Here is a 288,358-nt window from a genome sequence, read left to right as displayed (position 1 = left end):
GCTTTCTTATTACTGCATATTGAACTAGCTCTGCAAATGGGAGCTCAGATCTACGTGTGTTCACTCAGTCCTTTATTTTCCAAGTTTGCATCTGAGAGTTTTACATATGAAACAACCCTGAATATCTTTCTTTCTTTCTACAGATGATATGGAAGCAATTCCCGTCAAGCAGTTTGTTAAACACATCAGTGAGCTGTATTCTAATAACCAGCATGGGTTCTCAGAAGACTTTGAGGTATGATTTAATGATCCACTAATAAAAGTGTTGTTTTCCTAAAGTTAATTGCGTATTAATAATAAGGGGCTGTGTGACATCTGTGTGATGTTGTCATGTCAGGTAAATGCAATACTTGAATGCATCAGAAGAGAGAGGGAAAGACCAATTTGCTACCAGGTATGAACAGTCTGGGACTGGATGTTTGCAGGTTTCTCCACACCACAGAGAGAAGGTCTGAGGCAGGCTTCTATTGCAATTAGTCCCTTTAAGGGGAACCATACTAGGTTTTTATTATATGCCTGCAACACGAAGATACAAGCAGTTGTTTTCAACTCCGTATTTCTCTTATAATCTGCAGCTTATTTTAGTCCTGTTGGCCCAGAGTTTGCTTTATCAAGTCACACTGAGTAGGTACTTAGCCTTGGCCCAAAAGGAGCAAAAACAGTAGACACTGTGAGAGAGAATAATAGTGTTTGGTCTTCAGTGAAAGCCCCGAACTATAGCTGTGCCTTCCATTTGCACTGTGTCATTTGCTGGAGTCCTTCTTCCTCCATTGATATGGGAGCAATTGGTTGTTTTGTTCCAGTAAAACTGAAGATAAAGATTTCAGGACTTGTTTGTGAGTGTTCACTTAAAGTAACTATTTTAAAACTTGCATCTTACCAGCTGTCTAGGACAGATTCTGACCTATAAATATGCTATAAATTGGAGGTAATTCCAAAGAAATGAAAGCCATTTGCATTGACTGGGTTACCAAACCCATACTGCCAAAATATAGTGAACATCACATAGTGTGAGGATGGACTGCGGTTGAGCACTAAGAAGTCAGTATTCTCTGCCTAGCTTTTAGGCATCTCTTGCATTCAGTCTAATCAAAATCACAGCTGAACTTTGAGAAGTGCAGGAAACAGGAGGAGCCCCAGGAAATTGCATTGGAGCTGTGGGTACTGGCTTCCCCATCAGCAAAAAGAGGTGTGTTTGTTTGATGCATGTGAATTACACGGGCAGCTCTGCTTACAAACAAGGCAATGAAACAAAATAGGTGGCCTAATATCTACAGCTTCTTTACTTACTGCAGTAAAGACAGGACTGTATGTGGGAATTGTTTTTAATGGGATCATTTAAAACATTTATCGTCGCTGTTTGTTTACTGTCTATAAAGAGTGGCTGTTTTGTATGGTGCCCAAAAACCATTGTGCAAGTTAGAAACATTTTGTATTCATGAGGAAAGCAAATGTGTAAGGTGTTAAAGTGATTTAGTTCAATTGACTGCTGGCTGGATGGCTGAGCAGGAATATTGAGGCATTTAACAATGTTGATGGTATTCAGGACAAACATTTATTCTCCAGAGAGTAGAATTTGATCAGGATGATCAAATGCAACTCACTCTTCTCAATTATTTATGAATTGTGACCCCAATGCTATTCATCACAGCTGGGTTTTACACCATTTAATTATTCAAAATAATCACCAACACATTTGTAAACTTGGTTTGGCTTTAAGCTGGCTTTGCTTCAGCTGTCACAAAATCACTGCTATTAACAAATGTTGGACACCTTCCGCCCATGTTTTAGGGAAAGAAAACACTGCTGTAATAGCCCTATTTGTCCCTTTCTCCTGGAGCCCCCTGCTGCGGGTGTAACACCAGAAATGCCAGTCAGGAGACATGGCTTGAGCCAATTAGTCCTGTTCCTGGGAGTGCAGAGTCCCCTCAGCAGGAACTTAAACTCTCCATCTGCACTGCACACACCAAATTCTGTTCTCCCCACTGGCTCAAAATTTAGATCATCTCCTTTGAAGTCAGCGTAGCTGCATCAGTTGTGTTTTCTCAGTCACTGTGGTCTCTGCCTCCTAAAGACTAAACAAAATCTACAGTGAAGAGAGGGAGCAGGAACAAGAAGGTGGCTGTTTGGGATCAACCTCTCAGCTCCCTTTCATTGCTTATCTTCTGCCCTGCAGACACCTCAGGGGCCTCATTTTCTGCCTTAGAATTCACAGATATGGGATGGAAGAGTGAAGCCAGACCCTGTGGGTGTAATGATGTCTGGTTTTTGGTGTGAATCTCTTTGTTTTTGGCAGCATGCTGTGTGTTGTGTGGAGTTCGTTTTCAAATGAAGAAGGTGCCTGTGAAAGTAAACGTTATGAATGCTACCTCCCTCCTCTTACAATGAGTGTAATTACAGCAAGATATTTCCTGAATGTGCTTAGGAAGCATTTCATGTGCAAGGGAAAAAAGGGCTGGGAACTGACAAATCTTGTGTTGGAAAGTACATCCAATCTGGCTCCTTATTCCCTGTGGGTAACTGCAGTGCAGGTAGCCAGCTTTCTTGTCGGGTGATAGCTGAGCTTTCCTCTATGCAAAGAACTGCTGAGATTTCCTTTGAGTCCCATGAATTTTCCGTCTTTGATATAAGCCAGAAACATATAGCCCAATTCAGTATTGAGCAACTTTAACTTTTGGACCTCAAGTCCAAACCCCTGCATTATCAGTGCTCATTTCTGATGTAACTCCTTGTATTTCAGCTTGGAATTCGTTTGACCTAAAGCTGAGAAAAGCTCAAGGAGTTTTTTTGGCTTGTTCCCAGGCAGCACCAGCCCCTTTTGCCATGGCAAATGGGGTGAGATGCCATGTTTTCACCAGGCAGCACTGGGACAGGGTTTGGTGCCTCTTTTCCCTGTGTGCACTGGGACAAGACTGAGCAGAGACCGAGAGGTGTGGCCAGGAATTTTCTTGGCATCGTGATGTTTAATAGACTTTTATAGACCTTCTTCACTCTGTACCTTTCTTCTTCCTTTACCTTTCAGAGGGGGGGAGACCAAAACTGTGCACAGTGTGTAATGAGTGGATTTGCTGCAGAGTTCTGCAGGAGCACAGTGATCTTTTCTCTTTGGTTTTCTATTACTTTCATCCTTCCTAACATACTATTTGTTTTTTAACAACTATTGAGCACTCAGCTGACACCTCTAGAAAACTATCAGCTGTGACCCCAAGGTCTCGTCACTGAATGGCAATAGCAAATTGAGAAGCTGTCAGTGTGTATATATAGTTAGGGTTGTTTTTCTCAAGTACATCACTTTGCATTTATCAACATTGAATTTCATTTGCCATTTTATCATTCAGCCACTCGGTACTGGGAGATCATTCTGCTTCCCTTGGAAAACAGCTTTTTTTGTTGTTTTTTTCTTTAAATTATCCTGAATAATTTTGTATTATGGACGCACTTTGTCTCCTTTGCCGTCCGTTTATGAATAGATTAGGTCCCCATAAGGTCCCACTGGAGAAATGTGAACGCTGCCGATTCCCAGGTGGTAACTACCTGCTCATATACAAGAGGAATTTTCCTTTTGCTCCACAACAGATCGGTTTTTTAAGTAATGTTTTCTGAGAGGCCTTTTCAAAACCATTTCAGAAATCCATATATGTGACTCTCTTCTAGACCATCCTTGCCTATGGGCTTCCTCAGGGACCCCTCCACAGTGTATTAGAGGCACTCACTAGCTCTGCTATTTATTATAGTGTCTGGCAGTTTTCCCCGTAGACCAGTCAGACTTAGTAGGCTGTGGTGCCTGAAATCCCTTCTGATTCTCTTTTGCAAAACTGGTGTCACATTCACCATCTTCTGTTCCCCTGATACTCAGTCTGATTACACAGGGCACGCGCCCTCCGAATTCTTGTATCAAAAAGAGTGCGAAGTGCCACCTCCCACAGTAAAGCTTTGCACTCCCTCCTCCTGGCCTGTTACTGGAAGAGCACAGTAATTTCTTTTCATAGTCATGTCCTTTCACTCTGAGAATGGAACGTTAAGCCAAGAAATCACCCTCCGTCCCCAAAGCGAACTGTGAATTCTTCTAATGTAATACCCTATTTGGATTTCTGAGGTCAGATGATTTTATTTACCTCCTCCCAAATTCTGAGTGAGTCGGTCAGCACTGCTGCAGGAGCCATTAGAGTGGGTGAGTGCTGTCTCTGCAGACCTCTCTCCTGCCTGTGGCTGTCCGAGTGCAATGAATCATTGCCAATTTGGAGTCTGAACAGGCTCAGTGAACTCGGAGGCAGGCTGTCTAGCTCCCTCATCACATAAAATGAAAATATCTTTATACTCCAGTGGCACCTTCTTCTCAATGTCCTAAGTGTAAGAAAATAACATAAATCCGTATCTTCAGTGATGGGGCAGGGATTTGCTGGTGTTGTTCTCATGGTTGCTGTGACTCAGGGCAGGGGTCGTTCGCTCTCTTTAACCAGTGACCTCGGAATGTTGTTCTCTTGTGAAGGGCTGCATTGAAGACTGAGATAATGCTGCGCTTTGCACATTTCTTGAGACACTAAAAACACTGTGTAGTTATACTGGCATCCTTTGCAGATTAGACACAGCATACATCAGTCTCGTACTTATTACTGTATCTACACCAAGGAATTTGGCAGTAGAAAGATGCCGTTTCAAAAGCGTGCTGCTAGCAAACATTGCTGCATTGGGAAATATTTTAGAAACCTGACCTAAAACTGCCATAATTAAAGGTATTCTCAGGCTGTGCATTACTGCAGTGAAAGCAAAGGGAAGCGCAGAGCTGTGCAGCTGGAGGATGAAGGACCCCTGCAGAGGACGGCCTTCCTGGAGTCTAGCTTATTGCCAGACCCAGACCAACAAGCCGGCATGAATTAAGAGATAAAGTTGAAGGGAAACAGCAAAAGAAGTTCAGATGTCATAGAATCATTTAGGTTGAAAAAGACCTTGAAGATCACAAAGTCCAACCGTCAACCTGACCATTCACATCTATAAACCAGGTCCCTTAGTGCCACATCCACACACTTCTTAAATACCTCCTGGCTGCCTGTCACTATTGACATTCCCAAAAGTCTGTACCTAGAAACCCCACTCAGAGGATCCATAGCTGCACATGGGGAGTACGAGATCTTGGTCATATTCCCACCTCCGTACATACAGAAGGGCAGGATGCAGTGAGCAGATGCTCCACCACCCTCTGCTCTCACATCTGCAGGCAACACCTGAACATACAGCCCAGCAGCACACACACCTCGGCAGTCCCAACTCACTCACGCTTGCACCAATTTTTAACTCTTTATTCATGATTCCTCTGCTGTTATTCCTGTGTTTGGGCCTTTTGGTTTATTTATTTCCCCTTCTGTCTTGGTTGTCCCCAGCTCACCTCTCTCTTGAGTGCCATCACAGAGTTTTTACTAGTGCTAAATTATTGCAAAAATCTACACTGTTCCTGTGGGAGATCTTCAGATGCGATTTGCTGTCTCTATTGGTGTGCCATCCTCATGTTTGCTGTGATAAAAGAAACAGCAAGAGCACTATCACAGAACTCTCTAATTTGGGATTAAAATAATAGATCAAAAATGATCTTAGGGGCGGACGAACGAACTGCTTTGGTACTGATAAATGCCAGAATTATATCAAAACTTAGCGATGGATCTTATCTAATTTAGCCCTTCAGATTAGGATCCTTCCTTTGTTCGTGACTCCTGCTCATTGCTATTCATAGGCTTTTACAGTTCAGCTCCTCCTAGGACGTCTCCTTAATGAACTAATGGGAAACAACAGCAGCACTGCATAAGGCCAAATCAAGAGACCGAGTTCCTGCTCACTCACTGTGGCAAAAATTCCTGCTCAGAGCCTTATATTGCCAGCAAGATGCTGGAGCGGTTTGATTTTACACTTAAATGGAAATTCTTTGAAGTTTAGGAGAAACTAATCTTTAACTTGTTTCAGAGAGGCAATGAAAATGGGTCGTTAAACCTGGGTGTATCAAATTCCAATTAGCATTAGCATGGACAATATAATTAAAAGGTAAATTAGCCATAATAGCATAGACTAGAACACTTTTTACAGTAACTAACAGTCAATTGAAACGATGTACTTTGGTTTCTTGGGTTGCCAATGATAAGTTGAAAGGACAGAACGAGATCCTTTATCCATTCATCTTTGGACAGTAATGTGTTCTGCAGAGTTAAACGTGAGGAGCAGCAGCACGCCTTTAGAATCACTACAAGAGACTAAGCAGGACTGAGGAAGATGAAGAAAAGAGCCCAGAGCTGAAAAATTCCTTTGATACGGGAGGGTGAATAATGCACTTAGTGATAGGGGCACTGTGCTGCTCCAAGGTGCTAAAAGCAGTTATGTGCTAATTGCAGAAGAGTTTGTCAAGGCTGCAGTGAACAGGCTGGGATCAGACCTGAGCTGGTGGTCTGCCTGCAGACTTAGGTTGTAGCAGTGGTATGACATGGGGATGCTTTACATGCAGGTGAATGACTTGCCAGCCAAGCAGTGGCCAGCAGGAAGCTGGAGGATTTCCACCAGCCCCTTCTGGTCGGCCAGTCCCAGCACCCCAGTGCCTTCTTTGTGCCGTGGACTGGAGCAGACAGGCTGAACGTGAAATCGCCTTTTATTTTTCTACTATTTTTGGCAAGGGGAGGCTTTTCTTGAGCGGTCCCCCTTTGCTGTTCTTCAGCAGGGTGTAGGATAGGAATCCAGCACTGTAGCAGTTTACCAGAGTATTAAAATTCATTTAAAACAGCCAGTGTTAAGAAAAGGCATTTTCAGAGGATCAGCTCTCACAGCATAAGACCTTCTTTTCCACTGCTGTGTTTTTCACCATCTTCACTTAATCTTCCTCTTCTATTAACTTTGTATTGGCCAGCTGGGAACACGTACAGCTGAGAAAACAGTCGGCATCAACATAAAAAGGTTAATTAAAGTGATTAACCTTACCAACAATTCCCTTATGGAAGAATCCTATAGAATTTAATAGAAAGGGATGCATTTACTATGTAGTATTTAAACTGTCAGAGAAAATTCCTTAGCAGGGATGTAATTCCCTATTAAATTCTCTAACTTTTTAGAGTATTCTCCACAGAACCTTACTGGATTCATCTGTGTTAAACTCCGCCGCAGTTGGCATAAATATTTCAATGCTAATAACGCCTAAAGAGAGTTCTGTAGCAGTATGGGGATGGAGGGTTTGACGTAAGGCTTTTCAGAAGTGGAGGAGCATTTTTGAGGAGTGACCTCGAGCGGCACAGCAAGGATTTTACACCATTTCACCATGTATAAATAAAAGGTAAAACAAAATGGCATTAAATGAAAGTAAGAGGGAAGTGATGCTGCTTTGCCATTTGTGACTGAGGCTGCACTGATCCTGCCTGGTGTATAATCAGAAGTCCCCTGTTTACTGGAGCTGACAAACAGCATTAGGGGAAGCGCACGCTGTAGTGTGGGTTTTCTTCTGTGATAGAAATGGAACTATGAAAATTCTATGAGGACCAGCTGAGGGTTTTGCCTGATTCTTCTTTGTCTTCGCTCAGCTCATCTCCTTGAATGTGAATGTAGTTATTGCTCCCTGTGGAGAAGGCGGAGAAAAAAGCAATTGTTATTTGGGAGTGTCGTGTGGATATAAAAGCTATAAAATGCTCCAGGTTTTAGTATACTTGGCACTTTTAAAATGTAAATGCTGAGGAAGGTATCAAAATTGCAGCACATCTCCTTTGTGTAGCTCCTGTGTAATGCTGAACTCTGATACATCTGCTGTTTGTATAGCATTTCTCTTGATAATTTTTCTCTGTCACTTAGCTTGTGATCTTTGCAGCAGCTGTGAGCTCCTAATGACTTTCTCTCTTAGGCAGGTTCTATACTGTTATTTTTAAAGCCTGTAGTACAAAGTAATTCGGCATTTCCCCATCTATCCTTGGGGAAATGGGTTCTATTTGGTGAGACTTCTGGGACTTGACAGTGATTTGAAATAACTAGTTTCTTCCAATATGTTGCTAATTCCAAACGTTAATATGTTCTTCAAAAATGTGCTTTAAAACTGCAAATATTGATGCTAATGATAAAACAGGGGTTAGCTTTGTCAAGAAGGTTGTAGAAGAAAAATATCTGACTCAGAAGTGGTATCATATGTGAGTTGGGGGATGGCAGTCATTTGGTTTGCAGGGCAGTCCTGATGGGTATAACTCCAGAGCAGCCTGGACAAGGGGAATAGCTGCTCTTCTCAAGGGGCAAAGAACAGTTGATTCACTACCCCATTTCAGTAGCTCTGCACTCTGCTCTTCAGCAGGGTAAGGAAGGATCAGGTTAAAGAGCTAAAAAGCCCAATTGGATTTAGGTATCTGACCTAATTAGATTGGAGTCTGCATTTCTGGCTTCAAGAACACTTTGCAAGCCCAAACTCATCTTGGTTTGTAAATGGCTGAGTAGATGTAGCTCCAAAGTATATCCGTGGATACAACCTTTTATCTTTTTCACTGTATCATTGGCTGTTAATCACTGTCCAGGCAGTGGTATTTAAAGCACTAGCTGTTACCTTCAGAGATCTATTTTATTTATACTTTATAAAAGGCATCTCTCTGCAGAGAACTAGCAAAAGGTCACTGCCAAACTGAAATGTCAGAAACCCTGTTTGGAGAGGTTATAAGCAAATAAGTTGTCCTGCAGTCAAAAGTCTTCTGTTGAAATGGTTTTGATGTTTAATTTCTTAGTCTACATTGTGGCCATTCCTGCCTTTGAAGAGACTCTGTCTTTTGAAGAGGGGAGGGTGTGGGGCATCAGGAGATACTGTCCCAAAGATGGATGGACTGACTGCTGGTCAGAGGGGCACAGTAGGCTCTTGCATTGCTCAGGCTGCATCTGTCACCAGGTCTGTGGACAGAAGGGCATCAGGGAGCAGCTAATGCCTTCTTAGTTTAAGCAGACCGTGTCCTACAGGACAATACTGAATGACTGTGTTTAATCCAGCGAGTAAGATATTGATACTTGAAACATGGTTTCTGTGAGCTGTTGCAAAAGGAGATAAAACTTAATTCTTCATGTTGACACATTTTCTGTTTGGATAATTTTATGCCTAGGAAGTGCAGCGCTGTACGGCCGACATGAACATCACAGCAGAGCACTCCAACCACCCCGACAACAAGCACAAGAACAGATACATCAACATCCTAGCATGTAAGTAAGCACAACTGCAAGCATGTTTAATCAGCGAGGAAAGGCGCTCACAGTATGTCTGTGTGGGTGGAGGAGGCAGCTGGTTTAAAGTTATATTGCTCCACAACAATTAATAAACACTGCAGGAGGACATTTTCCTTCTAAAGGCAGTGGACATTTTGGCTTCTCCGAGGCTACGATTTCACTCCAGCTTTTGTTTTAAAGTATTTTGCAGTTTGATGGTCCAAGTGTAGGTTTAGAAGTTACCAGTTTACTATGAAACTTTGTGTAGGAATAAGTGGGATAAATTGATGATCAGAGCTCTTCTGCTTGCAAACATCTGAAAACTAGCCTAAGGGAAGTGCATGGCGGAGCAACAAGTTTTACTCATGATCCCCGTGATTCCTTTCTACTCCCAAAGATACTAAATCTTACAGAGTACATCTGCTGTATTTCAACCTGCTTCAACCGTGTGTATGACTTGGACAAGCAATGGTCTTTGTAGCACAGTGCTGGCTTTGCCTGTTTTCCTCTGAGAACTGCAAATCTGGACACAACTGTATAGTGCAGATTTGTACAGGCCTGGAGTGTAAATGTAGTAACTTTTTCCATACTGTTCTCTGGTGTGGAACAAATGGCAGGTGTAGCAGTTATTGTGGTTCAGGAATAAAAATGGAGAGTTGTTGATATCAAGTTCATGTGTTTGTAAATGTTGCAATAAATCTTGGGTGTTTCTGATGGCATAGGAATGAAATGGGTGTATCTCATGCTTAGAATCTGTTGAGGTGCAGGCTAAGCAGTAGCATGCTCACTGCATGTCTGGTGCAAGGAGATCCTTTGCAGTTGTCCCAGCTGTGATTTTAGACATAGGTGTCTTGTCCCTCTCAGCACTGAGAAAAGCACCATTAGAGAACTGAAGCAGGAACTTCTGTACTGCAGATAACACAAGGAGGAACCTCTTTCTCCATTGGTATGTTGGAAGACAAATAAAGCCAGATGTTTCCTGCTTGAAGTTGGCCCATGTCTCATTTCTGCATGTGTTGGAAGCACCTCCCAGCCCCACACTGATGCTTAGAAGCAGAAGGGCTGCCATTTTTTTCTGATTTAAGCAAGAAGTCAGATATCTGAGTGCAAGAAGAGCAAGAGCTAAAGAGTGCAACAGCATGATCCAAACATTGTCTTCTTGGTGTCTTGAGGTCTTGGTGGTGAAGGAGTGGGGGGACATTCACTCTGCTCCCTGAGTCAACAGAGCTGAATGATTGCTGCCATGATCAGATGGCCAAGAACAGACAGTCACAGTTCACTTAAGTCCAAAGCCAGTTGCTTTCAGGTATTAATAAGGGCTACTCCAATACATGGGAATTAGGACATTTACTTGCAATTCTGCATCATGTTTCCTTAATGCTTCTGTGTTCTGTTTTTTGTCCTGCAGATGATCACAGTAGGGTGAAGCTGCGGCCTTTGCCAGGAAAAGATTCTAAGCACAGTGACTACATTAATGCTAATTATGTTGATGTAAGTTATTTGAATTATTTTTTCTTCTCTAACTCTAGATCCTTCCCCAAGGAGGAAGTATTGCTACTTGTGAAATGTTCATGTTTTCTAGCTTCACGTAATAGTTTTGCTAGAAATTCCTCGCTATTCTGAATGAGAAAGGCACCTTTCTTTGTTACCTTTAAATTATTAATTTCTCTGCCATGATACTGCTTTCATCTCACTTGGCATTATGGTTTTCTTTGAAGGGTTACAACAAAGCAAAAGCCTACATTGCTACCCAGGGACCTTTAAAATCTACCTTTGAAGATTTCTGGAGGATGATTTGGGAACAAAATACTGGAATCATTGTCATGATCACAAACCTTGTTGAAAAAGGAAGAGTAAGAGATTTTCTAGTTTGTTAGCAAATACTCCTTACCGTCTCTCCAATCACGTGGGCAGAATTTGTTTTAAATGGTCTGGGATGATACGTGTTGATGCCTAAAATGTACCTAAATAACAGAGGGTTACATAGCTAGCCATGATTTTACTTTTTTAAAAAGCTCTAACCACAAATACAAAGAAACAGCTCAAACCTTCAGCCAACCCATCCAACTATGTCTTTGTTCAGAGAAAATGCGATCAGTACTGGCCGTCAGAGAATAGCGAGGAGTATGGCAACATAATAGTCACGTTGAAGAGCACAAACATTCATGCCTGCTACACTGTGCGCCGCTTCACGGTCAGGAACACAAAGATGAAAAAGGTGGGTGAAGCCTTCACTGTTCTCATCCAGATGCCTTCTAGCTTGTGCAGGATGCAAGCCGCACAGGAGCAAAATTCAACCGTTGCGTAGGCAACATGAAGCAGCAGTTGGATGGGAAATCAGTAAGCAAAAGCAGGATTACAGGGAACCTGGTGATGGGTTTAACCTATATTTCTTTCTCTCAAGTTTGTTACCACTTTGGTATCAGAGCTGCTGCTGTCATTACCTATTCCTGTATGTCTTTTCCTTGCACTGTGTCTCCACCAAAAAAGAAGCAGAGCTGCAGAAGATTCCTTTTGTCATAGTCTGACACATTTTCATCTGAACAAGCTGATAGGACCGAATGGAGGAATTGAAGTAGAACTGAAGGATTCTTTCCTTCTCTTTCCTGATCTTTCTCTTCTCTCTGCTTACAATTTGCATGCAGGGTCAGAAAGGAAACCCAAAAGGGCGCCAGAACGAGAGAACGGTTATTCAGTATCACTACACTCAGTGGCCTGACATGGGTGTGCCAGAGTATGCCCTTCCTGTGCTGACATTTGTTAGGAGATCGTCTGCAGCCAGAACCGCGGACATGGGACCAGTGGTTGTGCACTGCAGGTATGAAGGATCACAGAATCATAGAATGGCTTGGGTTGGAAGGAGCCTCAGAGATTGCTGAGTTCCAACCCGATGCCATGGGCTGGTTGTCAGCCACCAGCTCAGGCTGTGCAGGGCCACATCCAGCTTGACCTCGAGCACCTCCAGGGATGGGTTACCCATAGCCCTTTGGGCAGCCTGTTCAAGCACCTCATCAACCTATCAGTGAAAAATTTCCCCCTGATATCTGATCTGACTGGATGTGATTAAATACTTGATGGTCAATATACCTATTTTGCAGTGTGTGCTCTTTTAAATGCCTGCGAAGGCAAACGCAGTACATTATGAAGGCGGCAGCGTGCCTGCCCTGTAGAGTGCAGAGAGATGTGAGTTGGCTTAGCTTACATTTTAAGCGTGCTCCAAGTCAAAAGCATCCTTGTTGCATTAGCAGCACGGTGCTAAGCTTTGAGCATTGCACTGACGTGGCTGTGCAGTTCCTGTTTCTGAAGCCTGGTTTCCTGCCTGTTCAGTGCATGGGTTCAGGGCAGGATCACCTCCACTGGCAAGCAGAAAGTTCTTGGAAAACTGAAGTATTTTGTTCAGCTGGAGGATAGCAGTGAATTGAAAGCCTAGGAATAGGTGCATTTGTTTAGTTCCGTTCTGCTGTTGTGTTTAGCGTGGTCTGGCTGTATTACATGGATTTCTCTTACATTTTTTGTAGTGCTGGTGTTGGCAGAACTGGTACCTACATTGTGATTGACAGTATGCTGCAACAGATAAAAGACAAAAGCACAGTTAATGTCCTGGGTTTCCTGAAACATATCAGGACACAGCGCAACTACCTCGTCCAGACAGAGGTAAAGACTGAAGTGGGGCTCAGTGTATGGCCATGTTCATTTTTATGTTACAATCAAAAAGCAAATAGATTTTTCAGTTACACCCCCATAAAAATATTGAATACATCACGAGACATTTATTGCACTGGAATGCCTCTCTTTTTCTAGACCAGAAACTTCAGATTTTGCTTATGACTTCTTCAGAGTTGTGTGTGTTAACACTTGTGAAAGGTTTCTTTTGTATTTGGCCATATTTGCATGGATGGTTTGTTTTGCATTCCATCCTTTAGTGCTCTACCCCTCAGTTAAAGCCAGCCATGTAGTTTATTCCAAGTGCTTACTTGACATGCTTTGTTTATCTAGGAGCAGTACATTTTTATTCATGATGCCTTGTTGGAAGCCATCCTTGGGAAGGAGACAGAAGTATCTGCAAACCAGCTGCATAGTTACGTTAACAGCATCCTCATACCTGGCATAGGAGGAAAGACACGATTAGAAAAACAGTTCAAGGTAAGGCTTATCACTCCCATCCAGAGGGACCTAATTTCTCCGCTTTGTGTTGCTTGGCGTGCCTTCCCTGTTGATTGTCAGAGATAATGAACCTAACCAGAACATGTGATTAGCACAGCACAGCATCAGGGCTCAACAAGTCAGCCATGCTGTTGGAAATCAGCACTGATGCTCTTGAAGTCAAAGGTGCAAAGTGGAACACGAGCAGCACTTTGAAGCGTGCTGCTGATAGTCTGCCCTTTTCAAAGGAGTTGGGCATTCCTGGGCCTGTGGGTAACTTGGCTGGAGGTCTTCCTCAAAACTGTGATTCTTATGCATATACATGGAGAAAGAAATGAGATGAGGTTCTTTGTGCAACTCGCTATTTCCATGTTGTAAGTAATTTAAAATGTTTCAATGCCAGGAAACACGGCGTGCCTTTCTCAATGCTAATAGCCGTGCTTGCTGCTTTTCCCTACTGTTTTATAGCTGCATTCATCATGGCCAAAGTAAAATTATTTGCTTTGATCTATACGAAACCTACAGTTTTCTGATTGCATTTTTTGAATGCATTTCTAACTTGTTTGTGGGACTGTGTTTCATACGATCATACACTATGTCTGTTTTCACACCTGAATTCAGTTTAATAACCACATAAGGAACTGAAACTGCTAAATTTTAACAGGTGCAAAGCTATTCAAAAAATGAACAAGGTAGTCTCAGAATTCACTTGTAGAAATGTCAGTACTCTCAATCAAGAAAGACATTCCAGGTGCTTAATTACGAAGTCAAAGAAACAAGCACAGGAGTGTGCACACACACACAGGAGAAAAAGGCATTTGACTAGGAAGGAAAGATCCCACGTCTATAAAAAATATCAAGCTATAAGGATGGAGAGGTTTTCTTACAACTTATGGCAAAATTTGCACATTTGAAGTGCCATTTTCCAAAATGACTTACTGCTAGAGCTGCACGAGTGTTTAGAAACTGAAACTTCCAGTGTAGCAATACCAGTACGTAGATGAGCTAAGTGCTGTTGTGATTAGAGTGGGTTTGAAACTGGGACTAAGAAAGCAGTGATTATTAAATCCCTGATTTCTGCTGCCACCTCAGAGCTGGCAGAAAATAACTCGTGTCGTGGTACAGATGTTCGCTTTCAACCAACTGAGAGTAAAATTACGCTGAGTAATGAGTCGCTGTTGCAGGAGATGGGAAAGCCACCTTCACCCTTCTTGCTCTGGGAGAGCTCCCCATATGCCGGGGGAATATTCAAAGACAAATCTGCCTCCCTGACTTTTCATTGTGCCCGGAATGAATTTAGCTGACCAGATAATACAAATTTCAGCCTCAAATCTCTGCTGCCAGTGTGTTGGGTTCCCAAAAGGCCTGGCAGAGGAAAATAGAAATAAAAAATAAAAAGTTATTCTACAGGAATTGCCTTGCTTTCAGTTTGAAAGAAAACATAAAAGTTTGGGGCTTGGTTTGTTTTTTTTTTTGTCATAGTTTTATTTTGCTAGCTTTTCTTCCCCCAGACCTGCTTCCAACTGAACGTATCTGCAAGTCTTTGAAATATATTCTCGAAGGTAACGGAACGTACTGCTCTGTGAAAATGCATTTGGATGGAACTTCATTTTCAGGATGCTTCAAAGCTGAGAGCTGTAGAGATCTTTTCAGCCATTAAACAAACTGTATGAAAAGGATGATTTCCATCAGCATCTGGAGTACTTTAAACAAGTTTAACAACGTGTTCTTCTACTAATGCTTCTTCCCAGGAGTTGGCAAAGAAACCACCTCTCTTCATTTAGAGGGCTGTGAGGACTGACTTACTACTTTATTCTCTTTCAGCTGGTTACACAGTGTAATGCAAAATATGTGGAATGCTTCAGTGCTCAGAAAGACTGCAACAAAGAGAAGAACAGGAACTCATCAGTCGTGCCATGTAAGATCGCATCTTCGGTTTGGTTACCGCATAGCATCACTTTTGGTAGTGAGCACTCTCTGTGTTATGCATGAAAAGGCATAGCCACAAGGAAGAAATGTGATCTATATAGGCCAAGCTGTCTTGTCTTGAGGAATTACTCCAATGAAACTGAACGAAAGAAAATAGTTATGGTGTCAGTTAGATATCCTGCCCAAGTGGAATGTTAATGTGAAGTGCTTAAGAATCTGAATAATTAGGTGGAGGATAAATCTATGGAATACTGTCATAGTTTGATGCAGCTCCCTGCTCAGGTGAGATCTCCCAGGGTGATTGGCACAGATATTTTTATGATTTACTTAGCTTTATAATACATTCAGTTTCTGTGTGCCTTCCTTGGGTTTGATGGTGTTTAGTGCCCAAGTTTCACGATCATTAATATGGAATCTGCGCACAGTTGCCAGTCAGTGTGAACTTGCTAAGACTAAGCATAGTCACGATGTCATTCCCATCACACTGCCCAGAGCACAGGGCATACAGGACAAGCAGTACTCAAAGTAGTGCAACACTGTGTGCACAGATTTAGTCCATTGTGAAGTTTGGTAACAAAAAGAAAATCATCAGGAAATGTGTTATAAATGAAGGTGAATTGACTGAAATAGCCTGTATGACTTAGCAGATTGTGTTACGGAGCTGCAGTGATTTCAGGCTGGCAGTAGGAGCCTGTTGGATGTCCAGTTGATGTCGTTGAACCCAATCCTCAAACACTAAGCAGTGCAGACCTGCTGAAGAACACTCACTCGCTTCTGGGTTGTTACCCCTGATGGAAGGGTTTTATCTGAGAAGGTTATCTCACCTTTCATATGGGAGGAATGAGCGGTGTTTGTGCTGTGTAGTGGTAGGGAAAGCAAAATCAGTCACCTGGGTTTTTGTGCTGCTAGAAACAAATGGAATACTACAGTCAAAAATTACCTGAAATCCCCTGTTATTGCTGCATATACTGTTATTCGGTAATTCAGCCTGCTGTGAAAATCTTTGCTATAGTAAAATTTGATTCCTAAAATTACTTTGTCCTTGTGGGAATACTGTGCAGCATTCTCTTTTATATTTTGGTTAGCAGGCAGCGCTTTAACACGGTTAAGTGCTGGCCTGCTCCTGCAGGAGATGGGAGCTGCAGGGTTTGGTTTGTTAACGTCTGAGAAATTCCTGCTTTCTGCAATGGGCCATGACCAGACTTTGATGTTCTTCTTTTTATCTTTGTCCTATAGCTGAGCGTGCGAGAGTGGGCTTGGCACCACTGCCTGGAATGAAGGGGACTGATTACATTAATGCCTCTTATATCATGGTGAGGAAGCCAACGTCTAATTACAAAGTAAAATCAATTCTGAGGTGCTAAATACCAGATGCCTATAATTGTCTTAATTCTGTATGTAATGGCTGCATATGAGCGGATGAGATTTTAACACCTTCCCCATAATGTAAAGCCATTAACTGTGTTTTATTAAAGATTGTTGCTTAAGAAAATTAAATACTAGATGCATTTAGACGGAATGCATATTTTCCTGAGATACAGTCAAGTAAATATTGCGATTTAGAGTAAGTGAAAACAACAGGGACTTTGCAGGCTGGAAATGGCATTACCAAACTACAGTCAGTGCAAAAATGTTGTGGAATAAAATGAAATAGGGTTGTCATGTGTCCCCAGAGATAAAATTAATGCTTCAGAAGTATTGAAGGCAATAAGTAACTGTGGTTTGTTTTGCTGGAAAAGGGCTACTACAGGAGTAACGAGTTCATCATAACCCAGCATCCGCTGCCACATACAACTAAAGATTTCTGGCGAATGATCTGGGATCACAACGCGCAGATCATCGTCATGCTGCCGGACAACCAGAGCCTGGTGAGTCAAACACCTCCTTCCCTGTGTCGTATAGCAGTGACTTAGCTCAGCAGGTCACTGTAGAATCACTGAATCATTAAGGTTTGAAATGACTACTAAGATCATCAAGTCCAACCATCAACCCATCACCACTGTGCCCACTAAACCACGTCACTAAGTGCAGCATCTACCATTTTCTTGAGCACTTCCAGGGATGGTGACTCCCCCAGCTCCCTGGGCAGCCTGTTCAGATACCTAACCACTCCTTATAAGAAGACATCTTTCTTAATATCCAGCCTGAACCTTCCCTCGGTCACTTCATTACATGCTATAGCTACTTTCTGTTGAAAGCAAAGCCAGTTTACAGGTCACCCTCTCAAACTTTGCCTTAAGCATGCTACAAAAGACTAGGGCAAGGACTTTGAAAGGAGCAAAAATGCAAAGCAAAGACATTAGAAAAGTTGCTTGTTTCCAGGAGTCTGAGGCCATGCAGGATTTAAGGCTATGAAAGATTACAGAAGTTATTTTAATGTAAGCAAAAAGTGAACATGTATGTTAATTTGTGAGACAAAGAGAGAGAAGCAGGTGACACAAGTGAAGTGCTAATCAGCACTTCCAGGTTTACTGACATATCTCGAGGACACTGCAAAACGATTAAGAATTACAAGGTGTTTTTCATACATGCATCACTAAGGTGCACAGGCAATTGCAGCTGAGAATGGTAGAGAAACCACCTCCATTACAGCTGAAAAATAGCAGTCATGAGAGGCAGCAGTATAAATATTATACTAAATATCATGTCATAAAACTAAGGAGGCAGCATTCTGTATGCTTCCCGTGTGCATTACAAATGCAGGTCAAATATCATTCGGTGAAATATGATTGAATCAGAAAGTACTAATGAAACAGAGAGTGTCAGGTAGAAATGAAGAGGTTGATCTTGTCTTCAGAAGTCTCTGGACTGGCTCTGCAGAACAGTAATGATTAAAGGGCAAAGGAGGGGCACTGGACTCAGCCATGTCACTCGCAAGGATGCTTGGTGCCAGCTTTCATCTTCAGTGAGCCCAGAATGGAGGCTGTCTAGCAGGGCAGTAATGTCTGTGCTCTGGTCATTTGTTTGGTTTGTCGTTGGCTACCATGGAGGGGTGGAAGGGGACTGAGGCAGCGTCTTTCCCCACCCTTAAAAATCCTACCCCTACACGTCCATCTTACACCTAGACCTGATCCAAAGACCTTCCACTGACAGCCTTGAGTTTTGGCTTAGACCACAATAGATACAAATTCAGAATAGTAAGCAATTAATTGTAAAGGTCAATGAGTTTTTTTCTAAACAAGTGTCTAACTTCTATGAAAAACTGTGTAGGCAGGAGGTAATATGACACAAAGGTTAAGTACAAGCGAGGTAAGAGAACCATTTCCCTGTGAAACCAATTAAAAAGCAAGTGTTACCTGTTTGGACTCACAAAAGAGGGGCTTGGCAAGCTTAATGACTTCTAGTAGGCTAATAGTAAGTTGGTTTTAGACAAAATATATCTTTTAAATGTCAGCTCCTGATCGTCTCTATGTATCAAACCAATTTTTTGATCCACTGGACTTTTCAGTCACCCACACGGTATCTGAAAGTCAGCAGTGCTGTGTTTTTCCTTTCCTCCAGGCAGAAGATGAGTTTGTGTACTGGCCAAGTCGTGAGGAATCCATGAACTGTGAGGCCTTTACTGTGACCCTTATCAGCAAAGACAGACTGTGCCTCTCTAACGAAGAGCAAATTATCATCCATGACTTTATCCTTGAAGCTACCCAGGTAAAATAAACCTCCAACTATGGGTCTTGGCTCCTCTCCAGAATGTTGTTCGTGTCATTTAAATGTGGCAGAAGAAAAGTTTCACTAACAGTATTGGAAACTACATACTGGTAAATGCGTGTGCATGCATGTTGCTCACAGGAGAAAGCTGTTCTCATTGACTCCTTCTCCCTCTCACATCTTCTACTTCCAGGTGGATTCCTTTCACTAGCAACGCTGTGTAGTATTGAGTGTTTGACATATTCAAAAGTGACAACAGGCTGATTTTTCATTTCAGGATGACTACGTTCTGGAAGTCCGCCACTTTCAGTGTCCTAAATGGCCAAACCCAGATGCTCCCATAAGCAGTACCTTTGAACTTATCAATGTAATTAAGGAAGAGGCCTTAACAAGGGATGGCCCCACCATAGTTCATGATGAGTATGTCATCTCTTTTCTCTCATTTATGTGAAGGATATACAAGGAGTTACTAAAGAGTACTTGTTAGGATTGATGCCTATTCCAGCATGGAATGCATGGGGTTTTGTGGTCTGAGGAGTAGGATCAGGGTATTTACAGGGTATTTACCTTTCCAGGAATGAGGTTTCAGTTGGCACTGAGGCTTACGGAAACCAGTTTCAAAGCAGACCTGGGTTCATGTCTGACAACTCGGGTTTAACATGCAGGTTAAGACACAGAACAGGCTCAGCTTGGCTATGTCTCGGGATGAGCAGCAGTTATCTCGTCACCAGGATTCCTAGGTTTTCTGAGAGCAGCTTTCTATCCCTTTCTTCTTCCCCAGAGCACCCTTAGGGGCCATATGGTGCCAAGTGGGAGGGAGGCTGTTAACACAGGGACAGCATGTCCCAACACTTGTCTCTTTTGTAGTGTAATAGTGAGCATTGTCTTGCCAGCTATGCTTGAATGCCCAGTTATAAAAGATGCTAAATACTGCATTGCATATTATTAATTTGCATTCATTATGGAGCTGCAAAATACTGTTACTGTGAAGCCAGAGCGTGAGTCTAACAGGGCTGCCTTTGGAAGAAGCTGTTTCATGGGGGCAAAGCACTTTCAGGAGTCACTCTGCCATTAAAATCCCAAGGCAGCCCAATTTCTGACACTGCTTGTGTTGTCCTTTGAGCAGAACCCAAGGCAGTGTAAATGACTGCTACCCCTCAAGCCCTGCACTGGGGTCTGTCAGCCCTTTGCCATTGCTACAAGACAGGTAGTGGGAGAAATCTTCCCCTTTCATGTAACAGTGTTACTGGCGTACTCAGCCATTCCAGTGGTTGGATAAGCTCGGTGTGATCGCATGCTGCTGCCTGCTGCTGCTGAAAGAGCTCTCACTTCAGATCCTAGTGTTGCTGCTGCAACAGGTTCTTCCCAAAAGGTTCCTGCAAATGGTGCCTTGGGCTGCAGGAAGTAGTTTTCCTCCCACAGTTTCCTGCCTTGCTGCCACACAGTGTGAGCTCTGTTGACTTTTGCCAGCACTTATTAATTCCAGGCTAGTTTTAATATTCATGCTTTGGGTAGTCTGAAGTGAGGTTTTGCTGCTCTTGCAGTACTTAAGATTATGTTTTGCAAAATTAGAACCATTATTGATTTGGTTATTCATATTAGACCGAAAGGAAAAAAAAAACAACCTCAGAATCTCATTTCTAACAGTGCTGAGTCATTCTTTCTGTAAATTGCTTTTTTGGTTTATTTGTCATATTCAATGATTTTATTTTTATGCCTGATGCATAATTTGGATTCTGCTTTTCACTGGAGCCAAAGCAAATGTAGCTGAAAATGAAAATTTCCCTTTACTACATGCAGCTCCTACATCACATAATCCACTAATAATTACAGCGGCGGATTAATTCCAAATATATGAATTTTCAGATACTAAATGCGTGTGGTATTTAGGAAGCACACGATGGGATGAGCTCCATAGCAACATTTCAGAGTAGTTCCCAAATTCCAACTGGAGACCACCGTCAAGAGCTTTAAATATAACTGCCCTTGTGCAAGCACCTACATGTAGATGCGCTGCATAACTTTCAGAGCGTCCAGCATTCAGCTCAGTAACCAACCTGAGTGGAAATGAGGCCATTAGGCCCCAGAGGCATTTTGTTGTGTCCCACCCATGGCAGGCACAAAGACCCCTGAGCCTCATACCCCTGCAGGTGATGAGGTGCAGCCATCTCCATAGCCCTGCAGGAGCCCTGCTTCTTCTATGGGTTTTTCATCAAATATAGCAGGTCTATTGTGATCTGATTTCTGCTTCCAATCCCTAGGCAAATTGAGTTTCCAAAAATCATATGAAATTAAGTCAGCATATGTCTCGATTTCCACAGGAGTGCTGTAAAAAATCCTGGTGGTAATCTTATTGTACCAGATGGCATTGCAGCACTCGCTGATTATTTCAGTTTTGATGTACAGATCTCCAAACAGCACCAATGTCCCCTTTTGCAGGTCAGGGCGTTTAGACACCAACTTCCTCAAAGTCACAAAACTGGGACAGAGTTGTGGTCTCCTGAGTTGTGAGAGAGCAGAGTTCAGCTGCAGCTCTTCAGAAGCAATTACAGGCTCCTGCTGCTTAGGATCCCTTGTCCCCTGCCCCACAGTGCTCGTATGACTCCAGCATACCCTCAGATTTAGCAGCAGTAAGATTTTGGTGTGGCCAGTCATGGTGAGGACACGCAGTCCTTCCCCTGACAAATAGGCATCGCTCAGGTTCTTCCTAAATGACAGCTCAGCTCAACTTACCAGGATGCGTAATGACTCCTGGGTGCCCAACTTGGGAGTGTTGCATTTGGCTTAGGAATCAGACCTAAGGAAGACTGAGTTGCTGTCCCACTTACTTGTGAGCACCTCATATCCATGTTAGTTGTATGTCATTGTCAGATGCAGAGGAACAGACAGGTCTCATTTCTTTTAATCATTTATGTTTTGCTTGAGCTCCCACTGATGAACTTAAAATACGCTCAGCTGCTGTGAGGATGCTTTCAGTACATGTGGCACACAAGAACTGATTTCACTGTTACACTCCACAAGCTGGGTATGCTTAAAAGACTCGCATCTTCATACTGAGTAGTGTGGATATCTTGAGATGAATGGGGTACCATCACATTTCTTTCTATTCTTGTTGTTAAAATGACTAAAAACAACCCAATATAAAGCAATTATATGTTAGATATAAGGTTGAACTATGGTAATCAAATAAAGTCCGTGTTGACGTTCATGGCTCAGCATCAGGGTGCCCAGGTATGTTTCTGAGTATCGTCTCCTGTTGCTGTGTTTTTTCAGGTATGGAGCTGTGTCAGCGGGGACGCTCTGTGCCCTTACCACTCTGTCCCAGCAGCTGGAGAATGAAAATGCTGTTGATGTTTTCCAGGTGGCAAAGATGATAAATCTTATGCGGCCCGGAGTATTTACAGACATTGTAAGTCTTTAAATGGGATATAAATGGAGAGTTCATGAGATTTTCATCTGAGACCACAAGCGTGAACTGAAACACACATTGTGTGCATTACCAAGCCCCGCTGCTTCTGCAGCCTTCTCTTGGAATTTAAGCCCACCGCAGATTTAACACAGTTATGTATTTGGAATACCTGAATGTGGAACAGTTGTCAATGAATTGATGCACTGAATTCATCATATGAAATCATATAATGTGCATCAGTTGTTATGTTACTGTTTAAGATCAACATGGTAATGGAATGAAGAGGAAAATAGAGCAGCTGGACAAACGTCCTTGCTGGAAAATCAGTAGTGATGCGGTAGTGGTTTTGCATTGTTCTGTTTCTCCTGCAGTTTCCTCATCATGTCAACAGGAAGACTTATTTTCTCTTCAGTGGGCAGCAGATCAGCAATAACACTAAATGCTCACAATGAGGATGTTGGGGTGATAATGTTAAGCTACAGTAGAAGTATTTTCTCAAAGTATTTTTCTGTGATATGTGTGTGCTTCTAGTAACAAATATCCACGACCTTCCTTAAAAACGCCACATGTAAGTGCCACTCAGCTGCATGCAACTGAATTAACCTGTCTTTCTTTTCCAGGAGCAGTACCAGTTTCTTTATAAGGCAATGCTGAGCTTGGTCAGCACTAAGGAGAACGGCAATGGTCCCATGACACTGGACAAAAACGGTGCTGTGATGGCCAGCGATGAATCGGATCCCGCAGAAAGCATGGAGTCTCTTGTCTAATTGGAAACCTGAAAAGGCACTTAATTTGTAGAACTTCTGAAGACTGAGTGAACTTTTTTGAGGCCTTTTTTGCCAGACTCTAGGTTATACAATAACCCAATTACTTTTTTACACTGATAAAAGTTTTGATATTTATTTTTTGCCATTTTATGTCTTAATGGTATCCTACTGAGCATTTGCACCTCTGTTTATTTCACACAGTGAAACGCAATTTTATCTAGTTTGCACTATATGATCAGTGTTACTGCCTATAATCTTCTAATACAAAACAAGCCCTGATGTGACATTCCATGACAACAAACATGCTTTTTCTGTTCTGTTTAAATGCAGTGAAGTTTTGCTAAACTACAGTGACCCTTGGATTTTAAATCTTGAATGCTAGGCCAGATGGATTCTGTCTATCCAGATACTGTACCCCTTCATTCCATATTTATTATTTTAATTATCATGTCACAGTTTTGGTAATGGTATTCTGCATTCCAGTGGAGTGGATGAGCAGCGTTCATCCTTCTTGACGAAACGTGGCAGGTGATTATTAGCTACAGTGGAGGTGTAATAGCCTTGTGGGGCAGAAACAGTTATTTCTGTATTGTTTCACGTGACTGTTTTGTACACTTACAGGCCTAAGTCTTGCTTCACACGGAATAGAAAATGACCTACGATACAGTTATAAATCAGATGCGATTCGTGCGTGGGACACAGTGATGGGTTTTGATTTTACGGTCTCAAAGTTTCTCCATTTATGCAGAAAAATGTCAGGTTTTGCTTTTAGCCCTGCGATGGGGAAGGATTTTGGTTGGATTTTCATCAGAGCTGATGCAGTAAGAAATCTCCTACAGCCCCAAATCAGACCTGTTTTCAGATATATTGAAGGTAGCAATATTTTACGTTACTAAGCTATTCGATATTTTAAACACATTAATTTCCTTACTATTTCTTGAATATGACCTCACACCTAATGGTATGTTACATGACGACAGGCGTTTCTTAATTTCATAACTGTTAGATGCCATTTTTACAGGTGTGTAATTTTCATACTTTAGTGCTAAAACATAAAGTACTGATCCATATTTACTGGTGAAGCAAACTAATAAAAAAAAAACTACCTATAAAGTTACATTCTCCCTCTTTTTTTTTTGCCAGACTAATTCTTTAGCACAACCTTAGCTTATTGTGTTTTCCCTCCCACACCAATGAAATGGTTTTTCCTCAGATTATACGAATCATTTGAATTATTGTTTGGAGCATCTAAGTATACATTCTCATTGGCTCCCTTTTTTTTTGCGTTTCATTGCGATCCAACAGCGTTCATCTTTACTTAACAAAAGAAGTAAGCACATACTTAATTAATTCTCCAGAGATAAAGCTGATCATTTCCTTCATAGCTCTGCCCAACAGGGAGGGGTTACGGAATCTGCCTTGAGAACGAAAGATGTTGTTTCAGCCATCCTGATGTTTGCTATGCAGTTACAGACATCGTCCTTTATGCGTGGCGTTGATTTCTTCTCAATTCCAACTGCACGAAGGACTTGTCAAAAAAATACTGCAGCGTATTTTTCATTTCAGCATAAAGCTTTCTGCCAGCTGGGACCTGCTAGAACAGACACATGGCAAGGCAAAAACCAAACCACGTCTTGTGTTGGAGGGGAGGGCAAAGAGGAAGGGAAAGGATCTGTGGATTTTTCCATGCAGAAGGAAGCTGAAAGTGACATTTCTATTGAGAGTAGGTGTGTTGGTTTGGAACCTCTTGAGGTACAGAGAGATGCAGCCCCGCCGAGAGCAGAGAGCTGTACAAACCGGTGTGTGATAACATCTGGCCTTTTGTTTTTAATAGGAGAAAGACTTCCTAGTATGGATAGACTTGATTAATTCCCACACCAAAATATTTAGGAGTTCACCAGCAGCCTTTTGTGTGGTTACCCTTTAATCACCAGTTTGTGGAATCCCTCAGTACTAGTGCTCCAAATAACCACTAATGCAGAACAGTGTGATATATCCATGGTTTCTTTGAGGAAATCCCATGTCCAGCACCAGCTAGTCCAAATAAAAACTGTGCAAGGCTTCTCAAAAGGATGCATTGTAGTTTGCTTTCCCTTTGCACTGGGATGTCCCGGCACCAGAGTGAGGCAGTGCTGCATAGTAGGAGCTCAGACTGGAGATGTGGCTGCTGAACCCCCAAAGCCCAGGAGTGATCCTGGCCCTGGGGATGGTTTCCATCAGTTCAGCCTCGAGTATTCAAGTTCATAGGGAGAAGTGTTGGGAGAAGGAAGGAATCCAAGGCCTGACAGAGCAGAATGATGCAGAGATTACTGTAGGCATCAGGAAAGTTGCATTTGTTCAGTACCCTTAGCTGAATACTTTTCATTTCTGTGGTGTGATGGAAGGTAACTGTGGTTCCTGACGCACTGCCTGAATATCCTTGATTTAATCTCCTCACACGGGTTTTAAAAGTCAGTGAAAGAAGGGTTGAACTTTGGTAGATGCTTTGGAAATTGATGTGTTTGCATTGGCATTTTCCCACACCTGCAGTACTTGCTTGGGGCTTAGTCCGTGGGGAAATAATTTACAGTGATGCTGTATGACTTCTCCATAGACTTTTTTCTTAAGGGGGATTAAGTTGCATGTTAAGAACTGTGTTAACAGTCGGATAGCCAGTAGAAGGTAGTGACGTGCTAGGCTTGAAGTCGAAGAAGGTTGGGATTAGGAGCACATAAGAACCAAACTCATTCTGCTGCAAGCAAATGCGGCTGTGCTCTCTTACATGGACATCCACCTCTTTCCCTGGGACTGGAGGAGGCTGGCAGAAGACCCAAGCAAGCATTCAGAGGCACAGAGCTCCACTGGGATGCTCTCATGTGCCTGTCTGGCCACTGCTTTACAATGCCAGCCCCCATGTTGTAACCCCTACTTGGCATTCAGTTGGGATGCTTTTCAAGCAGCAAAAGTTCCCAGTTGTGCATGCCTGCAAGTTAGGGGAGCCCCAGCTATGTCCCTTTGCTATTAGATGTGGTCCTCAGCAGCAGCAGTGTGTGTGTGCATGCATGCCTATGTCTGTAAAATGTCATTCCTCTGTGTCTTGCATGGGTATGCACCTGCAGACCATGTGAAAGACATAAACATCTGTGCGTTGAGCCCATCATTATAGCCAAGCTTTCCAAGAGGGAAAGTGTCATTGTAACATCTAAAATCAGTGGGTCTCCTTGGGGGTTATCCCGGCATTGGTAGGAAGGTGTGGGGGAGGCAGTCTGACTGCCCAGGTGTGCAGGCTGCAGTGCTGGATTTCTGCAAGACCAAGGTCGGAAGAGCTTCCACTTGTAATTAGTATTTCACAGCATCTTTTCCCAAACGTGAATTTAGGAACAGGATAAAAACACCCCAAACCTTTATCCTCCTTCCCGTGTGCAATCTTCTGTACCGTGGGTCTGTTGGAGGTTAGTGGAATCATTGACAGGATCTGCTTTGTTTCTGTTGTTTTTCCAATTTCTGACTGCTTGAATTGCTTGAACCCAGAGTGATGTCTTGGAACGGTAGGAGAAGACTCTATGAAACAGCACAACTGCCTTCTTAGTAACCTTTTCTTTAAGCAGATGTATTTTATTTAGAAACTATAAATATAGATGTTGATTCTACCAAAGATACACACCGCTAATTCTCAGCAAAACAAAACCGACGTAATTAAAAATGAATAATAAAACGTGGTTGTCTTAAGGATTTCAGTCTTTCTCAAATTCATGTCTTTGGGTATCAAATCCTGTCTTCTGACGTTTGTGTTCAAATGGTGCCAGTGAATTTTTATATGAAGGGAAAATGCCTATTTATTAATCCACTGCATTGCTGTGCTTTTCTCTCTTCTTTCTTTTTTTTACCTTTTCTGACAAACATCATTCAGCTTTTATTGTTACCCCGTTGCTTTTCTTCTCTTTGATGCCATTCTAACAATTTTAACGACATTGGCTTTGCTTATCAAAGGAGAAGGAATGCAAAAACAGAGAAAGAGGAGGAACTGTAATGAAGAGATTTGGCCTCTACTTTGTCGTAGCTGTTAAAACTGTTTTTAGTGTTTTTGTTAACTATTTGCAAAGGGAAGCATTTTCTACAGAGGATAATTAATTTCAAGAAAAAAAGTCTTGAGTTTTAAGAATAAACCTGTCTCCAAAAGAGGAGATACTCAATTTTATACAACGTCACAGCTCTCCAACATTTGGGGTAGTGACCTCTTCGTTGTGTTGAACATTTGAAATGAGCAAGCAGCCATTGTTTCTAAAGACCACAGCATTCACGCGTACTCAGATTTTCTTTTCCTTCATTTTTAAATAGCGAAACCATTAAAACTGTAAATATTTTGTTGCTTGGATAAGCATCTTCTGGGAACTTTGTATCTATGGTATATAATCATAGAATTTTATATTTTCATATAAAGCTAATTTTTTTCTAGTTTCACCTCCTTCCTAGTTCTGTGGTGACTATGTGAATCCATACCTTCTGTGTATCCAGGTAGTGAGACAGCATCATCACACTCCAAACTGATTTTCCACACCTGGTTTCTTTGGGGCAGTGATCGTGAAGGTTAGATTCTTCTTCTTTTGGTTTTTCCTCCATTGTCAGTGTGTGCAATAGGAATTAGACTTAGCCAGTCACTGGATACGTTTGTCTCATTGATCCATTCAGACAAAAATAAAGATGTGGTGTTTGGTTTTGGGACAGGGTGGGAGGGAGGATTTTGAGGGAGATTTTCGGTTTGGTTCGGTTTGTTTTTTTTCGTTTGGGGGTTTTTTTGTAACTTGAAGAATCTTCTTTTTGTTATGTTTAAAACTATATCAAATCATTCTATTATAGTGTTATTTAATATGTAAATTGTATTGCTATACATAAAATAAAGTATGGTTTTTGATGTATTTACAGACTTCTTTCTTATTTGCATCAAATACACATACAGAACAGATGCGCAAGTCAATATTTCATGGTCCCTGGCGTGCAGGAAGAATGATGAGATCCAAGGCCTGCTTTAATTAGGTCTCAAATTTCCAAGGAGTGCTCAGCCTGGAACTGTCTCTCAGTGACTTGACAGAGGAGGTTGCTTCTCCCCTCTTAATTGTCTCAGACGATCAGAGCGCTTTCTGCCTCTCAGCCTATCAGCGCTTCCCTTTCCTCTCCATGACTGTCCCCCCAAGATTTTGATGTTGTGACATCAAAATCCCTTTTGGAAAGGGGATTGTCTCCATTCTAAACTGGAGCTTTCTATCTGGGTGTGACGTTCCTCAGACCTGGTTCAAGCTATCAGATGTCTGCCTGCAGGAGCAGGGGCTTCCAGCCAGCTCACACGGGGCTGTGGAGGAGAAGGGAAAAGCATTCATCCCCATCTTGGGACGGTAGTGAGGGACAGATGTTCCAAATCCCAGGGACAGAGCAGCAGGCATTCCCCATGGCATGTATTAGAAGCCATACCTACTTGCTGCACCACAGCCAAGCTCTGTCATTGAAACAGCCATACTGTGCTGTCAATGCCCAGTTTTGCAAAAAAAAACAAAACACCCAAAAACATCAACAGCTCCACATACTGCCTGTGCTTTTGTGCTGATTGCATGTGTTACTTACATTGTTGTCCTTGTAAGAAAACCACTCAGTGTTGGGGTTAGTGTTCTGCAGCAGGTGATGGGCACGGCAGCTCCAGAGCAGCACAGGACTGAGCACAACCAGCTGGCAAGGCTTGCGAGCAAACCATTGCTGGGCAGTGGGAACACCGCCTAGGACAGTAGCACAACATAAAAGGGTCATCTGTGGTGTTTAAAGGAATCAGCCCCTACAGTACTGAGGTGCTTCACCAGCTCCTGAGCTGTCCTGGTGAGCGATGGGTAAGAGGGAAGGGCAAGAGGTAAGGCAAAGCCTTGGAAAAGTGCTCGGATCCTGTGCTGATGCTGGAGAAGACCCACATCCATTGGAAACACACAGTAAGTAGGTCATTAATGCTTGGGCAAAGAAAAAAAAATATGATTTACCAGCACTTTCCACTACTAACAATATGCCTGAATTAATTGGCGGTATCAGGAGATCCCAACTTCTTCTGTAATAAATAGCTAATGAGTTTAGCCTTTAAGGCTTCCAGAGGCTGCTAACAGTCATGCTAAGCAGGCGCAAATAATAGCAGCGTTTTATTAAATGGAATGAAATGCCAGAAGGTGTGTTTTCAAGACCTTTGCAATAATAAAAATCTTTCTGATCAATGGCTCAGTCCCAGTCCTGCTACGTGGCCACTTGGGGCTCTGCGCAGGGCCTCGTGCACTGGCATGTCAGCGCCCCAGCCAGCAGTTGCCTTATTGATCACTTGTGGTTTCTGTTTCCCCTTTGCTGCCAGTCAGTGGTTTTGATGTTCTGACTTTGTAATGCTTTAAGAAGCAACACTTCACAAAGCCGTCTTTCCTGACACTGTGTTCAATTAACGTGACAGTCACTGGGCTCGCTTTTCTTTTCTAAAGTTGTTCTCTTCCTTATGTCTTGAAATCCTTCTTTAGGAGCCGATGTCGGCTTCGCTGCTGGTTTATGCTTTAGAATTTTGAAGAGGTTCTGCATTTCAGTTCCATGTCTCTTCTGGGAGCGGTTTTCAGTCCTTCACATCTCACTGTCTCTGAGCTACGCATCCTGTATGGCTCATAATTTCTGTCACAACTGAATTCAGATCCTGTTGGTCTTATGTCACACACTGCAGGATATTCTTGTATGATATCTAATATCAGTACTTTGTTCCTATATCCAAGGAGCTGCCAAAAGAGAGGGATTCTGAGTCAACATCAGAAGAAAGCCAGAAGATATGTGTGTTTTGCCTTGGAAGAATAGCACTGCTGGCTAGAAGCCTGAGGCTTGATAGAAGGGAATGTGGCATGACCCTCCCCCAGCTCTTTTATACCGTTTTAATGATCTAGAAGGGTGCCCCAGCTGATAGATGAGAGCCAGCAGGCTCTGCCTGCACAGGCGCAGATGTTCTTCTGCACCATTTAGCCTCTATGGGTCCCAGTTTTATCTTGATCCATCTGGGGATGACACCAGCAGCCAGGAGAGAGCAGAATGCTAAAGCTTTTCCTACACAGAAATCCAGCCTAGGGTTTCAGACAGAAAATGGCTACTTCTAGTACAGCTTCTTTCATCATATGCATACAGAAAGCAATGTGCAATTGTGCCACGCTATCCCCTCTAAGCCAGATGTGTCATTTAGACAAAAAAAGGCAACATCCAAGTAAAATGCTGCTAGAAATCTAGTAGATTCTCTCAAAAAGCATTTTTGCATCCTAATAGAGAAGCCATGGCTTGTCAGCCATGTGTCACACAGACTCTCAGTCCCTCCCTACCCGTGTGCTGCCCATCATGCACTGGTACAACTGTCCTTGTGCCAGCAACTGCTGCACTGGAAAGAAGAACACTGAGCAGCCCATCGTCTATGGGCTTACACTCAGTTCTCAGAGGGTAATCAGTAAACTGTGGGACACAGACAAAGGCTTCATGGTTTGCTTCACTGAGAAATTAGCATGTCAGAGACACTTAGGGTTGGTGTGTTGTCATCCTTTGAGGTGCTGTGCTCAGATGGACTTCTTAGCAAGACAGGAAAACCTGGAAAAATGGCCATCACCATTGACTGTGTAAAATGAGAGTCGAGGGGGATTACTTCAAATAGTATCAACTTGGCAGGTGGCACAGCATGTTCTGTGGTTCAGCAATAGAGCTCTGAGCTGCCGTACACCCATTCTGCTAGAGGGGAAGGCTGCAATCCTCTTTATTTCCTTGCTGAGAAGGAAAAGTAAGGGGAGAGCCGACAAGCTTGATTGCAGGATAAAATGAGATCTTTAGCGCACTCTCAGCCAATGCATGGGAGTAAATCATCTCTTGAATAAAGCCTGTCTGTTTTCTCTCTGCAAAGCAGTTCCAACCCCATACACAAGAGGAATGGAATAGGGGTGTCCTGCATGTACTAGATAAATGAGCAATTTCTTGTAACAAGGTGCTTATCAGGTTTCATCAGCAGACAACCAAGAAGAACAGAAAACCATGGAAAAACAATAAATTGAGGCTTTCATTACATGCAGCCTGATGGGACCATCAGCACCACATGGCTTTGCCCTCCAGGAATTCTTCCTAATAGGCTCAAACCATTATCTTCCACAGTATTGGCTTAGCATCAGAAGCACTGGACAAACTCTGATTCCAATCTTCAGATCAACACTCTAAGCAGTAGCTTCCATTTAAAATATAATTTGACCTTATTTCAATTCAATATCGTTTCACTCGTGATGTTATCAAATGACATCTGCAGAGAACGTCAGGTTGCAGAACATCCCCTGTGTCAATGCCATGGGTGTGACTGTGACCAGAGCAGACCCTGGGTTATCTTAGCTGTAATACAGCAAGATGTATAAAAATAGGTGACAGAGTAAAATGGCTATTTAACATTTTACTTAGCTAAGTATAGGAACACATAGCAACTAGCCAAGAGTGTCCTTAGTGATGCTTAGTACTAGCATTTGAGCTGAAAAATACCATTTGTGTGGGAAAACAATCATAAAAGCTCTTAAAAGTTCAGTAGCTAAGGTTAGGAAAGACTCTGCCTTCTGAATTTTAGTGCCTTAAATAGGCTTCCTTATTACTTAAACCACTTACTTGGATCCTGTTAGACATATGTTGTGCCTTTGCCTGAAAGTCTCCTAGTGACCTGTGAATTGATTGCAGCCTCTGAAATTGGCTGTAAGTAAATCTTAGCTGACTTTTTTTCCCCTTTTCCTTTCTTTCTATTTTTATTTTTATTTTTTCCTGAAATGAGAAGGGTGCAGGTGGTCTGTCTGCTGTCAGGACGCACCTTCTGTGTGCAGTTCAGAAATGCAATTGATCTCCCATCAGTGCTGCGGTTCCTGAAACCTGTAGCGACTGGCTCGCCCATTATGAAGCCAGTTGTGGTCACTGTTAATGCCAGTATGTCAAACCTGAGCTCTCGTGATTTGTGCTGGTTTGTGTTGTCATTCTAAATACATTTGCAGTAGACAAGGTCCCAACCATCTGGCAGGCACCCAATAGGTCGACATATCTCCTAGTAGTCTATGGCATTAAGGAAAGAATGAGGAACACCAGTCACATGCCTGGTTGGTTTCATGTAGGACGTTGGTACAGTTTTACAGCATTTATTTATCTTACTACGTGTTCACAACTTAGATATGCATTAAAAAAAATCTACTATCTTTCTTGCATCACAATAGCAGTGTGCCATAGCCAGCTTGCACACCTCTATATCTTCATAACATTCATCCAATAAACCAGGTGAACATTTTATGGGTGTTTTAGCAAGAACTAACTCAGGCTTACATGGTCAGATGAACAGAGCACTGTCACAACGCAGTTTTCTCACTAAAATTCTCTTAATTTCCCAGCTTGAGGTACGAGTGCCTGATCAGCAAGAGCTCAGCACCTTGAGTCCCCAGCACAGATGAGGGACTGGGCTCTGATTCATCAGCTCCAACAGCGTCTGAAACACATTGCAATGCCGGTATCCACAGGAATCGGCAAGATTAAGTATGTAACTGCCAAAAAATGTATTGAGCAGGAATTTGTCACATAAAAGATACGACAGAAAGAAATAGAATAAGCTCCAAAGTGACGAATGAAAAGAACATGGTCATTTAAAATAAGTGGCATAAAGTCAGTCAAATTACACTGACGCTCACAAATAGGGGATAATAGCAGTCCTCCCCTGCCCTTGCTTTTCATTCTCTTCTTTCATGCGATCCCCTCCTGCTGCACGTAACTGGGACGAAGACCACGTTCTGCCAGATGATAAAGCTCATTTTGCAAATGATCACGAAGTCACAATAACATGGCACAAAGTGTTGACCTCGTCCGATGGCTCCCTGCTGGGTTTCAGATCGTTCAGGGCATTCTGTGGGAAAGCTGTATTCTCACAACTATATACCGGATTAGGAAAGTTTGTTCTCTCATAACCACCGTGGCAGGTGCTGTGACCAGGTATTTGTATTTAATGGGCAATTAACGATAGCCCTGTGCAGGGCTGACATCTTCCTGAGCACACAGCCACCCCTGCCCAAATTTCCAGCTTTATCTCCCGCTCTCTTTTCTTCCTTGCGCTGTAGAGCAAGCAGTTCCTTTCTGAAATAGCAAGCAAAGTCCTGCTCTGTTATTTCCATCTCAGTGACTCCGAAAGGCATGTTCCAAAAAGGAATATTAACTTCAGTGATGGGATTCCTTACCTCTGGAGCTGTTATTCCACAATTCTGCCTGCACTTACAGGGCTTCAATCTCTATTTATTTTCTATGCCAGCTCTCAGCATCCTTCCTAGGCAGCAAGATGCATTAACTTCCACATAATGAATATTTCACTTTGGTCCCATACTCTGAAATGCATCCCTGACTGAATGAGATTTCAGTACTCTGCGTTGTTGATTTCCAGTTGTGTGCCACAGTCCTTGTGTTTCATAGGTAGGCAATACCAAAAGGACCCTCCAGACCCAGAGATATTGCTTTTAACACAATCTCTGTTGTGCTGGAGGGGCAAAGGGAGGCACATCTTTACCTTTTTTAGACTAGTTCCAACAATAAAGTTATTAAAGTTATTTTCTACCTTGCAAGAAAGGTGCCTGATGATTATATTGCTCCTGCCTTTTAAACTAATTTTATTTCAATACGGTGCATTTGCAGTCATCACAATCCTATTGTTGCATGTTATTCCCAGAGTAATGAATGAGAAATACTAGTGCTTGTGGAAAGGGGTTGTGCTAGTTCTTTTGTTTTGTTTTTAAATTCTATCTACTGCTATACTATCAGAAGATAAGCCAACTCATACCCTAAAATCCCTCCTATCCACTTCTTGTTGAGTTTGGTTGCCATTAAATGATGCAAGTTATTTTGAAAGCAATATGAAAAAAGACCTAAGGTTATCCTCTGAAAGGCAGGCTGCATCCACACTGCTCAAATCTCTGTCCCAGCCTCAGAGAAGTGTAGGTACATCTTTGCAGTTCAGCTTCTCACAGGAGATGAGATTACACATACGGCTGTAAAGCTGTGCAGTCAGTTCCTGCACACTGGGTTTGGGAAGGATGACAATCAGTTTCACGCAGTGCCATTTAAACTGCTGTAGCTTACACTCTGCTTTCCCAAAAGCATTACTTTGAGCCCAAGACTTGAGGGAATTTAGGATACATTGAACTTCAGGAGAATGGTATTTTAGCCTTACTACCATTACAGTCGCCTTGTTAGGCACACAAAACCTGAAGTCTTGCCCTAGAACCAAGTGAACCAGAGACCAAAGGTAGGCGTGAAGCATTTGGTGGCTGGGCTGGCACAGGGGGCCACTGCCCTGCACGGATCCCAGCTCTCCAGCTGCAAGTGGGGACATGATTTTATTCCCATGGAATGGTTGTTGCTGTGGGGGAAATCCAGATAGAAACCTGCTAATTGCAAAGCTGTCCTATGAACAGCTGTAACAAAGCATTTTATCAAGAAGCCATTTTTGCCTCTGCCCAGCTCTAAAAGCAAGCTTCCTAACAATGCAACAATAGAAGGAAAACAAATTCCTCTCTCCTCCCACCTGAGTTCCAGCTGACACATTTCCTTTATACAGAAGGACCTTGCCAAGCATAAGCAAGCACTGACAGACAAAATAGCATTAAAAAGTGCTCTTATATTATATGCCTGTTACTGTCATATTAACTTTCCTTTTGTAATAGTTAATATGAATTAATAGATACTTTCACAAATAGGTTTCAATTGTTATGGGCAATTACAGAGTTCAGCAGGTTGATTATTACTGCAATATAGCATTATCTGCTGATGGGCTTGTAAACCTTGTTTTCCTTATCTGTTAGGAGCTTATATGATCTATTAATGATTTATAAACTAACCTCATTATAAGGTTGTACTACGGAGTGCGACAGATTACAACACAAACAGGCAATGCTCCAGCTCCAAGTTCCCCATGCAGTTAATCCCAGCTTCATTATGCAATCCTCGTTTAGATTTTATCATACACTGTTATATTCTGGAGGGCTCCACTTCTTTCTAGGATGTGATTAGCAATCATCCACATCCCGCATTTGCCCACACAGCATTTGATGCCTGCAGCAAAGCTGAGCTCCTGACATTGTGTTGGTACACACAGATTTGGGAATAAGGCTAGGAGTCTGCTGGCAGTTTTCAAAGCAAGCAGAGCTCTTCACAGGTCTGTGGGTCTCCCCATGGTGGAGAGGCCACAGAGAATGCCACCCCTGCCCTCATCCCTATCTCTGAGCTGGTGCCCTAATTCCCCCCTTCACAAAATCTGCTGTCAAAAGGCGCAGCTTCACCATGAAATCAGAGTTCCCCATCTCTGTCAGCCATGATCTTAACAGACTTGTTTCCCTGCAGTGGCCACAGTGTAAAGTATTAAATCAACAAGCAGCCACCCTCACTGTAAAATGGCCAAAGAAACTGCCAAAGAAGGAATAGGGACGGTCCTTTTCTCAATGGAAAACTTGGGGAAAAATATGCTTTATGCTCAGATCTTTTCCACAACAGTCCCCTCCCAGTGCTCTCCAAATAGCAAGCCAACAAAGTTTTACAAAATCCTTTGTACTTGAATGTTTTCTGCCAGTTCCCCCTCACAGGATGTGACACTGCGGGCACTCAGCTGCAGTATCTGACTCTGTAAAAAATAACAGCAAACTGGAAAGAGTAGAATGTTCTCAAAAGAGTGGCAGAGCCATTCGTGGCATACACAGGCTTGTTAAAATTCAGTTTTCTGAATTCATGACAATAGCTTTTCTTGGAGCCTCTTCAGGCAGGAGGGCCTCTCAGGACATCCAGGTAGAGCAGCTGGTCTGGGCAGGTTCTAAGGCAAAAATCTGGACTTTGCTGAAGCCACTGGCAAAGTTCATTCCAAGTTTAGTGGAGCCAAGATTTTACTGTCACCTTATCACTAAATCTCTTGGCTTTCAGCATTACTGCATTTATTTTTTCCTGAGCAATTTTAGGCATATCATTTCCAGTCTTCTGACAAAGATATTTATGATGAACAGTAATTATTCTGTTGTAGTTGGCATCCTGGGACCTTCGTCGTGGACCCATGTGCATCATTAGAAGCAGTGTGTGGATGCATAATGAAGAGACAGGCTTGCTGTTTATTTATGTGTGATGCTCTTTACCTTATCCTCAGACGTTTACACAAATGAGTTCGAGCTGAGGAATTAAACACAAAGATGTGGCCATAATGTCTGGTTCAGGATGTGCCTCATCTGCAGACTGTCAGAAATCAGTAAGAATTTATGTGTGCTGCTCTTTACCATGTCCCCTGGATACCCTCTATTGTCTGCTCCTCAGAAAAAAAAAAAGAATATATATATATATATGATGAATATTCTCATGCTGTTGATAATGTAGATCTGATCTGTTGTGTTATATTGGGAAGATCTGTCTGGAACTTCCAGTGGTGCCATGGCAAACAGGTCTGAATCCCATACCCTGATGGCAAATGGCTGCCTCTTTCTAAAACACTTCTATAACGTGTGTTTCTTCAGTGAGTACTGAGGGGCCTTTGCAGGGCATTTTGTCAGTTTGAAAAGAATGGAGTCATTTCTAACTGTAGTGCTTCCCATGAGGTTAATCCTTTTTTTGGGCATGTATTTGGGCCTAGGACATAGCTAGAAAACCAAATGCCTCTGTAGAAGATTCAGTCAAAAAGTTAACAAATGATTTTCTCAAGCCTCATGTATTGTCTATTAGTTTTGTGGCTGAAACCTTTTGTTGTCTCTGTCTCCCTTCACACCCATCTCATGCTGAGTTATTTTCTAAAATTAATCCAGTTACTTTTCTGAATGCAAATAAATGAAATCTAAACACAAACTACACCAGAAAGACGATGAGAAGGAAGGCGCGTTATCATATCCTCTCAGCCTTCCAAGAGTTGTATTTCTTCATGGTCTTGCAAGCAAAAAAAAACCAAAAACCTCTCAATAAACTACAGGGGAAAAGAAAACCTTTTTTTTCTCGCTGAACTTGTGTAGGTTTTGCAAACGCATGATTCGTTTGAAAGTAATTCCTTCTGGAGTGTTGTGTGTCAGGCTGAGGCAGGAGCACTACTGAGGCTTGGAGGTAAAAGCACCTCCACAAGGCAGGGGGGTCAAAACAAGGTAGAGAGCACATCATTAGCTGCATCTTTCTTTTCTGCCCTGTTGTGAACACTGGCAATTAATGTTTTCTTATCTAAAAGGAGCAAATTCTGTAGTAGTTGCTGGTTCCTGTGCATGGTGAGAGCTGCTCCTCCTCCTGCAGAGCACAAAACCAGATGGAGATTAAGGGCAATACATTGCTTTTATCACACACATGCAGACACCAGTGTGAGATGGTGTGGGATAAGGAAGTGGATCCACATTGCAGCTCCTGGTCAGCATGGGCAGGCCCTGGTGGGAGCATCCAGTGCAGTGTGCTTGTTCTTATCTGCTCCTACCACCCACCAGCTATGCCTGGAGGCACACGGAAAGGAGCAGTTTGCTGAAGAGCTATAAGCAATGGAGGAGTGCTGACATCCTTTAAAAGCTGCCTTTACCGATTCGCTTTGGTTCTCTCTCATAGTGCATCTTTAGAAAGACTCAGTGATGGAACAGCTCTTGACTTGTATGATTCCAAAGTTACCGTTCCAAACTAAATTAGCTGGTTCTTTCTTTATTAAAAATACTCACTTCTCTTACTGAACAAATTTCTATAGTTTCTTTCCTTCATTTGGTCCTTTATTTTAAATGAATTCTGCCCCTAATTCTGTGCTGTATCTTCCGCAGGAGATGTGACCCAGAAAGCCCAGGAGGGCTAGATACAAAATAATCGAGATACACTGAAAATGATCCTCTGCTGCCAGAATTACACTTCAAAATACATTTTTAACCAGATCACTTGACTAAAAAACTATGATTACATGAACTAGTAGATTACAATTGAGGGTACATTTTTGGGAGGGACCTTCAGCACTTACTGTGCCGGCTTTGGGTCAGATCCTAGCGTTGTTTCTGTGATGCTTTCTCCAAGAAACATGCACAGTCTCATGCACAGAGACTAAAAGCAGTTTTCTTGCTCCGACTGTGCTTCCCCTAGTGCAGAGACAGAGGTCGCTCCTAGAAATCTAGAACAGTCTAAGCCAAAGTATATAAAAGTTATGGACTGCATGTTTTAAGTGGAACTGGGGAAGCATAATTTTAATCAGCCCGATTTGACTATTCCAGTTGGCACAGTGTATTAAAAGGTATCACAAATTATTTTGAGAGATTAGCCAATTATGGAGAGCCATTCCCAGAGAAGAAACCGAGGGCATCTCACTAACTGCTAGATTTATATGACAGTCCATATTTTAGCACAAGTTTGCTTGATGGCCTATATAAACTTGTTTCATGTCAGTTGCTCTAAATACAATAAGATTTTAAGTAAACATGCAGCTCTATGAATAACAGAATCTGGTTTGCTGGGGTTTGTGTTGTTAGGAGCAATCCTACGTGGAGCATTTGACATCTGTTAAGTGACAAGCTCTCTTTATGGCCCTTCTTCCTTTCTGCATAGCCATCTATTTTCATGGAACTTTTTGAACTGTGATGTCTTTGAGGCGAGTAACCCTAGAGTCCAATTTCATAGTATCATAGTATCATAGTATCGTGCGAGTTGGAAGGGACCTTAGAGATCATCGAGTCCAACTCCTGGGTTTTGAGCCCCCTGTGTAGCAAAGCAGCACTTCTACCCCTGCGCCACAGGGGGGATTCGAACCCGGGCCCTCCAGTGCCGCAAGCAGCAGCTTATACCACTGCGCCATTGGGGCACACATTTGACTGCAGTTGATCGACTTCCAAAATTACTGAAGAAGGAGAAGCTGAAGAAAGATGTGCACACGTGCAAAGGTATACAAACATGCACAGAGTGGGACATTTACACGGGAAAACATTTTTTTGAAAAAAACTGGTTAAAAAATGGTTATTTTCAGTAACTGAAGATCTAGCCATTAGCTGATACCCTTCTGTGATATGATTTAATGAAGAAAATAAATGATATTCCCTAAGGAAAGTAATTTTCTCATTCCCTAGACTGCATTTCTTTTCTCATATTTCACATCGAGTTTACTGCTTCAGCTTTCCAAAGAAAATTTCCTATACTGCTTTAAGCCAAAGCACAAATGCCAGAAAACCAAACATTGACCCTTTCCATGTCAGTGGCAGCAATGACATTTTTATCCAGTTATTTTTAAGCTTGAACTCTACAGCTCTGTCCATAATTCTGATCACAAATAGAGCCCTGTTCAGCAAAGCCAAAGATACTCAGCTGGGTAAGAAAATCTGAGAACGTTGTTAGAACTTGCTGTTAATATTTTAAACTGAAAGGCATTTGAAAACCAACCTGAAAGCTCAGATTTAAATTCACCTGTCTTTCTGTGCCTTAGGCTATGAAATAGGTTCAGACAAACAGCCAACGTCATGTAGGACTTTGTAATGTAAAGCTCACATTGAGATCACAGCAAATAGAAGTTTACATTAGGAAGCCTATGCAGGAAGGAAGATCTTCACAGAGATTTAAAAAAATCATTAACCTTCCAACGTCTGAATGGCAAAGCAATACTTTACACACTTATATAGCTTGGGTGAGAACTGCAAGACGGCTGCCTTGGCAGGCAAATGAAGGCAGACTATAAGGTTCTGCACCATGTGGTTTCTTGCTGCTCTTCCCTCCACAATACTACTCATAGCTAGAGGCGTAGCAGCAGGTGACTTGGAATTTTAGCTTCCAGATTTTCTCTCAAAAACTGCTTTCAGGTTATCATGCTAATGACATTGGTGATGTCATTCTTGAAGGTTCACCAACACAACTCAGCATAACATTGCCATTGGAAAAGCTCTGCAGGTTGGACTTCTCTTCGTAGGCATAATTCTCACAGGAAGCCATGTCACAGTCTGCCAGTCACAGGTCAGCTGAGGTCCATGTTAAAATGAATCTGTTTTCTTGCACTGCATTGTTCCTCTGTAGTAGAAGGTAACTTGTCTGATGTTTAGGTACTTTCCTCAAACTTCTCTTTCAAGAGCGTGTTTACGAATTCCATTCATTTCTTCTCCTGCTAGCTCCTAAGAAAGCTTTTTTTTCTCTGATGTCCACTACTCATGTGTGAGCAGATACTCTTCCTGCTTTTGTATTGATAAATACGCCAAACTTGTTAAGCTGTTCTCACAAAGCAAACTTTCTCCGCTATCTTCATTACTGAGTTGAATTCATTTTTCTTGAACTCGGAAGACCAGAAACACAGCACAACAGTTACATCTGTTCAAACAAGTAGAATGAATCCTAACTGGCCTGCAAGGAGCTCAGCTAGGTGATTCTCTCCAAAGGAAAGACAAAAGAAGAAGTCCATCTTCTCCTTCATGTGCTGACAATGGGTATGAATGACAAGGGGGTTTGAATTGAAGGACAGAGTATATGTTGCAATTTGGGATTAGTACGGATTATTTGCATCCCTTGGAATTTTTCATTAATTCAACTTTAGTACTACTTAGATAACACTTATCTCTCTCTACTTCCTATTCACTCATACAAAGCAAATATGATGCATTCCTGTCCATTTGTTATACTGTGTTATAAAGCAAGGTTGATTCATTTTATGATACAGGGATTCAGATATTTACATTCATTCTGCTTTTATTAGATTTGCGCGATCATGCTGCTTGCATTTCTGCTTGCAGTGTGGTTATTAATATTCTGAAGGTTTTGTTATACTTTGTTTTCATTAATATAAACTTTAAAACATGCCCTGAAGAAAAATGTTTATCAAAATAGTACTTTATTTTCTAAAAAAAAACCAAACAAACATAACTTCTTCCCATCAACAAAAAAAAGGAATGGAAAGGGAAAGGGGAAGGGAGGGAAGGAAAGAGGAAAAAAAAGGAGACTATAGAAGCAAATTAGAAGAAAGAGATTAGTCAAACCAAGGATATTTGTCTCTTTAAAAAATCTGTTATAAAAGCTCCATTTGAGGATTTTCCATTCTGGTTACCTAACAAAATGCCTTTGGGCATGATTTTTTTAGCAGTGCTAAGGAGCACCACTCAAAATGATTTAAATTGCAGTTCTGAGCACTCAGCTGCTCTGAAAATCAGGCCCTATATGGGTCAAGTTGGTCATTTCCTCTAAATGAACACCTAAGGAAACTTTAAGTGAGATGGTTCCGACTCTGAATCCACAGTGGCAGAGATGGGAGCAGAACTTAGGCTTTCTGACTGACTGATCAAATGACTAGACTGTGCCATCACCAAAAAGGAGAGTTTAAAGAATGACTCTGAAAGGTTATTTTCCCTGAATTGCTGAGTACATAAAATGAGTTGAAAGAAAGGGTAAAACTTCTTGAAAGGGTTTAGAAATGGTTATATTTATAATCTGTTGTGGTAGGATTTAGGAGTCCAGTGTTCAGCGAAGCTAGACTGACAAATGTATTACAGTTATAAGGCTGGGAAACCTATTAGGAGAAACATAATAGAAAGCACATTTTTGTGAAGGTTTAATAGGAACTGAAACAATTCAACAAAAGACTAAATTTAGTAAAGGGGGGAAAGTCATTTAATACATCTTTCCAAAAAGATTGAGTGACCTTTCTTTAAAAAGAAGAATTTATTTCCTATGAAAAATGAAAAATTCAACTTCTGTAACAACAATCTCGTGAAAGGGTTTATTAGAAACCAGCTCTTTGTGCAAGTTCTGCTATTTTCATTGTCAATAACTGTTGGTGTTATGCAATAAGACAAGCATTGTTGCCTCTCTAATTTCTCTCAAGGGTTGAAGAAATTCACAATAAGAGCATTCAAAATCTAAACTGAAATTAAAAAACAGAACACCCTTATTCAGGTTTGCATGGCAAAAAAATGGGAACAACCACTAAATAGGCTAGTCAGCTGGAAGCAGTTGGACAAGTGTTTAAATAGCTGGTGCTTGCATGAGATTGCATTCACGTGGACATTAGCAAGCGCTGGCTTGCTCCATGGCAATCTTGTGATGGTCTTGTTGCTCACAGGAGGAGAACACTTTTAGTGCTAAGGGAAGGAAGATGTAGTTTATATGTGTAAGTGAAGTGCTGCTTGCAAGATCAAAGTGAGCAGAGCATCCCCATTCAAAGAGGAACGGAAAATTGTGGTTCTCCAAGTGTTTGTTTTCATTGGGCTTCCTGTGTTCAGCTTAGGAAAAACAGACAACAGGAGTTGTTTGAAATAAAGCTGTAATTTACGATCCCAACATGCTGAGAAGCAATTAAATTCAAGCTAATTACTGTAAATAGTTTTTATAATTACGTGTAAAACATTCTACTACCTGTACATCTGTTAAAAGTCAGTTGAGGCCCGTTGATTTCTCTTTTTCTACAGTGAAGGCTTAATGTTATTACTCAAGAACCAAACTATTTTCTTGGAATCTTTTAAAAAAAAAGGTAGCTATACCATAAAAACTAAAGATGAAAAGTACCTGTCAGGACATGTGTTGTATCTCCTTGAGAATTCTGAATGTGTACATCAGTAAACCGTCTCAGGTATTCTCTAAGCTATTTTCTATTTCATAGCTGTGTCAAGTGCTGCTGGAGATACAGTTCCAGAACCTAAAAGCACAAAATCTGTAAATAAAGAAATCAATCAATGAAATTTCAGCTGAGGGCTGATTATCTTCATCCTATATATCAGAAATCAACTGAGCTACCAAATAACAAAATGCACATTAGTTCCCCTAGCATTTACAACGTAGGAGTTTCATCTCAGCTCAAGTCTTGGTACTGCAGTGAAGACAACTAACCCTGAACAGAGAACGGTGTGGATGTACCAACAGTAAGGTTGAGGCCAACCCCTCGAATACTTGGACATGAGGAGAGAGGGGAATTACAAGGCAGTTTTACATTCGATGCATTATTAGCTTTCTCCCTGACTGGGAGGACATTTCCTTGAACATCTTTGCCTTTTTAGCTTGTTGTAACTTCAAGTAGCTTAGCAAAGGGGTTGTGCAATTGCTTGAAATGCTGCCAACTGTCTTCCACTTTGCAGGTGATAGGAAAAACTGCCAGAGCCCAAGGTGATGGCCACAAGCTACTCTGATGGGATTCCATGGCTCTTAGGTTGTTCTGTAGGCCTGGAATATCTTGGTATCACATAAGAAATGTTTCTGAACAGATATACTCGGGACCTTCAAGCAGCGGTTAAACTTTTACAGCAGTAGAGATGCAAGCAAAGAAAGAAGAGGAAAGCAAAGCAATCGTAAAAAAAAATTAAGCATATGCATTTTAAAACAAGTTATTGACGTGTCTTTTAAAATAAAAAAGCTCCTTTCTTCTGGTTTCCCTTTTGAAATGCTCCAGTTTTAAAATCCAAATACATAAAAACATTTGTTTTTGTTTTTTTAAACTGACATATGGCACAAATTGGAACCAGTAAATAAATGCACGCACATAAAGCTAAACTATGCCCTTCTAAATGCTAGCAAAAATGACAACATAAAATACTAGCCATAAAACTACGCACAGGTGTGTAACGAATCACAAGCAAAAAAAAACCCCACATCTTGCAATTATAAACAGTATTTATTTCACTTGTCTGTAATTACATTTCATACATGTTTGTTTAGTAATATCAATCCAAGACATCATTTTGAGGATATAATTAACTGCATGTTGTAACAGAATGTGTTTTGTCTGGTTTTGTGCGCTGCAAGATTTAAGAGCTTTTGTTAGCTGTGTTTAAGTGCCACCTAGCGTTGTAATTCACAACTTTCTCTCTGAAAACCCTTTTCCCTACATTTGCAGTCAATCCAAAGTGCGTGGGCTAAGAAAAAACACAGGGTCATCGTGCCTACACTTCAGTACTAACAGTATGTCCTCAATCCATATTTAGTCACCCACAGACTATATGGAGAAAAGCTCTCATGCATAACACTGCTGCAAAAGACTGCAGACAAGCAAGAACGAAACTGATATCAAACTACGCTCTGCCATCTGCACAGCTGGGCAGGGAAAAACAGATCTCAGGGCCTCAGCTACGGCTAACTGGTTCTTGCAACAGTAAATTCACACAAAGATGGATGTATTGAATGGAGAGGTGATTGTTTCTGGGGGAAAAGTACATTTTTAGTTATATATATATATATATATTCAGTAAGACAAGCTGTGTGACTGGAAACTGAGAGGGATGGAAGAGCACGTTTCAATTAGGTGCCAGCATAGTGAGGTCTGCAAGAGAATGTCTTCTGGCGTGAGTCTACCCCATCCATAAACCCCCATTTCTGCAATGGAAATGGCGTTCCATTAAGTCCAGTAAGACCAGAACTATTAACTGCTCACCCCATCAGAAGCGGGGTTCTATTTCCCTATCTCTGTTAGTGTTAAGTCTTGTCTTCCGATCACAACCATAAAAAGAGGTTTTAATGAAGGTTTTATGGCCTATTTATCCCGAGTGCCACAATAAGGAGGGGTGAGTTCACAAGCACCTCATATAGTTTCTACATAATTATCGTACAGTGAAGAACAAATGACTTGTATTGAACAACCGCATGGCATTTGATGTACCGTTTCCTGGCTCATGTTTTCTGCAAGGGCAAAACACAAAAAGCGGATTAATTGTGCCTCTTAAAGAAACGCGCTTTAATAGAAACCTGAAGAGAAGAAATCGGCCTCAGCAGCCCTTTGAACTTAGAGGCGTGGAGGGGCAACCCGCTCCCTGAGGCGACTCCACGCCCTCTGAGGGGTAACGGTCACTGCGAGAGACGCCCCTCTGCTCGTCCCCGGTTCTGATTGGCCCCTGCTTCCTCCCATCCCTCCAATCACGGCTGAGGGGGCGGGCCTGAACACGGAGGCGCGACGCGGCCTTAGCGAGTTGGCGGTTAGGCCCCGCCCTTCCGGCCGTCGCCATGGCAGCGAGCAGGGGGGAGGCTGCGGCGTCGCGGAGGCCGCGTTGAGAGGTGGCTTTGGTTTTGCAAGCCGCAAAGGCTGAAGGTAAACTAGGCTTTTTTTTTTTTAGGAAGAGAGCCATGGAGGGGATGGGGGAGCTCCCGAGGGGGAAAGGAAAGCGTTGGAAATAGAGCGGAAGGGTGGGGAATCCGCTGGGTGAGGTGAGAAGGCATCAGTTTCTGCCTAAGTCACGTGTATCCTGCTTCAAAGTTACGTGTGAATCCCGGACGGACTCTCATAGATGTTCCGATTTCATGACGTTTTATTTCTCCCGCCTTTCGTGTGATAGTTCCTGGTGTTGAGGCCAGTTTCTGGGACTGTAATGTGCTTCTGAGGTGAATGGACTGCAAAACGCCCCCCGTGCTTCTGAATTGTGCTGGGGGACCGTGATTTGGGCAGTGGGCACCTGATCTCACCACAGCTAAAAGAACCCCAAAGCCATTAAGGTGTAAATGTAACCCCCTGTTCGGTTATCTACTGAAGAGCTGAGCTTTCAAGTGCCTGAAATTGAAGCTGGTTCACTGACTTCAGTTGTTAAATCATGTCTATATTTACCCTTATATCTGCGGCCTAGTGTAGGGAACCTGCTTTAGCAGGCGGGTTGGAATCAATGGTTCTCTAAGGTCCCTTTTATTCAGTGATGTTTTATTCAGTGTATTCAGTCCCTTTTATTCAGTGTTGTCACTGTGGACAAGAGGCGCTATGAGATGTAGTATGAGCTCCAATTGCAAGTGTAACTTTGTGTTTGTAGTACCATGATGAAACCAGAAAGTCACTGCTGTGAATAGTGATACACGAACTATGTGAGCACATCATAGAATCTTAGAATCCTTGGAGTTGGAAGGGATGTCTGAGGGCCTTTGTGTGTGTGGCTGTAAGCAGGTGAAGCTTGAGAAAACTTTGTTAAATCTGAAGGCTGGAGGTCAAATTCTCATTTCCAAGTAGATTGTTAGAATTCAATATGTGGAATTCATTAAGGTTTTCCTCCATTGTGGGCACTTGTGGTGTGTGTGTGTGTATTCAAACCATAATGTAACAATATCTTATGGTATTAAAATTTATGAGCAGGTTTTATTTACACAGATGATAAATTATATAAATATAATGCATGCAAGTATTAACTTGGAATGTTTTGCTACTGAAAATTAAGCGTTTGTGTATGTCTTTGGAAGACTATAATTTCACTTGGTTTTGCTTTAATGCAGTGACGAAACCTGCACAAACAACAGAAGATGTCGTCCTATTTGGCTCAGGAAGTTCATCTGGCTAAGAGACACGAGGAGATGTAAGTAACTTCTTCAGCAGCAAGGCTTCCCCCACAGCAGTTTGTGCTGTGGTCCAGAGGGGTCTCGCCTATCCCTCATTTGAACAGTTAATCAGACCTTTAGAGAGCACAGTGGTATTTCATCGAGGGGCCAGTGATCCAGGAGGTGGCACTCTTCCTTCATGAACTGCTGAAATTAGTGTCATTGCTGGCGAGAGTATTTAGGCTGATGAGGTTTTTGACTTGTGATGACGGTATTGGTTTAAGATCTCCATTGTTAACCTCCTGTCACCACTGAACTCCTTGTTGGGAAAGGTGCTTCAGTTATTGAGCTGCATTATCGCCCCATAAACTCAGGTTGTGAAGCAAATACAGTAATATTCAGGAAACTCTGCTTTTATTATAACAGCTAGTTATAACAACTTGCCGGTGCGCAGGAGTAGTACTGATCAAGTCACCCCAGCCCACCCTGTCTTTCCTCTTCTGGGAGATTCAGTGCTTCTAAGCACCTTAGCATATGAGGACTGCTGGTTGCAATATTATAGCTTCGTTCAAGCACAGCAGGTGGTGTCTGCCTGTACCTTTTCCCTCCCCCAGCACACCCACCCTACAGCCGGCTTAATTAGCCCCATGGTTTTGAGAAAACTGGGTAAGGTAAAAAGGTTATTTTCTAGCTCCTGAGCAAAATGTTCTACCCACTTAGCAAAATGTTTTCCTTTGTAGACTGTCTCAGAGATCAGCGCTGCTACAGCAGATGGAGACTTATCTAGGAGACAAAAAGACTAAAAAGACATGGCAAACTCAAGCAGCTGATGCAGCTCGTAGAAGGAATACAGCACTTTTAAATGTAAGTTTCTGTAACTACCAGGAACTGAGTTGAAATGTCATGATTATGCAGCTAAGATAATTTTTTCTTTTTTAATGTTGCTATCATTAGAGTTCTCCTATATTCTCTTTTCTCTTCTGGAACTTGACCAAGAGTATCAAATGACAAGTCTTTATTATCAGATGGCACTACTACCTATTTTACGTTGCCCTTCTTATTTGAGCCTTGTGGTGGCAGCTGCTGTCTCTTTCTTTTTTTTTTTTTCCCCTTTTTTTTCCTGAAGTACTTGTAGAGATGCAACACGTGCTATTACACGTCTGCCTAAGACAGCCTCAGTCTAATGAGACTCCAAATACCTTCACACCTTGATTCAAGAGTTGGGTGTGTGTTTGGGAATAGGGGCTGCCCAGGTTATGATGCTTTTAGTCCAGGGTAAGAACTGTTGTCCAGATATGGTTGTATGAAGTTATGGAAGAAGTCCTCTGCTATTTTTCTTTAAGGAGAGGTAGAATAACTTCAAGAATATTACTTGCAAGTACTGTAAAAGCAGTGCTTGGTGTTTCTGGATCATCTCAGTGGAGGAAGTAACAGTACTGTTAATGTTAATGGCTGTTCTACGTATCTGTAGTCATGTTTAGGTACAGCTTATATAATTATTAAATTAAGATCTGAGTTTGATGTCAGGTACCAGAATGCTAGATCTCTTCTCCATCTTTAGCTTAGGCATCTGAAATTGAAGAGATGGCACTTGACCAGTGGTGTGAGCATGCATTTGAAAAATGGTCATCTGCCTCTCACAGGCATTTTCTTCAGCTCATAGTTATTAAGATCCCATATTGTGTGTATTGTATTTTTTGAAATTATATTTTTTTTCTCTAGAAAATCAAAAGTTTTATTTGCACCATCAAATATTTTTTGTTTCTTCATGCGGCACCTGATTGAGGTTTAAAAACATTCACATTTTAGATGGGTATGATTCTGAAGCAAGCTCTCTTCGAATTTAAATGGAAGCTCTATTTAGGGAGTGGCAGATATGACAGTTAATGTGTGATGCCTTCTTAATTATTGTGTGATGAAGGAGGACTTTAACTGAGACTCCGGTCAGCTACTGCATACTGGGCTGGGGCAATCAAATGCCTCTGCAGTGGGTATGGGCTGTGTAGGTGCTTCAGTGTGAGGTTGATAGAAAGGGATGAGTTGTTTGTTTCCTTGCGTCATAGTTCATGTATCACTGCTTTAGTATTTCAACTGTTATGACTTCCATTTTATAATTACCATAGATTTATATTTCATATCAATAGTTGTCTTTTATATATATACATATATGACACATATATGACCTTTATTTTACCAGTGCATTCTCAGCTAATGTACACAAGCAAGTATAAGAAATGCAAAATATATTTTCTGCATGTTGAAAACTTGCTGTATTGGAAATGTTAACAATAAGTTAAACACATACAGAGTGTAAATATTTTTGCAGCTACACAGATATTTGCTATCTTCTGTCACATCCTCAAAATTGTTCCTTTCAAGTGTCAAAAATGTTGGTGTTTGTACCAAAAAAAAAAAAGCAAAAACATATGTATCTAAACAAATTCTGTGGCACAATAAAGTAGCATAAATCAGTTTAAATCTATTTATTTTATACTGATTTTAACAGACGTGCAGTCCTGCAGATGCTTTCTGATAACAGAATAGAAAAGAACAAAAAAATCTCTGTAGAATAATATATGAGACGCTTGAAAACAAGACTGATTAATGTGCCAGCTTCAGAATATTGTTCCTGATACCAGGCACTGTACATTTCACAGTTACCATGTGGAGAGTTGTTGATTTGGCCTACTAAAAAATACATGGACATGATGAAGTGTTATTTTTTTATTTGCATTTCTGTTTTTCTGCATGTAAGCAAAATCAGTTGTTTTCAATGTGTTCATAGGGAGAGACATTTTTCTTTCTCAATGCTAGTTGATATTTATGCACAGGAAAGCATTTCAAGATTAATTTATTTTCTAATCAGCAGGAAGCAGGGAACTAAAAATGTTTTTAATTGAAATTTTAGCAGTATAAGCACTTGTTCAGCATTTTAACATAATTGTCAGAGTATTTTACTTAATGTCTTTAGAGGGATACTACAGATTAGAGAAATCTGTATCATCTGGTGCTTATATAATGTTTTCATAACAAAAGCAGAAATTAGACCGGTATTTACAATCTAATTTATGAGACTTGTTTGTCAGTAACATTTCTGGTTTATCAGTTCTGTTGTTATTTTGGTGCAACGTCTTATACCATGAAATAGAAAATAGGGAATATGCTCTTCAGTTTTTAGCACTGACTATGTAAGTAATTTAGACTGAATTTGCTTTCCTGTACAGGCATGTAATTGCAGAATTACTGGAGTGGGATTCTGCCAGACTCTTATCAATATAAGTGACAGTTGAATTTGGTCCCCTAAAAGCAATGTGTGTGTCATGCATTCCATTTTACCTCTGGGGAAGGGCCTTGAATTGTTTTTGTTCCAGTCCTTGTAGTTTCAGGGTAAAGTGCTGCAAGATGCTCTCTTTTTTTTTTTTCCTTTTTTTTTTTTTTTCCCTATACTGTGACATATTAATTTTTTGGATATATATATATTTTTATTTCCCAAAGAAGCTTACACCAATGTATTTATTTTCATATTGATGATGGAGATTTCCCTACAAAGCTTACCAGATGCATAGACACGAAAGAAATGCCATCTAATCTTAGTTATTTTTCTAAAGCATACTACACCTTCCAGCAAAAATTTTGTTCACTGTCTGTCATTAAATCAGTATTCTGACAATAGACTGCACAACACAAACTCGAGTGAGCAACAAAAAGACACATCCAATATCTAGGCTATGCCAAAGTGACCTTCTCCACTGAACATATATGCACAACTGCTCTCTCTTTTTTTTTGCCTGGAATACATAAATTTCCTATCACCATAAACATTCTGGTGCCCTTAACTGAATAGATAAAGAAATGATTTTTTGATGCTCTTCCTCCCTGTGAAAATTCCTATAGGAAGGGGAGAAATCCTGTAGGAGAATATGAAACAAACTTTAGTGATTGATACTTCTTCTCAATGTGGTGGTATCTTCTATGGACTTTGTCAGAGCTGTACTGAGATGAGCTTCATTCAGTGCGATTGATGATCTGTGGGTTCTAAGCGCATGCAACAGACAAATTGCATACTTAGTTTAGTGAATTTTTTTTTATGTCTTCTATTGTTTTTGACATTGTGACTTCAGGTGGCTTCTGATTTTGCTCACATTCCCCCTGCATGTTTATTCTCTTTACTCTTTTCTCGCCTGAGAAGAGGCAGCCACTTGCTGCTTCCCAGGATTTGGATAAATCCAGGACTTAAGTTTCTTCTTTCTTAGTTGTCCCTTAGCTTCTACGAGGATGTACACTCCCTTGTATTTAAGGGGAGTCTTACTTAGATTAGATTTCTAAGAATGTGCGAGAGAATATAGTCATGGTGTAAAAGGAATTAATGAAATAGAATAAGGTTAACACTGTAGAGTGAATGAACTGAGTGTGTTACTAAGTTGAACTCAAGCTAACAAGTGTCTGTTTTTATTAACCATACCAGCTGAATTTGAGCCATATTTCTCAAACTGAACTTAAGTTGAGCGCTGTTTATTGTTGATGTATTCAGATTGGCTATTATTCAACACGAGTAATCATGTTTGGTCTCTCTTGGGGATAGGCTTCTCCAGAATCTCACTCTTCTTTTCAGCAGCAGTGATGGTGAATATTTGGGAAGTCCCTTTGGGGAATTTCCTCTCTCATTTAGTTTTTCTGTTGTACTCTTCACACCCGCTCTCTGCTCCCAACTCTGCCATCTGCTATACTTTCTTTCCCCCTCCACTCTGTTCAGCTTTGGCTTCTTCACACCCCACTCCCACGTCCCTTTCTGTCTCTCTTCATCTGCCCACCACTCAATCTCTTCAATGTTTGGGTATGGAACTAAGCCCACAAGAATGGGTCAGAACTTTAAAGGGGGAGAGGGGCCAATTCGGGGTGATGGGTTTTATTTGCTTGTCACTTCTGTTTCTGTTTTTAAAATTTATTTAGGCCTTTGTGAATCCAGCACACATCCACTGGGCAAGCAGAAACCCAAATACTGTTTTTTGTAAGAAAGCTATGTGAGGTGCATTGTCATCCAAGTTTGTCTGGTGAACAGCTTGCTGCAGCTCTACATTTTTGTGCACATGTTATGCATGCATATTAGCAAGTCATCTTTGTCTTGAGAAGTAAAGATCTTGCACATAATTTGCCTAGTTACTTTACAGTTACAGTTACAGTAGCTAGAGTGCATACTTAGTTTTCATGCAGCACAGAACAAATCATTCTATTCTTCTATGCTGTAAATTATAGAGAATGGAATTTAATTGTAATTTACCTTAGTGTTCAAAGAGAACAGCGGTCTTTTACAGCAACAGACCTATGCAGTAATAACATTTATTCCTCTATCAGAAAGTTACAGTAAACTTTTAGGAACTGCAGGTTCCTAGTCTTACAAGTTAGATTTCAGAATGGCTACAGAGAAAGATTTGAACCTCCAGTGTTGTTATTTGAATACTGCTTAGGCTTAATGAGTGCATTTAATTAGCGTAAATGTCTTTATGTGAGTATATTTTCCTTTTAATATTCCCACTGTGTTTTTAAAATGTGCTTTGCCTGTGTTCTAGGACATAGAAGCAGCAGAAAAAAAGCTGCAAGAAAGAATGTATTTACTTCCACATCCCGATACTGTTAAGCTAGAAGTAAGTCCTAGAACTCTGTCTTTTTGTTTGCTGTTTACCAAATATTTTGCTCCCCATCCCCCCCCAAGCATGTTCTTAAAGTGAAAATAATTGATTTTAAAATCCAGTGACTGGTATAGCCAAAGGCCTGTGTGATGTGCAGCAAGCTGAACCTAACTTCTAGGGCAAGGTCCCTAGATTCTAGAGCATTCTGGTGGAAATGTTTTGCAGCTTTCAGATCTTTACAAACTTGTATTTAAAAATGGAAACGGATGATATTCACAATATTCAATTTTTATAATTACTACCGTGACTGTTATGTCAGAACTACTTTGTTTTACACGGTCATCCTGTTTTCAGTGTGCTGCAGATTGTCATCTATACGTTACAGAGTCAACGGTTTATCAACTTGAACAGAGAAGATTTCACTTCTCACAGTTATTTTATCAGGTTGTACAGGATCTCAGGAAAAGTAGTGCTAAACCTGGGATTTTTCTTCTCACTCACAGTCCCTGAAGCATTATTTAAAGATGGCAATTTTGAGGAAGTTGCTACTCTGAGAACTAAATATTGTTCTGATAAAACACACCAATTTCAGTTCCCTAATCTCAAGACCATTCTCTCAGTATTATGCTGTGATGAATGAATAAGGAGGACAGCAGCGTTCTTAGGAACAGAAATAGGGACACAGCTTATTCCTGATCCAAACTAAACATCTAACCACGCAGACACCAAATCATGTTCCCGCTTGTGTTTCTTGGACCAGTGATTTGTGGGTTCATTATTGTGCAGTGACTTATTTTCCACAGGCATAGCATGTCCCACACTATTCTGTGCGTTGTCAAAGGAGAGAAAAGGTATGAACTGTAGTGTTTTCATCTGATGGCGAGGTGTATTGTATGTTGATTTCACACCTGCTGGGCAAGTGTTGTAATGCTTAGGCTGCTTCTTAAATGAGAAGCATCATTTCTTGTTTTAGTTACTGTTCAAAGATTTTGTCTGTCTTTGTAGTTCATAAATGGCTGACTCCCATCACAGTTACAAGGTACATGCTCAGAATGCCCTTTTAGTGGTGTTTTAAGGGATTTTTAGGACAAATCAAACATTCTTCGTAGATACCTATATATCTTGAATGACACTGAGAAGGCTGCCAAGGTGTTTGTTTGAGCCCGTTCTGACAGTGCTCAGAAGTAAGAGTTTTAGACTCTTAGAAGACTTCAAGGCACCTCTAGTTTGTCCAAACTCTCTGTTTGGATCAGTTTTGGACTAGGAGTTTTGGCTTCTACTTTTGTCCTGAGGTGCTTAAGCTGCTTATGGGATGTAGACTGAAGTCCACGTGTACTGAAGAGTACGGAGCTGATAGCTGCAGAGATCTTTGTGCTCTTTAGCATAGTGGTATAGTGGTAGAATTTTTGAGAGAACGATGTTACTATTTGAAGCAGAAGATCCTATTTCAGCCTTTTTTATACTTCTAAAGAAGAGCACTATAAATAGTAGAAAAAGAAAACTTTTTCATGGTACAAAATTCTGGTGTGTGCTCTGCTCCAAAACACTTCTGAGCATATTTCACTCAGCCATATATGTGTCTGTATTAATATACTTTGAAAGTTATGGCTGTAATGGATCCCCAGCTTGCTAAGTCAGAGTAGTTTTGTGTGACAGCACATATGCTTGTCAAAAAAGATTCTTTGAGTAAATCTGTTGAAGAAAATATTTTTGTAAATCTGCAAGAGCTGTAGTTATATCTGAGTTACATGTAAGGATCAGGATGATTAGCCAGGAATCTAATACTCTGTAGAGAGCTGCAGAAGAGTACCACAAAGTGAACGTTATATATTTAAACAAGTGTGGGGGGGGGGGATGGGAAGTACATTTGGTACCATACATGTTTTCTGCTCCAAAATTACTTTTCACTGAATGAACATAGCTATCTAAAAATACCTCCACTTACCTTGGAGTATTAGCTGTGTGAGTTTCATCTGGCTCTTGATCACATTATCTTGTGGAGAAAAAAGGATGGGCATCACTAAGAATTTCTTCTAGAAGAAGCAAAGTTCTCCTGAGAGTGCTAGCACCAAAAATGATGAATAATATGTCTATTCTATGAGTAGTATGGAAGTCAAGTTTCTTACTGAGCACTAAGTAATGATCAGAGTTAGGTAATCCAGTGTTCTTTTCTGACTACGACATAACTAGATGGCCTTTTCCTTTCATGATGCAAATACTGAAGCCAATCACTGTGTCTTTGATTTACCACATCTGAAATGTTACTCAAGTATCTTGAACTGCATTGCTGCAAACTTTTCTAAGGAAAGCAATTTACGCTTTTTGTTTATAGCATTAAACAGATTATTTTTTTTTTTTATTTCAAATTTAAATGCTATTAATGCATGCATTTAAATACAATAGCTGCTTTCGAAGAAGCTTAGGATCACAGAAGATATTTTATTGAAGGGATGTTGAGGGTCTGAATTAATCTGTAGCTTACCACAAGAGGGCAGGTTCAGTCACTTCACATGCTACAAGATGCAGTCCTTCCAGCCTGCTGTTTTGTGTCGTATGAGAGATTGATAACTTTGTATGCAAGTACATTGTTCTTTTCTGAATTGCTTCCCTCGTAGGCTTTGAAAATTCATTGCATATCTGTATTGTTTGTAAACATGCTGATGCGGTTTTTGAAATAAAGATGATTATTATTATTTATTTATTTTTATGTCTTTCCCAGACTCTCTATTGGGCCTCAGTAAAAGAATCTCTTCCCAGTTGGGAAGAGTTTCTTTTAGGAAGAGCAGAATATCCCATTGGTTTTAAGAAACAGGAAACTACAAACAGAACATAAGCTACCCAGAAGAAGATTCACAAAAACAAATACTCTGATTTTTGTTTTGTAACTCTGGTTTGAGCAGAAAACATCATCCAGGTTATAGAATGTAATATTATGCCATTAAATGATAATGTAAATCGTTTGAAATGAAAATGAACTGTACTGGATAATTTGTTTCCATTGTCTCGGTGTGTAAAACTTCAGTTTGAATGGTGGCATCTGCTTTTGGAGAGCTTAGGCTACAGTTCCTCGCAATGAGAGAAGCAGTGCTGCTTAGAAGGAGGCTTTTTGGATCAAAAGTCACTCACCAAGGTGATTACTACTTTAGTATAACAGGAGTCTTAGGTTATTTGCAATCCTCTGCTTTCCTGTGCAAGTGTGATAACTAAAGACAGATTCATACATAATCTTTCTGCACTGTATTCATTTGTGTTGCACGCATCTCTGTGGATGAAGAAGGGAAGAATTTGCCATTAGTGGGAAAGGCAGGTTCTTTGCATCAGTCTTGGTTCAGCAGCATTACCTGTGTAAAAACCTTCGTGATAGCAGATGTAGGGAGAACACCTTGAATTTGCACAACTTGCTTTCCTTGATTTTTCTTTTTCTTTATTTGTTTTGCATTGCCACTTCTGTTGCTTCTGTACTTCTCTCCTTTAACTGCTGCTGCTTTTCCCAGCGTCATCCTATCTAACATGTGAGTAAAGACCAGAAAATACAAATAAATCCATAGGAACTTTCTGCTACTCCTAGGTTTAATGCTATCTTCTTTATGGTGGCATCCTATAAATGAGGTCTTTAACTTTATCGTGAGGAGTTTGATAAGAACAAGCAGAAAGGTCGCCTGCAGCAGCTGTCATACAACCAAGAACATAGAAGCTGCGGAGATAAATACATTTTGTCTCAGTCACTGAACTGTTCCTCACTTCTTCTTACAGAGTTCATTGGAAAAGCCTTCTGAATTTCTAACTTGGCCTGAAGAAATCTCTCCCTTCCTATGAGAAGGATGCTTTTAAAGAAAGGAAGGAAGAATCTGGGCTGGAGTCAATATATTGTCAAAATTTAATCTTATGTGCTACAACATTCTTCAGCCCCTGATCTGGAACAGGAATAAAAAGAGTTGATTTCTACCAGTGCCTGAGGGTTTGGAAAAATTGTAATTACTAATTTTTGCTGGTCTATTAATGAACTGATCTATGCATCTCCACATTACTTAGAGTTATGAATTATTTTCATGCCAGACGAGGGAAGTACTATTTATTGAAATTCAGATAGTCTCTAGCTACGTTATTGATAAATATCTGCATTGGCTCAGTCCTATAGACTGAAGAACACGTGTTCTTTTCATTAAACTTAGCTCAGATGTTCACAAGTTAATTAGCTGTTGGTGGGGAGTTCGTGGTTCAGTCTGAACAAGAGAATGGAATTCTAGCTGGGAACTGTAGCAAGCCTGGGTGAACTTGAAGGACCAACATCCATGAGCACTCCTTCCTGAAATTAGGCACCAGTTCTGTCTGGATTTAAATTAGCCAAAGTATCATTTGCAGCCAGGAAAAAATAAAATAAAAATTAAAACTTCACTTTTAAAAATGTATCTTTTCAATGGGAATGCTAGGAGTTCATTTCAAACTTTTTTTCTTTTAAAGTGTCCATTAAACTGATAAGTTTTTACAGAAACTGCCATCTTAGAAATATCCTGTTGAGTGGGTGTTGGTGTTTGTAACAATAACGTTGTTTTCATAATATGTGATGGCAGATTAGCACGCTTCTCCGCAGTGTTGTTAACAGTTGTAATTAAGGAATAAACAGTAAAGGGTGTCAGTCCGATGACAATTTCATCTATAGTGTCACAATACAAAATGTCACAAAATATTAGAACTGTTATATAACTACAAAAATATCAAATTAGGCTTTCATCTTACTAGCAGAGAGCTTAAAAAAACCTGGCAGAGAGACCATTGCAATTTTATACCTACTCAGTGTTCTGTCACAAAGACAACTTGGTAATATTTTCTTCTGTGGGATCGCAACGTGGTTCTCAGTCTGATTTAGTGGGGATGTGTACGGATCTTAGAATCATTGAGCTCCAATTTAAAGAAGCAAATAATTGGAATCAGTTGAACACACAAGAAGGGAAAAGCTATTACATGCAGTGCCCCTCTCCCAGAAAAAGGGGTGGGTGAGCTGTTGCTAACAAAGGCTAGGACTCATCCTGGTCTTTGCATCCAAAGGGAAATCACTTAAACTAAAATCTGGGCCCCTAAGTACTTTATATGTGTGAATAATCTGGGTCTTTATCTCTTTGGACTCCGCCTAAACACTGGGACACAATGCAGATGCTCACCATTTCCTTGCTGCTTTTGATTTCCCATGGAAGGAAGGCTGGGTGTACTGTGAGGGCAAAGCAGCTGGAGAGAAAAGGGTTCTGTGCTGCTGCTTAACTGCTGTAAAAATATAGACAAAACAATTCCCTTGGTAACAAATATAGTCTGAACTGTCAGGTACTATTAGATACTTCATTAGATACTTGGATGCTGTCTTTCTTATATCTTTTTTCCCCCCTTTTATGGGGCTAAGAGGTGAAGATTAAAATTTGTCTTCTTTTCAGAGAGGGAAATTACATTTGTTTCTGTGCTGTAGCTTCAGGAGCAACAGGACAGCTAGTGGATGGGATGTTATATAGGAACAGGTCCAGAAAATTGATTAAAATATAAACAGAGAGGAAACTTAAAGTAGGAATGTGTATAGGCATCTTCTGTGGCAGACGGGAGCCTTTTTGTTGGCCTATGGTCTGGAAGGCAAAAATGCAGTTGCATATGAGTGAAGCAGCAAAGCAGAAGGTGCAAGGAGGCACATAGCAGGGCTGCTAGGGTAGAAGCCAAGTGTGTCCTGATATGTCACAGTGCAAGCAAGCAGTGGCAGAGCACATGATTTTATGGTATCTCTTGTTATACCTGGCACCATTTCTATATGGCTGAGCTGGCTTGCCACCTGCCTTTGTGTAGATCCACATTTGAGAAAGCACCTCTGTAATTGCTTAAGTGTATTTAAATAAAACCCAAAGCAAACGATAAACTGATTTATACTGCCATGATTTAATACTAGCATTAAATGAGATCTTGAATGAGTATTCTTCTCTGTCTCAAGGCTGATGCTTCAGGAAGATTAATTCAATGTAGGCATCCCACTGTTTCGTCCCAGGTTTGTTACCTGTTCTAGGGTAAATGGCTTTTTTTACTCTGAAAATAACCTGTTTCTCTGCATTCTTGACTTGCTGCTTGCCCCTTTGTGCTAAAGCATACGTATGCATAAGCTGCATTGGTCCTGCTTCTTGCTTCTTCTGCTTTCCTGGTGGGAACAAGGGAGAGAAAAGCAGTAGAGAAAACAAATGGTTTTGCCTGTTTTTAAGTTGATGATCAAGAATCTTATAAGAAGAAATAATTAATCAGCCCTTTGGGATTTGTGCCTGGATGAGTAAGCGCAGGACTTCCCTAGGAACACAGCCTGCTCACCCATCTTGTCACCTCTACCCTCACATTCCCAAGGATTTTATTGTCTCAGCCCTTCCGGCAGTGGGGGCAGTAGCAGAAGGCATGTTAGTTTTCCTTGGGATAGGAAGTTTCTTACTCCAAAGAGTCCTTCTCAAGCTTATTGGTTTCATTTGAGAGTATATATGAGATAACAGAAGGGCTTGGAGACATGATACTTGACACTGTGCTGTCCTCAGTTACGTTTCTTTGGGGTCATGTTAGAAGGTGGGAGCTAGGCTCTAAGCAGAGCTTATAGTTCGTCCTCTCTATTTCATTCACATTGTGCAGTCAGGGTTATAGGTGCTCATTTTGAGCTTGCTGATAGTGAAAAATAAGGGGGAAAAAATGGAATGTAGTTTTAGAGGGTTACGTCTGAAAGAAAACATTACTTACTCCATAATGCTAAGTTTCATAATATTTTAATAGTTGTGTTCAGATACAACTTGACCTTAAATATCACCCCACATGCAAGCTGTTTTAACATATTTGTAATGCTCAGATCGTCATTACTGTAATATTCTGTTTGCTGGAGGATTGTAATCCATTGGTACAATATGATACAGTTTAAATAAAGCTTTTATCTTGTATTCACAGACTGGTGGACTTTGGTGTTGTATTGCATGGACAAACCGCGTCAGTCAGTGCCTGCTGTAGCCGATGTGTCTGCAGGTGATGGATGCTTTGCTTAGGTGTGCTGCTTATTTTCCTTAATAATCCTTTGAGGCCCATCAGAGATGTTTATCTGCTGAATGAAGATTGGAATCTCAGAAGTTTATTGATGAAAAATCAAAATGTAATAATCTCCAGGGTAGAATATTTCGGCTCTCCCTATTGTTTCATGGCAAGCGTGCACTTAATTACTTCAAATATGTGATTATTTGCAAGGTGTGGATAAGTGTTAAGCTCTTCCAAAGGAAATAGGTGGAAAAAGGAAGTTCTGTCGGTTTTCCTGCAGTAAATAGCATGATTTAATTTGGGAATTTGCTACTGCTTTTAAACATAGCTGAAATGGCTCTTCAAAATGCCTGAACTGTGTCCACTGTGCGTGTGTATGCATATATATATCCCTGCAATTGCATCTTTTTCATTTGAGTTACTTTGCATACGTTTGTCATTGCTGCATACAAATAGGAAGTATGATCGCTTCTTCCCATAAGTTTTATCACTAGTGATGATGCTCTTAAAAATAAATGTGTGGTGTTCTTTCTCCTCTCAGTCGTATCACCTACCAGCAAGCCCTAATAGGCTGCAGAATAGTGTGAGACGGTATTTACATCACACTTTTGAAACAGATTCAAGCAGAGCCAGCTGCCGTAAGATTATTTTACAAATATATTGCAAATTAATAAAAGGAAAAATTCGGTGTCCTTTAAGTAAATTACAGTCTCCTTGCCTAATGCCTAGCTTGAAGCGGCAGTAATTAGTACCTGCCTCACAGCGGGGCTGGAAACGTAATTTCAGTTTCCAGCCTTGAGTTTCTTTACCCGTTTAGTTTGTGTGCGTCCCCAGTAGCTTCATGGTTGGTGCTTTAACTTGCTTAACAGAAGCTCCGGAGGACGGTGCTGTGGAAGCCCTGCACCTGCAGCGTTGTCCCGGTGTGCGTTGGGTGCCCGCAGCGCTGGGCACGGAGCTGCTCGGGGTGTGGGAAGCCCAAGCTCAGACAAGGAAGAAAAGAGGGGAGACAAAGAGCTTTCCAGTTTGAAATGAGCGCGCAAAAAGCACGACCTGGAGCTCAGACGGGCGCGGTGCGTCGTACCGAGGCACTCGGGCTGCGCGCCGGCAGATCAGCGCGCTGCAAAGTGTGTCCGAAGCGCCGTCTGCGGCGCCGGCATCCCCGAGGCAGCTCGGGGCGGCTGCTGTGATCCCCCGGTAACACCCGTAGTGTGAGCCGTGACGGTGAGAGCCGTGTCCGCTCGTCTGCAGGGGGGAGCTTTGCGTGGGAACAGACGATCTCAACCCCCCGTCAGCCGTTTACAGTGTTTGGGGTGAGCTGAAACAACTTCAGCTGCTTTACCCCATTGCTCGGGCGTTTCTTTTTATTTAGTTTGTGGGCACAATTGGCTTTTCCCTTATAATCAGCTTTCTTTTGCTGGATTCATTCAGTTATGCGCTAATCCAATGTTGGTAACATCTCAATTCATTAACGTAATGAATCAGAAGGAAGAGGCTGGTTATAAATCAGAAAGCTTCTATTTATGTGAAAGAGCTTGGCAACTGGCAGCACTGAGGAAGACAGTAGAAGGAGTAACAGACAGATAACGGGACGTGGGGAACGCGGTTGCAGCAGAGCTCAGGTGCTCTGTGTGATCCAAAATGCTTGCTTTACACGACAAACGTACCCATTGCAGCGGGGCGGTGGCGCTGATTTGGGGGCACGTTCGGCTGCTACGGGCTCGGTCCCTCCGAGCGGCTGCGAGCGCTTCGCTCCGTGGGATTTAGGGGCCGGGCTCTGCCTCCCCTGTGGGTACCGGGGCTGCTCGGTGGGGACGGGGCCCGGCTGCTCCGGGGTGGGAAGGGGGCTACGGGGGCGGGGCTGCGGCGCTGCCCCACGGATGACCATGGGTACCCTCTGCGGGCCCAGCGAGGTGCTGAGTCCCTGCCTGCCGATCACTTGGAACGTTTCTCGTTGCCACAGTCCTGTGCGAGCACACAAGACTGCAAAATTGCCGAAGTTGTAAGAAAAGTTTTGCACTGTTTCGGATTTATAAGCTTGAGTCTGAACTTCAGGCCCGTTTTCCTGTGCTCCACATCTGACAGCATTTTTGTCCTCATCCCTACTGGGGACAGTGAGGCTTCCCCAGAACAAAACATGCTGTAATGCAGTTCAAAGCAGATCTTAAAGAGCGCTGGTGACTTTCAGTACCTGCACGTGTTTCCCCAGCCACAGGTGCAGAAGAGAGCAGAGGGAATCACAGCTGTTTGGGGTTTTTTTGTTGTTGTTTTGTTTTGTTTTTCCTACTTGAGGACACGTGTTGGGCTCCCCTTTCCCTGATTAAATCAGTTAAGCACGTGTGGGCGATAAGCACGGGAATGGGAGTAATACCCGGCAGGGTCGGTCACCTGGAGAGTTAGGGTGGATGGCAGCGGCAACTAAAGAAGTAAGTGAGGGGCTTTTTCCTTTCCTCTTTGTGAAATGAGTCTGTGGTGGTACTTTGCCTGTGGGATGGCTTCACCCCAAATAACCAGAGTGGGCAGGTGAATGACACGAGTTAAAACCAGCTGCAGTGTGAGATCTACAACGTAGGTCTGAGCCCTCGGGAGAGGGTGTGGGGTGAGCACGTCAACCCCAGCCTGTCCTCGCCGCCGTGGTACGCATGGCATCGTGCCTGCAGAATTCCAGGGTCTACCTGTCCCTCCCTTCGGAGGAAAGGGGGGAAGCTGAAGTCCTCGGGGTGCAAATCTGAAGAGAAAGAGATGTTAAGGAGCGGGTTCTGACCACGCTGTCGGGGAAAGCAGTGCCCTGGGAGGTGGTGGGGCTCTGCCGAGCCCCTGCCCGTGGGGACCCTCGTGGTTGACACGCGGGAGTCGCTCTTCTGATGCTCCGCCGTCTTGCTTAAGAATGGTAGTAATGCTGCTCCGGGGGACTTAAAGCAGGAGGGCAGAGCTCGGCGGGCACCTGGGTGCCCGCAGGGCTCGGCAAGCTGGGCAAGGCATGTGTCTATTCAGCGGTCGTGTTGACTTAAGCGAAAGTGCTAAGCCATTCCTAAACCTAAGTCAATACAGACTTAAGCCAAAATTGTTATTAACGAGCTCTAATCTGATTTAAGAGCCTCCGAACGAATTGTGTCTACACGGGAGGAAAGGAGGTGAGGGGCCCTCGGGTGCTTCGGAGGCACCGGCACCCTCGGAAAGGGCCGGGACAACATTCCGCACCATGCCCGGCCCTGCGGCCGCCGTCCTCGGGGCGTGCGGGAGGTGCCAGGCTGAGAGAACAGCACTTCGGCTGTGGCGTGTCCGCCCGGGCTGTGCCGAAGCCGGGCTGTGCTGAAGTCCGGCTGTGCCGAGCTCGGGCAGCCCCTCTCGCTGGGACGTGGACATGCCAGAGCATTTTTTTTTTTCCCGTCCCGATGGGGCAGTTGAGCCCTCCACTCCACCCCCCAGTGGGGGCCTTTCTTTTCTTCCCCACCAGCTTTGAGCAGCCCTGTTTCAGATTGGCCTTTTTATGTTTGATATAAAGAATAGTTGTTGGCCAATTCCATCTTTTCATCGCTGCTCTCCAGGCCCGGGTCCAAGCGGCTTGTCAGATGCTCATTAACTCCCCCTTTGGCTCTTTCCAGTGTGTCTCCTAAGCTCATTGTGCCAAGAACTAGCGCTTCTTTCTCTTTACACGGCTCCCTTTCTCTGCTCCATCAGGGAGACAAATTACTTTCCAAAAGGGATCGCCAGGGATGGTTTAATGAGAATTTCTCTAGGGCTGGCCGTGGAAATCAATGTAGTTAACATTCGGTGCACTTAATTGGACTTTTCTCTTCTGCCTCCTTCAAAAAAACTCTGAAGCTATCCTGTTAATCTCTCATTTGTAATCAATTGTGTTGACTAAACAAAAGTCTAGGTCGTCCTTTCTTCCTGTCCCAGACAATCCTTTGTTGCCTCTAAATGCCTCATTCTTGAGTGCTCCTGGTCTTGTAGATGGGTTCGATTGTTGACAGTTCATTATTGCGCTTTTGTCCATTTAATCTCCCTCGCTGTGTTTTGCATGTGCATGCCTTAATGAGCTCCGTTGGCAATTAACATGTTTCTAGCAGCAAACTGGTTGCTCAGACGTTTGGAGAGCGGAGTGCAGGGAAAAGGGCAACGCGGCTGCCTTTGGCTCGAGCGCTTCCCGGTGCCCGACGCGACGCACCCGGCCCGGGAGTCCGCTTTGGGCCGGGCCGGGCCGAGAGGGGGACCCGGCAGCTCCTCGTGCAGCTCCCCGCCCGGAGGCACTTGTAACCCTCCCCCCGAGGCACCGGCACCGCTCAATCTGTTGTGTGCGCGGCTGCGGCGTCGGGAGAAGGGGTTGTGTGCGGGTTTTGTGTTACCATTGAGGCTTGCTGGCAAGAGCGCTGAAGTGTGAGCAGTCGTGGACAGCAGAAACATCTTGTGAGGGAGAAGATAATTGGAGTCTCTGGCGTGTGTGCGTCTGACAGAGCCGCCCCTCCCCCGCCACCCGCCGCCTGTGTGTGCCGGGATGGGGGCGAGAGCCCGGCCGGGGGCGGGCAGCGCTCCCGGGGCTCCGCTCCTCGCCATCCGTTTCTCGGTGCGGCCGGAGCGAGGACGGTCTGGGAGCGCTGCCCGCCGCCCCCGGGAGGGACAACGTGACAAAACCCCCCCAAGGGACGACCGGCGCGGCTCTTTGAGGTGTCCCGAGGACGTTCCGAGCCGCGACGAGCCTGCCGCTCCGACATCTCTGCAGACAGCGCTGCGTGTTAGCAAAACGAGGCAAAGAGCGCTTCTGCAGCCCCTTCGCTGGGAGCGGCTCCTTGCCCTGCCCTCACCCACCAGGCTTCGGGAAGGGCGCGGGGTCGAGCCCAGTTCCGGCTGTCGACGCCCCCCGGCCCCGAGGTGCGCTTCCCCGGCACCGGCGGCAGGACCGGCTCGGGGCTGCGGGATGCCCGGCCTCATCCCGCCGCGGTTCCTCGTCCCGCCGCCCTTCCCGAGGCCCTCCTTGCCGCTCCCGTCCCGTCCCGTCTGGCTGCCGAGGCCGGGCGCGTTCTGCAGCCGCGATCCGCTTGCGAGGGGTTGAGCCTACAAGCCCCTTCGCCTGGGGATGGATTCCCTCTCTCCTAAGGTTTCAAACAGCCATGACTTATAGCGACGGGGATTCCAATTATTAGTAGTAATTTCTTTCTAACCCGAAACTCTCTCCAAAAAGTCTTTTAAAGCAAATTATCCCCCGATCTTTTCCCTGCTACCAGCATCAATGCTCATCGCTCTCCGCGCCTCACCCTCTCCAAACCATCAAAGCGATCGTTTTGGCATCGAAAAAAACCCCCCAAAATTCGAGTGAGGAGGAGATCAGTCCCGGGGGCTCGAAGCGCCGCTCCCGGCACCGCATCCCGCAAAGGCGCAGCACGGGGTCGCCTCCCGGCCCTGCTCTCGGCGCAGAGCTGTGCTCGCCTTCGCCTCCCTCCTTTTAATCGCTCCATTAAGCGGGGAAAGGTGAACTCCCCATCGCGGCGTCCCCAGGCATTCGGGTGTCGCGCTCGTTCCCCGCTTCATTGGCGAGCCCGGCCCGAGCAGCACGCAGAGATCAGCCTCGTTTCTCCGCTAGAATAATATTGTTCCTAACGACGTGGCCAGAATAGACACTCGCATATTAAAAGTAGGGAAAGGGGGGAGCTGAGAAGGGAATATTTAGTGTAATCCAAGTGCTTGATTATCCGTATTCTGATCAAAAAGAGTTTCTGAGGCCTGCTGGGAGTGATTAGATTAATGTAATGCGGTTTGAAGGGTCTGTGTTTTCTCTCTTAATTTGGGTCATTACTCGGAAAGCGAGCGTGAGATCACTTCATCTGCATGCGGGGAGCGGCACCGAGGAGCGGCCGAACAGCGCCGGAACGAGAGCGGCACCGGAAAGCTGCGGGCGCCCTCCGAGCTCCTCTCCTGGGGGCGGCCCTGCTCGGCCCCCTCCTGCCCTGCGGCCCGCACTCGGGCTCCTCCGGGCCCCGCACACCGCATCCCCATGGGGCCGGACAGTGCCGCTCTGCCCGGCTCAGGGCCGGAGTGGGAAATGAGACACCTACGAAGGGCCGGTTTATTGTCCCATGATAGATTATATATATATAATATATATATATATTCCTCACTTATTCGAGCGTACATTTAAAATGGAGATTTACAGACACGTATAAAGAACGCTGTCCTGGCTGGAGGGGGTGGGGGGTGGCAGAGAGGGGGGCAGCCGGCCCAGCCCCTCTTGGCCTGCAGCGCCGTTAAATAGGATTCCTCTTATATACAGCTGCAGCTCGGGGTCGCTTGCTACCGACGGCTGAGCTCGCTGGGGAAGAGACAGAGAAGCGAAGGCTGCAGTTGGGATGGGTAGCGGCGGTCCTGGAGCTGTGCCGGCCATTAGCTGTGCTGGCCCTTAGCTCTGCCCGCTGCGCGTTGGGTCCCGGGGCGGTGGCGGAGGAGCACTGGAGACGCTGTCATGCAACTTTCGGACGTGCTTCTTTAAATCAAAGTTTCTGCAAAATCCTTTGCCGCAAGTGACGCACGTGAAGGGCTTCTTGTCGTTGTGGGTGTGCATGTGGAAAGTCAAGTTATAGATCTGGTGGAAGGCTTTGTTGCAAATGGTGCACTTGTACTGCTTCTCTCCGCTGTGGGTCAGCTTGTGGTTCTTGTAGTTGCCTGCGAGGGAGGAGGAAGGTGGGAAGGGGGTTACCGAGGGTGCCAGGTGAGGGGGGCAGGAAGTGAACCCCTGAGCCCCGTCCTGCTGTCAGAGCTGCTCCGCGTCATCGCCGGGGCACAAATGAGGGCAGGGTCAGCCCGGTGACCCGCGACAAATGAAGAGCGCCCGGGATTAGGCCCGCGGCCCCGTACCTCTCATTTAAAAAGCATTTTGGGAGCCCCGGCAGCGGTCCCCGCGCTGCAGCCGGGCTTAGGAGAGTAATTGGGAGAGGCGGCGGTGGGTCGGCCCTGCACCCCCCGTTCCCGCAGCCGGGCAGGGTCCGCTAAATCCCCGCTAATGATGACGGAGCACCCCCAGACCCAGCCCGGCCCTGCTCACCTTTCTGGTGGAAGCCCTTGCCGCAGAACTCGCAGACGAAGGGTTTGTAGCCGGCGTGGATGCGGATGTGGGTGTTGAGCGTGGAGCTCCTGTTGAACGCCTTCCCACACTGGTTGCACTTGTGGGGCTTCTCCTGCGCGGGGAAGGGGGGGTGGGGGGGAAACGAGAGGCCCGTTAGGGGCTGCGGAAAGAAGCCGCCCCCTACCCCATTCCGCCCCTCACCTTCCCACCTACCTGCGTGTGAATGATTTTGTGCCGGCACAGGGTGCTGGCTTGGCGGAAGCCCTTCCCGCAGACCTTGCACACGAACGGCCGAGCCCCCGTGTGCACCGGCATGTGCCGGGTGAGGTTGTAGTGCGCGTTGAACACCTGCGAGGAAGCAGCGGTGAGGCGCGGCGGGGCCGCTCCCGCACACTCCGGCCCCTCCCGCAGCCCCGTTCCCCTTACCTTGCCGCACACCTCGCAGGTGAAGTTCTTGGGTTTGCCCTCCGCCGTTCCGCCGCTGCCCCCCCCCAGCTTTGCGTGGCCCTTGGGGGGGCCGCCGCGCTCCGCCGCCGCCGCCTCCTTCATCACCTGGTCCAGGTGGCCCGGTAGCCGCTCCTTGTGCGCGAAGGGCGGCGGCGGGGGCAGCTTCTCGGCCGCCAGCCCCGCCAGCTTGGCGTTCTCCAGCAGGAAAAGCTTCTGGTGAGCCGAGAGTCCCCCCGGCGGCGGGGGGCCCAGGAGGCCGGCGGGGAAGAGCTGTCCGTGCAGCAGGTCGGCCGGGTGGTAGGCGGCATCCAGGTAGTTGAAGTAATAGAGGGAGCGGGGGGCTGCCGGCACCGCTCCCGCCTGGTGGATGACCTGCGGCTTGATGAGCCGCCCGCTGGGCTGCCCCAGGGCGAGCTCTGCCTTGCAGCAGACGCCGCAGTTGGTTTTGCAGAGCCCCCCGGCGCCCCGCAGGCCGCTCTTCCACAGCTCCGAGTAGTTGAGGAGAGTCTTGGAGGGCACCTCGTAGCCCAGCGGAGGGATGGGGATCACGCAGGGCAGCGGCGAGCACAGGCTGAGCGGCTTCTTGCCTGCCTCCGGCTCCGGCCCCGGGCCGCTGTGCCTCTGCTCGAAGGCTGCTTTGGGCTCCGACGTCTTGGCCATGATGCGCTCGATGGAGAAGGCCAGGCTCTTGGACGGGTTAGCGGCGGCGGCCCGGCCGTCGTGCCGGGGGCAGGGGGAAGGCATGACCGTCTCCAGCGACCCCGAGCTCGCCATGGCTCTGCGCCGTGCGGGAACTTGGGCTGAGCGGCCGCTCGCTCCTGCGCTCGGCTCTGCATTCCAGAAAAGCCAGGAGACAAATCAATTTAATAAGCACCTTGTTCTCTTCCCCCCCCCCACTTACCCCCCCCTCCCCCCCCACCGGCACCCCCTCCCTATTTACATTCAAATGAACATATCCAAGAACAATGGCACGTAGGGTACCAGATTACTGCTCATTAAGCGGAACACGCTAAAGTAACATGCGAGCTAGACCTTGTTAGTATTTAAAAGGGGGGTGGGGGGGGGGAACAGAAGAAGCTCCCCCAGCCCCTGCCGCCCTGCCCAGCCACACCGACGGGGCGCGGAGCTGCCTCGGCACCCCTTACCTTAGCCCGGTTCCGACGAGAAGCATCCAAGCAGCGCGGTGCGGCCGCAGTCACATTTTGATAGCAAACATCTTCCCGAGCGTCAGCTCACCGCCTCGTACATTTAAAGCTGACATCACATGAAGTCACTTGGAGCAGGATGACATGGGGATGCCACCATGGATCTTCCCCGAGCCCAGGCGCCGGGCTGGAGCGCGGTGGGTTGGGGCAGGGAGAGGAAGAGAACCCCCCCCTCCTCCACGCACGATTTCCTTCCAGTTTAAGACGCTCAAATCGCTCGTGTGCGAGCTGGTTTTTTTTTTCTTCCCCTCTCTCTCTCTCTCCCTTCTTAAAAAGCAACTTGCAAAGCAGAGGAATCGTTTTGCATGTGGCAAATTAGAAGGCAAGTGCGATTCACAAGTTGGGTGGAAAAGAGTGCTCCAGTTCTCGCTGGGGTTATAGAGGAGCCGCTCGGAGTGAGCGTGAGGATTTTTTGCTTTTTCTTTTATTTATTTATATATATATTTTTTTTAAAGAAGGGGGAGAATGATTTTTTTTTCCCCTACAGCGACTACCACGCAACCGTGCTCGAGTTATTTTGGCAACCCATCTGCAATCAGCTCCGTTGCAACCGAGCTGGAAGATAATTAATAAATTGTCACTTATCTGCGAGCCTCCCCAGCATGTATAAATTAATAGCCAACCCATTAATTAGGACGGTGTATTAATGTTAATTAAACTAAGTTTAATTCCACTCCCCCCTCGCCCCCCCACCCCCCCCCCCTCCTCTCAGAGTGGCTGGTGATTAGCCTTAAATAAACGCGGAGGGGGTCGACTCTGGGGTTGGGTTTGTGCTGCTTTAAAAAAACAAAAAAAAGAGAAGAAAAAGGGAAAAGTAAAAAGGGGCAAAAAGAGAAAAGCGGCCGTGCGCTGCGAACGGGAGCTTTGCAAGCGCTCACTCCGAGAGACGCCCGCATCCCTGGGCGTGCAAGCGGGTGCATCTCCCTTTCCCTTTTAATCATTTTCTTGCTCCCCTCCCGCTCCCCCCTTTCCAAATGCACGACATTATTGCGGCCGGGTGCCGGGCTTCCTTCCTTCCCTTCTTCTCTAATTAGAAGGAGTTGGGGGCGGGAGGGGAGGGTTTGCAGAACGCCGCGGTGTGAGGAGCGGAGCTGGGGAGCCCACCTGGGGGAAGGGGCCCGGCCCTGCCGGACCCTCTCGGGGCCATTCAGCCCGAGCGATTCTCCCCCAGCGATTCACAGCGCTCCATTCTCTTTCACTGGGAGCCACTATAGCGCTGCGTGGAACCTGGTTTTGTGTGTTTCTAAAATAAAGGGGAGGATTAGCCGGGGGAAGGGATTGGGGAGGGATGGGGGGGGGGGATTGAGCGAGGGGTTTAGATTGAGCCTGGCTAGAGGTAAAGCAAGCAATGAAAAGACTTATATATATATACATATATATATGTAAACTTATATATATATAATTTTTTTCCTCCTCCCTCGCACTCCTAAGAAAGTTTGGAGGAATTCGGCGGTTTCGTGCGGTTCTGACAAAGCCGCGCCTCCTCTCCCCTCTGGGGCAGCTCGCTGGCGGCTGTTTGCAGACGGCTTTTTCACCTGCGAACCACAACACGCTGCAGAAACAAACTTTGAAAGCGGAGGCGGCCCGTAGGCTCCCGGCGGGCGGAGCGGAGCGCTGTGCCCCGGGCTGGGAGGGGGGGGGGGGGGGACCGCCGGCATCGAGGGGTCATCCCGCATCTGCAGCATCGGTTGTCGGCGTCCCCGGAGCCGACGTCCCTGCCCTAGCGGTTGTTGTAAGGGGTGGAGAGAACCATCCCGCTTCTTGGGACGATCCGCTCTCGATGTTTGGCTGCGGGCGAGCCCCGAGCCGGGCGGCGGGCAGGAGGCGGCGGGGCTCCGCTCGCTGCCGGGGCTCGTCGGCTTCAGCAAAGTATTTAATTAGCCTCCACAAACTTCTTTTCCTCGCCTGCAGATTATACTGAGTGGAGGGTTGGGAACTATTTTACACCTTGCCACTCACATGTTAATTAATCTCTATCTAACCCTAATTGCAGTTTATTCAAGCACCGCTCAACAGCTCACCCACACAATAAACACTGGGGCTGCTTTTATCCATATTACTCCCCGCTCACACGTTGAGTAATTAACTCCAGTACCAACTAATAGTGCAAACAAATATTTTCTGTAAACGAGATGATTTCGGGCAGAATAAAAGAGGGCTGCGGAGCCGGGGCCGGGAGCTCTCTGCCAGCTTCCCCACGCCTCCCTCGCCCTTCCCGGGCCGTCGTTCCCCGGTGCTCTCCGGCCCGGTCCCCCTCCCGGCTCTCCGCTACGCACCCCGCCCTACCCGCAGGCCTCGGGGCTCCCCGGGAGCGAGGAGCCGCGGCGGGGACCCCGAGCGACAGCCCCGGGGCCGCCTCCTTCCCACGGCCCCGGAGGAAGCCCTGGCGGAGCCCCCGCGGAGCCCGGGGCCGGCCCGGGCCGTACCTCTGCTCCCGGCCGCGACGTGCCCGGGTGCCGCATGCCTTGTGCGGCCGGGCTTTAGGATCGCGGTTAAGACCCAGGCATCGAAGCTCAGTATTTTAATTGAAATCGCGGGTTTAGGCACAGCTGGAGGCTGTCTCTATCGATTCGACTTCTGCTGTTCCGGCAAGCGTATTAAAAATGACTGACTTTGATACAGCTGCCCCAGTCACGGCGCCCTGCCCACCGCCGCGCCTTCGTCCTCTGCACGGCGAGCTCCGGCCGGTGTCAGCGGCTCTGGGGGGCCAGGGAGGGCCGCACGTCGGCTGGGATGCGGGGTTCAAGCCTCGTTCTGCCTCTCCGTGCGGGCTGCTCCACGTCGGAGGCTTCATCCCTCACCCCGACATTTGGAGGAGAGAAATGGTTGGAGGGGGTTTGTTTGCTTGCTTTTTTTTTTTTTCTTTTTCCTCTTCCCTCTAGGAAAAGCGCCCCGCAAAGCCGTTCACAACACACGTATTTATTTACAGTTATTATTTACGTTTGTTATTATTGTTATTATTATTGTTATTATTTCTATGTCTGCCTCTCGAGAAAAACGACTCCTGGTGCCCAGCCCGACAGAGCGGCCCGACTCCGTGCCCAAACCTCTAAGCCTTTCCTCCGCTTTTTAACCCAACACCAGTTTTCACGCTGGGAGCAGCCTCACCCCGCAGCCCCGGCCCCAAATGCTCCTCGGGCGCTGACATCGAAATCCACCAGCCGTGCCCCCGCCGCTTCTTGCAACCGAACGAAGGGACCGCGTCCCACTGCCCCTGATGGCCGCCCGGCATCCCGCGGTCCGACCCCTCCTGTATGGCCGTGTTCTGCTCCACTGGGAGATAACCTGGGATCCTCCTCGTTATTTAACGTGGCAGCTGCTTAAACTCCGCAGCAGAAGCTGCCCGAAGTTGTTAGTGTTACGCTTTGATGTCTTTCAGAAATGGTGGCTTTGATTCCTGCACTGCATTGCTTTAGGTGTGTATATACACGTAAGTGTATGTATGATTTCAATACTTTTTTCTTTTTTGACTTTTTTCTTTTTTTCTTTTTTTAATAGCGGAAGGTGAAAGGCACCCCAGTGAGCTGCCAGCAATTAGAACAGAACCATCGGATCCTAGATTACCCCGAGGTGCAAGGAGTACAGAGTCCAACTCCAGGCCCCACATGGGATTGCCCCATACGACGTGGCTGAGCGCCGTGCCCAACCTCCCTGAACTCCAGCAGGTTGGTGCTTTGCCCTCTGCTCTGGGAAGCCCCTTCCATACCCACTGCCCCCTGGTGAAGAACCTTTCCCCAACCCTCACCTCACCCTCCCCTGATGCAGCTCCATGCTGTTCCCTCTTGCCTTGTTGCCATCTCCAGAGAGCAGAGCCCAGCTCCAGCTCTCCCTGCAGCCATGAGGGGGCTGCAGGCTGCCACAAGGCCCCCCCTCAGCCCCTTCTTCTCTGGGCTGAGTGAACCAAAGGACCTCAGACACTCCTCATGCACTCTTACCTCCAGGCCCTTCTCCATCTCTGTAGCCCTTCACTGGGCTTTCTGTAATTGTTTGATGTTCTTATTTTGTGGTGCCCAAATGATGCACGGTGATCAAGGTGAGGCCACTCCATGCAAAGCAGTCTTTTAAAACCCACTCAGGGTCCAAATCTGCTCCTGGTGTCATCACCTTATTTTTGCTACCAGGTGAAGCAGGGTGAAGCCCATGTTGTGTACACAGGGCCACATTCCTACTCAAGAGTCACCTTGCCCATGTAGGTTAGATTTATAGCCACTTTGTTGTTGGTTTTTTTGACATACATTTGCCCATTAAATGTATTGATCCTTGATCTTTTCTTCCTCTTTATCCATCTGTAGAACCTTTGCTTTTCTGCATCATCATTTTGCAGTACAATGGCTAAAGATTACCATGTGGATCACTCCAAATTACTTTTGCTCATTTTCTTCATTCCAATCACGGTAGAAAATGTTCCTACTGTGGCATAGTTGTGCTCTGACAAAGTTGGTCAGTTTTCAGCTTTTCACAGATAAGTTTTGGGATTATTCCTGTACTCTCTCTGCAAAATGCAGTCTGTCAGGGAAGATCTTTGGAAAGGTAAATTTATCTGTAGTTTCAGATCTATGGCACATCTTTGCTGTCAGTGCAAGATGTGAAGCTCAAGGAAGAGCTGAGGAGTAGCTAGTAAAAGATCCTTGAATATGAGGATTTATGGAACATTAGTCCAAGCATTCGTTCTGTGAAACCATACGGCCAGCTCTTGGTTCTCAATTAGGATGGGGCTACCTTTGCCAGTCAAGGGGCAGCTTCTGAAGTGGCTCCATGGCTTTGTGGTTCCATGCCTCTATATCTTTGTGGCTTTGAGACTTTGTGGCATTGTGTCTTGGTGGCTTTGTGCCAGGCATAGCAGCGCAGGGCCAAGGGTGGTGCTGGGCTGCAGGGCAGCAGGGCTGTGGTGCTGCTCTCTGAGCAGTGCAGCAGCTGTAGCCTCCAGGCGCTGCCCAGGGATGGCACAAGGTGTTTATCTGGAGTTCCTTTTGCAGTGCTTGGAGACAGACTCTTTTAGGACAAATTAGTGAGACACCAATGGGGATATCCAGAGAACAAAGGCTGAGCTGGGTGAGGACGCACTTACCTGTTTGACTGCTTGCCCCTTTGCAACTCAGCATAGTGTAACTGGGTTTTGGAGCTCCAGTGGGTCCCAGAGCAAGCAGAATGGGATTTTGGGAGCACAGTGGCTGGTTGCCTTTGCCAGTGATGGCACAGAAGCACTGGTATTTTTAACCTGTATCTAATTGGAGGAGCTGGTACCTGACCCACTCCTCAAGCTGCGGCAGCCCCAGTGCAGAGCGACTGGTAAGACACCGTGGCACCAACTGCACATAGACTACCCTGATGGCAATCAGAGCGGCTTATGTAATTCTAAAAATGGCACCTCCCCACTTGCCACATCCCTTTCTGTGCTTGCTGAGAGTCCTGCAGAGCTGCCAAACAGAAGCAGTTGAATGAACTCCTTTCTCTGCTCATTCCTCCTTCCGTAGCTCAGGGAGTGTGAGCCAGAACCTATTCTAGTTTGCTGTCAACAGGAATGGTTACGAACGGCTCAATCCTGACCGGGCTCTGTGCCCCAAATGCTGCTGTGAGGATTGGTAGCACTGTGGGTGAAGGTCCCTCTGCTGGACTGCTGTGCTCCAGGAGTCAGTGGCATCTTCCCCATGCCGGGAGCTCACCTGGCCAACGAGGGAAGGAAGAAGATGCTGTAGGGTGGTGGCCACCCTTACTGCTCCAAAGAGTCATTCCCACATTTGCAGTAGTGGGTCAGTGCTCTGTTTCATCTCTGAAAACTGAAACACGTCCCTTCCCAGTGTTTTGAAATGTGGTACTTTTTCATTCTGTAAGAGTGGGAGCTTTAAATTTTTTTTTTTTTTCTTCTTCGTTTTTTCCCCTTATTTGCTATTTAGGATAAAAGGTGGGAGGAAGTAGAGAAGAAGAATATAATGGGGGGATGGCCTTGTTCTCACTTTCCTACTGAAAACATCTCAGGAAAAAGGAGCAAGAAGCAGTGAGAATGGGTAGAAGCCCACTCCTGTTTTGTGTTTCCATTCCTTCCCCTTTTCACTTGAAAGAAGGATGGCCAAAAAAAAAAAGAGATAAGTGGGACAACCCCCACGTGTTCTGAATGATTCCCTTCTTAATGAGGGAGAAAAACATTTTCAAATTTCCATGCTTTTCAAAGGCAAAAAAAAACCAAACCAAATGGAGGGAGAACCTTTCCAATGGCAATTACAACTGCCGTTCCTGCAGTCATTTTGCAGATCCCCACTTGGTGTTGTCCAACTGGCTGTACTGTGGGTTGTGTTGGTCAATATCTACATTTGCCTTTGCTTGGGCTGACGGTGGCTGGGAGGTGGAGCTGTTGCTTTGCAACCCTTTGCATCAAGGATCTTTTTGTGTCTGTGTGATTTCAGCCCCGCAGGATCTGAGCTGAAAGAACCACTGAAATGTTCCCCCAGCAGCTCAAACTGGAGGTCCAGACCTGCTTATTGCAGGAAAGAACTTCAGTGTGTGGCCCAAGTATTCCTGAAATGCTCAAGAACACCCAGAGATTCCATGAAAATGCCCAGTAGTTTATTTATTTGATTTAATTACGAGCTGAGGTTGTGATTATGGAGTTGGGGGCGGCAGTGGGGCTAGTGATGCTGAACAAAACAATGTAGAAGAACATGGGTGAGCCATCAGCTGTGTGGCACAGAGAGCTCCAGCTCTTAGCACAGCACAGAGCATCACAGTGCCCCAGGGGGATCTTGGACTTCTGGTGCCTATGTCCCACAGCCGGGATGGCTCATCCCTCCCTACTGGCTGGTTGCACTGAAGGCAGGTGTGTTGCAGTGAGCTTTAGCCACCCATCAGCGGTCCCTTCCCATTCCCTTTGGGTTGTGCGCTGGCTGACCCGTGTCCCTGCTGTGGGTGGCTGTGGCTCCTGTGCCTATGGGAGGCTCTGACAGCCTGGGCCGGACCCCTGGGATCAGCTGAACACAGTCCTAAGCAGGACAGCTTTTGTTCCCCCCCAGCTGTCACATCCTCCAGGATCTGCAACAAGTCCTCTCCGCTCAGACCCCTCTTGTCGGTCCCCAATCTGATCTGACCACCTGGTTTGTTTTTGAATCGAGCACTCGAGTCATAACATTTCTGTTTATTTCAACAACTGTATTCCTTGCATAGGAAATGAGCCAAGATGGTCTAAGGCGGGGAGAGCAAAGCATGTCGTGGTTGTAATTGCTTTTGCTCTCCCAATATCAAATTTTACAGTATAATCAAAATCTTTTTCTTTTTTTTTTACTGCTGGACTCTGTCATTGACTTAATCTTCTTAAGTGCTCCTATTATTCCAGTGATTTCATCGTTGCATGTTGATTTTAATCTTTTGATCTCCATATTAGCTACCGCCTGCAACTAATTTGTTGCTCAGTGTTTTTCTTTGTTTTGACCTGTGAGGCATTTTCCTCATGGCACACAACTCTGCTGGCAGATTGCATATAATCTCTGCACTTTTTTTCTCCCATATTTTGCATAGTTACAACAAATGCAGATTTACAACTTGCAATGGAATATGTATCTTGTGGAACAGCTGAAGCAAATAGCACTCTGCGTTCAGCTCAGGAACCTCCGTGCACTTGGATAAAGAGAACACCGCTGAATGCAGCTCAATGGAGAGAGGTGTCACACCGGCTTTATAGCCACACAAGTTCACAATTGTAATGGTAACTACTCTTGTAATTCAGTAATTGTAACTTACCTTATGCGGACTCAGGCATCAGGTAGGTCCTGAAGGCATTAAGAGGAAGGAGGCTGAGCTTTGTGGGTGGTGTGGGGGACTCAGCTTGACACAGAGGTGGCTACGTTGGATCGTGGCACCATGGAGAAGTTTTCTGAGCAAAAACTGGTGATGACAGACATAGTGTTGAACTTCACTAAGTGTGGAGGGTGGAATATAGCTGCGTAGCGTTCTACTTGGCCATTCCATCAGTGCTTTTTTCCTTTGTGGTTTAACCTGTGCTGATTTACTGAGGGCTTTGTTTGCTTTGGCATTTTTTTTTCCTTTCTTAAAGCTTAGAGGAGCAATTTTTGCCTTAGGTTTGCTGTGACTTTTTAAAAAAGAACCCAGACTGAACACTGACAAAATCATCCTTGCTTAGCTGCGTGCCTATTTCTGCTTCTGAAACCACATTGTCTTCTAATATTTTTGACGTTTTGGTCACTGGAGAGGCAGGAAAGCAATTTCTAAGATGCCTATGGGCCAAGAGACATGCTTTACAGCAGAGGGGAAAGAATCTGTTAGTTGCTGAAATATAAAACAAATTGGATGAACAGCTGCTGACACTTGTCAGTCAAATAGTTGATAGCATTTTCAGTCTCCATGCCACATGCTTTAAGTAAGTCTGTCAAAGGATATTTTCGCTGGACTTCTCTGTAAATATGAGAGAAGTTTTGGCCTGATCTATCATTTAAAATTTTGCTGGCAGAGGAATGAAGTTTTCCTCTTTCCCCAAAACTGATTGACATAACTGTACTGGCAGATTCTTCATCGAGGTGCAGTTGTACTGGCAGAAAGTCCTTTGACTGTTGGATCTTGTTCTGTCGCAGCGATGGGTTGAAGTGAAACAAGCAGCAGACCTTTGCATTTCCTAGCTGGGTTTGCCAGAGCGCTCCCATCCATCAGCAAAGCCTTATTAGGTGCTGCCCAAGCTGCAGCTTTGCCCTGCAGGAGCCAGAGACCAAACCAAAGCATAGCGCTGCCCATGGGGGGCTTTAAGCCCATGCTTACATTGTTCAGACGACACCAACCCAGTTTGGATGCCTCCATGTTGTAGCTCTGTGGTTAAGCCTACCATATTCTCAGGGTTATTGCAGAGTCTCTGAGCTGTTGTGCTGGGGTTTGAGGACATGTGAAAAACTGTCACAGGATCCTTTCTGATGACAGAAACCCAGAGACGTGTCCATCACCGCCGTCTCAGGGAAGCACCTATGTGGAGTGATGCACAGCAGGGAGCAGCTCCTGAAGGCTGCACCCACGCTCTTCATTCAAAAAACTGAGCAGGGCTCACTGTTTTTAAAGGTGGCAGGTGGAAGTGGGCTGTGTTTTCACCCAGTAAATATTTCGTGTATTAAAAAAATAGGGGTTTGGGGGCTGTTCCAGAGCAGAACCAAGCTGCTTCTCTCACTCTGCTCTGTGTGACTGGCTGCAAGTTTGGATCTTCCCTGGTGCTTTTTGCTACTGCTCTGTTGACCACCCCAAGTAAGGTCTTCCCATTGACTCCTCTTGGAGCTGAAGCCATTCCTACTAGTATCTGGGGCAGGAGAAGGAAAGAAAGAAGAAGACACGAGTGTGCATATGCAAAAGGAACTTGGCTTGAGGTGGGCTTCAGGGCGTGCTTCAAGGATCTGAGCATAGAGAGGTCAGGATAGAACCTTAGAATAATTAAGGTTGGAAAAGACCTGTAAGATCACATAGTCCAACCACCAACCTATTGCCACTGTGTCCATTAAATCATGTCCCTAATGATAGATAGATATGTCTATAAGGCTGTAGTCCCCAGAGGTACTTCTCCCCTCTGTCTGCACTGTGGGCAAAAATCATTAAGTGATCTGTTGGGTCACAGTAGGGGTTCATAGCTTCTCTACAGTAGTGCATCACATGGCTTATCACATGCAAGTGCTGCTAACTGTGCGTGGCCTCCATCCACTAGGAGCAGAGAGCCCACTGATGTCCCTGTCCCAAGGGCCTGTGGGCAGGTGGGTGTTGGATGTGTCAGGCATGGTGATCCAGGTGGGGCAGCAATAACCTCCAGAGCTTTGGGTAAACTCCACTATTGGAGAAAAAGGAGCTCAAACCCAGCACTGTAGGGCTCCACGGCCTCAATTGGGACCCAGCACCGTCCATCTCTTCCCATTGCCTGGGGTTTGTCTGTGACTCCTGGGCACTGGAAGATGCTTTGGTTTGATGCTTCCTTATGCCAGGCAGGATGCTCTCCAGCATATGCCCATTGTTTATTTGTGGGTGGTGAAGTCACGTCCTCATTCCCCAGGTTGTCACCTTTGGGGGTGAAGGACATCAGCTCTATTGCTTCTCTCTTGCCTGCTTTTCAGTTTCAGCTGGGAGTCTGCCTGTGTGTCCTGTGTTTGTAAACGCCCTGCAGGCTGCTGCCATTGGCTTCTTTAGGAGAAGATATAGACTGAAGCCTATTTGTGTGAGGTAAATGTCGAGCAAGGCTAATGACCGTGTAATTGTGGGGGCTGTACCACAGCAGACCATCAATTAGACATCCAAAGACAGGTGACAGCGTGCAGTGTGCAGATAATGGTGGAAACAACCGGGGTGGTGACAGCCAAAATGCCCGCGTACCTTGGGGATACACAGCGTGGTCCCACCCTGACCTGTAGGAATAAACTGGGAAACCATCTTCTAAATTAATAAACTGTAAGAACACCCATGAGAAAAGAAAACGCCTTTATTCCGAGAGGTGGGGGCTCTTACATCTCAGCTTAGGTTATTTCTTTTTTATTTCTTTTCTAAGGCAGACATAAAAAGACTCCATAATTTATTCTTAGGACATCTGAATAGTTATTTATTGAGAAGCCACAGTTCTCACACTTTTACAACTGTCGGCTTGTATAAGGCAAAAAAAGCAAGATGGATTATCACTATTTTACACAGAAAGAAAAGCTCTGGAAGGGGGGACTGATGGACATGCAGTTACTGCTCAAAATGCAATGTACATGACATATATAAAACCCATTGTTAAACAGAGGAGTTGTAAATTATGGTTACAACCTACTGAAATAAATATTCAATATATTGTTATAAACACATTTGTATAGTCTAAGGTTGTAATTAAAGTTGTCTTTGTACATAGACGGTTATTTGAGATTTAAACAAAAGTGTAACATTTAGAGGAGCAAATGTCAACATAAAGCAACTGCTTTGGACTTGTAATGTGGCATGATATATCCATAATGATAGGATTAATCTGGTGTGGCAATTAGAATGACTAATCCTTTGGGATGTAGCCTTCATGGAGTTAACTGCATATTGAAGGGAAGAGCCTGGGATATTAACAAGGATGCAGAATGATTCAAACGGCTGTCGGGGTTTGTTTGTTTTCTGGTTTTTAAATGAACAGAGAGAACAAAAAAAAAAACCATTCGTAATCGCCTCATTTTTCTTTTAAAAACAAAGCTGGTTTTTGAATTTATTTATTAATTTTAAGCAGTTGGCATCCACAGAAGAGAAACAAAGAAATGAAAGGACTCGATTCACTCATCTTCACAACAATTTACCATCAATGTATATACAGTACATTAATGAAGCATTGTTTAATTATAACAGGGACACACCTAGTATGTTTTCTATGTAGTTTTCCATTAACAGTATTAAACAATGGTGCTCCATATTGCTTATGAACATACAGATATGAAATCAGGAAACCAATGAATCGAAGAGAGGTGCTAACCTTATTACCACACAGCTAACATGGCATTTGTATTGGTAAACTTCTCATGGGCATTTAGAGCTGACAGAAGAATTCCTAATGTGGCTAACTGAGTTATGGACGAGGTACATGCACGGACGCCGGACCAGCTGCCCTAGTCGTCTTCTTCGTCCTCCTCATCGCTGTCCTTCATGGTGATCCCCTGCAGCCCTCCGCCCTCGCTGACCGACGCCGTGGCCTCCTCTACTGTCAGCCGGTTCCGAATGGTCTCGTAGGTTTTGCTGTTCAAGGTGGAGTCCAGCACGCCTTGCAATCGGAAATCCCGGTATGTTTTCTGAAGAGGAGAGAGGCATGAGGGGAGGAGGAGACAGCACAGAGCTCAGGCTGCCCTTGGCTCCCTGGCTTTGCCACAGAAGCGAGCCCATGTCCCTGTGTCCCCATGTCCCCATGTTTTGGGGCTCTGTTTAAGAGGCTGGGATGGAGGTTTCCATAAGGCACTTCTAAAAGCACGTGGAAGCAGTACAGTGCTACTCAAGAGCAACTGTCCTGGCTTCCCGATGCATTCAGCTGCCCATAATTATTATAAAGTTATTTTTCTTCATGCAGCACAACGCTTGCTACCCACAGCTGCAGATGTGATTACACGTTCCTGGATTGCTCTACATTAAATAATCTTGCCTACAATACTGAGTTTAAATAAGCTAAGTCCAGGATACCAGAGAAAGCTGTTTATGTACAAAGATAAGCACGTGGCACGCATTCCTCAAATCTCTCTTTCTTCCCCTTATCCCGAAGCTGGAGTTGCATTTCCACACTCAGCTGTACTTCCCTCATTACTGTGGTTAATTTCCTTGAATTTCTATTTATGTTTTAAAACTTCTTGACCCTGTGAGATAAAACTCTGGCCCCTGAGTGCCATTCATTATGCTCTGTGCTCTGCGTGGAAACTATTTACTTCTATACACTTTCAGAAAGTCCTTGGATGTGTTGTAGCTGCTTCTGAGAGTAATACTGGTATAAATAAAGCACAAGGAAGAAAGCCTTCCTCAGTTAGCTGACAAGGAGAAGTCATTTGCCTGTGCTGTTGTTTTCAGTTATGAAAAGCACACTAATACTGCTCAGTTTGAATTTATTCATGCCTTCAATGTGTTCACTGCGCACGAGACCATAAACATTATAAAATACTAGACAAAAAAAAGCATTAGACAGAACCTAAAATGATCAAAAATATATTTACCCCCTTCTGTGATCTTATTATTTCATGTAAACCACTGTGATTTCACACTGAAATAATTATCCTTAGCCCAAGACACACACGTACACACACACGTGCACTCCAAGAAAAAAAAAAACGCTACTTTCAGGGTATGTTATCTCACCTTTGGGATCTCTTAAGAGTTGATTATGTACACCCATTGTAAAAGAAACAGCTTCAATTAGCTATGAGAACAATCCTCATTTGCATTCTGGCGATAATCACAAGCCATAGGCGGGCTTGTGTGTTTCTAGGAAAACAGTGTTAAAAGAGGTTGGGTTGGGTTTAACCCATGAGAGCACCGGAGAGCAGCGGCGTCAGTGTGCTTTTTGTACAGGTAGGGCTGAACAGCACTGTTTTCCCTCTTCTCATGCAAGCGGTTACTTACTTCCACTCAAGTTTTGCATGCATGTGCATTTCAAGCTCCTGCTTATCCATCTGATAACATTTCTTCATTTTAAGCATCTTGAACGAAGGGCTGCATTTTCTACCTGCCATCGCTTCCTTGTCAGAACACACTGCACACACACGCGTCCCTTTCAGCAACAAGGCGCTCACGAAAGCACAGCAGGTGTTACCTTCACTATCCTAATGAGCGTTTTCAGCTGGTAGATGTGCAGCTGCAGGTCCATGCGGTCCGTCAGCCAGGTGCAGACAACGTTCATGGAGCTGGTGTACCATTGCTGCAAGAGAGACAGCACTTCTCCAGCACCCGCGCCCTGCAAGCGAGCACGCAGCGGGACCAACCTTCCCCACCGCCAGCCCGCTAATGGGATGTGACAGACTTCTGGGGGAGACAGGCACCCTCTTTTACACAGATTTTCCGTGCACGAGCTTTTAACTTGGAGTAACAACCACAGCAAATCTCACTTGCGGGGGCAGCGGCCACCAGCAACGCTGTGCGGTTTCTGTAATCCTATTTTGCCATTGACTTGACTTGGCAGCAGTGGTGGGAGTTTGGCCCGGTCCGGTTTTTAACCCGTTCCCTGCCCCAGTGAGCACAGCCCTGCCTTTAGGACCACACTCAGGTACTTACCGCTCGCACGTCGCCTTGAGCAGCCCTGGGGAGCTGCAGGGCAAGGGTATGATGGTGCAGGCATCTATGGGAGCAGCGAGGGAAATGCTTTGGTTCTGGCCCCACGGTTATGAAAGATGGCAAAGCAGCAAGCAAATGAGCTTGCTTCAAGCTGCTGAGCTTGCAGGGCCCCTCCAGGGGCTGAAATTTTGCCGCCTGCCTGTGAGAAAGGCTTGCAGCTGCGTGGCAGCAGCCTGCCAGCCCTGCAGTGCAGGATGCAGCTCAGTGCCCAACACAGCAGGGCTGGCACAGCCCTTGAGAGGCACAGAAGCAGGGCCAGGTGTGATGAGGACCACAGCACCTCTCCATGTGCTCATCACCACAGATGGTTCCCAAATGGGCTGCACTCAGGGACCATCACAGCTCCGTGTGCACAGCAGCAGTCCTCTTGTTTACTCTTAGACATGCATGGATCAAAACCCTGTACTGCAGCACTGTGGAAATTTATCGAGAACCAGCTAAAGAGGGAAAAAAAAGTGTAGATCAAATTATAAAAATCCCAGTCGAGCCCCATTCAAGTTAGTAGGCAGTGAAGCCTCTTCCTAACTAACCTGAAGCCTTGCATCAGTTTGACTCAGGCATTATTTCCTCCCATCACTGCACCTTTTCCTCACTGTCAGTGTCTGCATGCCACGTGCACGAGCTGACGCAAGGCTGAGCACAGCAAATAAAAGCTAGAAGAGCACAATGCAGCCAAAATGTGGGCTTGGGTTATCAAACCAGAAGACAGCACACCCAGTAGCTGCCATCCCCCACCAGGACCCGGCATGCTACATGGGGAAGAGATTTCCCTCTTTATGGTATTTCTTGAGTTGGACTCATTTATCCTTAATGGGTCCCTTCCAACTTGGGCTATTCTATGATTGATGGCATAGCACTTAGACTGTGCCTCATCAACCCAGAGTGTAGGAACTGGTGCCTTGTCTGTATGTGGAGCTGAATATATCATGATAGTGAAAAAAACCCTTCCTATTTGCAAAAACACTGTTCTAACAGTACTTCTATTTCTACAGCATCCCTTAATAAAATGGAGGAAATAAAGGGATGGAAGAGCCACCAAAGACATGCCAAGTGGTGATTTCCTGCTGGGCCAGCTTGGGGCTGAGACTTCTGTTGGCTCTTCATCTCCAGGATGGGGACCTGGCAAGCGCTGAGAGCACGAATGGAGCTAATTTGGAGAGGAAAGAAGGAGCTCTGTCGGCTGTGGCTGGCTGTCCCTAAGGCCCCGGTGCCAGATGGGGCCTCAGTTGTGACATGCAGCTCCGTGCAGCCCTGGGACGGGACAGAGGCAGGTCCTACCACATCTGTCCTGTGCCACACACACCTGCACAGATGGGGAACAGAACTGAATCCCACCCTGTGGGGACTCAGCCTCGCACACTGCTCAGCGGCATGAAAGGAGCTCTCCTCAGAGCTGAGTTACTCCAAAGATTTTCTGCCTTGCGAAAAAAAGACAAAGTGTAATTCATTGATCTTGATACACAAAACCGTCACGTCACTTCATAGAGCACGCACCAACTGCTGAATTTAAGCCCTGCATATTCATAAAAATAAGTTAGCCCATAAATTAAATGTTCCCTTTAGCCATCACTAGTGTTAATGCGCTACAAGACGCACAAGCCCTCTGATTCATGACTAACCCTCCAAAGAGGATAACATTTGCATATGATTATATTATTAGAAAAAACACAACAACAACAAAGCCAAATGCTCCAGAATGGGAACGAGATCATTTCAGACAAAAGAGTGCAACACTGGTGGGCTCTGATGTCCTCCTGGGACATGGGGCCCCTTGGGGCCTGTCCCTACGCATGAGGTGCAGAAGGCACAGCCCAAACGTGCCCTTCCCAGGAGGCTGCAATGCATTCTCAGGCACCAAATATAAACGTGTTTCTCAGAACTCATTGTGGCTCATAAAGAGTGATGCTCCCATGAGTCCACGGAGCCCAGCTTCAACCCACGGCTGCCCACCTTGTTACGGATGATATCTACCATCCCCATAGATAACCTGCACTCAGCCCAAGGGGCACAGGGTGAGGGATGACTCCTGGGTAACAGCAGAGGAAATGCAAACAAATGCCCTTAGGATGTCACCAGAGCCTGGTCACAGCAAGCAGATGTCCCGTTTGCACAGCCAGGAACGTAACCCTGCTTTGGGGTTGGCCCCTCCTGTTCACAGCAGCCCTTACAGCCAGGTGCATCGCGGCAGCTGGGACGCTCCAGGCCAACAGCAGAAGCAGTGCAGGGCTGTGAGCGCTGCCTGTGCATCCCAACCTGCCCCAGCCATCGGCTCGCTGGTTTTTTTTCTCCTTCTTTTTGGAATGCAAACGCATGATCAATAAGTTGCCGAAATAGCAAGCTTGTCTCTGAATATATAAATGGCAAAAATTGATATGAATAAATCTGCAAGTAGCACACTGAGTGTGGCACATTTCATCAAGGAAAAAAAAAAAACAAGAACCCCGTGCTGGGCTCCTGCTTTCCGGGAGGTGGTGTCATTACACATAGCCGGGAACATCTGCAAACCCCCGTTCTCTTTGGTGCGAGCTGAATGGAAGCATGACCTCCTGTTCCTTGCCATGAACCTTGAGTTCACACTCATATTTTACATGTTACAGGAAGCCGCAGCTCACCCCAGGGGTGCGGCAAACAGAATCTCGTAAGCCAGATGCAACACTGCTTCTTAAGGCACCTGAAGGAGCTGTATTCTTCATTCAAAAGCTTACATACTAGTAGCTTAAGGTCACTTCAGCTTTTGTAAAGAGCGGGACAAAACCAGGAATGCTTATAGGGCTGGGCTGTCAGCAGGGTAGCAGAGGGATTACAAGGAACCTGTGACTCTGCCTCTTTCTGCCTTTACTGGTAGTTTTTTTGTGTGTGAACAAGTGCCATACAACAGATTGAGGCTGGTATAAAGGCCTGGGACTGTGCAAGAGCACCCCGCTGAGCCTCAGCTGTGCTTGCAATTAGCAATAGGCATGAAATGATTATTGTTGTGGTGGCTGATGGCAATCTGAAGTGACAAGTTTTATGGGGGAAGTTGTAGTGGGGATGTTCAGCAAGTTTCTGCAAACCATTAATCGAAGACTGCGACACAGCGTAGTCAAAGCTATTTTATGTCATTGCAAAGGTCTCACAAGGATGCTGAAAGAATATTTTTCTGCTCCCAGTGCCTCGGAATGGAGTTTTTCTAGGTCAGGGATTCTTTACTGCCCTATTTAGTGTCAAAAATACCCATTTGCCTCAAATTAGCAGAAAGCTTGTAGTTAAGGGCTAGAGATTAGGCATACAAAATTACTCAGCAGGTGACTGCTGGGTGGATTTGGGGGTTGAGAAGTCTTTAAAACTGACTACGAGACATTATATACTTTCGACAAAAGAACATAGTAATCCTACCTGCTTGCTTTAACCACTGTTGTTTGTCTATTATTATGTGCTTTAATGCTCATAAGAGCAAAACTACTGGTGATACTACTCAATTACCATAGTAACTCTCCCCTATGACCTCTCATTTCAGTACTTGCTTTCCAACCAGAACCAATCCAAGCAGGGCAAATCTATTTAAAACTGTGACACACACGGCACAAGGAAACCCCGAACGCCGGCTGGCTCCTCTCTTTGTCTGAGACACCGGCTTGTTTTGCAATGCTGAAAGGCAGCTTTGAAATGAAGCCTTGAATTCAAGGTGTTCCAGGGGTACGGCAAGGGGAGGAGAGAGCAATGCTGGGTCTCATTTCCCCAAGGAAGATCAATTCTGCTCTCAAAGCAACTGGATCAGCCAGGAAAAAAAATATATATATAGATCAGAAATTCCCAACTCCTTCTCCTTGTGCCTTCTCCTTGTTTGCATCCATCCCATGGGCCAGCAGCTCGGCTGACTTACAGCTGACAGTCCCTGACAGCTGACCGACTGTGTGCACCCACAGCCCAGGCTGCTCAGTAGCAGCAGTGGAAGGACCACACATGTCCCTCTGGGCTTGTGTGACTACTGGGGCATTCCTCTCCATCCTTCTTCATTGGCTTTTTGGCTGTTGGTCCCACTCAGTCACTGCAATGCTAAAAACTTGGTGATGACAGCAAGCAAGAAGTGCAGAGACTCGCAGCCAACAGAGTTTCCTACTCTTTTCTTTATAAAAGGAAAGTTTCTGGGAAGCTGTAACACACACTGCAGCGAAGACAACCTGGGTTTGAGAACCTGTTCCAAAACCTGCTGTGATGCTGCCAGGATGGAGCGGTGGCTGGTCCAACACTCTGCCCTGTCCCAGCTCTGCACTAACAGGGTTGGAGAGCTGGTGCCACCAGCACGGCCCCACGCACATAGCCGTCATCCTCCCATATTGGCTTAAGGATGGCACAGATAGAACACAGACCTGCCCACACAGCAGTCTCCGATACGTTTGTTCATAAACTTCTCTGTCCCATCCCTGGAGGTGCCCAAGGCCATGGATGGGGCCTTGGGCAGCCTAAGCTGGTGAGGGACAGCCAGCCCATGGCACAGGGTTGGAGCTGGGTGGGCTTTAAGGTCCCTTCCAACCCAGGCCATTCCATGATTCTGTGATTCTCTTCCCTCTACTCAACAAAAATCATTCTCTGTGCATCGTTGCATGCTGTTGGCATGGGGACCCCTGAACCCACTCCTCCAGGTCAACATTTTGGCCACAGACCCTCCTCCAGGCACACAGAATCAAACCCACCCTGCCTCAGAGCATCCTGGCTTTGAGGCCACAGGCAGCACCGGGAACAAAGAGGTGGCAGTGCTGCCACGCAGTTCCACCATGTCATGCAAGACGAAGGCTTGGGGACCCTGCAGGATGCTGTGGGTGCACCCAGAACCCCGGAGCAGAGCTGTTGGCTTGGCACGGCCGTGGGGCCACAAGCACACAGCCAACAGAAACCACGCAATGAGTTAATATCGCAGGCATTGATCAGCTAGTCTTACAATTAATGCTTCCAATAAAAAAAAAAAAAAAAAGAAAGAAAGAAAAAAAAAAGCTCCCCCTTTTTTATTCAACAGAATAAGAAATTAAACACTTGTGGGCTCATTCTAAAGAATGAATGAAATTGAATAAGCTACCTAGCACTTGAGATTCCCAGCGAGTGCTTGAATAGAGCAAACCTCCTGAGTTGAATGGATTGCCTTTTGGGACCAATTTGTCTCTTTTCACTCTTTATTCCTCCTTTTTTGCTGACAGATGTACAAAGGCGGAACTGCGCTGTGCAGCTTAGCTACATGCACCCACAGCAGCTGTCACTTTTGTCGAGCAAGTTAATCAAGCAAATGCCACCATATCCCACTTTCTATAAGGAACAACATGTTATAGACAGTAGTCTTGGGAGACGGGGAGGGAGAGAGACTTTATTTTAACTTTGAGGAGCTGGGATTTTTTTTTCCCCCTCTGTGTTAAAAAAGGGAAGAAGGGGGGAAAAAAAAAAAGCAGCCAAAGCCGGCAGCACAAGCTGACACTTTTGTTTCCCTGCAGAACAAATATTTAATATGATTTTAGCTCTAATTTGTAGCGCAAGGAGGGCTGTCCGCTTTTAATTAAATTTAAGGGACCGATGGGACGCGGTTAGAAAAGGAATGGAAGCTTTTTGTTTGCGTTAGCGCTTGTTGATAATCATATATTGATTGTCAATCGTTAAGCCAAAAAGATTAGTGTAGTAAATACTATTATCTGAATGCCACAAGTGAAGTGCTCGCTTCCCTTCCCCGCTACTCCCTTTGTGAGGCAGTTTGAATCACTGGTTGTTATTTATACATTTTCTTTGATAAAACCAACTTGTGTGGCTGATTTTTTTAAGCCCTGCCTCATTAAGTGCATAATGGCATTTACGTGTGGGGCTCGCCGCTTTTTAGCCTTTCAGGCTTAAGCTGATATTCCTCTCTCACAACCGTGTTTCAAAACTTCTGATGTTCACCAACAATTGGATACGCACCAATATTGTATAGATCAGATGCTCTCTCGCTATTGCCAAAGACCATGAAACAACACAACGGGATCTGCAAAGAGGAACCCGAGAGCTCCCTTCCTGCTGCTCAACCAGGCAGATCCTTGGGTTGCTCTTCCATCACACGGGATTCCTTATGTGCACACACTATTTAGGTATGTGAAACCACATCGAAGGGTACATATTTCATATAGCTCTACAGAACACAAATGCAAAGCGCTGAGGGGGTCTCTGGGCAGCCCGCTTTTTGGCATCAGAAAGGTAAATTTCCCTCAAATTAATCTGCCTTTCAGGAGATAAATCTACATTTTGGTAACAGGCGGAGTTGTGCAAATTGAACTACTCTGCACAGGTGAGACTTTGGGATGTGAGAATCCCCTGGGCCCCATCCGCTGTTCTCACAGTGCTCAGTGGTATTGGGGCAGTCGGTACCATGGGAGCAGCGCACCTCCCGACGCTCAGCCAAAGCTCTATTAATCTCCATATTCAATCCACAGAGCTCAAGTAATAAAGTGCCAACCAGTTGATATAAATCCCCAGAAACCTCAAACCCCCTTTTTTTTTTTTTTTTTTTTTTTTTTTTTTTTTTTTTTTTTTTTTTTTTTTTTTTTTTTTCCCTTTTAAAAATAGCATTTCTTCTCTAAAAACCTCACACCTGTGCCTGGGGCCCTCTATCACAAACACACTAAATAAGCAGCCATACACCTCTTCCAACCCTACAGACCCCCCTCTGCCCCAACACCCCATCACTGCTGTGGGTGCACGGATGCAGTTCCCATTGCCTTTCCCTCTATGCCCTATCCTTTAACAGGGAGATTTCATTCACACTGACGACGCAGCTATACGAGAGAGTTATTATTTGATTAATTAGTATTATTTAATAATGTCACAGTCCCAGCGTTGCATAATAGGGTTAAGCTGCTAGCCAGAGCAACCCATCATCTGTCTAGGATGCAAATGGCATCACCGAATTTCATTATTATTATTTTTTTTCCTTTCTTCCCAAAAATAAACCACGCACACACACATACACAGAGAAAGAAACACACTTTGCATGGTGTAAGAGCTCTGCCTTCAAACAGGGAGACATTCAGAATGAAAGCAGAGCCGAGCGCCCTGACTGGCACTGCCCATGGGGTGACCATGGATGGGCTCTGGATCAGCCCCATGGTGGTTTCTGAAGATGGGGCAGCTTTAGGGTGGGTGCTCAACACACAGCTCCTAAATGAACGAGCTCCTGCACGGAAGCAGCTAAAGCAACACACAACCACTCCTGTACCGATCGCCTGTTCTCAAACACTTTTTTTTTTAACCTCTAAAATATTCCCCGCTTATTTCCATTTTTTTTTTTTCTTTTCCTTTTCAAAAAAGAAATGAAGTTGACATGCTAAAATCTGAGCTCCTATATAAGGAAGCTGGGTATAACGCCATATCCACACAGTGCACTGCTTTTTTCCTGTCCCGATCGCAGCGCCTCAATGATGCAATGTAATCCTGATGCAAGGCTGATCGATGAGGTGCAGCCCAGTAATGCATGCTAAGGAATGTTTTAATTACACTTGTTATTAGATTGAATTGGAAACCATCCCAAAATGGGATGTGGGTAAATGAAACTGAGTTCACCGCAGCCTACACACTCTCCCTGGCAGCTCTGGGCTCCTTGCCTTTTGTGCACCTCTTGCCCTATTCCTGTTAGTGCCACTCACTGCTATGGGGGAGCACACAACCCCACACCCCAAAACAAACTCTGCCCTCAAAGTGCCGCACGGATCAGGGCAGCACTGACCTTGGAGCAACAGAGCAATCAGGCTGCCTGCTTAGAATGATTAATGGAAAATCTCCTCTGGAAAAGAAATCAAATTAACTGTCTTCAACCAAATGTCTACTGGAACATGAAAAGCTGTTCTGATAAAGACATTTAGGAGGAAAAAAACCCTTATGAGCATGTAAAACCCAGTGACAGATCTAGGACTTATTTTATTAAGAGTCTCCCTAAAATAAATTAAACAGAGCCTACTTAAATGAACACTCCATGGGAGGACGAGGGCTGTCGGTGCAAGCAGATGCAAGGCCACTCTCTGCACGTGCCCATAGAGCTCAGGGGTGGGAATGGGATGGGACAGGAATCAGCTCCTCTCATCCAGGTGCATGGGATGGAAAGGGCTCCTGAAGGAAAGGGCCCATCCATTATCCATCCACATGGCTTTCTCTCCCAGTGGTGCAGGTATGGGTCCAAGGCAATGTCCCAGGCTCTGCAGATCCACAGGGGACAAAAAGCATGCCTGGGGGTAGAGCTGCCCGATCGCCTTCATGGTACAACTCATTCTTGGGGGAAAAAAAAGGCAAAAAGCAATGCAGAAGAAACGGCTCAGTGGAGGCCATATCAGGACAGGAGTGGGAGAGAGTCTGTGCCCTAATGAGCAGTCTTGCTGTGTGGGAGGGAGCGGGATGCTGTCTGTCCCGGGGAACACACTGCGTGCAGCTGCAGGCAGAGATGGGATGAGAGCTGAGCCCTGCATCCGTTCTTCCCTGATCCCACAACCCGAACTCCTATGAGTAATTTAATGCACCGCGAGTAGCGGCACTGACTCACGGCCTGACTGCTGGGTGAGAGATGGGGAGGGGAAGGGGGGTGAGGAGGGCTCTGTTCTGGCATTTGGTTGCACTGCGTAAGGCTGACTAGGAAGAAATGCCACGGTCCTGCAAGCGCTGCTCGAAGGAGCTGCCAGCATCCAAGAGGGAACTGCGCATCCGAGCAGGAACCGTGCTGAAGTCCAGAGCTCTGATTTTAGGAAGACTCGCACAGTTCCCTGCATCCTTCCTGTTCACCACCCCTGACACTCAGCAGCCAGCTCCCAGCAGACAGTCCTGAGTGGCAGCATCAGCCCGGTGCTAATACTGCTCTCTTGGCTGGGAAAGCAAGTGTTCTTCCCCAGGAGATGTGACACCAGGACAGCACTGCTGCCTGTGGAACAACAGAGCAGAGCAAAGCTCTGCTCCTGCCTAAGCCCTGGGGACGGACCCCGGCTTGAGCCTGAGGCTGCTCCCCTGCTGGCCCTGCCTGGTCCCTCCTTTGTTGCTGCAGAGGACTTTGGTGACTGTCCCTTCTACACTGTGCTGAGCAGAGGCCTGAGTGAGGCCCAGACCCTGCTGATGCAGGGGGAGGCTCACACTCATGTTTCATGGGAAATGCTCTGTCTGGTGCCACAGACCTTCCAGCAAGCAGAACATGGTGACAGTGAAGTGGTAGAAGTGCCTCTGCACAGGGCAGCGCTGCCGCCTCCTGCATAGTATCACTACGTGATTAAGTGCTTACCAGACTTTTTGGTAAAGGCAACCTTCCTGATCTGATAACTGCCAAGGACAAGCCAAATATGCGGGGTCAATCCATGCACACTTAATCCCCAGAAGGCAGATTAAGTGTATAATTGACCCATATAATCCACGTATCATCTCCAGTGAAATGTTTTCCATGTCCGGTTTAGGCAGACGTGGGACCCATAAGAAAGCTATCAGAGGCACAGAATTACCATGGCAGTGGATTTCATCAAAGTCAGAGATGGCTTTTTAATCACTGATCTCAGGGACTGCTAGATTTAAGCAGATGAAGCGGCGCTAAGCATATCTGCCTTAATCCTTATCTTCTACTCAGGCTGGTGTCTTCAAGAAGTACAAGGAGGGAAAAAAAAATAAATTAATTTTTTTTTTTAGGTCCTTGCAATCTTAGAGGAGCTTCTCTGGGTGTTTTGATCTCTCATATCAAAAGCATGTTTTTGTTGGTGGGGTTTGTTGTTTTTTTTTTTTTTTTCAGTAAGATATTGCATTAATCATCAGAGAGAAAAATGCCATCTGCGCTATTCAGAGACTGCGGCGGGATGCTGGAAGTGGAGGATGGCGGGCGGCTCGCCGGCGCTCGGAGCCTTTTGTCTATGTGATGCTCACCCGCGGCCGGGCAGGGAGTGCTCCTGCTCTGTGTCACAGCTGTGTGTACCAACTGATGAGGTTGGCACCCACACTGTCTACTTTTCAGCCATTCACCCTCTGCGTCACTTATGCTCTGGCGGGTTGAAATCTGTGTTGTGTTGCACCTAAGGGTGCACAGACATGCACGTGTATAAGCAACTTCCACTGCAACACAGCCCTTGCAAGCACAGCTCCTGCTGCCTTCAGAGAAAACCATGGGTGCATGAACTCCAATCCTCTGGAACATGAGTGCCCAGAGCCAAAGGGGAGCTGAATTCTGTGATTAGTCAAAGAATACAAGTCACCCTTAATGCCCCCATTCTGCAGCTCCATCCCCATCTCTCTGGGAAAAGGGATGCGGTTTTGGACTCTCCATCAGCACCAAACAGAGTTTGAGATCCCTCTGTGCTGCTACAAAGCATCACAGCAGCTCAGTCCCAAAGCACACAGAACCTCATGGAAGGGCTGCATGCCACAGTTCTATTCTTAAACTCCTCAGCTACCAGTGCTCTGTACCAACGGGGCCTTATTACTGTGTTTTAGCTTTAAATGTTATCAAATTAGTGAGCCAGGCCAAGTAAATAAGTCATGTTACTCTGCAGTAAACAGCACTGCCAAAAAGCTAGTTAGGTTTTGATTACCAGCAGAACTCCACAATCAATCTGTTCGTTCAATGATCCCAAGAATACAGATTTTTAAAATTAAGACGATGACTCTATTTTGGGGGAAAAAAAAAAACAACACACCACCCAACCCTGACTAATTTGCAGAACGAAGAGGATTAATGCACAGACCACACAGAAATATTGCAATAATCTCCCACAAACAGCAATATCCCCTGAACAGTACAGTCCCATACTGCAGTACAGAAGGAGTGGGGAAGGGAGAGCTGGCTTTGGAGCTAAGAAACAGTATAAAATGCCCAAAGCCATGAATGAACACAGCTTGTGGTGGGAGATGGCACTCTGCAGCCTCTGCTAAGGGGAGAAAACAAAGAGGGAAATGAATGGAAACGCTGGGCAGGGCTGCAAGGAGATGGGGCAATTGGGAACAACACAGGGCTGCAAACCCCACTGAGCGTGCAGGAGTCAACCTCACACCATGCAATGCTGCTCTTCCACTGCTCAAAATAAGTCTTTTTTTTTTAATGGCACAGAAAAGCAACCGAGCCCCATACTGCAGTCAGAGGGGTTTACCTGCCACTGGCACCTCACTGTTGCCTGGTGGCACTGGTTGGAGTGAGCACTGAGCTCACTGAGGAGACAGCCTCCGAAGTGCTAATAATCTCACTGCCCAGAGGAACCCCCACACCAAGCATTGCTCCACAGCTGCACCGGAGGGAGTGAGAACAAAACCAGGCCCAAGTCCAATTCAGCACCACAAAGACCATTCGTGGCTATCCCTCTATCTCAAGAAAAAAGACAGTTCACACCTACCACTGCTTTGAGAAACAGGACCAGCAGAGCCTGAGGACCCTTTGTTTCTACTGGGCTCCTCCATGCCAACCTCAGCCCCAAGCACATCGCGTGGGTGTCCCACCTTGAGGTTACCACCCTCCAAAGGGAGCAGGGAGACTCGTGGGAAGAAGAGGAGGAAGGAAAGATTCTGCATTTCTTGCTTTCCACCAAGGTAGCTGCTCTTTTTTGTTGTTGTCACTGTTAATTTGTTTAAAACACGGCTTGGTAAAACTAAGTACGAACGGATCAAACTGAAATCAATATTTGTGCTAATTACAGCTTTTGGAAAATTGGAAATAATGGCCCAAAGGGTATAAACACACCAACTGTGAATCATAGGGAAACGATGAGGGAAAAGGCAGTGTGGGCATTGAAAAGAACAGTCCAGATGAGCTCTGGAAATCTAACTGCTCGCGGAATGCATTTCCCCACAAGCAAGCAGTGCACTCGCAAGGCCTGCTGCAGATGGAAGCGACAGGCTTTTGTTTTTGTGACTTGTTTTTTATCCTCCCCGTGCCTGCTCGATGGGCTGTGCTCTGCGCGGGGCCGGCAGCAGCGGCGTGCTCCGTGCATGAATGAGGCGTTCTCAGTGGATATGGGTCATGCTAGTAGATGTACACAGTAAGATTATTTGACTCTAATTCATGCCACTTGATATAATGTGATAAAACATTTGACATGAGAGATAAGTTCCATTTTAATCCGGGAGGGCACAGGGGAAAGAAAGAGGGGGAATTAAGAAGGAGGAAGAGGTTTCCAAGGGAAAGAAAATGCGCAGAAAGAGAGAAATCGAGTAAAGGAGGAGGTTGGCTGGAAGGAAAGCAGCTTTCCCTACACACTGAGGAAGCAAACGAGCGAGTAGAGAAAGCAAGTCAGATTGTTACAGTGCCAGAGCTGGGAGCTGGAGATGGCACTGCTGAGAGAGGGGAGGGAGGAGAGGGGAACAGAAGCTGCTTCAAACAGAAATCGCTGTATGGACAAATACCCTAGAGGAGACTGAGACACTAATGCTACAGGCTGGCCATTAGCAGAAAACCTTTGCTATAGAACAGCTACGAGGACAGAAAGGCTGTAACACAACAGTAGCAGCAGAAACATACATTGGTTAACATGCATCCAAACCCAAAACAAATGGGCACCACAGGTCACTGTTCTCTCGCAGGCCAATGCATTTATCCAGTGCAATAAGAGAAAATCCCAAACATCTGGGTCAGCCTCCTGCTATGCTGCTGAGACCACAGAAACTATGTCTGAACCTGATCTCTGTGTCAGGCACCATATCATGGAGCTCCGCAATGTCCACTCCAAACCAGCAGTGTGCTGGTTACCCTTATAAATGAAAATCTGGTACACACGATTTGCTGCCAGTTTTGGAGAGCTCATCAGTGACAGACACCATGAGTTGTGCACAGGAGATATAGATGGTCCTCAGCAAACGAGCTCCAATTTTCACACTGAGAACAATGACCGAAATGTGCCATTACAGAGAGATTTTCCACAAGCTTAAATATAGTCAGGGCTCTCTTAGAAATGCTGTTCCCTTGATATCCAGGCACAGACAGACCAAGACACAGTACATTAGAGTAGAGATTTAAAGCAGGCAGAGAGCAGATACGAGCCTTAGTCAGAAAGAAAGGAAGGATTTATTTATTTTTTAAAGCTATAACCAATAAATTTTCTCAAAATGTGACTTATCCTCCTGTCTTATTTTGTCACATTTTGGGTCTCTCCTGCTTGGTGTCCAAGGAGGAGAAGGCATTTACTTACATCAAATAACCTTTCTATATACATCTCCTCATTGACCTTATCACGCAGGACATCCTGAGAGTGGCGGACAAATGTCACATAGGCATCAGCAACATCCATCCCCGGCTTCTGCATGGGGAGAGAAGAGAGAGAGAGAAAGCCATGAATACATCACAGGAGCAGCTCCTCCACATACCCTCAGCACTGCCTCTCTTCCTCTGTCTCTCTCCTGCCTTCCTCGTGCAATTCACCCCTTCCTTACCTGCTGTGATGGGGATGGGGACAGCGTGCCCATGCCAGCACAGAGCCATGCAATGACACCAGACAGGGATAAGAGCATTTCCCTAAGGAAAACGGGAACTGAGGCCAGTGGTGGGGAAAATCCTTTAAAAAACAGTAATCCTGAGTTCACATTGCTTGATAGATTGAAATCCAACTTACCTCAAAGGAAAGCCATTAAAATGCTGTAACACGACTCATTACAAGAGCTGCCACAAAATCTTAAATTTCCATGGCACACTGTAAGTTTGTTAATAAGTAGTGTCATTAGTTGCCATTACTGTGATTTACCTCAGATCACAGAGTATCATTTCTCTGCAAGATACGATTGTCAGCCGCTGCAAATTGAAGTTAGTTAACACATCTGTGTAATTTCCAGGGTGAAAATGAGGACAGTTTGGAAAGCAGTAGGAAGGGAGTTTTTCAATACAAAGCAAACAATTATCAAGCGAAGGGCCAGCGCTGGGCCCTTGGGAAGCTGGTAACATTTCTTAACACCTACTGAAACAATGACAAGGTATTAATTTGAAAAACAATGAGGACAAACAAATGTGGCAGTAGTCAAGTGTTACACTTTCAAGCAATTTCCAGCGGGCTGATCGTGCAAGGTGGCACTGAAGGCATTGCTTTGTGTCCGGCAATAGCAGCAGTGCCTGCCAAGCTAGATTTAACTGGCAGGTATCTGTTCAACCACGCCGTTTCCCCTCTTTCCCCTACAACGGGGACCTGAAGCAGCACGGCAGTGCTGGCTGGCGGTGGGGTGGGAGTTGTGTGGGGCTGGCTGCTGATTTTGTCAGAACCAGTGTAAACATTCGAGTGAGCAAGTGGGAGAGAACCGCCGTCCGTGTGGGAGAGACCACATGGATTTGACATCATCTCCTATGTTGGGTGCCCCAGGGGAACAGTTCTATGCTCAGACTCGTAGTGACTAATATTAAAATGTGCCTGAGTGACAAGGAGTGTCAAATAAAGAATCTCCACATTTGTTAGGACATGAACAATGTATTCCCCCCTCCCTCCAATGCTCTCAGTAACTTGTTTCTACTGCTCAAATAGAACAAGATGCAGATCTCTGCGCTGGGACATCTCTTGATGTCTCCAACAAGAGCTCTTCATGTTCCAGAGCTTGTCTTCATGCTGGACTAAAGGTGCAGTCCTTTCACTGGAAAAGTCTATCTATCGTGGGAGAGAGAGTGCAAAAGATGCAGCCCAAGATGCAAAATAGATGTCTCCTTGTCATATGAGAACATGCGGCCCAACTGCATCCACATGAGATGCCTGACCACTACACGTGCAGGTCACCAAACTCAACCCAATCACTCCTGACTTGTGCCGACCAGACGGACCGAAGCAGGATTTGTGCACTCTATTAAGGACTGATCTTCATTTGTAATCACCCCTCTGCCTATAGCATAACAGCAACCCCCTATTCCATCCAAGATTCACAAACATTACTTCAACTCCACTTCAGTGTTTGTTTCTGGCAAGTTAAGTGCTCCAAGAACACCAAGGTCTCTTTGCCCTATGAATCAAGGTCTAATCAGAGCTGATGATATAGAATATTTCTATACCAATTACAGAAAAAAAAGTAACAAACGATTTTCATTAACAATTTCCCAAACACATGTTGTTAGATCACCACCATTTCCCAAAATGAATAATAGAGTCATTTCCTTTTCTAATAGAGAGAAATAAACCAACCATTAGAAGAACACAAATAAAATAGATTAGCTAATGTGTTAGACATGTGTTGGCTCAGTTCTAACATGTCTGGACCTTTTTGTTTGGAAATTGTTCTGTATTTGCACAAGTCCAAATGAAGAATTAACAGAATGCACCGTTCCAGCTTTTATTTTCTATTTTCTTTTTTCTTTTTTTCTTTTTAAATTATTATTATGATTCAAGCCAATTGTATAATGGTGGCACCTTTTGAACACCACCTGCAAAGGAGTGCCTAAAGAGCCTCACAGGTCTCTGTAAGAGGGTAAGTGGAGACGTTCTTTCCAGTTCAAATGTTAGAAGTGTGAGGGCCAATGGTTCAACCTTGGCTGTTAATGTGCCATGTGGGTTGCTACACACGCCATAAAACAAAGCACAAAGCAAATTACTATACAAGTTGTTTAAATTGTGCTTACGGGTACGTCCACGTATTTGGAAGCAGCCTTCACCTGTAAAAGGAACAAAAACAGAGTCACTATGGGGACGCTTTCAGGCTTTTCCTTTGAACAGCTGCAATGTGATGCAGCGCTGAGTAGGGGGAAAAGGATGACAAAAAGTATGTTTCCTACCTAAAACAACAGGGAAGAGTGGTGTTTTTGTCATTGTTAGGGACATGCACATTCACTGCTCTACAGGCTCTAATAGCAACAGATGAGTGTGGGTGCTGTGCTTCTCCCTCCTCTCCTTAAGCAAGCAGCAGAAGACGGGGCTCACCAGGACACACTGTTATTGCCCTGGGGTGGCCTTGTTCCACACTCAGTGCCATGTATTGCTCTGAGCAGTGACTGCCCCCATGGGAGCTGTGCCTAAGGGTGCAGCGGTGGCCCCAGTGAGCACCACGTCTCTTTGCAGGATGGCACAGCCATGGGTTCCAACACAAGCACTGTGCCCTCATGCATCCCACCTTGCAACCGGGGTGCTTTGGCACCAGAACAGCACCCTAAAGCCTCTCAGCCTCCTGATCATTGTCAGCAGCATGAGGATACATGATGACCTTTTTTCTCCCCTTTTTAAAGATGCTATTTTCTGGAGGGTACCGCAGGGAGGACCCTGCACTCTGAGGTGTCCATGCGAGCCTTTCAGACCCCAAATGTGGTTGCCTGTTGCCTGGCACACGTGGCAGGGTGTCCCCAAAGGCTGGGTCCAACTTTTCCAACTGAGCAGCTCCCAGCTGGCCAGAGAGACCCTTTCACCACTGCAGCATAAGGCACCGTGTCTAGAAAGTGTCTAGCTGGGATTTTCCACAACACTTCTGCTTTTAATTAGGGTAAGCGTTGCCGGCCATCTTTGTTTGGGTGTAAAAGCTCACCTGCTTTTAAATATTTCTAAAGCTACCATTAAAACAGCCTAAATATAACACGCACACAGTTGCATCTTGGGATGAATAAATTATGTGTCCCGAATGAGAGAATGAATGTATGTGTGAGACAGAATGTGAGAGTGGGTGGAAGTACTCATATGGTGTGTGTGGGGGGTGCATAATTAAGCACAATGAGGCGATACAAAAGACCAGACTGGTGGTAATTACTGAGGTGAACGCTGCAAGCACTCGCAGTGCCTGGGCAGCAGGTGCAGGGAGGGCAGGAGGGGCTATGGGGCCATCCCCAGTGCTGGCTCCTGGGGGCAGAGAGGGCTGGAGTGGTACGGGGTAAGTCCCAGGCATGTGTTGCCAAGCAAGTGGCAAAACAGGGAGCTGGTGGTTTTCAAGTGGCACAAGGGATATGGTTTAGTGGACACGGTAGTGATGGGTTGATGGTTGAACTATCTGATCTTAGAGGTCTTTTCCAACCTTAATGATTCTGACTCTATACAACTTGTGCCAAGCGCTGGCTCCCTGAGAAGAGACGATGCTCATCTCACTCACAGGTATGCCTGCTCCCAGCTGCTGCCTGGACACCTCGCACCAGAGCTGCATTTATCCCCACTGCTCCTTCCTGGGGCAGCCAGGGGAAACCTGGATCGAAGCGCTGCTGAGCCCAGCCCAGTGCCACCGCCTCTCCTTCCCCCCAAGCCAAGAGGCAGCAAGAATAGCTCAGGCAGCTTCCTGCCATCCCCCCCCTCCACCCACAACAAAACTGAGCTTCTTCTCCTGCCCACTCCCCTTTAATCAGAATAATTACTTGTTTTTCTTTGAACTCAGATTTGGCTACATTCAGTGAGATTTCCAAACTGCCGGATGTTGTGTGATTTTTGCTAGGCTGCCGTTTTTCACAAATGATGTGACTTTGCCATGAAACGTCTCAGTTTACCATACAATTTTTGTGCAGAACAAAAATAAGATCTTTTACTTCTGTCTCCCTCGGGTAATATGCAGTCTTTAGTTTTAATTACCGTAGGTGTAATTCTCCGCCTACGGAGGCCATCCAGATTAAAGGGAGTTTTAGCAGCTGTCATTCCTGTGACTCAGTGGAGCTTCACATGCAGACACCCATCCAGGGCCTGGGCTGCTGCTGAGATGCACTTGAATGTAGCAACACACAGAAATAAAATTAAAAAGAAAAAAAGTCTGGCCAAATTTAGAAGGGTATTTTCCCCTCAAAGTGCTCCACGAGGGGAAGTGGCTACTGAGAATTTATTAGGACAACAGATGCATTAATTTTATCTCGAATTTCGAGGCAAGAATTGGAAATGAGGAGAGCCTACTAGGTGATAAAACTGTCTGTCACAAGACCCCTGGTTACATGCCACTTGCCGAGAGCCTGGAAAGCACGCGCTGAAAGAAGTCAGGAGAAGGGGGTGGGAGTCTAATGCTTCCTAGATCTCAGCGGCTTGGACCATAACACTTTGTTGTATTTGTTCAGACAGGGAAAACGTGGGAGGTGGTGCAATCATGCTGTAACAAGAGAGAATTTCTGTATTTAGCACTGCAAAAACTAAACACAGAGAGTTACAGGGAGTGGAGATGCTCGGCACAGGCTTCCCAAGCGCAGTACTGAAGAGGTCAAGGCTGTCCCCCAGCCTCTCCTTAACCACAACACCCAGCAAACAATGGGACCAAGTGAGAGCTGTTCCCTGCCCAGCAAGGAGCCCCCTGCCCCTCTGCAGTGTCTCTTAGTCCTTGCTGGGACCCAGGGGAGACATTATGGCTCTCTACAACTCCCTGAAAGGAAGCGAAAGAGAGGTAGGGGTCAGCCTCTTCTCTCAGGTAGCTACAGAATGTGAGGTGATGGCCTTCAGTTGTGCCAGGGGATGTTTCAGTTGGATATTAAGAAAAAATTAGTCTCATGAAGAGTGGTGAGACATTGGAACAGGCTGCCCAGGGAGGTAGTGAACTCACAATATAGACCTGGAGGTATATGAGAATTTCAATGCAACTTTCCAAGCAACCCCACACACTCTCCATTATGAGCCCAGGTGAGAGAAAACAAGTGCTCTTGTAAATTCTGTAGCCGTGTACTTTCAGAAGACCTTTGGAAATCAGCTACGATGTGTTTGCCTTAAAAAGCTGCCCAAAACCCTTTGTGGAATGCAGCTCAGATTGCTAAATACTTGAGAATACCAAGGCCAGTTTTGCCTGGATTCTTGTCCAGTACATTTCTGGTAAATACCCAATGTGATGAGCTGTGGATTGCTTCTGCAGTGCTGGGGTGAAACATGACATCAGAGGCTCCTTATCCATAACCTTATTGGTAGGGTATTTCCCCCTATCTCTTCTAGAAAGAAAAATGGCACTCCCTAGAATTCCTTTATTTAGTTTCTTAAAATGCTCACTGTTATGCCTAGAAGAATAAAAGCCACAAACCCATCCCATGAGGTGGCAATGAAGCAACTTCTTTAACTAGGGAACTTGGATTTACAGTGCAGCTTCATATGCTTCTTCAACAGAATGAACTCCACCGACCCAAATGATAACTGATCGTATCTTTACATGATGCTACAATATGATGACCTACGCTTTTCAGGCATCCAAGTACTGAGCACAAGGTTTGTCTGCTCACGTGGGAATTTCAAGAGTCCAAATATCACAGAATGGCACAATTATTATGTAGCTGACCTAGTCCTGGGAGAGCAGGAGATTATAACTAAGGAAAAAGCCTCCAAAACAACAGCAACAACAACAACAAAAAACCAACAAAGAAAGGAAGATACAGTCTGTACTTACAGTAAATGACAGGAAAGAAGAAAACAAAGTTCCTTCATCGTATCTAGACAGTTTGGCCAAGACTCCTTCCAAAATGGTGACAAACTACGAACATAAAAAACACAGTGACTATTTTCAATAATTGAACAAGGGTGTACAAATCAGGTTTGGCTTTAGAGAAGCCATTGGAGCTCTCAGCACTGCCAAAGGGATGGACAACGTGGCCTCGCACATGGGGCCATGGGACGTGGGGAAGGGATGTGGGCGCAGTGTGGCATGTGGCAACCAGCACAGCCTCTGCTAGGGAAGAAGTTGGTGGTCCTTGCTCCAGTACACAGTGTCAAGCATGCAGCTAGATGGCTGTTCTTATGGAAGAATCCAACTGGCATATGTTTAAAGGTCTCCACTGTATAATAGGGATGACTTGTTCTCAGAAAGTTTGAAACTACAGGAAAAAACACCCTGCCATCTTCCTCCCTACCTCCCAGCACCCCGTGTGTTAGCACGGCACACCAGACCTACACAACACTCATTGGGAAATGCTGGCAGCCAATCTAGAGGAGCCGAGCCTGATAAAAAACACAGTTTCCAAACAATGAAACCTGACATTTAGGAATGCATTTCCCACTACTGTTGCCTCTAAATGACTTTCTGAGGAAAGCATATGGTGATCTTGGGTCCCTATGGTGATCATAGGGGTGGTGACCAGCCTGAGTGACACCCAATGTCTACACAGCTGTGCCACCCAACTGCATGGGCTGATGCTGGTACCCCACAGATAGAAATTCCATTGTTTAAGACCACTTCTGGGCTAGTATGCCAATCCTGCTAACAGCGTAATGCAACTCATGCAGTTCCTAATCATCAAAGAGTCACTATGAAAGGCTGGGAAGATTTATGATCATTCCTGTGAAAAACAAGAAGCCAATTCAACATCTTAATGTGTCATATTTTAATGGAAACACATATTAAAAAGCATTGTTAGCAGTGAATCACTTCACCTGAAGCTGAAGGTTACCTTTGCCACTAGGAGTGTTATCATTTCTTTGACAGTTTCCTCAATTAGTTCATCTATTTTTGAATGGTACTGGTGCTAAAGAAAAATAAAAGAAAAGGTGGAGGAAAATATTAACATTGATCATAGGCAAGAGCTTTATGGTCACCAGTCTCTTCCTGAGGTAAACATTGCAGCAGTATTAGCCTGAAGAACTATGCAGCTGATTCTCTTGTGCTCTACTACAGTGGCCTGTGATTATTTACAATTAGGGACCTTGAATCCAGGCAGATCCTCCATCAGTTTGTGGAGGAAGGGCAACCCTTCCCTCCTCTGCATGCCTGCAGTTCCCAGAGTCACAGCCACACAAGGGAGGGGAGGCTTTACCATGACTGGGAGTTTTCAATGGGCTGAACCACCGAGGTGGTGCTCTGCAGTCTACTTCAGCACAGCACTCAAAGGTGTGCGATGTGTCAGGTTCAGCAGGTACAAAGTTAAAACAAAGCCCTTGTCCAAATGCTACGCTCAGTGACTCTAAAAACAGATTTTAAAGAAACCCATCAAATGGAGACCATTTTTTTTTTTCCTCATGCAAAAGATGGCACCAAGTGTAGAGCTTTGTGCATCAGCAGACCTGCAGCTCACCTCGGCACTGGTGACCACAGCCACTGCTTGCAGCAGCTCTGTGTCTGTCTGCAGCCCAAATTCTGCACATGCCAAACCTTCCTCAGCTCGGGAGCTCTGCTGCAATCAGCTGCAATATGGCTAGAATAGGTACTAAAATACAGTCTTCCACTAATTTAGAAAAGACCTGTTTCCAATACAAGATTTAATTAGTGAAAACATACAGTATATTCTTATTTTCAATGGACTGAGAAAATGCTGATTATGACTGCTTTCCAACACAAAACATTTGATTTTTCAGTCAAACATTTCAAGCATTGGTGCTAGTCACTATATTCATTACCACTTGGCATTAATATTGTTTTAAAATGTTAACATCAAATCACATTGAAAGAGACAAATCTGCTTTAAATACTAATCAGACTTTGGGAACGAAGACTGTGAGGGCTTTACAAATGCTAGATGCTGGTCTCAATGTCTGTCAGCAGTCTGAACTGCTCTACTGTTCCTGTTTTTTTCCTTTCTGTGACAACAACATATTAACATGGCAATTTAGAATGAAGAAAAGAAGTCGGACACACTTACCCACTCTTTAGCAAACTTTTCAGATGGTTGGGGACAGAAATAAAGAGAAAAGTGCAAAAAGACAGGAAAAAGAAAATATGGAGATAAATGATAAATAAAAATCAAATAGACAAAAAACAACAAAGGGCCTTTTAAATGTGGTTATGATAACAGCGTCATGCACAGCAACAGAAACAAGTAGCGGGGAAAACAAAATGTGAGCAAAACCTTCCACTGAAACGTCAGAGATTCCTGACAGTAGTATTTGCAGCAAGTACAACAGGACATGAACTATCTGCTGACAGTCCTCTATAGGCTGTCCAACAGCAGGGCAGGGGTCTGCGGTGCTGCCTACAAGCCCACTGGGGCAGGGCAGGCTGCACCCACCTAAACATAAACCAACAAGCAGTGTTTGCATTTGGAGATTCCATTTCAATGTCGAGACGTATAACGAGTCCCTTGTAGCAGTCACAGTTGCCTATGATTCATGTGTTTAATGCATTTAGGCCCTTGCAGATGGACCTGGCACAGCTGACACGGCTGGAGACCTGTCTGTAGCCTGAAAGGGACTGGTAAGAGCTGGATATGGGTGAGAGATGCTGACGTCCTCAGCACACAAAGTCAGGACTTGCTAAGGAAGATGCTAAAGGAGCTGAGTGCATATTGGGGTTATCTTCCTCACCATGTTTTCTTTCTGGACCTGTATTTTGTGTGTGTGTGTGGAAGACCTTTGGCTGACTTCTCAGGAAGGAGGTGGTCAGACTGGGAAGGTGAGCAGGAGAGAAAGTAAAGAATAAGAACAGCTGGAGGGCTGCCAGGGCTCTGGGGATGGATGAGAAATGAAAGAGGTGTGGGAGATGGCTGGTGGAAGAAGAGCTCAGCACCAAGGTGGTCAGATGAAATGTGATGGCACTGGCCTGCACCTCTCCATCCCCAGGAAAGGATGCTTAAAAAAGCAAGTAAGAGCACTGACAGAACAGAAATGCAGCTCTGAGAGCTGGAGAGGGCCCTACGCAAATCCAGAGGCAGTGTCCAAAGGGGTTGGACCACACCTTCCCATTAGGATGCAAAATCTGGGTCAGATTTTGCCCCTGTGCTGGCAACTGATAAGTGACACCCAGAGCAGCATTCAGAGTTGGCTGGCTCCTAAACCAGCCTTCCTAACAGCTCCCTCTGCATTACCTAGGAAAACACCTGAGGTTAAAGATCACCCAACTGGTTTGCTTTGCTCAGTGCAGCCACTGCTGCTGGCGGAGTTCACTGAGGCTTTCTATTAGCTCTATTATTACAATCCGTAATCAGTGCACTACAATGATTCAACTTGACTTTATGTGATGAGTATCTTGCCTTGTCATGTAACAGATTGTGTGTACGTTGTATTTCTCTAAGGACCATCTGACCTTAGATATTAAATAGAAACATACTAGACCAACTGAGAAACATTTAATACATACATTTATCCCCTTAGATGTATTAAAAATTCAGAGGAAAAATAAATATTTAAGATGGTAAAGTATGTTTACCAAATGTTTTAACAGCTGCCTTTAGAGACAAGGAAATGGAAATGAAATGATGGGTGTTTGTTTCACAGGGTAATGCTCTCAAAATGCATTCAAGTATCTGATAAAGTGAGCGGAATCGAAGGTGAGCTTCAGAGAAAGGCCACGGAGTGGGAGGAAGCCCCAGAACGAGGGCATAAAGTGCACTAAGTCTGCCTGCCCACATACAGCTCTGACAAGGAAAAACCAGAAGGCTGTTCCATGCTAAAATGTCATCCCCTTAAAAACCCCACAACATCTTTTCCATTGTTACCACTGGGACTGGGAGAGCAGTGGTGGCATTCTGCCCCTTTGCCCATAAGCAGAGTTCTGGTCCTTAACCATGACCAATGCCTTGTAGAAGCACCTCAACCTGCAGCTTCAGGAAGGGGAGGTAGCAATAGCCAAAATGAAAAGCAAACTGATGGGGTGTAGAAACACACATTAAAAGGAAGAAAATAAAAAGGGAGAGTGTAAACCATCCTGCAGCCCTACATGGCAACTTATGCACTGCTAATTTACATCTGCTTTGCAGGTCTCTTAATTCTGCTGTTAAAACCTCTTACCCCTGCAAGCGCTGCTTGCCACAGGCTCAGTGCTGCCATGCCCAACACCTCCTGCAGCAGCTCAGGCAGATCTGTGATCACTGAGCATCACATGTGAGCAGGGGAAGATACAGAGAAGTCCTGGTCATGCTATAAACAGAGGCAGTTGTGCCATGCAAACACTTCACCTAGAGATTTTATGAATGCAAGGAGCTTGCACTCAAGCTATTGGAATCAGTTTGATCTCCAAAACATCCCCATTAACAACTTGTCATGAAAAACCCAGAAATCCAGGATCTTGCTGGTTACAGCCTGTATTCAAGGAAATCACAACCAATGGAATTTCAGTCTACTTAAGTAAGTTCTTATTTCTTTTTCCATTCAAGAATCTTGGCAACGACTTGGCAGTGCTGTTTTCCATGTGTCTGTGACCAGAAAACAGCCATACACAGAAGTCTGTTGCTGATACCTGGCTCCAAAAGGGGGTTAATCATTTAATACATATGGTCGTCACACATTAAGCAAGCTTCAGAGGTACCTTATGCCCACCATAGTCCTTGCAAAAAAATCATTCCTAAGTGACTGGGATTCTGAATGTATAAAAGTATCAGATTTATCTGATAGCAATGCCCTGCATATTCATCTGCACTCTCTATGCGGAAGGCTAAATCCACAACTGATAACACATCTCTGAACCCAGCACAACAGGAGATAGGAAATTTCATTACGTTGCCTTTAAAAGCTGTGAAAAGAAGAACCTGCATTTTTACCTCCTGGCCCATTTCCATGCTGCAAAGCTTTGTTGACTGAGCTTTGGCATCTACCATGACATTAAACATGGTGCATATTGATTGAGGGACTCGGAAATCTGTTGATCGGCTGGTTTTCTGCAGTTTTACTTCAAATGCAATCCTGGTTCTGTTAAGGAAAGCAGAAAAAGATGCTTCAGTTTCTTTTTAAAATCCTGAAGCTGGTAACAATGTGAAACACAAGGCTTAGAAGAGTTCAACAAAACAGAAAGCTGAGTGCTACTGGGAGCGTTACAGTACAATCCTTACAAATGTGCTTTTACTAAAAGTGATTTTCCAGTTTAAAAAGAAACACACTCCCCAGAATATACACTATTTATAAAGTGTGCAACGGTTTCAGAGACACCATGACTTTCTCATGCTTGATAAACAGTGTGATGATGCTACAAGCAGCAGTGTCAGCGTACACCTATCATTTGGATGCATTAGCTGATTTACAACCACAAATAGCAAGCCTGCTGCATTAAAGGAAGCTACTATTGCTTGATGATATCTGCTACAAAAAAATGGTAACTTCTTCATTGCTTGACTGAAAGTACACTGTTGGATCATTACGGCTTTGGGTCTGCATGACTTTCTTTGCTTACCAAAACTTCCTAGGCAACTCAAAGGTCATAGAAGTGATCAACCGAGAACAGAATCATAGAATCACAGAATCATAGGATGGACTGGGTTGAAAAGAACCACAGTAATCATCCAGTTTCAATCCCCCTGCTATGAGCTGGGTCACCAACCACCAGCCCAGGCTGCCCAGAGCCACATCCAGCCTGGCCTTGAATGCCTCCAGGGATGGGGCATCCACAGCCTCCTTGGGCAACCTGTTCCAGTGTGTCACCATCCTCTGGGTGAAAAACTTCCTCCAAATATCTACCCTGAACCTCCCCTGTCTCAGTTAACAGGCACAGTTATGTATGGATGAACATACATGAGCCCACACAGATTTCTGGAAGTAAAGACTACAGAATTTGATCTGTTCTGTGTATGAAAATACCAAGTTGTTTTTGACCAGCATCAGGAAGCTCCACAGTACGGTGGGCATTGTCTCATCTTTCTCCTGAGCCCCTCAGCAGATTCCAGGGGTACTTCACTAATCTAACCTAGCACAGAACAATTATCACATCAGACAGAATCTGCCAACAAATTAACATAGGAACTTCTATTTAGAAATAACAAATAATATCAGCTGCAGCTCAGGAATAACTCCAATCTTGAAAGATCCCCCAAGGTTTATGCAAATGAAAACTAATTTACAAATGTGAAACTCCTGTTCTTGGGATCAGATCTGAACTGGTATGGAGGTCCTGCTGCCTGGATGCATTAGCAGAAGAGCCCTGCCTTGCAAGGGCTGCTTTCCTGACAGCCTCGAAATACAACCGAGCGTGGAAGGCGAGGTGGCTCTTCCATGGCATTCAACAGTTCAGAGACAGACGCGAAGAAAAATGTTGTGTCAAACTGAAATTGCTAAAGAAACCTTAGCCAGGCCCTGTTTGCAGGTGATATAAATAGGGAAAGCAGCATATTGGTTTACATCAGCAGTGGCATTTGAACTGATTTAATTACCAGTGCCAGATTTAGCCTGGACTCGGGGACTAGAATCTTGATAATTACTGAAAGGACCAAAAGTGACTGGGATTTTCCATCTCCTCTCAGAGATAAGCATGTTCCTACTTACTTATGCTTAGAACCATTATATATAGTCATACCATTACAAGCTGGGCCAGGTTTTCGCAGAGGGGCAGTATATTTGTAGAAGGGTTGGAGCAGTTGGGAAGAAAAAGCCAGCTCTCATCCTCAGATGTACCTGGAAACGTGCTTATTTTTCCCAGTTATCTCAGTCAACCTCACCTATCTTATTTCTGTAGATCATCACAGCTACAACTGCACTGCAGATGCAGCAAAGTTGCCCATCGAATCACAGAATCATAGAATGACTTGGGTTGGAAACAATCTAAAATATCATCTGGTTCCAACCCCGTGCCATGGGCAGGGCAGACAACCAGCTGAGTAGGCACCACAACAGGTTGACCAGGACCACATCCAACCTGGCCTTGAAGACTCCTGGGATGGGTCAAAGTCCAGTTTCAAAAGGAACAGAGTCCAGGAACTGCCTCATGCTGTCTCCAGCAGGGCATTTGCTGTTTACAGGAACAAACAGAACTGTATTCACTCTTAAATAACAATCTGACAACTGAAGATCAGCATCCATGCCAGCCAAAGGACCAAAACCAACTGCTGCAATGTAGGGTGACTTGCTCAAATCAAAAGACACCACAGCCACCTCATTGCTTTCAGAAGGGTGAGAGCAGGCCTTGAGCTGCCTGCTGCCAGCAGGCGAGCCTCCTGCCTCCATCTCGGGGACCAACCGTGCCTTTTCCTATGGTGACGTTGGATATCCAGACTGTGAGAACGTGTGAACAACAAACCCCATGCTCGCGCTTGCGGAGTGGCCAGGCAACTGTGGTATAGAACAGCCACATCACACATTGCATCTATTATTAGCAGTACCAGCTGTATTTGGAACTCGTTTTGCCTTTGGTCTGTCTCTTTGTCTATTAATTTTTGCGCGATGGAATGCAAAGTTCATTCCTTCCTCCTGCCTAATCAGCTCTGACACCAAATGAACATAAATTACTGTGGGAAGTTTGACAATTTATCGGTAACATTTTGTTTTCAGAATGACAGCTGCCTGTGTGTTTGAAAGTTTTTAAAGAAACCTCTCTCTTTTGGAAGACCTGCAGGTGAGCATCCTGCATCGTGCTGATGATGCACTGCCTTTATTCTTTCAACAGCAGATGTGAAGCCTGTGTGCCAAAATACACTATCTTTTTTTTTTTTTTTTTTAATTATTATTTTCTTTCTTTTTCTTTTTTTCCCCCCATGGATCTGTGTTTTCTAGCTGGGATCTTACTTGGGGCTATGCCTTCAGCATTCAGCCCTGCTGACAGCAAACTGCACTGATAAAGACTCAACCTCTCATGAGGTGCCAACAAGTTAACAGCCCATAAAGCTTGAAACTGTGGTTGGTTCATTGCCTTCCTGCCTTCTTGTGAATACAGAATCATAGAATAATTAAGGTTGAAAAAGACCACTAAGATCACCCAGTCCAATGATTGACCCATCACTGCCATATGAATGCACTCTACAGAGTCTCAACAACGTGCTTGCGGAGCCCACAGCTCACAGCGGTGGGTGCCTTTGTGCTCAGCTGGTGCTGGGCAGAGGTGAGCTGTGGCCATGAGTAAAGCACTGATAGTGAGACAAAACCAAGTGTTGCTCCCTGTGAGCTCCTGTCTAGCTCATGTGCACACGTACCTCTTCACACAGGACTCGATCATGTCACTCGCCATAAGCTTCAAGCGCTGCTCCAAGTGTTTCCCAAACTCCTCCTCAGGCCAGTGCAAATCCCGGATGAAAGTCTGCAGGGCATCCAGCTTCCAAAACAGATCTTCTGAGGTGCCTGATCCATTGCTGGCAGGGCAAAAGGAGAACAAAAGTCATAGGTGGCATCGGGCTCCCTGTAACCTGATGTGGAGACCATTCCTGCAACAAGTGTGGAGCAGACAGTAGTTTCATACACAGGACAACGCTGGCAATCTCCACCATCAGGATTTTGAGTTTTACCATACAGTTGCCTAATCTACCTTGCTGTCATAACCCACAAAACTCTCCAGACCAGATGAGTGAGACAACACCGAGTTACACATATTAACAGGAAGAATGTGCGTATGGTAAAAATCAGCCTTAGTTAATAACCACATTAACATATGCGATTATTAAGAATTAAGGCCAGAAACTGTGGTAGAAAAATCCTCGGTCAATAATAACTACCATACCGGAATGTATGCAGTTATTAAGATGTGGGGTCTCATGCAATCCTCCCCCCTCCAAACCATATCTTTAGGTGGCCTCGTCCCACCCGCTGAGGGCCCAGCTCTGGGGAAGGGGCAGTGCTAACAAGTGGTGCGCGAGGACACGCGTTAGCTCTTAACAGCTGGAGAAAAACAGGGGGTAAGTCCATTGAGCTGAGGGCACTGGGCACTCATAGCCAGGTCTTTTGGCTGGATTGACTGCTGCAGCTCTCCACAGATCCGCCTCTTGCAAAGGCATCTATAAGACAACAGATTTTCCTTTTTTTTCTTTTTTTTTTTTTTAAATTTCTTTTGCAACATCTTTGGCCTGTCACAAAACTTTACATTTCTCTCCATAGCTTGTATTCTCGAACCCACACCCTTGCCCAGATGGAAGTCTTTGGTCCTGCAGCTACACCGGCTCTTTTCACAGTATAATTATATCTCCCAAACCTCCACTGACAGAACAAAAATATAGAACTCGATGGTGCTCTGTTGGTGCAGAGGAATTTATGCATCCATAGCCCTTCTCCCTCCCTCTCTCCATCTCTCTCACTTTTTTCAGAGCAATTACCAAGGGAGCTTCAAGAGTTTCGACCCCCTCCTCGCATACCACTAATGCTAACACAGTAATTTATAAGATATTTAGCACACCATGCATCACCACTTGTGCCGACATCATCTATAGAAACAGATGAGGGAGGGTGTTTCTATTGTGACAGATGCCAGCTGCATTGAGTTAATGCCAGAGGAAATCGGAGCCAATGCATACATGGCTACCACCAGGTGAAAACTATGGTCCCAACATGCGGGGCCCTGTGGTCCCATTAGCACAGGGAGAACGATAAAGAGCATGGGTCATCTCCATGGCAAGAGAAACAGATCTGACACTAAGCAACAGGTAACACATCCTTGATGGAGGGGATGGGTGAGTAAAAGGAAACCAGGAAAGTGAAAAGATAAAGAATCAGGCATTTCCTTTAACCAGGGGACGAGTGTGCAGAAGGCTCCAGTGCTGATCTAGCCACCGATTTTTGGATTCTCCTGGTTCAAACCTCTGCCCGGGTGTAAGTAAGCTTTAAGAGTCTAAACCCAGTTTTGGAAATGCATGGATTTGGATTTGTGTCTGAAATAATTAAGTATGTGCAAAAGCAGTAATTGGTATTTACCACAGCAACATTATCACACCCATTTGGTCTCAAAATTTTAGAATTAGTATTTTTGGTCTTTTTCTCACTTTTGATTAGGACTACATGCGAGTTAACAATATATTAGGTTTACTTCCAAGTTGCACTGTTAGTATTTTGCTCGTGAGCACCGCAATTACTCCAGTCACACAGGCAGCTTGCAATATACCATTAATGTTCACATTTTCAGAGGGATTATCCAATTTTCTGTCATGACATGATTCTTATCTTTTCAAGGCAATACCACACAGCATGCACAGAGAAAAAGATTAAAACTTTCAAGTACTCTTTACAGGCAACTGCCTAATCTAGCCTTTAATACAGCTCTCTTAGCATGAATATGAGTTGTATCGCTTTGAAACAAAAAACTGAAAAATCTAATAAAAAAATTAAACACCAGTGTTTGCTTTACTTACGGTTCATTACCACTGCTCTGCAGCAAAGTCTGTGCATGGCAGAGGCATTTGGTGGACCCCAGGTGTAGATGTAACCTAGGGTGTTCCAGTGACAGTGATGGGGGAGAACCTGGGAAGCTTCTTTGGTTTTATTCTTTAAGAGAAAGGAGATGGCAGGGAAAAAGCAACTCATCTGTGTAGAGCTGGCTGAGACCATTTCATATTAGCATAACCATAGATAGCCCAGGAGAAATGGGGTGACCCAAGATCCTGTGTTAGGACATCTTGAGACACCTACTGCCTCCAACGCAGAGGTCTGGGCTTAGCCTGCTTGCACTTCTCTCTGCACTGGTTGGTGGCTGGGACCTTTAGGGGGAAAACTGGAGTAAGAGCAGAAGCTGCCTGATGTGTGCTCAGATGGGGATAAGCAGAGCTGCCCTCCTGAGCACCTTGAGCTCACACAAGGAGCCAGAGTAGAGCCTGAGGCTCCTAGGAAGCACCTGTATTAACACAGTGCCCATTTTCTCCATCCACAGACAAAGGTTCATTCTGAAAGTATCTCTCTTTAGTTGGCCAAAGGATTACTGTATTGGTTGTTAATATACAGATGGTAGCAAATGTACAGAAGGAATAAGCAAAGGAAAACTCACCAGTGGTGGTGCCTTGGCTGAAGAAGCTGGGGCGGTCCTCACTGGAGAGCAATCTCCAAGAGATGCTGCCTCAGTGGGAGTCAGCCCTTAAATGAGGTCTCAGAGGGGATGGAGTTGAGCTCCACCCCTTCCGGGAGCACAGCTACATCACTCTCACCTGTGCTCCCACAGCTGACCCCACACTTGCCTCAGCTGATTAATCAGAGGTTCAGGCTGTGATTACCAATCTCCCATACAGATTACCTAGGCTACAGTGATGGACATGGAATTTCAATTGCCCTCTGGGCCCTCTCACAACCTGAATAAGAGTTGTTCCTCTATGTTAAACTGTTTCATCAAAATCAAGACAGTAATTATCATCTGGGGAATGTGGAACTTGCATTAAATAAAATTCAGTGTTAGATCTACATCTGGTCCACAGAAATTGGTTGACTGGCATTGAAGTTGGCTCATCTTCTCTTTTGGACAAAACTCTTTTCTGAGACACATCATTTCCCATTATGCACTCCGTGTTTCATATGTTGGCCAGAACATGTCCCATTGGTGACAGCTGTTTTGTAAAGCAAGATACTCGCTCAAACTCTCAGTGGGAGTAAGAAAATTTTCAAGATTTATACAAAAAACCCTCAAAATACACATGCCAGAAATTCATCAGTGTCTCATTCAGAAAACGTCTAATTAACTGTATCACTCTTTAAAGTTTTATATAATGCACAGAAACAAACAATACATATCCATGCCAAGATGACTTTAAATTTAAATGAGATCTAATTTGAACTGAATACACACTCAGAATCATAAATAGCAGCCATCCATGACGGTGCAGAAAAGCTAGGCATTTGTGGGATGCCTAGCGGGATGTTAACTGGTAGATTTGGTACTTTAGGGAGATTCACATTTGGTAGATTCACATTGGGCAGATTACTTGTTAAACTCCTGTGGAAGAAACAGACAGAAAGAAAAAATACCATAACAGTGACAATGCAGATGTAGCAGAAGCACGTGACACTTATAAACAAATCTGCAGAATTCACAGCACGACGACAGTTAGGAAACTAAAGCAAAACATTTCAGAAAGAAGCATGGGTATGGAAGCTTAACTGTATTGGTTTTGCAGTCTGCAATCAAATGCAAGTTACTTAAAGAAAAAAAAAAAAAGAATGAAAGGAGAAGGGGAATCACAAAGTAGCAGATTAACGGAGTACTCAAACACCCACGCAAAATAACTTAACCTTCAATTCCTGATACCGTTTCAAAGTGCGGGGAGCTGCCTTTACTCGGAAAAACCTATCTCGTCAGGAAGTGAGTCTCGGTTCAAGATACTCAGGTTGGATGGATACATGAAATAGCTGAACGAAGCGAGCTCCCAGAAAAGTCAGGGTGCTTTTCTTGGCATCAGGACTCAAAATAATAAACACAGTTTGAAATTCTAACTCTGCTGAAGTTCTTCAGAGTTTTTCTTGCCACCAAATTCAACGAAGCCAGGATTCACTCCAAAAACACTTGTTTTTCTTGTACTCTAAAAATAACAAAGCTATGCTAAAATCTGGACTAATCACTTCCTAAAGGAAGACTTGTGCCCTAAATTCAACCTTGCATTTCTGTGTCTCACAAGTTGCCCAGGTCCACATATGTGCACTTTGAATGAATTGCATTTAATACATTTGGGGCTGGTGTACAAACATTCCTTGGCTGGAAATGGGCCAGGGAGTGATTAAGGCAATCAAAAGTTAATTTATGAACCAAGTGTACTTGAGCATCATGACTTCAGCAAGCATTTTCAGATATGCAACTGTTATGCAGAAAGAGATCTTTTAAAAATGGGCTAATGCATTAATTTAATCTGAAACATTGTTTTTCCTGAAACAATGTGTGGTATAGCAACACCACATGCCTGAAGTTTGCAAAACACCATCTTTTCTGGATCATTATTTGAGCTCGGTAAAAGTGGAATCAGGACTTCAGGCTTTCAGCTTCGTGTTGTACTGCTGAAGCTTCTCTGTTGATGTGCATGGACCCAACTTTGGTGTTCAGGCTTCTGTTGGTGGAAAAAACATAATCCAAAACCTTCTTCCAGTGGAAAAAGAATACGTCTGTTCTGGTTTTCTTATGTTTCTATGCTTCTTAGTAGATTGGATTTCACTTTATCTGCTTGCTCTCTTTGTTAGACAGTAAGCAGATAGGAGAATTCACTGATGTAACAAAGCCACCCATTGTTTCCATTCATCCTGTATCTGCCTATTAAGATGATATGATTACTGAATGAGACACAGACTTCACAGTGATTGAGAGCGTGTTAAATCTTCAGAAATGGCACTGCATGTGGTTAGATACTGCTGCGGAATAAAGAAATAGCAAGAGGTGGACAACATATAAATGTATAAGGAAAAGCAACTTAAATAACTTAGCCAGATGGTAAATACATAAATCAGAGGACCTTTGGTTTTAATATTAAAATTCAAGAAGTGACAGTGTTATATTAATAAAAACACTGTATTAATAAAATGTGACTTCTAGAGTAAACAGTATACTATATTCACACGGAAACATATTTCTTTTATACAACACATTATTTTGCTGATGCAAGGATATGTTGTGAGAATAAGTTAGTACTCCTAAAAGGAAACAGAACAGCAAAATAATGCAGTGTATTACGTTAACATACAGTAACTAATTTTAAAAATATTCTCCTGAATTGACATGCACAATTTTGCAGGTTCAACTCATCTAATTATCTGACTAACAGTTGCAGTGAGACCTGTAAAAAATGATTAATATTACCAACAAATGTTCCAGCCCGCAGTTGCTCAGACCATAAAAACCACAGGTCCAAGAAGAGAAACCGTATCTAAAAGCCAGCCATGCCTATTTAATATAGATGGCTAAATATAACCTCAGCCATCAGGCAGGGAATGTGGGCATTTGGATCAACAAGATGAGTTCTGTCTCATTTAAGAAGCTTTGGGACTGGATCCTGATACGTTTGAGAAGAGACGTGCACTCTGGAGCTGTACTGCTTGTTATCCTGGTTTCTTCTGCTTCACCCCATTTGCTGGCGATGGAAATGGCTTTCACCTGTGCTGCCAGTGAGGGAATTCTCAGTGCAGACAGACTGGCAGCACACCGTGCCAGCATCCCCACGCTCGCACCCGCACCGTGTGGAGATGCTGATGGCAGGAAACACGTTGCAATGCACAGGGGCCACTCCTGCAGGGCTGCCCCAGGACAGGAAGGAGGGCAGGAAATCACCGTGCTTTTACCGAGGGGTCTCCTGGTTTCAGAGCAGAACTAAATGAGAGCCCTGGCCCGGCAGCAATGCTGAGGTCCTACGTGATGGTTTATGGATTGAAGAGGCAGATGCCTGTCTCTTCCATCACCAGAAATGCTCACTACCTTCCTACCTTCCTGTCTAGGCTGAGCAAATGCTCCAGAGCAAATCTTTTCACAAAAGCCTTGATGTGAAGCAAAGAGCTTATAGTGAAGTAGGCAGTCAGATCTGTGCTCTTCCTCTCTCTGACTGACACCCAGAATAGTAACAGAAATACTCATTTTCACTACAGCAGTGCCTTCTCTGAAGGGGAAACATTTTTCACTAGCACTATAGCTTTACAGTACACCTTCTTCCAATGCTTAATATAATCACACGGTTCAATTTCTTACATTTTACATGAAAGACAAATTCATAAAGTTTGCAAAGGGTCAGGGAACAATCAGCGGATGTTAAAGGTAAGATGAGAGCGCAGCCAAGGACAGCCTCAGGTCAGTCAGTAACCTCCTCATCAAGCAGCTCAAACTGGCTATCCCCGCACCAGCTTTAGCATTTGCTCAGAAAGATCTTCCAACACAGACACACACACACTGAGACACACACACACACACATACGTGTCTGCTGGCTGCAGATCAATCAGCGTTCCCTGGGAAGCAAGCACGAAAAACCCATTGCACAACCCTACTTTTCCAAGACCTCTCAACTCACCAGAGAACAGACCTGCTCTGTATCCTCCGTATTTGGATGACTGTGCTAGGGACAAGTGTTCCACGCTTCTCTGCGTGGATTCATACAAGCACACCAGCTGCTCTAGCTATAGGGCAAGGACCCCCTGCAAATTCAGCAGCTCTGCAGAGGCAGCTTACAGAGCCCTCATGAGCACATTACATCGGTGCTTTTTCCCCCGTGTTTTCAGTACTTCACAGTATCTCCCTCACTGTTTGTGATTTCTGTACCTAACTCTTTGTAGCATAAGGTGCAGAGTATTCAGCAATGAAAATAGAAGAAATACATGCTTGCAAACTGCCATCTGGTCAGGTTATGGTGGGCTACATATTTCAGCCTTGACTGCAAGCATGAGTGTAGAGATACCCTTTCAAAAGCCTCTGTGCTGCGGAACAGTTTCCTGGCTCAGAGGAGATAATGATACTTCCTTCTTGCATTTCACTGCAGAGATCTGAAGTGGGACTGCAGGAGTCTCAGTGCAGAGGACATTTGTAACGACCTGCCTTTCCTGGCCAACCTGAAGGCCCTTCTTCAAAGCAGAGCAAAACCATGGAGCCATGTTCTGACAGCGGGCCCTGTTCCAGAAAGTTTCTGCTGGACAGTCTGCAGCAGAGGGCTGAGACTTGGATGGGAATTGGCTGGTCTGAAATACTGGAGCATCACTAGCCTGAAAACTCAACTGTGCTTCAGTGGACATGTAAGGTAAAAAGGAAGTAGATACAGGAAGGCAAATGAAACCAACTTTATCTCTGACCTCAGTTTTTCCTGCAAGTTCACTGTAGATCCGCCAAAGAAGAGCAGTTGGTCTGCCCAGGAGGCAAACGATGAAGATCCTCAACAATTAGTTCTGAACAGCGCCTCAAAGCTGTCATAAGGTCTTAGGAACAGCACCCCCCTTTCCCTTCACACAGCATGTGTCACCCTCTGTTGCTTGCTGGTTCCTCTCCTTGCTGGGTCTGATTGAACAAAGGCAGCATTTGCAACTCACACCTCTGTGTGCGAGACACAAGAACAAATAGCAACTAGTGAAAAAAAACCCAGAGTTCATCCTTTCACCAGAAGGACATGAGCTTCTTGTGAAAAGCACCCACTTTCCTGCTGGAACAAAGCATTTTAATACTCAAGGCTGCACGACATGTAGATAATCCATCCCGGGCTTCTGCTCAGAACTGTGATGCTCAAAGCATTCTGTAGTTGAAGCTCCCCAAAGGGCAAAGCCGCTACAAGATAGCGAAGAAAAGACCTTTGAAAAAGTGTCAAAGATAACTTGAAAATGATAGATATTGGCATACCCAGGGACAAAGCGTTTTGACAGGCAAGTACCACAGCCAAGTACTCATGTACATCCACAGTTATGCCACAAGTCAGAGAATGCCAAAATAATATCATCTTCTGAAAAAAAGAAAAAAAGCAGAATGGATTGCTTGCGACCACCCAAACGAGGTGGACAGTTACACTGAATTAACTGCCTCTGTTTCATAACAGACAGGAGATACAAACAGATTCATTGCTAAAGCAGAACTCTGAAATGAAAGTTAATGCTAACTTCGAAGTGCAATTCTGCTTGAAGGAGTGGCTGTAAAAATGGCATTCTCCTACTCGAAAGATCTATTTCTTCTATGTTTTCTGGGTCACATCTGCTTATTTGAAACAAGATTTTTTAGGATTTTTAATCTTGTTAGCCTGCAGACCAAAGACAGCAAATGGAAAGTGAGAGAGACTCCTGAACGCCAGCCACTTAACCCCACTCAAAACAGAGGAGATGATCAGGTGTCAAGAAAAGGCCTGTGATTTGGCAGGCAGAATCCGTATGGATGCTGAGGATGCTCACGAAAGAAAGGAAAAAACCTGGGTAATCAGATTCCAGGTTGCATATGGGAGGCTGGCTGCTGAACAAAATCTCTTTTCCTTGTAAACCGAACATATTTGGTGTGAAAAGCCCTGAAAGACCACACGTTCTTTTACACAGCAACCTCTGAGAGCACAGTGTGACTTAACTTTGCCTAGAGAATCACAAAGAAGCAGAGAAAATGTGTCTGCAGAAGTCAGCTGGTCTGAGTCCCCAGTCTGGGACACTGTCAGCTTCTTGGTACTTGCATAGGGTCAATCTTTCCCTTTTAAGTCTGTTAACAGAAGGAAAAGTCCATTCTTTTCCATCACAGGACCCGATATGAGTTTTTAGAGCAAGCACAGCAGGGTTCAGCAGTGCTTCAAAACCTGTGAAATAACAGCAGCAATCTCAAGCAAATGCCACGTTTTCATATTCACCAGCTCCTGAGTTCCATTCAGATTTCTCTCAGGCCATTCATTTTTTGCTTGCCAACCCCTACCCCTCCACATCCAATAACTGGTTCTGCTCAATGGCTCATCACATCACATCCCCTCTGGGCTGGTCCCTCCTGCATCCCTGCAGCTGCCTGGGGCTGGGACAAGCTGAGTTGATGGGGATGCTGCCCACAACCACTGACCATGGGGGTGATGTGCTTTCCCTCCATGGGGTGGGTGGAAAAAATGAGTATTGAGAAAAATCAGTACAGCAGTGATTCACTCAGGTTCTAGGGCTGTACTGAACACGTCAAAGCAAGGTTTTTTGTTCTGAAAAGGAGCTACCTGTGTTCAAAAGCAGCGCTGGGACAGGCCTCTTAGGATGGGATCCAAAAAGCCATGCCAGCTAAGAAAGTTTTCACATTTTCAAGCTTCCAGGTCCAAAAGTACATGGTTTGAACTGAGGCAGAAATGCATTTCAAACAGCAAATATAATTTCCTTCATTAACTTCAAAACCTTGAGGAGTTCAGGCCTTCTATTCTTACTTAGCATTCAATTAGAAAACATCAAGCACTTTCTGCACGTCCAAATCTAATGTTTCCTAATTCATCTCTGTATGAATTTCCATCCATTTGCACCCAAATTCCGATTGTATCAAAGGAGGTTTCCTTACTTTACTGGCTCCCATGACTCCCGCTCAAAGCCCCTGTGAATTGACTGTGCAATTGAGGACTCCATCAGATCGACATATCTAACAACAAGTGGAGCAAACAGGTCTTGGAGGTGTTTGTGGAACTTTCCATTGCACAAATTATCTAGAATAGATAAATAAAAGTATAGTAAGAAACTACTGTTACTAAAAGCTCTGTAACAAACCACAGCGTGGCACTTCATTACAACAACGAGTTTGTCAGCAAACAGATAGAAACTCTGAGAACAGAACAGGAGCTGGCATCGAGCACCAACGCTCACGACAAAGACAGCAGGAATGGCACCTTCATCAAAACAGACAGACAGACAACAAATCTTCTTTCCCGTTAATGTCAGACTCACAGGTTACAAATACATTGTTACCTCCTGGGAATAAAACGGGTGTAAGAAATACCGCATGGCAAACATTATGGCTTTTGCAGGTAGGAGGATTGTTTCTTATTCAGTTACTCACTACCATGGCACTCTCAGAGGATGAGTCCCCGCTTCGTGAGTGGTGGGGTTTGAAGGCATGGGCCTTCTCCATGCCTTGGAGAAGTGCCTTATTTCACAGAGCACCATGCTTCTGAATTCCTCTTACTCTCATTTAATTTAAATCTTTCCCTTCCTTCAGTGAAGTGTTTTAAAGTAGGGACTGGTTTGCTCCGAGCTAAAAAAATGCAGCACCCACATATAAAACAACACACACATTTAATGACGGTGTACATAATTCCCTGCTTGTCAGGCAGCCATTACAAAAGACTTGAGAAGATGAAACAAAATAGAAGTTCAACTTCTCACCTTCATCTGAGGCATTTGACTTAAGGGGTGTCTGTGTGTGCATCAGAGAATTGCTTTTTTCTAGTGGAAGTGGAACCAAACCAAGCCGATGCTAAGAGTCTGCACTGTGCCTCTCTACCCAGCTCAGCTCTCTGTGCAGCACAGAGAAGTATTAGCAGTAACCTGAGCCGCCCACTGAAAAGAAATGACCAAAATACAATACATACAGTCACTACGGAGGAAATCGTTTAGAAGCTGAAAGAGTGGAAAGCTGTCCCACGTGTCGGGGGGTTGCACCTCTAACGCAGCATCCATATCCACCGCAAACAGCGACAGGAAGGTCTCCGCGTGCTCAACCATTAAGTCTGACCACCAAGCAAAGGCCTTGGTAGAAAAAGATAACAGAGCAGTATGTTAGTTCCAATAAAGCACAGTCACAGATGCTAGGCCACAGATCTCCAAAAAAATGTGCACCCCGTGGAAACTACCTTTATTGTAAAGAGAACAGTGCTTTCCAGTGCTAGCCTGCACGTCCAGTGCTAATCACGGGAATTAGGCACTGCTGTTGTCATACAAAGGTTTCCTGCAGAAGATCTATTCAGGGCTCCACCATAAAGGCAGGCAGGTGTAACATGGCAGAGAAGGTTCTGTCTGTTCAATTTACAATAAATTACTTGATTCATCCTTAGTTATGCTAATGATCAGAAAACAACGAATTCTTCTTCCAAATGATAGAAATCGGGGAGTTTCTTCACTGTGGGTGGGTTTTATGCTGTTTTTCAGCAGTTTGGATTTTATTTGGCTTCCTTACTTCTATTTCCCTTTAAAAAACCACCTAAGACATTAAAATCTGCCCTAAGTCCCTCTCACTCTTATTTGGAAGTGATTCAAGCATCACCTGTAGAAGTTACGACAGCACTGTTCATTTTACATGGCCAGCTATACACATCATCTAAATACACTACCACCTTCATTAATGCTACTTATCAAGAAACAAAGCTCTATTATCAACATGCCAAGATTTTAAAAAATAATAAAAAAAAAAAAAGCTCTACAAGCCTGTATTTTCAGAGGCAGGAAAAAATATATATATATGCATATCTAATCTATCTTGAAAACCAAGAAAGATCAGTGAAATAACTCATTCTCATGCACATGGGTCCTTCAGACTGACTGGACGGGCCCTCTGATGTGACATTCACATCATACATGGCTCAGATGTGAATGTTCCAGACGCATGCATGCGTGTTTAGTAATCACTTCTGGCTGGGAACATGCAATGTGAGAAAGGCTGTCGTTAGGACCATGTGCTATAATTTGTAAGCGACAGAAAATTACTCAGTGACTTCAAGGATCTGAGAAATGGCTTTCCAGCACTTTGCAAGAGAAAGAAACCTCTAGCATAGGCAGAAGGCTAGAGATAGAAAAGACTGGGTGTAAGGCATTCAGTTCAGAGGAACTGCCATTCAGGGAGGGGTATTTTTTGCCTCCTAGAAGGAAGCTTTTGGCAGATGTGAATAAGCACGATAGACTTCAGCTTTCTCAAAATGCCTTTGGTTAATACTGTTCTAGAGAAACATAGAAAACAAGTCCAGCTGTGGGTTCTCTTGGCCACAGCGAGGGACTCATACCCCCAGACCAGGTCAGTGCCATGGACCCCTATAATAGTTCTATTTTGGACTGACTTTTCAGCAGGCAGCGATGCTGTCAGGAGGTTTTTGGGACTATTTCCATTCCTTTCCTCCCTCAAAATACAAAGCAGACTGATGTCATTCTGCTGTTATTCCATGAGTTGATATAAACTGGTGTTAAGACATGCATAGGTTGAATGTGACATGGGGCATTATGCACCCTGGGCACATTTCAGATGTAAAATAGCCAAAATAACCAAATAAACCCCAAGCTAATCTTAGTACTGGGCCAGCCCCATGGTGGGAATGGGAGAGATGAACTGTGCTATGAAGTAACTCCATCCCTGGGATATCTGGGCAGCCCAATGTCTGCTACAGTGGAGAATCCAAGCTGGCCCCAAAGACCATTGGCAACCAAGGTCCGGGGGGTGGAAGAGAGGGGAGACGAAATAGCATCTTCTGCAACAAGTCCAACATAATCGCTGCACAGTCCTGCAATATAACCTGCTTCCACAAAAGAAGAAAAAAAAAAAAATTGCTATTTTAAAAGAATGAGGAAGAAAAGCACATCATTTGTGGGGAAAAAAATAATGCCCAAACCAGTCACTGTTTCCCTTCTGCTGGAAAAGTCAACTGTTATCTCCATGTGTCTCTAACTTATGTCAGGTTCCTCAATCTCCTTCTCCCTACTCCCAGGCCCTCTCACAGTGGGAGCAAAACCACCACACTTTGAAGAGCTCCTTCAAGATGGTAACATTTTCTGTATTTACCATCCACTTACCTGCTTTACTTGAATGTAAAGGCGAAAAAAAAAAAAAGAAGAGTGTTCCTTCTAGCCAAACACACCTATTATTGTATGTTTTACACATGGATACACATGTATATATGTATGACCTCAAGGGCTTAAAATACATATATACATATACACATATGTATACATAGAGAGAGAACACGAGTTCAGAAATACGTGAAGACCACGGTCTCTGGCATGTGCCATCAGTCATCCAGGGAGACAAAAATGGAGCTGGAAGACATCTGGTGAGAGAGATGTTGCAATGGTAGAGACCTCCAGCTCTCACCTGGGACCAAGGCACCGCTGTTTCTTTTACATTTTTGTCTGTGCTTCTTTCTGATGGGTAGGCCTAACCCCATAGATAAGACGTGACACTTTTGGACTAATGGCTTTTGAACATATTCCATGCTCTGAGTTTTGCTTTCTGGGTTCTCACTAGCATGTCTGCCTGGATGTCCATGTTTGGGAAAAAAAAAAACAAAAAAGGGGTGTATTTTAATGGGAAAAAAAAAATCATGATTTTCAGAAAAGAAGGCATTCCTTCAGCAATGCCATTGATTCATGATGCCACTGAATTCTGCTGAACATCCAAAGCAGACCAAGAAATCTCACCTTGCAGGTTGAACCTTCTCACCTCCAGACAGAAGGACAAGATGGGGACAAAAAAAACCACAACCCTCTCATCTGGAATAATTTGAAAAAAACATGCAATACCTCAGCACTTCTCACTGCACAGGAACAGAATAATGGGGCTGTAATGCATAATAAAGATGGTGTGATAAATCAGCCAGCCTCTCGTCTCTCTGTTCCTTTGGGTGCAATTCCAAGTGTGCAGAGAGCTGGCCCACTGCCTGAACACCACTGAAATGCCACAGAAACCCTCGGGACAGGGATTCAATAACATACCGACAGAGTGTTGGGCTTCTGGACAGAGATAAATGTCAGTCTTTCAGGTCACCATTCAGAACAAGGGGCCAGGATGCCTCCTATCCGTGTTGGCGTTAACCTTCTGTCTCTAATCAAAGCCTTGTGACACAGAAGATGCTGAAGAACAGTTTTGAATCTTCCTCCATGTGAAGATCAGAGCAGCGCAGCTGGCTGAACACCACGGGCCCTCTTGTTGCCTGCTGCAAAAGTCCACTATTTTCCAAACAACTGGTGCTTTAAAATCAGCTCTTTCCAGGCTGGTTGCACACACAGCCTAAGCTGGTGATGAGTGGAATAAAGCACTCATCATCCTCAGGCAAGCTCCTGCAGCATGTGTGTAAGTGCAGAGCTCTCAGGCAACCCCCTGCTTTGCAAAAGTGAAGTTCATTTCACTCTTCACCATGTATATTCTCTCTCTACATATAAATACTGTATATCCAGTACAAGGCACATACAGACAAAACCAGAGGAAGAACACTACCATTCTAGTCACTTGTGTAGAACTCAGTCCACCTCCACCACAGTGTACTATAGATCAGGTGAATGCAAAACAACAGAGGTAACAACAGGCTGAGGAGAGATTCCAGGCGGGTAGGGTTGTGTTGGGATGTAACTGCAGCGCTCGTAAAATATACCCATTGCTACATGCATGGACTGGACTGCTACGCCACACTGACCCTCTGTGTAAGGCTACCAGCTCCACAAGCAGCCGACTGGGAGTTGCTGTTACATTCCTTGGTCAAAGTTACGGAAGCGAGGGCAAACCAGGTAAAATCCCAGTAGGAAACATGGCACTGAGAGGGCATGCACGAAATATGACAGGAGTGACTCGTGTCATTCGGTTTAGTCACATACCTCTTTCCCCTGCCAGGATCATCCAAGATTGAATGAACAGTAGAAAAACAGGGAGGAAATTTAAATATGCAAGCAGGCATTAGTTGAGTGTCGTGGATTGTTGTGTATTATCAATAAGTTAAGTTATATTGCAAATGTTAATATACCCCGGAATGATTTTTAGGTGATTGTGAAATTATTTACCAAATGCTCTTAACGCAAAATATAGTTAGTATATACAAAAAATGGGAAGGAAGAGAGAAAAAGAGTGAATGAGTGTTACAATACCTACAGTCATATACAACAACTGTTCGCTCTGATTTTCAGAATGATCAACTTTCCAACACTTAGCCAAGAGCCCCAGATTTACAGCCAACACGGGGCTCGATCCTGCAGATACTTACATGGGTGGGCAACGTTGCTGCCTGGGGCAGTCCCTGCCAGCTGGCACTGTCCTGGCAGCGCTGCTGGCTGCCTCGGGGCTCAGGGCTTCCAGGGTTGAGCCTCGGGATCCTCTAACATCTATTTGCCCCTGACATGGTTGCAGTGTTTTTAAAACATGAATCTTTCCATTAAAGCACTTTGAAGAGTTAAGAGGATGGGCTTGCTCTGGTATGGTGCTGGTGGTGGACATATGTGGCTCTTGCTGGTGCTGCGGACTGATGTACCGGACAGCAGGATTTAATCAATTCCCCTTTTGGCCCTCCCTGCCCTATGGAAAAGCAGTCTTCCCAACCTGTCCCATGTGCCTTCATCACACTTCATCCCCATTACTGCCTTCTAAAAAAGATAACCCGGCACCTGTTCAGGAGACATCCCATAAGCGCGCAAAGCCACCAGCAACCGACCGGACCCTGCTCAAGACCTGCAGGACACAGGGCACCGCTGCTCACCTCTGCGTGGTGCTCTTCGTTTTGTTGGAGGACTTCAATTACCAATTCTGCCAGACGTATTGTGTCTTCTAACTTTTTAGCTGGTGTGACTAACCGGCCTACATTTTCTGTAGTACAAGAAGTTGAGTTAAAAGGCAGGCAGAGTGAAAAGCTCAATGTAAAGCAAGTAATTTTAGAGGTTTAAAAAATCCCATAATATACTACAGCTTTAAAGATCTTTTCATGCATATGTTAAATGCTTGTATAATTAGTACTGTGCAAACCAGAAAGCCACATTCGTTATTCTACTATGAAAATACAGTGCTCCAGCTCCAAATTTCACAATATAGTCAGAGCTGTTTTGCTTTATGGTGAGGCAGTGGCACTTTATTAGCTCAAATAAGAACATTGCATTCCCTTAAAGACAGCATCTGGCCACTAATATATGAACAACATGTATCCTACAGAGTAGATGATGCACTGCAGATCGTGTCTGTACGATTTAACACACTTTTAAGATCAATTGAAACAAATCTCTCTGTACTTTTAACAAATCGTCAAACTCGAGCAATTTAAATGCCACCTGCTACTGAAAGCAAAAGCTGCAGGTCTGGCTTGCTCCAGGATTTAACTCCACAAAGGTCGAGGAGTTACGCATGCTGGAGGGAGTGGAAAGTGGTAACGCCCACCTGGCGCTCATACGTAAGATTTATATGGGAAAAGAGATGCAACTTTACAGCAAAAACCCTGCAAACAAACCAAGGAGTTTAAATCCTGGAGCCTGTTGCTTTAGCTCTATTGAGTTCTTTTGCAGTATTTTCTAAAAACATTTGTTAAAATAATCAAATCACATTCTCCCAGGTAACTGGTATTAACGCATTACAAATCTGAGGTGCTAACAGCCTGGAACGTTTAAGGTTTTCAACTTAGAGTATTTCAACAAGACCAACAGGAAAAATAAAACTGTGACCCGTTCATCAAACAACAGCTTCCACAGGACTGGTTGAATGCAACCAATGGGGCTTCTGTGATCTGACATGGTGGTTCACCAGCACTCCCAGCTCCAAGGAGAAGAGCAGGAGCATTGCTCCCTGCAGACATGCCTGTGCTGCCGTGGGTCCCTGCAGAGGTGTTCCTCCTGCTAATGACAGGCTGCAAACCCAGCTCTGCTGTACTAACTATGGCAAGGAGCAGGATGATGCTTCAGAAGCGACATCAGCCAGCCCATACTTATCCACCTATGTACATTTTGGTCTCTCCGTGAGCACAACAAAGCCAAATGCTAGAGGTGTGTGAATTACAGGCCCTCCACCAGCAAGGTATTCATCTTGGGATGTCCAACACTAAGGCAGCAGCTTGGGTTATGCCCAAGTGCAAGGCAGTTGAGCATTTTGCTCCAGATTCCTGCATGCATCAGCTGTTTGCATATACTGCTGCTTAGCTTTTCTTTACGGACAGAGCAGCAACTTGTACACACACAGGTGTCCCACTTTGCTCTGATGAGCCCCAGGGCACAAAACCCAGCCTGCTGAAGGCCTGGTGAGTTTTGAGGACACAAATCTCTACCTTAGCATCTCTCCTGCTCCTACTTTTCACTGGAATTATTCTTATGGGCAACAAATCTCCCATGAAAAGGAGAGGAATATTTCTCAGAAGGGGGCTGCAAGAGGGGCACATGGTACTGCTGTCAGAGGAGCTGAGCAACCAGGCCAGCTGAGATCTGGCATTGCAGGTGCTTGGTACAGCTGAGAGATCCATCAAGGCAAATTAATGCTACACTTTTGCTGATGGATACCAAGGATAGGGGCCTTGGGGTTTCCCTTTCATCTCTTTTATCTCTGGAAACACAACAAAAGAAACACTCCCAGACTGTCCTTAAAATACTCCAGTGGGCAAACACTGAAATTGGAGAACTAGTGGTTAACTCATTGTCCTTCTTCCTATGCAATCCAACACCTCACTAGTTGCAAGAAGAAAACTCTTTCTTTTAAGCAAAGAGAACCCAAAGAAATGTCCCTCTGGTTGCTTCTACACCTTTAAAACCAGGGGGAAGCTTTTCCATCGATCAGAGCAGCATCAGACCCATTCTCATTTGCAACACTGATCTGCTCTCAAATACAACTAAAAGACAAAAGTGTTAATAAGAACAACTGCTCAGAGATGCTGTCTTTAAAGAAAATATTGATGCTTATACAACTTTGGCAGCCAGCAGATGTCAATCTTAATTTTTTTTCCTCTTATTTTAAATATTTCCCTGGTTAAGTTACTATACATCAGAATATTCCGCTAAGATAGCTGGAGCACTGACAGTTACATGAAACATATACGATATACTTATCAAACATTTCATCCAACATCATGTAAAGCTCATACATATTTATAGTTTTCATGCAAAATGTTATGCAACAACAATGTTATTTTGTGCTGACGTTGATATTTGAAAATGTTGCATATGTCAGACATTGCTAGACAAAAAAATGTGGACATTTTGAAATAAATGCTACCTCTAAATCTCTACAAACCTACCACATCGCACTAGGTGGCTTATAAAGCTGCACATGACAACTAGCTTGCTAAGGCTAAACAAGCAACTGCCAGGCTAGAAAACCACTGAATAAATGGAAGGAAGACTATTACAGTACTTGGCGTCTGTTTGGCCATGCCTTTGAGCATATGATTAATCATGTTAGTCTGCGTTTGAGGAGATGCCGGTGGCCCAGCCGGTGGCTTAGGCTTGGATGGACGGGCTGCTGGTGCGTGACGGAGGGACGCCAAAAGTAAAGAGACAATGACATCATAACAGTGACAAAAGGATGGAAACTTCGAAAGGAACATAAGCAGAAATGATCAAATAGACATGGAAAAAGCTGCGGGGCTTTGCTTCTTGGTGCTTAAGGTATTAACACGGGAACGACACCGTCTGACAACAAGAATTCTAGGAGTCAGCAGATTCTAACATCCTACGGCACTGTGCAATCAGAAAGCCAAGCATCCAACACAAGTGTGGGACTGCACTTCATGTGGCCACGTGGGGAACCTCAATTTGGGAAACGGAGCTAAAACTCTGCGATTCATAGAAGGTGACCAAAAACGACCACTTTAAGGCAGTGCCCCCATACTTAGGTACATTTAGCAATAGAATAATGAGCCGCAGGAATTAATTGCTTTGTAAATATCAATTACACATTTTAGAATTAAACGTCACTGTTGGTTAAAGGGAGCTATAAAATATTCTTGTGCAATTTAAACATGTAAAAAAATCTGTCACTTAAAAATGTGTGGTTCCTGATCGTTTCCAGCTCATTTAATTATTTTCAACTTGGAATTCTAGTGGCTTTTATATTCTGGGTTGAATCATATATAAAAACTTGCCAGCTCTATCAAATATGTTACTTGCTATTCCAAATGTTAGAATACTGCAATCAGGACTTGACCCATCTGTCATATAGTTTACAATATCAGCATAGGAAAAATTCAAAGAAAATAGCCTTTCCTTTTACATGCACTCAGAGAGTAAATTATGTACCGTGAATATATTAACACAATAGTTTCTATTACATTTAATAACAGTTTTTAGCAGCACAGTGACTATTTTTAATAATTCCATTTGCAAAGGATCTGGCATATTTATCTGGACATTCTATTGCCAAAAGTCCTTGCCATTTTGATTGCATTTTCCAGCGGGAGAAAAAAAAAAAAGGGTTGGCTTGTGCAAAGTAGATTTCTGATTGCTTTGAAATCTCACAGAATTACAACACTTATAGGAGCATAATAAGGAATATTTGAGTCAACCATTACTTAAAGAGTACAAGTTAGGTTTGTTCCTTCTCTCCATACACAGAGGTACACACGTACATGAACACACATACAGTGCACACGTGCACACACACACGCTTTTAGTCTTTTTAGAGATGTAATTATTTAATTCAGACTCTTAGATTTGAGCTTCTGGTTTGGGGTTTTTGTTGTTATTGTTGTTTTATAGCAATAAAAGCAAATCTATTTTCTTATTGCTGGAGTCACCCTGGTCTATGCCCAGTGTTTACCCAGAGTGGCTTTGTCCCCAGAAATAATACCTCTCAGCCTCAAGTGACAAAAACAACTGTTCTTTGGGCACTGGCCTAATGACTTCCAGCCTAATTTAAAAGATAAGCAAGAAATCAATTTGATTACTCACTGATGGCTGCTGAGCAAACCACGTAATGCTCAGGAAGGAGATTTTACTGCTGGCCTCCAGGAACTCCACACCCCATTGCACCTCTGTGCACCACAACTTGAAATTGTCCCTAAACATGAGCCCACCTCTGTGCCACCAACCACCAAAACACACATGCTGAAAAAGAGAGGTGCTACCATGGGCCCCAATGGTGAACACATTTCAGCCCTCACTGACATCCAGCACCCGCAGTGTCAAATTGGCCTGACTTGTTCAAGTGTTTTCTGCAACAGGGAATAGTCAAGAGCAGAGAAGGATGAGGAGGAAGCAGCAAGAGCTGCTGGTGAGATCTGAATGCATCAGTCACTAAGATTAAAGGCAGGACAAGCTTATTCCTCCCAAACAGCCTGGCCAAGGGGTCCTCTAAAGCACTCTTCTGGATAAACTCATGCATGAGACTGCATTTTACACCTCTGTCTGATACTTGCAAATAAAAGACTTGCAGAAAACAGAATTACTTGGCAAGTAGGAGTTTTGGGGTTGTATGTTGTGCTTCAGATTGCAGTGAGAGTAACAGGTGTATTGTAAAATCAGTGCTACTTTGGGAAGGTGTGTTGCATAAAATTCACTGTATGCAGAGCAGAATATATTCCAACTACGTATTTCTCACTCAGTATCACAGTCTGTGTGAGATGGAAGGGCTAACACAACCACACCGCTGAGAATTAAACCTCAGTAAGCAAGGACCAGTGTTGACTTTCCGCATTTCTCACAAGCACAGCTACCAACTCTGTGATTTCCTTGTAATAATTAAAATCATGAGCCCTGCCAAAGGCTTTGGTGTGTAAGTATTGTGTGCATCCATTTGTGAGCCAATCATGGCAATGATAGAGTTGCTGTTCTCAAGATAACGATAAAGAATAATGGACACAGCCCAAGGAGAAGGCAAAACAGCCTTTGTTATCCTCATAAAACGACTTATGTGTGCCTGGAAAGGACTTCAATGATGATAACTTTTTCTCTCAAACCAAGATGCACAATTAAGAAAAACTCATCAAAAAGGTTTTTCAACTTAGAAGGAGACTCAGCTCTCAAAATTCAACATACTGAAATGAGAATCAACCCCCTAACTTTCTGGTGATTATTCAGCCTAGTGAGGAGTTCTTGCACATCTGAATTCTATCTCATGCCTCAGGCAGCAAGTTGCTCTGTGGTTGGTAAGAGCCTTGAAGAAAGAATGCTGCAGAGCAGATCACTGCGACCCCTGAAGCTCTAGTAACAACTCTGCTGCTGCTCCTAACAGTGTTTTATAAAGGGCAAGAGAAAAGCTAGCAATTTGCCTAACAGCTCCCTGCCAAACCCAGCTGAATGCCACTTCAACAAACCAAACAAAGCAGTAGTTCAGTAAGCAGACAAATACAGGTTGCAGTTATGTCTGGGCTACATGAATAGTAAAATGTATGATCTATCAACAACTTCAGTCTCCATTCCTGCCTCAAAGATCAACATCTTCCTACACTGTGCATCCATATTTATTTGGGGAACTTCGTTTGGTTTTCTTCTTGAGCTCTGTGCTTTATCACAGTTGCTGGGGTGACTGCTGAGTGGTGGATGGGCTGATAAATCCTATGGCACCTCCTCTTATCCCAGGTTACCTTAACAAACAGGCAGCTCAGCCCCTACAGCACCAGCACACTTGCTAAATATTGCGGGTATGTGCAGGGAGCTCCCCAGGCTGAGATCCAGAAATAGGAAACACGAGTGACGTGAAGAGAGCACAGGGGCTGTGACAAGGGCCAGTGAGAGTGTTGTGACAGATACCACTGCTTGGCAGCAACCTGCTGTGTTGTGAAGTCAAATACTGGCCCCTTCTGCATGCAGTTCCTCAGCCCAGGACCTTCCTGTGCCTGCTGGGCATGCATGACGCATGAGACACTGCAGTCGGTGCCAGTTGCTGCTGACACAGTTGGGGAAGTGCATCCTTGGACTGAGGATGTTGGGAGACAAGCAAAAAATTGCAATTTTGGCCCCCAGTTGATCCTAGAGAAGCTGACTTCCCCCGAGGACAAAGCAATGGATATCACAGGTCTATCCACTCCCAAGTCTCTTTCTCTGCCTGTAGAGCTGCCCAGATGGCAGTTCTGGCTCCATGCACAAAAGCAACAACCATCCTGGTCACACAACTCCTTTGTTTTTCATCCCCAAGGGTACAGAGGCCAAAACCAAACCGCTAAGAGAGAAGCAGTCAAAACCTAAAAACCCATGTCTTACACTAAATACAACAAATGGTCAAGCTGACAACTGCCACTGTGGCTGGCACCAGCTCTAAGGCTGCCTGCACCCAGCTCCAGCAGGGCAAAGTGGCATTCACAGAAACGGGATCCCTCACTGCCAATGAACTCCAGTGCAGTGCAGTGCATTCCTCAGTTCCTGTGCTTAAGGGATGGAGAAGTCATTTTTTTTCTAAAAGAAAAATGGATTCCCAACTGACATGAATATGCGGACCAAGCACTTATTACAAGGTTGTTAGTTTTGTCTGATTAGTAGTTAAATCAACCCATTAATCTTTAATTATTTCAGAATAATGTTCTGTCTAGTGCTCTATTTTAAATCTATACTTCTAGGTGAGGCAAGAAACTACATTTTATTTCAGGTGAAAAAAGAATGAAAGGTGATATTTGTGTGTTTGAGTTGTGTTCATTACCTTATATCTCATTCTTGCTTCTGGCAAAGCAAGTAAAAAATCAGACCAAAACCTACTCACTTTTGACTCCAGTTAATCTGAGGAACTGATTTCAAGTTGAATCCTGCTGACAATGCCCCAGAATTTTTCATTTAAGACACTGGGAGAGTTGTGGGTACAAAACAGGGCAGCCACAACCTTCTGTGTCCCTTCACTCACCCTGAGCTCCAGGAAGCAGCTGCATTTTAAACCAAACTGGGCCTAGACATGTCCTTCTCAATTCCTAAACCTGATGCACATGACAAGCCTTAGCCAGCAAGAGGGATGCCCAGTGCAAGAACTGTGCCTTACACACAACAGCCCACTGTGGCCATTGGAAATAGCTGTGCTTGCAATGGTTGTATTTGCAACTTGTGTACCTGTACCTCTCATAGTTGCAGAGAAGAATTAATCTTCATTTCCCAAATTGGTTCTATTGCCATGCTCTAGATCCAGAGTCAAATTTGAGCTGCAGGGGCCTGGGGAAGCTGGGGTAGAACAAACCCAGCCCCTTGTGCGGCCTTTTAAAAGCAATTTCCCTTTGATAACAGCTGAAGTCAAACCAATTCTTTTTTTCCTCCCCCCCCCCTTCCACATAACACAACAATCTACTCACAAAAAGGGATGAACAGTTCAGGTTTCAAGGACTTTCAAAGCAGGACTGTGGCGTACAACAGAAACAAGAACAGGGGGCTACAGACCTCCAAATCCCTTCTGAAGAGACAGGCACTTCAGGCACTTTGGTTTGTGCTGAACCTTTGCCTCACCACATGTCACCACAGGTTATAAACAAGAGACAAACATGACTTCTGTCTGACCGGATCATTTGTTACACATTAACAATAAAATTGAAACAAAACAAAACAAAACAAAACAAAACCAAAACCAAAAACCAAATCGATTCTCCCAATAGGGCATAAAACAGAAGTTATGAAAACCAAAAATGAACGTTAATTTCATCAGAAATGTGCCTGTTGGGTGTGTTAAGTTAATGGCCAGCTCACCAACATTTTTGCACCAAAAATGAGTTGCAGTTCTTTAGGAAAACAAGATACTTCCCTTTTACAGAGGCTAGGTTGTCCATTAAAACTGTCTCTTAAGAAGACACTCTATTGCTACAAGGTACTTCTAACCTACACTCTATTCTAAGGATGGAGACAAAAGAGGTTATGTAGACAGCACAAATTAACTCCTTAAGTATTAATGCATCTCCATTTTCAGCCTGAAGGAGTACATATCTTAAGGAGCTATGGAAAACAAAATAAATATAACTTAACAGTCCTAGCAATTTATAATGCATATACAATTGTTCACCTGCATCCTTTTGATTCTCTATATGAAAGAGAGAAAGCAACAAGGAGAGAAAAGAGAGAAACAAGAACAGATAGGCAGGATTAATGAGCAAGTGGATCGCACAGCCCCCCAGTAATGCGTGATATATGACATTTGAAAATAAGATAAGTCGCCCCGTCTCACCCCCCCTCCCAGCAGCATGGTGTTACCAAAAGAATCTCCTTTCACAGAGGTGAAAGATAAAGCTGTACCAATAGGAAATAGGAAAGCATGAACTCTGCGGATGTACAGGGGCTCTCTGAGCGGCACCCAGGCTCCTGTGTCCCCTCCAGAGCTCAGTGGAGAGGAGCAACCCAAAAATCCAGGAGGAGAGCAAGTACAGCGCTTCCGCTTGAGAGAACAGCCAGGAGACATGTAAGAGCTGATGCACGGAGGAAGGACAGCCTCACATGATCTTATACGCAGGCTTCATTACAGATCGTGTACGCGGGAGAAGGGACGGCTTTTCCCCACGTCCTTTACCTGACTGCTAGCTTGTTTCTCCCCGGTATAGCTGCTGCCCTTTGATTGTGTACCAGTGACAAGCACTTTACAAATTGGGGTTACATGGAAGCAAAGTAAAAATGCATTCAGGTCACGGACATAAAGAGTAACTGAAAAAACTTACAAACAGTCTGAGTTTATCACAAACAAATGGCTAAATTGTCTAACCTGTTTCAGGCTGATAAAAAGTGACTGGACTTCTCACACTGGGTTTCACAGACAGAAGCAACAGACAAGCCAATGCTAAAAGACTTGAAGCAAGGAGAGTGAGTTTGTTTGGATCTGGACTTTCTCGAGGTAATGAGAACAGAGAGAGTGAGGACAGCATGGAGAGGAGGGTGGTAGGTACTCACGAATGGTTAAATCCATCACTTGAGAGGCCAAGCAGAAGACAGGATGCTCATACATTTCTCTCTTTTTCCCTATAAAAGAGGATTTGGGCATGCAAGAGGCTTAGGTCAGAGGTAAAGAGGTTATAAGGTTATAGGTCAGAGGAAAACTTCATATCAGGTTAAAAGGAAAACAGCCGTAGAGTATTTTGGGATACATACAGGATAAAAGGGGGAAAAGGAAAAAAAAAAAAAAAAGGAAAATAAAAAAGGGTTAAAATTGGAGATCGACTGGATTAACCATTCAGCATGCCCATGAGTCACAAGAGAGGTTGTGACCATGACTCTAGAGGTTCGTTCAGAATCGTTTGCAAGAACATGATCAAAACGTCATGAATAGAGGGAAATAGATTTTCACTGGTTTAAGGCTCCGAGATACTAAGGATTTCAGCCTTCAGTATCTAAGGCTTTCACAGGTATTTCTTCATAAACATAGCCTCGAGCAAAGCTGCCACTGATTCTGTTTTGCATCTCTGACAAAACTCTTTCAACAGGTGGTTACTCAAACGTCAGCATTCAAAAGCAAGATTTCAAAACCACGCATGGCATGCAGAGATGCACCTCGCCGAGGCAAATTTGTTCTTTGCTCTTCTAAGCAACTATTGGAACACAAAGTGGACTATGCTCATGAGAGAAAACCTGACGCATGCAGCTGGCGGATGTTGGGTTGTTTGAACTAACAAGCCCAGCATGCTTTGAAATTGGTGTTACAACCACTTTTATAGAAACGGGATAAAAAAGTGGCTGTGGCCAATCACGGATAAAGGAGGAGAAAAGCAGAAGAGAGCAGGTAGTGTGGAATGAACTATTTCCCTGAAAAGGTTGCTGGAAAAAAAAAGCGTTGCTTCAAAGTATTCCCAGACCTAAAAGTCACAGTGCAAAAAAGAGGGCAGGTAATTAACACAACCAAGAAGAATTGAGGCACAAAAGGAAAAGTACACACTAACTGTTCTACTTTGGAAATGAATGCATTTTTACTTACAGATCATAAAGTTTGTTTTTGCATAGATTTATCTGAAAGAAGAGAGCAAATCTTACCAATGGGTTAGTGATATTTACACAGAGAACCTAAGGGAGCCAGCACTGGGTAGAAGCATCCATCAACAGAAAAGCTGTTTTTGATTCTCGGTCCTTCTCCAGCCTTGTCAAGCATATTTAAACATTGCATTTTACAGAATACACCAATTAAAATATCCTGTGAAGTTGAGTACTTTGATAAATTGCCTGATAATGCAGCGCTTATGGAACCTTCTTTCCTTCTCTATTTTAGTCACTCATTACCAAGTCAAGAGTTGATAAACATCCTTTTAGTGCCCAATTCTTAAGTGTTTCTCACTGGATGCATAACAATGAATTCATTACCACTGGTACACAATTTGCATCGTTAGACAGAAAAAAAAAAAATAAATGGAAAAAGAGAGGACATGTCATGTACAGAACCTGGACAATTTGTCATACAACAACCCAATTTTTCACGTAAACAAGAACGAAGAAAAGATCAGAGGGAGTCGTTTTTGTTTTTTCTCCTCTCAATATTGTCCTAGAGGCATACAGTGATAATCTCAGCTGTAGGAAAGCTTCACATCACACATGACAGAAACCCAAAGTCTAATGCAGAACATACCATTCATCTGGAACATACGGGTTTAAACAATCGCAAACTCGGATACAGTTGGGTAGGAGTTTCAAGTTGGGAACAGCAGCCCACAAAGGTAGCAACATAAACTGATCAACATGTAAAGAACTACTGGATCAGAGAGCTTCAGCTGACACGTATCCTCCAGCAAGCTTTAAAATGTCTTTTTGATGGCTACATGTGTCTCTGGTCACTGGTTATTATTCTCCCATAACTTAAAAGGTCAATAATATCAGCTATGCCGGATTTAGTGTGACAAGAAAGAAATCTGATGCAAGTACAGGACCAACTGATCAATGACTGCTATGCACAGTGCAAAGACAACAAAACACTCCCAGAAAAAGACATTTTAAATCGGCTACAAATGATTAAGCACAGATTAAACAGCTTTTCAGCTTCTTATTTTTCATTTGCTTCCTGAACTCCACTGTCACAAACAATTAGCTGCACTGTACCTTCAGCTGCAAAGATGACAACCCAAGTATTTCTCAATTTGTTCTTTAAAACCACGATGCGAGTCTGAATAGTAAACCACTGGCCAAATGCACTAATGATATTTAAAACAGAAGAAGAAGAAAAAAAAGCTACAGTTTCTTTTAACTGTTTCCCATCTTTTTTTTTTTCTTTTTTCCAGGAAAAAAAAATGTTTTACATAGCTTTCACTGCTTCAAAAGCAAACATCACAAAAATGATTCATAATCACATCAGTTTTATTGACAAGTGAATAAATAGCAAATGAGTTTCTTTCAAATAGCTCCCAGCCACAGTTGCCACCTAGAAATATAACAAAAATGTAATTTCACAAAGAAAGAGCCTTACCTTCAATTTTGGCATACTCTGATAGTCGAGTATAATTGACTAGAGCTGCTTGCTCCAAGCATTTACGGATGACTGTTTTTACCTCCTCTTGAGGGACTGGAGTAACTATGTCTTTCATCAGAACCTTGACACAAGAAAATCTGATTTGTTGTGGCATCAGGCACACAGAACTGTTTTTTTCTTCAAGCCCAACAAACACATCCGTTTCTGCCCCAGTGCTGCGCAGCTCTCGGGGTAAGCACACAACAGGAAGAACCCACGACAGGGTCACCTTGTCCAGACTGAGATGTGGGACCTACCCTTTCCCCAGTGTTCCCTGTCTCTATCCATATCCTATGGCATGCTCCAAAATCTGTGCTTCCCATTTCTTAGGGCAAGACATTACGATTTATCCCAGCTTCCCCAGGGCTGGACAAAGTTTGCCCTTCTGATGACTTGGGCTCATGTCTGGGCTCAGCTGCATGGGTTAACAACAAGACATTGCTTGTAAGGTTCTGCAGCATGGATGCTCATCACAGAGACAGCCAGTCCTTATGCTGGCACAGTTATCACCTGCACTGGTGGTAAGGGCAAAGCTGCGCCTGGCCTCCAAGCTGAAGCAGAAGAAACCAACAGCCCCACCTAGTATTTCAACATTAACTACCAGAATTGGACGCCCACTGCAAAACAACAGTTCCTTAAGCTCTCCTGGATGGAAAGATTTATGAATGCAGGTAATTTTAACTATTCTTTGTCATTTTTATCCTTACCCTTTCCAGCAGCGACAGAGTGGCTTTTAGTGCACCTTCTGGACGGCCAAATGGAAAGCAGTACCTAGAAAAATCACAGCATGTCAACATCAGACCAGGTGTGTTAATAAACATCTCCAGTGCTATGAATATGCTTCCCCACATATATCCAAATGATCATCTGGCCCCAGTCTTAGTGTTCTTACCACTGGGTAATTTTCAGAAAGGGCTCATGGTGCAGATAGAAGAAAGTAAGACGGAATCAGAGGCAATGGGGAAGGTCAGCTAGTTTTAGTTTATTAAATCTGGGTGTCACCTGGGGAGTTTTTAGGTGTCCTAATTGACCTAAAGAGTTAACTATCATCTCCTTGTAAAAATAAAACAAAGCTCCAGCCAGCTCCAGCTGGAGACCCAGGTTCAAGGGCTCTGGTACAGACCCTGTGTGCCAGTCCGTGCCACCCACCCACATGTGCAACAGAATGAAGCTGGTGTGCTACAGGGGTAGCTTATCCCTTTTAAGGGGGGTAGGCTCTGTCAGTTCTGTAATATCGAAATCCCCAAAGAAAGCCCTGCCCTTCTGTATGCTAGTAAATACAAATGGCTAATAACTGAGAACTGAAATAAGAGAACAGGGTATTTTGGGGGTTAAATTTTAGAAAAAAAAAAATCACAGCATTTCTCTGCCTACAGAAGCAAGATGGTCTGAAATATCCGTTTAAAGGTTATTTCTTTCAAGTCACTCTCCAGATACAAACATGCTACAGTGCAAGCGTCACTGCCCTGCTCAGGTCTGTGCCGCTTATGCAAGATTCCTGCGTGCATTCAAAACCTGCCTTTTGGCTTTGCTGATAAAAGGAGGGAGTTTGGAGGAAATCAGTCCTCTCTCATTCAGCCTGGAGTCTCTGTCTTTACCTAAAGTGTGTGATCTGATTCTCCAGAAGCACACGCAGCCGCTCCTTGATCTCTTCAAATCGCTCTTTCTCATCGACGGTTACTGTTCCTATCCCATCCGGCCTGAAGGAGAAATGCCATAAATGACTCAGACTCCACCTCACGACCCTGGGAAATCATCTGCGCAGCAAAGCACATGCTGCAGGTTGGGACACAGATGTCACCAGCCATTAGACCCAGGACAGAGCAAGCTGAGACGCAGCAGTCACAGCAGCACAACCGAGATATCAGAAAGCAAGAAAGCAAAAAATACCCCCTCTCAGAACGATAATCTGTAAATGGACACCCCTCTGCCCCCCCACCCTCACGTGTTTTTTTTTTTCTGTGACAGAAAAGCCTGAAAAACCAGAATCCCTTCTTACATATAGGTATACAACAAGGAGCGCAACGCCAGCTTTCACAGCGGGATTGGGCTCATTGCTGGCAAAACGTGGACTTAATTTCTGCAGAAAAATTCAGCTGTTAATTTAACATAATTCAAAGCATAAAGAATATCGACAACAAGCTTCAAAATGAACAGAATGTAAAATTCTGCGTGACTGAATCACCTTATTACAATAATTTCTTGAAGTCAACCATATATTCAATATATTCTGCCAAAATGTACCTAGAAAGCGATAAGTATTTTTTTTACCTGAATGATAACAACGAACACATTTTATCACAGAATTTCAGGGAGAATTTGCTACACCCTGGCATTTGCTGCGTGCACAGGACTGCATTGTAAGACCCCAGGCACTGGGTCTGCCTCGGGCGCTCCTCATCCATCCGTCACCGAGCACAGTGTGCAACGAGTGCTGCTACGGCTCTCCCAGGCTAGGATGGGTGTCCCCATGCTCCTGTCCTCCTGCCACAGACCCAGCTATAAGCAGCCATGCCCTCCTTTTCCCTGCACCCAGACAGCAAATCGTGCACTGGAACAGCATGGGCAGAGGAGACTAATCCATCACCAAAGGGCTCGGCGCGCCAGACAATCGGCAGCACCGCTTCCCAGCCCTGATGAGCAAAGTCTGCAGATTTGTGTACTCCTGGGCAACTCAGCTGGCACAGGCGCTCTTTAGGTAATGTAAGGCATCTTAAAATTGAACAAATGTTCTTACTTAAAGGCCTCCTCCAGTGTTCGGCTTAAGCTGCATAAATCCTCAGTACTAGACTGGTTCGGCTATACAAAAGACTTGGCAAGGGATTACAAAGCTTCTAATGAACCTCCTGTCAGGGGTTAATTGGTTGGCTTTATTTTCCTCTTAAAGAATCAAAGGCCCTAAACTTAAAATAAAAAAATACACAACACCAAAAAACAAAAAAACCAACAACAACAAAAAAAAACCAAACCCACAACAAAAAAGCTATAAAAATGAGAAGCAATAAAATCTGTACCATCTCTTCTCCTTGACCCCATATATGGAAAGTTCTCAATATCACAAGTACAAACTCTGATATTCCAGTACAAGTGAACACAATTAAAACATTTCAGGAGAGAAACCAGCGAGCTTTACGTGATGTCGACTGCACATTCTCAAAGCACTGCCTTAAATAAAACTTAAAACACGGAAAGAGAAAAAAACAACCAAACTTGAATATCAAGGGATGTACTTATATTTAAACAGCATTTCATCAGAAATTGTTATTTGACTGTTTGCCAAATTCGGTTGTGCATTAAGGAAAAAAAAAAATACAAGGGAAAAAGATTTAGGCTAAAACTTGGCTAAAATGTCTCATCTGGGGAACACATTTCATAAACATTTTTGGAAGTATGGATCTGGTCTCATTAGTACCTAATTAGGAACAGTTATTTTGAAGAAATGAGCAAGCCACAGGGGAAAAAAAAAAGTAAAAAATTAGACATAGAGCAAAAATTAATGTCTGAAGATGCTCAATACATTTTTCTTCCCAAATTCCATCAAGTTCTTAACACTCTGACAGAGATATCCCTGCCTTTTGTTGCGCTGTGCACCTCGCAGTGCCTGGTTTGCTGCCAGGCAAATGACTCGGGGCTTACGGTGATAAATGCTGTACACGAAGGGCAGGGTTGAATCTCCTGTTTGACTTTTGGCACTCCTGTACCCGTAACAACCGGCGGTGTCACTGGGTTAATTGTGTCAGCGCTGACAAACGAGGTAGTGAAAGCCGCCCACGCTGGCAGCGCTTTGCTGATGGACTGGAAATGGTCTGAAAGCTATGTTACCCTTTGCTGGGTCAACAGCCTCCAACAGGGAGACTTATCGCCAGGGCACCTGGGTGAGTCCAGGTGAGGTCTGCTCCCTCAGCAGACAGTGCTTACTGAAGGAAAGGCTGCTTTTAAAACTACCATTAGCTCTAAAAGACATATTGAAGGGATTTAACTGAAAGCAAAGCACAGTAGTATATGAGAACCACACCAGCGCCGCATGCAGAGATTGGACATCCCACTGCTGGCACTGGTCAAGGCAGGATCAGCACATGTCTGACAGCGCAGGCGGGCTGCAGCCCTCCCACACAAATTGTACCCTCTCTGCATGTGAAGGGCACATGTTTCATCAGAAACAAGCATGTAACGAGCGGTGCAAACATCTGATGTACCACCACCACCCGCGGCCTGCTTTCACAGCACCGGACCCACGCGAGGAGGCATGGTGGGCATTGGAGAATGAAGACCAGGCACAAACAGCCCTGCCTTCAACCACGGTGCCCCTCGGCCCCCACAGCCCATGGACAGCAGCCAGTGTGAGGCATGAGGGAGGAGAGTCCATTCCCAATGGGGTGCCCCACAGAGGACCCACACACGGCACAGGCAGCATGCTGCTCTCCTGGATTGTGCTCCAGCAAACTTGAGACAAGCTACAGGTCAGCCATAGCCATTTTTGGAGCAGCGTGGATGTCTGGAAGGGCCTGCCAAGAGAGAGCCATCACCACTGCAAGGACTCCCTTTCTCACCCAGCTGTGGACTATATTGCATCTGACATGATGAGCATCTCTCGAATCTACCTTTCAAATTTTCGGCAAACCATTTTCTCACTGTCCTTCACAAAGTTGACATTTTCGGCAGCATGATAGGAAAGATGTCATGTCGGCTGCTTTTCAAGTTGTTGTCACAGTGGTTAGCACCAGTTCTGTCATCTTTGCTTTCCTCACAATCCCCCATCTTGAGCCATGTCACAAATAATAATACTTCCCATGTTTTTGTCAAATTTCAAATACTATAACCCAGCTGCACATCTTCGGATTTACTAGTTATGTTAATCTTGTTGCTCATCTTCTCAGAAGCTGAAGCATTAGGAACTCATTAATTAGTGACAAATGCAGGATATACATAGAACTGGAAAAACACCACTGAAAGCCTTGCACTTAATTCATTAGCTGGATAATTTTAAAACCTAATTAAATATGCAAGTCAAATATACTTTGAAAATGCTATCTTTTTGAGAGAACATATTTATTTTCCCTTTGCAAGAACACAAAGGGTATGTAGCCTAGCATTTAAGATTCACTTCTGTGCTCTAAACAATTCCATTACGCGGCTGGTGGGGCTGAAAAAAATCCACAAGAGAAGTTCAGGTCTCACCAACTTGTTTCTGATGCTTACTGGTGATTTCATTTTTAACAGTGATCTCCAGCTCAACTTTTACATTTGATATTTTATCTGATGGGCAGAAGCGCCGACTCCTCCAGCAAGCAGCATTTCGGCAGCAAGGCAGGCTAAAACACAGCCAGAGGAAATGAATGTGCTCACACAATCTTAAACCTTGTAACACCGAGCTAAACAGGGATGGGCAATGAGAAAACAACAAGGTGGTGAAGAATAGTTCTGTACGTACATGATTTGTGCAGAGCCACAGATGACAAAATGGGTCTGAACCTATGGGGTCAGGTCTGCAAACAGAACAAACACCGCCATCTAAGTGGGGACACCAACTCATCTGATTCTCTATAGCTCACGGACACTCGAGGTGTGTGGCAGAAGTTGTGGGCAGAAAGGGAAGCAGAAGGGCAAAAAAGGCAAGAAAAATAAATAAGGAAATTTTTAATTATAAGTAAACAAGTTTTGAATCGCTCCTTCTGCTGCAGATGCACTGTCTTGGCTCAAAACTAGTCAATTCCCAACGTAAATATTTCACACGGAAAGTTTTAAATGCTGCTTTCCCTGTTCCCCATTGTTTTTAAGTTATAAACCACGAAAATAACAACATCAACAAAGCAGGTGGTGAAATTCAAAAAGGGGCTGCAATTTAAACAGCAAAAACGGTAGTTCTTGTTTAGCTTGGACGGTTTGTGCAAATTCCAGAGTTAATTATAAATTATAATTAGGACCTGTGATCCTAAGGCCACTGCTTTATTCTACTAGCCCCGCCTCCCCCCATGCCCTTTTCTAATTATACCCAGTGCCCCCAGGGCTAGTTATGCTGCTAAAACAAATATATCAAAATGATTTTTAACAAAGACTAATATATGAAGCAATAGCATGCATTTGTATGCAATTATAAATATACAGTATAGCTCCAGTGGGTTAATCTCTTTGACATAAGCCTGTACGAAATACCATGGCGGCTCACGAATGGAAAGACAGATCATCTTTTACACCTTTTATGTTTAACTTGTCTACACTTTTTCTACTGGGGAAAATATTGCTTACACGTAGCAAACAGATCTTTGCACGCACTGTGAGCCCTGGCATTCACAGCCAGCGAAAAAAAAACAATGTCAAAAACTGATGCAAATAATTTGATTTTTTAAGTAACAACTCAAATATAAAACACGTGCTGCCTTCAGCTCCCTTGCTGCTTGCCAGGTGCAGCACATATGAGCCATGCAGTAAACACGGATGATTAGCGCCTTGGACAGCGAGTGTCAGGATGGCTTTGGGAGGCTGCCTGGTGGGAGCTCACAGGGGGAACTGGTGCTGGGCCACGTCAGGATGCGGGACCACAGCTGGTGTCCCGATCTCCTACATCGCCCCTAGTAAAGCTGACCTGAAAGAGCCCACCTGGTTATGCCCCTTGAAAAAGCTTATTCAGCCAACACCAGTTTGGCCCAGTGTCCCTTTCTTCTGGGAATTCACACCAGCTAAAAGCCCTTTGTTTGGCTCATTCCGCCGCCCGCTCTCCTTCCTTCCACACCACCTCAGGTGCGAGCCTCTCCGTCCTCCCAGCCCGCCTTCCTCATGTTCCCGCTCCTCTCCATGCCAGCGCCAAGTCACGGCTCATCGCTTCCCATGTGCCATCCACACCCCCGACGCCGTGCGGCTGAACCGAATGGCTTCTGAGCACTGCCATCCCACACCTATTGCAACGCATCACGTCAGCCACAGCCGTGTGTCTGCCGGTCGCGGGCGATGCCGGATTGCATCCGACAGACGGCCGCCGCGCACGCTGTGTCATTGCAGGGCTGGCGCGACACGGAGCCGGCACCTAACGAGGGGTTACGGTGTTACGCCCTGCGAGGTCTGCAGGCAGGGCTGCTCATCTGAGCGTAGGGATGTGTTGATGTATTTAGCACTTCTCTTCCAGGACCAAAATGCCCTGTGTTGTTGGTTTGGATTTCTTTTTTTTCATTTAAAGTCATGGTATGGAAATCTTGCCTTTAAATGGAATAGCCAGATACACAATTAGAAAATAAAGGGAAAACATATGAAAGTGTTAACGGGGACTTTTCGAGCCTCCAAGCTCTGTAACAATAACATTATTTCTGGTTTTATGCTGTAAAACACAGCTCACAGAGGAAAGCATAGGTCAGTGATATACCAGCATACTTAGCAGAGAGACCTGGTGGTGTCGGGACTTCGGGTAAAAGCCACTGAACAGCTCGCCAAGAAGGATGCTATCAGACTGCGGGAGATTCAGGCCAGCATCCTGATTCAGATAAGCTCAACGTCTGCTAACACTTAGCACGCACGCTATCAATATTTTACCTTTATTTGTAAAAGATTCAGATTAGCATGGACAGAAAGAGTCCTTTTTGGTGCCGATCTGAAGAAAAGAAAGTTAGGCATGGAACTCTGCTTTCCTTAAACCACACCAGTCTATTGCCTATGGTACTTTTTGGAGGACTGCTGGTAAAGGAAAACGATGGCTTCGATGTGATACTCATCCCAGAAGCACACAGACATCAGTAACCACATGGACTGTCGGTGACCAAGTGATGCTATGTGTTCCTTGCATTTCATGCATGTACAGACATCAGAAATCATAAAACCTCACATAACAGCAGAATTTCACAAAGGCATCAGTGATACCTGGTGGGTAAAACCCTGCTATGAAATCGCTGGTGGACACAGCAGTGAAAAGCCTTCAGTTTGGGCGTGTAGCAAGTAAGGAGGGAGCAGAAAACGCTGAGTATTCAGCAGTGTGTGCTTGCCTGCCGCTGGCCCCTGCCCTTCCCACAGCCTGTGCACAGTACACGCAGATACCTGCAGGAGGGGAAACTCAGGACATGCAATTTACGTTTAACTGCGTTTCTTATTCCAAAAAGGAAGAAACTGACAGAAAAAGCAAAGGGACTGTCATGCAAATAGCAGTGATCTACAGCCTTCTTTTGGAGAGATTATGTCGGGCTTTCAGGGCTCTGAATAAGCTACAGGAGCCCAAAGGGAGGCAAAAAAAAAACACAAAAAACAACAAAAACCCTATCAAAAGCACCAGGGCTCCAAACCAGCCCCAAAATCGCATTGTGACCGCGTCACCTGCCGTGGCGGCGGGGTCAGCCCGGAGCTGGAGGTGCAATGCCACCCGCTCCGCCCGGGCACGGCGGTGCCGGACAGGCGAGGCAACGCGCCCGCACTGACGCCTGTCATCCTGTCAGCCCCGAGCTCCGGGCTGTCCCCGGCATCCGAGCGCCCCGCACCTCCCCGCTGACTGCGAGCGACTGTTGTCTCGCTGCCTGACCTTACACAAACGCGATGCAAACAGACAGCCCACCTCAGCTCCATCACTGTCTGCTGCTAATACAGGAGATTGATAGCCACATGAAATTATCTCCCCGCTCGACCTTCGGTGCTGGGTGGCATATTCTGACTGACAGCCAACCTCATTCTGGAGAAATCAAACTACCCAACTTCTCTCTCTCTCTCTCTCTTTTCTTTTTCTGTCTAAAAAGTGAAGTAACTTCTTTTTATAAAGAAAATCAAATCAACACTTTCTCAGTTTTGACAGAGGAAATAAGCCTTTCTTAAACTGAAAGATGCCTCCTAACTTGAATCCTCCCCCTGCACTGGAGCACACAGATAGCAGTGGTACCCGACGTACAAGATGCTCCATCAAAGTGCTGTGTGCTTCACAGTCCCAAGCATGGGCGTGCTCCCATCTCTATCAAACATACATGGGAAATTTTCCTCCATAGGCTTTCTGGGCAGTGCATGGCCCCTGGCTAACCCTAGGCAATGGATGGGTATGGTACATGGGAGGAAGGGATGCAGAAGAAAAGAGAACCCAGCCCTACGCACATCGCAATTGCCAGTAAGCACAGTGTGGGTTAATATCAGCTTCCCTGTGCGCTCTGCCAGCCAGCTCTCAAACGCACAGTGTAAGTGGCCTAAACAGCGCTCCTAAAAGAAATCACAGCTCTTCCACTCAGCCACTACGATTTCTATTAGTAGAAAGGAAAGAAAGGGGGTCATATTTTCTCCTGCGGACCCCCTGTGGTTCTCTGACTTCCTGACAGCAGACACCACACTACTCAGTTTCTGTACCGAACTCTTCACCACACCACGGTCCAAGCAAGAAGCATGATGCCCCAGCAGTCTCGAGACAAGAAGATGGGCACAACTGAAAGGGACCCCTCAGCCATTTGGTTTGGAGTCAGCCATCAGCCAGCCATAGCTAAGATGGAGAAAAGCACACAGTTCCCTTCTTGCAATATTTTAAACAAATCTACCAGGCCAACTTCACAGAGCTGCATGTTTGGAAGCACCCGACTGTGTCCCAGCAAAGCACCAGCAGCCATCCACATCTCTGGGAATCCACAGAGGCACGGCATTGGAGTCTGCACAATAGGGCTTAAGGCACCATGGCACCCTCAGATGCATCCTGCCACTGACACAAGAAGAGGATCCTGAGGCTCTGTTGTGCTGAACCCTGAGAAGAGCTACATTAAATAGCCATGACCAGTAGCCAACTTCCTTTTCATTACACAGCTCTGGAAAATAGGATCTGTTCCAGGTCCCATCTCCAAACCAAGGGTCCATGCTCAGTTCCTTGAACACACCTGAATCACACCCACCCCTAACTCCTGCATGCCACAGCCCTGCAGCCTGCCCAATGTGCTCGGTGACCGAGGAGCTTGCTGCCAGCTACAACACACTGCTGTGCACTGTGTGTTTCGCTTACCTTTTCGGCTCTGGATTCGGCTGGGATTTGGAATCTTTCCTTTTTTTGGACTCCTTTTTGGAATCCTTTTTTGTCTCCACTTCAGCAGCGGAGGGCTGAGACACTTTGCCCCCCTCGCCGTCTGCGCTTGGCTGTGACCCGCCAAGCAACTCTGCCATGTGGTGGCTTTGGGGAGTGATTGGGATGTGCGGGAGGGGAGACCAGCAGCACAAGTGGAAGAAACAGAAGAAAACATGAAATAAAAACCACAAAGCAAAAGAAAAGGAAACTAAACTGAAAGCAAATAAGTGAAATCAAAGAACAATTGGCAAAAGATGGAACAAACGAGTGAAAGAAACTCATAACTGAAAAAGAAACTAAGGAAGCAAAAACTTGGTTTCCATGACAAGATGTATGGAACTAACTGCAAAGCAAGCGGCAGACTTGCAATGTGAAACCTGGGCAATATGTGTCATAATTCAGGATGTTATTTACCAGAGCATTTATGAAAACATGTTATTATTTTATAACACTCCTTTCTTCAGCAGCATGTGCAGGAGAGATACCCATATCTCCAAGTATATAATGCAATTTAACGGGGGGGGGGGGGGGGGGGGGGAAAGCAGAAAAAGAAGCTGCGATATATTACAACAAAATAAATAGAAATGGAAAAAGCACAGCTCCACTCCCTGCCATCAAAGATTTTCCACATTTGAGAGAAAGGAAAGGGCTACTGCTGAACCTGAAATTCCTTTGCAATAGCAGCCAGATAAAATTCCCAATTATGCCTGAGCAATGCAAGGGCTGACGTCGTGCTGCCGATCAGACAGAGGTGCCCGAGGGCTTCGAGCACTTCTGAACACTGAAGTTTGATATTGCTGAAAATTTCATTGCTGTAACTTGTCAGATCCCCTTGTGCAGTAATTAAATCAGTGCAGGATATTACCTACACCCATTACATTATATTCGACCCACGACTGTCACGTGTACTTCAACTCTATCCTGTCCAGAACTGCATCTAGCAGGTGTCTGGGTAAGAAAGTTACCAACCTTTTCTCTGGATCCTCTATGTGCATTTTTATTGCTTACATTAAACAAGCAATGAAACAAACAAACAAACCGACTATGCCACTAGAAGCGCTGCTGCCAAACATCCAGCGTGAAAACATATCCAAGGAAACCTATATCTGACAAAGTCATCCCTTGCTGGCAGGGAGCTGCTAGCCAAGAATAATTCCTTACCTGTTGCCATGAACATGTGATGCACAAAAGGCAAAGCTGTAGTGAAGTAAGGTGGGGTCAATCATAGCTCCGTTTTCTGCGCGCTCTAGCAAATCTCTGAGGTAGCAGAGATGTCTGTGACAGCCTCTCACTCCATTACGTGCACAATACTCATCTAGCACAAAGACCTGGCCAGGACTAAACCAGCCCTGTTTAGAAATAAAGAGACTTGATTTTAAATATAAGTTATTAAATACAAATGCTATCAGATTTGGAAGTGTAGTGGTCAACTGTTCTAATAAAAGAAATACAAACCTAAGGCTACGTTAAGAAAAAAGGAGAGAGGTCATTCTTAAACAATACAGTTTGCATATCATCGCCTATCACAGCATATATTCAGTGCAACTGTTAACAAAAAGATATTACTCTACCATTAACAGGAAATGTCATTTAAAATGCTGAAAAAGTGAGGCCAGTTCATGTCAGTGCTTAGCTTAAAAACCAAAAAACAAGAGAAAAAAAAGAAAGAAAAGATTCACACCTTTAAAGAGATGACAAAGATTAGATTATTTAAGCAACATGAAACAGTAATCTCATTTTGGGGACGAGACTGCACATTTGGCCAGGAGTGAGAAGAGTGATCTTAGGGAGAACATGGAGGATTGCACTGAACGACTTCTCTTGCATTTGGCAAGTAGGAACGTCCTGAAGATGGAGGAAGGCAGATCCACAGCATCAGAAGGACATTTTGTGTCGTTCTCATTGCGTACCCTTGGAGACGCGCTCCGTTCGCCCACCACCTGGCAGGCCAGCGCTCCTCAGCATCGCAGCAAGTACAGCTCTTTCAGCTTTCTTTGAGCATCCACAAACCTCCAACAATTGTTGCCCACCAGTCCTAAGGGCTTGGTGACATAGGTCCATGCTCCCGAGGAGGACTCTCTGCCCCACGAGGGGTATGCACAGCACCCGGTGAATGTCCCGGGACAGCCAAAGTGTGCCTCTGCCTTCAGCGAAGGCGCTAGTGAGAACGAGAATATTCTTTAGATTGCTTTTCAAAACGCTGCAAAACCGTCAATATTTACATGGAAATTTGGGTGCTAAACAATTGCTAAGACGCAGCTCTGGAATGCATCAAGCTGCAAAATCTTTCATCGTTTAATTGAAAAGTTCCTGCAGCGGGCGGGAGAGTAGTTGAGGCAGAGCACTGCCCCTATAGGCAACTTCTTTGCCACCCCATCTGTTACCCCAAATGCTACATCTTAGAAACAACACTGCTGTGAAAGATTAAAATATATTTTCTACCACTCAGATGACACCAAATCTTTTCTAGATGCCAAAATAGCTGCTTTGAAAAGAGTTGAAGAAATATCAATTAAGAGCTCAAAGACATAGAGAAGGATTTGCTCATCCTTATTGGGCCAACTCCAAAACAGATTGAGAAAAGAATTAAAATAATGAGGGGAAAATGATAGATATAGGGAGTAGCTACAATTCTGGGATCACTGGAAGTGCACATTTCAAAATGAAGATACAGAACAATGCAGATGGGACAGCACTCTGGAAGGCTATTTTTTGGGAGGGGGTATATTTGCTTTCACTGCTTTTTACTGATATTTTTGCTTGCTTTTTGGTTACAGGCACTGTGCTTGATTCTGGATTTCTTTATGTTGCCTGTTTGTTACACCCTCGGACCATCTCCGCACCTTGCCTCTTTTCTCTTAAGCCGCTGGTAATTAGGTACAGGAAAAACATAGAAATACCGTAACTGCTCTGAAATAGATAAATGTGTGGATTTGGTTACCAGGGTAGAAATGCAGTTTAAATTGCTGCATTCACCTGATATATAGAAAGGACTCGATCCTTCCTAAAGGTGAAATCTTAGCAACACTGACATCTGTGGGAAAGATAGCACTAATTTCCCTGGAGTCAGCTATCAAGACCATGGTTTGGCATGAAGGAAGCAAGAGGCTGGATCTGGTGTGTTCCACACTGCTCCCCTGCACCAGAGCCTGAGAAGTGCTAGCACTTGATCAGACAGAAGAGACAGAGTAAACCCTTAACATTGCCCCCCTGGTGCAACACAGGGAAGTCTGAGTAGAAGCTCAGACGTTCAGTAATGAGCCTCATTCCTTGAACCTCATGAGAGCACATGCAAGGAAGCCATGGGAGGATCCAGACCAAGGAAGACCAGAAGGTTTCCCTTTGCATGGCAGAGATATGAAATAAAAAACTCAAACCTGGATGGAGATACAAAGGGGTAGCAAGTGTTGCTCCTCATGGCCTCAGAAAAAAAAAAATCTAAGGTCTGATGAAAGGCTGTATTCAGACAAATCCCCCACATCTTCAAGCAGATTCTGGCTCTTGATGAAGATTTGCCTGGCACAACCAACTGTCACCCTCCCAGTCTGGCAAACACAACTGGCAGTGACACACTGGATATTTCACCCAACGTGGCTAGGTGTAGCTCAGTTTGGTCTCTCAGATGGTCTTCAGTGGCACTGAGAAAGGCAAAGTGGACATTGGAAGAAGGCTGAAGAGCACAGTGAGCTCAACTGACTGCATCTGAGAAGTTGAATGGCACTGAGACCATGCCATGCATCCCTGGCACCAGCGGGGAGTGCAGCAGGAGCTTCTGAGCTAGGCCTGTCAGGTTTGGTGAAATGCTGGAAAATTTTCAAAATGGCAGCGTGCAGTTTCTGTGAAAATCAGGATTTTTGAGGGAAAATTTTCACTTGCCAACATTCACATTTTCTCATGTGGGGAAAAAAAGCCTGGGTAATTTCATTTTGGAGACTTGCTTTATGGGCCTTCTCATCCGACTCTTTCACACATTATCTCTGCTAGGCTGGGCATTCTGGAAGACCACATCTTGCTATAAGCTGGGTGTTCTGATGTGAACTCCATGAATCCTGACACAACTGCTGCAGCAGGAACCCAGCTGCATGAGCTGAATGCTGGTAGTAGGTTGGGAAGAGTAGAAAGGAAGGTTCAGAAATAGCGTGTCCATGAAGATAGGAATGAAGATCCATGAATGCGTCAGGTTGATATAAGGCTGGAAGAGTTACATACTCTTTTCCTATCAGAAAGTCCAGGAAGAGCTATGAAAGCAATTGTGCATTCAGCTTGTGGTCGATGGGCAAGAGCCTCAGTAAGCAATGCCGACAACGCTCTTCCCCTTTCCCAGCACAGTGCTCTCTGCCAGCAAACATCACTTCTGCCATAGCTGAGATTAGTCAGACAGCCTGTTTGTTTTCATAGGGACGCCTGGCTCAGCCAGCGAGTGGGCTCGCATTAACATTGTTTAACCTGGTTCCATGGAAGGGAGGCAAAGCTGAGCTATTCTCTGTGTCAGGGTAAGCCACTGTGTCTGGGTGAGTCTTCCATGGTACCTCCAAGTCAACGTTGGAAAATAAGATGTAGGACAAGGCAAAACACTTTGGGACCACATGTACATCCTGTAGGAAGAACGATTGCTCAGCAGCACACAGAGCAGACAGAGAAGGCTTACCACAGGCTCAGAGCTCCTATAGGCAAGCCAGCACGATGAGATCATCAGTTTCCCACAAACCCCTCAAGAGCAATGAGAGCTCCATGCGGTTGAACTGAAATTTTGAGGCCAGACTGATTTAACTTCACAATCAGGACAAAAATCATACTAAAAGAAAGAAGCATGTGAAATCCAAGCGTAGGTGAACACAGCCCATTATTCTCTTCTTCATAACACTCTGTAATGGGTGATTTGAAAGAAGATCGTTAATTGGTGATGCTCTGCTCCGAAGAGGCACAAGTCTTGGTGCTGAATGGGACGCCATCACTCCAGTAGCTTCTACCAAGAGACCTAAACATCTCAATAACAAGCAGATGTATGGCTGGTGGATGTCTTAAGAGAAACATTGTTAATTATTTTCAGCCATGGCCTTGTGACTATCCTTCAGCCATGAATTTAATTAAAAGGCCACAGCTTCATCACTGGGCCCGAGGCTGCACAGAGACAAACCAGCTGCAAGCCAACCTGTCAGACATGCATGGATGGGGATGGTCTTCCTAGAGCCAGCCATGCGTGGGGAGCAGAAGCTGCATGCCAAATCTACTGCCTGCTGTAGCAAAGTCCTTGATGGAGCTGGTTAGAAACCCGCTGCAGGTCAGACAGTTCTCCCACCAAGCCTACTCACACCACTTGGCTATCTGGAGCCTTCCCTTAACCCATCCTTACCTCAGGGGATGTCCACAACCATTCCTCCTAGCCCTGCCTATCATTAGGAAGGTGGTAACTCCCTACTGCTAATGGCATTTACTGGATCTCAGTCTTCTTGAGATCAATGAGTGTGTGTGGTGCTGGGAGCTGGGCAAATGAGAGGAGCACCACGGTGGAGGGGCACTTGGAGGACAGGATTTGATCAGGACAGGCCTGCTGGCAGCCACTCAGTTGTGTTCCCAGTTTGTTGCTTTTAAAAGAAAGTCACTCAACAGTGCCAGACCCACGGAATGCACAACTGGCTAAAGGTGGAGACTATCAGGGTGGTTCTTATGCGGGAGAAGCCAGCAATGAAACCCCAGTGTGGAGACTTGTGTGTGGCATGAGGAGGGCAGCAGGTCAGGGTCTGTCTCACAGCTTTCAGGACAGGTCCTGCATTTCAGACCTCATCCGAACCCTCTAGGGAGGCTTCATTCTGTTGTTTTCTCAAAAACTAAGAGCCTCTTCACTTCCACTCACCAAATCACTGGAAATTGATTGTTCATGTTGTATTGCTAAAAGTTATTTGTCATATAAACTCTCGCTAAGAGCCACCAAGCACTGCACCCAGCCAAAGATTACAAGCTGTCATGGAGCATCTCCGTGCCACTGCCATACAGACGATGTTATACAGCAATGGCCTGAGAGCTGCAATCTTTGCTAATGGAACAAACATAATGGGCATGCGACTACATGAGCAAGGGCTGATTGCAGGATCCCTGCAGCTCTCCATCTGGTCCCACCTGTTACCTGCTTGGGATCCCTGCTCATACCGAGACACAGGGATGGGCAACAGTTATTCCTGGTGTGACTCCATTGACATGGGAGGTGGTACCAGACCGTCATTCTTCCCCTGCTCTTTCATCCATAACACTCTGGAAGGCAGTGTGGGAGGCTGCAAAACACTGCTTCTGCTCTCTACTGCACATCCCCACACAGGAGTTTATCTTTGCAGGAAGAAACATTTTAAACATTGCAAACAGAAATTATAAAGGCAGTGCTACTGGAGAAGAACAGCAGTCAGTTCACTGAAGGTAGCCTCTCAAAAGAAAATACCTCTGGCCCAAATTCAAACCTGGTGCAAACAGAAGTGAATCCTCCAGCAATGGGGGATTAGCCCCCAGTCGTACTAGCTTTGATTTTGCTGCTTGGTGTTTATATCACTAGAGACCAAAGAATATACTTGCCAGACAAGAATAGGAATCATTAAGTCTGTGGTCCAAAGTGAGGCGCTGAACCATCTCAAAGAGTGAAGCGTGGTCAAAGTTACAGGGATTGGAAGAGATAAATTCATCCATGCCATGCTTTTGAGCTCTATCTGCATCTGTTCATTTATACATATAGAGAAAGACACCATTTAGAGAGATATAACATATTTTAGTTGACAAAAACAACAGAAAAATATACAGTATGAAGCATGAAAGCTAAATATCTCCTCTTCCCTACATTGCCATCAACTTTCCTCTTTGCAGGCTACACAGTACACTCTTCACCTCCCATTGTCAACTTGCATCATTTCTGGACAATCTTATTGCATTAGGCAAAAGATTTTAGAGTTAACATCCTGTCAATGGCTCATTACAGTGCATTTATTCTGTACTTAAAAACAGAACACAAACCCAATAACTTACTCTGTATCTTACAATAGGCTACGAATTAACAGAGTTTTGGCTCAGATAAGGAAATTAGCTCCTATTTAGTTAGCTGCGGTTAATTATAATAGATTCTGCCATTCTAATGAAGTTATAGCTGTAGCATTTTTCTCTATATTTACTAGGTTTTCTAGGTATCAAATAAGTTACGTTGCTCTTTATTCAAATGCCAATGTTTGTCTCCCCGTGGCAATTTTTTGCTAATGGCAACGTTAAATGCTACCTCAAAGAAATAAAAAGATGCTCTTTTAAACATCGCTAATAAGTTAAATTGATGTGTAGTTTGTTAGCACTGAGAAAGTAACCTGATAGTGTGCTGGAGCTGCCAGTCATCCTGACAGGGACAGAATTCCCTCTGCTCGGATCCGAGCTGCCATTTTTGGGTGAATTAACAGTCTCACCGTACTCACACTTCTCTGCTTTGGTGACGTTTATGGGCACTAACTCCTAGCAGCTAATTAATTAAACTCAACGTAGTTAACTAAAAGTACACCGGTTGAAATGAAGCCACTGATCCAGCCTGGGTGCGGCCAGCCGGGACCCCGCTGGGAGCAGCCTTTGTTCCACCAGTGACCGGGGAATTAAAAGACACCTTTCACTCGGTTTTGTCTGTGCTCAGCTTCCTACTATATGGGTTCTTGCCAAATCCTCGGCAAATAGAATGGGATTTAAATCCTTCCCCTGTTTATAGCCTCCTAAGGGAACTGGGTGGCCTTGAAACAATGTGGTTGAAAGGATACAAAAATGCAGTTTTCCGCAGTAGTACTATAAGGTAACTGTATTTGTTTCAAAACAAAATTGCTCTTTACCAGATGAAACAAAAATCCTTAATTAAAAAGAAAAAAAAAAAAAAATTAAAAGGAGCTTTAAATGATAATGAGATAGTATTCTTTTATGTATGTTTTATTTAACTATTTATATTAATCTGTGAAGGATGGCATGCATTCCTAACTGCCTCGCTCATGTCTGTGCTCTCAGATACTGCTGATCATTGGAAGCAATCTTTGCATTTTCTGTATAGTCTGTCGTTAGCTATATACAAACTATATAAATAACATCACCCACTGGAAGGAAATCAGACAAATTAAAACATGTAACATTTCAATTAGCTGCTAGCAATACTTAATTCAGCAGTAGCTGGCAATTTTCCTCACTAAAACCCTGCTGAATAAATGCTGATTTCAATTTCCTTCCCCCCCAGCCTACCCCGTCCCTCCCCTTTTTTTTTAACAGCCAATTCTATACATTTTGCTGGTCCATTCCTCTATTCCATCCCATGCACTGACTCCTGTTTGTCTCCCCCCCCCTCCCTGCTCCCAAGTCCCTCTCTCTGCCTCCCGGCAGCTTTGTGCATTCAGTGCAGAGGAAGCAGCACTGAGGTGGCAGCACCAGGGCTGGCTCTGAGGACAGGGACAACCTCCTCAGTCAGAGCATCACTGCCACGGCAAAGCCAGTCTCCAGCTTTCTGCCCCATCATCTGTCCCTTTGGGCCAAGATCCATCTGACAGAGCTCACTCCCAAAGAGTTCCCCCCGTGCTGGTTTTGACCTATTCCTAGCGCCCACAAAATGCTCTAGCAGATATTATCAAGCTATTTTTAATGGACTGTTGCTCTCCCGGGTTCCTCGGAGTTGACTGCAAGCTGACAAATTGGCTGGAGGCTTTAATTTGCCAGCTTCACTCAGAGATTTTATTACTTTTCAATTAGGAGCCCTGATACACTGTCAATCCTCTTGCTCTGCAAGCAAGGCTCTGAGATTTGAGTAAATCAGCTGGAAATGGGAAGAGTCCTCTAGCCCTTTAGCTGGTGAACTTTCCTGAGCAGATGTGCAAGAAAGCATGTTGGAAATGATTATTTTTACTCCGAACTAGTCAAATCCCTACTACTTTGTGTTCTCTGAGCAATTTCATGGCAATTGCTGAGAACTGGCACAGCACTTGAATGGCTCATGACCATCCATGCTCAGGGGAGATTATACTTGTGCTTATCAATCGCACACATTACTGCACTGGGCACCTACTGGACGGCCCATTCCCCCAAACCTCCCCAGCTCAGAACATCCACTGGAGAAGGAGGAACTGAGCATTGGCACTGCATGAGCTTGCATGACCAAGATGCACTTCAAGGAAGTATGAGCACGAGTTCTGCTTGGTCGGTGATTCAAAGCATGATTCTCTGACATGGAAAGGAAGATGAGCAGCTCTCCATGCACCATGCTGCAGGTCCCGCACCCCAAGTCCCCTGGTGCTGGGCCGTGTGTACACCCACTGCGGGGCTGCAGCAGGTGTGGTGGAACAGGAGATGTCTGGAGGATGGTCAGACACACACAGAGTTCATTAAAATGCCACATCTCTACTGCTCTAGAGGTTTAAAAGTCTTAAGAATATCCAGGAGCAGGTAGCAAAGGACAATCGTACTCTAAACAGCTTCCTTTAATTATCAGAAAATAAATGTGAAATCTGCAATTTGTTTTTCATTTCGATTTCTCCAGGGGACTCAATTTCAAATGGAATTTATGAATCGAACTTTACCAAAAGCATTAGATCCCTAGAAAACACAAAAATACAAGGAGGGATCTAAATATATTGTTCCTCCACTCCACAGAACTGAACAGTGGTTTAAAATTACGTTGACATCTGCCTATAAAGTTTTATAGATAGTTCACCCTTGTTCAAAATGCCTCGCACAGTTTAAATGAGATTTTTTAACCAAATGGGAATGGCTAATATTTGTACCCAAACTGTACAGCTAATTTGTAAGTACTTTAAATTAATTGTTTCACTCAAATACAGCTGCTTTTTTGACCCTACTCCAATCACAAAGAAAGGAGAAACCAAAGAAAGAAAGTTATACGATGCTCCAGTAACTTACAATCCCTTTCCAAGGTGCTGTGCCAAGCTAGCTGGTGCTCCTTTGTTCGGCTCCCAGACAAAATGCTGCTGCAGGCCCACAGAAGTTATCTTACATATTTAGACAAGCTGCACACAAGTGCAGCTGAAAGGTGCTCTTTGGTGGTCTCAGAAGGGAGGCTGCGAGGAGAGGTAAATTGGCAGCACAGCCTCCACAAACCTTTCTTCTCCCAAACTACAGACCCCGGCTTTTGTGTTACACTTGGGAGCTTACATTATTGTCTCCTCTTAACTACTGCCTTTTTCATTTTGCCCATCTTTATCCAGTTTGCATCTTACACCGAGTCCATTAACTAGCCCTCCGCCAAACACACACCCTGTGCAAGTGTTTGAAATCAGAGCCGCCGGGATTTGCCAGCACCGGGAACACAAAGATTTAAACAACGGCAATAATGAAAAACAAAGGACTGTCCCACCATCTTGCCCTGTTAGGGCTCTCTTCTAACTGTTGTTTAAAAAGAGACAAAATCATTAAATCTTTCAATCTTGTCTTTTTCTTTTTTTTTTTTTTCCTTTTTCTTTTTAATGTATTTCACCGCCCTCTGCATTTTTTTGACTGCAGTGATAATTTTGGCAGATTTTGCACTTAGAGCAGTGAAGTTAATAACGGGGGACAAGCTCCATAAAAGAATTCTTGTTATAAAAGGCTGCAGGTAGCCATTTTATTGTAAGAATTTTTTCACTCGGGATTTCTTTCTTTTCATTAATGAATGACTTTTAGTACCAAAGGCAACTGAAAAATCCAGTATTTAAAACACATTTGTTGGTTAAGAAAAAAAAAAGACAAAAAAAAACCCAAACCAAACAAAAAAAAAACAACAACCAAAGAACTGTAAATTAAAAGGTGACTTTGTATCTTACTCATCTGGAAAATGTGTGCTTGTCATATCTGCTTGACATTACAAGAATGAAGATGTGGTTTGGACAGTAACAAACAATGACACTAGTCAACCTCATCAGGAGACATGAAATAAAGGAATGACAATGATTGATGGCAGCTATTCATTTACAGATACGTCTGGAAAAGTCTTCACTAGCACAGTTGGGCAAGTGGGAGAAGTTCTCCGGGCTTGGGGGCTCAAGAGCAAAGATGTGCTCCTATGAGCTGCCATAGTGTGGGCTGCAACTTGGGATGGAAGCACCGATCAGAGCAAGGGAGTTCTTTAGCCAATATCGGTGTTCTGGGGGAAAATCCACATGCTGGGCTTAAAAATGCCCGGGTGCTGGTGAGGAGCCAGCTGCTGGCAGCCAGGCTGTGACTTACCCATCCCCTCTCGGCAGCACCACGGCACGGCTTCTCCCAGAGAGCCCCTGCATGCTGCGCTGCGTGCAGCTTCCCTGAGCTCGCCTCCTCCTCTCATTTTATCCCGTCTTAGAAGATAGCCTGGCGTTTAATCGGCTGTTTAGTCTTTTGTTTTATGGCATCTTGCTGCAAACAAATTCTCTCCTGCTCGAGTTGCGATTTTAAGAAATGATTAAGAATGCTCCTGTACATCACCAGACGCACTGTGCGCTGAATTGAAACCTACGTTACCTGCTGCTTGGTAGTTAAGTGAATGGGATTTTCTACCATGCACTGACATAACTCCTTGTGCACTAAGTTAAAGACATGTTTTTAGAAGAGCTATTTATAATACCAAACAATGCTTCACGGCGTTTTTATAACTAATTTAAAATATTTTGAATTGGATGACTGCAGAACCCCATGAATTTGTATTTTATCAGTTAGAGCCTCATGCTTCTTAAAGCACATAAAAGTGATTTACAGGCTATTTTTAAATTCATGCAAGTTACGTGAGAGCTGAATTAACATTTTAATTCTGCATTCCTTCAATGAAGCATCTGCAAGTTGACAATACAGAAGACACAGCAGCGTTCTCATGATATCTCTATCTATCTAACAAAAATAAAGCAATTAAAGCACAAAACTAATAAAATAATCTAATAGGATAGCAATGCATTGTAGTGCAAATACATGTAATGTTGCCAGACCCAAGTTCATTCATTCATTCACTCTTTCTTTCTTTCTTTCAAAGTGGCAAAAATCTGTATTTCCGTCAAATTGAACTTTTAGTGATAAAGTCTGGTAAGAATCCTGGTAAGAATCCTCTTTGGAAATCCAAACGTTTAGAAAAGAAAAAAGAAAGAAAAAAGAAAGTGTCTGCTGAGAAGGAATTCTGCCTGCTACCCAGGGGTATAGTTAACACACACGCACATACTCACACACAGAAAAGAAGAAGAAAAAGAAACAAAAGGAGAAAGGAGAAAAAAGGAGTCTTGCTGGATGGCCAGGAGGGATGACACCGCCTGTTCCTTCTCATAATTGCATTCAGATACTCCGGATACATATTTGCCAGCTCTCATGACCCACTGATGCTATTCCCTCCTAAGGAAAGCAGGCACTCACCAGGTATTAGAGAAGCAAGCTTTTGGCACCAGTGAAGGATTTGTACAGTGCATACTTAAGCCTGAACAAAGACTAAGGAGAAGCTCTTTTGCAGCACAACTTTGTGCTTTTATCTTTTTCAGAGCAGGTGTTTCAGTCGGAAAAGGTAACGACTGAGGATAAATTAACAATTCCCCTGGCTTATCCTTCAGCTCTGGCTGGTGGCTGAGACCCCACTAACATATCTGGTTATGATAATTTAGGGGAAGCAGCAGCCCCTCCATGTCTGACAGGTTTAAGTCAGAGGGGGCTGGGGTCCTCGCCAAAATAATCCTCTGCTGTGTTGGCATGGGAGGGAACTACTAAACCTGGAGGACTCGGGCTCGTGCGTGGAGGTGGAGGGGTAGTTTTTGGCTCCTTGAAGTCCTGCACCTTGCCTAGAGCTCGCCAGGCTCCTGCCCTACCTTTCTAGGCTCTGAGCAGTCCGTGGTTAGCCCCGCATGCTGGTGCGGTGCACCAAGCTCGGCATCGGAACGGAAAGAAAGGATATTGTCAGAGTGCAAAATTATCTGTTTTCAGGCAGTAAGCAGTCAACTAGATGTAAATTCCATGAAACAAAAAAGGTATTATTTACAGTTTTATTGTGATGTTAATTAATATTTACATCTTGGAATGAAAAATAGAGATGTTAATGATTGGCTTTACTAAGAGGATCACTTGATGCCAATGTGAAAGCCAGGGAGAGAAGGCAATTATGCAAACATCACATGCATCCTAATTTCAGTATGGAAACTTACATTTCAAACCTAAATTCAGGAAAATAACATGGAAAGTTTGTACTACAAAATCTAAACATGAGAAAGATTTAAGAGAAAAAAAAGCACATTGCATACGTCAGATAATCTAGTCTGATTATCTGAGCTGTGCTAGCTACAGGGAAGCACTTACCCTTGTGTCCAGCTAGAAGTTAGCAGGGTAAGAAGGAACAAACCAGAATAACATAAAGACTAGCAACAAGGCTCAGGAAAGCAGACAGGAGCCCTAACCTAGCAGCTAAATATTTGGGTTCAAGCAAAGGATGAAAAAGAAACTTAAAAGAAAACCAAACCAACCAAAAAAACACTTAGAGCTGAAAATTTCTTATGGAGCTCAACAAGCCTAGCTACGGATCATGGGGGAACAAATCATTACAAATTCTCAAAACAACCAACTCTTTGTATATGGCGTGATTAACAGTCATTAAATATCAACAGACATTAAAAATGAAATATAAGCACAAGTGATATGTAAGACAATTACTGACCAATCTTTCATGTGGAAAAGAAAAGGGGGCTGAAAAAAGTGAACGCTGAGCATGTTTGGGAATATTGTTCAATGCATCACTAACACAGAACGAACAAAGATTGGTGCTTTCAGACAAGTGACCACTTTTATGAAGCTTAAATATTACCAAAAGGTATAATATGTATTGGCAGCATTATTGACTATAATACTGTGCATGATTTCAACATTAAACAAGAACAGCTTTGTTTTCTTTCTTTTGTAATGCGACTACTGGAGAAAAGCACAGCTTTGCGGTAATGGATTTTTTCTTTTAAATTATAGCAAAATAAAAAAAAGCAAAACTTTTCACTCTAACGGGCATTGTTGGCCCACATAAAAGGGACTGTAGAGTCATACAAAAATTAATGAATAGCAGGATCTATTTTTTCAGTACTTAAAATGCAAATAAAATATATTCCACCCTTGTTTGGAGCTGTCTGTTTGCTTCCAAGTCAAGTGCCGCTACCGAATGGTGGATGAGAATTTAAGTAGTGCTCTAAGTTTGTATTTACTCACTTAAATGAGGCGGGAACCAAATGAATTCACTATTGCTCCCAAGTTTTCCCAACAGCAAAATGTGTTCCTCCCGAGTTTCTGTTTAACAGACAGCTCCGGCACAGGAGCGGAAGGCTGGATTTTCTCTGCATGTGCATGCATGTGCATGTGCCATTTTGGACTGCTACAACATGAACGCTACGACAACAGTTACTCATCAAACTGCTTAACATTTACTTCTTTGCAAATCCTTCATTTACCATAGCCTTAATAAGCATGAAAACATGATAGGTATAAAGATAAATGTACAAGAATAAAATGTCTCGCAAAAGTCCTTACCTTTCTGCAGGCCAAAAAAACACACCAAACAAACCAAAAACAAGTGATAACAAACCAAGACCCTTTTAAAAATGCAGTACTTGATACAATTGAATTTAAAGACTGAAGGAGCTGAGGTATGTATTTGTGTATTTAAGACTTGTGATAAGTCATCATGTATGGCATGCATGATTCACTTCTGCCTCTCATTAGTAAACTGCTGCACCCATTGACTATTCCAACAAGCGCTGCTGCATACAAACATTAAAAGATGAAAACTGAGCAGATCTTGCTCTTGAGATGAAGGACTTCTATCGTGCTTCCTTCCTCCTCCTGAAAATTGAAGAGCCTATGCACAAAAATGTTTGAAAGGGACCCACGTTCAAAGTGGGAGGAGGAAGGAATATTGAGGAGCAAAGGAACGATATGCCCAGACCAAAGGATGATGAAGAAGCAAGTTATCACTGCAGTGAGGAGTTGACTGGATTCTATGCCTTGGCACAACACAACATAACACAGCATGGAAGAGCCTGAATGATATGGGTTTGGAGCTGGTACAATTGAGGGAGGCTGAGGTTGGACTCTGCAGGTCCAGGGGTGAGATTTCCCAGGAACCCAAGCAGGGTTTTGGCTTTCCTCACATGGCTATGAATGGGGACAACGGATCCAAAGGCTCATGCTAATGAGCATCTCCCCTCCCCATCCCAAGAACTTGTAGACTAAACACTCAGGGTAGAGGTAAATGCAACTCACTTGTAGGAGGCCAACTCCCACCTCCCATCTCATCATTCTGAGATCCTTCTCAATCCCAACCCTTTAAACCTTTTGCCTCCGAAATCATTTACATGAATGGGCTGAACAGGATAAGGGGCACTGAGATGAAAATACTGCCTATGTTTACCAAGCTGCATCATGCTATGTCCTCATTCACAGCAGCAGCAATGCCAGACAGCAGGGAGTTCAAAATGTGCAGGCACATGGAAGGGACACATATAAGAAAAGGCAAGCAGCTGTTTTCTGCTGTAAAATGAATCACTGAAATGTATATTTTGCACTACTGCTTTCTATAAATACTGACACAAAGTTAAAATGATACAAAAGGTGCCCAAATTAGTAAGCAAGGGGTAGATTTTCTGAGTTGCTTATAATGACATATTCAAAATCTTAAAAGCCTTACAATTTTAACTGCTGAAATCTGGTGTAATTGGGTGAATTTGCTAATATTTACTACTTTTCCTTATTTTACTCGGTCTCAGTTTGATGAAATGAGCAAGAAGTGCTGCATGTTATACAACAAAGGGATTCGAGACACACTACTGAGGGACCCTCCAGAAAAATGAGCAAGGAGGGATTTGTCTGGTTTATAATCAAATGTCATTTGGAAGACAAAAGAAATTGCTCTAAATTTCAAATGAACTGAATTGGGTATAACGGCACAGGACGCACTGCGTAGCTACAACTTAAAAGATGATTGCTTTAAATTCACATCTAACTGGCCTGCAAAGCAACCTGTTAAAAATACCATATGTTTTCCTACAGTTGAATATTCAACAGGAGACCTCTTTTTGTGTGTGCATTTCATACTTGCAAGATTTGCACCTGTAGTTCTGAGCACGTGATACATTTGACAGACAGCTAATGGTACTAATGAATTGCTCTGATCTGGGTCTGCAGTTTATTGTGCAGGGGTAAAGATTGGTGTGTGCAGAAAGCAAGCTGGGTTGCAGGCTCTCAGATCCCAGTCTCTTCTCCATCAAGTACTGCACTTTCAAATACTCATTGACAATTTCCCCAAGGAATTTGGTTTCTTGGGCTTGGTTGTGTTAAACAGACAGGTTAAGTGGCTCTGGATCCACAGATGTAAAAAGCAGCTTAATGATAATGAAGAAGATTTGTTTTGGAGTCAGAAACATGTGTGTGAATATTGATTTACATCAGTGCAGAAAAATCTTTCCTTCAAAGACTTCTGCTGTCTAAGAGAACTGATTTACTTACAAAATTGAGAGATTGGGGCGTCTAGCTGGGGAACGTTTCCTCCTTTAGCATTTAGCTTTTGCACTTGGGTAGGCGGCACAGGTTTGTGAGACTGGCCGGTGGCTCGGTACATGGCTTGGACCCACAGGATGCGGTCCTGCTCATCGTCACTTGCAAAAATCACCGTGTCTCCTTCCTTCACAGCGTTGAAGAATGCTCTGCCACCTTCCAAACCTGGCAGGAGAGGAAGGCAGGCTTTGAAAATGGCAACAGACATCTTAAGACTTTGAGGCTGATGACAGGCTCCTTCTTGCCACCCCCAGCCCCGATGCACTGGGTTCCCCCAGCAAAGCCAGAACTCCCCATGAACAAGAATTGATTGGTTGGATGCTTGCTTCTATCCATGCCCTGATTCAGTGCCCACTGTCCCATCTCCCCACCAGTAAAATAAGCCTGGAAGCAAGGTCCTGACCACAAACATACTGCATCTTTTGTCATCTCCACTGAGGGACATTTATCCATGGCATGATGAGGGTAAGCATCTAATTCACTTAGGCTCCCTAGAAAAGATGAGTCTCGCTCTCCTCTTGTGCAACTCTGCTCAACTCCTTCCCATCTATTTATAGTAAAGTCATACATAGCTAATGATCAGCCTAAACACAAACATATTTACAATGATGCTGATCACAGTTCAGCTGCAAGCAGGGGGAGAGTTAGGGGGCTGTTAGGCATCAAAAGCACCCACAGCAGAGAGAGGCTAGTGCCGTACCTGGCTGCGGGTCGGTGTAGTCCACAGTGTATCCGTCGAGCTGCAGCAGCTCTTGAGGTTCGGCTTTTTTCTCCCGGTAGCTGCACATAGCAAAGGTATATTGACTAACCTGAAGAAAATCACAAAGTTAAGATGGCGTCAGGTGATGGTGACAAGGAATCCAAATTGTGCATTTATACGTTGAGAGGGATTGGGGTGTCACAGGATCACTGCTCACGAGGCTGAACTTTTATCACACATTTTCAAAGCACTCTCCTAACACATCCCTGTTCTCTATGCTGGTATACGCAGTGGTTTGATTTCCTCCCAGTGAGGAAGAACCATGCGTTAGGAAGCTCTATCACTCATCCCCAGACAAGTGCAAGAGTGACACCCTGTCACAAACAATGTGAGCTAAATTGCTAGGTGCCAGTCATATTAAAGCAATCTTAAGATCCCACTGATCTCGGCAGTTGTTGTCATCAGTGCTGTAAATGGCAGCTCTCACTCCTCTGAGGTACCATCTGCATGACACGATACATTCAATGTCAAGCTCTTGACGGAAGCCGACTCAGCTGCAGGGCTCGGCCGGGCTCTCCCATCGCCGCTGGGGGGCCATCAGCCTGCATCAAGGCCCTGCGTGTGCTCCCCGCATCACGATCTGGATGGGCAGCAAGGAGCCTGGCCGGAGAGGAGAGGATTCTCCGTGCTCCAGGCTAAGAACTCAAGGGGAAATTTACTGTCAAATGATTTCAAATGACTTTGGTAAGGTTGTGTCACATCTTGGACGCCTTACGTAATTTTATTAGTGTGGACGTCTTCTTGACCTCTGAAGGAAACTTTGACTTCTGAGGGATCTTTCAAACTCTGGTGGGCAGCTACAGATCACACTCGTCATTTCTGGGGAAGCTGGGAGAGATCCCGAAAGATGGGCTCCAAGTGAGTGGTTGCACTCTCTGCATCACCCAAGCAGCTGGTGTGGACTTTGCTTCTGAACTATTCTGTTACAAATCTACAAACAGCATATATTTCAGTGGCACCTTTCACTAATAAATGCCATTTATTTAAGTCATGGGACCTGGCTGAGCATCCCCAGCCGGTGCTCAGTGTCTTGCTGCCCTCTGCGGGCTCTGCTAGCTGCCAGCCTGCCTGCACCGCGCCTTCCTCCAGGAACAGCTCCAGCATCCACCTAAGAATAAACCCTATCATTAACACATTTGTGGGAGGAAGGCTGAAAGTGATGCTTTAAGCATCTTGCAACTTCCTTAAAGCTACCAGCACCGAGGAAAGATTGACAAGTAACAGACCAATAGCAGGAGCACACCAGTGCATATTATATGCTGTGAACTTTGAATGCGCACCGTCGTACCGGCAACCACGAAAATTAAAAAGATTAACACGAAGAAATCTAAAAATAACCCAGTGCCCCTCAGCACAACGTTCAGACGGCTCCTGCAGCGTTCATTCAGTTCGAACAGCAGGATATTGCTGCCATCTCCTGGACAAACTCCCTCATGTGCTTTATGCACACAGTACGATCCTGGGGACTTCATCCGAATGGCGAGGATTTGGTTTCTCTGCTGCAGACAGCCTGAACTTCAGCTCCTGAACTGGGACGAATTCAACTCCTGAAATGCATTGCTGCTAATCTACACTGATATGACAGAAAACACTGAAACAAGTCGTGCTTTCCTTTTATCCTGTAATGCTCTAAGCAACAGGTAAAACCCATTCAGTAGTTGGTGTTTCTTTCGTTCTGACCCTGAACTTGAGGTCTGAATGTCAAGCTCTTCCTCACATTCAATTAATCCACTTCAACTTTGGTTCCAGCAAATACTGTTAATCTCTATCAATAAAGCAACCACACCAACACAACCATAAAAAATGGAAACATATACAGGCACCTCAAAGCTTATATCTTCCACATTAAAAGTTAAAGAGAGATTATAGAACCACAGAACGGCTTAGGATGGGACCTTAAATATCATCTGGCTCCAAGCCGTGCTGTGGGCAAGTGTGGACAAAAGATTTGGTGAAGCCATTCTGCGAGGAGAGCAAGGCAAACTCTTGTTCGTATCCACACAGTTTCCTTAGAAGCTGCTCTACATCATTATTACAAGAGATCTCTTAGAGAAACCTACAGGTCACTCTACAACATGCAACCAGCCAGGACTGCTACTAATGTCCTCTGGAAAAGGAGCCAATGGTGCCATGCAGAGTGCCTGTACAAACACGACTCCAGCCAGCACCTTGTGTGCAAGATGTGGTATGCCAATTTACGGCTTGGGGTCAGAATCAAGCTGTGCCCTGGCTACCAGCAACATGTGGCTCCTTCCATTTATGAGTATTGATAAAGAAAAATCTTACAAAATGAGATTCTAGAAAGCTTGATATGACACTGTCATGTTTCACTGCTGAACAGCGCTGTAGGGTCAAGTGGAGATTGCAGTTAGCCTCTCATCAGCCCTCTAAAATACTGTGCAGAGTCCTCTAAAATACAGAGCCTGCCATCTGCAGAAGCTCCAAAGTGGCCAGACCAGAGAAACAGTTAATAGCAGAAATTAATCTTGCAGCCTGCTGAGTTCACACTGAACCATAGCTGAGTATGAGAGCGAGCGAGCAGATGGGGTGGGCGAAATGAATGGTTTGAGTAATTGAAAAAAGCATGGATAGAGAGGAAACTGAAGGAAGACTGAGGGGAAATCTCTGCCCAGTGAGGGACAAACTCTCAAAGCAACTGGGATTTGATCCAGGGACCAGATGAGGGCCAGGAAAGGAGCAGCTAAGGAAGCTGAATTGAGTGAAGCTCAATGAAGAGAAATAATCCAAGGCTGTTCTGGCTGGTTCCTTATGAAAAAAGGAAAATGGTTTAGAAAAATAATTTGAGACAGAAGAACAGAAGGAACACAATGGGGAAAAAAAAGAGAAAGGCAAAGAAATTGAGAGGAGAAGAAAGAGACAGCGGGAGACAAATGCCAAAGTTCACTATTCCCAGGCTGCTAAATTAGATCTGACTTTCTTGGCACTTGACCATATTCTGTCACCAGCTATATAATCCAAGTGATTAATAAATATAGTAGGTATGCATTAACCAGTACTGACTTCACCCTTGTTTTTCCACCAAATACTCCTGCTCTAGCCAGCAACGCTTGCCTGAGAATCCAGCTCAAACCTGTTAATTGCCGTCCCTTGCACTCTGAGCACAACACAGCTCAGTCATCCGCTTCCCTCTTTCCCAGTGTTGACATAACACTGCCCCACTTGGGTTAAATTCTTAAACGGACCTTTCCTGGATTAACAGCATGTATTTTGTCCCAAGGGAGAGAAACTGTGCTAAGATACTGCCAGTTGTAATACAGCTTTCTACTTTGATGGGAGACTCTTGTCCTCTGGTTGCAGCTGTATGTTGCCTCCCGAGCCCTTTACTGACACAAATGAGCAGAGGAAATGATCTAGCTTAAAGAAACAAATGTGAAAACAACAGTTTTCACATCTCAGCACATCCATTCATCCCTAAACAATTGCACATAGCAGTTGTCCTAGCTTCTTCCTCCAAACACGCGTGTTTTCTTCGGGTGGGTCTGCCTGATGGGAAGTCGTGCCCACGCCACCAGCTTGCCTGTGTACAGGCATCCAGGTGCAAGCAGACATGCAGCTGCTTAACCAGCAGCTTCCAAATGTCTTGTATCAATCACCAACACTCAAGGGTTTCTCAGCATTCACTGCCTATGCCCAGTTCCCAGTGAGGGTCTGACCGAAAACATGATTTAATATGGTTGCAGGGACCAGCTCTAGGTCATTCTCCTTGATTTGAGGACCACAGGCTAGGACTGCGGTGTGGTACACTGCAATGCTGTGGAATTATTTCCCAGTTCAGTTGGTTATGCAGAGTTACTGAACACTTACTTCATTTCATTTCATTTCATTCCGAGCTGAGTTTTGCTAAAAGCAGGAGCTGTCACCATTACTCTAAGTTATAACGAGTGCGGGGAGTCTGTCACTAGAACAATAGATCCAGGCGCAGACACTGCAACTGGTTTTAATCTGCAGAGAGTTGATCTGCATCCAACAACGTTCTGCAAACACCATGAGACACAATCAGACAAAAACTGCTTCCAGCTACTCAGCAGACATGTCATCCAGGTACCATGGAGTGTTACTTCCCATATGCTGCCAGCGCACAGAAATGGGGTTATGACAAGAGGAAAACAGATTCAGTCTGAAATCTCAATGTAATTAATTCACTTGCCCTTATGAATCATTAGAGGAAATTTCCCATTGCAGAACTGGCAAGCCCACCAGAACCAGCAGCAGCGTTATTGCCAATGGAGCACATTAGACCACGCGAAGAATTAATGCAAGCTCTGTCTGCTACCAAAAATCCCAGCTTTTGCGTGATCAAGGGTCCAATTGACAAACTGGCTGAAATTTGTATGCTGTGCTCAGTTAGCTGATATAGCAACTTATGAAACACAACATCTGTGCTGGATAGACATTTTCTCTCCCAACCAGTCACAGAGAATGTTGCCCTAAATCATCCCATTGCTTTCTCTTACCACTGCCATTGGCATGACTGCTGCCTTTACGAAGCATTTTCCACACTTGCAATGCTGCGGACCATTTCCATCCAAGCTCAGGGCCATATTCTGCCATCACTTTCACGCTGCATATCTCAGGATTTAAAATTAGGCAAGTAACGAGTCTCTGCCATGTAATTTACATCTAATCAGTATTCTGCTCTTCTGCTGCTCATCTCAAAGGGTGTCTACGAGAAGGGTGGGCAGTGTGCAGAGAGGGACTGCGATTCATTTGGAAAAGAAAACTCTCCCCTGTGTTATACAGGTGCCTGCAGTAATAATGCACCTGAGCTCCCCGGGCCACATCACAGTGCTCACCCTCACCAAGGGGAGAATGAGGACTGCCCAGCAATGCATGTGCTGAAGGAGTGAGGCCCAGCTACAGAAGCAGCACAAAGGAGCTGCTCTCACCCACTGCACCCAAACAAACCATCTCCTGTACAGCTTCCACAGACACAGAAGGTGCGAGGGATTATTCCGCCCAAATTACAAGAGAGTTATTGCTCCTTTCCCCTTCTTTGCAGGGCTTTCAGGATCCAAGTATCAGTGGGAACACTCCCTGTAGAGCTCCCTTATCTCCATACATGTGCAAATCCTCCGTTCATACTGGTGAGGCATTACTGACAGGAAAGAGCCAAACTGCCATCAACACCTTCCTCCACAGTGCTGCCTATGCAGCTTGGCACCTTTGTGCCTTGTTTAGATGGGGAAGAGGAGTCTGAGTATTTATTACCATGAATTTCTTAACCTCTGGTACCAGACACCACAGCAGAGCACTGAAGGAACTGGGGCTGGGCCAGCTGCCTCCATCTGAATCAGGTGCAGGAGAGGACATGGGACTGGGGGGAAGAGGTTACTCTGCAAGAGAGGGGAGAGGTGTGGCAGAAGATGTTACAGGTGAGGGACAGAGATGAGGGATGAGAAAGGAAATATTTATTCATCCAAACTTACAGCCCCGCTGACCACACTGCAATATCCCAAAGGGATTTTACGCCTTGGACTCTAGCTCTTGGCACTGGTGCCAACAGGAGCCTGGTGTGGCTGACTAAGCCCTTAAAACACAGCCTGATCCTTGTCCATTCTTCCTGCAGCCAGGCCAGCCCACCATCCTGCTGGGGCTACTCCCTGTCTGTGCTCAGCAGAGTTCAGAGCATTCTGGACATCAACACCTTTACTGCCAATCCCTGTTCGTATCAGCACCCATCCTTTGCATTGCATGAAAAGCAAATGACAAACATACGGACAGCAAAGTATTTTTATTCCATCTTTATTGCCTGCTGACATGTTCAATATGCTCAAACTACATCTGAGGGACTGCATAGAGAGTGTTTCTTGTTTATATTTGATGTACGGCAGAACACTTTACATTGCACCAAATGTTGAGCAAACGGTAACGTAACAGAGGAGCTGCAGCGGCAGCTGGAATTTCTGAGGTGGGCTACAGAGACTCTCTGGGGGCAAAAGTCTGCTCATCTTATTCAAATGAACTGCTTTTCTGGCCAAATTCTACTTGCATATGCCAACTGACGAATACAGACCTAGTAACAGAAGAAAACATGGAATAACTGAGCGCTTCAGTTCCACTGCAAGCTGAGAAATATATAGCAACTGAAGATGAGTGAAAGAACTGCAACCCCCCAGAAAGGCCAGATGAAGGCTCCTAAGAGAAACGTAGGGATTAGTGGCCACACCTGCAGAGCCTCACACACAGAAGTACTGATAAACTCTGGTATAGGAAAAGCAATTTTAGGAAAGAGGAATTGTCCTGTTATACACAGACACTCTCTGAAAAAGGATCCTGCCTTGGAGAACCCCCTGCTCACAATGAAAACGCTCCTGAGAATTCTGCAGAAATCAGCTGCCTCTCAAGGACAAGCTGCTTTACAGGTGATCACACATTGCCATGGCGCTTTTAACTTCAACACAGAACACCGACAAGAAAACACACAGAGAAAAACAGTCCCTGAACCCCTGCATAAAAACAGGCTCGTTGTGCAGCATCCCCCAAAGGTATTTCCTTAATCGTGGCCTCTTCTGTCACTTTTGGGACCCCCATTCAGTTGTGAGATCCCCTTCCACCTGGCTGGTCCCTGCATGGAGGGTGCATTTGTAAACGAGATGTTGCTGAGAATGGTCTACAAATGCCCTAAACCCATCATTTTTAACCTAAATCTAAATACGCTGCTTGGACAGATATAGGCAACTGTTTAATTTTTTATTTCTTATAGCTGTAGACAGCACAGCCTGGGGAAGTCGGTCAGGACAGAGGGAGAGATGGATCCCAGTGCACTCTGTGGCACTGTTGGTCAGGCTAGGGTGAAGATGCAGCCACCTAGACCAGGGCCCCATGCCTCTCTTGGTTTAGTGCTTTCAGCTGCCATCAGGAAGGAAAGGGAAGATCTAATATGTCAAGTACTGACCATATCCTCTTAGCTCGTGTGAGACACCTTCTGCCTGCTTACTTGAAATCATTAAACAACCACATACAGGTCTACTGAAACCAGGAAGGCAGAAAGTAGAAAAGAAAAAGAAAAAAGAATGAGAATGAGCGATGAATTTGAAGATTAGAGAAGCATCAGGACTGAAATACTGACTCTGATGCTGCCAAGGATGAAACTTCTGTAGATTTCAAGGGCCTTGAAGCTTTACCTGAAAACGGAGCATTTGCACTCAAGTGCCTCCAGCCAACACAGACTGAGCTTCCTTCCCATCTCACTCAATTCCTCCCTAAAACTATTTCTCCATTTCACCATGCATTCAGTTGCATTGCAGAACTCCCAGCTAATGATTTGCAGTGGGGTTGTGCCTGAGAAGATGTCCACAGTTGAAAAAAAAAGAAAAGACCCAGGGCTTAACAAAGAACCTACACAGAACCACAGCTCTGCAGTAGTTACACAGCACTGTAAAAGGTCAGAACAAATACTTCACGTTGTAATTGAAAGTCACTTCTAGGTAAATCTGTTACCTGCACCAGGACAAAGAATCGTTTCTTCCATCTCTTCCAAACGTTTTTGCCAATGGCCCATAAATATCTAGGAGAAAAGAATAAGTGAATTCAGTACACAAATGACAAGCTGTTGTTTACAGTATCTTTTCTTCACAGCTAGAAACCAAAGTTAATGCAGAAGAAGGAGTAATTACAAGACTCTCAAGTTTGGCAGCATTACTGAATGTGATTATTTCTAGCCTGAACGAATAACCTGCTAAGAAAGAGACACAAAAAGCTCCCAGAGTCTCGATGTTACACAGTATTATTCCTTTCTTCCTTTTTGTTTTTTACAGCTTGCTCAGAATCCTGAAGCCCTTTAATGCCAGTGAATAGCTGCTATGTGGTCAGATGGGTGAATACATTTGCAATGGCAGAATTAAGAGAAAGGAACCCTAAGTGTTGCTTTAAGCCTTCACAAAACCATTTGGCTGAGGGGAAGTGTCAATGAGAGGGCACCTTACTGCATCAAAGGCAGCGCCAGGGACCTCACCATACACCGGACTGACTAAACCAGGTCACTTTGTTGAACAGCTGAAGATGAATTCCTTGAAATCGCTTGGCTATGAGCAGACTGAATAATTTCTAAGAAGGAGTGAATTTACTGCATTCCACAAAGGAAGAATTAACTTTTAAAATTAATGTCAAAATTAGCATTTAATCTCTGTGATGAAGCAGCTGCTGTGACACTGCAATATAAACACTGGCAAAAATAGCAGCAGCACCAGACTAGGAGTAATTACAAAGACATTGTTCGGCACTAATATGTTTTACGTATCATTATAATTACTTTGGTTCTGGCTCTATAAATAGAAAACAATTCCTTTTTGGTTATGCTGGTGGCTTTTTATGCTAGAAGAGATTCAACTTATGTACATTGTGAGTGTTTAACAAAACTCCAAGTAATGTGCTAATGCGGGCTTTGAGCTCGAGAACAAGGAAATAATTGTCTTGTTTGCTGCTGCAACTAAAATGAGCAGAAAGAGAACCTTGGTTACGATAGCAAGCTAATATTACAAATCACATTGTTTCCAGCACCATCTTGTATATGAAATACTAGTTGTAAAGAGCATGAGAAAAGCCAGGACTGCTCAGCCCTGTTGCCATCAGACCTGATAACGGAAACAAGCATGACAGGAGAGCTGTTCTTTTTTTGCTTTTGGTGCCATGTTCACAGTGGAAAAATTAAACTTCACATCTGGCTATTGGCTCTGATCTCATTAACAGAAAAGACAGGAAGATGAGGAAAAGAAATTAAAAGAAAGATGCATGATTTAATCCATCTAATGGATCGAACCTAACGGAACATTAAGAAAACAAAAATGAGGCAATGTTACTTTTATAGCCCCAAAAAAAGATACTAGATAAAGAGTTAATCTAAGTAGTGATTTTCCAAAATAATTTCTACTTTTTATCACATCCTCAGCTCTGAAGAGCAAGGAGAGGAAAGCCTTGGCAATGACCTTAGCTAGATCTTCCCAAAGATTATCTAATTTTAATTGCATTACCAGTGAAAAAGCACGTATCAGTGTTTGCTTCTGGGCGCCAGGAAAAGATAAGAATGATTCCCTTTTGGCCAGCTCAGGTCAGGTTACAGTGCACAGGAATTAAATAATCTTGAACTAAAAAAAATTCCTTTCTGCCCTACAGCATCACAGCCTCTGTGTGGGACACGAGGAAGCCTGGCAAGGAAGATGGGGATCCCCTTGTCCTCTGATAATGATGCACAGAGGGGAGAGACTCCCCTTTTAACATCCCACTTTATCAGTCCTACTTAGACTCTCTCATTTCCCTCCAGGCACCTGCTGTTTAGTTGTACTGTGCATCTCTGTATAAATAATGAGGATCACATTGGAGTTCATTTCAAGCGGAAGGTGCACTGTTTTTTAGGTTGTGAGAAGTCAGCACAGGGAAATACAGAATAACTTAGGGAAATTATTACAACATACCAGTAAGAGTTAGGCAGTTCACTTCTTATTTTCTTACAGGAAGAAAACAATCCAGCAATTTCCCAGGGAATACCATTTAAAATTTAAATTGTTTAGTTGATATGTATTAAGAATGCGTGCCTATGCTAAGGATATGGAAAGCTCCTTATAAATGACCAAACTAATGTCATTTCTATATTTACATTTCTTTTGATCTGCGAACCTGAGAAAAAGATTAACGTTCAGAATCTCAAGAAAGAGAAATTTTCTAATGCTCATGCAAAACAAATGGAGTTCAGATAAGGACACTTACCCAGAGTGCTTCATGTTTTGGGGCTTATCCATTCGTACAGCAAGCTTGATCTTCAGGTCTTGATCTGGGCAGTTTTTGGAAACTGTCATTTTGTGCCACTCTGACTGCTTTGGGCTGTTGGGAGTGGGATGGAGGACAACCTGCAAGCATCAAAAGCAAGAACGTTAAACATTGTTCTCAACATGAGCTTTACAACAGCACAGCAGAAGAGCTCAGAAAGTCAGTGTGGAAATTCCCATCACTGAGACTTTCCATTGTTGTTTTAACAAGCAGCTTATTATTTTGAGGTTATTTTATATATTCTCTGAGTCCTCAATGTGCCATATTTTATAGGGTTGGGCAGAACAGAACTGCATTTATTGGTTCCCATCCTGCAGCTGTGTAAGGAAAGTGGACAGTAAGCAAGCCTGCAGCTACCCAGGCAAATCAGACTAGAAGTGATGATGGACTGATGTGATCAGCAAACCACCAATAACTTGTTGCTGAGGTTGCCTGTCCTCTACTTTCAGAGCCATACAACTTTGACAGCCTCTAAACTTCCTGATGTTTCCATGTGAGGTTCGCCACGGAGCATTATACCTAAAACGGCTTATCAATCACTACAATCAAACTGATGAAGTTGCTCTGATATTTTGCTTACTGGCAAGACTGTACACAGTAGACAACCTTGTAGATAGGTCAGTGTGTCTGACTGTGCTACAACAACAGATCAAACGTGCAGCACATATCATGACAGCAGTGGCTGCGGCACTTTCTGCTTTCATTTCATGCAGAGAGGAAATGATGGAGCAATCTCCAGCTGGGGTAAATCAGTGCAACACCAGGAATTTCAGTGGAGCTGTGCAGATGAATACCAGTGGCAGTGCTTGGCTAATCAAAGAAACTGGAAGGCTCCAAGTAATCCCTTCTGATCATAGCTGTGCTTTTCCACTCATTCATCATCCCATGAAGCACAGCAACTCACTCTGTCAGCAAGCCACAGAATATTCTTCAAGAACTACACAGCATTCACAGTTTTGTCCTCATGCTTCCACGTGTCCTCTAAAGTGGCTTAACCCTGTGACTGTAAAACGTCTATCTGCAAAGTGAATGGAAGCACAGCAAAGCTATAGCTGTCTTCACATCGGAATGATGTTCTCTCTGATGCTCTCTGCCTCCTATGCCCCTTTCTCTTCCAACATTTTCTCTCTCAGAGGTACCTGTGCTGGATGCAAATTCATTACAGTCCCCACCATTCTGCAGTGAGAATCTCCTCTAAATCCATTAATATTTATGCAAGCACACTCCTTTACAAATGGCAGCATTCACCCTTGTTATTTGCTGTGCTTCCATCACTCATTACTCACTCATGCTTTGTCCGGGTTCCTGCCCAAACTCCAGCCAAACTATACTCATATTCCAGAGACACTCACCTTTACTGCTGAGCCAACAAAGCAGGCTTTTTCCTCCCACTAAAATACACCTGATGCTATTAGCCTCTGATAATCGAGTTTAAAAATTATTAATTATGAGGTATAATAATTAATTATGAGGTTAACATCAGTAGATTTTGAAGTTCACCATCTTTCATAAACATTATTTCACACCTTCTTTACTGAATTAAATTTATGCTTCCTCTGGCAGGGATCCATTATTAGTCACCTAGATTAACTGAGCAACATCAGTTTCTGATTTACCTCTCTTGGAAAAATACCTGCATTTCAGCAAAACCTGAAGAAAAGCAGTGAGTCCTGCACATGGGTGTTGTCAGAAACACGGATGGGCCCAAGCTCTGAGCATCACCCAGTACCAAGGCCTTGCATTAAACTGCACCTCCCCACAAGGCAGGAGCCACTTGGGGTGTTTGGGATACGCTCTTGCTTCGATTTCTAACTCTTTTCCATCAGACGGCACACAAACTTTGTGCAGTGTTGTTGCAATTCATGGCTCTTCCCCTCCTTACGCTCAGTGGATGAAGCCTTGGCTGAGGTCTGCAGGCGCTTTGCAGCTGGCTTCAATAGGGCCAGGATGGATTCCCATGGCTTCAGCTACCCATCCAGCAGCTCAGGGCTTGGGAGCTCTTTCCAGCTCGCCCTCCAACACAAGCGGTGCAGTGAGGAGTGCCGGCTGGCTGCCAGCTCAATGCTTGCAATAGAAAGTGAGCATTGTGCCGGCCTGGCAGAGCACAAAGCCTCTTCTCAAAGGGCGGCTGAGCATGGGTGTTTTTGTGTATAAAACTGCTCCACGGAGACTTTGCTTCCCTTCTCTCTCCACAGACAGGTTCATGCCCATTCAAACAGCTAAATCAGGGGCTTAGTACGCTCCCGGTTTCATTATTTTGTTAAAAAGAAATCCTGACGCGGCCCGATCGGACACGCGTCATTTCGGCCGCTGCAGGCACCCGCGCGTCCCTTTGAAGTTCGGCCTGCTCAAAGCACCGGTGGCCGCCAGCCAGAGGAAATCGCCCCGTGCCCACTGCTGCTGGCCCACATTCTTGGGATTTCAGGAGCTCACCAGGGGCAATGGCTTCCCACCGGATCAGGATTCACGTGCATTGGCACGGCCAGTTCTTCCGTACCTCAGGGCAACAGGGCCGTGCTGGGACCTGACATCTTTCTCACAACAAGGCGCAGGGCTAATTGCTTCCCGAGAGCTGCAAAGTCAGCGCTGCTCATGGCTGCCAGTGGAAACAAGGTCTACAAAGCAAGCGGGTCCGCAGCAAGTGCAACCATTTGGGGGATAAAAAGCCCTCAGTGGCATTGCGGACAGCTGGGTGAAAAGCTCCACTCAGCAGGTCGCAGTGGACAAAGGGAGGTACCGGGCTGTTGGAACAATGTGGTTTAGAAAATAGTCCTGAAAATGTTATGATGCTGTGCCTCAAAGCAAGTGCGAGTCTTCAGCTGGAGTGCTGCAGCCTGCTGGGGTCACCCTTCTTTAAACAAACAAAATAAAAAGGAGCAGTGAGGAAGAAGGATTGAGTTGTGGATGAGGAAAGACTGGAGAGGCTGCGACCATCCTTGAAGAGAAAAATGAGATGAGGAAAGCAGGAATAACTCTGCTTCTTTCTCTCTCAAGTGCAAGAACAAAGGGTGTTATGAGAATGTGAAAAGACAAATGGTCAAAACGGACACAAGTCATACAAGACAAAATCATTTGTGGTGCTCTCCGCTGTAAAGATATGAATTAGAGCAACAACTTACTCAGACCTAAGAGAACTTTTGGCATTTGTATGAGCAGCATTAGTGAAAAGTCTTGTTAGTGTTTTGAAGACACAACGTGGCTGTGAAGCATCCTTGGTGATGCCAGCGCTCCAGGCTCAGTGAGGTTCCTACCATCTGTGACTTCAAGGTGGGATGACTCTGGATTGGGATTTTCTCTCTGGGTAGGATTAAAAGGCTGCACCCTGCATGTGTAGTACAGGCTCTTCATTGTTGCTTTTTTCCCCCCGACTTTGAGAACAGCTAAGGAGCAAGAGAGACTAGCCCATGTCACCAAGGAGGCCTCCCTTGCTGAGGGAGCTGAGGAAGGAGTTGGCAGAGTCCGCTTAGGCATGGGACTGTGACAAATGTAAATGCAAGATGAAAAAATCCATGGAGATGAACTGAACTGTCTGAAAACCCCATAGTACTGTCTGCAGATAGAATGCACTGTGGTGTTGGAGGGACATCAGTCCCAGGGTCTGGTGTAGGGACCACAGGTGAGGGGCAGGGATGGGGTGAGAATGGCGGCTTTGATATCCCATGGCTGGTGCCAGGGCAATGCAAGCTCTTTGCTATTAACACCACTGACAGGAGCAGTGGACCCTCACTTCCACTCCTTACCCAGCCCCACTGAAGCCAGCGGCTGAGCCACGGTCTCTGGGGAAGCCAGGATTTCAAGCCTTTTGCCATAAGTACTGCCAACAGTGCTTTCAGATGCTCAAGCTGTGCACTGGCTGTTCAGTAGATATGAGAGTAGCTTAACACACTCCTGCCAAACTTAAATCCTCTCTTTTTGCTACAGCATAATCCCTTTTTCTGCCTCAGGAATGTCCATTTCCGTAAGCAACTTCTAAAGCTTTCCGGACTGCCAATATCACACACAAGATCCTTCGCTTTTGCTCAGCGCAGGCACAGCCAGCTGAAATGCTGCCATTAAAAACTAACAACAAAGACAGCATGCGAGGTGCATTACTTTCCAGCAGTGGAGAGCTTGCTTTCTTTCCCTCCTGAAGCTTGGCAAAGAAGCAGAGCATGTTGTCCTCCAAAGATATTTCCGTACAGGAGAGATTTCTCTAGAAAAGCAGGGCCAGAAGGAAGAATTGTTAAACTCAAAATGTCCTTACCCTCCCAAGCTCTTTGTCCTCCAGCGCCAGCACACCCGTGCTCTCTGTGAACAGCTTCACCTTCACTGCAGGAAGTGCGTGGGTTGTCGTGAAGTCTCCTTGGGTGCCCCAGCTGCAAAAACAGAAACATGCTCAGCTCTAGTGACAGGTCAGTAGCACTGCTGCTTGGGTGGGCAATGGTTAACCACAAACATCGTGCCTGGCACCAGCTGAAGTGGTTGGGCTGACTGAGTGACAAGGGCATTAATTATCTTCTTAGGGAACTGGGGGACAGATGTTTGGAAAAACCATGATGGTTCTTTTGGGAGAAAAGATGGTATTTGGAAGCAGCATGAAACCAAAATTAAGAGAACGGATTTAGAAAGAGAGAACAATATGTCTCTGGCAGTGACAGCCTGTATAGTTAGAACAGAATCTGAGGATGGAGAACACCTGCACCTAGGACATCTGTAATCACTCATGCCTCTGCTCTTCTCTTGGCTAATTAACCTCATTTCCAGGTTCACAGTGAAGTTTTCTTTTTCTGAAGAAACGTCACATTTAACCTGGGTCCTCTTCTGAGGCTCAGCCCAGTCCTCTAACCCAGACTTAGGCTCAAATCATGATGCGCAGTGTAAGCCCAGTTAGGTGGGACTGCAGAGCAGGACATGAGATGTATGGGCAGGGGATGGCAAGGGAAAGGAAATGGCCACCTTTCAAGCACACAATGACCCCTAAGCACCATCTATTATTTGTACTCCAAGAGTTATCTTCTTGGCAGGCACTGAGGCTTAGAAAGCGGCGCTAGGGAAGCTGAATGAACCACAGGATAGTGCACAATAGTGCATCCTAAGACCTGCCTGGTTCAGTTAAGGCTTAAACTGCAGTATGGTAGAAAAATATGCGCAACTAGCAGTTCCTTGAGGAGTACAATACCATGAGCTCCAGGCACAGGGTTGGACCCACAGCCTGCTGACATGGATTGAAAAAGTTGCCATTTTGAGCCTTGCAATTGGAACTCTCCCTGCAGCTGACCTTCCTTACACTAGTCTATGGAGGCTTGCTAGGGATACAAGGGCTTGCAGCCCGGCAGGGGAAGGCTCAGTGACAGGCATGAGAATGTCTTCCAATCATTCACATAAGAGGTTTCCTCTGAACCAGGACATCAGAGAACACATGGAGATCAGATCACTGCATTCTGCAGCAGACACTTTCACCCCAGGCCCTATTCTTACCCCAGCTGAGACAGGACTGCACCGCCATTTGGGCCAGCACAGAGAAAGCTGACCCTGACTTGTCCTTGTCCTGCTGCAGAGATTTGGGAAAGCAGTGCGTCAAATCCCCAGTGAGCAGCTTGCAGCTGGAGCTGCTGCCTGGTGAGCCAGGAGGGCCCATCTGTACTCTGGTGGTGAGCATCCTCGTGGGATGCAGGAGGTGGCAGCAGCTGCACACTGGTACTTGTCAGAACCATGCACTCCCATGGGTACTGCTCTGTCTTCCCCGCTGCACTCAGCACCCTGTGCTCCTCGCTCACACCCCAGCATAGCCAGCACAAGGCAACACTTGTCTCAGGCCAAGCACCTGGACGAGAGGATGCTGCTGTGCTGGGCAATCAGAGCACAGGGCTCTCTGTGCTTGTAACCACAGTGTGTGGCAGGGAAAGGTCATCTCTTTCTGCCCTGCCCGGATTAGCAGCTTTCCTGCTATGTTTTCTAAATGGATCCCTCTAGTTCACTTACTTCCTTTCTTCAGCTAATGAGTGGTGACAACCAGCCAGTCTCTAGGGAGCATTGCCAATCCCTGGGACCCACTGCTAATCCTTGTTGCAACTTCTGGAGATCTCATGTGCCCAGCAGACCCCTCCAAACTTGCAGAACTCCGTGCAGGAACTTCAGTGGCCTCTTCTCAATAATCAACACATTAATTTCATCTTGGGTTGTTGCTTCTACTCATTACCACACCCAGCTGAGCTCTATTTCAGTTACAGGAAGACTACTCCTTCAAAGTTACCCAGAACTTACACAACAGTCAGCTTTGATTCAGAAAGATCATAGACAAAGGAGAACTGTGAAGTACCAAGTCAGCTCAACATCCCAAAGGCCGAAGCTTTTCAAACAGGCTCAGCAGTGATATCATTCACATCAACACCTCAAATCATTCACCTGCATAGGGTTCTTCAGATTCAGGAAACGCCTCCCTCTGGCAAACAAGAACAAACTGAACAGCATCTTGGAACAAAAATTAAGTGAAACTCGAACGAATGCCTATTTGGAAGCTTTAAACAAGTTCAAACGTAGGAGAGAAAGGAAAAAAAAATATGCCTTCTACACTAAGAGGCAAGAAACCATGGTGCTTTTGTGCTTCAAATTTGCAGACGCGTTTCAAGATTTCTGCATCTTAGAAAGTAGGAAGTAATTAGAATAAAGCAAGACACAAACTTCCAGACAGGGCTAAGCAAAGCACTCCTGACTCAAAGCATTCCTTGTTAGAAGAGCTCAGCTGAAGGCAAAAGGTATAGGGAGGGCTGGAGGATGGCTCTGCTGCAAAGAGGATGCTCAACACCTGACCATGCCGAAGCCCAGCAAGAAGCTAGCAGATAAGAACTGCTCTCTCTGGTCTTCTAATTCATCACGAGCCAGATTTCCACGTTGTTCCCAGAGACCTTGAATATTCACTGCACTTTGAAACTCATGCAGAGAGTACAAGCAAGCTTGAAGGCGAATCGCAGAGGTGTTTTCTTACAGACTAAAAGAAACAGACAATATGTCACGAGCAACAAACAGAGTGATGTGAAGGAGTACACGATGCAACCTAAAATAGTGCAAGTTAGATGAGAGCTACAGCCTCTCATGAATCACTCCCATTCATCCTCATCCTGTTAATGACTTCTGCATTTCCTCCTGTCCTCAAACTAGGTCCTCTGCTGAAGAAGGGCAGTTCCCTTGAAATGACAGGGAAAACGCTAGGATTACATGTTCTTCAGACAGAAAAACTGAACAGCAGCTTCTGTATTTGAGAAGTTATTGGGAAAAATAATTGTTTTCTTATGTGCAGAGGAGTATGGCTTAATGCTCTGCTCTCCAAGCCTATCTAGTCCAGCTGAGTGCAGCAGATGAGCTGATCAACAGACTTAGTTCCCTCATCAACTTTGCTCTGATGTTTTCTTTTCCAGCATCCTGTTCTATGTTTCATCTCATAGGAGGATGCACCAAAGTGCCAGGGAGCAGGGCTTTGGCAGAAATTACCTACAGCGCCGCAGTTCCAGTCAGATGCCAATATTACACCTCATTCATATGTGATGCATCAGCTTCCAAATGTACGTTTGAAACATGAGAACCAAGAAACAGTCTTATTTTCTAATTGGAGATGATGATTTCTCTCTTAAAAACAATCACACTGTCACTAGCAAGGAAAAATTGGGAGGATACTCTCAATTTGGATAAGAGGAGAAAGTAATAAAATATCCAACCTTACGCTGCGTATTTTGACAGCAGCTGCTTTATAGAACTCATAGCTCTGTTTACTATTAAAAAGCTCTTATTTGCTGAAGCACTCCCAGACCATATGCTATCAACAAATGTTACTAACCAAATACAAACAGTAATTTTCATTAGGTTTCCTTCATGAGAACAACAGTAACCACAAAGGGAATAAATCTTTCCAATGGCAGTTAATACACATAGCAACCCTTGACAACACTGTGGTGCTTACATATTTATACCCTCAATCACCGTGAAAAAACCCATGCCAGCAAACAGAGACCCTCAGAAGTTGGGTTTTGTGCAGGTTGAATCCTGCAGTGATGTCATTAGTTGCCATAGTGACGCTCAGCATAAGGCCATAATTCATTCCACCGAAATACAATTTGTATTCAATCTGAGTATGCAGTTTATCTGTGGCTGTGTATTAAGTTATTGTACACAAAATTAGTTCTTGACAATAGTTAGGTATTAGGATACTTTTGAGGGAATAACAATATAGCGCTTTCGTTTTCACATGTTATACTTAAGCAAGTTATTACTGCAGAAATTGATTTGTTAGGAAAATGCCTTTGGACCCACTCAGGGCAAATTCTATCTAGAAATAGCTACACCATCTTTTCCTTACGTCAGAATCCATGCTTACATTGGAAAGCAATAATACATAAGCAAAGCAAAAGGATACAAGCAGTACACAGAAAATACGCAAGCATCAAAATCCTGACAATGCCTTCTCAGGTAGGACCATATTAATTGCCTGAATTCCACCTGAAACCTCCAGCCCAGCATGTCTTCCTGCATAATGTATCCCAAGACCCGAAGTTAGCCAGGAATTAATGCCACGCATAAGGACTGTGCAAGAATTATAGCCCTATTTGTGCCACCTGCAGTGTTCCAGTGATATCATTTGGATCTACTTGGGTCTCCAGGGTCTCCAGCTGGGCATCAAACTTCATATGAGCAGCTAAACTCATCTGGCTGCAAAAGGCCAGGGGGTGAGATCTGCCCCAGGTGCTAACCTGACAACCTGTTTTACCTATTATGAGCTTAACTTGCTTTACTTTATACAAGCAAAATAAGCAGATCATCATGGTAGGCTGCATAGAAGGTATAAGAACAAACATTTCCCAAGAGGTACTATCAGCATTATTAACAAGACTTCCTAAAAGATTGAGAGTATTTTTGTGAATGAAACAAATGATATGTATCCAGAAGGGAAGGTACTACTAAGACAAAACCATTCAAAGACCATGATGCTGATAATTGCACACTGCTCAGTATGTACAAGAGAACTATTTAGGATGTAAGTAAGGCTTCTGGGGTCTTGTCCCTACTGTGTTGGATAGCAGACCAGGAAGCAGATCTCTGAGTCTGGTTGTTTCTCTTCACAGCAGCCCACTTACACGAGTCTGTCCTTGAGAGACACTGACTTCATCATTTCTATTCACCTCTAGTGCCTATCTGCCTCTAAGGGAAACTTTCATAGCAATGACCTTACAAGCACTGAACTTACATATTAATACCCAGGTGAATGAATTAAATCCTATCATTCATATCGCGTTGTCTCCAGCAAGCCTACACAGCCCCTGACTAATTTTACAATTGAGAGCCTTCTTCTATCCACAGTCCTGTAACTTCATCCAGCTAGAGCAACGATGCCTGTGATTTCTGTAAATAATGAACAAGTGCAACTGAATTATATCACTGGGCCATGAATCAGCCCCGCTAACCAGCTCGGCCTGTCAGTAGGCTAACGTGGGAGCAGCTGGAGAGTGATTTGCTTTAGATGGGGTTGACATTAAAAAGTGATCTACGATCAGTTTTCATGGGCTTCAGAGCTGCCGGAGGACACCTCTCCTCTCTCTCCAGATACATTTATTGAGAGAAGTTTGCCCGGCAGCTTGCATGAAACAAACTGGGAACAGACAGAAAATAGAAGTAAAAAGTATTAGAGGAGAGCTTCACTCTTCCCTGTGTGTGTTCACTGCAGAGGTACATTACAGCCAACTCACACAGCAACAGTCAGGGACACGGCACCTCACTATGGGGAACAGCACGTGCACGTGGTCCTGTCTGGGGCAAAACTGGTATGGCTGCTTGGTGCAGGAAGGTATTAGAGGTCTTCAGTAAAATTCACTGGAGTTGGGTCTTAACTCGTTTCATCCCATCCTAGAGGCTGAAAAAAGATGAAAAGAAGCCTGTCCTCCAAGTGCCCACGTCCATCCACTGCTGCAGGTGCACTGAAAGGTTTGAAATGAAAACCTCAGTGGCTACAGTTAGACGCAGAGAACATGCTGGTTTCATCCATGCAAAAGCGTCCTCGCCTAGGAAATCAAATTTGGGTGTGAAGACAGGTATCTTTCTTCTCCACCTACAGAAATGGATTACGGATGGTTTGTATTCATCACACAGCCTGGCTCCCAAGACCTGCTCAGTCTCCTCTGGGATTCCTCCTGCTGTAAGAGGCTGGCTGCTCACCTGCAGAACAGGATAACCAAGGTGATAAGACACAGAAGGACAATGTGTCCTATTTTTGCTCGCATTTGTTGCTTCGCCTCTCTTGTTGCTGGTAGAACAGCCTTTCAGCCCCGCTCCCCAGGGAATAAGCTGATGTGGGAGTGACAGCACAAAGAAATCAGGCACCCTCAAGGCTTTCCTAGAAGGTGAGACCTGCTGGCTTTAACATAGGCAGCATGCAGGTGGCAGAGAAGTCATTGCCCTGCTATGCACACAGGCTGTGGATGCCTTCCTGCTGTGCACAGAGCACTGACACCTGCCTTGATGGGCAACTCAATGGCTTTTTGAGAGATTCCATGCTTTCCTGGGATATCCTAATTTCTTCCTATGGAGGGTGCATCACTCAAAGGCCAAAAAAATACAAAGCATCATCTAACATTCTTGTGTTTATGGAAAGTGTGCTTATTTACCCCCAAACACTGCTGCAGATAGTTCTAAAGGCGCTATGGAGAAGGTGAGCAGATAAGGATGGAGCAGCTCCTACCACAGCCAGGGATTGCTCCAAACCTCCTGTTCAAGTTTTGTTGCTGCTGCTCTGAGACACCATCCCAGTGTCACACATGGAGCCCCGTCCTGCTGAGCACCCTGCAGCCAGCACACAAGGCAGCTGCTGAAATAAGGGATGGGAGATGGATTACGTCACATAATAGCTATTCACGGCCACGAGATGGCATTCCTGCCCCAGCGATGTCCCTCTGACATGCCTGTATAGCCAGCACGGTGGCACCAGGAGCACACAGGAATGCACGCCCAGGCTCTGCTTTTTACGGCAGAAACGGGTCTGATTTGGAGGAGAATTTATGGCAAAGCCACAATCTTCAGAGCATTTATGGGAGAAATAAGCACCGTGATTACTTGGTGCGATTTAAATGATGACTGCTTTTAAAATGCCCTGTGCTCATGCTTAATACTATGATTTTACAATTAGAGGCAAACAGCTCAGCAGGAAGACACGGAAATGGAAGCCCAGCTACCTTTTATTGGGAGGTCTGAACTGAAAGAATAATTGCTTTTACAAGGGTTGCCTACCCTGCGTGTCTGACAATACTTTATCAGTGTTCCTGCTATGGATACGGCAGGAATCAAAGATTCATTCATGAAATCAATCTGCGCGCATTTACTACCTGCAGTTCTTGCATAAGCTCACTGCAATACCATGCACGTTCTCACTGCTATGCCATATAGGAACAGACTCCTACTGCTGAATCAGTGCAAAGATGTCCCACCGAGCCAGACACAAAGCCAGATGTTTTACACAAACAACTATTAACCTCAGATGTGGTCAATCATTTCTATTAAATCCTACCACCCTGAAAGAAATCCAAACTAAGCAAAACTCAGAATGTGGCAAAGGAAGTCATCTCGCTGAAAATAAAGATTACTGGCATGTAGCAGAGACTCTCCCTTATGAAGTTAAGTAGAAGAAAGCAGCAAAGTAGCTCCTGGACATAAACTGAGCTGAAAACTGCATAAAGCCTTTGCCCATGCACTGCCAACAGTACACAGCTCCCTTCGTGCTCATACACAGCGCTGCTGCTCACTAGGAGACCTCAGCATGTTCACAAAGGAAACAGGTCTCCACCTTCATCCTCACAAAAAACATTAACAAATGACAGTCAGGGTCGGTCATCCCATTAAACCATTCCCTCATCCAGAGCTCTGTCTGGGCAGGAATGAGCAGAGTAGCACTTCTTTAAAGCCGTTCTTTAAGCCACGCTCTGTATCTTCCTACAACGTGCTGCAACAGCAATAGCAGTACCCTTCATTAAATAATAATGTGCTCTACTTGTACACAGCACTTGATAAATAAACCAACAACTTGGCACTTTTCATGTCTGATCCCCTGCCTTGCACTTGGCGGGTGACGTGCAGAACTTGGATGGAGGCATGGCTTGTGGTTTTTTCTTAAGCACCAATTATGGATATTAAATAAGAAGACTGAATGTACCCCAGGACTTTTGTTATGCAGCTCTCTTCTTAATTTAGCAAATATTTTAGCACACTGGATCCTAGGCTCATTTCCATGTCCTTTTGGTCTTTGCTAGCCCATCTTAACATTGGCTGCATGCAAGGGAGTGATGCAGCAGACGGGTGTAGATGAAAATTGCCTTGGGCATCATCACACCTTCTGGACTACTTAGATTTGAATGTATGCGCTATCACAGGAATACATAATTCCCAAATACATAGGAACACTCAAGAATTTAGACAGCTGGCTAGAATAGAGAGTGAAAAGAAAGGTGCATGAGCTCAATCCTTACTAGACACCAAAAAATCCATGCAAGAGCAATGCTATGTACACTCCAAAGGTCAGAAAAAACACAGCCAGAGCTTGCATTTGCTTGCTATCAGAGGCATGACTACAGGAAAAACTACAAGAGCTAAGTCTATTGAAACAAGATTTCATTACTCTTTAACACCATTCCTAGTGTAACACTTATCGATAGCACCGGTGAGCAGCAGGACCACATATGAGTTCATTTTGCAGATAACAGCCAAGGAAGAGAGATGTTTTATGGACAGAATGCCTGGTATGGGAATGACTTCCCTTTGCTGCTCCAAAATGAATGACAACAAACAAAATGGCCAAGGTAGGCACTGCTCATAGCCTCACCCATGGGGCCAGCTTGGTATTCCAAAGGTGTTGGTCTCACATTGGCTGTACCAGGGCTCCATCACCTGCTCTTACACAATCATAAGGTTCCTGTAGGTTTCCTGAGGAAAAAGAACTCTAAACATCTGCACAGTTGTGAATCAAAACTATGCACAAGGAAAGGGAAGCCAATCAGTCTGGGCAATTATGGCAGCTTATCATTATGCTGAAGCAAATCCAAAGGGGGGGGGGGAAGCCTCCTCCTAAAATTTCCTATTGCTTTGCTTTTTATCATAAGCTGCACCCACTGGAAAAGCACCACAGGCACCCACCAGCTGTGCTGGGGATACACAGTGGGAACTAGGGGCTATGCTGCTTCTGCTCATGTTAGTATAAACCTCTTTATAGGTTTATTGGAGTTAAATTTGTACTACAGTGTATGGAACATCTATTTGTAATTCATACGTGTGAGCTCATCTCTAAAGGACCTTTGCTTTTTTACCCCAGGGAATGCTCACAGCATCTCCCAGCTAACTGTGCCAACAAAACAGTGAGCGCAACAAAATGCTCTTAGCATGCTCCTACTCCATGCAAAGCCACTAAGCATCACTTCAAACTGCAGGGTCTGAAGCAGGGGTTTCCCAAATGAAAAGACCAGAGTTTCCCCCGCTGCAAAGAGAGAGGACACCCCTGCCCCACAGCTGCCCCTCCTGCAAGATTTTGCACTTTGCTGCCCATCTCTTAGAAGGAGACACTCACAGGGCACTGCAGGAGGATGTAGTACAGCTCCTGTCAGGCTCATGGTCAGTAGCACACTGCATACCAATCCGAAGCTAAGACCCTCATCAGGTGATAAGCTTGCAGAGAGGGTTTGGTGTGAGGACCCGAACAAGGACAGCCTGTTAGGGCAGAGCTAAGCAACCTACCCATCAGAGCACCCTGAAAGTCAATAGGAGAGCAGCATCTGAAGCAATGACAAGGATAATGCAGTGCATCTGCCTCCTGGCACAACATCTAAGGGAACAGAAGGGCAGAGACAGAGAAGTTTAAAAGTTTACCAAAGACATTGTTCAATAGAGAGTGAGTTCCTGGAGGGAGCACGAGGCTCAAGCCCTTGATTGTAATGAGCAACATAAGACCTGATGTGGACTCAGGTAAGAGTTGAGTCTCTTCACTCCAGTACTACCTCATGCACATTCTCCCCCAGTGAACTGCTTACTGCTTTTAACCCAGATAGTTCATCTGAGCTCAGTGCAGGTACAAGTTACTTTCACTACTATAAACAAGGGGAGAATGAGACTCATTTCCATGATGAAGTATGTCCAGGTGGACGTACAGTGTTTCTTTACAAGGCACGCAGGATCTTGTTGTTCAGGTCTCCTTCCTTTCTTTTGTTTTGCTCACATCAAAGAATTGCAGTGTTATGAGAAGGTGAATCACTGGTACAGCCCATGAGCACTGCTACAGGCATAGGTCAACGTTCAAATATATCCCACAGCCTTTCTGCACACTGTAGGACAGGGATGCTGTCACTGGACCTTTTATTGCTGTTCCCAGACTCGCTGGCCACCTTGTTCTCCAGCCACATCAGAAAAACAGCTCCTGGCAGGGCACCACTGGAGATGTGCAGAAGCCACTTCACCCTCTGAGTTTTGCAGAAAGCAGATATCAAGATAACTGGCAGGGAAATAAAACCCTCCAGGGCCTGCAAGAATACTGTTCTGGTGCAAAAAGCAATAAAATCCTGCCTGGACTGGGATTTGGGATATTATGTAGAGGCATTTGTGGGTTAGGGCACAACACAAAAGCTTTTTCTTACACAACTTATTAAAAGCACTACTAATAATACACTACAAGCCTGATCTGAAATAACCCTTGCTATTTCAGGTCTGCCTTTCTCTAGAGCTGTGCCATCCTCAGTACCCGTGCTGAGACAGATAATCCTTACATGAGGGGATTGTGCTTCAAATGTCAGGAATCCAACATGGAGCCTAAGAAGAAAAAAGAACAAGTATTTACCATCATCCTGAAAGCCAAACCCCTCGTACAGGACTGATCCATCTGTTTGGTACACCCCACTGCTCATCCTGCCTCTTCCAGGCTCCACTAACAGGATCCAGGCTCCAAAATCATTAAGATGCTTCTGAACATCCGATTATCAAAAACTGCTCACAGTTTTGCACAGAACTGCAATTTAATCTGAAGGATACCACCTCTTTTCAGAACTGTACTCTGTGTTAATCTACCCACAGATACTTAAGCTGCATTCCTATTTTTTGAGCCTCCGAGATACAGATGATTTGGGATGTGCAGGGGTAAACTTCCCTGCTTCAATACTCACACATTGGTAGCACTGATGCTCAACATCCCCCAAAGTTGCCCCACAACACACAGGCCATGCAGCACCCAGGGCAAAAACATACAAAAACTTCAGGTTTGGGGAACACGCTGGGACTCCATGGGGTAGCTCAGCTTGCTTTGCTCGATGATAAAGTGTACATGAGCAGATGTGGTGTGAATGACCTCAGTGAAAATGATGCTGGCATCCAAGGGGCACTTCAGAAGTCTATTTTGGCTCAGCACAGATCTTTTGTCTGCAACACAGCAGACAAAACACGCCAAGGACTTTTCTGAGCAGTTCCTATCACTGCGTGCATTATCAAAACACCTGAGGGCATTCGAGTCGTGTATTAAGCAAAATGACAAACATGTCACATCTGGTTCATTCTCTCTTTTCTTCTTGTCTAAAGGGGAGAAGGTAAGTGCAGTAAACTGCTTTCACTCAGCTTCGGCGTTCCCTGAGTAAGGAAGCAAGGTGAACAATGTACTTCTAACACACAGAAGGAAAAAGGCAACATCTGTGACGGCCTCTGGTTTCTGTGGAATGTTACCATACAGTCTTGCCTTGGGTGACCTTTGGTTTTGGATGTAAGACCAGGGCCCTCAAGAAATGGAACTGCCAAGCCCTTAAAAGGCTTTTTCATACATATTGGCCCAAACGATGGACCAATGCATAAGACTTCAAACCTGACTTGCACCTCTGTATGAAGTCAGCACAGAGAGGATGAGGGTGATGGACTTACGTAACCTGTACCATGCTGTAGCATTCAGTGTTGGCTGCATGTTCCTGAGGGCTGATGGCTTTCTGCCCAGACACTGTACATTTCATTACGATAAAAAGACCCATTCAATTAAAGAGCACACTCCTGCATCCCTTATTTCCAAAACAACACTTGGATAAATGGACCCATTGCTGACAACGAGAAGGCTTGCATAAGGAAGGACAGATTATTTGAGCAAAAGCAGAATGAACATACCAAGATAAAAGAGCACATGTAAACCAGCAAGTCTGCTATTCAATATGGGGTGCAGTAATTTCATCCTGATAAAGCTCAAGTTTCCTCACTGAAGCAACAAGAAAACCTAAAATAGAGACAACTGCAGGTTCTTATGGAGATTTTCTTCCACATACAGCTCTCCTACTTCCTTATCTGAAGCAGATTTTAATGTGCTTTGAGAAGTACGCCAGGCTGCAGCACTTCCCCTGATTGGGAATATTGTGTTTAAATCACTTACTGCAGATTCCTGTTCTTCTGGCACAGCACAGGATGCAAAGCATCAGCATTTTCTGTACTTCCATGGGAGGATGGCAGCTGATGGAAGATGTTAGCTGATACCTCCATAAGAGCACTGGTCTTGAACCATCTGCCTGCAGTGCTCGTACATTTGCATGCGATGCAACTGCATGGTTTCAGCTGCTTCCAAGCTTCCTTCCTTCCATGAGCTTTGAAAGCTCCTGGTGAAATGCCACAGGGGATTGGTCCATCATAGGAAATGGGATATGGAGTCAGAGAGGGAACATCCCAACAACAGCCTCTCCTGCACCACCTGGCATCTCTGGAAGAGCTTTATTTCATCTTAGAAATTATATGAGGATGTGCACACAAAATATCATTAAAGAGTGAAATCTCTGTGGTTAACAAGGAGAAAACAGTCTCAAAGCCACATGAAAGAAGATAAACCATTCATCATGTTTTCCTTCCAAATTAACAAAGACTAGTTACTACTTGCAGGTTAATACAACATCTGGAGAAAACAGGTAAAGCAAAGTACAGGGCTGAGGTGGGGGCCATGGGGTTTAGGTCAAAGAGAACAGAACAAAACTCTGACCTTGAACTTAACCTGAGCACTGTGGCCTCAGACACAACTTTAACCAAGTGAGTTGAAGCCTTCCCCTACTCTACTGTCCCACCACTGGCTGTGGCTGCTGTTTCCCTTCCTCACAGGGCCGCCAAAACCCTGCCAGTAAAGATGAGATTATGTACCTACACCTGATGGCACCAGTTCAGACAGACACTCAGACACTTATCTAAGCACCTGCTTAACTCCAACCCTATTTAGCAAAGTACTTAAGTACAGGCACAAAGTTACATGCTACAAGGAGACATAAGCCTGTCATTAACACCCTTCTTTTTGTCCTCAGTCAGGGCTTATGTGCCATTATTAGTCACAGAGTGATGCTCTGCATATGTGAAAAGAAAAACAAGACTCACGTTGGCTTTGACGCTTCAGCCTGGTCAGTCTGCAGTTTCTCACCACCTTCCACTTCCATGGTGCAGTACACGATGCGGTTGGGGGCCAATGACTTCAGACCCTGCACCTCCATGATGACGACCTGCAGGCAAAGGAAGGCGGTGTGAGAGGAGAATCTTTCTCAGACCTCAATGTGGCTGCTGATCCCATGGGTCAGGCAGAGCTGGGGCCTCACCATGCTGCTGGGTGGGCAAGGAAGCAGGGACACCAGGGAGGCCTGCAGGGAGATTAGCAGGCCTGTCTTGACTCCTCTCTGATGAGCAAGAGTTTGGTGTGCAGAGCAGCAAACAGACCTGCCACCTCCTAAAGTCAGTGCTTCACTCAGCTCCTGCTTCCCACTGGAAGGGTTCAGCTGGAGCAAAGCATTTTTGACATCCCATTGTAAGGATGAGTCTTTTCATTGCTATACACGTTACACGGGCTTCTCCAACAGAGAGGTCCATGGCTTTGTGATAGTTCTCTGCTCCTCTGTACAGTAACACTCAGAAGTCAGGCTTTATTTGATGCTGCCACTGAAGGCACTGTCTCTGGGTCCTATTTTAAGAAAGACTGAACTGAATATTAGAGATGGATTCAGACCTCTAACCAGTTAAACTCTGAGACTTGACAGCCAGCACTGTACATTTTGCATTGGCACAGTGTATCAAGCAAGAGACTCCTTAGGGAGAGAAATAAACAGGAAACTACACAAAACCAGGATTTTCTTAATTTTCTGCATCCTACATTTTTGACCCCATCCTGGCACTTGTTTCGACACTGTAACATAAACCCATTGACAATTAACATCTCTGTATTGGTGCATGTGAGATGCTGATAATTCCACGGAGTAAATGCTTCGCCTAGACCACAGATATGTTTGCACAGAACAACTAACTCAACTGAAAACAGCATTACAGCCTATTTTGGAGGAAACCGTGTGTCCCTGCAGCAGCGTATAGACCAACAGTTCAACCCACAGCAGAAACTCAGAGCTCAACAGAAAGCAAATGGCAAGCCAGCAAACCACAGTATTTCCACACAAGCTGCACACCAGTCTGTTGGGTGCATTCAAACCTCAGCAATTTTTAATGATTTTCCAAAGAGGAAGCAAGGCTTGCAGAGAAATAAAGTGGCACTTCTAACTGGCAATAATCAAACACTGACATTTACAGTGTGTTTCAGTACGTTGAGAACTAGAACAGCCAACAAGGAACTCCTGTAGCATTATACAGGTAGAACAGTCAGCCTGAAGTTCTGGTTTTGTTCCCTTAGTGCTGCAGTAAACAAACTGTGCAGTAGCCAGGCTACCGTGCACATCTCAGGGGTACTGAAAAACACAGAGGCCCAATCAATCCTTTCACTTATTGCAGTGGAGATGGGTTTTGGTTGGGGTTACTGCTGTGTAGTCAGAAACAAGCCTTATGAAGAAGACAGAAAAACAAGCAGATTTCTGAGCCAGTAGGTAGGCATCACCAGGAAATTTCAGACATTTCTCTTTGACAGTTATTTCCAGCAAGATGACGAGAAACCTTTAAGGACAGTATCTGACTACAAGCAAAGCTTCTGGTAACTCACAGAAGAGCTGATCCACATGGAGATCAGAAAACGACTCCTACTGATCTCCCTCCACCTCACTGTTAAGACTGAACGCTGCAGAAGTTGGCTGCTGAAATCTCTGTTCCACCTAGTTTTGCAGGCTGCCTGCTGGAGCACAGCGCAAAGCTCACCTCCAGGGAGAACGACAACACAACATCTGACTTGGACAGCTGGTTCTCATTTTCTTCTCCCATGTCAATTATCGAGGTGTTGTGACTACGCTTCAGCTTCTGCAGCTTGAACTCGGAGCCTCCTTTAGATACAGGCATGCTCTCTAAGTTGGCCATCAGGAGATTGACAGATGATTTCAGCTCCTCGATGTACATGTTTTCCATTTCTTTGGACACGAACTTGGGAAACTTGCGCTCCTTGGATTTAAAAACAGAAACAACAGAATGAATTGCGTTGATGATCAGCACTGGGAGAATCCCGCGGGAGCATCTGCAGAGAGGTGGGAACACCCACCAACCAGATGACAAATTACAGCTTCCCCCTGTGTAATGCAGAGCCATTATCATTAGCTTCCCATAGAATTACTACTTGGTCCCTATCCAACATTGCTGTTTCTTGCATGCACTTGCACTTCATTCGTTTCCTGTCTGCAAATGGCTTCCTTCATACGTATTAACTCCCAATTGCAGAAACACCAGGTCAGTTCCCGGCTGAACTTTGCAACTGACAGCAATTTACTAATGAGTAAACACTTCTGTGCCCTACCTGTGAGAGGAGCCCAGGGAGGCGAAACCAGCAATGCATGGGCAGGACTGTTCGGACCCAACTGCAAGCAGGGGTAGGACACCCTCTTCACTACTTGTCAGGGCCAGTGTCTCCTGAGACAACCCTGATGCTAGCAGCTCTCTGCCTGTGGTTCCTGGGGACTTCACTGGGAGATCCTCTCATGCTGCCTGCTATTAACAAGGCTATGAGAACTAATGTGACACTAAGAGCAAAATGTGATGTTCTCCAGAGCATGCTCTCTCCTCTGAACTGCTGCCCACACTCCAGCTCTTGCTAGGACCCCTGGTCTATACCCTAAGCCTTCAGATATGTCTGCCCATTCCCTGCATGTGCTCAGGCTTTGAACATCTCACAGCATGACTGTATGAGGTGTACAACAGCAAAGCAGCATCTGCAGTCAGAGAACTTGAAGCTGACATGCAAAGCATCTTCTCAGTGGCAATTCATAACATAATAAAAAGCAGTTTGTAAAACATACGCTGGAAAAGAAAACAAGGTCATGTTCATTCTACAAGACTGTCATAAGGCTGCTGGAAAAATACTGCACTCAACAACCTACCCATTACAAGCATGGCTCACGGCTGCGTTTACAACGCACAGTCTTCTGTTTCAAGTCTCAATCTTGGGAAGCAATTCTCTCAAGTAAATTAGAGCTGGTGTAAGACAAACTACCTAATCAGTCTGTGTTACTGCATAGGCATTACGAAAGTTGCAAGCCACATCTAGAGAAAGAAAAAAAACACACTGTGGCTTCAGATGTTGAGAACTACTGCTGAAGCAAGGATGCTCAAACATGATTGCTTTTCCACCCTGCTGCTGCCACTCTCTCCAGGGACTCAACTTTGGCGCTGCCCCCCTAAAACCTCTTCACAAACACAGCAAGGCCTGAGACAGTTCACCATGTGTCACCAGCAGCTTCTTATAACAAGGCTAAAAGCAGGCAGCTTGAAGCTGTGTGTAACGGTTTCACTGGGATTGGGTGTGATGATGGAAATGCAGAGACGAGGCTACAGCCCCAAGTTACCCAGCATGGTCCTGCAGCACCATGATATGAGGTCCTTTTAGAATCCACTGCCTCTGTTGCCTCTTACCTATAAATGTCCTCCTAATGAGGAGTTAACTCGCCTTTAGCAAAGCGTTGGTTCAATGAGCACCGCAAGTCTCCCTGTGCAGCAAAACTGTGTTAAAAGCTGCAAATTGGAGATAAAATTGGAAACACTGTCCTCTCACAGAATTGAATTGTGTGCCTACTCTGTGCTACAGGGAAAGCAGCCCTGCCCAGAAAGGAAGACACAGAGAAGGACGCAAAAGGTCATTTGGATGCCTCTAAAAGGCAGCATTCATGGGTGTGAAAGAACAAGCATTCCTGCAGACAGGTGCTGGTGGGATCTGACATTCAGGAGAGAAGGCCTCCAGCAGCCGTGTGAATGAGATTAAATATCAATACCTGCCAAATGGATAACAGGTAAGTCATGTTTACTGCTAACCTCCCTCCAAGCTGCACTGCTGTGTTTGAAGGTTGAATTCTGCACTAGGAAATGTCAGCTTGTGTTTGGGACCTTGGTGTGACTGTCTCGCGCAGGTCCAGCAGTGACACGGTTTGTTTGCAGTATCCTTGGGGGTGAGTGGAAAAGGCAAATTGTTGTTTGCAAAAATAACTCGCGAAGCTGCAGCCTCTGCTGGCTGCTGCTGAGCTATGCACATGCCATAAAGAGAGAACGAAGCAACAAAACCAGACAGCCTCAATCTGCCTGGCACCCAGTGTCTGGCTACCCATCTCAGAGCAGCAGTGCACCACACAGGGGCGTACATCTCACTGCAAAGAAAAAATATTGTAGACTGTCCTGAAAATAAAATGGCAGAAGGCCAAGTGCCGAACAAAAGGAAAGGAGCTGCAGCCAGTTAGCTTCTGGTATTACCTTTCTCACAAAAGCCTCAGCACCTGGGCACAGCTCCTCGTGCACACAGGGAGGGACACAGGTCTCCAGCCTGAGCTAAGTCTCTCTGATTAGACCTTTTCCATCTGATAATAGTTCCCAGATTATCAAGAAGCCAGACAGATCATTCCCAATGTCCTCAACCCCATTAAGGCTTTATCTATGGCTCAGAGCATCCGATCAGAAGCAAGGATAAAATCCTGGCTGTGCTGATGTCAACAGGGTCCAGAATTTCTCTCCACAAGTGGTCAATCGGAGGCCAAATAAATCTGTACTGAGAGAGGTGTGATTTGCTCCTGGGGAGATGTTTCGTTACAGAAGGATCCCCGGGGCACTTTGCTGAGTGTGTCATTACAAAAACTGTTTTGAACTCCCACGTCTGCTGCTCTGGATGGCAGCAATGCCCACAGGGGTGCAATGCTGTCCTGCCTGTCCTCAAGCCAAGTGTGAACATGAGTTTACAAGTAAGAACAACTAAGAGTAACAAACTACTTGCACACTAATCAGTGCAGAAGACTTGTAAAGTTGTGGTTGTTTACCTTGGCGATTTGCTCTGCCATTTGAAGACGTCCATCCAACTCACGTCTGATCTGTGCTGCTTGCTCATCCGGGTTGTCCAGCTATATAAAACCAAACAACAATGTTAAGGTATCGAAGTCAACCAATGCACAGCTTTCAGAAGCCATCCTGTTTTTCAGGCTGACCACTCAAAGTATGTGTATCACGCCCCCAAGAGAGACAAGAGCAGGGGAATGTGCTAACCCTGTGTTAGATGCCTGCACAGCTCCTGCACACAAGGTCTCATCACCAAACAAACACCCTGCTGCTCCTTCTTGACACCCAGAAACAGACTGCAGCCTTCAGCAGAGCTTCTCCACAACACTTCCCATAGCCCTGTGGTTCAGGGTTTGGCACCTGCCTGGCCCTCAAACAGCTTCTGAAGATAAAAAGTAGTTCCTGCCAATTAAGGAAGAAACAACTGTGCGAGAGCAAGACACAGGTGACTGCAGCGAGCAGTTTTCCATTGGTAGGACTCAGAGATAGATACGTTATTTTTAGTGGCAATACAAAGTATAGATCACAGAACAACAGAAAAGCACAAACTCATACACCAAAATCAAAAGCTGCAGTAATGACACAGCAATTTTATAGCACCTTTCCACTCCAACCACTCTCCAGACCCCTCCAGAGTTGCTTTGGCCTCAATACAAGGCTAGAAATGTGCTGTGACAGCTGGCAGTGGGGCTGCTCCAACCATAAGCTGCAAAACCAAGCAGCTCAGCCTGGTGCAAAACCTCACCATTTTGGTTCACTTCCTGTAAATGTGAAGGGCTGGCACTCCCATCCAAGTGCCCTCTTCTGGCTATTCTGGAATCCAAAGTTAGCACTCACAAACCACTTTCTGAAAGCCCCAAGCCCATTGTTGCCCCTTTTTGAAATACAGCCTATAGACAATGACCTCCCAACCCGTGCCTTAACCAGCCAGGGTTCAAGGACTGATCCTCCTGGTCACCAGCAAACAGCACTGCCACCAGCTGCTGTATGTTAGCTCTGCCGTGACAGCCACACATAAATGAGGTTTATCTGCTGGTCTGGGGTTGCTTTCACCACCTCCCTGTATTTTATCCTCCTCCGGAGACAAACTGCTTTACAGAACAGAGCAGGGCTGGTGCAGTGCAGTCTGGAAAGTTACAGCTGTGGCAATGACAAAAGTTTCAGTTCTCAGGCTGATGAGTTACAAGTAATTCTGCCAGAGCTTCCCAAGCGTGCTGAAAAGTCTTGCTTTCCTCCCAAACCAGCATCTGCCCATGTAACCTGTGTCCTCTTGCTCGCTCCTGTGTGGAGGGAGCACTGTGCATGCAGGAGGATAGCTACAAATTGCTTCAGTGCAGGTTTTCCAAAGAGAGGACATTCATTATGGCTGAGATTGAGGGAAAATACATTTTTGATTGGTTTTTGAAAGCTTCCATTACAGCTTTAATTAAAGCAGGAAAACAACATGGTTTAGGACCCTGATCCAAATTCCACTGTTGTTTCAATGATATCTGGCCACACACTGCAGCTGCACCAGTACACCCTTCACAACATGCTACTCTCACCTGTATATTCCTGATCCCCAAACCAGCACGGAGCCACGAAGTATCCCTCAGTAATCATCCCCCAAACAAAAGCATCACGCTACTGATGCTCGTACATCAGTAATGTGATGAGCTGCTCAATTAAAGGGAGGAAATGCACAATTCCAGACTTCCACATCTTTGCAGCTCTAAAAAAGGGGGCATTACTTGAATTCCATCCGAGCTGCAGTAATTGAGGCTAATCATCACATCACCCAAAATAGCTCAGACGCCAAATTTAGAAACCAAGGATGCCTCTTTGGAGGAGAAATGTTTTGTGGTATGGTAACGAGCCAGCAAACTGTCTCACACTTTCTGCACTCTCTTGATTTTGCAGAGGTTTTGCAGCGATGCTACAGGTGATGTCATGGGGAGATCAAACCACAGATTACTCCTCTTAGGAGGCAACAAACACCCACCAGCACCCTGCAGCAGCAGCCGGGTGGGCACTGCTCTGCTCCCCAGAGCTATGGGCTGCCGAGCTGGTAACCCAGACTTCAAGGAAAGAAAGTGTATTTCCAGGCTATATTTTCAATGACTCTGCAAAACAGCCCCACAGCAAGAACTCATCTGTTGGAAAGTGATGACAAAGAAGCTCACCAACAGCCTATGACAACCATCAGAACAATCTCCCACTTGTTGTGCAAGGAGCGGGGTGAGGCTGCAGTCCGTGAGTGCTCCCACAGCTCAGTCACTGCTTCTGCTGTCATCAAAGCACACCGCATACGTTTTACACTGCCATAACACTGTAAAGGGCTATTAAGAGCGCAGTGCTGGTGCCCATAAAACATATTCTGCTCGTGAAACAAGGTACAGGGTGAATGTAATCCATGCTATCTAAGCAATATCGAACAGCCAAGGAAGGCAATGTAGACCCAAACGTCATTACAACCTGACTTCTTAACTGGAGAACAAACTGTGTATTTCCTGCCGTATGTATGCCCACTTTATATTCAAATACTTGACAGGCAAATACGTAAACGATATACAAAGCCAAGGAGCAAATGAATTAGTTTTGTTCTGCATTACAACAATGTTATGGGTATGCTATGAATAAAGCAAGGAAATAAATCATAAGGTTGCCCCAGTCAATTAAATGGGAAAAGCATTATAAATATCAGGACGTATATGATTTGTCATACGCGCTGGGCTTTTCTTCAGCAGCACACCACAAATAGATGACGTACATAATTTGCAATTCTCAACTGATCATTACCCAACTGCCTGCTGGTAAATTAGATGTTTTCATATGTCTGCCCGCATACAACATTACTTCTCTCTGCTTGCCCTGCAGAGATTATCAACGTCGGTGTAACAGTTGTTAAAGTAAAACAATAACAATAAAATAAAACGATGCAGATTAGATTTTGAGTGGAGCCCAAAATCTTCCAGAATCACAGCCTGTCTGTCACTGAAGGCATCAAGGGGTGAATGCCTACTTTAAACCACATGGTGACTGTTAACCACAAGGAAAACATCTTGCAAAAGACCTGGTTTTTTTTTTGCATATAAACTGCTAATTGTGAACACGTTTTAATGAGTGCTAATAATATGAAAGAAAAGAGGTTGAAGACCTTCATGATGGAGACGTGGCACTCGGGGACGTGGCTTAATGTGCACGGTGAGGATGGGCTAGGGTTGGATGTGGAGATCCTAGAGGTCCAACCTTAAGGACTTAACCTTATGACTCTGGGATGTGATGCTGAGCTCGTGGCATTCAATCCCTGGCAAAACCAGTCACAGGAAAACCCCATGGCCTCCTCCGCTCTGAAACAAACGTGCTACAGAGCTTTGCCTTGTAGTATCCCAAGGGACGGCAGGTAGTCTCACTGCTCCTTTCAAAGCGGAGGAGAAGGGAAACAAACCAATCTAACTGAGCCATAAGATTTGCAGCAAGATGAACAAACTCTTCACAGTCCATGCTGAAATTGTTTGCTTCCTCTGGGAAACACCTCCCTGCACTACCCGGGCTGAGCCCTGTGATTTTTAAAGGCACAGCCCTGCCTCACCTCCACTCACCCCAGAAAAAGCCAGGAGGGCATTAACAGCGTTAATGGAGACTTTACATTCCAGTGGTTTTGGAGCAAAGTGCTATAGATTTAAAGCCCCACTTAAGGCTTCGGTTTATCACAGCTTAAAGCCTAACAATTACAATCACAGCCCTGGCTCCAAAAGCTGCCCTGCTCCCTCCTTCATCCATCCCTATGCCCAGAGCCATTTCGCTGGGCTCGCCGCAGTGCGTAATGCTGCAGAGGAAAGGCTGAGCCTGGGGGACCGCAGCTCTGCCAGCAGCACAACCCAGTGCCATCCAGAGCCGTGCCATCAAGCATGGAAGGGGCTCTCCCCCCACAGACACACGCAAGCAGACCAACGTATCATGCTTTCAGCACTTTGAAGCTCCTGCTACAAATAACTTTGTAGTATGCTACAAGGATGTGTAAGGACGGGAAGCCACATGCAGGCAAGACGTGCAGCCATCAGCCTGGCATTTACAGCATGCATTGCACCACTGACAGGTATTGTCGGCATAATTGTCATCAGCCACAGGAGAGGAGCCAGAAACCACTGGGACCATTTAACAGCGTAATCCCTCTCTGCCAGTCACTGTTAATGCTAACATCTTCCCAGGAAGAGGAGCAAATGGCTCCAAGTCGCGATGACTGGGGCTTGCTGAAGGATATTCCCCTCCCTCTGACGAAGGTTTTACTGTGGCTATGAGCGCAGCCATTCCCCTGCACCACGCACTGCTGCAGAGCACCACGCAGCACTGAAAAACCACATTCTAAACATGCTGGCAACGCAGAGGCATGGGGATGTGCTTTGTGCTGTGTGAAGAATAAATGCACTTTGATTTCTAGGTTCCTTACCTTTGCTCTGTTGAACCCCACGCAGCCAAGACTTAGGAAGGAAGGTTATCGACACCAAGTAGCTGAACCTACTGTCCTCATAAAACAATGAGCTAAAACCAGCTCAGTGGCTGCACCGATTTTCCAACACATTGATTTAATGAAATGCTTCTCCTGTGACAGCACGTCAAGCTCCTGGAAACCCTCTGAACACTGGTCTGGCCACTCAGCTACCCGAAATGCAGCCAGATCACTGTGTCATGTATGGTTACTGGTGCCAAAAGCCACCAAGAGGAAGTCCCAGGGCTCTCATCGTTCGGCACGCCAGGAGCTGTGTAGCTCAGCAAATGGTAGATTAGGTATTTCAAAGCAAACATGCTGGATATGAAGGCTGAACAAGAACACAATATGGGTGACAATTTTGCAGCTTTGATGTAGGGCTTTAGAAGAGATCTTTGTCTAGGAAAGGGAGGTTTCGCTTTGTAATGCACAGTGAGAGAAAATGCTGAAAAATTCATAAGTCCCCTTCAATTAATAATTAATCAATCAGTCAAAGCTCACTAGTAACCGAGGTGTCTGGCACCATGGAGTGCTCCAGCTGAAGAACACACGGCCCCAAAGTGACTCATTGCATGGAGGCCCTCTGCTGCTTAACAGAAAACCACTGCTCTAGCAGATACAGTGACATGAACCAGGACAAACCCCACCTGGAACACAGTCCCAGTTGACCTGCAGCATCCTTTCCCATGAACAGTTCCAATAATTGAGGAAATATTATTTTCCACAAGGGCTATGAAGCCCTCAGCTCAGCTGATACCTCACAACTAGACTGCAGGAGGGGCTGCAGGCTCCCTCCCCGCATGCAGGTGGGATGCCACGTTCTCTGCTCAATTGGGAATATGAAGGATGTTAAATTATCTCGTAGCTTACGTCACTAATACCCTGGGCAACATGCTAATCCTTTGTGCAGCAAATTGCAACCCAAAGCCTGCCAGCTGCCTTGGGATTTGAAATGAGAAAGGGAAAGGAAGCATGGACAGTGCCCCAGGTGTTGCCCACCTCTTGGGTCAGCTTAGAAGGGGCTGGGCATCACCACAAGCAGAGCGTGGATCTGAGCACATCTTCCTTCTTTTTCCAGCTCATGAAGGGGCTGGGACTTACTACAGGCCTGGTGTCCTATTTGGAAGGGCTCTGCAATGGCTTGGTCTGCCCGACTCATCACTTTTACTGCTGAGAGGGTCACTTGATGCACACAGACAATCCCTTCTTTCAGGGACCATAGCCAAAAAATAGATTGTCAGAAAGCAGCTGAGCCTCATTTACCCACTCCAGGCCAATGGATTAAAATGAAAGGGGAGATTTTTGTGATGAGGCTTCTCTGAAACCCTCCAGATGCACCAATCTAACAGCAAAGGGAATGCCTGCAGCTTGCTTGGGAAGGATGCTCCAGAAGGGTGCTCAGGCAGCAGCCTTGCTCCAACCTGTCCAAACCCTAACTGACACACTGAATCGGCTCCACAGATGTCAAATGATCTCTAGCCAGAAAGAAAGATATCTGAGGGCTGTGACTTGCTCCTGCAGGAGAATGATGTCCCTCTAAAACCATCTTCCCCTGCAGAAAAACCCTTCTCTGAAACCAGTGGCAAAGTTGCAAGAAATGTGTGATGAGGGGTTTCTTTTCAAATCGACTCTTGTAACCCTGACTGATAACGCCGACAGAAGAATACAGACACAGTTGCTGCCAAGGGGAGAGGCTTTTAAGACAGCGCCAGCCTTCTGCAAGCTGTTTTAAGACTGATGTGATTAAACACCAACACAACCCCGCACCTCTGTGCTACAGCGATGCTCCAGGCTACCTCTCCTCTGACCAGCCTGACTTCTTTAAACCACTTCTTTAGCCCAAGAGAAGTGCTGAATGTTTCTAATGCAATCTAAACTTCCATTAATCCAAGTAACCACAATCTGCATCTATTACTTTGCCAACATTTGCTCCCAGGGCACAATATTTTTGACCAGAAACAGTAGTAGAAAGAGGATCTCAAGTAGGAGAGCTTCAGAGTTTCCATCTGAAACCAATTCTCAAAAACTCTGGGAAAAGTTAAAAGAAATCCATCAACCCAGTGAAAAAAATCCAATAACTCGTTACATACTTGAGAACGGGAGAGGTTTAACGCTGGTTTAATTCTTGGCCAGGTTGTTTGGCAGTGTAAGTGCCACATGCCCAGATGGCTTTACGCTGGGCAAAAGCTGGTCAGTGTAGGGTTTTTCTGTTGTTTGTAAATGTTATGGAATTCATTAAGCAATCCACCACGCAAGGAGACAAATTCCCTCCCCCTGCTGAGCAGAGCCCTGCACCACTTGGCTCTTATACACACAAAACCTGACCTTCTGCAGGATGCCCATCATTTCCAAATTCCCGGCCATTTGCTAAGCAGCTGCAGATCAGTGCCTGCTCCCTTTATCCCAGCAAGCTCCTGCGTTACTCAATGAACCACCGCTGCTGTAAGGAAGTGAAGGGTCCTGGGGGGGGAATTGATTTAAAACAGCACAAAGGATTTGCACCATTTGGTTAGGGCTGGTGCTTTCCCCTCTAAGAGAAATCTCATTTCACAGTTCATAAGCTTTGGGGCTGTGCTAGAAATGCGAGTGAAAATATTCACTGGGATGTACCAGCTGCCCCTCCCTGCCTGAGTGCAAAACTCCAATAGCAGAGCCAGAAATTGCTGCATTCCACAGCTGGTTGGGCTCTCACACATCGTGTAAGCACACAACAGCCAGGCTCAAGCCCTTCATCTAAATGCTGCCTTGTTGAGAAACGCTTACCTCATCAGCTGAGCAGGTTTCCAACACGTTTTGGTGGAGCACAACATCTCTGCAAGCACACACATGGAGAAGTGTAGAGGTTCCTCGTGCCCTCCTTCATGCTCGTGGCTCTTTAAGCAGAGGTGTCAGCCAGGCTCCCTGTGTGGAAAGGCTTTGAAAAGGGAAATCCCTCCCTTCCCTCAGCTATCTCAGTTTCTGACCCATGTACCAGCACACCTCGACCCCAGCTTTGCAAGGCTGTGCTGTGCTGCAGGGCTGGGGAAAGCTGTGGCAAACAAACCCAGCGTGCAGCTTTCCGGCAGCTTGTGCAGAGATACCTACAGATTTATGAGCGGTGATAAAACAAAAGACATGAAAAACAGATGCAGAAGAACAGAGAGGGGGAAGAAAAAACATCATCTGCCTTTGCAAACGTTCACCAGGCCATTAAAAAACCAAAGGGATGGGAAAACACTTCCACTCGAAAGGCATATCCTTCCAATCTGCCTCTAAAGAACTTCTGAACCCCACAAATCCCTCTGCAAGATCATCCATGAGAGGTGTACAACACTGAAAGGGCTTAAAAACTAAGCTGTCCAGAATCTCTTGACCTCTGAGCACGCCTTAATACTCACTGCTTATGTGTTGCGTAAGGATGCTTTTAGGCCTGCCTGGGGCAGATGCTGAGCTACGGCACCATGAAAGAAATCGGAGCTCCAAACCAGGAGTCAGAGCTCATGCAGCCCAAGGTAGATTGCCATGCTTAGTCTGCTTGTGTTTCTTTATAGCTTATCGTCTCCAAATCAATTAATATGAAAGAAATAATCTAGATTTCTGACACGTGACAATAAAGCACTGCTGTTGAGTTCCAAATATTTTGTTATAGCTAGAATTACCTGCAATTAACTCATCCCAAACTACAAGGAATAAAGATCTGTGTATCCTCAGATCCCAATCCCTTGATTAGAATCTTAATTAACGGTAAATACAATGGCCACATCACTCAAAATGGGCTTTAGCCTCCACAGTCAGAAGCAAAGCTGCAGCATATTGTCACTCTATGGGGTTATGAGTGATACAGTAAGGATGTGGTGTCTGTGTAACCTGTAAGGTCAGGTTAAGAACCTCGCATAGGAATTCACACCACCTTAATAGCTTCACCTAGCAGGCTAATAAAAAGGTCAGTTCTTTGCCCTGACATTGTGCTATTCATTATCAGATTTCAGAGAAATTGACATCTGAGGGAATTTCCTGTTTTTAAATGGAAGCAATAATCTCTAATTTATCACTGTATTTTGGAAAAGCCACCTCTCTTTAAAATAATCAGCATTCATCTGATGGCTTCCCTCCAGCTCCACCACAGCACAAGGCCTTGGTTCCTGGTCCATCAGCAGGAGGCTGTGAGATAAGGGAGGGCTGGGGCTGCTCCTGCCTGACAGCACCAACCTTGTGTCTGGCGTAATAGAAAATATTAACTCCTGCTGCAAATATTTATACGAAGTGAGATGTAATTAAGTGATCTGCAATTGAAAATTAGCCGCCTAAAAATTCAGCCGTGCAGACGGTGTTAAATATAACTGCAGTTACTGCAAGCTAATTCAACTAGAGATAATACAGTAGCAACAGCAAATGGCAGTCGATCACATCCCATCATTAACACCCTTCTCCACTGGGAAAACCAGCAGGTGAAGCTCCTGAGCTGCTCTGCAGCACTGGGGCTGTGGGGCTGGGACAGTGCCACATCTCTGCTGTTGTTGAACACCACCAGGGACATTGACAGCACCACCCCCTGAGCAGCCCATGCCAATGCATCATCACCCTTTCTGAGAAGAAACTTCTCCAAATACCCAACCTGAACTTCCCCTGGTGCAATTTCAGGTTGTTGCCTCGTGTGGCTGAGAGCTGTTTTGCACACTGTTAAACTAACTGTGCTTTGTAACCCAAAAACCCCCGCAGCCCCCAAAGCCACTGGTTGCTCAATACCTTCATCACACATCCAGGGTTTACAGTGCACTGCCACCCCAAATGACACACCTCTGCAGACAGAAGAAGCCTTACCAGATCCACTCCTCACCTGAAAGAGCGTCTTGAACAAAAGATGGATTGATTTAGGGAGGGAACATGAGCTGGGTTGTGTGTCAGGCCTCACTGTAACTCTTCCAGGTATCTCATCTGCAAGGAGCTCTCTGACCTCCTGCTTTTTGAGGAAATGCCGCTTACTCTGAGCTACATTCAGCACGGTGTGACCTCCTTCCTTTGAAAATGTTACCGGGGCAGGAGGCTTTTGCTTACAGAGTTAAGGAAAATATATTAGATGCTGACAGTATAGCATTACATTCTCTGCTGCTGTTGAAGTCTCCTGACGCTTTCTGAACAGCAGTGCATTGCAAAAACCAGGTGAAAATCTCCTCCCTGAACACATTTCATATGGATTCCAGCCTCCGCCTTCTCCTTTAAGCTCCCGTGGAGGGCAATGCACTTCACATGCAGGAAGGACACATAAGGGAGTGCAGAATATGCAGCTGGAATCCGGATGCAGAGTGCAAATGTGCCCGCTGATCCGCAGCATTCGTGCCGCCCATCTCCAATGGCAGCCTCAGCTCTCCTCAGAAAGAGAAAAAAATCACTGATGAAGAGATCAAAGGGAAGAGAAATGCTTGGAGCACTCTCACAGGATTCAGTGCTTTTTGCATTTTGCACTGCAACCATGTCAAAGCTGTGCTGCCATAGTCAACCTGTTCCTTCAAATGAAGGTACCAGCAGATGCTACAGGCTATAAAACTGTGGCGGCGTGCACAAACAGAACCTACATCTCCAATCCCCTTCCTCCGCTTCTCTCTATTAATCAAGTTGCTTGCTAAAGCAGATTTATGGAAACCAAGGGGCTGCAGCCAGCACCCAGGGCATAGAAATAAATATTGAGTGCGTGCAACCATCCACGGGGTCAGATTGCTCTCCTTGCTGCATCTCCATGCTGAAAAGCAGCTCCCTCGGTGTCCTTCTCTCCCTCCAGCTGCAGCTATGGGGAAGAACAACAGAAAAAAGCACCCCTGGAGGGACTGCATCCCAAACACTGCGAGCTGTTGAGAACGGTGGAGTGAGAGAACCTCACTGGGAGAGACACGGGGACCTGCCTTATGCTTTGCAGGTGCAGAGGAATGAACTGCAGACCATGCCACAGCCCTGGGTGGAAGCAAAGGGAATAACTGAATCATTCTGCTTGCAGGCTGAGCAAAATCCAAAAACATCCCCACCTCCTCAAAATGTATTCATTTTCAGACAGTTTTCCTTACTATATTTTCTGTGATATATATATCATATATATATATATATATTTCATTCTGTTTCTAAAATGTTTAGACCGGTCCCCAGTTTTTCTTTTTTAAGCTTGGGAGTGGAGATGAAGCATTCCTGAAACAATTCAGCTGATTCCTTGAGTACCTCCCAAGCACTTAATTCATCCCAGATTTGCATGAGCTGTTACAAAGAAGCTGTGCCTACAGGGACTGTTCCCCTCAGCCCTGCTACCTGCATCTTAATGTTTAAGGATATGGGGGCCAGGCTTGGCCTCAGCTTACAAAAAGCTTTGTTGCAGCCCTGCACACAGCTGAGATGGGCTCCCCAAGACACAGCACCGCAGAACTACTCAGGTGCACGCTGCTGGCTGCTCTCTTGCCTGCACAATGAGACATGCTAGGGACATGTGTAGTCTGGACTAGATTTCACGTCTAGTCCAAAATGTATAACAAATAACTATTTGCACAGCACAAACCTTGTAACTTCTGCTTCTGTGCAGATGGGAATCCGTAACAAGTTCCATCTGGCAAAGCAGTATCCTCTCCTGCATAACGTCCATTAAACAGCCTGTGGTTGCTACATAAAGGCTGTATCTTGCAATCGAACTTGAGCTTATCTGCTACAAAAACACATGGTGCGTGCTTCAGGAGACAGAAACACCGCGGCAACCTTTGTTCCTCCAGCACTGCCTGCCCAGGAGCACAGCTGGTACCTGCCCACCTGCACCCTGCAGGATGTCCTTGTGCTTGTACATGCATGGTTCCAGGCTGCTATGAGCAGATCCCGCTGCCTTGAGCCATTTCCCCAGGTAAGCCAAGCTGTCTTTTCTTGCCTTTCCACACGACTCTTAAATCATTACAGTTCTCTAGCACAGATCTCATGTTCTGATGTAGTAGAGGTCTTTTCTACCACATTATAGATAGACAACATATCCCCCAGTGTTACCTAGGGTGCCCATGCTGGGGGCAGGCCAACTCAGATCTAACAGAGTATGTCCCTGTTGACTTCCAGTTACATCTGACTTAATGCCATTTACACCTTTTCCATCATCTGACCCCATTTCTTCCTCTGCTCACCAGCACTTCCTGCTAGCTGCAGCCTCGAGTCTGCACAGCACTAACCCAGACAGAAAGCGTTTTGTTATTAATGATTCTTATGAACTCTCTGCCTTTGAAAAGCTGCGATTTACTTCTGATCCATGTCTGGCATCCAGTAATTTCATGCAACAGTGGAGAGAGCTCCCGTTCTGCCGTGCACATTGGTGCAGCACGAAGCCATGCTGAGGCAGGCTGCCCGCTCTCCTGCTCTTGCATCCCACACTGCTCTGACTTTGCCCTGCCTCTGTCACTGCCCAACCACAGTCTGAGGGATGCAGCTGGATGGTCCCTTCCAACCCAAGTCATTCTGTGACTCCCCAAACCACTAACTGGAATGCAGCCTCACAGCGGGCCATACTCTGACATGGCAAACCCAGTGTTTTTGCTGGTATGTTTGGGAGGAAAACATAGATATTTGATATTGCTTATATTTTTAGACTTACAAGGGATGAAACTGCAACCACCATTATGATAGGAAAGTTGAATGATCCCAATTATCTCTTTGAATGTATCTTTGCCTCTTTTTATCCACACAAATAAAATTCCTACCAGCTGCCAGGCACTCTCAGCTGTTTTGCAATCGCCATATGTGACTGCAGAACAGATTGACCAGGCAACGACCCTGAACAACTGCCTACGTTAAGTGGCAATAAAGAAGACCAGGAGTTGCAGGGCTGACAACAGAGAAGCCCAGGAAGGGGCAGGGCTGTGTGCTGGATGGGCTCCAGCAGCACCCACGGGAGAGCCCCAAAGCATCCGTCAGCATCGTCCTCTTTTGAGGACCATGCTGGCAGTGGGGGCTCCCCAAGGGAAGCTGATGTAGCAGCCTCAAAGAAACCATGCAGGCCTCCTTGTAATACTGCAGATGTTAATGGGAGCAGGTGCTGCTGTACACTTGCAAGCCATCACCATAATTTATTATAGATCCTTGATAGCACATAACTCATTATTTATAGCATTCTGCTCTTCACTAATCTAACCTGTGTTATCCCCTCCAGCTTTGTTCACCCCAAGCAGATCCAAAACAAGCTGCTTCCCTTGACCCGACAGCCACTCTCCTCCACAAAGTTATTTTGGAATCATTTAGGCAGTGGCAGTCACAGCTCTTTCAGCTAATTTACCCTCAATTGCTATTTAACCATCTGAGCACAACCGTTCCCAGCCAAAATCTACTGTGAGGGAGGAAAAGGCCAATTGAAGAGAAAATACACGAGCAGAAAGGTGAATGAAGAACTGAGCTGGAAAACAATGGAAAAGGCTATTTTCTGTATTTTTGAGAGTTTGGGTACGCACAGAGAGGGGAGAGACTCCAAGCCACAAGGAAACAGCAGGGACAGTGATGGAGAAGAGTTGTTGATAAGCTCCATGTGAAAGAAACGAAGAAGGCTGGGTTTTAAAACGATTTTAGAACACAATAAAACGGTGTGATTGGCCAACGATGTTCTCGTCAGACATATCAGGCCTCACCAATTTAATTAATGTGCCAGTAACTTCACCATGTAACCGCATCTTGGTTTCAGGGCTATTTTTATCAGTTCTGTTCTCAGCTCTGCACACAGGCACATAAGACTCCTGGAAGTCAAGCACATGCCTGCAGTTATTTCACCAGTTACACAACACCAGCTCGGCAGCAAACCAGCAGAAATATCAGCAGGACAAATGACTGGTGTTAAGAACAAGGAAGAGACCATTTAATTACTCTGCTATTACAATGTTATACTTCAAACCGCCCACAAGACTTCCTCATTGCCTTCTCTGAACTTAGCAAGGTGACTAATGAAGCTACTTAGGGTTAAAAACCTTCCACAAAAGCCAATGGCTCGGGGTCAGGCGTAGAGCCACACTGCGAGGCGAGGCTCACTTCCTTACTGTAACTCAATGGCAAATGTCCACAGTACCCAGATCTACAGCATCCATGGCATGGGCAAAGTACACAGGTCCCCCAAGTCCAACCTAATGCCAGCTGCTTAACCCCAAGAGCTGCATGCATCTCTCTCACCTTCTACGTTGTGTGAACGTCAGCTCAGTATTGCCTTTAATAATCAAAATACTCTTTGAAAAGAAAATGTTGCTATGCCATCCTACCCTCCCAGATTCTTATTGCCATGTTTTCCAGAGGTAAAAGAACTGGGCAAAGGCTACAAGACACAAAGACCCATGATCACACCTGCCAAGAGACATCACTTCCTCATTACACAGCCTAGTCTCTTTGATGGAGGCCTGCAGTTTTATAGGACATTATCAGAGCTGCCTTTTAAACACATGAGAGGCTGTATTTTAATGTCTTGCATTGAATTCCCCATTGAGCTTGCGCTCTAATTTCTCACAAAACGAGCAGGATCAGATGATCCAGAAAAACACAGGATATTGAATACAAGAACTCAACACTGAAAGAGCAGTAAAGAACAGCTTATGTAAGCTGCATTCCCTGTAGGTAGGGATATTGATACTGAGCCTTTGAAACACAGGAAATCTACTTTGTTGATAACTTCCCCATTTGTAGCCAGCTCGGTGGGAACAAATATGCGTCTGTTTAGGCATCTGTCTGAAGAAATCCCTGACCTCTCATTTCTCTTAAGAAAGATACCTACTCTCTATTCTTATCTTGCTCCCTTCTAAGATGCAGACTAGAAGATTAACCCAGTGGTGTTTCACATTCACGGGGTGCTTTCTAAGGCCAGATCCATCTGATTTCCAAAGTACTTTTGAATTCAAATGACATTGTCTATCACTTCCCAAGCTGTGGCATGAAACGTTTGTCATGTAGCACAGCAACACCTGAAGAATGAAATGCAGAGAGCGGAGGAAAGGACTGGCGAATAACTTTTTGGTTTTAAATAATTCTCTTTTCTGCAATACTGAACACCATCTGGGTTGCAAAGGGGAAAGAGGCAGCCTTGGAGAAACCATTTCTTTCAGAAATGAAGATTAGAGAAAACTCAGTAAAACATTAATAAGGAACTTTCAAAATATTCACTTAGTAGACGATGTGTGTCACAAGGATGATCGCTCTATTTCAGACAATGAAAAGAAAATTGAAAAGAGAAGTGCGAGGCGTTAGGCTGCAGCAGCTCAGAGAAAAGCAGCCCTGATGCTCAGATAAGATATTCCTGGTGGGAATGAAGACCATGGAGTTCTGGCACCAGCCTCCAGCAGAGCCACAAAGAGCCACTGCTACACATCACTGCTGCCCACGTGAAAGGGATTGAGAGTCCCCTGGGAAAGCGACAGGATTTCTGTGATAAAATACACATGTGAGGACTGAAAGAGCTGCAAAGCGCTGAGATTTTCACGGGGAATTCAAATTAAAGACCTATGAGCAAAATTAAATTCTAGCCACTGCATTGTTTTTCTAGCTAAAAGGAAGAGAGAGGCCTTAACATAGTGCAGGGTCATGCACCAGTTATGTCTTATTAAGTATTCCAGCCTTCTTCAAGTTAAGCATCCCATATGGGTTCTTTTGCAGTTAGCAGTTAGTTGCTTAAAGAGAGAGAGGTCTGGATAACACCCCTTCTGTCTCCGAAGGCCTCCTGGGCTGATTGACAGGAACATGTACTGCAGGGAACAAATGCTGCCGAAATAAATAACAAGATTGCTTTCTCAGAAGGGGGCCAATGGGGTCATTTCTTTGTCACATCTTCTGCTCGCCATCTCTGATTGAGAGAAAGACAAAGAGGAGGGGTGGCATTTTCCTTTCCTAATAAAAACACAAGGCGTGTTGAGGAACTGTTTCTTACTTCTGATGGCTTCTATTGAGTTCAAAGCTAGAACAGTGAGGGATGGCTTGAAAATAAAAGTGGTATTTTGAGAGGTGAGTCCCACCTCCAGGAACCAGGCCATGTGGAAGCCCAACTCAACATCCTCCTTACAACTCACTGCAGTTAAATTCTAGGCTGCTTTCTGGGAAATTAGCAATAAAATGTCTACTTTTTCTTATTGCCTTTTGCTACCATACCCAACTGTTTCTGACAAGGTTTGGCTTGGCTTTGCCCTGGGCAGACCTAATGGGTGTTGTGAGGACATGGAGTGGCAACATGTGCCATGAGATCAATAGGGCTGTCAGTGCAAAGAGGTTTCCCCGAACTCAGCAGCTTCTCCATTTGCTCCCCAATTTTTCACCAGCCGTTTTCTCTCTGCTAACATAAAGGGAAACACCTTTGCAATGTCTATTTTGCGCCATCCCAAATCTCCTCTCCAGTGAAATGCTTTCAAGTTAAATTTCCCTTATATTGTCACATTTAATGATGCTCAAGACCTTTTCCTATTTCTCTAGCTTCTGAGAAATCTCCCCAGTGCTTCACCTTCTCCCTCCATAAACTGTGCCAGGGAAGGTCCACCTTCCTGCCCTCGCATAGGCTCTGATCTGCTCCTGTGGCAAAGCTGGGCACTGGAAGCTGCCAGGCACCAGCACAGGCAGAAGGCACTGGCACAGCTCTCCCAATTACAAATCTGAGGACAAAAGTGCTACCCTTTCCAGAGCCTTCTGTTAGCCTGCAAGTGGCAGCATCAGCTGATCAGCTCACAACTCAGTGCTCTGGATTTTTTTTCCCCAACTGGTCCTACTAGGTGTCAGGAATGGGCTGCTCAGCTTAGTCTTTCCCAAATGAAAGGTGGTGGCAAGGAATCAGAACGGTATTAATAAATGTCCATTTGAAATGAGGCTCCTGATTCGATGAAAGAAAGTCAGTCTGGCTAAGAAGCAGGAAAGTCACGCCAACAAATAGATTGTCGGCTGAAAGAAGAGAATTAGCAGTCCCTAAATAGAGAGGTTAAGGTAGGCTGAAAATGTCAAGTCATTGATATTTCATAAGGTAACCATGGTTATTTTATGCATTCCTTTGCAGCGTGAATGCAGTTGATGAGAACTATTCATGGGGCCAATTGAAACAAAAATAAAACTGAAGAGATATCTCAATGGTAATCAGTCCACAAAGACAACAAAGAACATTCTGCTGACACCACACCACAGTAAAACCCTCACTAAATAGGAGAATAAAAAAACACTATCACAAAAGGATGAACATCTTGAAAATCACCCTCACTTCAGCCCTAATGTACCTGCAGGGATCAATACTGCTGAGTAGGACAGATCTGGTGTGATGCATGAAGCTGTCCACGTGGCCCTCTGGATAAAGCACAACTGTTTGTGATTGAATTTGTTTGAGCTGTTGGAAATGCAGAGGGATGCTGCAGCCCCTCAATGCTGCCCACTGACAGTGTCATTAACGGGCTGTGTATGTCAGTCCTCCCTGCTGCAGCTTGAGATAATCTTCCATTAGATCAGCAAGCTCTTGGTCACTCCTGCCTTGTTGGCTGGGGTCACCAGTCACTGGGATGATGGGAGAGGGCATCAGGGAGATCAGAAGGGATGTGGGACAGGAAATAGTAAAGATGCCCACTTGTGACAAACAACCACGTGCCCCATTAAGCAAACAAATAAAAACTTTGGCTCGAACAAACCCTGTGGGTTTCTGCAGCAAATCAGGAATTAAACCAATCTCCAGAACCTCACAGTGAAGTGATTCCCAGCAGCCAAAACATTTTATGCACCAGAAGAGAGCAGAAATGAGAGGCTGACTTTCCATCCTAGAGCTTGTCTGGAAACTGAAACCTGCCCCTGCCCCTCGAATAAATTGCTACAGCAAGCCACCAGTGATTGCTGACCTTTTGGTGGAACAAATGACATCTGTCTTTGCTGCAGAGAGCATCCATACCCATCTGCCAGGGGGTGGCACGGGAAAGACTCAGTGCAGAAGACTTCTCCAGTCCCATAAATATCTCCGGTGAGCATCAGAAGCAAGCGACTCATTTTTCCCCTGCAAGTTTTCACTATTGTTGCATGACGTTATAATTTCCCTGCTAAACATCTGCTCTATGGACGTACCCTAGTCTGGTTTCTGTAAAGGGGCTGTAAAACCAGAACGTGTCCATAGTGGGGCCAGAACTTGAAGTTCCCAGTGCACAAAAACATACATCCCAACTGGCAGCTAACAGGGTTAAAACACCCTCTGATTAAATGAAAGCATCTTTAATTAGTTTAATTGACCATGCCTCAGCCAAGACCATCTGCTCAGCAGCATTTGCCTTCTCTTTGCAGGAGCGATTGATCAGCCATAGCTGGAGAATACAGCATTAGGCTGCATCAGATTTATTTTGTTTAATAGAAGAGCTAATTTGCTTTAAATTTAATTACAGGGGCCAAGATTGCTCTCTCAGTCCATAACAGCACAGAACATGGGCTGACCCTACTGCTAACAAACCCACACAGGCGTCCATACACATCCTGCACAAACCCAACGCCCAGTGCTGCACAGACTGCCCTGACACAGACCGACTGATGCATTTTCCTCCCCAAAACACAGCGGCAATATGACACACCAGGCCAGCAGCACTGCCCTCTGCCACCACATCTCTCCATCGCCTGCCTTACCCCCACCTTCTCCCTTCCGTGCAAACGCAGCTCTTCAAAGCAAAAGAAGGGCAGCTCCCCTTCTTGAGTCACTGTGCGTATCCACACGGCACTATTACAAAGGGGGAAATTCCATTTGCTTCCCAACGCTTATTCCTTTTCAATTTCCCATCCAGTTCTAAATCACGGCTGTCCTTTGGAGCGGCTGCAGCTGACAGGCATGCTGCGGCTGCCATGGGCTGCTACAAGAGTAATTACAGCCCTGCAGAAGGCTCTGGGCTGCCATTTCCGTTTCCATGGAAATAAATACTGAATTACTGAAAACAGTGTATGATGCTTTATGGATTTTGAGGCTTTTGATCGTCTTGAAAGCCCCTCAGCCCGTTTTTGTTGGCGGTGGCTTTGTTCTAAGAGAGGCAGGGGAATGACGCTGTCGGTGCAGCGATTGGTGGGGCAAGCAAAAGGTGTTTCATAGAAGTGAAAGGAGATAGGAAAAAAGGAAACTGGCTCAGACCAACGCTCTGGGCCTTGGTACAGAACACGGGCAGCCCTTTGCTCTGTGCCATCATCTGCTGTGCTCTTTGCAGGGGTCAATGAAGCCAGCACTAAACATCCAGCACACTACTGATGGCCATTTCATAGACTTTGAGCTCCAGAAGGAAGCTAAGATGAAAAGGAATTGCCTTCTGTTCTCCAGAATTCACACACAGGAAGCAGAGAAGAGTGATCTAATGCTAAAAAACATCCCTGGAATGAAGACACAGATGACCATGGACAGGTAAACACAATGCTTTGTACAATGACCATGGGCTCAGCTCTCATCGCAAGGTGCAGCTGGGAATTCTTCACCAGAAAAAAAGATAAACACTTGGTTCTGGGAGGAGACACAAATCAAACTTCAATTTTGAGGTCAGCCTAACCTTCATCCTGCTGTCTGTGCTGTTGAAGGCCTTCTGTGTTCTGCCCCAATGTGTTCCAGCCCTGGACCAAAGCAGACCACATCCTCCAAGCGCTACCACAGCATCTCTGCTAACAATTACAGCCTTCAGGTCTCAACACACCACACTGAAAATCAGGTTTGGGAAAACCAACTGAATGGAGGAGATGAATCATAGAATCACAGAATCATCAAGGTTGGAAATGATCTTTACAGCCACTTAGTCTATTCACTTACCATCACAACTGCCCACTGACCACATCCCTCAGTGCCACATCTTCGTGGCTCTGGAACATCCCCAGGGACAATGACTCCATCACTCCCTGTGCCAATGCATCACCACTCTTCTAGATGAGAAGATTCTCCTAATATCCAGCCCAAAAGGATGAAGGATGGGTAGAAGGAGAGATACCGCCGTAGCGGATTATGTATAATACTGAATTGAGATGAACTCAAATATTTGATCTGGGACAGAAATTCGAAGTATCTTTTCTATTGGTAGCTCTGGAACCAGCTTCTTTTTGATTGTGTTTTCTGACAAGGGAGCTTCCTGCTTTGTGAGAGATGTCAGCCTTGGGACACAGCGTCCTAATTCAGCTGGATAAATAAACGTCATAACAGTGCATTCCAATTTTGAGCCTGCTCTGGCTGGTAAGATTTGGGTTGAAAAGCTTCCTAGCTGAGATCACAGGTCCTTAAAGCATACAAAATAACTGCAGAGAAGAGTGATGTTGATCCCTCTGGGTGATATGGGGGCTTGGTACGTGCTCTGTGCTGTACCACACACACGTGCATGCAACTTACATCTACAACCCAGATGGACGGGAACAGATGTTGAAAGAACATGACCTTCAACCATGCATTACTATGTATTACTCAGCAGGTCTGACATGCCTATATTTAGCTACTTGTTTCTCATTCTAAGGGAATTAGGTGAAATTGGAAGCTTAGCACAGACATTTTTCAGATGGAACAGAAATGCCATGGAACGCTCCAGGCCCTGGGAGGAAAAGAAAGTCTGATTTTGCAGCCTGTGAATTCAGGCAATGCTACAGGGACAGCCTGAGAGCCCAGTGCGGGCGGACAGAAGCACACAGCTTATCAGAGATTGGCTCTGGAGGGATCACTGCAGCTGGATTAACTGAACAGCACTCGACTGCATCTCCCCTTCAGAGTGTGCTAAAAATGACTTTCAGACACAGTATGAGATAGAGAAGTAAATCACTGCCCTACAGATGGGGAATAACAAGACCACAGCCTGATTTCCAGAGATGCTGTTGCAATTCAGCCATCAAAGTCAGTGCAAAATAGAGAGCTGGGCCAAAGGAAAAGCTGACTGCAGCAAAAAGCTAAGTTTGGAAATGCCCAACACCTTAAAATAACGTATGTTTCTCCTGCGTGACTCCTCCACAGCTCATTGCAAAGCAGGAGAGCCAGACCCAAGCTCTGGGCTTGGGAGCAGAACAGGAAGCCTCCAACACCTCTCCCTCAGCAGAGACACCAACCCTGATGGAGCAGAAACACCAATCCACACTGCGTGTATTATGCAAAACCAAAGAGCACAACAACTTTACTGTCCCTATTATTTAAAACGCTCTAGTCAGAGGCTGTGCTTAACAACCCTTCCCTCCAAACCCAATCTGCTACAGCACCGCTTCCCATCTTTGTTTCCTAAATACTTTTCCAACCACATCAGTCCCTTTTGCTGTCTCAGATCCTGCTGTATCATCTCTATCACATTAAGAACGCACTCATCTCACACCACCTGGGGATACTGCATTGAAAACAATCCCTGTAGAAATCCTCCTCCTGCACAAACAAAATAACATTTCAGATGTGAACAGAAACACATTCCCAGTGATGCAATCTTTATGCAATTAGTGAGTATGATGTAATAGGAGGGCACATAAGAGAAATGTTCCTTGCTCCACACTGAACTTCAAGCAACTTTTTGGGACTCCCAGCGCCATTCCTGCTCTTGCTTTACGCCCACCAATGTCTTCCTTTTGCTTTATGTTTATGCACAAACAGAACATACAACATGCCTTGCTCTTAGGAAACAGGGGATGGGAGCTTCAATCAGGTTATTAAGAAAAGGATTCAAGTTTTACTCCCAATTAACTCAGTACCCAACCATTTTACGCAGCCCAAGTCAGGGAAGCAAAATAATTGCACCGACTGAAATAAATCAGGACCGAAGTAAAACACTGAGCGAAAAGCAATGACCATTTTCAGGTGTCAGTGGCCACAAAGCTCACAGGGTGGGCTCTGAGCTGCAGCTCCTGCTATATGTGCAGGCTGAGAGCTGCACGGGGAGCTCACTGCTGATCTGCAGCACAGGCTGACAGACCGGGAGAGGTGCTTGTAAAACAGCACTTGTCAGGCAGATACGGCAAATGAGAATTGATGAAAATTTAAAGTCAGGGAGGGGAGACGAAGCTGGAATGAAATCATGCAGAAGCATCGCCCAGCCCTGCCATGGCCACAGCACATCTGAAAGTACAGAACCTGCCCCTGTGCCCCCATAAACAGCTGCCCCCGGAGTCCTCCACCACCCATAGGTGCTCCAGGGAATCTGTTCCACAACTGACTTAAGCATTTTGTCATAAGAGATGAAGAGGAAAAGGGGCAGGTTACCAAACCACTGCTCAATGCACATCAGTTGCTGTGCCCAGCAGCTCTGCTGCAAAAAATAATCCAGATGAGTGATGTGCAGCTTTGGATTGTGCTGGGAGCTTCAGGTTGATAAGTTCGAATTCTATCTCCTGCAACAGACTAACTAGGAAAATGCAAGAAGGAATAGAGGTCCACAGCAATTTTGGTGCTCCAGGACAGAATCGAAGTGCTCAGCTCATCCTTGCTACGCAGGTACTAAGAACTGAGCAAATCCCATGCTGATACTCACTTCCAGAAGAAATTATATCATTCTTTGGAAGCTCAAATTACAAGAGATTCTTGGCTTCCGGAGTACAGCTATGGCCTACAGCAGGAAATGGTTTGCTGCATACAGGAAGACAATTTGCAGGGAGCAGCCAGCACAAATTGCCACTGGGTTCAAGGTGCCAGCCAGAAAGGCTCTCAAAAGCAGAGATCATCTACAGAGCAGTGCAGAAGCGATCAGATACTGCTTTCTGCATCCCTGGGAGCCACAAAGCAAGCGAGTAAGATTACAGGCTTACACAAAGCCATCCAAGTTCCTGAGCTGCGAGCAGGTCAGGGAGGATGGGAGACTGAGGGCTTGAGTGAGTACAGGTTAGAAAAAACAACTGCAAAACTGACTCAGCTCTCAACCCACCACTGACAACATTGTGGATCTGATATTACAGAAGTTCTCCATCAGGGGACGGAGGCATGAAATCTAGTTTGCAAACATAATTTATGAGGACTGATGCAGTCCTTGCTACTGCCTTTGCTGTGAACAAGCCTTAGTCAGGGATGTTTATCCTCTCCCCACTCTGCCATAAAGGACTGAGATGAAGAACAAATGCGAGATAATTAAGCTCCTTACAGGATAAAAAAAAATACATCCAAAATAATTTTGCACGTCTTGAACAAACTTGGAAATGTCTAGACACAAGACAGAATTGGTCTCAAATGTATTAATTCCAATTAGAAGCCGAACTCCATCATTACAGGGTCTACTCCTCCTCAGAAAACTCTCCCTGGCATTACCATGCCCTTCCTATGACTGTCATCCCTTATCCTGCTGTGATATCGATATCTGATGGAAGAACCACAATCTGGGGCACAGGCTGGTGTGAGCAGCACTGTAGCACCCAGCCCAGCATCCCTGGGGTACCAGATCTCACTGAGGGGGGAAAATGAGGCATGGGGAAAGGTTTGCATTCACCTGGGAACTGGGTGCAACAAGAGCAGCCCCAAGGCAGTAGAGATCTGGGATTCTTTCTGCTTTGGGAAGCAACAGTCATGGAAAATGAGGCACTGACTGGTCTGCAGGCGCACAGCCCTGCCTTGCAGTGTGCTGCTTCCCCTCTCCCCTAAACAAGGGAGTTTGCATAAGACGTTCACCCTCAGGGCAGCTGAGCTTCCAACACTAATAAGGTTATTGCAGGCTGCAATAAAGTGCTTCTGTCATTTAGGTGGGTGATGTGACAGCATAAAGGCAACCAAGTCACAGCCAAAGAGCCCTCGTGGGTCCCATCAAAGACCTGCTCAACCAGAAGCAGAGCTCAGGAATGAAATTTTCCCATCTCAGCAATTCTATGGGGTTTCAGGAAAGAAAACTTATAAAGACTATGTAAAACAACCACATAAACCCCTAGGAAACCAACTAAGAGAAAAAACACATGCAAGAGAAGGAGGCCTTCTTTGACTGCCAGAACAGAACTGGCAGTGCACAAATCCCACCATGAACCAAAATGCTTTTCCTTCTGGAAATTCTCTCATCTGTTCAGACCCAGAGTCTCCAGTCTATAACAGCAGTATTTCCACCAGCAGCCACCTACCCTCGAACCCCTTCCATTTCCCCCCTGTGCAAGAAGGAGGACCTTACCTGACAAGCGTTGTACAGCAGTTGATGCTCAAATTTCTTGATCCCCAAAATGTTCTGGAACATCTCGTAGAGCTGCTCCTTGCTGAGGATGAGCTCGGAGGCAGCGCTCGCCGTCATCCTGGCCTGCTGCTTGCGGGGATCCTCCTCGCCGCGGTAAATGGCATCAAACTTTGCCATCCAGGAGCTCAGGACCGTCTCCTTGCTGAGGCCGTCGATTTCAGGCAGGCTGCGCACCCTCTTCTCAATGTGCTTCTTGAAGACCTCTCGGGAGTCATTGGCCGAGCAGCCCCCGCTCTGCACCATCCTTGCAACGCGGTCACTTTTCAAAAACACCTGTGAAGAAAGGATAAGTTCGGATGGTGTTGGTTAAGAACAATCCCCCCTCACTCCTGAAGGGCCACAAATAGCATTTCACTGCCAGCAGAAGTACTAACTCATCACCAGCATGCTTTCCAACTTCCCACTCAACAACCACGTGCTGCCAGACTGACGGAGGCTGCATCTGTACCATGTGATGTTAATGAAATCAGGTGAAGCTCCTGCTTTGTGTGTGCTAGCACAGAAACACTGCGATGCAATGTAGATCTTCAGGCAATACCATGGCCACACTTTGCCTGATAAGTAAATGCCATTCAGGAAAGAAAGATTATATTTTGCTCTATCAAACGTTTTAATAAGAAAGTTACTGCATATGTCCACTTCGCCAAATTCTGCCTTGTTAGCAGGAGTCCAGTCATCCCACACAGGTCAACAGCATTGCACGGATCTGTGATTGCATGGGCAACCCTGGCAAGGACCAGATTTACACCAAGCTACTAAACCAGACCAGATTGTTGCAGGTCGCCCTGTGAGGTGCAGGACTCTGGCAGCAGGACGGAGAAGGCAGCTGATGAAGGTGTTCTTGCCATTGTAATAACAGAGGGTCCAGACATAACAAGGCCCAGCAGAGCAGGAGATTCCTTCGGAGCCACAGAAAGCCAAGGGGTGAGAGGGTGACAGGGGGATGCTGTGCTGGTTCTCCCCCTCCACGCCCTGAATGAAGCAGGGCGATCAATGCCTAGCAAGAAGTGCTGTTTTATTAATGCTGCTGAGAACTGATGAATGTGGCAGGTTGGGAAGAAGCTGTGCCAGCACAGGAGTGCATCAGTCAGCTCTCAAAAATTATAAAGCCCAAGGATGACTTGAGAACATGGTAGATTTTTATATCGCTCAGCAACATGGTACTCTATGTTCCCAGATGCTCAGTCCATCAGGAATGGAAGCAGGTCTTCCTCCAGGACCAGCCCAACTCCGGGGAGAGCCTGTGCAGCAACAATACCAGCATGCCTTCCTTATCCTTATGGAGCTTGAACACTAGTGATAACATCCTGGGTGTGAACAGCAGTTTTCAGGTTAGATAACAGATGAAAGCTATCAGAATCTAAGCTCCCAGCACAGTCTGAAGCTGAAAAATTACTCAGCATGCCGACTGTAGGAGATGGCAAGAGGTCATAGCCAATATCCCCGCTGCACACAGCCTCGTCTTGCAAAACTGGAACCAAGTCTGGAAAGTTGCTCTAAATGCATCATGCTTTTCGTGGCCTAAGTTATGTAGGGCACGGGGTCCAGTTGAACTGCAAATGTAGAGTAGTTGTTTGAAAGTTTGATTTCTTGATGTAATTATATAGCACAGGACTCTGGAGCTGGTCAGGAGACACTTTCAGACAAAGTCACCAGTGAAACAGGGATGTACTTTGTTTGTTTATAAGCAGTTTCATTTTCTTGTCCAATAATCTCATCTAAACAGATTATGCTGCTCTTACATCCTAAAATGCAGCTCACGCCATCTTGAAAACTTTCTCTAAGAGCATCTGTTTGGCAAAGCTGCGATAAACTGAGGATCTATTGGCAATTTCTTTCCTGAGAAGAGATGTAAATTACTCTGAGCTTCCTTCCTGTATGGAGAATGATGAAGAAGTAACTCTTAGGCCAGTTTAATAGAGTTAATCCAAGGATAATTTGTGCTTTCCTACCACAGAAGCAGCTGCTGCCATTTCTTTTATAGAGTTAAAATTCTCTTCAGTTTCAGTATCTGATTTTGGACCTCGCAGATTCCACTTCCAGAGAAATATTTTATGTAGGCAATTCAAATCCTTCACCCTTTATGACAGTACAGCTCTAGGGAGAAAGACAAACGGTCTGCAAAAAGGCTAGGAAAAAAAAACCCACAAGCAACCCTCCTCATACAAATCACAAGCTCTGATTTCCTGCAGAAACAGAACCTTCTTCCTTCTGAGAAAAGATTATTTAAAAGGCTGCAGGCAAAGAGGTGAAAAAAAGAAAGACACACACAATCATTCTTTAGCACAATTATGAGAGATGCTCCACATCCTTTAGTGCCATCTAGTTCTGGTGATGTACACCTCCCCCACTCCTCCTTTGGTTTAGAGCACTTGTAAGTGTTTTACAACAGGTTGGTTGGAAGATCTCTCTCAATGCAAAGGAAGGATGAGCTGCTCCACAATCCAGTTACGGGATATGCCATGGAGCATGAGAGAGCCACTGCTGAGTTATGGACAACACATCTGCACGCCCTCAGCTTCACAAATCTTTTGATGTGTTAAAAAGGGAAAAACTCTGTCAACAAAGCACCAAAAAAAGAGCAAGTGCGAAGTACAAAGAGTCCATTTGTTCAAAATTTGACCCTGTCCATAAAAGAGGTGAGAACAGTGATTCATATGAGCAGCGAAATCACCTCTGCTTACCTCATAGTAGCTCTGGACAGCATTTATAAATGCTTCATCTGCCACAATCTGGGTTTCTCCATTGAGAAAAGCCTGGAAACGATCTTTGATTGTCTGGAGCTGCTGCTTACTAATCTGCAAAACATACCAAAAGGACGACATTAGTCAAGAAAGGTTTATGTACCTGGGAAAAAACAACAATGCATATTCTTCTACAGTACCTGTTCTTTTAAGAATCACAAGCATCTAGAATTACCCTGAACATCATTTCCACACAACCCCACCACCACAAAACGCACTTTTACTGCTTTTAGTACAACAGACTCTTACCACTTCAGGACACCAAGTCCAAAGCAGACTGTTGTGTGTACGGTTGGCAGACACAGTATTTTCTCTCCCCAAAGAGCCTCGACTTGCCTTCCAGAAGATGAGGACTCATCTCTTGTGTGTTTTTCATTTATTTCTTTATGTATTTAGGCTTGTTGGCTTCTATTGGTTTGTCAAAGATGAAACCTCAGCCAGCACCAACGGTGAAAGAATTTGATGCCATTTGATGTGAATTCAAGGGCAAACCTGTTCACCTTATCCAAGCAAAGACTTTGCTGTCCCTTCACTGCTCAAAACAGCTTCTACCCAGCACGCAGCCAGTACCACATACAAGACAACTCTAATTTTGGCACAATGACATCAATAGAAGTTTCATAGGGCTTTATTTCAGCCTTGTAAAATAACACACCATTCTTCTGCCAATTTATCTGTCAATTTAAAAACAGATATAGCTAAAAAAAAAAAGAAAACCACCACCACCTTTTCAGTTCATCGCACAGCGTCACAGCAGGTTCGTAAGTAACGCACCAGCAATGGCAGTAAAACACTTTAAGATGTGGGTAACACTCATCTGTAGGGATTTCAGTGCTGTTGTGTCTGGTTTGCTACGCGCCTACTTCAGGCTTAAGGATAAGAATTAATTTAGATAGAAGAGAAGGAGCAGAACAAGATGCATACATGACAACTTCAAACTGAAAGGGGAAAGAGCAGCAAAAAATAGGATAATTATTTACTAGTGACCAGAAGGTTTAGGGAAGGGTATGAGGAGCTTTTTTTTTTTCACCTTTCTCATACGCCAGAAGAAGGAGCGAGCCCATTAGAATGGATGAAAGAAATAAAAGTAATGGCTCTGAAGGTCTAAATGGCTTTGAATAAAGCATCAAAAACCACAGATATCCAAACGACTGGAGTATAATGAAGCCTGGTAAACATGGCTAGAGATAAAAAGCAGGAGAGGGACCACTTGGAAAATGTGACGATAAATATCAGTACGCCTGGATGATGCGCCATGTGCAGTGTTTGGGGACTGCGGTAACGAACACCACAAATACTGGTAATTAATTCTGCAACACCGTGCTGAGGAGGGTTAGTGAGCAATAGCCATTTAATGTGATAATCTGGTATTAGTTTATCCTGGTGCTTATGGAGAGGTGTTCATCAAAGCTACATAAAGCAAGACTGGCTATCTCTGCTTCAGAAAGCACACAACAGCCTTTGCTAACAGAGTGGATGTCAGGAAGAATGGTCATTCTCACTCCCAAAACATCAGTCCAGAAAGCACCCAGACTTCAGAGAGTCTGACACACACAACAAGGCTCAGCATCACTAGGGTGGAGCAAGAACCATCCCTCTAAGTGACCCACCTCAACTTGGTCATTCTGAAACAAGCCCTGCAGGAAAGCATTGCCAAGTTCCTGCCCTTAAGGTTGGCAGGGTTCAATTTTTTGATAGAAAAGTCCATCTGCCTTCTCAGACACCTAAAACCCTCCATGGCATTTGCTCATAGCACTACAGATAGCGCAAACCCTTGGGCAATATGCACAGCATCAGATGTAAAACGGGCTCCAGACTTATCTGAACTGATGGAAGCTCCTGATGGAATTGGAAAGAAAACTGGGTCAGCAACAAGACGAGACAGAGACAATGTAGTGATCAAGTGGGAGATACCTGTGGGAAGGTGCTAGGTCTGTTTTTATTAAGCATTTAATTATCTGGAAGAGCAGAAAATCAGGACATTAATTAAATGTATTGACGATATTGCATTAGCAACCGCTGTGAATGTCAAGCAGAAACAGTGAAAGAATTAAAGCCATAAGAAAACCAAGAAAAGAAACAGGGAAACTGCAGGCAACATTGAAATCAGTGTGCCAGGGTACAAGACAAACTAGGAGCATGGATCTCCTGAGCTAAGGAGGCTTTTCATTAGAGATTTTATCAATGTGCATGACATTTTTATTATTTTTCCCAGGTTATTTCTTAGTACAATCTCCACAAGTCTTCACTTGTTCAATTCCTGTAATACTACCTAGCAGCAATACTTTCTGCTCCTTCCTCAATATTGAATGGGCTACCTTCAAAACAAATGATGCTTCTTGAAATACACAGAAGCTCCCAAACACTCATCTGGCACACGAACTCCCGGGGGCTGTGGAAATGAATCACTGGGTTTTTCCTCTACTGGAACATCAGTTGCCTCCTCCTCACCCCAAGCTCTAGACACATTTTCACATCCATAGCAAAGGAGAACCTCTCTGACACAGTAGACATGCAGCATGGACCAGCCCATGGCTAACGGGACCTTGGGTCTTCCACCAGGCTGTGAAACAGCATTGCTATATTGATCCGTGTCCATATAACTGTTACAGAGGTAACCGAGAAAGCCAATTGTAGCCAGAATTAATTGCTTTTATATTAAACTTAGTTTCAACAGTGCTCTCTGTTGTAAACATAAAGATGAAAAGTGCCGGGAGGAAACAGGAGTGCTCTGGTGGCTCACCGAGGTTTATTCTAACAGCCTTCCCTTCATTTTCCAGCCCTTCCTGCTCTTCCCACAACCACCTGCAAGGCCCAACAGCCTTTACACAAGAAATAACATTCTGCATTTGACAGAAACTAGAGAATGCCCTGCTTGCACATATTGGACCCAAGTGACCACCCCACATCACCGTCACGGTCTGTTTGTACAGCAAAGCATTTCACAGCCTTTATCTATCTAAAACACATGCATGCTTTGGCTGCCAGATAAACATGTGCCTGTTAAAATCGTAATTAATTGACCCAGGGATGGTGAACTACTAGTGCTGGTACCAAGCAGGACACCCTCAGCACTCGGCATCAGCAGGCAACTGCAGGGCATTGTGGCAAACACTTGGCAGAGACATTCCCTCTAGCAGAACACATTCGTGGGTAGAGTTCACCAGCAGTTGGGTTATCTGGGCATCCGAACACTTCCTGCCTTCTTGGTCTGGCATTAAAGAAACTGCATGCCCAGAACAAGCTGGTGACCTCAGAAATGGGGCAGAACAAACTCCCTGCCATGGTCCTAAGCAAATCCTATATCTGTCTCATCCAACACAGATTTCAATTAGCCTCTGATGAACCAGCAGTCAATGCATTTACATAGGATATCAAAGCCAGGAGCCTGGAAGCCCTTTGCTCTGCAGGCACCGTGTCAGCATCAGCAGCACCTGTGTCTGGCAAGAAGCAGCTCAGTGGAAGACCGCAGGGAATTCCCAGAGGAAGCATCTCTCTTTTGTCTCAGAGCGATCAGCTTGCAGCACACAACCGGGAGCAGATAAAGCTCCATTTCCTTAGGACACCTGCTGTTCCAGTACCACCGCAAGGAGGAATATTTAACTGCTCAGCAGGCTGTTGTTCTGGGCTTGGTTTTGTAACATCTAATAAATATTTTACTGCTCCTCAGCACCAGGTAATTCAGGAGAAAGCTAAAGCAAGCTTTCAAACGAGCATCCCTCACTGTCAGTGATTCCACAGCCAGAAGGTTGGCCATGGCTTGAACTGCATACAAGGAAGGGATGTGCTAGGGGCCAGAGCAGCAGAGCACTGGTGCTGGGGGGCACAGACCCTCAGGGGAAAGCCATCGGGGGGGAGGGGGGGGGTGGGGGCAACCTTGTACTCCTGGCCCAAAGGAGCTAGAGCAGCTGCTTCAGTGAAGATGCTCAAGAATACACCTGCCACTGCTCTTTTATCACCTTTATATGCAGCACTAAATCTCTGACCACCTCCGCTGACATATCACCTCCAGCCCTGCACCTGTCCCACAGTCCCAGCTATGGGCATGACCCTACAAACCCAGCCAGCAGGCTGTCCTGCAGCTGGGAACTGCAGCACGTTCCCCCTGTGCTGGTTCTGCTCCCTCCAACAGGATTGGGGACACCAGGGGGTGGCTTATGTCCCCAGCATTTGTCTTTTTAATTGCCATCTCTCCCAGGCAGACATGGCTGCTTTGCAGATTGCTGAGTGTCACTAGCTTGTTGCTATCAACACAAGTGATAGTATCTCAGGGAAGTCCTCCCAGCCGCCTAACAGCATATTTTCTGGTTGTTTCAGAGAAGTTTAATATTTGTTACCAGCGAGCTCCTTGTGCTTTGGCTCCTGACAGCCGCAATGCATCTTTCCAGGCACAGCAGGCAGGCACGTGCCCTTCCCTCCCTGTGCCTACACTCACAGACAGGAGCCAGTCTGTGATTTGCTGACTCCCGACATCACTGCTCCCAAGGGACACACACGTAGCACATCCCTTACTCCAGGATGAGTGCTTGGAGCCTGCTGTGGTGCAGGCTGCTTCCAGAGGGAATGCACTGCCTCACTTCTCTCAGCACCCAAATGATGCTGCTCGTTGCTTCCCAAACAGCAGAAAACACTCTCCTGCAGGAGCTTAAATGCTCACTATTTTTTGTTCTCTCAATGCCATTTATTTTCTGTGATTCACCATGCCACTCTTTAGACACATATGAACAACGTTAAACGTTATTAAGGTTGCTCCCACTTTCTGAAATGCAACAGTGTGTGCTGCTGCAAGAACAAAGCAAAGTCAGGATTTAGGACTTCGCATGACCACCTTCCCCTGACATCTCCCATCTGCAACCTGCTGCTGCATGAGAAGCCTGGACAGGGACACCAGAAGATGCCTACTGTCCTTACCACTTACCTGCTTCACTTGCTGCCTGTGTTTCTATCAGGTGTGTCCATCCATCCAGCTCTGCATCTCCCGTTGTAAACAGTTCCTTTTTTTTCATTCACATCAAACATTTCCCCAAAGAGGAAGGCACCAGTAGATCCCAGGCACAACCCAAGGACTGTTCATCATCCAAAACCTAAATCAACCCAGGAAGAAGGTGAAGGATGGGATGGGAACACAGGTTGACTGTACTGGTGTGTCCCTCAGAGAGCAGCACCCAAGCAAGTCCTCACCCTCCAACAGCCCTACTGTCCACTTCTTTGGTGCCTCATCTCCCTCTGAGAAAGGAGAACTGCAGCACTTTGCTTCTCTTCAGAAGCAGCTACATGCATGAGAAGACTGAGAACCTCTCACAGACCAGGATGGTGGGCTGTGTGAGAAGAAAGCAAGCTACTTTTTAAAGGGACACTTTCAAATCACCATTTGAACTATTTTCATCTCAATGTTCCCACTCCAGGCAGATCTTACATACTGCAGAACTAATCGCCCTTGCTGGTTAACGTATACAGCGGCTCATGCTGACTTGAAAGTGTTAATGTGATCCAAAGATTTTTGGACTGACACTTCAGGTCTGCAAACAACAATCAGTCCTGTCTCTGAACAAAAAGGCACGTGTGCCCACCATCACTCGAGTTATTTTCATACCTTTTTCATCATTAAGCTCTGACTTTCTCCTCCATTTCACAAGCTATTTTAAGAACACTTCTTACCGAGCAGAAGAGATGGACAAATGAATGGAGACTAAAGGACTCCTGGTGTGTCCCAGCCTCTGTGAAAAGAGCCATTTTCAGCCTGGCAAAGTTACCAGGGGAGGTAATACCTTTGATGCTACTGAACAATTCAGCAAGAACTGGTAAGAAGCTTCCAGGCACACAGGGTTGAAGTGCTGAGCCCTGCTTGCACCCACACTTCTCTGCTCCAAGAAAAAACTCTCTGCCCCCCAGAAGAGAGGGCTGCCATCTAAAGCAGCTTGAGATGGACTTAGTGGGATGGAAGGGGGAGCACAGGCAAGTCAGAGCAATGGGTATTGCCCAAAGGCAGTCGCTTTACAAAGCACCCAGCAAGAGATCTAAGCTATTACACACCAGGGCTACGGCTAAGAGCAACTTGCCAGGCTTGAAGCGTTCCCATATTCTGTGCATGTGCTACGATTTCCAGGAAACAAACTCTAAGAAAGAAAACATTCTCAGTTTTAAGAAAATTTAAGAGCCAAATATATCTGTGATCCAGTAGAAGACCAGTTGCCTCCTTCAGACAGCACTTGAAAAGGGTTCAATCAATCACTCAAGTCAGAAAAGAACTCATTTCTAGATGAGAAACAAGAGAAAAGGTGTGAAACTTCAGCGTACCTCCTCCTCATATTTCCTGCTGAAGTGAGTAATCTGTTTTTACAAGGGCACGTTGCTTGGTGCTGGAAGAAAAAGTTTGATAGAAGGTAGTTTGGTCCAAGGCAGCAAAATGCTGCTAGAAAACAGCACTGCATTTGCAGCCCATTGCTGCGTGGAGACATGAGGCATTCGAACTGGCATTGGTGCAGTGGCTGGTATGTACATAGATCGTTGAGAAAGGCATCAGGATACATTATTTGCTATGACGATGATTTCCAATGGAAAGGCTTATTATTACAGTTGTTCTTACCTACCTTACGGAAATATGCACTGTTAAAGTTATCCACATTTTCCAAGCCCCTGTACTCAACCGGAATGTTACAGGAGACTGAAAATGAAAGAAGCAAACCTGGTGACTTTTCTCAGGCATCACAGAGATGGGGTGAGAGCCCCATGGGGATATACCTTCAGGTCTAGTTTACCTCAGACAAGTTCCTAGATTTCCAAGCTCAGAATCCACATGCCCAACAGGGGAAGCTGGAGGAAGCACTGCCAATTTCTCAGCTTCATGCTGTAAATAAAAATGAAGTGCAGCCATGGCAAATTGTGTTCACCAGTTTGCACATGAAACACGTGTGCAGTGCATGCAGGTCCTGCACTGGTGCCTCCAAAGAGGTAATTAGCTGCCTGCATGAAATTAGGCGTACAGCTTGATAATAGTCTTTGAGATAAGAGAAAGGCCATCTGCTGGCTGGCTTTGCAGCAAGTGGTCTGAGCTCTGCTACAACCCTCGGGAGCATTTGGTAAGGACAGGAGGGATATCACAGCTTCCTGGGAGAATATCCCTCTTCCTTTGATGCCTCTGGCAGGCATGCTGGCTTCTTTTCACCTTTCAACTCCTGCTCAGTTTAATTAGAGACAAATAACACCTCTCAATGCTGCTTTCCATGTTCCAGAACCTTAGAGAAGTAAAAGCAGACAAACTGGGTCTGCTGCAACCAGATTCCCCAGTGTCCATCCATAACTTTTCTGGGCAAAGGTAAGATATCAGTTTTCTAACAAACCTAGCAAAAAGCAAGTTTGATACAATCAATACACATTAAACACCTAAAGTCTGACAGTTTTCAACCATCGGTTGTACGTGGCCCTGCATAAAGAACCTTTACAAAAAACACAGCTACACGTGAAAGGCTTTCTGTTACAGGAGTGAGAGCTGTTTTAAGGAATCCTCTGCAATGGAATATATAATGAAGGCTGTCCGTAAAAGAGAAGGGAGTCATTCTTCTTCAAGCTTGAGGCAGGGTTATTTTAAGGGCTTCAAGTTCCAGTCACTTCTCCTGGGAGGTTCACTTTTCCCTGCTATCACTGTGCTACTGGCTGGAAAAGCCCCCAAGGAGTGATGGGAGTGGGTTGTGGGCAGAGCCCCATCCTGCAGGTCAGGAGGAAGAAGTTCCTCTTTTTGCATCTGGTAGCAAGTGCCTGTGTGTTGAGAGTACAAGCCAAAACCCCCACAAAAAGCAACGGAGACAGAGCAGATGTCAAGCATATAATTTCAATGTTGGTAGGAGCAGAAAATATGTGGGCATAGAGAAGGAGGAAAAAAACAAAATCAGATTATTCTTTGTGAAAAGCAGTTGTGCTAGAATTTGCCTAAGGCGTTCTGCATCCTGGAGCTGCCCTTCTGTTCCCAGGTGCCCTAGAAGAGATGATGGAAACTGTAAGAGTCAAAAAAAAAACATGAAAAAGGGGGAAAATAAGCCCTAAAGAATGAGCACAACACATCAAATCACTGCCTTCTTGTTTTCCTCCTCCAGCAAGCATGTGGAAGCGGCTATGCCACGGCAGAAGGCTTGTGCAGGCAGCAGAACACAGAGCAGGATATAGCTCCTGGGGCAGGACCCTGTGTGCTGTGATCCCATCACTGGCAAAACAGATCCCACATCACATGTGTGCACACAGGTTCCAGCAGCTCAGCTCTCCTCAGCCCCGCTTCACACTGGAGCTGCCCTATTAAAATCTCAGCCTACACCAAACCATTATAGACAACTGTTACCTGCAGAGATTGAAGAGGAAAAACACTAATCTTAAATGTTCCTCAGCATGGTTATGTACCTGAGAGCACCCAAAACATTTGATCAAGCTGGGTGCTTCACTTGGGGTGCTGGGTGCTCAGCCAGCATTGCCGCCAGCCTGTGCCATATTGCAGAGGGACCCACACACCGGTGCTTGAGGAGGCGTTGCTGATTGACGCTGTCTCCAAGACAAATGCCTCCTCACATCCCAGCACCAAGCTGCCTGGTTGCTGCCCCAAAGGACCCAGCACAACTGTGGCCATGTGGCTGGGTCCATAAACCCAGCACAAAGAATGCCAGACCCCACCTTCCCCCGGCTGCAGCAGCTTCATGTGGGGAAGTGTCCATGCTCTTGTCCCTGACACTAGTGTTATTTTCCTTTTCAGCCCCTAAGCCCTGGAGATCTGCACAAGATGGTTACTTGAGTGGGCAAGTATCCTACCCACACTAACAGAACAGGGACAAACTGGTGTGAAACTTTGTACCACCTCCGGTTCGTTCCCAGTCAGCCTTCAGTGCTTGGATCGATGTGCACAGGAGACAGAAAGCTGTCTGCTCCAACCAAAACCCTGCCTGCAGGCTCATCATTTGCCAGAGCACACATAACAATCAGCAATGAGTTTTCCCTCAATTCCAGGAAACCTTGGAAAGAATAAGCCTGGAAAGTTGAAAATCTGAGGTACCTGAGGACTTCAGTGCCACTGCCAGTTAGGAAGAGAACAGCCAGCACCAGTCTTGGCAAGGAGACTTCTTCCTTGGCTGGTGCAGAAGCCCAAGTCTTTGCCATGAACCAGCACCCAGCTGCCTCCCCCTGCTGCAGGCACCAGGCAAAGCTGCCAAGCCCAGATGCAGAGCTGCTGGGCAAGCCTCACTCAGCAGTAGTGGCAGGCATCTGTCCACTAAACTTTGCTTTTTTCCACCTACTATCTTCTGGGGTACATTTAAGCTCTCCATAAATTTAGGAAGCAAAGAATTTCTCACTTCTAGTATTCTACACTACGATCATTTCTTCCCAAACCATGGACTATTTCATAAAGCTTTGTGATTTATTTCTAAGACAACTTTCTCAGAAATGGGATTTAAATGAGCAAAACAAATTCCAACTCATCCAGATACAACTGGGAACCAAAAAGACTGAAGATGGCACCAGGGAAAAAAACCAAACCAAAACAAAACTAACTGGCATCAGAAGGATAACCTGTGATGTGGCAAATGAACCACACAGCAAGCAGACACAGGCAGAAAATGCACAATAAGATACAGATATCAATCCTGAGCCACCAGCAAGGCAAAGCACCCAGCAGCCCCTTTGCAGCCGGAGCAAAACTCAGGAGCCCAGGACAGAAAATAAGAGAGCATCAAGCCAGCACAGCACCAATGACATTATAGCAAGACCACTGACAGCAAAGCTCTGTGTCACACACAAGGAATTACCTCCACACTGCCTATCCTGCAGCATCACAGGGCGTGCTGTGTTGCTGACACCAGATTGTGATTTCCATTAGTGTTAATAGGAACCGCTGACAGCAGTGGCAGTCAGGAAGCCAAAAAGCCTCCCATCTTGATGACCGCCTTCAGTAAGTACAGAATTGCATTAAGTCTGCCCCAGCAGCTGTGCTATGCAAATGATGGCTGCTGTGTGCATGAGGAAAGACCCAGGGCCCCCAGGAGAGCTCAGCTGCTTCTGAAGAAGGGCTGGGATGGGTGATAGGCAGCAGAGAAACAGCCACAGTGATGACTGGCTGTAGTCCTTGGGAAGGTGGATAGGAGCAGGATACTCCAGTGCTGTTTTCACCTTTTAAATTGAATCTAAGGAGTTTTCACTGTGTTTCAGCAGACAGCAATTCTACAATCAATCATTGTACCTTAGCAGAAACAAATCCTGCATTAAATGCAGTAATTTACAACTTCCATCATGGTCTAGCACTTAGGACAGGAGGAAAGGTCTAGCATTACAACCATAATTTCAAGACACTTGGCACCCCTGCCCCTACAAAAACACTTGCTCAAAAGCAGGGCTCTGACCCATAGCCAGTGTGATTTTGGTCCATGCAAGGAAACAGATAGGTCTCAACATACACTTTTCTGTTCTCCATATGGGGAGAGAACGAGGTGGTGAGACCATGCTTGCAGCTTTTGGCACGCACGGGGGCTGGTTGAGAGCAAGGATAAATGAACTGGGTTTGCAGCAGACATGAGAGACATCTTGAGTTTGCTACTGACACTGTAGGGTAAGGCTCCACCTCAGAAGCAGTCATGTATCATGCTGATCTTTGCCATTTGTGGGATTTATTTCCATTCACTTGATTTTTTCTGAACTAAAAGGTTAAGAAATAGCTCTGGAGAGGAGGCTGCAGCAATTCATGACACTACAACACAGGCACACGGATCCAAGGCTGACCAGCATGCACAAAAATAAGCGTGGGCTGCTCCAGCACTGTCTCCATTTCATACATTTCAAGGCATCAACTGATTGTGACTGGGGTCAGGTAGAATTTTCCATCTTTGCATACAGCACAGCATGATTTCTCAGCTCTGCAGTGAAAACATTTCCTTCTCCAAGGCTAGATTCCTCACAGCCACAGGCTTCTGCAGGTTTCAAGCAGCCTTAAAGATAAGACTGCTCTTCCTGCAGCACTGGAATTTGCCACACACACACTGCCAGCATCTCCACCTTCTTAAATCTTATAAGTTAGCCGCACATAGTAGGACTTGGCACTTCTCTGCAGGCTTGTTTGTACCAGGGGAAACATTCTGGATATGCAAAAGCCTAGATAAAACCCAGCCCTGAGATGTAAATATAGATTTTGTCCTTTAGAGAAAGACTGATACAAAACAGAAGTCCTACAAGAGTACAACAGCTGTCAAAACACTGAAAAACCAGGGGGAACTTCACCTCATTTCAGCACCGAGGTCAGCTCCAGGTTTGCTGATCTGAAGCCGCTGTGATTCTGCAGTTGATGCGCGGACTATCAGAGCCCACCAGCTCACACCCCAAGGTGCTCATAACTCAAATGAAGTCCCATGAGGGTCTGCGAGAGCCATCAGCAGCCCCAGCTCCAAGGCCATGTCAAGCAGAGGGAAGCACACAGCACTGCGCAGCCCCTGGCCCAGCCCACAACAAATCTGCTTTTACTACACACTGAACCCAACTGCCTTTTTCACTGCCTTTTTTTTTTTCCCCCTCCTTGAAAGGAGCTAATTACAATGGAAAAGGTTCTCTGTGGCTCTCACGTGCATGAATTCTGCACTTCAGAAATTCATAATCTGCTATGTGGTTACAGTGCACACACTATTTGGAATTACACAGCACATAACCCAATCAAACAGCACTAACAACGCCGGGTAGTTAAATCACGCTGTGATAAAGAAGGAAAACGATTTTGTGTAGGCATGGCAAAGTCTCCCATGTACCTCAGTCAAAGTGGCACCTACTGCCAATTATCAGGTTGGCAAAAACCACCCGTTACTGAGGGTAATGGTTTAACTTAACACTTGGAGCGCATAGCTGGGGGTACATTAAGTCATTTGCACGGTGTTACTCAGCTGTCAGCAGAGCGCAATACAGCCGAACACAAATACAGCTGTACTGTGCTGTAAGGGAAAAAGAAAAAGAGAAAAGCATCAGATGTACGAGGGTACAAGGGAGCAGGAGAGGGGCATCAGGATGGGGAGCAGCAACAGCAGAAGGAATGTGGAGCAAGGGAAGCCTGGGAACACCCACAGAAGTCCTTCAAGCACTGGAGAAATCTGCTGCACAGAGGAGAACAACGCATTCCCCATGTCCACAACAAGAAATAACAGGTGTACATTGCAGTGAGGAAATTAAAAGCGATCTGAGTGCCTTCAGGCCTGCACTGAGCTCAAACAGATCCTTCCCAGCCTATTTTAACAGGACTCCTTTTCTGGACACCATCTGGATCAGGCAAACTCTGGCTGCATCCTCAGCTCCAAAACTGCTTCCTTCCCCAGGTGTCTGAGGATGGTTTATTTTCCAAGTGAGCATGTGGCTGGCTGCCCTGCAAGCATGCTCCTCGTGCAGACAGAAAGCAAGTGCTGTGGTGAATGCTTGCTGCAGATGCTCCTGCTGAGGAGCAGCAAAGCTGCTTTAAAAAGGCCCTGTGCAAGTCAAAATATCATACTGGCATTCCCAGCCTGGTGACATACTGTAAATTGCAAACCTTTACCCCATGGTCACATCATGATACCACAAACCAGAGGAGGTCAGCCTGGGCATGCCACCAATGCAAGTTCTCCCTGCAAGGAGCTGGTCGCAGCACCCAGAGCCACCCTGCATGCAGTCCCACGGCACACAGCCACCACTATATTTATTCTGGTACATTACAGTGGGAAGCTTTAATCTGCATAATCGCCTCAGAGAAGATTTCATTCAGTGAGGGGAAAGCAATCACCATTTCATTTGCAGCCAGTTGCCTTCCCAGGGTCTTCAGTTATCAAAGCCAGAGGGTCCTAGCAGCATGTGCACCTGCCTGGATGGTTCTGAGACAGGTTCATGCTTGTAACAAAAGCATCTGCAGATGCTCGAGGTTTTCAGCCTCTTTTCAGAGCCATTTCTCCCCTCCCAGCTGCTCCCACTTTTATCTGACAGACTACATCCCACATGAAGAAAACAACTGGATATAATCCTAGATTAAAGGGATTGCAACACAATTAAATACAAGTCATACCCTTGATAGAGGCTGCTGTCGTCATTCACAGAGCACAACGCTCAGATGTTGGGAGGTACGCAGATGGTGGCATTTGGGATACTCCCTACAGCTGGTTTTCCTATGTAGGCATTTATGCCTCCCCAAATAGGAGCAAGGAAGAAAAATCAATCATGTTCTCATGTGATGCTATGTTATAATCCCATGAAGACTTCACTCTGAAAACTAGAAATTCATATCCTGGTGGCTCCAGACCCTCAGCAGACACTGCCAGCTGCAGCCTGAGGGGTCCTCAGTCCCCAGCATGTTGACTGTGCCTTGGGACAGCCAGGTGCAGTGGGAGGACAGGACACACAAAGACTGCTGCAGCAAGGACCACAAAAGCTGAGCAATAGCAAGAACCCACCAGAATTCTTTATGACTTGATCCTAACTCTGGAAAGCCACAAATATTCTTACACACACAGCTGCATATTAAAAGGAAAAAGGCACTTGAATCTTCTGCTCTTTCCAGTCTGGTAGCTATAGCAGCTTGACTCGATTAAGAAACTTGAGAGCTATGAAAACTACTTATTAAAGGAGAAAATTTCCAACTGTCTCTCTCCTGTGAATTGTGGCAGCCAAAAAATTCAACCTTAACATAAAGACGTGCCTGAAGGTAGCAATTTTACTATCAGCAACATAATGACTCGTATCACTGCTGTCATCTTTGTTGGGGAAAAGTAAGCCAGGTATTGTGATGATTAGCTTTTTGATACAGATGATGACTTTAAATGAGGATAAACACGTGCATTTTAATAAGGAAGGAAACAGCCCTGAAATACAAGCAGAAGGACCCACACTTTGTGCCAAACCTGCGTGCTCCTTGGGGAGAAGCTGTGGGAGCATGAGGTAAGAGGCTGCTGCTGCTGTCAAAGGATTAAAAATCAGCAGAACTTGACCTTTAATGCTAAAACTTAAAGCAACGACTTGGCTTCTCATGCTTCCATTCCCTAATGTAACCATAATCAGATTTGTGGCTGAGATCAGAAAACTGTTTGCAAAGAGCAATTTACATGCAGCCTTCAACAAGCCCGTGTGACACAATACAAAGGACATGAACACAGGCTTTTGCAAGTCCTGACTGAGCAAGTTTGAAGCTGAGATGCATATTAAGGTCACAGAACAAGGTCTTGGCTGCAGGTGACAGCAGCAGTACATCATGCTGCTGAATGCTTGTAGGGAAAAACAGCACCGGAGTAGCGAGTGCTTGGCTGAAAAGCTCTTGTATGAAAACTCACACCAGACAGCACACCTGCTCACAAAGCTGCCAAAATATCCAGCCCTTAAAACAGACAACAGGGAGACCAAGCCTAAAAAGCTATCCCCCCACGGCTATATTAACAGGATATGGGAAAAGCTAAGAGCACGCTGGAGTAAGCTCTTTATAAATGCCATATGAGTGCAAATATCCCTAACCCTGGAGTTTATCCTGCTCTGTGCAAGGCTGTTAGTGACCAAAGAGAGCAGCAAAACCTCCAGTGAGGCAAAGAGAATCGAAACACAGCCCCAAAGAATTCGTCACTGGAAGCACACTGAAGCTGAACTCACTTGGGACACATTTTAATTTACCGTTCTCTAATTATGAACAAATGCGTCTTTATCTGATGTTTATCCCAGAACAACAAACAGAAACAGAATGACACATCTCTGCCAAAGAGACATCAGCAGCGGGTATCTACTTGAGACCAGCCACTGGAGGAGGTTTCAAACAAGCAAGGACAGCTCAGAAAGCCAGGGGCTGACATCTTCCATGTACCAGCAGGAGAGTTTTCCTTATGTGCTGCTGCGTGAACTCGCAGGAGATGCCTGCATACATCATCTTCATTTACTTGTTCCTTTATGCAACTTATTTATTAAACCAGATGTTGAAAAGAAAGAATAAGGAGCCTCAGCCTGGTACAAGAAAGGACTGCCTGAATTCACCAATACAAAACACAGCTATCACTCTGGTCTTGTGTTATAGTTAACCAGTTTTAAACACACAGTACTGGCAAGGCATCAGAGAAGGGAAAGAGCTTTAGTGGAAAGGCATGGGAGCAGATCCCAAAAGCAGCTCTTCAAAAGATGACCCGAAGTACCTGTTCTGAACTGGAGATCATGTTTTCCTGTTCACACTGGACAGAAGGGCAGAACAATATCACTAGAGCCCACATTGCATCTCGAAGCCCTCAGAGGGAAGGGAAAGTGGTACTTCATATTTCTATAAAACAATTAGTATTGACAGAACAGACTATAATACAGCACTCAGCCCAGAAGAGTAATTAACTACAGCTGTAGCTTGCTTACTGGATGCAGATAGGAGGCAAGGAGGAGGCAATTAGGGAGCAAAGAAGCATGCCAGGCACAGGAATCTGCCATGACTGACTATTGACCGACAAGCTCTGTGTGAAGAGAGCATCAACAGCCAAAAAATACCCCTCATGAGCCATGTGAGGGAGTGCCTGGGAAACAAGCTGAAAACACCTTACACCTTCAAATATGTCTCTACAGAAACTCGAGGGAAAATCAGCCTGCAGAGCTCTAGAGATAGCCAGGGCTCCCTGCACACAGTCTGGTGATGCTTGGCTTTAAATAACCGTGAATCTCCATCTCACTTTGGGGTCCAGAAAATAAAGGATACAAAGTACCCAAACCTGTAGCATTTCTTCCCCAAATACAGAGAGGCACAGTGAATCCAACTCTGAAAGGCTTGGGAAAACCCATCTAGCAAGCTGACTTTGTAACACACATTTGTAATAGCCCTCTAAGCCCACTCCCATGAGGAGGCATTAATAAAATCAGTGGGGCAGACAATCCCTATCCTATAAGGACATGAGGAGATATCCCTGTCAGAAGGGCGAGGGAGGAAGATTTCACAAGGACACAGAGTTCTCCTGGAACTGCAATGACGAAGGATAGCAAAGGAAGCCAGGAGACATCAGGCCTCGCTGGGCCAGAACAAGTACCAGAATGACTCAGTCATTCTTCCTGGGCAGCCCAGACTCTCACAGCACAGTTAATGGTTATTTGGGAAACAGAGCTGAATTCGAAGGCAACACCATTGTCTTGAAACGTGCTCTGAGCAGGCTGGGTAAGGAGAGGTGATAAAAGTTAATGGGAACTTGCAAGGTGTGGGGAGTGAGACTGCCCTGAGATCAGAGCTGCAGGGAGCTCAGGGCCAGAAATGGGGTTGCGCCTGTCTGCTCAGCCTGCAGGGACAGAGCAGAAGATGCTTTGCCTGGCTTCAGGGCACTTTAAGGGCATTGGCTTCCCAGCCCCACTGGGAAACACCTGTGGCTACAGATGTGGGGTAGGGAAGGGCCAGGCAATGTTATTTAAAGGATGCATTAAGTCAAATAATCTTATCAGCCCCAGGGAATCACAGCTGAGTTCTGAAGTCGCAGCAGTGAGTGCAGGCAGTGCCACAGAGCTGCTGTCATGCAGATCAGGAAACCATTCAAAAGCAGAGTACTTATTTTTCATTTCTTCTCCTTCCCAAATGCTATTTTTAATCCCAGTACAGTCAGATGAGAAAGCCTTGCTTTCACTGGAATATTCCACATGACACCTCCAATCCCTTGTCTTTTTCCATCCCAAACTTAAACAGGGAAATCTCTAATTTATGGTTTACTACATTTAGCAAATATGCCAGTATCCCTAATCTCCTCAGTTGTAGGGATGTTTCCATGCAGTATGTCTCCTATAGGAAGGCACAGAGGCTGTGCAGCCCAAGATGAAGGCACCACGACCTGCCTTCTTGGAGCTGGCCAAGTCACAGCAGCAATGCTGGACCCCAGTAATGACTTTCTACATCATCCCCTCCCTCCCCCCTATTTTCAGCATCCCAGTCTGCCTGGCTCAGCCCTACTGCAGCAGCTCCTCTGACCCCACGTGGGCAGCACATCAGAACACAAGCAGCCAGCAGGATGTGGTGCTCAGCCCCACGCTGCCTTACTCCCACACCTACACTGCTCCTCATGCAGGTGAGATGGGAGAACTGCCGCTGCGCCGTAACTCCGAAATACTTTGCATGTGGGCACAATGCTACTCCCATCACTGAAAGTCTAATTTCAGTGCAAGTATCTGCATGAATGCACAAGGTAAGAACTAAAAATAGAAGTATCCTATTTTCATGCATCAAGTCAGCAGGTACAGAAACAGCGTAAACAGTGATTCAGCAGCAGCCCGTGTGATGCAGGTTGTTTCTTTGCCTCTGTCTCCCCATGCTTGCAGCCCTACCCTCCCCCCTGTCCCCCTGGCAGAGGGTGGTGGGAGTGCCTGAGAATCCCCCAGGCAAGGTCTGACCTCCAAGGCACACGGACATTTATAGAGCTGCTCTATTTCCATCACTTATTCTAGTGCCGAGTACATCTGAAACCATAATTAAGTGTTCTGCTGTGAAAATAGCTGCATAATTCACATTTTGCTATTTTTTTTCCCCCCATTCAACTTACGAGCCTTGTATCTACAAACCTGAGTCATCCAACCCGGGGAAAAAAAGGAGACTTGATGTATAACCACAGCGTATGGTTGCCATCTCTGGTGCAAAGTAGTGCTGTGAGTCCATAAACACTACTGACAAATTGCATAGGATGACACCAAGGACATTTTTCAAGTCCTGTGAGATTTGCTACACAAACAGCTATGACCTTGTACACACGATTTCAACAGAGAAAAGCTTTTTTTTTTTTTTCCCCTCTGGTTCACACCCTCTACTTTTTCATTAACGTCTGCTGAGAGGCCAGAAAGAGAAGATACATGAAAAGCAGAGAGACTGGAGAGCAGAAATAGCATCTTCCATTCACCTTATGTGTTCTAAAACTGCAACTTTAGCTCTTTGAGCAGAGGGTACAAAAATATTTCCCAGCCTTCTCACCACTCCAGCACTTCAGTTCAAACTTCCAAAGCCAAAGGGAAGAAAAGCCTCCCAAGCACATACCTGCTCTGCTCCAAGTGCCTGCATGAGCAATTCCTCCCTCCAGCCCCCTGAGTCTCAAGGCTAGTGGTCCCCTTTCTGATTCAGCAAGCTGCATTCCAGCTCTAGGCTCTGCCTCCCAAAGGCACCAGGACCAAAGGAAACCCCTTGGACCTACTATTTAGTGATGCTCAGAAGCCTCTGGCCATGCCTTGCTCCATACAGCACCATGCACTGGCCCCTACTTCACCCTGCCCAGGGCATCCATGGGGTGGGAGCACTGATAGTACACAGCATCCTCAGCAGCCTGCCCATCACACTGAGGTCCATGGAGCAGGGATGGAGGGCAGGCCTTCTTGCACAACATCCCTGCATCACAGCGAGGCAGTGCACACCACAGGCCAGCTCAGGCCTAAGACACCCAAAAATACAAATAATCATCAAGCCATTAAAATCATGAGAGCTGTCACTGCAGCTGCAACTTTCTGAGTCATTTTTCTATTGTTTGAAGGGGAATAGCCCTTGGAGGAAATGAGTTCTACATGCGGACAGCAAGCATCTGAACAAGTGACAAAAATATCATGGGAGGATTTTCCTGTACAGCTTTACTTGCCAGCACACATTTTCTAGCAAGCATAATTGACTGGGGATAACTAAAGCACACAAGGATTTCAACTTTATCTCAGAATGGATTAAAGTTCTTCCTCGTCTCACCTTGATGTTCACTGAAGTCTGAATGATTTGCATTTTGACGTCTAATTGAAATGTGTGTTGCCGTCTGACAGGCCCTAATCTCCTCAAAAACATGCTTGTGTGCCTCCCTTCCCAAAGCAAACACTTATCAGAAGTTTCACCTTGAATATAGGTCACAAGCATTGCAATGCAAGTAGTCAGAGCTGAAAACAAAAGAAAAAAAGAAAAAAGATTCTAGGTAGAAATATATACATATTCAAAAGGCACATCTGTTCTCTTGAACCACAGCAAGGAAAGATGACCATTAACACAAAGGTTGTGTGGCAAAAGAAACAACTGGTTAAGGAAGAAAAATATCACCTGGTGTTATCTTTCATCATTAAGTTTTCATGGAAAAAATGCTGTGATTGGCTTAGTCTGAATATACACAAAATGTAAAGAGACCATCTGACATCGCTGAGGCATAACAGCACAAGATAAATGGAGATGATTTGCCACACTACCGGAGCAGCTGTAACTCCCTCCCAGACCTGCAGTAATAAAATGAAAGGACACAGAAATAACAAGCCATCTGCTTCTGGCTGGACACTGAATCTTGTGCTTTCAGTGGATGGAATGGAACTGGGGGCCTTGCTCTTCTGCTCGCATGGGTTTAAGCAGCTGAGCTGCTCTACCAGTTTGACAGCCCCTCTGTGGCTGGTCTCACATGGGCTGTCCTGCAGGCAGCTGAGCCGAGTGCCACAGCCACAGGACAAACATCTGGAGGCCGGGATGGGGTGCAGCTCACGCCAAGAGCCCAAAACAAGGGCAGCCAGCACGTGTATCCACACACAGAGATGCACAGCCCCACCACGCAGCCTCCCAGCACTGCAAAGCCAGGACCTGCCCTTCACACCTCGCTGCCATCTCTCCTTCCATCTCAGCACGGCTCATGCAGGCAGGTCTACATGACACCCCACGTGTGTAAATTAAACATCGGCTCTTTTTATCAGCAAGTGTGTACAACTTGTAAGCATGAATTATGCAAGACTATTAACTGCCTTATTATAAGAGGCAGCAGCTGTGCAGGCTGCGGGGAGGACACACACACAGTTGCAGAAGGGGCAGCCCATGGATGTTCAGCACCTGAACTGCAGCAATGGGTCTGGTCCTGGTGCTCTCTCACAACCTGCCCTAAACAATTAATGCAGCACCCCGTGAGCCCACAGCACTCAACACAGGAGGAAAAACAAACATCTTATTGATGTCAGACCAAGAAACAGCACCTTGTTGCGCAGCTCAGCCCAGGGAAGCTCCACACAGGTTGAGCCACCATACTGATGAGCTGCAGAGGGCCACGGGCTGGTAAGCCAAGCAAATCTTTGCAGAGATGACATCATGCTTAATAGGTGTGCTGGGGGCACAACGTACCTATAGGCTGAGAAAGCTTTTGGTACAATTTCACATGAAATATTAATCTCTCTAGTCAATAGGAATGCTATTAGGATGGAGTGGCTGGGCTGTATGCAGCTGGGAACAAAGTAGGTGCCTATAGGGGAGGCACAGATTGGTATTAAGGCCAGGTTTATTTATTGTATATATCACAGAGCAAACATCAAACACAACAATTACGTTTACTGATGATTCAGAGTCGTGTGGGCTCCTCAATACACAAGAGGAGGTCAACAAAGTCCTGGACAACTGTGAGCAAGCAAGCACCTCGGGGGATAATTAAATTAATTCAAGCTATGGAAATGCCACACAACAAGGCTAAATCATAGAGCAAATAACATTAGAAAGGACTTTGAACTCTGAGACAACATGAGACAAATCCAGGCTGCTGCTGGCTCCCAGTTACAGATGCAGTGTGCCAGGTGCCGTACAAGCACAAGGGCCACATCCATCTTGGCCATCAGAGAGAAAGTCACTAATACAGAAAGCCCAGTGACAGCAGCTGTGTGTTCCCAGCCCAACACTCATGGCTCTGGAGAGGCCACATCGCACTGGGACAGCTCATGATGCAGCAGCCCTGTGTATGTGTGGGTGCAAAGCTCCCAGGAGAGCACAGCTGATTCACAGCACCTGCGCCACCAACAAACCAGCACCATAGGGACAGAGCCAGCATCATCACAACACGGTACCCTCCAGCACAAAAAGTGGTATTTCCCACCATAGCTCAAAAAGAACAGGCAGGCCGCATTGCTTACCTGCCACTAATCACCAGAGCTGCACTGAGGAGCCCTGCCTGATGCAAGGCAGCTCCCATAGCACACACCAGCACATCTTATCCAAGCCAACCTACCTGTATTGGTTGTTAATATACAGATGGTAGCAAATGTACAGAAGGAATAAGTAAAGGAAAACTCACCAATGGTGGTGCCTTGGCTGAAGAAGCTGGGGCAGCCCTCACTGGTGAGTGATCTCCAAGAGATGCTGCCTCAGTGGGGTCAGCCCTTAAATGAGGTCTCAGAGGGGATGGAGTCAAGCTCCACCCCTTCCGGGAGCACAGCTACATCACTCTCACCTGTGCTCCCACAGCTGACCCCACACTTGCCTCAGCTGATTAATCAGAGGTTCAGACTGTGATTACCAATCTCCCATACACTACCCAACAAAGGAGCCCACTGCAGGGGACAGCCCCAACAGAGTGCTATAGCGAGAACATGGAACATCTAGAGCAGCAACCTGAGACAGGACACAGGAGAACAAGTGAGGAGTGGCAGTCGCACAAGGCCCTGAAGGCAAGGAGAAGATGCTAAATTTGATGAGGTTGAGGAAGGATGCCAAAGGAGGAATAAATAGAGCTAATGAGAAAACAAGGCATGAGCATTCAAAAACCTTTAACACACTGCTAAACAGCAATAAAAAGGCAATTAGAATTCCGAGATGCATGGAGGGTAATTGCATGCACTGTAAATAGGGGATGGGAAGACTGTCCCACACAGCAGGATCCGATTTACTTTCGGGGTGACTCCTGTACAGACAGGAATATTCTGGTGAATGAGAAAGAATGGAGAAAGAAGCTGACAAGAATCTACAGAGAGGAGATTACAGGAAAAAAAATCTACCATGAATCCCTCTGCATGAAACACACCAAGAATGAGCTTTGCAATGGGAGGCTTCAGAGGTCTGAGCTTAAGGAATTGGAAATAAAAGTCCAGCAACAGAGACACAGAATAACCTTAGAAATGAAGGTGTAAAATGATATTTTCTCTCTGGTTATTCTCCCCTAGCCCCCCCTCAGCCTTCCACACCAGCTCCCACCTGGGAGCCCACACGCTATCTGCACAGCCCTAACTCCAGCTAGGCCTTGGCCACACACCAAAACAACCCCTCACTGCTCCAGCAGCTGCACATCCCCAGCTACCAGCAGCAGATGGGCCCTGCCTGGAGGTCTGGCTGGCAGAGGATGGGCCAGGGACACCCCACACTGCTGAGCCCCGCAGCACAGCTCCAGCTGAAGCAGCGCTCAGTGTCCTTCCTTCATCCTTGCATCGTCACCATGCAGGTAGCGAGGCAGCTGGTTCCTGCTGCGTCACCCCATTAGCTTCCTTCCGAAGCAGCGATGAGTCTGTAATCTCTGATTACAAGGGTGGGAGCAGTCAGCTAAGATGGAAGGTAAAGCTTGAGGCCTTGACAGCTCCGTGTCGGCAATACGCAAAGCTGAACCAGGAAAGGATATTTAGCATCTTAGAGAAATTTCCCTTTGGCTTGATTTTCAGCTTGATTCTCACATCACCCCCCAGCACCTATACCTCTTCTATCTAGATGCAAGAGCAGCAGACCCTTCCCACTGCAGAAGCAATCAGCTGGTGGGACCCTCAGCTGGGAGAGGAGCTTGCTTCCAAGCTCAGGTAATGCCAACTAGCATCACCTGGGCCTGGAACATGGTAAATTCCCCAGAGAATTCCCCTGTATGCCTAATCAACTGCAAACATGTCTCACAACTAACAAACTTCTGTACTGACTTACAGAATCCACACGCTCCCAGAGCTGTTCAATCCAGCTCAATGTGCACTCAGGATCAAATTCAGGAATCACAGAAGACATGATGCAGTTCATAAGGGCTCGTGTGAGATTGGACAGATTTCCATAAGCCGCTTCTTAACAAATAGCCTTTTTTCCCCCCTCAATTGCCAGAAGTTAACCAAGTTAACCAAGCTGCTCGCTCAGGATCCCTGCCCAAGCAGAAGATATGCTGCTCCATGCCTGTACAGGAGCAGATCCAGTTCATACCCAGAGACTAGAGGCACTTGTCCTAGAGCATGACTGAATCTAGGTTTCACTAAGTTAAACTGCTAACACCTGGATGTGGGCAGACCACACTGAACAGCCATGGCTGCAGGACTGGAGCACAGAGTCTGAGAGTCACGATTGTGCATTGGGGCAGCTTTCCACCCACTTGTGTGTCAGCTGAATTGCACAGCTCATGGTGCATCCCATAGCGATGGGTCACGACCCAGTGGTGTGTATTTGTTACGCAGCTGGAAGTCCAAGCTCCCCATCCTGCTCTGAGACAGGCAGGTTTTGAGCCATGGTAGCTGTGAGCACTGCATGGCTTACCCCAAGCTGAATAAACATTTGGAAGACATTTTGACTCAGGTGTTTAAATTTGAGGAAAGGTCTGACTTGTTTATCAGCCTGAATCACAGGCAGACAGTGCAGAGTATGGACACTAAAAGCACTTTTTCAATCAACAACTGCGCACTCAGAGTGACAGCACTTACAGGTGCTGCTCATAACCATGTCCACCCAACCCAGAAGAACAGCCAGGCAAGGCAGAGGCAGCTTCCCAAGCTCTGCTTTCCCTCCCATGTGCTCCACGCTGTCCCAGAGCAAGAAATGAGGCCACCTTCTTTTCTGCCTCCATTCCCAGCTGGGAACAAAACCCACTTGGCAGGAGCCCACCCATCCCCCTGGGTGACAGGTCCCTTCTCCTGAACTCATTCTAATTAACCTAGATTTTTGGAGACATACTACAGCAGAGACCACTTTGAGGCTGAAATCCTGGTGCTGCCAAAGCCACTGGCAGAACTGATGTTGACAGCAACCGAGCAACAGCTTTATTGATCATACTGTATCTGTTAAACTCCGCATATTAATCACATGTACATAACTAGATGTAAGCAGGATGTTAATCCTCTGGATTAAAGTACTGGCAGCAGTTAACAAGGGGTAGCATACATACTTTGCTAGTACCAGCACCGTGATGCCTGGGTTCCTACTGCTGAACTGCACTGAAAATTAATTACTTCTTCAGCTAACAAAAGAATTACATATGGAAATGACTTGTAGACCGCTTCCCACTTAGGTGAACGGAGCACGAGTGACTCATAACTCATCAGAAGGAATTACAAACTGTGCAAAAGGCAAAGAGCTTCGGGGAGAGTAGAGCGTCTAGACTATGCAGAGCAAGGCTGTAAATTATACTTCCTGCAAACGACGGGTTTTTAGCTGGGGTTGCATGATCAGATGAGTCCTCCCCACTCATAACATCTCTGGCCTGAGAGGTGCCACCCATGATAATTGAATCATTGGTCCAGATGAGGAGCTGCAAAGTTTTACAACAGCCAAAGAACAAGCTTCCAGACTATTTTAATTACCTGCTTCCCAATTCAATCAGCTGCAAGCATATAAATAGCCAAACTATGGCAAATATTTAATATCGGCTAGAATTAAATTAAGATAAGGCACTGGCAAAATAAATGATAAGTGTTTTAACTGAAAATCATCATTTTCTGTGGATTCCAGACAATTCGTTGAGCACAACACTCGACTTCTGTTCTTTTAGCTGCTAAGGAGCAACGAAAGAACAGACAGAAAGCAAAAACCACCTGCTTTCCTCTCCTGGCTGCAGAGCTGCAAACCCCACATCTCTGAGGGCTCCTTGGGTCCAGCAGAGCAGCACCTGACCACACAACCCCAGCTCCCAAAACAAATCCCACCACCACCTGAACCACAGCAGTCCCAGGGCAACACGTCAGAGGTTTGAAGAAAGAACTTGTGCAAAAAATAGGATGAGAGCAACAACTCGACCCAGGAGAGTGTAGAAATACACCACTATTTAGAAGGCTGTGTTAGGTTTATCACGTTCCTAACCATTGTAGCACCTGTACACATGCCAAAATGGCAGAAAGGCTACACTTTAACATGCAATGCCACAGGTTTAAGAGAGTTTGATCCCACACACCTGCTCAACACTGCTCAGCTTAAATTGATCACTTTAAGATTAAGCTCTTTGCTGAGTTTTGCTGGTACACCCGACACCACCTGCAGGCTCTCACAAGGACCCAAATGAGCTCCAGTGATACGCAGCAGAACTGCTATTTCCATCCTACAACAAAACCAATTGCCCTCTCTTCTATCACTGAGATGGAGAAGGAAGCTACAAAGTGGACTCAGCAGCACTGGGCAGCTCAGCAGGATGCAGCAATCTGCAGTTTGCAGTGCTATTGGATATGCAGCAATACACAAAGTTCTCATTATGAAGACTAAACCCATCAGAACCTCCCCAGCAAAACTCGGTGTCCAAGGGGGAACAAGTCCCAAACGTGTCACCCCAGGGCCTCCTGCAAGCTGGGAAAGGAGAGATGGGGTTTTGGCAGAGTGATCTGAGAGGAAAACAGCAATTACATGGAGCCCATAAGGAGCTCTGGCAGTACTCTGAACTACTTCAGCAGGAGTCGGGCTTAGGAACACGGACAAGGATTTACACCCTGGAACCTCTGTGACAGCTGAATATGGGAACATACAGGAGAAAAAACCCAGAGTGAAATCACCTTTAAAAGGTTGAATTCAGTTTGACACGTGTTGTCAAGTTAAATTTAGCTTTCCAAATGCCATTTAAGGACCAAGTTTGTGGGGAGATGCTAAACCCCTGCCAGATGCCTATTTGAGCTGTGTTTATAGAGAAGCCAGGCATATTTCCCATATATCACACAGAACAGATTATTTTCTCCCCAGGCCCTACACACCTTCCCCATTCCTTTGAGTCCTGTTGCCAGGCCATTGATTTTTCCATTTCTTTGTTCCACCTGCACGTCCTTCCTGCCTCCCATCCCTGCCTGGCTCTGCACAGCGCAGCACTGACCACACAGCCGTGTCTCATCCTCCTTCCCAGCCTCACAACCCCACACCAACAGATGCTGCTTTTGGAAATACTCCTTTCTGTCCTCAGTTCACTTTCATGTGAGGAACAGCTGCTCGGTTTGTTTGCTTGGATTCCTCCAAGACAAAGAATTACATAAACTCCATTATTCTCCTAACGTGAAGAAGTTAGGTAGGAAACAAAAGGCAAGACGACTTTGAAAACCCACTGCTTGCTGGGAAAAGAGTTGCGAGCAAAAAATGTGTATCAAAAACTCTCTAAACCTTGTCTTCTCTTCAGCCACACGCTTCACTCTCACAAAGCAGATCACCAACCTTCCAGCAAGCACCAGATTGTCCTATACTGCCTTTACATGCAGAACGGATACACTTCCCTACCTCCGTATGTTGCAATGACTAATAATAGTCCTCTGGTGTAGCAGAGCTGAATGAATGTCATTCCCATCGATACATCCAGGAGTCTCCCTGAGTATAAAGGTCATTTGTGGAGGCAGGATGCTACCAAGGCTACAAAGGCCATCTATGAAACTCAGTTAAAACCAGGAATAAACAACAGCTGTCCATCCCTGAGCTGCGCCCCACCATGAAGGAGATTGGCTGAGTTTGCTGGGATATACGTCTGCATCTCTATGCTGCAGAAACTTCATATCTACACTGCTGAGTGCAGCCAGCCCCGTGTCAGCCCCAGTGCCCAGGTGAGGGGCTCCTGGCACAGCTCAGTGCCACCATGACACACACAGGGAGGACATCGTGGCAGTATCTGCTGTTCTATGGCAAAGCTCTGCTGTCATGCTTTGCCAAGGAACGGGGGAGCACACGCTGGGAGAAGTTGGAAGGAGGCTCTGCAACTGCTTAAGTCAACTCCCAGAGAAAGGAACTTTGCAGTAAGAGCAAACTTGCAGACTCCTCTTGCAGGATGACAAAGGGGCACATCAGAAACGCTATTTCTCTCCTTTCAACAACCTCCAACCGGCCAAAATCCCGGACATCCCCAATTCCCATATTGCATAACCAGGAGCGGTGCCTGGGCGGCAGCGGAGCCACACACCGGGACGGGGCCCGCACGGGGCCAAGGTGCCCCACGCCGGGACTGCCCTTGGGGCGCCCGGGAGGCATCGTGGCCGGGAGCGGGCAGGGGGCGGCGCGGGGATACGGGGGGCAGGAGGGCAACAGGGGCACGGAGCCGCGAAGGGCAGCGGCAGGAGGACGGGGAGGGCAGGGCGGCACCGCGGTACCTTCTGCTGCCGGCGGGCCATGTCGGTGGGCTGCTTGGCGTTGAAGGGGTAGGCGATGCAGCGCATGACGAAGACGTAGAGCTGCAGCTTCCTCTTCCTCTCCTCCTCCTCGCGCTGCAGCCGCTCCAGCTCATCCTTCTCCTTCTCGCTGGCTACCGACGGGCTGGGACTGGCGGGCCGAGCCGCTCCCCCGGCGCGCCCGCCCGGCTGCAGTCCTCCTCCGCCGCCACCACCACCACCACCGCCGGGGCCGGGGCCGGGACTGTCGCCGGGGCGGCTGGGCGAGAGGCGGGCGGCGGCCGGAGCCAGCGGCTCCTTACCGCTCTCCTCCTCCACCAGCTCCTCCGACTCCTCCTCGCTGGACGACGGGTCCAGCATCGCGGCGGTTGAGGCCGGGGCCGGAGCTAAGGTTAGCTCGGCACGGCGCGGCTCTGCCCGGCTCCGCTCGCCGCCGCGCCCGCGCGCGTTCCCGCGCCGCCCCTCCCTCGGCTGGCCCCGCCCCCCCCCGCGCGCGCTGCTCGGCGGGCGCTGTCCGTGGTGCTGCACGGCTCGGAGAGGAGGGAGCGCCGCGAGGGAGAGAGCGCGCCGGCGGCCCTATTGCGCATGCCCGCTGGGGGCCGGCCAGGCGCAGCTGCCGCCATGGCGGTTATCTCAGAGGGGCCGAGAGGGCGCCGCGTTGTGCGCGTCCCCGCGGCCTCTCGCTGACACCACGGTGTCCTCGTGGCCATACACCGGCACCACAGTATCTCCACAGCCATATCCACTAGCCCCGCAGTGTCCCCATAGCCAGCACACAAGGTCGTGCAGATCATACACTCGCGAACGAAGCTGAAGGTCTTTTCCAGCCTCCTCGGTGCTTCCGTGGTTCTATGACAAAATGAGTGGGTTGGAAGGGACCTTGCAGAGCAAGTTACACCCTCCTAGATCAGGCTTCCCCATCCAACCTGAGTTACTAATTAGCACCAAGAGACACGGTTAACGGGCATGGTGAGGACTGGTCCGCAGTTGGACTTTATCTGCGAGGTCTTTTCCAGCCCTTATGACTCTATGGTTTGATGAGCTAGACAGCTTTCCAGGAGCAGCTTTTGGGGATGAATCAGTGAAGACGCCGCGTGTGTTTGATACTTTAATTTTTGGTGCTTTCCAGATCTGATTGAGGCTTTGTTTGCTTCCACATGCGTCTTTGTGGTGGGTGGCTGCTTGCAAAGTTTGTTTCTTTTTCTGCTTAATTAGTGGTGCTTCCACTGGAAACGTCAAAACAGCCACCACCTGTTACACATGTTGGTAAATGGCTGTCACTTCTCAGAGGAGGCAAACACTGATTCCTGGCCATGGGACGTTTTGCCTGGGCCCCTGGGCTCGTACATCACTAATGTGATGCCAAGAACATCTCAAGGATCTCCTCCTCTGCAAAGTTCTTTTAATTTTTAAATTATCCTTATATATATATATATATACACATATACTATCCATCAAATAATCTTTTATTGCTTTGAGTCCAGTTGTGCCGACTGAAAAAACAAACACCAAAACAGAAGTAATGACACCAGTGTCTATAATGGTATATGTAATTCCACAGCAAGACTTGCTTTGTGATTTTCAAGAAAGAAAAGCTGTTTTTTGTATTGGAGAACAAAGGCATTTCTTCCCGTGCATGCTCTCCCTTGTAGTTTAGGGAGTAAATGTTTGAGAGCTGCATCTCCATGTCTTCCCTGCCTCAGATGTTGCAGCAATGAAACTACAATGATCAGAGGAAAAATGGACTATTTTTATTTATGAAAGGTTTTCTTTCAGTGGTGAGTTTTTGATCTGGTTCAGTGGCTGGAAGTATTGAGAAGAGATGGAATCATTGGGAATAAAAGCAGCTGGGGGTGACAGAAGCAACTTTTGCTGGTAGGAACATCACAGACATTGCCTGTCTTTCTGCAGAGACAGATTGACTCTTCTGACAGATTGTCAGAAATGATTTCTTAAATTAATTGATGCGAAATAGATACACACAATTGCTTCCCTCCGCCCTTCCAAAAATGTTCTTCTTTGGGAGCTTTCAGAATTATATTTATCCTCCAGTGGGTGAGATTTTGATCGCTGGATAATTTTGAAATTGGTTATGCTTGACAGGGTCTGGCTAGACATCAGGCAAGGATTAGATTAGGTTCATGGGAGGTTCTGCTGGTCCAGCAAAGAAGGGACACATGCCCCTTACAGCATTTGTCCTGGTTGTTGTATGTGAGCATTCAGCATCAATGGTTTTTGTTTTGGTTTTTTTTCCCTGTATAAAGGAAAGAACAAAGTCAGAAAGTCTCAGACCTCTTACTTTCTGTATCCAAATGCCATCAGGCATTGTTATCCAGAGATCTGTACGTGCCCAGCTCTTTCTGGAACACCTCCCAGTCACAGCTGTTGGCATCCTGCTAAAAGCAGCGCTAATGTAGCAGTGCCAGCTGCAGGAAATGTCCCCTCTGACACTTTTGCAGGAGCTAAGGTGGATTTGGGACTTTGGGAGATCCTAATCTGCACCCTGTCTCCAGCTCTATTGCTGCCAGGGTGGCATGAGGAGCATTTCCCTCTAAAGGGATCTCTAAGGTCTCCTGTTAAAAATACAAATGGCATGAAAACCCCGAATTTTGCATCAAAAATCATGGCTGGAGACATGCTGCATGAGCCAACAAAGCGGCCTCACAATAGGCACTGTTGTCTGCATCACATGGGAAGAGGACAGCATGAGTGGAGCCATCGTGGAAATTATGTGTGTGTAACTTCCATTGGAAATATTTCATTGTGGGTAATTGTGTAATTACCCATTATGAGTGGGTTAATGTAAACAAATGAGAGCATTAGCTAAGCCATTTCTGATACTATACCGGCGTGCATTTCTGTTTGCCCAGGACATGGTTTGGGTTAAAAGGATGCAGACTGTTAGGTTGTTTGCTTTCAAGATTCAACAGAGCTGCAAAAACCATGGGCCTTTCTGGCCTCTCGCTTCACAGCAGACTCCAGATCTGCCTCTGTCTATTTGTTCCCAGCACTGTGAATTAATTGCTTCTTCTACACTTTCCAGAATAATTACTTAATGATTTCCAGCGTGCCTACATTTCCATCTCTCTTGCATCTTCCAGTAAGAGGAAATGCACCCTGTGTGGAAATGCCTCGACTCTGTGCCTGCTCCTGATTACAGGATGAACAGGGAGCAGCACAGGCAGATGCACCCGCAAGTACCTGCATCATCCCAGGAGGAAATAACACTGCACTCCTCTCCTGGCTGGAGCCTGGAGTTATCAAGTGGCCTCTGATATTGGAAGTAATATTTGAAGTATTTTGTGAAATGTCTCAAATTTATTTCCGTTTTGTACAGCGTAAAATGGAAGAGCCTGGTGATACTAGAAGAAATCACTGCTGTAGCATTTGTATTCCTCTCCATTTATTCCCATTAGATGGAGGGAATCTGTGTAGGTAAGGATTTGCGGAAAGGAATGTAAAGAAAAGCAGAGCTGAAACCGAGGCCTCAGCATTGCAAAGGCTGTGCCTGTGTACGAGGCACTGCCACATACTGCCTTTGCACTCAGGCTGGCAGGACCAAACTGTGTGGAAGAAACCCTCCAAAAGAGTAAACTTCATTTATAGCTGCCGCTTGGGAGAGCTTAACTGAACGTCTCCCACAGGGAGGCTCACATTTGCATGAAAAACAAACAAACCCGCTCTCCTTTTATTAATCTCTGGTACAGGGCTAAGCCTGCCTGTTTATGAATGCTGGAAGCAGTTAGCACCTTTGTAAAACATGCATGTGCCAAAGGCAGCAAGTTATAGAGATGGTCTAGAAGAGAAAAGAGAGGAAAGTGCATCCCTTTCACTGTTTATCACCTCAACTGTAGTTCCCCTTGGGCACATGAAGTCTCTTGCTCTGCACATAACAGTAGGACTGGAAAGCAAGGCATTCTGCTGCTGCTGAGCACACCCAATGGCTGCAGCTCTGCACCTAATGCACTGCTACCTCCTGCCCAGCTCCAGTGTTTTCAGACATGTGCCTTACACCTGCAGGATGCCCATCTGAAAGTGCTGCAAGGTGTGAGGGGCCTTGGTGGGGTGCAGGATCAACTGATTTCAGGTGGTGAAGACATGGGCACGGTGCTGCACAGTGCCGGCCCCTGAGCAATCAGACACTGCCTGCAGGCTGCTGCTCATGGCAAGTCCAGGAGTCACACATCTGTGAGCGTTTGTTCTGGCTGTAGCTCACCATGGCCCCGGCCCTTTGGCAGTGTGCCTTCTAAACATGGAATAAATGTTTGCTCAGCTGAGCCTCTCATTTTGAAATTGCAGGTTTGTGATGCAAGCCTGGATTTTGTGTAGTAGCAGGTGACATGGGAGGGAAAGCAAAGAGCCAAAAGAGATGGCAGAAAGTCTGCTTAAATACAGAAGGATCTCTCAGTTGATTCCAATGGGAAATTTCAGCATCAACTGAAGGAGTCGCTGAGGGCCAGCCTTACTTATGCTGTGCTACGGGTAGTAAATGAGGACTTTGTTTACTATTTCTTCCTGAGGACTTGCTGTGGTGTCCTTGGATGCTCATAGTGAGGACCTGGATGGTGTGCTCCTTGCAGCTGGGTACGTTACAGAGCAGTGTGAGCAGGAGGTTTCGGCAGCATGTCCTTGGTTCAGGCATAAATAGAGTCTGGTCTGCAGCTACAGAATGCCATAGTGAAATGTTGCTGCTTGGTGCTAATGCTGATTTACAGGAGGGAAAGAGAAATCCTGGTATGACTGAGGCTCTGGTTGTTTCACGGTTTCCTAAAATAGAAGAGAAAACAATCCCCGTTTCTTGGTAACAGTGTTATATAGATTACTGCGCCTCCTAAACAGAAGGGCTTAAAACGGTGTGCTCTTTTCACCCCTTCATGCACACTCAGCTAATATTTACACTGGGCTGCTGGCTGCTGCAGGAGCAGGTAAGGGCAGGGAGGATGCTGGTCTTGCTCAAGCCCTCTACACAGTGATGTGGGATGGGGAAGGAAGCACATCAGACTGGCTGTGGCAGTGGCATGCCTGGCTCTTGCACTGGCCCCAGCTGCATCTCAGCATTCCTTGTGCTGTTGCATTCTCTCAGCCCCCTCCCTGCCCTGTGCATGGATCATTACGGCAAAGGGCTCCCTGATTTACAACACAAGCTGTGTACTTTGCCTGTCTTTTGCAAGTTATTATCTCAAAGAGCAGCCTCCCAACTCCTTCACGATGAAGCAGGATACAACTGCTTCACTGCAGACTTATGCTGATAGTGAGCCTCGTGGACAGCACTCATGGCTTTTGTAGCCAGGAAGTTGCTGCTGCAAGCCACCTCTTTGCGAGACTTCTGGCCTAGCTAGTGCTGAACACCTTTAGTATGTTGCAGCATCCCTGCAGCCTAAAAACTCTTGAGTGACTCCATAAATTGTCCCTACAAAGCCTCTGGATGTGAGGGCAGGCAGCAGCAGGGATTAGCAAATCCATTTCCTCAGATCACAAGGCAGGTGAGTTATCTGCATCCTCCTTCGTGCAGCTGCCTGCTGGGGAGGAGGGTGGTGTGTCCCACACCGTGCTGCCAGGAAACTGGGGCTTGCAATGAGGTCACCTCCTAATCTATTTATGGGTCATGTGTTTGAAGATGCTTTGGAAAAGCATGCCAGCCTCTCAAAATGTCTCCTGAGACGCTGTTTGCCTGTGTTTCTCCTCTCAGAAACCTTCCCCTTTGAGGGTGCTGTGTGCTGCTCTCTAGACCTGAGAGGCACCTGCAAGGAAATGAGAGCTCCTGCTGCAACCAGCACCAGGGAGAGAAGGGATAAAGGGCAATGAGAGGCACATCAGGGCAGAGGAGAAGAGGTTGAATTGCATTCTCTGATAGCATGAGGCAGGAGGAGGTGGAGATGTGCTGCATGTCCTGACCCCATGCCCGTCCCAGTTGGGACACAGCACATCTAGGCACTTGGCCCTGGCACTGGCTTGGGTTTTTGCACCCACTTCAGAGCTTTGTTACACCTGGTGTTAAAATAAGTAACACCAAGTTAGCCTCACCCAGCTACTCAGCAAAATCCACCAGTGAGCTGCTTATCTCCACTTTCTTGCCAGACTGACAGCATCACATCCGTGACAGGTTCAGCACCAAAATCCAAACACCAGTGAGCAGATTGTAACAATATTTTGCTGCCCAGTCAGCGCTGGCTCCCAGCTTTTGAGGCATCCGTAATTAAAAATGACTGAGTCTTATTGCAATAGGAGGAACAAGGAGCTCTATTAAATGCACTCTACTCTGCTAGCCCAGAGCCTGGAAATAATTGCAGCTGATCTATTCCAGCATGCATAGGGCTCCTGCAAAACCTGGGGTGGATTGCTGCTGCCATTCAGTGCCTGATTGCAATCCCCAGGGTGGCTGCAAGTCAAGGTGTATTTGCTTAGTTTTAACTTTCCTGCAGTAGTTTATCTGCTGGTCTTCACCTTTCAGGAAAGCAACCAGAGAAGGTAGTAACCCATTTGTAGCAATTATGCTCTGGCTGACTGGTTGCTTCTCAGAATGCACATCCTCCCACCGTTAAGGAAATAACTCATCATTTCTGATAGGCTTTGGGGGTGTTTTTATTCTGGAAGGGCTGATTTTACTGGTTTGCTATGGATTACTGAGAACTTCCAGCTAAAGCTTTTTATTTTCCCCTCAGTAATTACGAGCCCTTGAATCTCACTTTGCACGAGTCACTTCCTCAGGTTTACAGAACTGACAAGATGGAGCACCTATGGGGACACGGATCTCACTCCTTATTAAACAGCACAATCATAACGAATGCCTCAGAGTCACCACTTTTAAATAAACGCATTATCAGTGCTGCAAAATCTATGTGAATTAATATGTAACATCAGTAAGTAGGACGCTCGAGCTGTATTTTAGGCACGCAATAAATATTTAATGATTTCTGTTCCAAATTTAGTGTGAAAGTGATTTAAATGCACAGCATGCTCCCTGCTTACATATCAACAATTCGACAACAAATACCAGCCGGCTGCTCTTGTGCTTCCTGGAGATACCACTCCCGTACTGCAGAGCATCCATGCTGGTGGCACGGCTGTGGCTCACAGTGCTTGGAAAGTTATCTGCTATTAATTCAGCAAAGGACCAGCTCAGACTTGGCAGGCAGACCGGATGCTGCTCATAAGGACTTTGCTGTTGCCATCAAACGAGATGCAAATAACATCCAGCTCCATCCAGGAGCTCGGCTGGTGCTGGCAAGAGCAAAAGAGAATGTAGAGCAAAAGAGGTTGTAGCTTTTCCAACTGAAAGTTCACACACCTTGAAAGAGGTGGTATCTCCTTCCTATTTCCAAAATGTTAGTGAGCATCTTGACCCACCAGGCCACACTGTGAGGAGAGTGCTCAGATCCTCTCTGGTGCTGTTCAGAAACTGGGGGATTTGGTTGAGTTTTCACAGAGAAATTCCTCTTTGCCAGCTCTAAAAGGGCATTTTTCAGTTATTCACACCTCACTCCTCCCACTGTGGGCTTCCCAGACAGAAGGAAGCAGAAAGCTTTGTCTTATTAAATATCCCTTTGCAGCCACCCGCTCCCTGAGCTGGGGATGTGCCTGCCAGGATGAGATGCAGCTGCTCCAGGCTCACTGGCAGATGCAGCCCAAAGCAGCACAGAGCCCTGATAACATCAGAGACTGATAGAGCTGCTGAAGTCTGCTTAGAGCAAGAGAATATTGTGTGCAGGTCTGTGCTGTGAATGTGCCTGTTGTGCTCATTCTGCACATTTGAAGGCTGGGAAAGAAAAATCTGGATGAATTTGTTTCTTAAAAGCCTATTAACAGAGGGAAATGTTCCTCTTTATGCCACGGAAATCTCCTTTAAGAGGTTGATTTCACTTTGATTCTCTAATTTACTGACAGGAAAGGTGCTGAGCTGCACAGATTTCAGCCTTCTAAGTAATTCAGCATCTCTGTACACGATATCACACAGCAGCAGCAACAGGACTGCAAGTTTTGATGTAGGTTTTTGAAGCACTGACTTGGATCTCCTCCAAGCTTTTGTGCAGTGTTAGCATTTCCCATCACTCCCCAAATACTTCTGTTGTAAGCAGCATCTTTCAGGTGAGATGCAATTTTTTTCTCTCTCTGTAAGAAACTCAGTGCTGGGATGGTGTCAAGCGCTGTGTATATACACATTCATATGCACATAAATGAATATCTCTGCATGCATGTTGTGGTGAAGAACGTAATAATAGCAAGTGATCTGAGGACAGCACTGACATCCTGCTTCTAAAGAGTGTGAATGGTCTGATCACTTAACAAAAGGCATTCTCCTGTGTTGTGGTTTCTGGGATTCACGGGAGCATCTTATTGCTGTGGCCTTGAGTGGTGCTTGCAAAGATATTACACAGAAACTGAAAGGATCACGTTTTCCAGCAAATCAAGCTGCAGCAGTTATTCAGCATCATGGCATCGTTTTTCAGGCTGTGGACCTGCTGAGCTGCTTCCACCACTGCCCACAATCAGAGCATGGCTTGTCCTATAGAAAAACCCTGTTTCAGCAGGTGATTTGCAGCTGCTGGTCTCTGGTGCTGTAATATCATAAAATGTCATGGAACAGGGGCAGCAGCTCTGCTCCCCCTTGCTCTTTCCCCACTTGCTCTTACCCAGAGGCTGCATGTTTTGGTTCAGGAACAACCCAACTTGCAGCCACGGAGATTCTGGGTCTCCCAGATGCCCACCAGATTCCCATCAGTCTTAATGGGAGTTTCACCCCTCAGGATCTTGTTGCCCTCAGCATATCAATCCATCACACTGCTTCAGGACACATCCTAAACTTCAGGAGAAGTTTTGCAGAGCCAGGCTTCATTTCTCCAGTAGGATTGTGCCTGTCGAGACAGAGCTTGTTTCTTCTGAACAGCAGGTTTCAAAGAGCAGGGCTGCACGACAGCCTGTTTGAACAGGCGTTGCTTTATTGGCCTCTCTGGAATAACCTCTGGCAAGCTGATTTACTGCAGCCATTTTACTGTGTGCAGACTGGAGGGAGCAGGTCTGTATGCTTCTTCCCCTGGCAGCTCTTTGTGCTGTAGGTGAGGATGAATGGGATGGCATGGTCACAGGTGGGCTGGGAGCAAGGTGGAAACATCAGCACTGGGTCTGCAGGGAGCTCTGCTCCTTCAGTGTCCTTCAGCCTCTCCGTGTCATCTTACCTGGCTTCTGGGGGGCTGCTGGTGGCAGCAATGGCAGAAAGGAGAAGCAAAGCAGAACTGCTTGCTGAGTTTCAAATGATGGGAAGAATAAAATCAGCTAATATCAGCTATAGGGCTATAGGGCCATGTGCAGGGGGAGATGAGAAGCTGGAAAAAAGCCATAAATAGCAGAAATTTGTCAGTGGATTCCCCAGTCTCCATGGAAGTCAGAGCTCTTGTCACCTGTGCAGGTTTGTTCTGTGATCACACAGGAGTATCAGGGCAGGTGGGCAAGGACACCCTGCCACAAAGGAGAAGGAAGCTGCCTGGCTTTCCCTGCCCTGTGCTGGCTCTGCCCAAGCTGAAAACAGAAGATGCAATCAGATACTTTTGGCGGCAAGTGATGGGAATGGATTTTCAAGATTGACTGCAGTTTATCTCTGAGTCTTCCCCAATAATTCCTGATTGAACATGCCTGCACTTCAACAGTGCCTTGGTTCACAATCTCCAGTCCTGATGCAAAGCTCTCCAGCACGGGGGAGGCTGGTGTATGTACACAGCTTATTAAATACTGTCTCTATTAAACCTTTTCTGCTGTCTTTTCAGCTTTCCATCTGGGTTTAGCTCCCGTTTCATTGCACCACTTTCTGTGAGGTGACAGCATTATATGCCCCCCCTGCATAGACTCACGTAGGCTTTGGTCGAGCCACCTCTTAAGAGGCAATAAATTACACCGAGGTACCTGAGGAGCTCAGCACAAGATTATTCACTGAATGCTCACCTGACTTCCTTGCCCTGTTTTGTGTGAAGCACTACAGCACTGCAAGTGCACCTTTCTTTTATGTAATTTTTCCTACCTCTGGGATGGCAAGTTTCTCTATCTAAAAATATATAAGCCAATAAAGGTGTCGTGTTTATTTCTAGCTGTCTGTCCCTTGTCTCTTAAAGTTCTTGTGATTGCAGATCGGTGAGAGATAGAAAGCTCTCCCAGGGCCACTTTCCTTAATGTTTGCTGCCCTTTTCCCCTCTGAAACAGAAAGTGGGTGACTAGGTAAATATTGCTGCAGTTGAGCAAGTCCTCTGAGAGTGTACAGAGCAGCATCCATACGCTGACTGCCTCATGCTGTCTGATATCCCCTGATAATTCCTGTCTGAGGAGAGCTGCTCCTAGTCCTGGTGGCAGAGCTTCATTCTGGCTTCCTTCCCAGGGAGCTCCTCTTTAATATATTCCCTGTAACGCTGATATTTACAATCTCTGTCTCTCTCTCTCTCTTTTTTTTTTATCACACAACATGTATCTTCCCCGTGTATCATCTCCTATTTCTGAGAGCTTCTGTTTCGTTCTGAGCCATTTTTCTTGTCATTTCTCTCTATATATGTATTTGTTGTCGTTCTCCTTTTTTTCTGCACATCACAGTGAGTGCCACTTGCTGTGCCTTACTACACCGTGCTCAGACAGCTGGCCTTGCTGCTCAGGACTGGACATGGGACTTGGAGGTGGTGACTTGGCTCTTCATGGAAATAGCTGAGACCACAAACATGTCTGAGCCCGGCAGGGGAAAGGAGTAATTGTGGCTGATAGTGATTTACAGGTAGAGAGGGGCACGCTTACCCAGCCTGTAGGGATAATCTGTGAATCAGCTAACAAGCCAGCCTCCGGAAATGCAGCACAATGCATATTCTTCAAAGATCTGACCCTACTCTTCTTTTGTTGTCTTTAAAAGTAAATCCAAGCACTTCTCTGTATTAACAAAAGAAGTGTTTGATTGCAGCCTGTTAGAGGCTTCATTAGTGTTCTTGGTGCATGAAAGCCTTAGCTAATTAACTTATGAAAAACTGGTGCTAAAAAGTGTGAGATACAAGTTTAATAATGCTACCCACATAATAAATCTTGCCTTGGTGAGCTACTTAATTTTTCCAACATTTTTAGATCGTTTGGAGGCATAATTTAGTCTGATGGGGATGAATGTAAGTAAACGAAACATACAATGTTGGGAGCAGTTGCCAGTCGCAGAAACACAGTAGCAGTTTTGTGTCTCAGTTGTTTCTCTGCTTGCATCAGGTACTCGAGCTGTTTGGGGATGCACAGGCTCAGATTCACACTGCTTGCACAATGCTGAGGCATGAGAGTACTGCACCACTGAAGCATGCGCCTCTTCCTTTTCTCTACTTTCCACCTTATTCCATAACACCATGACATTTGAAGTTATGCATTTGAAGATATGCTGTGTCCTTAATAAACTGCACAAGCTTTAAAGTCTCCCAGAGGTTTCAAGTTTTGCAGTAAGTGTGGAATTCAATTTGTAGGTGTCACAGGTTTGGGGCACTAAAGCAGAGCAGAAGAAACCCCCGAGCTACCGTACTTCCTTGTCTCCAGCCCATGTGCCCACAATGACAGCAACTGGGCATCTCTCTAATGCTGCTACAAGCACCCTATGAGCTATTTGTCACCTAAACTGCTCAGCCCTGGTGAATGAGGACCATCTCTTGCAGAGATCACAGCACAACAGAAACTTGCAGGCTGTGGTCCCTCTCATTTTACAGCAGGGGTCTGAAATGTGTCCATCATCTCATGTCTGAGCAGTGCTGAGTGCTGTCTATGCCCATAAGAGGAGATCATAGGATGGCCTGGGTTGAAGAGGACCTCAAAGATCATCTAATTTCTACCCCCATGAGATCATGCCCTTAATGGAGGTGATTAGAATAAGGTCTTCGGTGCCAGCAGGGATGAACTGCATTCCAATACCTACTGCATTTCACTTGTTTCTGTGCTGCGCTCAGATACTTCATCTGATCAAACATTTCTCCCAGCCATAGAGCAAATCCTGTATTGTATCCATAGCATGATGTGAGTCGATGGGAAAAGCTTTGTCAGACCACAAGATCTGACCCATTTATGTTTCAGCAGCTCTTTACATTTCTGGACTGCAGCCATGCTGACATTTATTTCTGCAAGAAATCTCCAATAAAATAGAGTATCTGATATTAATATGATTGACCTGCTGGCCTTGCTGAAGCTGCAGGGAAGTAAGTGTACATTTAATCAATTTTTCTGTGTATCATAGAGGTCATCACTGTGAGTGGGCTCCTGGAGATGCTTTCATTTACTCTTTCTCTACAGAGAAGCAGATTTTAGATCCCAAGATGATCTGAAGAATGAAAAATGTCCAACAGATGTCTTCCTACAAGAGCCTGTCAGAAAGAAACTTGATGCCATAAATGTGTGCATTACCCTGTGCTTTGGAAATGTGACTTATTCCCTGCCCTGGGTACCGTGAGCATCTGGGTTCCATGAGCATCCATTCACCTGGAAGCCAGGCACTGGAGAAAGCACAGTCACCACTGCTGGCTGCAGAGCAGCTATGGTTGGCCATAGCAGAGATTTTGGTCTAAGCAGGGAGGAGCAGCATTGTCAAGAATCCCAATGGTTAACAAATGCATGGACTGCTGTAAAAGAAGAGGAATATATTAGTAAGGTTTTACTTCAACAGAACCCCTTTTTGTATTTAGCAATAAAGTAAAATCAGCGCAAACTATGCTTTTTCTTTCTTAACTAAATATGTATTTCTGCAACAATTTTAATATAAACAGACTTGTTACTTGAGAATTAATTATATTTTATCTACTGTCAGCCTGATCTGATAGATAACCATGGATGGTTAAGGCCTGTCCTGCGTCATTCCTATAGCACTACTTTCTGTGTCATTTGAACTGCAAGTTCCCAGAAAAGGGGCTATTTTTACATTCTGTATTTATACGGAGCTTTGCACGAGAGAATTACTAGAAACTAATTACAACCAAGTGACGTAAATTAGCAGAGAACTACTTATTTGTCTGCTGCGTGGAACATGCAGTTATCAAAGTAGGTAGCCAGCATCTGGAAGCCTGAAGCTTTTCAGGAGTATGACAATTTACTCTCCATTTACTCATACCCCCAATGTGCCTTTTTCTCCCGAAGACTCAAATTGTGCAGTGTGAAGGAAATTGACACAACTTGTTTGAAACAATCTGAGCAAAATACAAGGAAATGCATCACCATCGAAGAGGAGGGAGTTGTCCTCATAGCTTGGTGACCTTCATCTTCTGATGAAATCACCTACAGAGTGTGTGACCAACTCACATGCTATCCACTCATGCTGAATTTTACATTGAGACCTCCTTATGTGAAAAGAGCACAGAAATCAACTCAGCTGACCGAAGTGGCCAAAGGGATACCCCATACCATATAGTATGGCTCAGCACTAAAAGTCGGAATAAAGAAGGAGGGAGGGAGGGAAATCGAGTGAGGAGCTCCTGCCTGGAAGTGGATAAAGAAGCAAACACAAGCTGGGGTTATTGGAGAGCTGGGTTAGTGCCAGTAGCTAATTGCCAGGAGCGATTCATCTAATTCACTTTGGTAGGAGTTTCCACGGAATTTAAAGGCAGATGCTGGCAGTTACTGCTGTGTCTTGAGAAGGCTGAGGCTGTGCATTTGGCAGCTTGGGATGCTGCATGAGATTTCATCATATGAATTTCACCATTACCTACCTGCAGCTCAGGCCTCCAGCAACCAAACCTGAGCAACAACTTGCAGGCTTGGAAGAGATGAGTGCAAGCACCCAGTGGCACTGACTGGTCCTGCATCCTCCTGGAAGGGCTGGTAAGAAGCAGCCTCAGCCTGGAGGCACTGAGATTTCCAGTGCTGAGTAGATGAGGGCTGAGACAACGTGTCTTAGAATCATACAATTATTGGAGTTGAAAGAGACCTTTAAAGGTCATCTGGTCTGACTCCTCTGCAATGAACAGGGACATGGTCAGAAAGTCTCTGGGTGAAATATTTTGCAGTATTTCCTCACTAAAATCACTGGAGATCATAGTAAGGTAGGTTCTGTCAGACAGCAGGGACTGGACTTGACAGCCTTGGAGGTTCCCTGGGGCAAATCTCTAAGCTTTGTGTATAGATGACATAAGTGGGTCCATAGGGCTGTCATGTAAAATGTGGCTGTCTCAGTGCTGTGATCATGAATGCTGCAGCATGTCACATCCCTACATACCTGTCAGCACCCACTGAAGCTCTAGAGCTGATTTCAGTCACCTAATGCAAAAACACGTGATATCCAACAAGACAGCCTTTGCTCTCAGACTTCATGCTGACAGGTAGAGCAGAATCAACTCTGAGACAGAGAAGTGGCCGTTCCTTTGGGAGCACAAGATCAAGTGATAATAGTGGTAAGCTGAAAAAAAAACCTCAGGTTTAGTCACACGTCCATTGGGTACCGAATAATTGTCTATCATGGCAGACTGTGAGAAAGAACTCAGGAAAATCCAGAAATGCCTCTATATGGTATCATGCTTGTACACCTGAGAGCCCTGGATGCTCTGTTGATGAGGGTTTGCTAAGAAGGATAGAGAGATCAGTTGAGTCTCAGAGGAACAAAGAAAGAAACAATGTTTGCATCCAAACAGAAAACAAACAGAGAAGGGGAAAGTTTCAATTAATGTAATTTGGAAATTAGAACTGGGATAAATTAGATAAGGGAAGCAAAAGAATACAAGGGATGGGCTACAGAGAAAAGGGCAATAAAATCTTTAAAATATATTAGGAATGAAGAGAAGTCAAATAATGTCTTTGGACTATTACCAAATTGAAATTATAGAAATGGCAATAATTATGCAGAAAGGCAAATGTTTTTAATGAGCAAATATTCCTGTTCTGAACCTGGGGAATAAAACAACCACAAATGATGCATTCCCATCAGATGATGATGATACAACAATTTGCATAACAGCAGAAGTACAGAGGGGCAGTAAGCGATGGTTATAACTGTGGAAGCATCTCCAAATCAGCCATCTAAATAATTTGCATAGAAGGGTTTTGAAGAGAACTTGTTGTTTTTTCATGGACTGCTAATGCTGTTTTAACACGGGTTGCGGAGCACATGTAAAATTACAGCGGGAGAAGTACTGCTATTTAAGGGAAAGCTGAATGATTTGGATATCTATAGGCCTGCTGAGCTTTGGTCCTGGGGAGATAATGGATCCCAGGCAATGAGGAACAATTGCAGAAATTAAAAAATAGTAAGCGATAATACCATTAATCCCATCAACGGGGGCTGATGAGGAATAGGTCTCCTAAAGCTAACTGCATTTTTTTTATAACAAGATTACAATTTTGCTTAATAAAGGAAATAGTGTTGATTTTAGCTTCTGTAAAATATTTGACTTGGTATCCCACAACGTAACGTTCGAGAAGACAGATCAGTGCCAAATCAACACAGCACACAAAATGAATTAAATATGAGCTTAAAGAATTAGCTGCCAAAGACTGGATGATGTGGGTATGCTTCAAGCGGTTCTGCAGAAATCATTCCTTGGGGCTGCACCAGGCAATGCTTTGCTGGCCAACAGGAATAAAATTGTGAAATCCCAATTGATCCAGCTTGCTGCTGACCCGTGCTTGAGCCTGATGCAGGGTGAGCATCCTGCTGAGCCAAACGTGATGAAACGGCACACGTTTTCTTTTAGTTACAGGCACGTGTTGAAAGAGATTGTGGCACTTATGCTTGCAAGAATGGGTACGCGGTGGAGCTCTGACCTGAAGACAGCCTCCAAGAGAGCTCTGGGTCTGAGGAAGAGTAATTAGTCATTATTTCTGAAAGACTGTGCAGTTGGAATCATAAGTGCTGAGGTGGATCCCCTTACCGTGGAAATGTGGAAATCAGGCTTTGCAGTGAAAAGCAGCATCTTTTAATAGAGTGATGACACAGCTGGAGGCTGCATTTACTGCTATAAGAGTGGTACCTATTGAACCAAGGTCTCTGCTTTCCTAGAGTTCAAATCCAATGGTTTTCAATGTTTTCCACTCAGGCAGTTGCTGAGTTGGTGGTTGTTGAAGTGCCAGCCCAATCAGCAGATACTACAGGTTGCTGGACTCCAGGTAGATGCTTTGACTTACTGTTACACTTTTCTGTTATCCTTCATCACACAGATTTGTTAAGACACAAGCAACAGAACTGGCCTCTCACCAGTTGGAGTGGGCTCAGTTTGGCTTCTTGGTGTAAGCAGTTTTTTGTCTTCCTCCTTCCCCTCTGCTTTTCATGAAGTGCTCCAACTCTTGTGCAATCAGCTCTTGAAGTACCTCATCATGCATTACTTGACAGCCAGCACATACTGATTTTTCAGTCCTCTGGCTTCCATACAGTAAATTTAATTATTATTATTTTTTACTATTTTTCTTTCTAGTAGCTGATGATGGCTGAAGTGCTGTAGGATCCAGCTGCACACAAGCAGCTCCATTTGGTTCACCAGCCACAGTTCTTGCTTGCAAGAACAGCCTGATCTCCTTACCCACAGAGGATCTCATTTCTACGGGTTAAATCTTTTCTCTTAATCTACTGAGAGCTGATTGATAGAAATCAAGTATTCTGAGCTCAGATCTCGTGAAAGTCTGTTTGTTGCATACCTGCCCTGAAGCCAGAAGGTCATGTAACTGAGGTGGTGCTGGCCAGCTATTTTCTGAACAGATCAACCACAGTGTGAAAGTTTTCTTCAGCCTTTTTCTTCTCCAGCCTCTTGCTGCTCCTCCAACAAAGCCAAAATACTCATGGTGTTCTGCTGTGCTTTAATTGGCCAGAAGATTTGGGGTACCAACAATTGGGCTCTGATGGGGTTAAACCACCCCATAAAGAATGCCGGACCTTCCATATTGCAGCTTGTCAAGAGAAGAAACAACCTTGGTCCTTGACTTTGATCTAGTAGCTGGCAACCTGCCCATGGCAGGAGATTGGAACTGGATGATTTTTAAGGTCTACCTAACCCATTCTATGATTCTACCACATGAAGGCTGCATTATTCTTTCGTTGTGCTGCCTGCTGCCATGCAGGGAGCCTTCCAACTCACTTTGCAGTTGACTGCTTCATTCAGGAGCCCAAATGTCCAAGCACAGATATTCATTACGTTCCTCTTGGATTCACACAGCCTTAATACCAGCATAGATCTTTTGGGGGTAAGGTTCTGTTAATTAAAACTGAATTAAAATTGAGTTCAAGAATAATCAAGATCAACCCACACCGCTGGTAAATGAAGGAAATCGACACTGGACAGCAACCTACATCTCTCAAAGACCTTAAGGTACTGCTCTGCACCTGGCAGTGAGGGGACAAGACGCACGTGCCCTGAAGAGCTTGTGACAGACCTGTGCAGATGCTTCTGCCAGCAGGAGAGCAGAGCAGAAGAAATGCAATCAGAGCCATTATTAATTGCTTGTGGACTGGCTGATTGCACAGTGTTAACAAGGAGGGAGTAGCAGTGGGAAACACTCAGGGGTGCAAGGATATTGTGCAGCCTGGATTCTTCACATTTGTGGAATTGGGGTTGCAGCAAAGGAAACTGAGGATGCCACTACACTCCCATAATAATAAGTCTCCTCAGAGAGATGAAGAATTGCTTTTCTCCAATTTTTTCCAGTTTTTCACATTTTTATTCCCAGCTGAAGGTAGCAGAGAGATTAGAGCCTAAAAGCAGAGAGCTTTTAAACAGCAGGTTTCCTGATGACAGGGTGGGTTGCAAAGTGTTTGATAGTTGTTTTGACTGAAGATTAAAGCTCTGCGTTGCTGAGCCACACAGGAGGCCACAATCCTGTGATGGAAACAGTTACTTCAGAAAAGGGGAAAACTTAAATATTTGATATTGTCTCTTGGAAGTAACGATCAGAGATTTTATTTATGTTTTTAAAGATGCTGAATTATTTATTTTGCAATAAATATTACTTTAAAAAAAATTGGCAAGACAAACATAAAACAAATGACTTGGAGGGCCCCAAAAGCCTCGCTGCGCTTTTATTACTCTATAACTTCTTTGTGATGAGATGCTTCTTAAAGTTTCTAATTAAGATAGTATTGAGGTGGCTTTACCCCGGCACATGAAGCATTTCTTGGTGCCATTTGTCAATGCTTGCCACTGAAATCAAAGCCTTCACCAGGGGCCCAACCTGTTGTGCTGCTGTATTATGCATTACTCATCCCTAATGCTCTTCAACAGCTGAAGATCACAGTGTGACTTGTACCCAGTAAAGCACAGCGCTGTGCTGCTCCTCCCACGCCTTGCCAGAGGGGGATTTCCTTTTGATTAGATATTAGCTGAAAGCTGCTGTCTGTGGGCTCCTCCTAAGCACTGCCCACGTTGAACTAAAGCAGAACGAGCAGGCAGCTGTCCCTGGGTTGGGGAGAGCACCCAGATCTGCTCCTCTGGGCAGTGCATGCACAGTACAGGGTCTCCAACAGCAACCCAGAAAGTGTCCAGTACATATGGAATAAGAAATATGTATAGTTTGCTGCTAGCTCAGCAGCGCTCAGGCCATTCCCTGGAGGTGCTTGTCTCAAAGTTAATTTCACTTTCTGATCTTGCTCTTTCTGATCTTCCATCTTTATGCTGCTGAGTGTACGGGACCAATTGTCACCCTCTTGCAGGGCCACATCCCTAGGGAGGGACCTGCTGCCACCTCCTGCTGCTGACAGCGAAAGCTGGGAACACACAGCCTGCTACATCAACCTACGAGCTTCACTCTCCCACTGTTTCAGTTAATGCAACTCATTTCATTATTCCATGCTACCACACATGTAGTGCCATTCTTGGGGATGACAGGACAAGAGGGAATGGCCTCAAGTTGCACCAGGGCAGATTTAGGTTGTATATTAAGAAAAATTTATTCTCTGAGAGAATGGTGATGCAATGGCATGGGCTGCCCAAGGAGTGGAGAGTGGAGCTGCAGTCCCTGGAGGGACTCAAGAAGATAGATGTGGTACTTAGGGACATGGTTTAGTGGGCAATATTTTTGGGAGCTGGAACGTTGGATTAGAGGAACTTTGAGGTCTTTTTCAACCTTAATTCTATGATTCTGCGATGAGGACTGCTGCCAACTCAAATGGAAATCAGAAACGTTGTGGTATCCCAGAGGAGCCCAGCTGTCAGATACTACACCAACACAGTGGCCAGCACTGGATTTACTGGTCATCAGTAACAGGGAAGCAGCATTGCAGATGTCCATCTGCATCTAAGATTTGAGATAGACTGGAGTATATGAAGGGACACACGTTTTCTGTCTGTGCTTGTCTATCATTAAAGGTTTTGTCATTATATACATATATATTTTTTAAAGTATTTCCTTCTTCAACAACGTGCGGAAAGATTTGTGTGAACATGTATTTCATTTTCTATAGGGATGAAGATGTTACATCTCATCTCTGTTTGTTGCCCTGCAGGGGAAAATATGAATGCAAAAAAAACCAAACCAAAACCAAACACCAAAAGGGATTTTTGAACCCACATTTTTGGAGTTATTCAGAGTAATTGTGGTGCTTCACATTTTCAAGAGCGCTTTGGGTTTCTGGGCTTGTGCAGTTCAGAGCAATTTAAAATTAATGGAGTACTTAAAGTTTTTAAGAGCACTTCAATTTGAAAGTGATCAGGGGATGCAGAGAATAAAGCAATTTAAAATAACTGGCAGTGCTTTTCAGAGTGTTTATTGTAACTCTAATATAAGTGGCCCCATGTTCTAGGGCTGCCAGTACTTCAATTGTGTCCTGCCTGCCATGGAGGTTTGTGGCAACCTCTGTGACAATGAGCTCTCTGTGAAAAGTCACCTGGCTGATCACCATCTCTTAAGAAAAGCATCAACCTGTTATTAAACATTCTATGGGTACCACTTGGGTGTAAACCCCGTGTTGAAGGCTTCTCTCCATTTGACTGAAAGTACAGTTGCAAATCTAGGGAAAGCCTCAAGGTTCAAACTGAAATACACCCTGCAGCAGAAATACAGCCCAAACAGCAGTTTCTCATCTGAACAAGTATTTCTATAGTTAATCCAAGCTGGTCCTACAGTCGATTCTACTGTTAAACCCAGACTGAAAAACTGTTTCAAAACACGTTGATTTCACCTAAGAGCGGAACGAATTTTGTAGTACTTAAACTAAACAAGATCCTTTGAGCTTTCCTGGAAAAAGCATGCTTGTGCAGGCACCTTTCCATTCTGTAAAGAAGGCAGACAGACTACTGAGAACCCTTCCAAAAATCATGTATAATATAGCTCTTCAATGGACTACCAGGGCATTTCCTCTTGTATCTATTGAAAATGGTGACTAAGAAATTACTTCTCAGTTGTTCCATTCATCTGCAATAAATCTCATGACTGCAAAGGGAAAGATGCCATCCTGAAATTACAGCTTTCCTGTCAATGTGCATGAACAGGTTACCCAGAAATTGTCATTTTTCATCTGAAAGCAGACATCAGAGTTCCTTTTTCAAAGCATTATTTGAAGTAGTAAATGATGTGGAGAAGGGAGCTGACAGCAGAAAAGAAAATAGCATTTGCACGCCTTGCACAGCACTCAATGTGGTAGGGAGGGAGATATGGGAAGGGAGCTACCCCGGCTTGAACTCCAATTTGACATCTCTCTAAAGGTTCAAAGCTAATGCTGGTTGCTTTCTTTAAGCAGGCACTCAACAAATCTTGTCACCAAGAGCCAATAACCTCATTGATATCAGAAATAATTCAGATCTCAGAAAGTGCCCACCTAGCTCAACACAGTGAGTCCTACTGCCCATGGCTGGTGCCTGAGCTCTGTGAGAAGAGAGGAGGAACGTGCAGGGAGGATTTTTCTGCTAAGAGAGCCTTAGAGAGGCAGAAAGGACCAGCTGGAGGAAGGAAAGGGTTAAACAGGTCTACCTGATATTGGAAACATGAAGAGGGAAAGGTGATATAAAGAGATGCAGCAGGATGTTTTATACAGATTCTCATACAGGGACTGGCTGTTAAGAGAAACAAAAAGCATAGCAGGTAATATTGAGAGGGCCTCCAGGACTAAGAGGTACGTTACTACAGTTTTTTCCACTCCTGCAGATCAACGCTATCAATCTACCATTACACCCTGTCTTTGAGATGGAGCCTGATTTATAGCAAAGCAACCACCTGAATTTTTCCAGAACACCTGATTCAGTGAGACAAGCACAACTGCAAGCTTCCTTTCCCCAAAGGAAAACAAACCTACCAAACAAAGGCATCAGGAAAACTGGATTAAAACCAGCTAGTTCGCTCTTACGTAGTTTGTACAACCTGCCTACAAGTGAATCCCCATTTCCCCCCAGCTGGGTTAAAGTAGAGCCTCCCACCATGTAGCACCAGAGCCATCAGACTCTGTTTGGACCCAGACCTCATAGAGCACATACCTGAGAGCTGCTGGCCTTGAAAATCTTGTCCCAAGAGCTGAGAGGAAGCTTTACAATCTAAGAGAAAGAGGTTGCCTGATCTTTTAATGGCTCCAGCTTCCCTCTTCCATCCCTTCTTAATTTGTACCTGATTATCAAGCTGCTCAAAGTTAATCACTCATTGCAAAACTCTGTGCAACATCAGGTGGGGAAAAGTGTGTTTTGTTAATTAGTATTTCTCATGGATGGATGGGTGAAGTGTGAGTACCTGCAGGGAACTGCTGCTTGTTGGAAAGGGTTATCAGACCTTTTTATTCCTTAGGAAATAGTTTAAATTCAGTGGTGTTTCTCCTAGAGGCGTAAAGGTAACTGTAATATAATCTATCTAGCCCTATGTTGATAGCTTACTACATTATTGGAGCCTGTATCAAAAAATGTGAGATACAAAAGGTGTTAATGATCATGTATGATACATACATCTACACACCTGAATTATAGTATTCTATAGATGGAATTTAGAGAAAAAGTGTGCTTGAAATGCAAATAGACACTGTGGGATTTTGTGAGCTGCCTGCATATCTGGAAGTCTGGAGCAAGAAAAGATGATGCAAATAACTGCTTCATACTCACACTGTTACAATTAACGAGTACCTTCTGCTTTAAATACTCAATGGAAAGCCTCTATAGGATAAACAATGCAATTATGTGTGGAAAAAGCAATCACATCTGCGGAATGATTTATAAGGTTATTAACTCAATAGGCAAATCATAATTAATTAAGAAGCTTAATGTGTTGACTTTTCAGTGTCTCATTATACCTCTGTTTATATCATTTGCAGGTAGGACTCAGAGAAGAGGAGGCAGGTTTTTTTTTTTTTTTATCCTAAACTGGATAAATAAAATAATAGACAACAAAAGTATTTCTCAGAGGAATGTGAAATGAAAGCTTGATTTATGGAAAGGGGAAAAGAAATGATTAGGTGGTGAAGCAAGAGCTTCATAAAGCAACATTTAAGTGTGCTATGTAAAAAAGTATTCTTATCATTCAAGTTTTTGAACGTAAACTTCACTTCCCGATTGAAATAAAGGACTTTCCAAACGTGAACACCGTGTTGTTTTGTTTTGAGCTTAACGTAGTAAAAGGCCTTTTGCTCCCTAATTATCACCCTGCTCCTGCACGTTGATGCTGGGCCATTAACACCAGGACTACAGCGTGCAGCTGTGCATGCTGGCACGTCTGTCTGTGTGCATGGGGATCCTGATAGCTACTCTGCTCTACTTTTCAATAAAACTTTTATTGTTGTTTGTTTGTTTGTTTTTCTTCAAATGCAGCCATGATGAAGAGTTTCCTCAAAGCCAGACAAACCAAGGGTTTTTCACCAGGTACAGTTTCATATTTGCATCGAATTTTTGCTCCAGCTTTATTCCATGGCCCACACAGATTCATAAAGCTGCTTGCCATCATAAAGCGCTGCAAAGCACGGAGTGTGAACTTTTTATCTGCGGGATAAAAAAATACAACAAACCGTAAGAAGAGGTGCTGCGTTTCTTCAGCCAGTGTGGCTTTATAATCTGTTTAATGAAGGGCTGCCCAGAGCAGGAAAAAGGAAAGGAGGGAGAAAAGAGAGAAAATATGCTGAAGGAAATTAAAAAGAAAAAAAAAAAAGAGAGAGAGAGAGAAAATGAAACAAGATTTGCTGAATAGGATACGGAGTATTGGAGCTACTTCCCAGCTAGCTTTGTTTTCCTACCAGGAGTTGCTGTCCCACCTTCACTCTTAACACTGGGCTCCCCATGCAGTAGGGAGGCACAGAAATACCTGTCCATCCCAACTGCTGCTGATGTTCCTGCAGTACTCAGGACGGCCCTGCTCTGATCTGCAGGCCCCTCTGGGTTTAGCTGTGGCCACCCCATCCCTCCTCACCACTGCAGACAGCCGTGTCCCTTCCCATCCCTCCTCACCACTGCAGACAGGCAGGCTGGCTGAGGGGTGTATGACACTGCCAGCCTCACTATGAATAAATGTTCTGGATGTTACAAATTCTCCACTTTACCAAGGATGGAACTGCTCTGGAGTTCACACTATAAATCTGAGTTCTTCTTTATGAATTCTGTTTGGGAAGTGCTGATGGAAGCTCCCTTTTGCAGACCCAATGAGATATCTCTCGTAGCTCAAGTTCCCCGTGTACTCAGCATCGGTAAAAATGACAGCAATACAAATGCTTCCCAGAAAGCCATAAAAACCTTCTCCACATTCAGCTGGAGCCTTTGCCTGCAGGAAACATGCCGGCTTCCCCTTCCCCTGCTCGCGGAGGCGGTGATTCATAGCGACACAAATAACGCTCGGCTCAAAAATGGAAGAATGTGAACAGTTTTATCATCACTCCCACCAAGATATTTTTCGGAGAATGAGTAAGTCTTCATCTATTAAACTACGTGTGTTTTATTAGCCCTAGTAAGAATGTATTAGGCCGACAAGGATCTTGGAGGTATTTGTCTTTTTTTAATACCCAGGCTGCTATTGTAATGAGAGCTCCCGAGCCAGGCGGGCCAGAAACCATTGTGCTTCATCTGGTTAGGAAATGAGGTGATCAACGTGGGGTGCATTCCAATGAGGAGTGCTGCAGGAGGCCTGGAGACCAGAGGGGAAGATTAGCTGTCGCTTATTCCCATTTCATAGATTCATCCAGCCAGCCTAACCTGGAAAACGATCTCACGAAAGAAGGCTCCCCTTAAAACTGCTGGGTGTTGCAAGAAAATCAGGTTTTCTGTCTAAAAATGTGAGGCTATAATAGCAATGTTGATTATTTCCAATAAAGTCACCTAAGCAAATGGCTTGCATTCCTCCAGGAAGGATTTTGTTCATTGTTCTCGAAGTGTTCCTTTAATCGATGACTCCTGAAGGGTACCTGCAATCCAGCCATAAACATTCTCACTGTTGGCAATGTGGCCATAGCACTCAGCAGCTTGTTTTCCTCGCTGCTGAGAGGTATCCTTCATGCATATGAATTCTCTGTGTTTGAAGAAAGCTAGTTAGGATAAATGGGCTTAATCATCAAGTAGAATGAACTGGAACAAAGGTGATTAATTAAATGAACCCAGAAACCTTGATGAAAGGAAAAGGGCTGTAAAACATGTGAAGGTGGCCAGGTCTGTCAGTGGCAGCGTGAGGGTTTGCAAGCCCCTCACAAGAGTGCTTTTACAAAGGTTGAAGGAGGGCAATGTTTTTGCTCAGTCAAGCCTGCAGGGAACAAAATTCATTGAGCTGAGAAGCCAGCCTGGGATGGTCCTACATGGCCGTCCATTTCCAAGCAAATCTTCCAGCAGCCCTGCCATGTTTGTGATGAGCGGTTAGTGAACACCTCCAGTTAAAGAAGATCCTAATGTCAGATGAAAGCTGGCTCACTGTGTAACTCACCCTGTAGCTCGGAGCTGAATCCTGCTGCTGGAAGGACGGCCAGGCAGGGAGTGTGCACTGGATGGTTATTAGAATATATCCGCAGGATGCAATGTAGGTAAGAAATTCTTAACTCTGGTTTCAGAAAGAAGTTGGGGAAGCTTTTGTCACTTTGAAAAATGGGCTGAATAACCATTTATAGGGAAGAAGCTGATCGATGCAGTCTGTTGTCCCCCAGCACTCATCTCTCTCAAGGAAAAGGAGATTTCTGGGTTGGATGTCTCAAACCCTGCCATCCCGAGGAGCTTTGTGTCTGCTGCTCCACCCCACTGCTAATGTTGCCGCTGTCAGCTCTATTTCTCCCCATTGAAAGAATACGCATCTCAGAATTTAGCTTATTTTCCAAAAGCAATCCCACTAATTATTCATGTCGAGTGAAAAGCGGAGACCTCTACATTTTTTACTGCCCCTCCAGAGCTGGTAAATTGGCTACTGGTTCAGCTCCATTGAAAGCACCAGCCAAGGACAGCCAAATTACTTCTACAGCATGAGAAGCAGAAAACAAAAAGTCCCTGTTAATTTAATTGGGTCCTTTCAAGTGCTTCAGAGATTTTGTTAGCAGAGGTGCTAACATTATCATCTTGTGCTACTTAAAACCCAACACATTTCTCACTTTGTTTTCAAACATAACACTTGGTTTTATTTTTAAATATTGATGTGGCCTGTGAAAATTTCTTAGAGATGTTTTATGGAAAGGGCAGTTCTGTGCAATTCTAGTTTTTAACTTGAAGGAACCTTTCGAGCACTGTGTGTGTTTTTCTCTTCTGGGAGAATGATGGGCAAACACTTTTCTTAATTAGCAAACGCTTATATAACTTGCCTAAATATAAAATTAGACTTTATTTTCAAGCCGCTGACCTACTAGATTTCCTCGTGTCATGTGGAGCTCTGCCACAATAGTAACTGTGAAAATACTGCTAAAATTGGAGCTGCGAGAACTGACTGCTTCATTTCTTTGCTTTTTTATGTACAAGGTCTGGCGATGGTGACAGCTCAGAGGAAAGCAAAGAGCTGAGCATGAGGGTTTGGGCCTTCTCTAAACAGTCTGAAATCTGCCTCTGTAACAGCACGGAGTGTTTGGCACTGTGCTCTTGGGGTAGGGGATAAAGTCTCTTTAATGTTCATTGGACATCCAGTCCAGAAAATCTTAGACTGCAGCTCTCCACAGCCCGGGTCACAGTCCCTGAAAAGGAGAGTTTAACTGGGGTTTTCAGGAGGCTAAATTCACTGCGGTTCAAGCTTTGCTTTGAATAACTTGCTGCCCTGTGAAGTATGTGACCAGCATGTTCAATTTAATATGCCAATCAAAGAAATCAAATGAAAGAAGCCCCGCACATATATTCCAATCTGCTTTGGAACGTGCTGTAATTTTAATTTGTCTTCTAACCGGCGCTGTGTAAAAGTCATACACCTTCACTATCACAACAGCCTTGGGGTAGAAAAAGCACTGGAACAGAATGTTTTCCACTCAGAAATTAAATGAAAAATCTATTTATTCTTCCAAGTATTGATCGCAGAAAAGATACTGCTCCAGAAGTACTGCCTTCCATTTATTTTCATGGAAAGCACAACAGTACTGTTTCATAAAGAAAATTCACAGCTACAAATCACTATTTTTCAGCATAGTCACCACCACTGACTTTGCATTTTCACCAGCAAAGAACAAGAGCCTGCATGCTGTGCCCATAAAAATCTGCATCAGTGGAGTTGAGCCACTGGTGGACCGCAGACCATGGCCATCCCAATGAAACAGCCTACAAAGAGCCTCAAACCAGACTCAACCTATCTGAAAAAAGAATAGGGGAAAAGGAAGACAAATGACAGAACACAGTTCTGTCAGTCTCCTCATAAAGAAATTTAATTTGCTATTCTAATACGCTTTGCTTGACCTAGCTCTCAGTAAGTCTGAGTGACAATGTCAAGATCACTTATGGCAACGAAGACTGGGAAATCATTATAGTTGAAAGCCATCAAACACTCCATTATTTATTTATTTATTTATTTGTGACTGGATATTTCTATGTTGTTCTTTTTTTATAAGACACTAACATACAAAGTAACAGTGAATTGTCTTCATGGTGTTGCCTTGATAGCTTACAACATGGATATGTCAGTATAACCACTTCCAAATATTGAGATAGCCACATGCAACTGAGAGATATAAGTCACAAATTAATGTGCTGAACTGTCACCCATCTCTTCAACCAGTTTTCCATCCCCCTTCCCAGCAGCCTGGGTTCCCCCTGGCTTTGAAGTAGGCTTTGAACCTGCTTGGGCATTGCTTGAAGCCAGAGATACACAGAAATTGGGCAGCTCTTGCTGATCAGCATCCAGGCTCCTTCAGCAGCATATTGAAACATCTTTTTGGTTACTTTCGAAAGGAGCATACAACAGGAAAGCACCGAGCATGCAGAACCTTCCTGGCAAACATAAAGAATAGGTATTTAAAAGGAAAACATTTAAAAATGAAGCTGATGTTAAAAAAATAATTGCAAAGTGAGGCTGCCATTTTGCTGGGCCTGCTCCCAGCCTGGAGGCTGGACATCAGTGGGTGGCGGTCAGCTCAGCACTGTGGTTCTGCAGCAAGTAGTGCTGAAGCAGCAGTCAGCCAAGAGCCAAGAATCAATTAGGGGATGCTAATTGATTGGCAGTCCACTGTGATGCATTACATTTCAGATGGGCGGATGGAGATTGGAATTGCTCTGAATAATATAGCCATGAATGGTTACCTCTGTGCTGCTTTTCTTAATGCTGACATGCTCCTTGCAAGGAGCCTTACCCCAGGGTCAGTTTGAGGGCATCCTCTGCCCACCCCAAGACTCAGCATCTGTCAAAATGAAACACTTTGCCTCTGGACAGTCGGCATTTGGAAAACCCATTTCATGCCAGGCCTTGCCAGTTGGTACCGCAGGGGCTGATGTACTGAAGTTCATGATACACAGAAAAAACACAATATACATAACCATTAGAATGATAATAAACACAGCAATAACAGTAAATATTAATCCAGAGAAGTACCTAATAAAAGACAGCATTGCAGAGATATTAGGTAACCTAGTGCACAACTAATGGCTTCTCTAGGTAACAAAATTACACATAAATTACAGACTATTAGAGCCCACAATCTGTGCTGCTGTAGGGTTGGGAGCTTTGGGAGATGCTCTCTTGGTCAGTTCTGGGTCACCGTGGTCCCAACCTGAGAACATTTTCCATACAAGGTGCTCTCAGAAATTCATGGTGCTGGGTCAGCCTCTTTGTGCATATGTGCACATTTAGCACAATATTTATTAAATGAGAAACTGTGTGATTGCAAATGAGAGAGGTGTGCCTTCACTCTCATAAAGCTCTGTGCAGATAAGGGCAGCATTTAGGGGGATTTTGTTGCAGGGGGAGTTGGGCCATTTCCCATTGAAGAAATGGTGCTACAGCAAGGCTGAGGCTAACAGGCAGGCTGGTAGAATAAAGACCTCAGCATCGTACCTAGAGCAAAACATCACTTGGAACAATTGGATGTTAATGACAGAGCAGTAACAACAGCCTGATTCATACACTTCTGGTTTGTAAATGTTTACATTGTAATTAAGTAGCTGAAATATGCTGCTTACCCCAGACATAAGCAATGCCTCAAAAACTTAAAACAAACACGAGTTACACTTACATTTCTCATTTTCAGCAGCAACTTTCACTTTGTAATTTCACAATGTGTAGAGAGTGCTTAGGAGGCCTGCTGCAAAAATGTCTCACTGGTTGCTCAAAATTGCCTTCTTGGTGCAATATTGAATAGGAAACAAAATCCTTCCCTTGCTGGGGCTACTCATGCAGTCCATGATCCATTTGGGTGCTCTTTGACAGATCTTTCTTTAAGGGCCCAGTTACAAATAAATGAACAGTTTTAAACCTACATAATGAACTGTTTGTTCTTTAAGAGCTTTACATTATTTAAGGTCTTTCAGCTAGCTTAGGTCCGCAGTTTTTTTCAAAGCATTTTCTTTTGGACACAATGGTATCTCAAGATGGATGTAAAGGTTAAAATGCAAAATATTAATCTGCTGAGCTGCTGGAAATTGCATGGACCGAAGGTGCCAAAAGTGAAATAATTCCTCCCTGGAATTATTAGTCACTCTGCTTTTTCCACAGAAGTAATTTAAAGCATATTGCGGCAGTGTCAAGCCAACACATTAGCATGGCAGCATGGATAAAGTGGCTACTGAACTTTGCATGGAGCTGCAGATCCATCGTGGGGCTGGCGCTCAGCAGTGCTGGCATGGGACCAGGCCCTTCTCTCTTCTGTAAGCTGAGGAGAGATGCAGAACTCTGTCATGGCCATTAGCTCTCCCCAGAGCACGTTGGATTCATCAGGTCCCGCGGGGATATAACTGCTCCTTAGTGAAAATAGAAAGGATGAATGGGAAAGACCCCATGAAATCCACATGAACTCAACAGGACTGCAGTTTTCTCACTTTAATAGTCAGAAATGCTGTCTTGTTCCTTCACTTATATAGCACTGGTTATAAGGCCGGAATTAAAATTGAGATTTCTTCTCAAAGAGAGTGAGGAGACACTGGAATGGGCTGCCTAGGGGGTGATGGAGTCACTGTCACTGGAGGAGTTCAAGAATAGGGTAGACGTGGCACTGAGGGACGTGGCTTAGTGAGCATGGTGGGTGTGGGTTGATGGTTGTACTTGACGATCTTAGCGTTCTTTTCCAACCTTAGTCATCTTATGATTCTGTAATCCTACTTCTGCTGTTGTGCAGTTGTATAGGCTGTGTAGGCACTCGCATGGTACATTGTAAAGTAATGGTAATAATTTTGGTAGTGGTGCAAGATTAGTCTCTTGTTAACAAGGGATATTCAAATGGTTATCTTATCATGAAAAAAAATAATAATGAAAAAAAAGATTTGTTGCTGTTTTTCCATCCCAAGCCTGGAGCAATGATTGATTAAGCTGTAAGGAATTCTAATTAATACACCAGCTTTCCTTGAACTCCCTTGTGACGAGATGAGACACAGTTTTCTAGCTTTTCAAAGACTAAAAAAGAAAAAGAGCCCTTCAGAACTGATGGCAAAGAGTGAAAGGGACACAACTGAATTATCACCAGGGAGTGTCAGATAACGTTTCAAACATGCCTGGCTGATTCTCTGATTCCTGGAGTTTCTGGACTGAGTCCTAGATGTGGTGCAGAGGCCACAGAGCCCCTTGCAGTGCCAGTGCTGACTGGCATCTCACCACCCCAATGAGTTATTCCCCGGTCCAATGTTGTGCCAGGACCAGTGATACTGAGCGCCCTCTTCCACTGGCACCCAGATGTCATAGCATATGCTGGTACCAGAGAATTTGAAGATTCCACTCAATTTCCTCACATATTCTTCAAAAAGTTTGTTTCTGGGAATGGAAATGTTGCACTTCACACACTGGTTATTTTCTTTTTTCTCTTGCTGGAGTTGTCAAGCTCCAACTCAGAGGCTTGAAGGAAGGTTTTCTCCTCTGTCCAAAGCCTTTCTTAATATCACAGGCCAGTAGGGTTGCCTCTGGAATTCTTTACCCTGGTGGAAACCAAGTTCTCATTTATTTTTGTCATGTGCTCTGTGTCCCCTGGTCCTGAGAGAAAACTGAAGAGGAAGAATTTCATAATGGATGCCTGCAAAACCTCAGGCCAAAGGCACAATCTGTGCTTCACCTTTCCTCAAAACAAGTGTGGCCAGCAAGTCAGAGAGGTGATCCTGACCCTCTGCTCTGTACTGTGTCACCTTGCCTGGAATACTGCAACTATATTTGGAGTCCTCAGTACAGGAGAGACATCGACCTGTTGGAGCACGACAAGTGAAAGGCCACAAAAATGATCGAAGGGATGGAACACATCTCCTACAAGGACAGGCTGAGAAAGCTGGGGCTGTTCTGTACAAGAACTGAATGAAGTTCTAAGCGTTTCTGTGCATGGAAATTCACAGTGACACCATTTACTATGATATCAGAAAACAAGAAGCTGAAAGAATGTGTGTGCTGCTAATCTAATTCTGCAAAAAGAATAATTGCTACTAATACTTATCTGCACTGTGAATGTCACCAACTAACAGACCTGAGTATGACCTCAGCAGTGGAACAATATGTGGTCATTCAAACTAGAAGTCTCTGCTGTGCAATGTAGGGATTTCCCTTCTACATATGAGAGTCAGAACTCTTGTATTTTTAATTTATTTTTAAGAAGATCTGTCCTAAGGGTATGGACTGTCTGTTACACTCATAACAGGATCAAAAGTCATTTTTTAGGATGAGAAATAACTTACAATGAGATGAGGAACTGGAGCTGGTGATAATGTCATTTCCTTAAAAGTCATTTGTACCTTCAGCTATGCCAGAGACATAATAAACAGCAAAAATACTTGTTTGCATTATACAGTGGCATGGGGGAGTTAATCATGGGATGATATTTTCAAGCTAGATTTATTTTTCTTCTAACATTCTCATTAGCATTATTCTGATATCCATCAGATTTTCCACAGAGGTTTATTTATGGTCTGATTCAAAGCCTGTTTGGTGAATCAGTGAGAGGACTCATTGATTTCAAATAAGTTTGGGTCTGACTTTCAATTTTATTGGCTCATGTGGCAATTCATCCTAACATTTCTTCTGCTTAGGCATTGTGCTTCAAAGATTATTTCTTCCAGGATCATTCATTGCACTGTTTATCTAATGCCTGAAGTGCCCAGTGCCTCAGGATATGCCTGCTCATTGCACGGGAGATGGGCTAGATGACCTTTAAGGGTCCCTTCCAATCCAAACAGTGCTATGATTCTATGACATGCATGTCAGAACTGCTGATATTTTTCTTCTATTATTTCCAGTTTGCTTTGGATACAAGGATCAGTTGCCATAATCAGTGGCACAAGCAGAGTCCAAGAGTGAGCCCTGCAGACGCTTTGATATGGTCTTTGTGGGGAGAGCCCAACTGAAACTATTTTGATTCAATGATTTTGAGTAATTTTACTGACCTATTCATGGTGACTGCCCCTGCAGGGATGTATCCTCAGTCATTCCAATGTTGTAGCTTCCAGTTTTCATCTTAATTACCCAAGCACCATTTGGAAAGCACCATAACACAACAATGAGAATTCTTTCCATCCACCCACTCCGAGCTCTGTGCAGGGACTGCTCTCAGGATGGAACCACAAAGGTTTTTTTAAGAAGTAAGCAAAAGCATTTCCGACTGTCATCAGAACAACTTCTTTCATGTGACACATCTGGGTTACGGTGAGCCTTCCCAAGGCAGACGGCTGGCGGAGGTTGTGTAACACAACAGCTCACAGCCTGGTGCCAGGCACAGAGCAAAGGGAAACAGGGAGGGAAAAAATAATGTAGCAATTAAAAAATAATGATGCCAAGGATGGCGAGGATGAAAAGTGCCAGCAGTAAGGGAAGGGAAATAACCACTGCTGCCTCCTCCTTGCAGCCTCATGGCTTCGCCATGATATGCTCATGCCCTTGGAAGAAATCTGTGTTTATATTCTCTGCATTGGGCAATTCCCTGTCACCCAGATCTCTGCTCAGCACCTTCCCTACACATTACCACTCAGGTGAGGCCAAGCAGGTGCTCTTCTCTCTGTAAGGACCAGACCATGAAGGGCAGTGTGTTTGCAGAGTGGTCCATGCGGTCATGCACAATCAGGCGGTGACAGCATTAAACCAAGGTGATGTTTTTTCCTGCTTAGAAATGTCATGCCCTAATATCACATTCACTTTCTGTGCTTTTATCCATGCAAAGAAAGAGCACGATTTACTTTTCAGTTTAAACAGCCTCCTCTGGTAACTATTAAAATGCAAACTGAAGAACTACGGAGTGGACAAATGCTAAATATGACTGGAAATGCCAGTTAGCTTAGAAGCAGTCACTGCTTTCATGAAAGGCAAAATTAAATAGGAAAATCATTCTGGTAGTGCTTACTATTTCAAAAAAAACAACATGCAGAAAATACACGGTCATTTCTCACGTCCAGTCTCCCCTTGGCCCATAATGTCATTGACTTAAACATCAAATCCTTCACTGCAATGGTATTCATAAACTCCTGTAAAGGGAACAACACTTCCATCACCAAAACCTGAGAAATCAAACTGCAGGCGTGGATTAGCAATTCTCTGCAAGGTTCTTTACAGCCCTCACCCCTAGTCTGATAGAGCCGCAGCTATTTTTAACCAATTCTTGAAGAATTGCCACGAAACGTCCCTGTCTGTGGCCATTAGGGATATCAATAAAAGCGCTATCATTAGATAACCTTGGGAAGGGCAGGTGACGAACGGCGTCACTGGGATGTGGGACAAAATGACTGACTGCAATGCAACCTCTAGAGTGCCTCTGGAGGATGCAGTCTCTGCCTCATCCCTGATGCTGCGGGTTTGTTGCTGTCAGTCTCGAAGCTCTTCAGCCAACCCAACAGTTCCCATCCCCCCCAGCAAAGGGGTTGCTCCATCACTCACTGCCTGTGCTTTATCAGCAATAAATATGCAGCACTCCAAAAGAGACAGCCCTACATGTCTAGGATCACTCAGGGAATGTGAAAATGTTTGCATTTCGAGCCAGAAAAGCAATTTCCACGCTACAGAACACCGTTTGTATGAATTTATTCATATTACAATGTCCCAGAGAGAGAGAAAATGCCTCTGAGCCTTCCCTGTTACTGAAAAACACTGGAGATAGTCTACCATCACCTTCCTGGACTAATTCCTTTTATTTTCATAGGTTTCATGGAGTACCAAGTTATTATGTGTTTCAAATGCTCTGGTGAGTTTTTGGGTGAGTCTTACGAAGGACCATGATTTTGGAAAGGGAGGTAAACAGAGAGAGGCAAATTTGGGGACATTCTCAGGCTTGGTAGAGGAAAGAGGGCTGTGGTTTCATAACAGGACAGTAAAAACATAAAAACATATAAATTTAATAGGCCACTGGGGCAGCCAGGGATGGGGACAAACACCCCGAAACCACTTCCTCCCTGTGCTTACCTCTGCAGCGTATCTCCCACGCAGCTCAAAGGCTGCAGGTACCATGTTTTGGATGACTTATTTTAATGCAAATTGATCATTCAAATGCTTTTTGCAGTATAAAAATTACAGCCAAGATTAAAGTGCCTTTTAATGATGTCTGCTCTGGTTTACAGCCCTGAGACAGCCAGGAGCCTGAGCTTCAGAGGGCATGCCTGGGATCTGCAGAGTCTGCTGTGCTGGGAGGGATATAGGGCTGACAGGGACAAAGCTCTTTGCTGGCTGTGCACCCCAATACTTCCCGCAGCATCCAAGAGGATGAAAAATCAAGAAATCAGTTTTATTAAGCTTTCCTTTAATCTCAGGGAGGTTTACTTGTTGAGGTTTTTACACTCCGAAGCTGTGCATTTGCTGATGAAAACCAAGGAAAAGGATTATATGGGGATTCATTCTGGTTGGGCATGGCCAGGGCAGAGGAGAGCCTGCAGGCCACGTGTCCCCTTCTCTGGAACATTAACCTTGTGGTTTTATAGTCCCTTGTCATTTCCATCACCTTTGATCATTCCTGTAAGCATTGCTTGTGCTGACAGTAGGAGTGATTTTGAGTACAGCTCTGCCCACCTTTCTTTCCAACCCTTTGCATTTTCTTCTGGCTCTTCTTAGCCAGAACTAATTCCCATCCTCCCTTCCTACTACTGGGAAATGACAGTTATTTATTGGTTATCTCCTTTCATATTTTAATGAAGGGCAGGAAAGCTAATGGCTGGATTTGTGCAGTAGTAGGAGAAAGGCTTAGTAGATGATGCTATTGTCTGCAGACACATTGGGTCGCTATAAATACAGAAAGTCTGTAATTATCATCAGAAGGTTTGTTACAATTGAAAAGTAGAGGAATGCCAGTTATCCATTAATGAAAATATCTCGCTTTGCCCTCAGAGGAAGCTGGCAAACTGCTTTTATTTCCAAACATTGTTCCCCTACCACCATCCTTTCTCCTCCCTTCCTCTCATTTCCACTCCTGTCAAAGCCTGTGATGCCTTCAGCATGACAAACACACTACTGAGCTCCTCCACTCCTATCTCACAGGAAAAGACAAGGCTCATTAAATGCTAGCACTTTTATTTATCACCAAAGTGTTGTTTCAGGACGATTTGATTCCCTGCATACACCCCAGTGACTGGCTGCTCAGAGGTGAATGTGTGAAAACTGGGCATGAACCATCACCTTGTAAGTGGCAAGTGCACATCCTGATGCTCCTTCAGGAGGCTGCATCTGCATATAAGTATACATGTGTACTTACACTCATGTGTCTTCAGCCCATTTGAAGGCCTGGGACTCAGTGTCAAAAGCTGGATGCAACTATACATGAAGATGGGAAATTATCTGGGTTAGTCATTTTGATTATCAAAAGCACTCCTCGTCTGTATCAACTATGTTAAAGTATTTCTTTCTAAAACCAGCTTCACAGCCAACATTAATATCACTGGGGAGATGAAGAGCGGCATTTTGTACTGAGCGATAAACATCAATGCCAAAACATTCCGTTTCAGAGACTTTTCCCTCTATTTCTGAGCTAAAAATTAGAGCAAAATGAGTCCATTCCGCTGAATAGTTTCATTTGAGAAGACTTAGTATTTCCAGGGAATATAGGTTTAATCAAAACACATAATTCATGCCCAGCTCTTGCTTTAATCTGAAATTTGAAACATTGGATGTGAAAAGCTAAACAAGATTTCTGCCACACTTGCTGGTAGGAAATCTACAAAGCAAAAACCTTTCCCATGTGCTTCTCAAGCCCCATCCTGACCCAGAAGTGAAGCAGGGGTTAAATGTATGCCATTGTCTGAACAACATCTGTGCAGAAAGTGATGCATTTCCCACCATCAGAGCAGTCCCTGCCCTGTGGATGTGCACAGCCCCGTGCTGGGAGCTACAGTCCTTGTGCTGCTCTTCCTCAGCAGCAGGAACAGGGCACAGGGAGGTAATTTCCCTGAGATTACACCATTATTCAGTAATGCTGTTTATCTAATTTTGAAGAAGCGCCTGCTCTGTTTTGGGGCACTTAGCTGAAGCATGACAATACTTTCGAAAACGTTCAATTTAGAATACAATTTTGGTGAGTCAGCCTCAGACCTCTCCCACAGAGGTTACAATAATGCCTCTTATCTCACATTTTCTTTGTGCTGAGAGCGCACAGCAGTCACTGCAGCTCAGAAGCTGGAGGACAACACGTGGTATGGGAAGGTCCTGAGCAGAGGGAGGACCACATGACAAAACATAGGCACCAACTCCCCATTTAATTTATGCTGTATACATATTTAAAGCCCCTTCACTTTAACGACCTTGACTTTTGCATTGTGAATGACACACAAATGCCCTGGATCTGCCTGACATTTAGACTGGAGCCACAGACCATTGCTAATCATGTAGTCACCTACTGAAATAACTGCTGCATTGAATATACAACACTTACACCAAACCTTGGGGCTGCAAGCAGTCAGCTGGGGACAATCTGCTCTCCTGATTGCTATTTGCATCCCTTGCTGCTGTTAGCATCCAGATCAGAAGATGCAGTTATGCACGAGGCTCATGCAGCTTCTGGTGGCAGAAGATGCTCAAATCCTGCAGGCAGCACCAAAGTGCATGTGTTCATTCCTACTGAAAGTCTTCATCAAATGCCTAGACATTCATTTGGGAGCTAAAATTTAGACTTTTTGAAAATAACCTTCTTACTCCTGGCATGGAAAAGTGTATTGATTGTTAATATACAGATGGTAGTAAATGTACAGAAAGAATAAGTAAAGGAAAACTCACCAGTGGTGATGCCTTGGCTGAAGAAGCTGGGGCAGTCCTCACTGGAGAGCAATCTCCAAGAGATGCTGCCTCAGTGGGAGTCAGCCCTTAAATGAGGTCTCAGAGGGGATGGAGTTGAGCTCCACCCCTTCCGGGAGCACAGCTACATCACTCTCACCTGTGCTCCCACAGCTGACCCCACACTTGCCTCAGCTGATTAATCAGAGGTTCAGGCTGTGATTACCAATCTCCCATACAAAAAGTCACCATACTGCTTGTTGTGTTCCTGGCTCTGAGGCTGCCTCTGCTTCTGGACAGGCAGCAGTACCACTTGAACATGTTCAGACTGAGGGCACTGGCACTGCTGGGCTGAATTTCTCACAGTCCTTCTACTTACCTTTCCCTTTTGTCTGAACTGGAAGTTTATCTTCAGGGTATTCCAGGGAATGCAATATATTCCTGAGCTGCTGTATCTCGAGTGAAGTAGTAAAGATAAATTCAGAGCAATATCCAACATGCAATAATTAATATGTATATATAAATCTCCTAACGCATGCTACTGGTATGCATAATAAAGTTGTTGGTTATTCCTTCTTTCTTTTCAATATACAGTACACTTGAGATAATGTGATTATACAGATTAAAAGTAAATATAATTCCAACTCTGAAGCGTATTTAGCATTGCAGAGGTGAATCTCATTTGGGTATTGTTATTCATTTCATTTTCTATGAAGCTTTGCTGCCCAAGGCCAAAAACATTTAAATAGGTCAGGGATAAGTGTCCATATCACGCTGCATTTAGACGCTCCTTTTATAAGACGGCACTTGTTTTACTTTGATCATCAGCTTGCCTGGATGTGCATTTCAGTATTTATTTGATCCATCCCCTAGAATTCCCCCAGAACTCTCCCCATTTGCAAAAGACTGTGTGAGGGGGATGAGGAGATCCAGAGGCAGCAGAATGACTTAGCAATCTGTGCTGTTCACAAATTTGATTTCTGTGTCCTGACTTTTCCATAGCCAGGAGCTTTCAGCAGAAGAGGAGAAGATGATCATTCATAGGGCCAAGCTGCAATTAAGTACTGTTTTCTTCTAGCTCTGAATGCAAAGCTCCAAAGGAGTTACTTAAAATTTGAATTAAAACAGAAGAAAAAAATGTGAACAACCCCAGCACAAAGTCACAGAACGAAACAGGATCCCTTTTCACTCTCATTGCGTTGCTGGGAAAGATTTGTCCTTGCTGTTGCTCATGCATTGCTCACACTTTTGTATTTGGGTGTGGGCAGCTGCAATTAAAGCTTCTGGTACTACTCCAGCACTGGTTCAAGTCAACCAAAAGACTTTCTCCGACAGCACTGGGATCTGGCTTGGCTCAGAATGGCTCTAATATGCTTCCAACATGCAGTTGTAAGACCCAATTTTAGGAGAAATATGTTCATCATTACTTAAACAGATGCTCATTTCTGTAAGCATCACAAACTCTTCTACTACTTTCCAACCTTTGGATTTATGTTATTAACTAGAGGTAGAAAAACTGAAGATCATTCAGGTTTGTCCTGGAAGAATTACCCAAAGATCTGGAAGCTCTGGGCCTCGATCCAAGCAAGATCAAGATCAAACAAAACCAAAAGATCAAATCACAAGATTTGAAGAAGTGTTTTTTTACAATAATAGTGGTGAGGCAGTGGTACAGGTTGCCCAGTTGTGGGTGCCCCATCCCTGGGGACAACCAAGGTCAGGCTGGATGGGCTCTGAGCACCTGATGGAGCTGTGGGTGTCCCCATGTACTGCAGGAGGGTTGGACCAGATGGTCCCTTCCAGCTTAATTCTATGTTGATTAAAAAAAAAGATATATTCAAAATTAACAGTATATATTACGTCCTCTTTATCTCATTTAGTCATCATGCCTTTGAACTTTAAACTCAGTGAGGCAGGGAGTACATCACCCCATTTGGTGCAAGCATGAAAAGATTTATGATCGGACACCCCATGAGTGCTATGTGACAGCAATTGGCCACTGCCAGGACCATGCAGGCATGTCCAATCTGCATTGTTCATCTCATCCAGCATCTGTGAACATATTAATTTTTAATCTGTTTTAAACTGAGTTACAAGACCATGGTCATTTCACAGCAAATAACCCCAAAGTGAGAGGCTGTTGTGTATGATGCACAATTCACTCCGGTTGATCAAGAGCTCCCACGACTGTGCCAGGAAAAGCTGTTGCATGGCTGACCTTTTCTGCAGTAATTTGGGGAATGACTCAGCTGACCTAATATTCCCAGGGATGAAATGCCCACTGTATCTTCCTAAGGAAGAGATAAGCACCAGGAGGCAGCAGGTCTGGTGGCCATCAAGCACTGCCTTGATAGTGGATGATGCAGTGGCTGGTGGGGCAGTGGCTGGGGCTGCAGAAGCAAAGACCAGAATCCTTCCTCCTTTCCTAAGCTGTAGGCAATGCCTGACTTCTTTTCTATTCCTCCTTGTGAATTCTGCTCTTCCTAAAATTTTCATGTCATTACATACCTGCAGGTACATGCCTCTCTTCAGAGTGATCTGTTTGGTTCTGATAGTTCACCAGAAATTTCAACTGTCTATTCAGTTTAATAGTGCTCTCAGTACTCACTTTTGATCCATGCTGGGGGTAGCCAAAGACATCTTACATAGCATGAATTACTTCTTAAAAGGGAACTTGCAGTAGAAGATATAAACATTACCGTAACAAGTGAAATGACTACAGCATCCCTGTAAATATATGTGTAATTTTTCAGAAACTGTCAGTAAGGGTCTTTCTCCAGTGTGTAACAGCAACCCCTTTCTGTCCCAAGATCCTAAAGCTTTTTGCCAGTTCTTCCCTTTCTGATTAAATAGAAATTAACAATTGTTTGCCTTCCACCATTCCATGCCGGTCATACCACCATGCAATGAGTACAGCACTTGCAAAGATAGGATGAAAAGGTACTGTTCTTGTAAGGTAAAGAATGTAAAGTAAAGAATCTGATGGACTATCTTATTAATACCTCTCCAAAATCTTGGGCTTCTCTGAACCCAGCTGACACGTTTGAGTAGTGCAAAATATATCTCAGCAGTTTGATTTCCCCACAAAGGTTTACCTTGCTCATGGGATCCTACTGGCCTGTTGTTCTGAGGCTTAAAATAGAGCTGTCAATATCACTTTTCTTGGAAGAATGTGGT

General features: G+C 45.0%; 4 protein-coding genes across 8 annotated transcripts in view; 2 read left to right on the top strand and 2 right to left on the bottom strand.

Annotated features, from left to right (window-relative positions):
* Nucleotides 1-27,974, top strand: part of PTPRG (protein tyrosine phosphatase receptor type G) — a 379,786-nt gene extending 351,812 nt beyond the window's left edge. The window contains exons 16-30 of the mRNA XM_072347365.1: nucleotides 144-235; nucleotides 9,084-9,180; nucleotides 10,592-10,674; nucleotides 10,902-11,036; nucleotides 11,267-11,401; nucleotides 11,829-12,001; nucleotides 12,702-12,837; nucleotides 13,180-13,326; nucleotides 15,151-15,244; nucleotides 16,492-16,568; nucleotides 16,995-17,123; nucleotides 18,757-18,903; nucleotides 19,181-19,323; nucleotides 22,177-22,312; nucleotides 22,933-27,974. Coding sequence (XP_072203466.1) covers nucleotides 144-235; nucleotides 9,084-9,180; nucleotides 10,592-10,674; nucleotides 10,902-11,036; nucleotides 11,267-11,401; nucleotides 11,829-12,001; nucleotides 12,702-12,837; nucleotides 13,180-13,326; nucleotides 15,151-15,244; nucleotides 16,492-16,568; nucleotides 16,995-17,123; nucleotides 18,757-18,903; nucleotides 19,181-19,323; nucleotides 22,177-22,312; nucleotides 22,933-23,079 — 1,871 coding nt within the window. The 3' untranslated portion in view covers nucleotides 23,080-27,974. The remainder of the gene's footprint in view (nucleotides 1-143; nucleotides 236-9,083; nucleotides 9,181-10,591; nucleotides 10,675-10,901; nucleotides 11,037-11,266; nucleotides 11,402-11,828; nucleotides 12,002-12,701; nucleotides 12,838-13,179; nucleotides 13,327-15,150; nucleotides 15,245-16,491; nucleotides 16,569-16,994; nucleotides 17,124-18,756; nucleotides 18,904-19,180; nucleotides 19,324-22,176; nucleotides 22,313-22,932) is intronic.
* A 16,970-nt stretch (nucleotides 27,975-44,944) lies between these two features.
* Nucleotides 44,945-58,835, top strand: CEP15 (centrosomal protein 15). The gene is made up of 5 exons (XM_072347846.1): nucleotides 44,945-45,070; nucleotides 46,231-46,310; nucleotides 47,013-47,136; nucleotides 51,840-51,914; nucleotides 54,619-58,835. The coding sequence occupies exons 2-5, from the start codon at nucleotides 46,258-46,260 to the stop codon at nucleotides 54,730-54,732; spliced, it is 366 nt and encodes a 121-aa protein (XP_072203947.1). The 5' UTR covers nucleotides 44,945-45,070; nucleotides 46,231-46,257; the 3' UTR covers nucleotides 54,733-58,835.
* A 5,115-nt stretch (nucleotides 58,836-63,950) lies between these two features.
* FEZF2 (FEZ family zinc finger 2) lies at nucleotides 63,951-68,016 on the bottom strand. Its single transcript, XM_072347845.1, has 5 exons — nucleotides 67,566-68,016; nucleotides 66,400-67,250; nucleotides 66,187-66,321; nucleotides 65,953-66,085; nucleotides 63,951-65,573 (listed from the first exon to the last, which is right to left on the bottom strand). Exons 2-5 carry the CDS (start codon nucleotides 67,192-67,194, stop codon nucleotides 65,311-65,313), a joined length of 1,326 nt encoding a protein of 441 aa, XP_072203946.1. The 5' UTR covers nucleotides 67,195-67,250; nucleotides 67,566-68,016; the 3' UTR covers nucleotides 63,951-65,310.
* A 10,032-nt stretch (nucleotides 68,017-78,048) lies between these two features.
* On the bottom strand, nucleotides 78,049-249,084 carry CADPS (calcium dependent secretion activator). 5 transcript variants are annotated; one of them, XM_072347840.1, is made up of 30 exons: nucleotides 248,591-249,084; nucleotides 221,567-221,680; nucleotides 218,823-219,155; nucleotides 195,344-195,424; nucleotides 192,261-192,497; nucleotides 190,515-190,636; nucleotides 177,394-177,505; nucleotides 173,091-173,230; nucleotides 170,829-170,895; nucleotides 163,308-163,416; nucleotides 162,560-162,772; nucleotides 152,669-152,805; nucleotides 147,269-147,456; nucleotides 137,712-137,813; nucleotides 136,821-136,884; nucleotides 136,072-136,195; nucleotides 133,581-133,649; nucleotides 132,706-132,723; nucleotides 124,535-124,641; nucleotides 119,684-119,840; nucleotides 118,660-118,801; nucleotides 112,515-112,661; nucleotides 108,958-109,113; nucleotides 105,607-105,754; nucleotides 101,590-101,664; nucleotides 100,593-100,676; nucleotides 96,907-96,939; nucleotides 94,514-94,621; nucleotides 80,881-80,985; nucleotides 78,049-79,381 (listed from the first exon to the last, which is right to left on the bottom strand). In XM_072347840.1, exons 1-30 carry the CDS (start codon nucleotides 248,966-248,968, stop codon nucleotides 79,202-79,204), a joined length of 4,050 nt encoding a protein of 1,349 aa, XP_072203941.1. In that variant the 5' UTR covers nucleotides 248,969-249,084; the 3' UTR covers nucleotides 78,049-79,201. The 5 variants fall into 5 exon arrangements, with proteins under 5 accessions (XP_072203941.1, XP_072203944.1, XP_072203942.1 ...); XM_072347843.1 differs by lacking the exon at nucleotides 112,515-112,661; XM_072347841.1 differs by lacking the exon at nucleotides 132,706-132,723.
* Nucleotides 249,085-288,358: the final 39,274 nt, after the last annotated feature.

Source organism: Excalfactoria chinensis, chromosome 12 (assembly GCF_039878825.1).
Source record: "Excalfactoria chinensis isolate bCotChi1 chromosome 12, bCotChi1.hap2, whole genome shotgun sequence".
Classification (NCBI taxonomy): Eukaryota; Metazoa; Chordata; class Aves; order Galliformes; family Phasianidae; genus Excalfactoria; species Excalfactoria chinensis.
This window is presented reverse-complemented; position numbering and strand designations above follow the sequence as displayed.

Excerpts from the sequence above, each read along its gene's own strand:
- CEP15 (XM_072347846.1), top strand. The coding sequence starts at position 46,258 with ATGTCGTCCTATTTGGCTCAGGAAGTTCATCTGGCTAAGAGACACGAG. Across the intron at positions 46,311-47,012 it reads GCTAAGAGACACGAGGAGAT|ACTGTCTCAGAGATCAGCGC; the intron begins GTAAGTAACTTC and ends TTTCCTTTGTAG. Across the intron at positions 51,915-54,618 it reads CCGATACTGTTAAGCTAGAA|ACTCTCTATTGGGCCTCAGT; the intron begins GTAAGTCCTAGA and ends TGTCTTTCCCAG.
- FEZF2 (XM_072347845.1), bottom strand. The coding sequence starts at position 67,194 with ATGGCGAGCTCGGGGTCGCTGGAGACGGTCATGCCTTCCCCCTGCCCC. Across the intron at positions 66,322-66,399 it reads CCTGCGAGGTGTGCGGCAAG|GTGTTCAACGCGCACTACAA; the intron begins GTAAGGGGAACG and ends GCTTCCTCGCAG. Across the intron at positions 66,086-66,186 it reads ACAAAATCATTCACACGCAG|GAGAAGCCCCACAAGTGCAA; the intron begins GTAGGTGGGAAG and ends TTCCCCGCGCAG.
- CADPS (XM_072347840.1), bottom strand. The coding sequence starts at position 248,968 with ATGCTGGACCCGTCGTCCAGCGAGGAGGAGTCGGAGGAGCTGGTGGAG. Across the intron at positions 173,231-177,393 it reads AGGACAAAGAGCTTGGGAGG|GTTGTCCTCCATCCCACTCC; the intron begins GTAAGGACATTT and ends TGATGCTTGCAG. Across the intron at positions 137,814-147,268 it reads TCACATGTTCATGGCAACAG|GCCGGATGGGATAGGAACAG; the intron begins GTAAGGAATTAT and ends TTTCTCCTTCAG.